The 234,500-nt window shown below is 39.8% G+C and overlaps 4 protein-coding genes across 4 annotated transcripts; 2 read left to right on the top strand and 2 right to left on the bottom strand.

Annotated features, from left to right (window-relative positions):
• Positions 1 to 19,326: 19,326 nt before the first annotated feature.
• Positions 19,327 to 126,164, bottom strand: TMEM116 (transmembrane protein 116; the record flags this gene model as incomplete). The annotated part of the gene is made up of 11 exons (XM_079718137.1): positions 19,327 to 19,762; positions 20,538 to 20,611; positions 21,548 to 21,692; positions 23,655 to 23,793; positions 24,138 to 24,221; positions 25,150 to 25,199; positions 31,292 to 31,396; positions 105,898 to 106,029; positions 113,131 to 113,194; positions 125,739 to 125,836; positions 125,901 to 126,164. 11 exons carry the CDS (start codon positions 126,162 to 126,164, stop codon positions 19,556 to 19,558), a joined length of 1,362 nt encoding a protein of 453 aa, XP_079574263.1. The 3' UTR covers positions 19,327 to 19,555.
• Positions 126,165 to 126,399: 235 nt separating this feature from the next.
• Positions 126,400 to 134,000, top strand: ERP29 (endoplasmic reticulum protein 29; the record flags this gene model as incomplete). Its single annotated transcript, XM_079717728.1, has 3 exons — positions 126,400 to 126,543; positions 131,131 to 131,269; positions 133,175 to 134,000. The coding sequence occupies 3 exons, from the start codon at positions 126,400 to 126,402 to the stop codon at positions 133,675 to 133,677; spliced, it is 786 nt and encodes a 261-aa protein (XP_079573854.1). The 3' UTR covers positions 133,678 to 134,000.
• A 6,310-nt stretch (positions 134,001 to 140,310) lies between these two features.
• On the bottom strand, positions 140,311 to 215,139 carry NAA25 (N-alpha-acetyltransferase 25, NatB auxiliary subunit). The gene is made up of 24 exons (XM_079717343.1): positions 215,061 to 215,139; positions 202,614 to 202,699; positions 201,643 to 201,781; positions 197,531 to 197,649; positions 192,810 to 192,884; positions 191,349 to 191,456; positions 190,686 to 190,764; positions 186,972 to 187,083; positions 185,858 to 185,947; positions 184,385 to 184,554; positions 182,135 to 182,247; positions 175,173 to 175,380; positions 174,260 to 174,349; positions 170,275 to 170,455; positions 169,479 to 169,578; positions 164,129 to 164,280; positions 163,469 to 163,594; positions 159,179 to 159,422; positions 158,628 to 158,751; positions 156,982 to 157,047; positions 154,426 to 154,523; positions 152,546 to 152,656; positions 146,655 to 146,801; positions 140,311 to 140,633 (listed from the first exon to the last, which is right to left on the bottom strand). The coding sequence occupies exons 1-24, from the start codon at positions 215,116 to 215,118 to the stop codon at positions 140,511 to 140,513; spliced, it is 2,919 nt and encodes a 972-aa protein (XP_079573469.1). The 5' UTR covers positions 215,119 to 215,139; the 3' UTR covers positions 140,311 to 140,510.
• Positions 189,067 to 189,826, top strand: LOC307062143 (large ribosomal subunit protein eL22-like; the record flags this gene model as incomplete). The annotated part of the gene is made up of 2 exons (XM_079717671.1): positions 189,067 to 189,421; positions 189,798 to 189,826. The coding sequence occupies 2 exons, from the start codon at positions 189,067 to 189,069 to the stop codon at positions 189,824 to 189,826; spliced, it is 384 nt and encodes a 127-aa protein (XP_079573797.1).
• Positions 215,140 to 234,500: the final 19,361 nt, after the last annotated feature.

The raw sequence follows: 234,500 nt of genomic DNA, 5'->3' as shown, positions 1-234,500 counted from the left end.
TTCTGAGGAATGCTTGCTTACACTTGCCAATAATCTGTGTTGGTAGCCACGCATGACCCAGCCAGCTGCTGCCCCAGCAGATTCTGACAGTGACTTCTTGCCATCCTTTACCTGCCTTCCCTGGGTGGCTGTTGTCCTCTCTGTGCTCCCTGTGGCCAGTGGAGACTGAGGCCCTTCCCTTAGTTTTCCAAAGCACAGCCACGTTCAAGCTCTGGATTTTTATCCAGACTTGGGGGATGGGGGCAGGGGAAGGGACCTTACAGTGTGGAAAAGAACACATTTGGATGTAGCCAATATTAATGTTCCGGGAGTCCAGAGGTCACGCCCCTCCCTGGGAGACTTGGCTAGGTCCTCTCTCTTTGGATGTCCCCAGCCTGACCTCTCTTCTTGTCCATATAAGAGTGCTTTTGGGAATGCCCTCATAACTTAAAGTCAAACTCCACTCTCTTCTCTGAGCCCAGTTGAAGGAAAAAATAAAAGATTTATGTTAAACACAGGTGACACAATTCTGCACTAAACAAAGTTTTATATTAGTTTGCAAAATTTTTTGAAAATGTATAAAATTTTCTTAAAAAACTTGTGTTTACTAACTTAACTTCAGAATACAATTTTGGTGTTTCCTTTGGGCAAATATGCTCACCAAAAAAGTTTTCACAAAACCAAGAGCAGGCTTCTTTCAAGAATGATTACAAAAGGCTGATTCTTTAAAATTAGTATTTCCCCCTGCTCTGGACATTAAGCTTTAAATTTTTTTGAACTAGAGAAGACTAGGAAAGAAAGATCCAATACCACTTTTGTTATTCAATAAAATTATGGAAGTCTTACATGAGGAGGTTATGCCAGAATGAAATGCATGAGGGGAACATATGTGTTGGATCCATTTGTGAATGACAAAGCCATGGTGACTCTTCTCACAGGTAGAAAATATTTTTTTAAATATTTAAAAAGAAAACATCAGAGGTGGAATCATGACTGACCAAGTGTTTACAACCTCATGCCTGTTTCATTGCTGTAATCTATCTCCCTGGCCAATCTAACGTCCGTCCTAAGATTCCCCAGACACTGATTTTATCGCCAGTCTGGAGTTCAGGAACTTCCATTGCCCCTCTCACACATCCAGAATGTGACCCGTTATTGCCACCCCCAACTCTCCAGTGCACTGCAAGTCACCATCAACTCCCTCCCTCCTAGACAACTGCAGTTTTTAACTGGCCTCTCTGCTTCCACCCTGGCCCCCACAATAGCCTATTTCCCACCCAGCAGGCAGAGTGATTCTTTTAAAAGTTAAGTCAGACATGCCCATTATCTTTTAAATGTTGCTGGTAGGTCCAGAGCGTGAGGGCCCAGTGTTGACCATTTGATTTGGCGATGGAGAGTTATTTATCCACTGACATCCTGGAGCAGAGTAGTTTGGATGGATGGATGAGGATGAAAGTTTACTCTAGTGGAGTCAAAACACAAAGGATGGGTCCAAGACCATTTGTGAAGGTGTTCAACCTCTTTAGTATTCAGAGAAATGCCACAGAGAGCTATCACTATACACCCACAAGACAGACTATAGAAGACTGAAGATTCCAAGCATTACTGTGCAACAGTGGAACCTCTCAAAAACTGCTTTGGAAATGGAAACTGGCATGCGACTTTGAAATAGCATATTTTAAATACCCTGGATATGTCTGCTTATTTGCATCCTCTTACTAGATAATAATGGACACAGAAGCACTCTTCACAGTATTCCAACAGAAAAGAACCCCACATTCACAGCTAATACAATGGATGCTAAATTGTGACAGACCCACACAGAGAAATACAAGCGTAGAGCAATGGAAAGAAATGAACCATAGTGGCACAAAAAAATACTAAGTAAACTTAGATACTACTGTGGAACAAAGGAGGGCTTTATGTAAACACTGCATTCATATGGCTTCATATGAAGTTAAGAGGGAAAATGGGAAGCACTTCCAAAATGTCAAAATAAGGTTCTACAGAAGCCCCCTCCTCCATAAAAGTAGTGATAACACTGGCAAGAATAGTCAAAATCAACTTTTTCAGAAGTGTGGAAAGTAGTCTAAGTCACAGAACAACAACAAAAACAAAAACACAGCTGAATCTTGGTGAGAGCAGTGAGCTACGTGGTTTTTTTGCTTGCTTGTTTGTTTTCAGGGTTCATCCATGTTGTAGCATGTATCACTACTTCATTTTTTTTAATTAAATTTTATTTTTTTATACAGCAGGTTCTTGTTAGTCATCTATTTTATACACATCAGTGTATACATGTCAATCCCAATCTCCTAATTCATCACACCACTACTCCCAACCCCCACAGCTTTCCCCCCTTGGTGTCCATATGTTTGTTCTCTACATCTGTGTCTCTATTTCTGCCCTGCAAACCGGTTCATCTGTACCATTCTTCTAGGTTCCACATATATGCGTTAATATACGATATTTGTTTTTCTCTTTCTGACTTACTTCACTCTGTGTGACAGTCTCTAGATCCATCCATGTCTCTACAAATGACCCAATTTCGTTCCTTTTTACGGCTTAGTAATATCCCATTGTATATATGTACCACATCTTCTTTATCCATTCGTCTGTCGATGGGCATTTAGGTTGCTTCCATGTCCTGGCTATTGTAAATAGTGCTGCAGTGAACACTGGGGTGCATGTGTCTTTCTGAATTATGGTTTTCTCTGGGTATATGCCCAGTAGTGGGATTGCTGGGTCATATGGTAATTCTATTTTTAGTTTTTTAAGGAACCTCCATACTGTTCTCCATAGTGGCTGTATCAACTTACATTCCCACCAACAGTGCAAGAGGGTTCCCTTTTCTCCTCCACACCCTCTCCAGCTTTTGTTGTTTGTAGATTTTCTGATGATGCCCATTCTAACTGGTGTGAGGTGATATCTCATTGTAGTTTTGATTTGCATTGCTCTAATAATTAGTGATGTTGAGCAGCTTTTCATGTGCTTCTTGGCCATCTGTATGTCTTCTTTGGAGAAATGTCTGTTTAGGTCTTCTGCCCATTTTTGGACTGGGTTGTTTGTTTTTTTGATACTAAGCTGCATGAGCTGTTTATATATTTTGGATATTAATCCTTTGTCCATTGATTCATTTGCAAATATTTTCTCCCATTCTGAGGGTTGTCTTTTTGTCTTCTTTGTAGTTTCCTTTGCTGTGCAAAAGCTTTTAAGTTTCATTAGGTCCCATTTGTTTTTTTTGTTTTTATTTCCATTACTCTAGGAGGTGGATCAAAAAAGATCTTGCTGTGATTTATGTCAAAGAGTGTTCTTCCTATGTTTTCCTCTAAGAGTTTTTTTTTTTTTTTTTTTTTTTTTTTTTGCATTACGTGGGCTTCTCACTGCTGTGGCCTCTCCCGTTGCGGAGCACAGGCTCTGGACGCGCAGGCCCAGCAGCCATGGCTCACGGGCCCAGCCGCTCCGCGGCATGTGGGATCTTCCCAGACCGGGGCACGAACCCGTGTCCCCTGCATCGGCAGGCGGACTCTCAACCACTGCGCCACCAGGGAAGCCCCCCCTCTAAGAGTTTTATAGTGTCCAGTCTTACATTTAGGTCTCTAATCCATTTTGAGTTTATTTTTGTGTATGGTGTTAGGGAGTGTTCTAATTTCATTCTTTTACATGTAGCTGTCCAGTTTTCCCAGCACCATTTATTGAAGAGACTGTCTTTTCTCCATTGTATATCCTTGCCTCCTTTGTATATCCTTGCCTCATTTGTCATAGATATGTTGACCATAGGTGCGTGGGTTTATCTCTGGGCTTTCTATCCTGTTCCATTGATTAATATTTCTGTTTTTGTGCCAGATTGTCTTGGTTACTGTAGCTTTGTAGTATAGTCTGAAGTCAGGGAGTCTGATTCCACCAATTCCGTTTTTTTCCCTCAAGACCACTTTGGCTATTCAGGGTCTTTTGTGTCTCCATACAAATTTTAAGATTTTTTGTTCTACTTCTGTAAAAAATACCATTGGTAATTTGATAGGGATTGTACTGAATCTGTAGATTGCTTTGGGTAGTATAGTCATTTTCACAATATTGATTCTTCCAATCCAAGAACATGGTATATCTCTCCATCTGTTGGTATCATCTTTAATTTCATTCATCAGTGTCTTATAGTTTTCTGCATACAGAACTTTTGTCTCCCTAGGTAGGTTTATTCCTAGATATTTTATTCTTTTTGTTGCAATGGTAAATGGAGTGTTTCCTTAATTTCTCTTTCAGATATTTCATTGTTAGTATATAGGAATGCAAGAGATTTCTGTGCATTAACTTTGTATCCTTCAACTTTACCAGATTCATTGATTAGCTCTAGTAGTTTTCTGGTGGCATCTTTAGGATTCTCTATGTATAATATCATGTCATCTGCAAACAGTGACAGTTTTACTTCTTCTTTTCCAATTTGTATTCCTTTTATTTCTTTTTCTTCTCTGATTGCCTTGGCTAGGACTTCCAAAACTATGTTGAATAATAGTGGTGACAGTGAACATCCTTGTCTTGTTCTTGATCTTAGAGGAAATGCTTTCAGTTTTTCACCATTGAGAATGATGTTTGCTGTGGTTTGCCTTATATGGCCTTTATTATGTTGAGGTAGGTTCCGTCTATGCCGACTTTCTGGAGAGCTTTTGTCATAAATGGGTGTTGAATTTTGTCAAAAGCTTTTTCTGCATCTATTGAGATGATCATATGGTTTTTCTTCTTCAATTTGTTAATATGGTGTATCACATTGATTGATTTGCGTATACTGAAGAATCCTTGCATCCCTGGGATAAACCCCACTTGATCATGGTGTATGATCCTTTCGATGTGTTGTTGGATTCTGTTTCCTAGTATTTTGTTGAGGATTTTTGCATCTATATTCATGAGTGATATTGGTCTGTAATTTTCTTTTTTTTGTAGTATCTTTGTCTGGTTTTGGTATCAGGGTGATGATGGCCTCGTAATATCAGTTTGGGAGTGTTCCTTCCTCTGCAATTTTTTGGAAGAGTTTGAGAAGGATGGGTGTTACTCTTCTCTAAATATTTGATAGAATTCACCTGTGAAGCCATCTGGTCCTGGACTTTTGTTTGTTGGAAGATTTGTAACCACAGTTTCAATTTCATTATTTGTGATTGGTCTGTTCATATTTTCTATTTCTTCCTGGTTCAGTCTTGGAAGGTTATACCTTTCTAAGAATTTGTCCATTTCTTCCAGGTTGTCCATTTTATTGGCATAGAGTTGCTTGTAGTAGTCTCTTAGGATGCTTTGTATTTCTCTGGTGTCTGTTGTAACTTCTCCTTTTTCATTTCTAATTTTATTGATTTGAGTCCTCTCCCTCTTTTTCTTGATGAGTCTGGCTAATGGTTTATCAATTTTGTTTATGTTCTTAAAGAACCAGCTTTTAGTTTTATTGATCTTTCCTATTGTTTTCTATGTTTCTATTTCATTTATTTCTGCTCTGATCTTTATGATTTCTTTCCTTCTACTAACTTTGGGTTTTGTTTGTTCTTCTTTCTCTAGCTCCTTTATGTGTAAGGTTAGATTGTTTGAGATTTTTCTTGTTTCTTGAGGTAGGATTGCATTGCTATAAACTTCCCTCTTAGAGCTGCTTTTGCTGTATCCCATAGGTTTTGGATCGTCGTGTTTTCATTGTCATTTGTCTCTAGGTATTTTTTGATTCCCTCTTTGATTTCTTCAGCGATCTCTTGGTTATTTAGTAACGTACTGTGTAGCCTCCATGTGTTTGTGTTTTCTACGTTTTTTCCCTGTAATTGATTTCTAATCTCATACCATTGTGGTCAGAAAAGATGCTTGATATGATTTCAATTTTCTTACATTTACTGAGGCTTGATTTGTGACCCAAGATGTGATCTATCCTGGAGACTGTTCTGTGAGCACTTGAGAAGAAAGTGTAATCTGCTGTTTTTGGATGGAATGTCCTATAAATATCAATTAAATCTATCTGGTCTATTGTGTCATTTAAAGCTTGTGTTTCCTTATTAATTTTGTTTGGATGATCTGTCCATTGGTGTAAGTGAGGTGTTAAGGTCCCCCACTATTATTGTGTTACTGTTGATTTCCTCTTTTATAAGTGTTAGCAGTTGCCTTATGTATTGAGGTGCTCCTATGTTGGGTGCATATATATTTATAATATATCTTCTTCTTGGATTGATCCCTTGAGCATTATTTAGGGTCCTTCCTTGTCTCTTGTAACATTCTTTATTTTAAAGTCTATTTTATCTGATATGAGTACTACTATTCCAGCTTTCTTTTGATTTCCATTTGCATGGAATATCTTTTTCCATTGCCTCACTTTCAGTCTGTATGTGTCCCTAGGTCTGAAGTGGGTCTCTTGTAGACCGCATATATATGGATCTTGTTTTTGTATCCATTCAGCAAGCCTGTGTCTTTTGGTTGGAGCATTTAATCCATTCACGTTTAAGGTAATTATTGATATGTATGTTCCTATGACCATATTCTTAATTGTTTTGCGTTTGTTTTTGTAGGTCCTTTTCTTCTCTTCAGTTTCCCACTTAGAGAAGTTCCTTTAGCATTTGTTGTAGAGCTGGTTTGGTGGTGCTGAATTCTCTTAGCTTTTGCTTATCTGTAAAGCTTTTGATTTCTCCATCGAATCCGAATGAGATCCTTGCCCGGTAGAGTAATCCTGGTTGTAGGTTCTTCCCTTTCATCACTTTAAGTATGTCATGCCACTCCTTTCTGGCTTGTAGAGTTTCTGCGGAGAAATCAGCTGTTAACGTTATGGGAGTTCCCTTGTATGTTATTTTTCGTTTTTCCCTTGCTGCTTTCAATAATTTTTGTCTTTAATTTTTGCCAGTTTGATTAGTGTGTGTCTCAGCGTTTTTCTCGTTGGGTTTGTCCTGTATGGGATTCTCTGTGCTTCCTGGACTTGGGTGGCTATTTCCTTTCCCATGTTAGGGAAGTTTTCGACTGTAATCTCTTCAAATATTTTCTCAGGTACTTTCTCTCTCTCTTCTCCTTCTGGGATCCCTATAATGTGAATGTTGTTGCATTTAATGTTGTCCCAGATGTCTCTTAGGCTGTCTTCATTTCTTTTCATCTTTTTTTTCTTTATTCTGTTCTGCAGCAGTGAATTCCACCATTGTGTCTTCCAGGTCACTTCTCTGTTCTTCTGCCTCAGTTATTCTGCTATTGATTCCTTCTAGTGTATTTTTCATTTCAGTTATTGTATTGTTCGTCTCTGTTTGTTTGTTCTTTAATTCTTCTAGGTCTTTGTTAAACATTTCTTGCATCTTCTCAATCTTTGCCTCCATTCTTTTTCCGAGGTCCTGGATCATCTTCACTATCATTATTCTGAATTATTTTTCTGGAAGGTTGCCTATCTCCACTTCATTTAGTTGTTTTTCTGGGGTTTTATGTTGTTCCTTCATCTGGTACATAGCCCTCTGTCTTTTCATCTTGTCTATCTTTCTGTGAATGTGGTTTTTGTTCCACAGGCTGCAGGATTGCATTTCTTCTTGCTTCTGCTGTCTGCCCTCTCTATGTGAAGTTTTAACTGTCCTATTCCCACAGCTGTCTCCTCAGGTGCCCACGAGTCATCTCAACTACAACTCAACTGCATCATCTCAACTACAATGGCTGAGAAAACAGGCAGCCTAGCACACAGTGGAATGGGCAGAACACTTTGGAGCTCCCTCAAAACCCCTATCCCCATAGCACTGTTACTAATTTGCATGCCTCACAGGTCCCTGGAAAATCCCCATTCACAGGACTTGTCTTGCTATAAAACTCGTAGAAGAAAGCATAAGGCAAAAGTTTCATGGCATTGGATTTGGCAAAGGTTTCTCGGATATGACACCAAAGGCACAGGCAAGAAAAGAAAAAACAGACAAAATGGACTTTATGAAAATTTTAAAAATTTGTGCATCAAAAGATACTATTAAGAGAGTGAAAAGGCAACCCACAGAATGAGAGAAAATATTTGCAACTCATATATCTTATAAGGGATTAATATCCAGAATATATAGAGAACTCCTAAAACTCAACAACAACAAAAAACAAATGGCCTGATTCAAAAAACGGGCAAAGGACTCAAACGGACATTTCTCCAAAGAAGATACATGAATGGCCTACTGCACGTGAAAAGATGCTCAATGTCACTAATCCTTAGGGAAATGAAAATCTAAACTACAATGAGATACCACTTCGTATCCATTAGGATGGCCACTATAAAAACAAAAAGAAACAGAAAAGAACAACTGTTGGAGAGGAGGTGGAGAAAACCGGAACCCCTGTGCACTGTTGGTGGGAACGTAAAATGGTACAGATGCTGTGGAATGGTATGGCAGTTCCTCAATTAAAAATAGAAGACCGTATGATCCAGCAACTCTATTTCTGGTTATAAGCCCAAAATAATTGAACACAGGATCCTGAAGAGATATTTGTATGTCCATGTTCAAAGTAGCATTAATTCATAATAGCTAAAATACAGAAGCAACCCAAGTGCCCATAGAGGGGTGAATGGATAAGCAGAATGTGGGATATACACACAATGTAATATTACTCACCCATAAAAAGAAAGGAAATTCTGCAATATGTCACAACATGGATGGACCTTGAGGACATTATGCTAAGTGAAGTAAGCCAGCCACAAAAAGGCAAATACTGTATGATTCCACTTAAATGAGGTACTTGAGTAGTAAAATCATAGAGACAGAAAATCGAATGGTGGTTGCTAGGGGTTGGGGGAAAGCAGACAGTGGGGATTTATAGTTTAATGAATATAGAGTTTCAGTTTCACACAATGAAAAGAGTTCTGGAGATGGACAGTAGTAATGGCAACACAATATATAACAGTATTTAATACCACTGAAGTGTATACGTAAAAATGGTTAAGATGGTAAGTTTTATGTTCTGAATGTTTTAACAGAATTTTAAAAATCAGAAGAAAAAGATGAAATACTTTTCCACTCTAAGAGACACCATCAAGAAAGTGAAAAGACAGCCCACAGAATGCGAGAAAATATTTGCAAATTACATACTTGATGGAGACTAGTACCCAGGAAATATTAGTAACTCTTACAACTCAACAAGAAAAAGACACCCCATTTTAAAAGGGCAAAAGATGTGAATAGATGCCTCTCCATAGAGGATATAAATGAGCAATAACAATATGAAAGCTGTGCAACACCACTAATTATTAGGGAAGTGCAAATCAGAACTGCAGTGAGATACCCCTTACATCCACTAGGATGGCTATAATCCAAAAGACAGACAATAACACATGTCAGTGAAGATGTGGAAAAATTGGAATCCCCATTCACTGCTGGCAGGAGTGTAAAACTGTGCAGCTGCTTTGGAAAACAGTTGGGCAGTTCCTCAAAGGCTAAACATAATTATCACATGACCAAGCAATTCTAAGCATCCACCCAAGGGATATGAAAACATATTTCTTTACAAAACCTTGTACTGAAATGTCCATAGCACTATTATTTGTAATAGTCAAACAGTGGAAACAACCAGGATGTTCATCAACTGATGAATCAAAAAATATGGTATATCCATATGAAAAGAATGTTATTTGGCCAAAAGGAAATGAAGTACTGATACCTGCTACAACATGGCTAATCTTTGAATGCATTATGCTATGTGAAATAAGCCAGTCAAAGAAGACTACAACATGTAGGATTCCATTGCTATGAATTGTCCAGAATAGACAAAAATCATAGAGATAGAAAGTAGAGTAGTGATAACCAGGGGCTGGAAGGAGCTAAGAATGGGGAGTGACTGCTAATGGACATGGGAGTTTTGTTTTGGAGTGAGGAAAATGTTCTAAAATAGTTTGTGGTGATGACTGTATAACTTTCTGAACATACTACAAACCACTGAATTGTACACTTTGAAGGATGAATATTCTGGCATGTGACTGTACATCTCAATAAAGCTGTTATTAAAAGACAAGTAAAATAAAATGACATATTTCTGGGATGCATAATTTAGGAAGCAAAATAATAAAGAAGGTGATTAGTAGTTACCTTTAAAGACAAGATCATGATCTCTCTGAAGCAGGAGGATGTGATTGGCAGGGGCACATAGGTGACTTCTATGAAGTTAAAACTGTTGATTACCTCATTAGGGTTGTACTTTCATAGCTGTTTCTCTCTCTCTCTCTCTCTCCCTCCCTCCCTCTCTCTTTCGCGGTAAAATATACTTAATATTAAGTTAATCATCTTAACCATTTTTTCTTTTTTTCTTTTTTTTTTTTTTTTTGCAGTACGTGGGCCTCTCACTGTTGTGGCCTCTCCCGTTGTGGAGCACAGGCTCCGGACGCACAGGCCCAGCGGCCATGGCTCACAGGCACAGCCGCTCCGCGGCATGTGGGATCTTCCCGGCCCGGGGCACAAACCCGTGTCCCCTGCATCGGCAGGCAGACTCTCAACCACTGCGCCACCAGGGAAGCCCTTAACCATTTTTTAAGTGTAGAGTTCAATGGCATTAAGTACATTCACATTATTGTGCAACCATCATCAACACCAATTTCCAGAACTTTTCATCATCCCAAACTGAAAGTCTGCACACATTAGACAAGAACTCCCCATTACTCTATTCCCCCACCCCTGGTAAACTATTCTACTCTCTGCCTCTATGAACTTGACTGTTTGTGGAACCTCGTATATGTGAGATTATATGGTATTTGCCCTTTTGTGTCTGGCTTAGCTGTTCTCATTTTACTGATTTACTGAAAAATACATTTATGTTTTATGTACATTTTGTGACTGAGCTATGAGTCAAAATAAAAAATTTCAGGGCTTCCCTGGTGGCGCAGTGGTTGAGAGTCCGCCTGCCGATGCAGGGGACACGGTTTCGTGCCCCAGTCTGGGAAGATCCCACATGCCACGGAGCGGCGGCTGGGCCCGTGAGCCATGGCCACTGAGCCTGCGCATCTGGAGCCTGTGCCCCGCAATGGGAGAGGCCACAACAGTGAGAGGCCCGCGTACCGCAAAAAAAAAATAATAATAATAAATAAATAATATCAGAAAATAAAAAAGGAGTGATGCAAATTGGAACAGAATGTCTCTCGATACTCTTTCAAAGAATTTCATTATAAAACAGAGAGGACGAGAAACTGGACAGTGACTAGAGGGTGATGTGGGCTGAGGCAGATGGCTTTCTGAAGGTGAGAAATTACATCAAATAATAAGATTGGATCCAGTGGACAAACAGATGTTTAAGATGTAAAAGAGAGAAGGGAGAAACGGAAGAGCTAAGTCCATGAGAAACTGAAGGGAAGGACACCCCCACGCGCAAGTAAAAGGATTGGTCTTGGGTTGGAGCATGGACAATTTATCCACTATAGTAGGGGGAACATTTAGATACAGTGGACTCATCCAGTGTCTACATGTGGAGGTATTCTTTTGATTGCTTCTATTTTTTCTCAGTGAAATATGAGGCAAGAAGAAATTTGGAGAGTGAACCAAACAGCAAAATGCAGTAAGAAGTACAATACGTTTTGAGATCATGACTGTGCCATTAGTCAACATGGTTATCGTGGGGTTTTCTGAAGACATTTTCAGATGTTCAGGGCAGGCATGAAGCAAGTACAAACCCATAAGATTCATCAGATGAGACACCACAGCAACCATACCTGGGAGCTATTTATTCATTCAATAAATAATTCTTCTTCATCTACTCTTGGACAAGCACTCTTCTAGACCTAGGGGAGTGTATAAGGATGAACAAACAAAGTGGGCACTGAACACATGGAGGTCATATACTAACACAGGGAAGATTTTTAAGATACGTAGTCTCCAACAGGCATAATCTTAAGATACTGCTAGCTACGTCAGGACCAGCCCAAGAATGGTAATAGGCCTGGAGATAGCAACCAATGTGCCCATGAAAATTGCACAAAGGGGAGACTGCTCTGTTGGCATCTCCCATACACACTTTTGGACAGTGTTATAAACAGAACTTGATAGAAAAAGGGGAAAAGACATTAAGCGACAATTGTTAAAAGATATAAAAATGGCCTTTAACTTCCCTGGTGGCGCAGTGGTTGAGAGTCCGCCTGCCGATGCAGGGGACACGGGTTCGTGCCCCGATCCCGGAAGGTCCCACATGCCGCGGAGCGGCTGGGCCCGCGAGCCATGGCCGCGGAGCCTGTGTGTGTCCGGAGCCTGTGCTCCGCAACGGGAGAGGCCACAGCAGTGAGAGGCCCACGTACAGAAAAAAAAAAAAAAAAAAAAAAAAAAAAAATGGCCTTTAAACATATTAAAACATTTCAAATTCACTCAAAATCAGAAAAATACAAATTAAACTATACCGACCTGCTACTTATCACCTATCCATTTGGTGAAAATTAAAACGTATGGCATGGCAATATATTCTGTTGCTTAGACTTTGGGGAAACAGGCACTCTGATACACTGCCAGTGGAAATGAAAACTGGCAAAAACCTTCTGAAGGGGAATTTGGCAATATCAAACAAAGCTACATATGCAATTAGCATGAACACTACCTTCTCATTTCTAGGAATTTTCCTCCACAAAAATATATATGTGCAATATTATTTGCTGATGATAGTGTATAATTTCAAAATAATATAAACAATGTAAAAACCCATACATAGGAGAGTGATTGAATAAATTATGGTACATCTATAAAACTGAATACTATGTAGCTATAAAAAAGAGAATGAGGAATATTTCTATAAACTGATATGGAGTGATTTACAGGATGTATCTTTAAGTTTAGAAAGGAAAGTGGAAAATATTATGCTAAATTTACATAAGAAAAAAAGGGATACAAGGAAAAATATATGTATCTGCTTATTTGTGCAGAAAGAAATACAGGAAAAATAAACCAAGTACTATTGAGATTGATGAATGAGAAGTGGGTGGAAAGAATAAGGACATGGGAACAGGTTAATGGCTTTGAATACACTTTTTTGTATAGTACTTTTAGAATCATGGAAACATTTCACATACTCCCTCCAAATCATCAGCAACATCCCAAATGTGGGGGCAAACCAGAATGAAATACAAACAGTGACATATGACCCTAACTGAATTAAAAATGAATAACATGACCATACTGAATAGGTCTGGATAGAAAAGTACCAATCTAAATAATTTTGGGAAACATTATTGCAACCTCATACTGTAAGGCTAAAGATAAAAAGAACTGAACATATTGGGTTGACCAAAAAGTTCCTTTGGTTTTTAAGTAAAAATAAAAGACACATTTTTCATTTTCACCAAGAACTTTATTGAACAACGTATTCACCATTTTGTTCCACTACCTTCTGCCATTTTTCAGGCAACTTCATAATTCCATCTTCCCCAAACGTTTTAATCTTTTTGAGCAAAGAACTGTTCCAGGTGCCTTTTACAGTCTTCCAGGGAATTGAAATTTTTTCCATTAATTTTTTCCATTAAGAGAATTTTGTAAAGACCAAGATAAATGGAAATCCGAAGGTGCAATGTCTGATGAATACAGGGGATGAATCAGAACTTCCCAGTCAAGCTGCAACAGTTTTTGTCTGGTCATCAAAGAAACATGCAGTCTTGCATTATCCTAATGGAAGTTTATGCGTTTTTCTGTTGACTAATTCTGGATCTTTTTCATCAGGTGCTGCTTTCAGGTGGTCTAAATGGGAGCAGTACTTATTGGAATTAAACGTTTGGTTTTCTGGAAGGAGCTCATAATAGAGAACTCCCTTCCAATCCCATCATATACACATCATCACCTTCTTTGGATGAAGACTGGCCTTTGGTGTGGTTGGTGGTGGTTCATTTCACTTGCCCCACGATCTCTTCCACTCCACATTATTGTACAGTATGCACTTTTCATCACCCGTCACGATTTGTTTTAAAAACAGAACGTTTTCATTATGTTTAAGTAGAGAATCGCAAGCAAAATATGGTCAAGAAGATTTTCTTCACTTAACTTCTGTGGAACCCAAACCTCAACGCGAATAACATAACCAAGCTGGTGCAGATGATTTTCAACGCTTGATTTGGATATTATGAGTATGTCGGCTCTCTCCCGTGGTATAACTTTGATTGTTCTCAATTAACGTCTCAATTTTTTAAAAACATTTTAATTAATTTGGCTGTGCTGGGTCTTAGTTGCAGCACGCAGGATCTTCATTGCAGCATGCGGGATCTTTAGTTGAGGCATGCGAACTTTTAGTTGCAGCGTGTGGGATCTAGTTCCCTTACCAGGGATCGGACCCAGGCCCCCAGCATTGGGAGCACGGAGTCTTAGCCACTGGACCAGCGGGGAAGTCTCTAATATCTCAATTTGATCACTATCAACTTCAACTAGTCTACCCGACCATGGAGCATCGTCCAGCAAAAAATCTCTAGCACGAAACTTTGCAAACCACTTCTAACACATTCAATCAGTCACAGCACTTTCTACATACACTGCACAAACCTTTTTTTCCATTTCAGTTGTGTTTTTACCTTTCTTGAAATAATGAAGCATAATATGCCGAAAATGTTGGGTTTTTTCTTACATCTTCAATATTAAAATGGCTATGCAAAAATTCACCAATTTTGATAAGATTTTTTTAAATGCATGCTGATATGACAGCTGTCACGATACAATCTACCAAAATTGTTTCAAATGAAGTTAGAGACAACTAAGCACTACTAGAGCCATCTTACAGAAAAATCTGAACAAAACTTTTGGCTAACCCAATAAACACTGTTCTCCAGTTCATGTATTTGCTTTTCACAGAGGCATGGGTTAGTTACTCTAAAAATACTTTACATGTATTCTAGGATTGAGCAAATAAACATATTGTGAATAATAAAAAAAAGGAAAAGGACTGGATGTTTTAAATGGGCTGTATGGTACAGAGTAGGGAGTGGTGCAAAAGGCATTAAACAGCAGAGGCCTGTGACCTGCCCAGAAATCCACAAACCTCTGCTCTGGAACTTAAGTTTCAATGACTCAAAAGAGTACTGGATGACAGGAGGGGAAGGCTGTTCCATGGGAACTGGGACTAAGGGAAGAGGTTATATATTTTTCTTTTCTTGGGGCCTGATCCTGGATCGTTGTACTGGCTGGACCTCTGAAAGTTTCCTCTCCTTGGTATACTCCTCTATGAAGACAGCAGGAGCTCAGCTAAGGAGCACTAAAACTGTTGTTCTTTGAGGGTGGTTGCAAAGTAAGGACACTCCAGAAGAGAGAGAGCTCAAGAGGAGTAGGAAGAGACATAGTCAAAAGGTAGGTGTCATCATGTAATACTCTGAGGGTGGGAGCAGTTATCCTTCTGGCAGGCAGCATAGCTTTGATCTTTGGCCAAACAACTGTGTCACTGACAAAGATTTGGGTCCAAGGGAAGTCAACTCACAGAGGTCTGGGATCATTTGCTGTTTCACTTGGGCCATGACAATGACAACCCCAGTTAGTTACTTTGCCTGCTCCCTGTCTTGTCTTCTATGAAATCAAGTGGTCATGGATAAGGTTTGGAGTGATGTTTCTTCAAGGAATGCCATTTAGGGCATTTGAGAAAGGGCCCTTCCCATATTAAGCTGCATGTCACTTTATTGGTAATTGTGACTATTCTTCCAGGGATTCACTGTAGTGGGAATCTATTATGAAACAGTCTTCCCTAGGAACCTGATGATGTTCAGAGAACCAGAAGAAAAAGCAGAAAAGGTGTCCAATGTCCTGCTCAAACAAGGAAAATGGCATACTATTAAGTTGAAGCAAAAGAAAGAATTGTCAAGAAGTTCCCTGTTTATACACATCAAAATGGGAAACTAGTCTTGCTTTTATTCAGGATGACTGAGTATTCAGAGGACGACCTGGATTCTTTTGTGACAATCAGCACTTGCTCAGGGCAAAAGGGAATCCTGACCTTAGATGGCACTGTCTTTGGTATCAAGCCTATATATATTGAATATATATGGTTTACAGCATATCTTTAAAATCAGGTGAGTCTTGTGTAATCCGTGGAGATAAACAAGAGGAGCTCTTAAGCACTTCACAATTTCAGAGCAAAATATAACCTTCCTCAGTTCCTATGTCCTATATGTGGCCACTTCCCAAGTATGTACAGGTTGATTGTGGTTGACAATAGGTGATTCCAAATGTGGAATAATAATGTTACCAAGACCACAAAGATGTTAATAGATGTCCATGCTCTGGTCAACAGGTACACGAAGGATATAATGTGAAAGGGGTGCTTACTGGGTTAGGGATATGGATGGAGAAAACCCTTGTGCAAATCTTCCTGAATTTGCAGGAAACACTTCAAAATTTTAAACACTGGGAAGACTGGAATCTCTTGAGAGGGATGAAACATGATGCTGCTCATGTGATTATTGGCCAAATTCTTGGGAAGTATGAGGGCCATGCATTTCTCAGTGGTATCTGCACTGCCAAGAATGAAAGCAGTGCTGAATCTTTCTTTCATGAAGATACACCACATTTCACAGCTTTCATAGCTCATGAGGTTGGCCATGACTTGGGAGTGAAGCATGACCATGTGGCCTGCAAGTTCCATGGCCAGCACCTCTGTACTACGCATGAATTTATTACTGTAGATATGGGCTTCAGCAACTGCAGCTTCCACTACTTCCACCAGCTGTTGCATAAGCACAGAGAGGGCTGCCTATTTAATAGAACTGAGCTCCAAAGCTCCTTTTGAAAGCCATATTGTAGGAATAAGATATTAGATAAAGGAGAAGAATGTGACTATGGCAGTGTTCTTGACTGTCAAAAGGATCACTGTTGTCTGCCCTCATGCCAGCTGAGGAAGGGTTTAAATTATGCATTTGGATCTTGCTGCAAAAACCGTGAATCTCTAAAAGCAACCACAACTTGCCACCTAAGTGTGGATAAGTGTGACCTCCCAGAATACTGTAATGGCACCCCCAGGTGCTGCCACACGGATACCTACAAGCAAGATGGCACTCCTTGCAAGGAACAAGCTTATTGTTGACAAGGCCGGGTTTGAAGCCTAGAGAATCTCTGTGTTAAAATCTTTGAAAAGGGCACAAAGGTTGCCCAGGAAAGTTGCTAACATTAATGAATACCAAGGGAAACAGGTTTGGAAACTGTGGCAGTGAATCTAAAGGGATATTTAAAGTCTTCAGCAAGTGCAAGGCCAAAGATGTAAAAAGTGGGAGGCTGCTATGAGAAAACATCCAAAGGCTCCCATGCATTGAAAAACATCAAACACCCAGGTCCCCATGCAGAACACGTGGTATTGGGGTACAGAGATTTTTTGAAGCTGCAGACTGGGCTGAGGAGGAGGAGGTGAAGGATGATACAACTTATGGTTCATGGAAGATGTGTATTAATCAAAGCTGCATAGATACAACTATACTCCACTATGACAGTAAACTGGACAAGTCATGGAGTCATGGGAGGGGTATTTGCAGGAATTTTAAGAACTGCCACTGTATCTATGTCTATGCCCCTCCTACATGTGAATTCAAGGGTTACATAGTTTGAATAGTGGCCCTCCTACTCTCAGTACGATGAAGAGTTGATAATCTCAATCTTGCCTAACATTTTATCATTTTTCATTCCTACTATCTTTTTGTTTGCCTACATCTATAGAATATCTAACACCAGTGTCAATGCAAAAAATTCATCAGAGAAGAAAGATGAACAAACCTGACATACATTTGATAATTATCTTCCTTCTGGTAATAAAGTCAAATATGAAGTGATACCGATAGGACATTTTAAGAATTGGACTCCTTAATTCTGGTGTCCCTCAAAGTCTACGGAAATGAGAATCTTGCTTCCATCTGTCTTTCTATATGCTGAATTCTTATTAGTTTTTAAATTAAAAGAAGTTAAAGCAGCTCTCTAGGTAAGGCAATCTTTCTTGTTCTGTGCTACCCAGTAATCTGTGCTATACATCTTGGGAGGCCTCAAGATGTGTTCTTGACATAATGAAGTCAGGTTACCATCCATAGTAAGGCTGAAGCTCATGGCCTAAAACCTAAAGAGCTATTATTGAGCTCCCTAATGTTTCTACTGAGAACTCTTTTGGAAAGATCTCTGGAACTTACTTTTCAGAGTATACTGTCTAATGCACCATTATAATCTACTCTGTCAATTTTCTCTAATCTTAAGGATTTTGCCTTGCACTGATGAAGGGAATTTATCAGGTGAAAAGTATCTGATTATTAGTTCCAGATGTTTTAGTTGATTGTCATTCCAGTTTTTGTCCATTTGGCTTTCCCCTTTGTTTTGGCATCATAGTATCTGATGCCCTGGCCTCAGTTTGGCCTTGTTAATGACTTAACTGGAGAGACCAAACATCACTTGTTATGTGACTAAAGAGGAAGAAACATTAAACATCCTTACCCATGAATGAGCCTCTTCAGTGTGGGATCTTTTCTTTCCCCAAAGGTTAAATTCTACTTGTTAGTCATTCATTCATCTGTTCATTCATTTATTCAATACACATATATTTAGCACTTACAGCCAGATTGAACCATGTAAAATTGATGATATTAGACCATTTTCACCTACAAAAATAGCAAGTTCATATGGTTCAATCTAATTCTACTTCCAAGCACTATGAAACCTACCTTGGGTTTTTGCTTATAAATAAGAGTTGAGAAGTTTTTGATTCAGAGTTTTAGTCCTGATTTCTCTTAAATCTTATTATCCACTGTAACTTCAAAAGACTGGCCTTAATTTTCTGGAGCAGGAAGGTTCCTATTGTTAAGGCCTAGAACGGCATGGAATATGTAAGAGACTAGGATGTGGTGTGTATGAGGATCCCACTATCACTTTTTTTTAAAATTATTTATTTTGGCTGCTTTGGGTCTTCATTGCTGCACGCGGGCTTTCTCTAGTTGCGGCGAGCAGGGGCTACTCTTCTTGCGGTGCACGGGCTTCTCATTGCAGTGGCTTCTCTTGTTGCGGAGCACGGGCTCTAGGTTGTGCGGGCTTCAGCAGTTGTGGTTCGCAGGCTCTAGAGCGCGGGCTCAGTAGCTGTGGCGCACAAACTTAGGTACTCCACGGCATGTGGGATCTTCCCTGACCACGGCTCGAACCCGTGTCCCCTGCATTGGCAGGCAGATTCTTAACCACTGAGCCCCTTTCACTTTTTTTGACAGCTTCTGTCCTTGCTTCTTCTGAGTTTCCAAAACTCTTCAAAGAATGTAAACCCAGGACTTTGTACAACCAAAAGGAGAGTAACAGCAATGTGAAGATCTGAGAAAGTTGTTGCATGCCACACTACTTCCCCCACAACCATGGAGTAGAGAGCCTGGAAATACTTTATATAAATAATAACTCGGAATTTATTTTTTGTAGAAGAGACTTAGACAAATCTAATATCTATTGAAATAATATGAGTCTATCTCTTAGGTGGAAAGTGGCTTCATCCCCCTGAATAGTGACTTTACTTGTGAATCTGAGAATAATGATTAGATCCCACCCACTTCACCTAGAGTAGCTACTAACCATGGCACTACATTCCCTTTCACTTCCGTAGTTTAAGGCATGGTTAGAAAAGACTTAAGATGTTCTTCCCAAACACTCTTCCCAAACCATTAGTGTAGAATCATTCCAGTTCTGGATGTTCCAGTTTTACAGTTTCAAAGAATGGTGGAGGTGCTAGTAGGAAAAGCAATGGTAGACGCCAATGGATCTAGGCCTCTGCTATAGAATCTCTTCTGTGAGCATAATAATGGTGTCTGGGTGTCTGCATCATGCCGAGCCTCTTGCTTTAGTTGGTAGAACTTGTACTGTGTCCAGCCGTATACTCCACAGTTGAGCAGACCCTGAGATGATGCTGTTAGAGCCTGGAGGAGATGAAGGGGTGATGGAGCCCATCCTTCAGGGTTTCAGAGATTTGGGGAATAGTTTTCATTCCTCTTATTTATAAATCACTGTTATATTTATTCTATCTCAAAAATCAAAATTTGGTGTCAGTTTTTAAAAAATATTTTTCTAGCTCTTCCTGAACTCACTCTTCACACCGTACCTTGTTATGGATGACTGAGAGTTAGTCATATTTCTTAGTATATACATAAGGATAATGAAGTCATTTCAATGTCCCTCCTTATTGCCCCATTTCCCAGGTTAGGCTTGAAGAAACTGCCCTATCACCATAGTCAGATAACCCAAAAAACCCTTCTTAAATCTGATAAAGGATGAAAAGAGAGAATCATTTTTTCTTTACTTCTCTCTCTCCATTCACCCAGAATAGCTAATTTATCCCATTCATTTCACTCTGGGTGAGAGAGAATTATGTCACTATCAGAGTTTCATAAGAACATTATCTGGTAGATCTTGTTTTTTGTTACCCATCCCTTAAAAAAAAACACATCAATGAAATGAAGTTGGCCTGAGATATACATGCTCTGGAATGCATGGCAGCACTTTCACAAAGGTATCTACCTCATCTGTGAGGAAATTTCCACATTCTTCATAACTGAATATACATAATATATTTCTCTCTTGCAATGCAGAAAGAAATACCCTAAGGGAAAAAACCGTACTTACTGAATAATGGCAGTGTAAGAGAACAGGATAAGAGAGTATAAGAACAGAAATGCTGGATGTTCAAGGTGTTACCTGGAGAACATAGAGGGCCATGTGAAGTCTGGTGTCCTGTGGCTTCGTCATCTTTATGATCATCAGAATGACAGCTGTGAAAACACAAAGCATAAATCTTGCTGCCAGCCCTGGCTGCCTGAGCATAATTTTTTTCAGTATACACGCCTAAGCATTGTGAGGATTATAGGCATAATGAAGACTAGCAGTGAGATTAACCAGTTATATAAACCACTGGCCTCAGATCTCCAACCGCTATTCCTCATTGATTAAACTTTGCAGATTATTAGAGTAGCAATGGTGGCAAGACATACTACAGGAGGATCATAAGTTACAATTCTTAACTTATGTTTACCAAGCCCTTTCATAAACATTATCCTATCTGATCCTCACACTTTTTTTTTTTTTTTTTTTTTTTTTTTTAAATATGAATCTAGTTTTTTTTTTCTTTTTTTTTATAGTGTTTATTTTTACTTGTTGACAGTTTGCTTTATCTATTTATTTATTTTTGGCTGTGTTGGGTCTTCGTTTCTGTGCGAGGGCTTTCTCTAGTTGTGGAGAGCGGGGGCCACTCTTCATCGCGGTGCGCGGGCCTCTCACTATCGCGGCCTGTCCTGTTGCGGAGCACAGGCTCCAGACGCGCAGGCTCAGTAATTTTGGCTCACGGGCCCAGTTGCTCCGCGGCATGCGGGACCTTCCCAGACCGGGGCACGAACCCGTGTCCCCTGCATCGGCAGGCAGACTCTCAACCGCTGCGCCACCAGGGAAGCCCTGATCCTCACACTTTAACTTTATGTAGTAGAAAGGGCAGGTGTTAATATCTCTGAGTTCTGTCAGTACATTTCCTCTCATATCATCTCACATCTAATTCTCTTAATTTCTAAAACATAGTAAGATACGGGTGGAACGAAGGTAAATTTTACATGCTGGACAGAAATGTGTAGTCTTCCTTCTTGGTGAGACTACTTTGCTTGACCACAATCTGATGGTTACCCTTCTCATTGCCCAAATCTTTCCATTAAGATACCCACCTGGGCCCCAGCAGCAAAAGAAGGCCACTGGGTAGAAGCGTACTCGCTGTTCCACAATGTGAATCACTGCCCACTGTTCACTCCCCAGAAAGCCAGTCGATTTCAGAAACTTCTTATAAAGTGTCTGGGCTTGAATGAGTAAGACCTAAACATGAGTATAGCAGTGAGTAGTGTGCCTAAGGCTTACTAAAACTTCCCAGGTCTAGCCTATCATTTTGGAGAGATCCTTCTCTTAGGATCTGACAGCAGGAAAGACCATCCTCCTGTCTTTACCATCTGAGACCAGGCTTTTTTTGAGAGAAAATTATCTCTAGAGTGATCTTTTGCTTGGCCAGGTAAATGGAAAGATATTAGTCAAACTATATATGTTCAATACATAAACCTTACATCAACCCTCAGGCTTTCATTTTTCTCAATGAATTTAATCACAATATGCATGAGAAGTTAAAACTAAGATCTAACCAGATTCTCTTTTAAAACACTTTATTAAAGGTTGTGTTACACAGAGATCAGCTCGGTGCTTTGTGACCACCTAGAGGGGTGGGATAGGGAGGGTGGGAGGGAGACACAAGAGGGAGGAGATATGCGGATATATGTATATGGTGAATTACATATACAGTACAGTTGATTCACTTTGTTGTAAAGCAGAAACTAACACACCACTGTAAAGCAATTATACTCCAAAAAAAGATGTTTAAAATAAATAAATAAATAAATAAATAAATAAATAAAGGTTGTGTTAGAAAGTGTTCTGTGCTTAATACCCCTAAAATAAATACTTTAGCACTGTGACAGCTTAAATTCTCAACTCCCAGAAAAAAAGTTTTAGGAAGTCTCTTGCACTTAGATGGAAAACAGATTGTTTTTCCCTTCCATTTGGGAGCAATTTGAATACGGTTTAGTTAATGAAATAAATATAAATCAGTTCAATGTCCTTTTTGTGGAGAGTAAATTAGGTAATAAAATCTGACCAAATCTGAAACTTTTCCTAATAATCCAGATCCACTCTGTAAGTTAATAACCCAATTACTTAAGGTTAGCCATGTGGTTTCCTTTCCCCACAGACATAGGAATCATAAAGAGGCTTGAACTTATTTGAGAATATTTACATCTAGTAGAATCAGTTCACTGTTTGCTGATTACAAAAGAATCAGAATGCCAGTCCTGAATGCCCACTGAAGTCTGGGTTATTCTGAAGGAGCAAACAGGAATCCCTAGGGTGCCAGGTTTTGGGAGACCTGTCTCTCCTGTCAATCAGTTCTAAATGAAAACCATCAAGGCCATTTTAATATAAACTAGTCATTGTGCATTCTTTACAAAGTTGCTTATTTGATCTAAGCTATCTTCATAACTTATTTTTGAATTGTCAAAGAAAATTTTCCACAATTGTATTTCATTCACAGATGTTAGCTGTGCTAGCAAAAGGAAAAAAACTGTGGGATAAAGTTGGTCTGCAACCAGATAGTTTATAATCCCTGAACTAGCATATGAAAAGAGGAGAAAATGATACTGAAAAGTAGATATGACAAATAATAAGGCATATTCACTTGCTTACTGATTTTGTACTGGGCAGTTATATATAAATAATGTATTGTCCCATGGATGATTACTTATCCATCAGTCTGATGATGTCAAATGAGTATTTAATAACTGTCTGAGTCACTCAGCACTTTAAACCCAGTTAGACATAGCATAAATGCAAATTTATAGTCAATAAAGAACTAAGAAAACTCTTTAATTATTTGGAAAATTAAAACAGAGAAGATGTCCTGTGTTCCAGAGTATTATACTTTATAAAGAATATACCTGACACATAGTAGTTTTCTGGTCTGGTCCTCCATAAGGATCCACAGGAACACATTATTTCTAGAGTGAGCATAATTCTCACATAATGAATATAGGCTCTTTTCCCCACTCATCATTTGATCTTGGGAAGTCCAAAAGACTGAGGTAGTAATTAAATTATCAATATCTACTAGACACTTTCTTAGTTCTAGGACTATAAGAAGTGCCTCTCCGCCCCATCTTTCCCAGGCCTGGGAATACTGCCCCATCCCACCCAACCGCCCCCTCTCTTTCCATAAAGGCAAGTAGGGTGGCACCATACCACAATGGTGAGGAGGCTGAGTAGAAAGCTGGCCAGGAAAATGATAAGCCCATAAAAATAAAGTGTGCTACAGACTGATGTGTTGGCAGAAGGCAGGACTTTAGCCATGGCTGTTGGTGGTGAGTATATCAGGATACACCTAGGAAGAGAATCAATGGTCAGGAATGCTGCTACAGGTACAAGACCAGAGAGATACCTATTTGGTGCAACAAAAGTTAATAATGAGTATGTAATTTAACTTATCATTTAGCTAAGCCTTGCCCATAACACCTTGTTCCTTCTCACTGACACATTATCATCTAGTCATTTTGTGTTGTATTCCCGCTTATATATTTTTGGCCTTGACTGTACAACTTGTCCAAAGCCCATTTCAAATACAAGCACCTTGGCCAGAATGTATGTACAAAATCTTCTTCCATCTCTATTTATAGAAAAGAATAGGTGTAGTCTATTATAAAAATGATAGGTTTGGTCCTTACTTACCTGTGGCTCTGGCTGAAGTTGCGGAAACATTCGCTGGCATTGCCCAAACAGAATACAGGTATCATCAATAGTAGAGGTATCAGGCTGGGAGGAAAAAAACTTATCACCCTAATATTCAGACTTTTTTATGCCATTTTCCCGTTGCAAAATATTCTCCTGTCCTTCTTCCAACTCCATCACCCCACCCGCTCTCCACAAATACATATACATTTAATTCCTTCAAGGAAAGTACCTCAAAAACTTTAAGTATACCTTCTTTTCAAGTTCCTGGGGAAGTGGAGTGGGAAATGTATTTTATACCTAGGTTAATAAACCCTAACAGAGTTTCACAGAGAGTCTCTGGGAGCTGTATGATCAGATTAAAAATCCAAGTGGGTAATCGTGAAATGAAAAAGCTACCAAGGAGCTCTGTGATCAGTCTGTTTCACTTTTCATGGTGACCAGTAATAACTTCATTCTCATCAGCTCCTTCCTGAGAGCTTTTCCAAAGCACAGCTTTAAGCAACCAGTTATTTATGCAGCGAAATATATCCAGATCCCTATAAGAGGAAAAGATCTAGGAGTAGAAGTTATAAAGTCTAAAACCAACTCAATATGACTACCACTTTAGGTGAAATCCAGATCCTTTCTGAGCTTAATAATATTAAGAGTCTCACCCAATGTTATAAAGGTGAATAAGATCTTGAAAACCACCTATTACAACTTTTCATGATATATGAAAAGGAATTAGAAGTCAAAAGACTTAAAGGGAAATATTTATTGAAGGTCACATAGAGTTAATGGCAGAATTGGGACTAAAACCCAATCTGAAACTTCAAATTGCTTGCCTATTTTACCTGGGAAATGGAATCAATGATCACACATTTGTTGTTTCTTACTTAGTAAAGCTCTGTGAGGACCCAGGAGTGACAGAATCAATGGAAATAAGGGCATTGTCCTCCTATTTGTTCCTACCTAGACCCAAGACTAACGAGAGTCTACACCTTGCTAGGAAGGAAAGCAAAAATCTTACCTTGACAAAATGATGGCTATTTGACTAACTCGACAGGTATAACCTATAACCTATGAAAAGAATAAATGTGAGTAATGTCTTAGGATATTGCCAGTCATATTACAATACCAGATCATCATTTACCATTTGACAGTACAAAAATTCCCAACAGCAGGTTTACTTCAGTTAAGCAATATTTGATATAAAATTCAATGAAATAGGGGGCTTCCCTGGTGGTGCAGTGGTTAAGAATCCGCCTGCCAATGCAGGGGAAATGGATTCGAGCCCTGGTCCAGGAAGATATCACATGCCACGGAGCAACTAAGCCCGAGTGCCACAACTGCTGAGCCCGTGCTCTAGAGCCCGCGAGCCACAACTACTGAAGCCCGTGTGCATACAGCCCGTGCTCCGCAACAAGAGAAGACACCGCAATGAGTAGCCTGCGCGCTGCAATGAAGACCCAATGCAGGCAAAAATAAATAAATAAATAAATTTATTTTTTAAAATTCAATGAAATAGATAGTTCCTTAGCACTGAAGATAACAGAATTTTATCTGTATTACTATATTCTAAAAAGTACACCAAAATCCACAAAGAGGGCCTGTAGAAAGTAGCTTAATATAAGATTTGGATACCACAACAAATCCTCTTAAGAAGAAAGGCAAATATGAAATCACACCATAATCCTTCATCTTCTAATAACAGTTCAATCCTCTTCTCTTTTAGATCAAGGGAGGTGTAGACTTTTCAGACCATATGGGTGGAGTAAAAGTCTATGTATAAGACGACCAGCAGAAACCATTATAGGCCAGGTTCAGTATAATAGGGCAGAGTCAAAAAAGCCCTTTGAATATAAGACCTATCTAGAAGAAAGAACATTTCAAAAATTCCCAGTTGTATTAGACACTGTAAAACAACTTACAGAAGAATGGCCCATATCCACTAGGAGTTTATGGAGAGAGATTTTGAACAGAACGTCTTAATATAATAGAAAACAAAATTTCTTCTATTGGGTTGGCCAAAAAGCTCCTTCAGTTTTTAAGTAAAAATAAAAGACACATTTTTCATTTTCACCAAGAACTTTATTGAACAACGTATTCACCATTTTGTTCCACTACCTTCTGCCATTTTTCAGGCAACTTCGTAATTCCATCTTTCCCAAACGTTTTAATCTTTTTGAGCAAAGAACTGTTCCAGGTGTCTTTTACAGTCTTCCAGGGAATTGAAATTTTTTCCATTAAGAGAATTTTGTAAAGACCAAAACAAATGGAAATCCAAAGGTGCAATGTCTGGTGAATACAGCAGATGAATCAGAACTTCCCAGCCAAGCTGCAATAGTTTTTGCCTTGTCATCAAAGAAACATGCAGTCTTGCGTTACCATGATGGAAAATTATGCGTTTTCTGTTGACTAATTCCGGATGCTTTTCCTCAAGCGCTGCTTTCAGTTGTTCTAATTGGGAGCAGTACTTGTTGGAATTAATCGTTTGGTTTTCTGGAAGGAGCTCATAATAGAGCATTCCCTTCCAATCCCACCATATACACAACATCACCTTCTTTGGATGAAGACTGGCTTATGGTGTGGTTGGTGGTGGTTCATTTCACTTGCCCCACAATCTCTTCCATTCCACATTATTGTACAGTATCCACTTTTCATCGCCTGTCACAATTTGTTTTAAAAACAAAAGGTTTTGGGCTTCCCTGGTGGTGCAGTGGTTGAGAGTCCGCCTGCCGATGCAGGCGACACGGGTTTGTGCCCCAGTCCGGGAAGATCCCACATGCCGCGGAGTGGCTGGGCCCGTGAGCCATGGCCACTGAGCCTGCGTGTCTGGAGCCTGTGCTCCGCAACGGGAGAGGCCACAACAGTGAAAGGCCCGCATACCGTAAAAAAAAAAAAAAAGTTTTCATTACGTTTAAGTAGGGAATCGCATGTAGAAATACAGTCAAGAAGGTTTTCTTCACTTAACTTCTGTGGAACCCAAACCTCAACGCGATTAACATAACCAAGCTGGTGCAGATGATTTTCAATGCTTGATTTGGATATTTTGAGTATGTTGGCTATCTCCCACGAGGTATAATGTTGATTGTTCTCAATTATGTCTCAGTTTGATCGTTATCAACGTCAACTGGTCTATCCAGTCATGGAGCATTGTCCACTGAGAAATCTCCAGCATGAACTTCACAAACCACTTTCTTTTTTTAAATTTTTATTTTTTTATTTTTGCTGTGTTGGGTCTTCATTTCTGCGCGAGGGCTTTCTCTAGTTGTGGCAAGCAGGGGCCACTCTTCATCGCAGTGCGCGGGCCTCTCACTATTGCGGCCTCTCTTGTTGCAGAGCACAGGCTCCAGACGCGCAGGCTCAGTAGGTGTGGCTCACAGGCCTAGTTGCTCCGGGGCATGTAGGATCCTCCCAGACCGGGGCTCGAACCCGTGTCCCCTGCATTGGCAGGCAGACTCTCAACCACTGCGCCACCAGAGAAGCCCCCGCAAACCACTTTTGACACGTTCGATCAGTCACAGCACCTCTCCATACACTGCACAAATCTTTTTTTGCACTGCGTTTTTACCTTTCTTGAAATAATAAAGCATAGTATGCCGAAAATGTTGTTTTTTTTCTTCCATCTTCAATATTAAAATGGCTATACAAAAACTCACCAATTTTGATCAATTTTTTAAAAATGCATGGCAATATGACAGCTGTCAAAATACGATCTAACAAAATTGTTTCAAATGAACTTAAAGGCAACTAAGCACTATTAGAGCCATCTTACGGAAAAAGCCAAATAACCTTTTTGGCCAATCCAATATTTTAAGGCAGAGATCATATTATACTCTGGAATGCCATTGTTAGGGATCAATAAGGATTAAGTGAGTAATTAATCAATAATCAGAGGTGGGGGCTTCCATGGTGGTGCAGTGGTTGAGGGTCTGCCAGCCGATGCAGGGTACATGGGTTCGTGCCCTGGTCTGGGAGGATCCCACATGCCGCGGAGCGGCTGGGCCCGTGAGCCATGGCCACTGAGCCTGCGCGTCCGGAGCCTGTGCTCCGCAACGGGAGAGGCTGCGGCAGTGAGAGGCCCGCGTATCGCAAAAAAAAAAAAAAAAAAATCAGAGATGGGTAACTGATTTTCCCTAAGAACTTTGGATCAGGAATAGCAAATGATTTAAAGTAGAACAGCCAGTGTCGACTTCATGGGAAATAAGTAAAATTAGTCTTTGGTGACCTCTCCTACTCACGTTTCTTCTTCTCTTTTTATTCTATCCTCTATCTAGCATCAGGTGGCTATTCTGTGTTTAACTGCTGTTCTTATCCACTATCAATGAATCTCTGGTAAAAAGCTTACTAGTAATAGTTTAGGGCCGAAGTCTTCCTGGGGTATTTAAAAGAGAACTCAAAAATGAAAAACAAGTCTTCAAGGCTCCTGATATAAAGCTATAATGCCAGAATAATAGGCAGTGGGGGCAAATTTGGGAATAGAGTTTGTCTTCTTGGAACTAGTGTCATAGCATGGGTTATAAAGAGAACTATCAATACTGCATTTGTATGCATAGAAAGCAACAGAATATTATATATGGGAGTTAATCTTACATCTCTCCTTCTATTTTCCTTCAAAAATTAAATTGCTCTGTAAGCAACAAGGATATATTATATGGCACAGGGAAATATAGCCATTATCTTGTAATAACTTTAAATGGAGTATAATCTATATAAATATTGAATCAATATGTTGTACACCTGAAACTAATATAATATTGTAAATCAACTATACTTCAATTTTTAAAAAAAAGGTTAATTTGTTCTACTACCAGGAGCCCAAGACTCAGGATAATATTCCCCCATGTTGTCCCCATCCTTGGCTTCTGGTCTCATGACTACTTCTTTAGAGAATAACTCTGTGCCTGAAGAACTTCTCTCAAATTCCAGTTAGTCACTTAGCTTATGAGTGAATGAATGAATAAAAACTTTAAATACTATATCTATACATTTCTTGAACTTTTTTGACATTAATCTGCTTGAAGGGAGGGAACTGAACTAACTGTTTCTTTGTAGTATCTTCTAGCTCCAGGATTGTAGGATTATGTAAACAAACATGTAAAATGGATATATAGCCATGGGTCATTACTAAATTGCAGGGAGCTAAGAAACTATACAAGTTGAAAATATAAAAGAATAATTGTAAGGGTTGAATCCTCAGAGGTAAACAAGAGATAAAAGGATCAGAATATAGTCCTGGGCTGTACAATACAGTAGCCACTAGCTTCATGTGGTTAAATTAAAATTAAGATTAAATAAAATAGAGATTAAAAAAAATTAAATGAAATAAAAATTCAGTTCCTCAATCACATCAGCCACATTTCAAGTGCTCAGTAGCCACATATGACTAGCGGCTATAGAACTGAACAGTACATAAAATATTTTGATCATTGCAAAGAGTTCTATTGGCAGTACTTGTACAGACTGTAATATCTAGTCTGGGATGCTGATAAGGGGGTCTCGTCATATTAATTTTTCAAGGATTTCCTTATTGCACTTTGTCCTTACAACAAAAAAGAAAAAAAAGAGAGAAAAAAAATTAAAAGCATTCTATACTCCTGCCCTTTTCCAGCAGTATGTATCTAGAGCAAGGCTACAAAAAGCAAGAAGAGTATCTTCTTAAGAAGTCAGTCAAGTGAGAATTTAAGAGTATTGTAGCATTTTAGAGCTGGAAGAAGACATTAAAGATCATATAGACCAGCACTTCATTTTTATGATGAAAAGTTGAAGCCCAAGAAAGGGAGATGACATGTCCAAGGACATACAGGAGATAAATGACAGAACTAGGTTTATAAGATCTCCTGATTCACTTTCAAATGCTCTTTTCACAGTGCTATAATACCATTTATTCATTCAACAAACATTTGCTGAGTTTCCCCATATACATGACAGTATACAACTTTCATTTGTTCCAGAACCGATCTGTAGGCTCTGGAAGAAGTATGTTGGGAGGATTTCCAGATTCATTTACTCCATGGTGCTCTTGAACAAAAATTCCCCTTCAAAAATCCACAACAGAATGGATACTACAGAAATAAAAGGGCTGGAATATTTGTAAGATATGTATAGTAAGATTAAAATACATAAAGACATTTAAAGAAATGAAAATTGCTAACATCATAAAAATGTCTTGTTAAATCACTTAGTGATTTACTGAAAGAATCAGAAATAAGAAACTAAGTGTACTATACAATAGAATACTATTGAGCAATAAAAAGGAATGAATTACTTAGACACACTACAATGAATGAACTTCAAAAGCATTATGCTAAATAAAATAAACCAGACACAGAGACTACATTTTGTATGATATATGAAATGTCTATATGAAATGTCCAGAAAAGGAAAATTTATAGAGACAGAAAGTATATTAGTGGTTGCCTAGGGCAGGGTACAGAAAATGGATTAACAGTAAATGTGCATGAAGGATCTTATTGGGGCAAGTAAAATATTCTGAAACTGATTTATGATGATAATTTTACAACCTGGTAAGTTTACTTTTAAAACCACTGAATTGTACACATGAAATAGGTGAACTATGTGACATGTAAGATATGTATACACAAAAAAGAATCCAGATGTACTGACTCACTGACTTTGCGTTCTCCTCTCTTTTTGTAATGCTAGACAGTGCCCAAAACTCTTTGTGAACCAAAGAAGGAAAGACAGTTGCTCCCTGGATCCATCTTGTTTTCTGATTACCACACATGAATTCCTCTGCCCTTCTGCATACCAATACCTGTTTACCCACACATACCAAAGAAATACATCAGAGCAGAACAAACACCTTCCCTTTCCAATACCTGTAGCCCAAATCCCATGTTAGCTGGCTGAGCACTTTCCCTAACTGCTCTCCAAGATCTTTTTCTTTACTCTAAAAATAATGACAGATTGGCATAGAGCCAAGAAGGATTTCCCTTACTGAAAGGAACTGGGCAGGAATGGCAATACTATAAATAATATTTCCTATAATCAAATCCTGCTGGTGGTGGCAGTGACGGCAAGAGAGAAGAGGAAGTCATGTTAACAGACTGGAAACTCCACCAGTGCTGAGTGCTAACTGTTTGTCAAGGATGTATAGGTTTGTCTTAGCATACTGTTCATAACTATTAGCTCTGAATAAAACTTACCAGTGGAACTGTGCTCTGTCCACTCTGGTGGGGTTTCGTCCTCAGCTCTTTGTACAGGTACCAGATGTAATTGACAGTGTAGAAAAATGAGGAAATGTAGAATATCTAGGTGAAAATCAAAACAGCCCATCATAACTGTCCCACTATGGCTTCCTTCAATTTTCTACATTACTTTCTGCTGTAAGAATCCTACCTACTGGTCTATTAGTAACTTACCATCTACTATCCATACCATGCAAAATGGGGCCAAGTCTGGGAAACCTACTCAGGCCTAAAATATGTCCCAGCTTCCTTATTTTATCCTTTTGAATGTTCAGAGGAACCACAGCATTATCCACCTCCTCTCACCCAACTGTTCTAATTTTATGAGGATATCATAGAATCTTCTTCTATTTTATTTTTTAATTGAAAAGGACATAAGAAGGGTACAAATGACCTTATTTACAAAACAGAAGTAGAGTCACAGATATAGAAAACAAACTTATGGTTACCAGGGGATAAGGGGTGGGGGGAGGGATAAACTGGGAGATTGAGATTGACATATACACACGACTATATATAAAGTAGATAACTAATAAGGACCTACTGAATAGCACAGGGAACTCTACTCAATACTCTGTAATGGCCTATAATGGGAAAATAATCTTAAAAAAGAGTGGCTATATGTATATGTATAACTGATTCACTTTGCTGTACACCTGAAACTAAAACATTGTAAATCAACTATACTCTAATAAAAATTTTCAAAAAAGAAAAGGTCATAAGAATTTCCATTTCTAATAATGATAGCCTAGGCTGTCTTAACCAAACTTTCCAATCAAAAGAACTAAATATGCTGAATAAAATGTTTTTTTAAATCTTTAAAAGCATCAAAGAGCTGACAAGATCACAATGAACCAGCAGCACAAAATCCAAGAGAAGGAATTTCTGCTTCCACCTTTGATGAAATAACATGAATAGAATTTGTCTTTCAGCCTTAAAAACTAAAAATTGGACAAAATATATGAAAACACCCTGTTTTCAAACACTGGATAACATCATTACAGAACAGTAATCCCTGAAAGAAGAAAAACGAACAAATTGAGTTCATCAAGTTCCCCAGCTACCTGGCTAGGAAAAGTGAGTGCAGTGATGGGGAATCCAAACAGAGACAAGCTGTCCTGGTGAGTTGTGGAGACATTTCAGTGTTTGGGGAGGCTAAGGCAGCTAAAATGTGTGAAGCAAATTATCAGAGAAGAGGCAGACACACAGAGACATAGTGCTCTGGAGATGTGCAGAGGTACCTTCAAGTCTTTGATTAAGTATTGATCTACACACATGGGAGAGAAAACCATGAAGAGAAGAGAAAGAAGCACCAGAAAGGAGTAGGTGGAACAATCTCCAAAGGAATCCCTGAAGGAATAGCTTGTGTTCCCATCAGCCAGTGTGGAATGACTTCCTAATCCGTAGGCTGGAATGGCAGTACTGTAGAATAATAAGATAGAATCATAAGCAGAGTATTGTCTTACTATTGGGACCAAATTAGCTGTACATGAAATACTTCCCTAACTAAAGCTTAAAAAGCAAGCCTTCAAAAAATAGGATCAAACAGACTCAGAGTTAACTATATCTAAGACAAAATGTCCAAATTTAAAGGGGATTTATATATGTATATAAAATTTATGTATGTATATAAAACCTAATACCCAACAATGTTAAGTCTAGAATGTCTGGTGTCTACTAAAATATTGTAAGTCATGTAGATAAGCAGGAAATTATAGCCCATAACTAAGAGAAAAATTAATCAATAGAAATGGACCCAGATACAACATAGATTATAAAAATGAGAAGACAAAAATGTTAAAGGAACTATTGTAAATACACTCAATATGTCCAAGAAGGTAGAGGAAAGCATGAGCACAACATTGAGAAATGGGAGATATAAAAAAGATCAAGTTGAAATTCTAGAGATGAAAAATATAATATATGGAATTTAAAATATGGAAAATTAAAAACTGCAAAAAATTAGTAAACTTGAAGACACAGAAATAGAAACTAAAATGAAACATCTAGAGAAAAAAGACTTCGAAAAAAAATGAACATAACTTCAGAGAGCTGTGGAATACAAGTGGGCTAACACACCTGGGATTGGAATTCCAGAAGGAGTAGAGAGAAAGGGAGAAGCAAAGAAAATATGTTTGAGGAAATAATAACCAAAATATTTCCAAATATGATGAAAATATTAACCACCATGTCCAAGAAGCTTAACAAAACCAAACATAAGAAACATGAAGAAACCACACCAAGGCACAAGGTAATCATGAATATAGATGCAAAAATCCTCAACAAAATATTAGCAAACCAAATTCAACAACACATAAAAAGAATCATACACCATGATCAAGCTGGATTTATTCCAGGGCCACAAAGATGGTTCAGCATATGCAAATCAATCAATGTGATACACCACATCAACAAAAGGAAAGGCTAAAACCACATGATCATCTCAATAGATGCAGAAAAAAGCATTTGACAAAATTCAACATCAATTCATAATAAAAATTCTCACCAAAGTGGGTATGGGGGGAACATATCTCAACATAATAAAAGCTATTTACAACAAACCCATAACCAACACAATACTCAACGATGAAAAGCTGAAAGCCTTCTCACTAAATTCAGGAACAAGACAAGGATACCTACTCTCACCACTTCTATTCAGCACAATACTGGAAGTCCTAGCCACAGAAATCAGACAAGAAAAAGAGATAAAACGTATCCAAATTGGAGAGGAAGAGGTAAAACTGCCACTACCTGCAGATGTGCAGATGACATGATACTCTATAGAGAGAACCCTGGAGTCCCACACAAAAACTGTTAGAACTAATAAATGAATTCAGCAAGGTAGCAGGACACAAGATTAATATACAGAAATCTATTGCATTTCTTTGCACTAACAATGAAATATCAGAAGGAGAAAGTGAAAAAACAATCCCATTCTAAATCGCATCCAAAAAAAAAATACCTAGGAGATGAAAGACCAAGGAGATGAAAGGTGTATACACTGAAAACTACAAAACATTGATAAAGGAAACAGACGATGATTCAAAGAAATGGAAAAATATCCTATGTGCTTGGACTGGAAGGCTTAATATTGTTAAAATGGCCATACTACCCAAAGCAATCTACAGATTTAATGCAATCCTTACTAAAATAACCATGACATTTTTCACAGAACTAGAACAAATAATCCTTAAATTTATATGGAACCACAAAAGACCCAGAATTGCCAAAGCAATTCTGAGGAAAAAGAACAAAGCTGGAGGCATAATGCTTCCAGATTTCAGACTATACTACAAAGCTACAATAATCAAAACAGTGTAGTACTGGCACAAAAACAGACATATAGTACAATGGAACAGAACAGAGAGCCCAGAAATAAACCCATGCACCTAGAGCAAAAAGACACATAACATACATAGGTCAACTAATCTATGACAAAAGAGGCAAGAATATACAATGGAGAAAAGACAGTCATTTAACAAGTGGTGATGGGAAAGCTGGACAGCCGCATGTAAATCAATGAAGTTAGAACACTCACTCACACCATATACAAAAACAAACTCAAAATGGTTTAAAGCCTACGTATAAGACATGACACCATAAAAGTCCTAGAAGAGAACATAGACAAAACATTCTCTGACATAAATCGTAACAATGTTTTCTTAGGTCAGTCTCCCAAGGCAATAGAAATAAAAACAAAAATAAACAAATGGGTCCTAATCAAACTTAAAAGCTTTTGTACAGCAAAGGAAACCATCAACAAAATGAAAAGACAACCTATGGAATAGGAGAAAATATTTGCAAATGATGCAATGAACAAGGGGTTAATATCCAAAATATACAAACAATTCATACAAATCAATATCAAAAAAAAAATCAAACAACCCAATCAAAAAATGGGTAGAAGACCTGAATAGACATTTCTTTAAAGAGGACATGCAGATGGCCAACAGGCACATGAAAACATGCTCAACATCACTAATTACTAGAGAAATGCAAATCAAAACCACAGTGAGGTATCACTTCACACCAATCATAATGATTATCATCAAAATGTCTACAAATGATAAATGCTGGACAGGGTGTGGAGAAAAGGGAACCATCCTACAATGTTGATGGGAATATAAATTGGTACAGTCACTATGGAGAACAGTATGGAGGTTCCTTAAAAAACTAAAATTAGAGTTACCATATGATCCAGCAATCCTACTCCTGGGCATATACCCAGAGAAAACTCTAATTTGAAAAGATACATGCACCCCAATGTTCACAGTAGCACTATTTACAATAGCCAAGACATGGAAGCAACCTAAGTGTCCATCGACAGATGAATGGATAAAGAAGATGTGGTTATACACACACAATGCAATATTACTCAGCCATAAAAAAGAATGAAATAATGCCATTTGCAGCAACATAGATGGACCTGGAAATTATCATACTAAGTGAAGTAAGTCAGGGAATTCCTTGGTGGTCCAGTGGTTAGGACTTGGTGCTTTCACTGTTGTGGCTTGGGTTCAAACCCTGGTCGGGGAACTAAGACCCTGCAAGCTGTGCTGCGCGGCCAAAAATAAATAAATAAATAAGTGAAGTAAGTTAGACGATGAAAGATGAAACATTTATATATGGAATCTAAAAAAAATGATACAAATGAACTTATTTACAAAACAGAAACAGACTCATAGACATAGAAAACAAACTTATGGTTACCAAAGGGGAAAGGAGGGGGGGGATGGATAAACTGGGAGCTTTGGGATTGACATATACACACTACTGTATTTAAAAGAGACAACCAACAGGGACCTACTGTATAGCACAGGGAACTCTGCTCAGTATTCTGTAATAACCTAAATGGAAAAACAATCTGAAAATGAATAGATACATGTATATGTATAACTGAATCACTTTGCTGTACACCTAAAACTAACATGACACTAAATCAAAATAGTCCAATATAAAATGAAAACTGTTAAATAAAAATAAATTAAAAAAATTAAAATTAAAAAAAAAATTTTTAATTTTAAAAAGTTTTTAAAAAGATGTGTATATACAATGTAGTATTACTCAGCCATAAAAAAGAATGAAATATTGCCATTTGCAGCAACATGGATGAACCTAGAGAATATTATACTTAGTGAAGTAAGTCAGAGAAAGACAAATATATATGATATCACTTATATGTGCAATCTAAAAATAATACAAATGAATCTGTACACAAAACATAAACAGACTCACAGATATATGAAACAAACTTATGGTTACCAAAGAGAAGAGGGAACGGGGAGGGACAAATTAGGAGTACGGGGTTAACAAATACAAACTACTATACATAAAATAGATGAGCAACAAGGATTTCCCATATAGTACAGGGAATTATAGTCAATACCTTGTAATAATCTATAATGGAAAATCTGAAAAAACATATATATAGAACTGAATCACATTGCTGTACACCTAAAACTAACACAATATTGTAACTCAACTACACTTCAATTTAGGAACTTCCCTGGCAGTCTACTGGTTAAGACTCTGCACTCCCAGTGCAGGAGGCACAGGTTCGCTCCCTGGTCGGGGAACTAAGATCCCACATGCCTCATGGCACAGCCAAATAAATTAATGAATTAAATAAAACTATACTTAAAATTTAAAAAGGGGACATCATAATCAAATCACTGAAAGTCAGGAGAAAACAGAAAATACCAAAAGCATCTAGAGCAAAAAGACACATTACATACATAAGAACAAAGATGAGAATGATAGCACACACAATGCAGAAACAATCAGAAACAATGCAATCCAGAAAACATTAGGAGCAACATCTTTAAAATACTGAAAGGGAAAAAAAAATCTGTCAACCCAGAATTTTATACACAGTGAAAATACCTTCCAAAAAAAGGACAAAAAAAAGGACTTTTTCAGACAAACAAAAGCTGAGAGATTACACTGAAGTACACCATTGCTATAAGAAATGTTAAAAGAAGTACTTCAGGGAAAAAATGTAAATGTAATAACAGATAGAAATTTGGATCTACACAAAGGAATTAAGAGCATCAAAAATGTGAATCATTTGGTGCTTCCTCAAATAATTAAACATAAAATTACCGTATGATTCAACAATTCCACTCTTAGGTATATACCCAAAATAATTGGAAATAAGTACTCAATCACACGTACATGCATGTATATAAAGGTGAAAAGATAGAAGCAGTGCAAATGTCCATAATCAGAAGAACAAATAAGCAAATTATGATGTATACACACAGTGGAATATTATTCAGCCATAAAAAGGAATGAAGTACTGATACATGCTACAATGTACATGATCCTTCAAGACATTATGCTAGGGCTTCCCTGGTGGTGCAGTGGTTAAGAAGCTGCCTGCCAATGCAGGGGACATGGGTTCAAGCCCTGGTCCAGGAAGACCCCATATGCTGTGAAGCGACTAAGCAACAACTACTGAGACTGCGCCACAACTACTGAGCCTGCACTCTAGAGCCCATGAGCCACAACTACTGAAGCCCATGCACCACAACTGCTGAAGCTCGTGTGCCTAGAGCCTGTGCTCCACAAGAGAAGCCACCACAATAAGAAGCCCGTGCACTGCAATGAAGATTAGCCCCCACTTGCTGCAACTAAAGAAAGCCCACACGCAGCAACGAAGACACAACGTAGCCAAAAATAAATAAATAAGTTTATTTAAAAAAAAATCTTCCTTGTGTTTAAAAAAAAAAAAAGACATTATGCTAAGTGAACAAAGCCAGACACAAAAGGTCACGTTTTGAATGATTTTATTACTACATCAAATAATACAGAATAGATATAGCCATAGATACTAAACTCAGATTGGTGGTTCCCAAGTGTTGGGGGTAGGAAAGATGGGGAGAAACTGTTTAATGAGTAAGCTGTTTTACTTTGGAAGGACAGAAATGTTTTGGAACTAGATAGAGATGGTGGTTGCACAACACTGTGAATGTACTAAATACCACTAAACTGTTATTCACTTTAAAATGGTTAATTTCATGTTATGTGAACTTCACCTCAATAAATTATTTTTTAAAACCTTTGTGCATAAAAGGACATTATTAAGAAAGTGAAAAGACAACCTAAAGAATGGGAGAAAATATTTGCAAATGATATATCTGATATGGATCTATTATTCAGAATATATTTTAAAAACTCTTACAACTCAACAACCAAAAGACAAAGCTGGGCTTCCCTGGTGGCGCAGTGGTTGAGAGTCCGCTTGCCGATGAAGGGGACACGGGTTCGTGCCCCAGTCTGGGAAGATCCCACATGCCGCGGAGCGGCTGTGCCCGTGAGCCATAGCCGCTGGGCCTGAGCATCCGGAGCCTGTGTTCCACAACGGGAGAGGCCACAACACTGAGAGGCCCGCATACCGCAAAAAAAAAAAAAAAAAAAAAAAAAGACAAAGCTGTGGTGTCACTCTACACAGCTCACCTCCCAATACACACCGAGAGTCCACACAGGCCTCCACCAGCTCTATGGAGCAAAGAGGGCCGAGAGCAATGGAGGTTGGGAAAGTGATTGGCTGTGAGGGACAAAGGACACCTGCATCAGAGGCTGCATCTGAGTGGAGTCGCAGGCATTTACACAGGCAGCACATCAGACCTCTATCTGCACATGGGCCCCCCTTGCTTTGGCACTCCCCTCCTCAGGGGCAAGAGTCCTGGTGTGGGGAGAGAGAAAAACACACACTTAAAGGGAACAGAGCCAGCCTGAGTCCAACCCTCAGGGGTTCTGCTCCAGTAACTTGGGATCAGACCCTGCCCCATGTAGGGTCATGATGGCCACTGAGCAGAGGGAAAGTCCTGCCTCACACAGTGCCAGTTCGAGCCCCTCCATCTCCAGCCCCACCCCCTACTGGGGTGATAGCTGCCAGCACACCCTGAGGAAACATGTGACTTGCATACAAGTCAAATCCAGCTCTCCCACCAAAGGCACTGGACACACGCAGTCCGTATAGGGACACTCCCTCATAAGAACACCCCTTCAAAACTGCAATAGGTAACTATTTCACCTAAATTCATAGAGGCAGAGAAAGTTACACAAATGAAAAAGCAGAAGAACTACTCTCAATTGAAAGAGAAAATCCCTGAAATAATGAAACAGAAAGAAACAATTTACCAGATAAAGAATTCAAAACATTGGTAATGAAATTACCAATGTTAACTGAATTAGGGAAAATAATTGATGCAAACAGCGAACATTTTAACAAGCAACTAGAAAATATAAAAAAAGACCCAATCAGAAATGAATAATTCAATAGCTGAAATAAAAAACAACACACTAGAAGGGATGAATAGCAGACTAAGTGATACAGAAGAATGCATAAGTGATCTGGATGACAGAATAATGGAAATCATCCAATCGTAACAGCAGAAAGAAAAACAACTTTTAAAAAAATTAAAGCAATTCAAGAGATCTCTGGGATAACATTAAGCATACCAACATTCACATTATAAGGGATCCCAGAAGGAGAAGAGAGAGTGAAGGGGATCTAAAATGTAATTAAGGAAATTATGGCTAAAAATTTCCCAAACCTGAAGAAGGAAACAGATATCCAGGTACAGGAAGCACAGAGGGTCCCAAACAAGATCAACTCAAACAGACCCAGAACAAGACATATCATAATTAAAATGGCAAAAGTTAAAGAGAATACTAAAGGCAACAAGAGAAAAACAAAAAGTCATATACAAGCGAATCCCCATAAGGCTAAGAGCTGATTTCTCTGCAGCAACTTTACAGGCCAGAAGGGAGTGGCATGATTATTCAAAGTGCTGAAAGGGAAAAGCCTGCAACTGAGGATACTCTACCCAGCAAGACTATCATTTAGAATAGAAGGAGAGACAAAGAATCTCTCAGATAAGCTAAAACTAAAACAGTTCATCAATACTAAACCTACCCTAAAAGAAATGTTGAAGGGTCTTCTCTAAGTGGAAAAGAAATAAGAATCTACAGGAAAGGGGAAATCCCACTAGGAAAGGCAAATATATGTATGGTAAGGACTGGGGATCAACCATTAAATAAGCCAGTAGGTAGAATAAAAGATAAAAAATGGTAAAAGTGACTATGACTACAATAAATAGATAAGGGATAAGCATGAAGATGTAAAATATGACATCAAAAACACAAAATGTGGGGGACGGGAGTAAAAAATGTAAATCTTTTAGAATGTGTTTGAACTTAAAAATTACCAGTTTAAAACAAGTTGATATAATTATAGGTCAACATATATGAGTCCCATGGTAACCTACAACAGATACACAAAAACTAAGAAGAAACAAACAGAAGTATACTCCTAAAGAAAATCATCAAACATAGGGGAAGAAACTAAAAGAAGAAATGAACAGAGAAGAACTATAAAAACAATGAGAAAACAAGCAATAAAATAGCAATAAGTACATATCTATTAAAAATTACTTTAAATGTCAAGAGACTAAATACTCCAATCAAAAGACATAGTGTGGGGCTTCCCTGGTGGCGCAGTGGTTGGGAGTCCACCTGTCGATGCAGGGGACACGGGTTCATGCCCCGGTCCAGGAAGATCCCACATGCCGCAGAGCAGCTGGGCCCGTGAGCCATGGCCGCTCAGCCTGCACGTCCGGAGCCTGTGCTCCACAACGGGAGAGGCCACAACAGTGAGAGGCCCGCGTACCGCCAAAAAAAAAAAAAAAAAAAAAAGACATAGTGTGGCTGACTGGATGAAAAAAACAAGACCCTTCAATATGCTGCCTACAAGAGACTTCACTTCAGGGCTAAAGACACATACAGACTGAAAGTGACAAAATGGGAAAAGATATTTCAAGCAAATGGAAATGACAAGAAAGCAGGGGTAGCAATATTCATATCAGACTAAATAGACTTTAAAACATAGGCTATAATAAAAGACAAAGAAGGGAATTATATAATAATAAAGGGATCAACACAGAGGAGGCTACTACACTCATTAACATATATGCACCCAATACAGAAGTGTCTAAATATATAAAGCAAATACTAACAGACATAAAGGGGGAAATTGACAATAATAAGTAGGGGACTTTAACACCCCATTTACATCAATGGACAGATCATCTAGATGGAAAATCAATAAGGCAACAATAGACTAGTTGGACTTAGATATCAACAGGCCGTTACACCCAAAAACAGCAGAATAGACGTTCTTTTCAAGGGCACATGGAATGTTCTACAGGATAGATCACATGCTACACCACAAAACAAGACTCAACAAATTTAAGAGGATAAAAATAATATCAAGCATTTTTTCTGACCACAAAAGTATGCTAAATACATTAAAGGGATCATACACCATGATCGAGTGGGATTTATCCCAGGATGCAAAGATGGTTCAATATCGGCAAATCAATCAGTGTGATACATCACATTAACAAATTGAAGAACAAAAATCATGTGACAGGGGCTTCCCTGGTGGCACAGTGGTTAAGAATCTGCCTGCCAATGCAGGGGACATGGGTTCGAGCCTTGGTCCTGGAAGATCCCACATACCACGGAGCAACTAAGCCTGTGCTCTGGAGCCTGTGAGCCACAACTACTGAGCCTGCATGCCACAACTACTGAAGCCTGCATGCCTACAGCCCGTGCTCTGCAACAAGAGAAGCCACTGCAATGAGAAGCCCGCACACCACAATGAAGAGTAGCCCCCGACTGCCGCAACTAGAGAAAGCCCACACACAGCAGTGAAGACCCAATGCAGCCAAAAACAAATAAAATAATAAATTTATAGAAGAAAAAAGATCATGTGACAATCTCAACAAATGCAGAAAAAGCTTCTGACAAAATTCAACATTCATTTATGATAAAAACTCTTAACAAAGTGAGTATAGAAGGAACATATCTCAACATTATAAAGACTATTTATGACAAGCCAACAGCAGCATCATACTCAACAGTGAAAAGCTGAACGCATTTCCTCTAAGATCAACAACAAGACAAGAATGCCCACTCTTGTCACTTCTATTCAACATAGTATTGGAAGTCCTAGCCACAGCAATCAGACACGAAAAAGAAATAAAAGATAAAAGGAATCCAAATTGGAAAGGAAGAAGTAAAACTGCCACTGTTTGCAGATGACATGACATTATGCATAGAAATCCTATAGACACCACCAAAAGACTACTAGAACTCATAAATCAACTCCATAAATTTTCAGGATACATAATTAACATGCAGAAATCTGTTGCACTTCTATACACTAACAATGAACTACTATAAAGAGAAATTAAGAAAACAATCCCACATACAACAGCACCAAAAAGAATAAAATACCTGGTAATAAATCTAACCATGGAGGTAAAAGACCAGTACTTGGAAAACTCTAAGACATTGATGAAAGAAACTAAAGATGACACAAACAGATGGAAAAATATCCCATGTTCATGGATTGGAAGAATTAATACTGTTAAAAAGAACATAGTACCCAAGGCACTCTACAGATTCAATGCAATCCCTATCAAAATACCAATGGTATTTTTCACAGAACTAGAATAAATAATTTAAAACTTTGTATGGAAACACAAAAGACCTTTAATAGACAGAACAATCTTGAGAAAGAAGAACAAAGCAGGAGGAATCATGATCCCTGACTTCATACTACACTACAAAGCTACAGTCACCAAAACAGTATACTACTGGCATAAAAATAGATACACAGATCAATGGAACAGGACAGAAAGCCCAGAAATAAACCCATGCACTTATTGTCAATTAATCTACAACAAAGAAGGCAAGAATATAAAATGGAGAAAAGACAGTGTCTTCAATAAGTGGTGCTGGGAAAACCAGACAGCTACATGTAAATCAAATTAGAACATTCCCTAACACCATATACAAGAATAAATTCAAAATGCATTAAAGACCTAAATGTAAGACCGGATAATATAAAACTAAAGGAAAACATAGGCAGAACACGCCTGGACATAAACACAGCAATATTTTTTTGGATCCTTTTCCTAAATAAAAGAAATAAAAGCAAAATAAACAAATGGAACCTAATTAAGCTTAAAAGCTTTTGCACAGCAAAGGAAACCATCACCAAAACAAAAAGACAACCTACAGAATGGGAGAAAACATTTGCGAATATGACTGATAAGGGACTAATATCCAACATACATAAACAGCTCACACAATTCAACATCAAAAAAACAAATAACCTGATTAAAAATGGGCAGAAGAACTGAATAGACATTTTTTCAAAGAGGAAATGCAGATGGCCAACAGAAACATGAAAAGGTGTTCAACACTGCTAATCATCAGGGAAATGCAAATCAAAACCACCATTAGAGAGGAGCTTCAAGATGGCAGAAGAGTAAGAGGCGGAGATCACCTTTCTCCCCACAAATACATCAGAAATACATCTACATGTGGAACAATTCTTACAGAACACCTACTGAACGCTGGCAGAAGACCTCAGACCTCCCAAAAGGCAAGAAACTCCCTACCAGGGTAGGGCAAAAGAAAAAAGGAAAAACAGAGACAAAAGAATAGGGACAGGACCTGCACCAGTGGGAGGCAGCTGTGAAGGAGGAAAGGTTTCCACACACTAGGAAGCCCCTTCGCAGGCGGAGACTGCAGGTGGCGGAGGGGGGAAGCTTTGGAGCCACGGAGGAGAGTGCAGCAACAGGGGTGTAGAGGGCAAAGCGGAGAGATTCCCACACAGAGGATCGGTGCTGACCAGCACTCACCAGCCTGAAAGGCTTGTCTGCTCACCCGCCGGAAGGGATGGGTGCTGGGAGCTGAGGCTCGGGCTTCAGTCAGATCCCAGGGAGAGGACTGGGGTTGGCTACGTGAACACAGCCTGAAGGGGGCTAGTGTACCACAGCTAGCCGGGAGGGAGTCAGGGAAAAAGTCTGGAGCTGCTGAAGAGGCAAGAGACTTTTTCTTCCCTCTTTGTTTCCTGGTGTGCGAGGAGAGGGGATTCAGAGCACCGCTTAAAGGAGCTCCAGAGACGGGTGCGAGTCGCGGCTATCAGCGCGGACCTCAGAGACAGGCATGGGACGCTAAGGCTGCTGCTGCAGTCACCAAGAAGCCTGTGTACAAGCACAGGTCACTCTCCACACCTCCCCTCCCGGGAGCCTGTGCAGCCCGGCACTGCCAGGGTCCCATGATCCAGGGACAACTTTCCCGGGAGAACACACGGCACGCTTCAGGCTGCTGCAACGTCACGCCGGCCTCTGCCGCCGCAGGCTCGCCCCACATCCGTACCCCTCTCTCCCCCCGGCCTGAGTGAGCCAGAGACCCTGAATCAGCTGCTCCTTTAACCCCATCCTGTCTGAGCGAAGAACAGACGCCCTCAGGCGACCTACACGCCGAGGTGGGTCCAAATCCAAAGCTGAACCCCAGGAGCTGAGCGAACAAAGAAGAGAAAGGGAAACTTCTCCCAGCAGCCTCAGGAGCAGTGGATCAAATATCCACAATCAACTTGATGTACCCTGCATCTGTGGAATACCTGAATAGACAATAAATCATCCCAAAGTGAGGAGGTGGACTTTGGGAGCAATGATAAATATATATTTTTCCCTTTTTCTCTTTTTGTGAGTGTGTATGTTTACCATTTGGCCTAGGGTTCTGTCTCTCCATTTTTTTTTTGTTTTTTTTTAAACTTTTTTCTTAATAATTATTTTTTTAATAACTTTATTTTATTTTATCTTCTTTCTCTCTCTCTTTCTTTTTTTTCTCCCTTTTATTCTGAGCTGTGTGGAGGACAGGCTCTTGGTGCTCCAGCCAGGCATCAGGGCTGTGCCACTGAAGTGGGAGAGCCAAGTTCAGGACACTGGTCCACAAGAGACCTCCCACCTCCACATAATATCAAGCAGCGAAAATCTCCCAGAGATCTCCATCTCAACACCAGCACCCAGCTTCAGTCAACGACCAGCAAACTACAGTGCTGGTCACCCTATGCCAAGCAACTAGCAAGACAGGAACACAACCCCACCCATTAACAGAGAGGCTGCCTAAAAACATAATAAGGACACAGGCACCCCAAAACACACCACCAGACGTGGACCTGTCCACCAGAAAGACAAGATCGAGCCTCAACCACCAGAACACAGGCTCTAGTCCCCCCCCACCAGGAAGCCTACACAACCTACTGAAACAACCTTAGCCACTGGGGACAGACACCAAAAACAACAGGAACTACGAATCTGCAGCCTGCAAAAAGGAGACCCCAAACACAGTAACATAAGCAAAATGAGAAGACAGAAAAACACACAGCATGTGAAGGAGCAAGATAAAAACCTACCAGACCTAACAAATGAAGAGGTAATAGGCAGTCTACCTGAAAAAGAATTCAGAATAATGATAGTAAAGATGAGCCAAGATTCTATTTCCAAGATCCAAAATCTTGGAAATAGAATAGACAAAATGCAAGAAACAGTTAACAAGGACGTAGAAGAACTAAAGATGAATCAAGCATCGATTAAAAACACAATAAATGAAAAATACTCTAGATGGGATCAATAGCAGAATAACTGAGGCAGAAGAACGGATAAGTGAGGTGGAAGATAAAATAGTGGAAATAACTGATGCAGAGCAAAATAAAGAAAAAAGAATGAAAAGAACAGAGGACAGTCTCAGAGACCTCTGGGACAACATTAAATGCACCAACATTCGAATTATAGGGGTTCCAGAAGAAGAAGAGAAAAAGAAAGGGACTGAGAAAATATTTGAAGAGATTATAGTTGAAAACTTCCCTAATATGGGAAAGGAAATAGTTAATCAAGTCCAGGAGGCACAGAGAGTCCCATACAGAATAAATCCAAGGAGAAGTACACCAAGACACATATTAATCAAACTGTCAAAAATTAAACACAAAGAAATCATATTAAAAGCAGCAAGGGAAAAAAAACACATAACACACAAGGGAATCCCCATCAGGTTAACAGCTGATCTCTCAGCAGAAACTCTACAAGCCAGAAGGGAGTGGCAGGACATAATTAAAGTGATGAAGGAGAGAAACCTGCAACCAAGATTACTCTACCCAGCAAGGATCTCATTCAGATTTGATGGAGAAATTAAAACCTTTACAGAAAAGCAAAAGCTGAGAGAGTTCAGCACCACCAAACCAGCTTTACAACAAATGCTAAAGGAACTTCTCTAGGCAAGAAACACAACAGAAGGAATATACCTACAATAACGAACCCAAAGCAATTAAGGAAATGGGAATAGGAACATACATATCAATAATTACCTTAAATGTAAATGGACTACATGCTCCCACCAAAAGACACAGATTGGCTGAATGGAAACAAGACCCATATATATGCTGTCTACAAGAGACCCACTTCAGACCTAGAGACACATACAGATTGAAAGTAAGGGGATGGAAAAAGATATTCCATGCAAATGGAAATCAAAAGAAAGCAGGAGTAGCAATTCTTATATCAGACAAAATAGACTTTAAAATAAAGACTATTACAAGAGACAAAGAAGGACACTACATAATGATAAAGGGATCGATCCAAGAAGAAGATATAACAATTGTAAATATTTATGCACCCAACATAGGAGCACCTCAATACATAAGGCAAATACTAACAGCCATAAAAGGGGAATCGACAGTAACACAATCATAGTAGGGGACTTTAACACCCCACTTTCACCAATGGACAGATCATCCAAAATGAAAATAAATAAGGAAACACAAGCTTTAAATGATACATTAAACAAGATGGACTTAATTGATATTTATAGGACATTCCATCCAAAAACAACAGAATACACATTTTTCTCAAGTGCTCATGGAACATTCTCCAGGATAGATCATATCTTGGGTCACAAATCAAGCCTTGGTAAATTTAAGAAAATTGAAATTGTATCAAGTATCTTTTCCGACCACAATGCTATGAGACTAGACATCAATTACAGGAAAAGATCTGTAAAAAATACAAACACATGGAGGCTAAACAATACACTACTCAATAACGAAGTGATCACTGAAGAAATCAAAGAGGAAATTAAAAAATACCTAGAAACAAATGACAATGGAGACACGACGACCCAAAACCTATGGGACGCAGCAAAAGCAGTTCTAAGGGGGAAGTTTATAGCAATACAATCCCACCTTAAGAAACAGGAAACATCTCGAGCAAACAACCTGACCCTGCACCTAAAGCAATTAGAGAAAGAAGAACAAAAAACCCCCAAAGCTAGCAGAAGGAAAGAAATCATAAAGATCAGATCAGAAATAAATGAAAAAGAAATGAAGGAAACGATAGCAAAGATCAATAAAACTAAAAGCTGGTTCTTTGAGAAGATAAAATAGACAAACCATTAGCCAGACTCATCAAGAAAAAAAGGGAGAAGACTCAAATCAATAGAATTAGAAATGAAAAAGGAGAAGTAACAACTGACACTGCAGAAATACAAAAGATCATGAGAGATTACTACAAGCAACTCTATGCCAATAAAATGGACAACCTGGAAGAAATGGACAAATTCTTAGAAATGCACAACCTGCCAAGACTGAATCAGGAAGAAATAGAAAATATGAATAGACCAATCACAAGCACTGAAATTGGAACTGTGATTAAAAATCTTCCAACAAACAAAAGCCCAGCACCAGATGGCTTCACAGGCGAATTCTATCAAACATTTAGAGAAGAGCTAACACCCATCCTTCTCAAACTCTTCCAAACAATTTCAGAGGAAGGAACACTCCCAAACTCATTCTATGAGGCCACCATCACCTTGATACCAAAACCAGGCAAGGATGGCACAAAGAAAGAAAACTACAGGCCAATATCACTGATGAACATAGATGCAAAAATCCTCAACAAAATACTAGCAAACAGAATCCAACAGCACATTAAAAGGATCATACACCATGATCAAGTGGGGTTTATTCCAGGAATGCAAGGATTCTTCAATATACGCAAATCAATCAATGTGATACACCATATTAACAAGTTGAAGGAGAAAAACCATATGATCATCTCAATAGATGCAGAGAAAGCTTTTGACAAAATTCAACACCCATTTATGATAAAAACCCTGCAGAAAGTAGGCATAGAGGGAACTTTCCTAAACATAATAAAGGCCATATATGACAAACCCACAGCCAACATCGTCCTCAATGGTGAAAAACTGAAACCATTTCCACTAAGATCAGGAACAAGACAAGGTTGCCCACTCTCACCACTCTTATTCAACATAGTTTTGGAAGTTTTAGCCACAGCAATCAGAGAAGAAAAGGAAATAAAAGGAATCCAAATCGGAAAAGAAGAAGTAAAGCTGTCACTGTTTGCAGATGACATGATACTATACATAGAGAATCCTAAAGATGCTACCAGAAAACTACTAGAGCTAATCAATGAATTTGGTAAATTAGCACGATACAAAATTAATGCACAGAAATCTCTGGCATTCCTATATACTAATGATGAAAAATCTGAAAGTGAAATCAAGGAAACACTCCCATTTACCATTGCAACAAAAAGAATAAAATATCTAGGAATAAACCTACCTAAGGAGACAAAACACCTGTATGCAGAAAATTATAAGACACTGATGAAAGAAATTAAAGATGATACAAATAGATGGAGAGATATACCATGCTCCTGGATTGGAAGAATCAATATTGTGAAAATGACTCTACTACCCAAAGCAATCTACAGATTCAATGCAATCCCTATCAAACTACCACTGGCATTTTTCACAGAACTAGAACAAAAAATTTCACAATTTGTTTGGAAAAACAAAAGACTCCAAATAGCCAAAGCAATCTTGAGAACGAAAAACGGAGCTGGAGGAATCAGGCTCCCTGACTTCAGACTATACTACAAAGCTACAGTAATCAAGACAGTGTGGTACTGGCACAAAAACAGAAAGATAGATCAATGGAACAGGATAGAAAGCCCAGAGATAAACCCACGCACATATGGTCAACTTATCTTTGATAAAGGAGGCAGGAATGTACAGTGGAGAAAGGACAGCCTCTTCAATAAGTGGTGCTGGGAAAACTGGACAGGGACATGTAAAAGTATGAGATTAGATCATTCCTTAACACCATACACAAAAATAAGCTCAAAATGGATTAAAGACCTAAATGTAAGGCCAGAAACTATCAAACTCTTAGAGGAAAACATAGGCAGAACACTCTATGACATAAATCACAGCAAGATCCTTTTGGACCCACCTCCTAGAGAAATGGAAATAAAAACAAAGATAAACAAATGGGACCTAATGAAACTTCAAAGCTTTTGCACAGCAAAGGAAACCATAAACAAGACCAAAAGACAACCCTCAGAATGGGAGAAAATATTTGCAAATGAAGCAACTGACAAAGGATTAATCTCCAAAATTTATAAACAGCACATGCAGCTCAATATCAAAAAAACAAACAACCCAATCCAAAAATGGGCAGAAGACTTAAATAGGCATTTCTCCAAAGAAGATATACAGACTGCCAACAAACACATGAAAGAATGCTCAACATCATTAATCATTAGAGAAATGCAAATCAAAACTACAATGAGATATCATCTCACACCAGTCAGAATGGCCATCATCAAGAAATCTAGAAACAATAAATGCTGGAGAGGGTGTGGAGAAAAGGGAACACTCTTGCACTGCTGGTGGGAATGTGAATTGGTACAGCCACTATGGAGAACGGTATGGAGGTTCCTTAAAAAACTAAAAATAGAACTACCATATGATCCAGCAATCCCACTACTAGGCATATACCCTGAGAAAACCATAATTCAAAAAGAGACATGTACCAAAATGTTCATTGCAGCTCTATTCACAATAGCCCAGAGCTGGAAACAACCTAAGTGTCCATCATCAGATGAAAGGATAAAGAAGATGTGGCACATATATATAATGGAATATTACTCGGCCATAAAAAGAAACGAAACTGAGCTATTTGTAATGAGGTGGATAGACCTAGAGTCTGTCATACAGAGTGAAGTAAGTCAGAAAGAGAAAGACAAATACCGTATGCTAACACATATATATGGAATTTAAAAAAGAATGTCATGAAGAACCTAGGGGTAAAACGGGAATAAAGACACAGACCTACTTGAGAATGGACTTGAGGATATGGGGAGGGGGAAGGGTAAGCTGTGACAAAGCGAAAGAGAGGCATGGACATATATACACTACCAAACGTAAGGTAGATAGATAGTGGGAAGCAGCCGCAGAGCACAGGGAGATCAGCTCGGTGCTTTGTGACCGCCTGGAGGGGTGGGATGGGGAGGGTGGGAGGGAGGGAGATGCATGAGGGAAGGGATGTGGGAACAGATGTATATGTATGACTGATTCACTTTGTTATAAAGCAGAAACTAATAAAAAAAAAAAAGCAGAAGGACTCCATGTATACATCTCTTCCCTTTTCCAACAAATAAAGATGAAAGGGAACTATTTGCAGAGGAAAGAAGCAAACATTAATTTTAATTATAAAAGATTAAAAGACTTCCAGTTTGCGGCTCCTCTTGTCCCTCTGAGGGACGCACAAGTGCAAATGAACATATCTAGGAGACAAAAACAGACTCACAGATACAGAGAAAGGACTTACGGTTGACAAGGGGAGGGTGAGGGAGGGAAGGATTGGGGGTTTGGGATTAGAAGGTGGAAACTATTGTACATAGGATGGATAAAAATCAAGGTCCTACTGTATAGCACAGGGAACTATATTCAATATCCTGTGATAAACCATAATGGAAAATAATATGAAAAAGACTATACATGTGTATAACTGAGTCACTTTGCTGTACAGCAGAAATTAAACACAACGTTGTAAATAAGAAAAAACATAGATATATTTGAACAGGGGAATGACATGTCCCTGACGAGTTCTTCAGCATCTATAGCAAAGTTTGCAATGAACGAATTCAAATCTTTCCCTAACCCTTTCACATTTAGCTTTTAATTTATAGAACCAAAATACTGAGGAGGATGTGATTTAATGTCTAAATAACTCCCAGCCAGTAAGACTCCCTTATGCATAAATGACACATCACTAAAATGTAAAACTGTTGTGATTCAAAGGACACCATTCAGAAAGTGAAAAGACAAAAGAAAACGACCTGTTATACATCACAGAATGTCAACTTGAAGGACTGTGATTTCCCATCAGAAAACATTGAGACCAGAAAAGAATGGAATAACATCTTTAAAGTATTAAAGGAAAAGACCAAACCAGGATATTATATCCTTAAAGCAGGGATATCCTTAAAGACTGAAAGCCAAACAAAAGCCAAAACGAAGGCTGATGGAGATGAGAGAAAACTAAGAGAATTCATCACCAGACAATTTGCTCTAAAAATATTACATGAAAGGAACTTCTTCAGGCTGAAGTGAAATGACACAAGAAAGAAGTAAGCTTGCAACTTCAGGAACAAAGGAAGGGCAACAACAATGGCACGTATCTGGAAAAATGATCCTCTTACGTTACGTTATATATGTATGACTTTTTATTTTTTATTTTTTGGCCGCGCCTGCGTGGCTTGCGGGATCTTAGTTCCCCTACCAGGGACTGAACCCGGGGCCCCAGCAGTGAAAGTGCTGAGTCCTAACCACTGGACCGCCAGGGAATTCCCTGTATATGTATGAAAGAAGGATACCACAGTCTCAGAGGGTGGCGTTCAAGTCATAGAAAGGTGACCCATATGACAGCTATAACAAAGAGTGGAAGGTAAAAGAATCTATATGGATGTAAGGCTTCTGGATTTTATTGAATTGGTAAAATATTAACTCTAGACTGTGAAACAATACGTATACATAGTGTTATTCCAAGAACAATTTAAAAATGACAAACTCAAGAAAATTGGATCACCTCAATAGTCCTATATTTAGGAATTGTGGACAAGATAGCTAAAACATTCACATACGTGTTTTGTGAAAAGATTTTCTCTTGGTTAATTGCCTAGGAGTGGGCTTTTGGGTCATATGGTAAGTATGGCCCTCTCAGCCAGCCCTGGCCACCACTTCAGGTGTCACCCCAGCAGGATCTGGGTGGTGTGGGCACTTCCGTTCTCAGCGGCTCTCCCCTCCAGTGCCGCCAGGGGAAAGGGCAGGAGGACGCAGAGGCGCTGCTGCCAAAGCTGCCGCCTCTTGTGGGAGCTGCACAGCCAGCAACCTTGCTCCACTTTGCTGGGCAGGGACCCCGTCCAGTACAGTTAGTTCCCCTGACAGCACTGGGGCCAGGCCAGGGGAGAAGGGCCAGCTGTCCTGCCAGGAAGCTCATCACCCTCAAGGCAAACACCTCCAACCCTCAGACCCCGGGAGATTCAGAAGCGCTAGACGGTCCAGGCGCGTATCCTCACCTGTGCGCCCCAGGGCGTGACGTGTACTCTGCGCATGCGCCACCCCTCGCTAACCTCTTTATTGCGTCCCGCAAACGAAAGCCCATTGTTCGCTCACAGGTTGCAGGGCTATAAATACCAGCAACAGGCCAAACAGTGCGCACTCTGCTTTTGGCCGACTTGGCAGCTGAAGGAGAGTGCTCGGCGCCCAGCCTCTATCCAAGGACCGATCTCACCCAAGTCCTCTACGGCCAGTTACTTAGGTAGGCCCTGCCCCTCACCCCCGCCCCGGGCACTGGGGGACCAGCACCTGCCAGGAGGGCTCGGCTGCCCCCAGCCCGCTCCCCGCGCCCACAGGCTTCCCGTGGCCGGCCCGGGTCACCCAGCTGTCTATGGCCAGCTATCCACTCGCAGGCCAGCCCACAGGTGTCCAGTGACTCTGCATCTGGGCTTTGCCACAGAGTCTCTGAGACCCCATTCTACCATCCCGCAGGCCCTGCGCTCCTTTCTGGGGGTCCATAAGGACCATCTGCAGCCGAGGCCGTCGGAAGAAGGCGGTGATGGGTGCTCTCGCCTCCATGATGTCCCGCAGCTCAGTGTCCGCAGTGGACACAGACACTGTCAGTGTGGCGCGGGGGCAGCCAGTGCCGCCCACGACACCCAGCTGTGTCCCAAAGTGCAGCACAGAGCAGACGGCGTTGAGGGCCCTGGGAGAGAGCGGGAAAGGGATGGCCAAGCAGGAGGACATCCCCACAGTCATAGGGGGGAACAACGACCAGAGAAGCGGCCCCGATGGCACCGGGGGCACACGATCTGCATTTAGGCCCCTGGGGGTCACTTTATTCGTGCCCAGGCCTGGACCTCTGCAGAGAAACCTCCACGCCAAGAGGGCAGAAGACAGTTCCAACAGGACACGCCACACCTCCTGTATGAGCTCCTGCCCTAAAAGAAACGCCATCACGAGCTCGTATAGCTCCACCCGAGGTTTCCCGCCCGTGAACAGTAGGAGGGGTCCCGCCATACCGCAAGGGCTGCCCCAGAAGTCCTCAAAGAAAGGGAGCGAGGAGGGCCCTCCGTCGCCCTCTGCAGCTCCGGTGGTTTCCCAGAGGAAAAGCCAGCCTGACAAGGATGCAGAGGCAACAAGAGGGCAGAAACCGGCCTGGAGGAACTGCTCCCCCACATCTGACAGTCCCAGGCCCCGAAAACGCAGGTTTCCTCTGCTGCCGCACAGGCGAGGGGAGCCTCTGAGGCTGCCCTCACCCCCTCAGCTGGGTTTCCGGGTCACCGCCGCAGACCTAGACTCGGAGAAGGAAGCAGCGCTCCGGCGCATCCTCGGAAGCCTGGCTCCTGACTGGCCCGCTCCTGCCGCTGCTGCGGCTTCCCTTCCCTGCTCCATCTCTGGGGGGCCTGATGGGCAGCAGCGAGGAACCCTGTATTTGAAACGGCAAGCTCCAGCCTTCGCCTGTGCTCCAGCACCCCCAGCTAAGCGCAGCCGCGCAGAAGCATCTTCTGGGGGTGCTTCATCCACAAATTCCACCGGGGGCACCCATTTGAAACGGCAAGCTCCAGCCTTCGCCTGTGCTCCAGCACCCCCAGCTAAGCGCAGCCGCGCAGAAGCATCTTCTGGGGGTGCTTCATCCACAAATTCCACCGGGGGCACCCATGCCAGCACCCAGCTGGGTTTTGGGAGCCCAGCGGCTGCCCAAGATCTGAGCTGCCTCTTTGCAGCTCTCAGAATTACGGCAGGAACCAGGGCCCCCCTCCCCTAGCACCACACACAGCGATGGGGGAAGCGTGGGCCTGAACTCCGGGGCCCTCTCCTCACCAGAGCTACCCCCATGGTGACCACGGGACCCAGCAATAAGAAGAAGCTTCGGTTTGAAGACACTACTGCCCCCATCTTAAGTCACATCCCTGGGGGCACACCCAGGCAGCGCCCCCCTACTTCCAGCGGAGGGCCCAGCCCATGCCCAGCCAAGGCTGCCTTTAGGGGCGTGTCGGTTCCCGCCTCTACTCCTAGCAGCCTCACCTCTGCAGTGGGCACAGCAAGGTGCCGCCTTGCTGTTAGGGCAAGGCCCTTGGCTGGACATAAAACCACTGGGCCATCGACCAAGTCATTCTCCTCCAGGCCGAGATTCATTATTACCTTGGGGTGTAAGAGGAGAAAGTTGGCCTGAGCCAATAAGTTCGGGGAGGGTCCTCCCAGGCTGGGCCTCGTGTGGACCCTGTTTCGATGTGAAACGGATGTCTTAGCCCTAACCTCTGTAATCCTGGAGCAAACTGGGAACCCAGAGATACAGCATTCCGTTCCCACCCCCGGCCTGCAGTCTTCCCCCCAAAGGTGGATGGTCCCAGCGGTCAGAGTCCTCAGGACAGTAAACAAGAGGCCCTAGCCTCGTCCCCTTCAGTCCTGGAACAAGGGGATACCCCTGTGTTGTCTTCATAACTTATAATAAAGCTTTGTTCTTGTTCTTTTGCATAATCCTCACGTGTCTGTGATCTGTAGATCAAGTGTGGAAAAGCACTGGCTTGTGTGAGTGGTGACATGGAAAGCCAGACCTGTTTACAGTTTCCGGTGGACCCACGCATAGGGTGTGGAGAATAGCACAATGTGATGGCTACAAGGACTGACCCCTGAATAGTAAAAGTGTGTTTTGAGTTTAAGTGATGCAGCCCAGGATAAAATGAGCCCAAGGTAGGGATAAATAGGGAGGATCATCCTTGTCTGTTGGAATTGCTACTTCTCACCCACCTCTGACTTGGAGGGGGCTAGGTCATCCCGAGTGTACAACAGGAGCCCGCACTCTACACACTAGTCTTTTCTAATGCAGCAAATCTCTTTTTTATTTTCTACTTTTTTACTTTTAGAGTCCTAGGCAAATCACCTACATACATATCTCCCCTAAAGAGTATGGGCTTGGCATCAAACTTTCTGGAATGGGTCAAACAAGGAAAGCTTTAATTCTAGGATGTGACGTCTCCTGGAGCAATCTGTGACATTCTGCTTTAAAAAAAGCAGAAGAGAGAACTTGGGAAGATGGCGGAAGAGTAAGACGCGGAGATCACCTTCCTCCCCACAGATACATCAGAAATTCATCTACACGTGGAACAATTCCTACAGAACAGCTACTGAACGCTGACAGAAGACCTCAGACCCCCCAAAAGGCAAGAAACTCCCCACATACCTGGATAGGGCAAAAGAAAAAAGAATAAACAGAGACAAAAGGATAGGGACGGGACCTGCACCAGTGGGAGGGAGCCGTGAAGGAGGAAAGGTTTCCACACACTACAAGCCCCTTCGCGGGCGGAGACTGCAGGTGGCGGAGGGGGAAACCTTCGGAGTAGCGGAGGAGAGCACAGCAACAGGGGTGTGGAGGGCAAAGCGGAGAGATTTCGGCACAGAGGATCGGTGCCCTCAGGCACACACCAGCCCGAGGGGCTTGTCTGCTCGGCCGCCGGGGCGGGCGGGGCTGGGAGCTGAGGCTCCGGTATCGGCTTTCAGTCGGAGCGCAGGGAGAGGACTGGGGCTGGCGGCAGGAAGAGAGCCTGAAGGGGTTAGTGCACCACGGCTAGCCCGGAGGGAGTCCGGGGAAAGGGTCTGGAGCTGCCGAAGAGGCAAGAGGCTTTTTCTTCCCTTTTGTCTCCTGGTGCGCGAGGAGAGGGCATTAAGAGGGCCGCTTTGGGAAGCGCCGGAGACGGGCGCGAGCCGCGGCTAAAGGCGCGGACCCCGGAGACGGGCGAGGGACGCTGGGGCTGCTGCTGCTGCTGCTGCCGCCGCCGCCGCGGGGCCTGTGTGCGAGCGCGGGTCACTGTCCGCCCTGCCTTCCAGGGGGCCTGTGCACCCTGCCACTGCCGGGGTCCCGGAACCCGGGGACGGCTTTCCCGGGAAAGCGCACAGAGCGCCTCGGTCTGGTGCAACGTCACGCCGGCCTCTGCCGCCGCAGGCCCGCCCCACACTGCGCACCCCTCCCTCCCCTCTGCCTGAGTGAGCCAGAGCCCCCGCATCAGCGGCTCCTTTAAACCCGTCCTGTCTGAGCGAAGAACGGACGCCCTCCGGCGACCTACGCGCAGAGGCGGGGCCAGGTCCAAGGCTGAGACCCGGGAGCTGTGAGAGCAGAGAAGAGACAGGGAAATCTCTGTGCAGCCTCAGAGGCAGCGGATTAAAGCTCCACGGTCCACTTGATGTGCCCTGCGTCTGTGGAGTGCATGAATGGACAGCGAATCATCCCAAATTGAGGAAGTGGACTTTGAGGACAAGATTTAAGACTTTCCCCCCTTTTCCTCTTTTTACAACGAATTATCCCAAATTAAGGAGGTGGACTTAGCAAGATTTCAGACTTCTCGCCCTTCTCCTCTTTTTACAATGAAGTATCCCAAATTGAGGAGGTGGACTTGGAGAGCAAGATTTTTGATTTTTCCCCCTGCTCTCTTTTTGTGAATGTGTATGTGTATTCTTCTGTGTAAGATTCTCTCTGTATAGCTTTGCTTCCACCATATGTCCCAGGGTTCTATCTGTCCGTTTCTTTTTCAATAATTACTTTTTAATTTTAATAACGCTACTATATTTCATACTTTATTCTATATTACTTTACCTGCTCTTTCTTTTTTCCTACCTTCCCTTCCTCCCTCCCTCCCTCCGCCCCTCCTTTCCTTCTTTCTCTCTTTCTTTCCTTCTTCCCTCCCTCCCTCCCTTCTTCCTTTCACTCTTTCTTTTTCTTTCCTTCCTCCCTCCCTCCCTCCATCCTGTCTTTCTTTCCTTCCTCCCTCCCTCCCACCCCTCTTCCTTTCACTTTCTTTTTCTTTCCTTCCTCCCTCCCTCCTGTCTTTCTTTCCTTCCTCCCTCCCTCCCTCCCTTCTTCCATTCACTCTTCCTTTTTCTTTCATTCCTCCCTCTCCCTCCTTTCTTTCTTTCTTTCCTTCCATCCTTCCTCCCTCCCTCCCTCCTTTCTTCCTTCCTTCCTTTCTTTCCTTCTTCCTTTCTTTCTCTCTCTCTTTCTTTCTTCTACTAATTCTTTCTGCTTTTTCTCCCTTTTATTCTGAGCCGGGTAGATGAAAGGCTCTTGGTGCTGCAGCCAGGAGTCAGTGCTGTGCCTCTGAAGTGGGAGAGCCAACTTCAGGACACGGGTCCACAAGAGACCTCCCAGCTACACGTAATATCAAACGGCGAAAATCTCCCAGAGATCTCCATCTCAACACCAAGACCCAGCTCCACTCAATGACCAGCAAGCTACAGTGCTGGACACCCTATGCCAAACAACTAGCAAGACAGGAACACAACCCCATCCGTTAGCACAGAGGCTGCCTAAATCATAATAAGGCCACAGGCACCCCAAAACACACCACCAGACGTGGACCTGCCCAACAGAAAGACAAGATCCAGCCTCATCCACCAGAACACAGGCACTAGCGCCCTCCACCAGGAAGCCTACACAACCCACTGAACCAACCTTAGCCACTGGTGACAGACACCAAAAACAACGGGAACTATGAAACTGCAGCCTGTGAAAGGGAGACCCCAAACACAGTAAGTTAAGCAAAATGAGAAGACAGAGAAACACAGAGCAGATGAAGGAGCAAGGCAAAACCCCACCAGACCTAACAAATGAAGAGGAAATAGGCAGTCTACCTGAAAAAGAATTCAGAATAATGATAGTAAATATGATCCAAAATCTTGGAAATAGAATGGAGAAAATTTTTAGAATGAAGAAACGTTTAACAAGGACCTAGAAGAACTAAAGAGCAAACAAACAGTGATGAACAACACAATAAATGAAATTAAATATTCTCTAGAAGGGATCAATAGCAGAATAACTGAGGCAGAAGAACGGATAAGTGACCTGGAAGATAAAATAGTGGAAATAACTACTGTAGAGCAGAATGAAAAAAAAGAATGAAAAGAATTGAGGACAGACTCAGAGTCCTCTGGGACAACATTAAACGCACCAACATTCAAATTATAGGGGTCCCAGAAAAAGAAGAGAAAAAGAAAGGGACTGAGAAAATATTTGAAGAGATTGTAATTGAAAACTTCCCTAATATGGGAAAGGAAATAGTTAATCAAGTCCAGGAAATACAGAGAGTCCCAACAGAATAAATCCAAGGAGAAACACGCCAAGACACATATTAATTAAACTATCAAAAATTGAATACAAAGAACAAATATTAAAAGCAGCAAGGGAAAAAAAACCAAGTAACACATAAGGGAATCCCCATAAGGTTAGCAGCTGATCTTTCAGCAGAAACTCTGCAAGCCAGAAGGGAGTGGCAGGACACATTTAAAGTGATGAAAGAGAAAAACCTACAATCAAGATTACTCTACCCAGCAAGGATCTCATTCAGATTTGACGGAGAAATTAAAACCTTTACAGAAAAGCAAAAGCTAAGAGGCTTCAGCACCACCAAACCAGCTTTACAACAAATGCTAAAGGAACTTCTCTAGGCAGGAAACACAAGAGAAGGAAAAGACCTACAATAATAAACCCAAAACAATTAAGAAAATGGGAATAGGAACATACATATCAATAATTACCTTAAACGTGAATGGATTAAATGCTCCAACCAAAAGACATAGACTGGCTGAATGGATACAAAAACAAGACCCATATATATGCTGCCTACAAGAGACCCACTTCAGACCTAGGGACACATACAGACTGAAAGTGAGGGGATGGAAAAAGATATTCCATGCAAATGGAAATCAAAAGAAAGCAGGAGTAGCAATTCTCATATCAGACAAAATAGACTTTAAAACAAAGACTATTACAAGAGACAAAGAAGGACACTACATAATGATAAAGGGATCGATCCAAGAAGAAGATATAACAATTGTAAATATTTATGCACCCAACATAGGAGCACCTCAATACATAAGGCAAATACTAACAGCCATAAAAGGGGAAATCGACAGTAACACAATCATAGTAGGGGACTTTAACACCCCACTTTCACCAATGGACAGATCATCCAAAATGAAAATAAATAAGGAAACACAAGCTTTAAATGATACATTAAACAAGATGGACTTAATTGATATTTATAGGACATTCCATCCAAAAACAACAGAATACACATTCTTCCCAAGCGCTCATGGAACATTCTCCAGGATAGATCATATCTTGGGTCACAAATTAAGCCTTGGTAAATTTAAGAAAACTGAAGTCATATCAAGTATCCTTTCCAACCACAACGCTATGAGACTAGATATCAATTACAAGAAAAAAATCTGTAAAAAATACAAACACATGGAGGCTAAACAACAGACTACTTAATAACCAAGAGATCACTGAAGAAATCAAAGAGGAAATAAAAAAATACCTAGAAACAAATGATAATGAAAACACAACAACCCAAAACCTATGGGATGCAGCAAAAGCAGTTCTAAGAGGGAAGTTTATAGCAATACAATCCTACCTTAAGAAGCAAGAAACATCTCAAATAAACAACCTAACCTTACACCTAAAGCAACTAGAGAAAGAAGAACAAAAAACCCCCAAAGTTAGCAGAAGGAAAGAAATCATAAAGATCAGATCAGAAGTAAATGAAAAAGAAATGAAGGAAACAATAGCAAAGATCAATAAAACTAAAAGCTGGTTCTTTGAGAAGATAAACAAAATTGATAAACCATTAGCCAGACTTATCAAGAAAAAAAAGGGAGAAGACTCAAATCAATAGAATTAGAAATGAAAAAGGAGAAGTAACAACTGACACTGCAGAAATACAAAAGATCATGAGAGATTACTACAAGCAACTATGTGCCAATAAAATGGACAACCTAGAAGAAATGGACAAATTCTTAGAAATGCACAACCTTCCAAGACTGAACTAGGAAGAAAGAGAAAACATAAACAGACCAATCACAAGCACTGAAATTGGAACTGTGATTAAAAATCTTCCAACAAACAAAAGCCCAGCACCAGATGGCTTCACAGGTGAATTCTATCAAACATTTAGAGAACAGCTAACACCTATCCTTCTCAAACGCTTGCAAAATACAGCAGAGGGAGGAACACTCCCAAACTCATTCTACGAGGCCACCATCACCATGACACCAAAACCAGACAAAGATGTCACAAAGAAAAACAACCACAGGCCAATATCACTGATGAATACAGATGCAAAAATCCTCAACAAAATACTAGCAAACAGAATCCAACAACACATTAAAAGGATCATACACTATGATCAAGTGGGGTTTATCCCAGGAATGCAAGGATTCTTCAATATATGCAAATCAATCAATGTGATACACCATATTAACAAACTGAAGGAGAAAAACCGTATGATCATCTCAATAGATGCAGAGAAAGCTTTTGACAAAATCCAACACCGATTTATGATAAAAAACCCTCCAGAATGTAGGCACAGAGAGAATTTACCTCAACATAATCAAGGCCATATATGACAAACCCACAGCCGACATCGTCCTCAGTGGTGAAAAACTGAAACCATTTCCACTAAGATAAGGAACAAAACAAGGTTGCCCACTCTCACCACTATTATTCAACATAGTTTTGGAAGTTTTAGCCACAGCAATCAGAGAAGAAAAAGAAATAAAAGGAATACAAATCAGAAAAGAAGAAGTAAAACTGTCACTGTTTGCAGATGACATGATACTATACGTAGAGAATCCTAAAGATACTACCTGAAGACTACTAGAGCTAATCAATGAATTTGGTAAATTAGCACGATACAAAATTAATGCACAGAAATCTCTTGCATTCCTATATACTAATGATGAAAAATCTGAAAGTGAAATTAAGAAAACACTCCCATTTACCACTGCAACAAAAAGAATAAAATATATAGGAATAAACCTACCTAAGGAGACAAAAGACCTGTATGCAGAAAATTATAAGACACTGATGAAAGAAATTAAAGGTAATATAAATAGATGGAGAGATATACCATGTTCTTGGATTGGAAGAATCAACATTGTGAAAATGACTCTACTACCCAAAGCAATCTACAGATTCAATGCAATCCCTATCAAACTACCACTGGCATTTTTCACAGAACTAGAACAAAAATTTTCACAATTTGTTTGGAAAAACAAAAGACCCCGAATAGCTAAAGCAATCTTGAGAAAGAAAAATGGAGCTGGAGGAATCAGGCTCCCTGACTTCAGACTATACTATAAAGCTACAGTAATCAAGACAGTATAGAACTGGTACAGAAACAGAAATGTGGATCAATGGAACAGGATAGAAAGCCCAGAGATAAACCCATGTACATATGGTCACCTTATCTTTGATAAAGGAGGCAAGAATATAAAATGGAGAAAAGACAGTCTCTTCAATAAGTGGTGCTGGGAAAACTGGACAGCTACATGTAAAAGAATGAAATTAGAACACTCCCTAACACCATACACAAAAATAAACTCAAAATGGATTAAAGACTTAAATGTAAGGCCAGACACTATCACAAACTCTTAGAGGAAAACATAGGCAGAACACTCTATGACATAAATCACAGCAGTATCTTTTTTGATCCACCTCCTAGAGAAATGGAAATAAAAACAAAAATAAACAAATGGGACCTAATGAAACTTCAAAGCTTTTGCACAGCAAAGGAAACTACAAAGAAGACAAAAAGACAACCCTCAGAATGGGAGAAAATATTTGCAAATGAAGCATCTGACAAAGGATTAATCTCCAAAATTTACAAGCAGCTCATGCAGCTTAATATCAAAAAAACAAAAAACCCAGTCCAAAAATGGGCAGAAGATCTAAATAGACATTTCTCCAAAGAAGATATACAGATTGCCAACAAACACATGAAAGGATGCTCAACATTCTTAATCATCAGAGAAATGCAAATCAAAACTACAATGAGGTATCATCTCACACCGGTCAGAATGGCCATCATCAAAAAATCTACAAAGAATAAATGCTGGAGACGGTGTGGAGAAAAGGGAACCCTCTTGCACTGTTGGTTGGAATGTAAATTGATACAGTCACTATGGAGAACAGTATGGAGGTTCCTTAAAAAACTAAAAATAGAACTACCATATGGCCCAGCAATCCCACTACTGGGCATATACCCTGAGAAAACCATAATTCAAAAAGAGTCATGTACCAGAATGTTCATTGCAGCTCTATTTACAGTAGCCAGGATGTGGAAGCAACCTACGTGTCCACCAACAGATGAATGGATAAAGAAGATGTGGCACATATCACATATATATAATGGAATATTACTCAGCCATAAAAATGAAAGAAACTGAGTTATTTGTAGTGAGGTGGATGGAACTAGAGACTGTCATTCAGAGTGAAGTAAGTCAGAAAGGGAAAAACAAATACCGTATGCTAACACATATATATGGAATCTAAAAGCAAAAAAAATGGTCATGAAGAACCTAGGGGCAAGATGGGAATAAAGATGCAGACCTACCAGAGAATGGATGTGAGGATACAGGGAGGGGGAAGGGTAAGCTGGGACAAAGTGAGAGAGTGGCATGGACATATATACACTACCAAACGTACAATAGATAGCTAGTGGGAAGCAGCCGAATAGCACAGGGAGATCACCTCGGTGCTTTGTGACTACATAGAGGGGTGGGAGAGGGAGGGTGGGAAGGAGGGAGATGCAAGAGGGAAGAGATATGGGGACATGTGTATATATGTATAACTGATTCACTTTGTTATAAAGCAGAAACTAACACACCATTGTAAAGCAATTATACTTCAATAAAGACGTTAAAAAAAACACCATTAGATTTCACCTCACACCTGTCAGAATGGCTATTAACAAAAAGTCAACAAATAACAAATGTTGGCAAAGATGTGGAGAAAAGGGTACCCTTGTACACTGTTGGTGGGAATGTAAATTGATGCAGCCGCTATGGAGAAGAGTAGGGAGGTTTCTCAAAAAACTAAAAATGGAACTGCCATACGACCCAACAATTCCATTCCTGGGTACATATCTGAAAAAAACAAAAACACTAATTTGAAAAGATATATGCAACACAATGTTCATATCAGCATTATTTACAATTGCCAAGACATAGAAACAACCTCAATGCCCATCAGCAGATGAATGGATAAAGAAGAAATAGTATCTATATACAATGGAGTACTGCTCAGCCATAAAAAAGAATAAAATTTTGCCATCTGCAGCAACATGGATGGACTTGGACAGCATTATGCTAAGTGAAATAAGTCAGACAGAGAAAGACAAATACTGTATGATATGTGGATTCTAAAAATACAACAAACTAGTGAATATAACAAAAAAGAAGCAGACTCACAGATATAGAGAACAAACTATTGTTTACTAGTGGGTGGGGGCAATATAGGGATGAAGGAGTCGGAGGTACAACTATTGGGTATAAGATAGGCTCACGGATGTATTGCACAACACAGGGAATATAGCCAATATTTTATAATAACTGTGAATGGTAACCTTTAAAAATTGTATAAAAAATAAGTAAATTAATTGCAAAGAAAAAAAAGAAAGATTCTGAACATCACTGAGATCACTCAACATCACTGAACATCATCTGAGAAATACAAAATCAAACCACCATGATATATCACCTCCCACCCGTCAGAATGACTGTTATCAAAATGACAACAAATAACAAGTGCTGTAGAGGATGTGGAGAAAATGAACTCTAGTGCACTGTTGGTGGGAATGTAAATTGGTGTAGCCACTATGGAAACAGTAAGAAGGTTCCTCAAAAAAACTAAAAATTGGGCTTCCCTGGTGGCGCAGTGGTTGAGAGTCCACCTGCCGAGGCAGGGGACACGGGTTTGTGCCCCGGTCCGGGAAGATCCCACATGTCGCGGAGCGGCTAGGCCCGTGAGCCATGGCCACTGAGCCTGCGCGTCCAGAGCCTGTGCTCCGCAACGGGAGAGGACACAACAGTGAGAGGCCCACGTACCGCAAAAAAAAATTGAGAAGAAAGAAAAAGAAATATGTAATCACACTGTATTTCACCATTACCTACATAATTATTTTTACTGAAAATCTTTATTATTCACATTATTGTATTGCATGACTTCCTTTCAGCCCAAGTAACTTCTTTTAATATTTCTTTTCTTTTTTTTTTTTTTTTTTTGGCCACACCATGCAGCTTGTGGAATCTTAGTTCTCTGACCAGGGATCAAACCCGGGCCCTTCAGAAACTGAGACACAGATGTAGAGAATAAACGTGTGGACACCAAGGGGGGAAAACAGCGGGGGGGGGGCAGGGTGGTGGTGGTGTGATGAATTGGGCAATTGGGATTGACATGTATACACTGATGGGTATAAAATTGATGACTAATAACGTGCTGTATAAAAAAATAAAATTAAATTAAAAAAATTTAAAAAAAGAATATATATAGGAATACAGAAATATCCAGCACCCAATTAAAAATTACCAGGCATGCAAAGAAGTAGGACATTAAGGCCCATAATGAGGAAAAATATCAATCAACTGAACCTGACCCAGAAATGACACATATGTTAGAATTAGCATACAAAAATAGTTATTAAAAAAAAACCCCAAAACCCGGGCCCTTGGCAGTGAGAGCATGGAGTCCTAACCACTGGACCACCAGGGAGTTCTCTCTTTTAATATTTCTTGTACAAAGTCTGCTAGCAACCAATTCTCTCCATTTCTATTCACTTGGGAGTGCCTTTATTTAATCTTCATTTGTAAGAAATAGTTTTGCTGGGTATAGGACTCTCTTGGTTGGCAGAATTCTTCCTTCAGCACTTTGAATAAATATTCCTCCACTTGTTATACGTCTTTAGGAAAATTCCCAGGGGGCTTTAAACAGTCGTTTTTTGTTTTGTGTTGTTTATAATTTTGACAGTTAAATAGTTGCTTCACTGGGGAGAGTGTCTGCCAGGCTCTTCATAGCACCTTTCCAGAAATCCGGCCTCTGTGATATTCAGATTTTTAAAAATATCTTTTAATCACCAGGTTCCCCTTCCACTTTTTGGTCTTTTTTAAATTGAAGGAACAAGATTTTTTTTTTCCCTATAGTTCCCCACAGTCTGGATTTTTCTGATTGCATCCCTATTGAGACAGGCTGGGACCTCGGACCCAGGTCCCTTTGCTGCAGTGCTTGCACCTGGGTCTCCTCAAGCAACAAAATACAAAGAAACTACACAGGACTAAAAATAACTGTGTACATGTGCAGTTGGGGCAAATTATGAACAAGATACAAAAAGACCAAAACCCCACATAGCACCACCAAGGGGATAGGCAGACCACCTAAGCCACCCCTCTGCCCCGACCCCTGGACCACCCTTACCCTCACTACCCTCAGGGAGCAAGGAAGGGAACCTGTTACTTGTTTTCACTCCCCCTGCTGCAGCAGGGGCCCCAATAAAGCCTTGCCTGAATTTTTTGTCTGGCTTCTTATCAATTTCTATTGATTAGGCCAAGAACCCTGGTCGATAACACTATGGTATAGTTTATCATATTTTTCTGTCTCTGTATTTCCCATATATTAGATATATCCCACCGTCCCAATAGGTCAAATTCAGATTTGATATTTTTTTGCCAGTAATACTTCATAGTTTGTGTTGTGTTCTTCCATTGGAGACACATAATATCAGATACTCTCTCTTTTTGTAATATAAGCAGTTGTCAGTGTTCAATACTTCCATCTGTTAGTTTATTGGGGGAACATTACTTTTAAAGGATGGATACTGTTCACTATTTGCATGTACCATTATTTAGTTAATCATTCCCTAATTGGGATATCTGGGTTCCAACTTTTTGCTATTATAAAATATTATGTATGAATATCCTTGCAATTCTTTGCCCAGTTGTGCACATATTTCCTAGATTCCTAGAAGTAAAACTGCTGTAAGATATGAAAAATTATTATTTTGAGATGTCACCAAATTGCCTACCAAAAGTTTTTTTACCAATTTATATTTCCATCAAATATGCCTGTTTTCTCACATTCTTACCAGCTGGCGTTACCTGTCTTTTAAATTTTTGCCATCTCATTATCATTATCATTATCTCATTATTATCTCATACCTTTTGCCATTATCTCATACCATTATTATCTCATACCTTTTGCCATCTCATTATCGTTATCATTATCTCATTATTATCTCATACCTTAATTTATACTTTAATTATTAGTGGGGTTGAACATATGTTCATTTATTTGCCTTTGTACTTCTTCTGGGAACTGCTCATTGACACATTTTGTGGGTCAAATTCCTTCACCTCTTGCAAAGTCCACCAGACTCAGCCAAACAATCAAACTCACGTGACTACCACTGGCCACATTTTATACTCAGAAAGATACAGGCCAGGAGACACAGTGTAGGAGCAGGGCAGCATCAGGCATTTCTCTTCATTGAAGACTTTGTAGCACTCCAGGAACTAGTCACTGCCCCCACCCACACCAAGTGAAAGCTTAAGTATTAGAGGACACAATCACATTGTCATTATCAGGGTGTGAAAACCACCTTGGTTTATGTCTCAAATAGGAACCAATATCTCTTTTACTGTCCATGAACTTAGCTTCCAGGTTCTCTGTAAGGTACATGCCTAATTCCAAGATTCACTGTATTCAGAGAAGCCTAAAGATATCACTTCCTAACAGATATTTATATTTTATTTACAATCTTCCTGGTCTAGGTGTAGATAGCAGAGGTCATTTTTACCATAATCAATGTTGCCTGGTAACAGAACTGATGTTCCATCTTATCAGGTATCCAGGAGGAGAGAGTAGAAAATTAATTCAAGGTCACATATGTCCACAGAGACAGAGAAAGGAGTTTTTCTTAATACTTTTCCCACACCTTTCTAAGCCTCAGTTTCAGTATAAGAATAAAAGTATCTACCTTTGTAGGGTTGCTGTAAAAATTGCATGAAATAATATATATAAAGTACTTTTGTAGTCCATGGCACATAGTTTAAGCATTCAAAAACTAGTATGTGTCATTATTACAGGGATTTTGCAAAGTTATATTGTGATATTTAAATAAAACTAACAGGGAAGCTGTTATTAAAAATAAGAGAGAAAATAATGGATGTCAGCTGAGTCACAAAAATATATGGGGTGTAGCAATCTCAGTGTCAGAAAGGAAATCAGTGGCAAGAATTTGGATGAACTACATGAGCTCGTGTACAAACAGCCTGAACGAGATCACTGGGTAAAATGCCAGGTCTCCATTTTTCAGTGGTTAACCATAAAGTTATGTACTACCTAGATCTGCACTGTCCAATACAGTAGTTACTAGACACATGTTGTTATTTAAAATTAAACTAATAAATATGAAATATAACTTAAAATACAGTTCCTCACACATTCTAGCCATATTTCAAGTACTCAATAGCCCAGTGTGATTACTGGTTACCATACTGGACAGCGCAGATAAACAACATTTCTATCACCACTTATCTTGAGGCCTGACGTTACATTTTTCCTTACATTGCCTGGCTTCAGACCATTTTACTGTTCAAGTTGCTCAGGAATATAATGAAAGAGAGGAACCTCAGATAAATACATTTTGTTCCTAAGATGTATAGTAAGGAGAGGCTGAAACTTTTGGTTAAGTGAAACTTTTGGTTTTGTTACCCTTTCTGTGATATTTTTCTCAATTTCTCCAGTTAGGATCAATCACTTCTTTCATATTCCTAGTTTATACTTTTATTAAAGAACTAAATTTGCTTTGTGCTGTAATGATTTATATAAAGTATATATGTCCATCCTCCCATTAGGTTTTAAGTTCCCTGAGGTGAGGAACCATATTTGTAACTATATTTATACCACCATACACATAGCCAATCTCACCTTCTAGAAGCTTAGCACAGAGTTTTATATACAGCAGGCACTCAACAACATGAGGTGAATTATTATTAGAATTGTAAACTCCATGAAGGTAGGAAATTTATTTATCTTTTTCATCAATGTGTGCTCCAGAGTGTAGTATAGTGACTGGCACATTGTAAACACTCAATAAATATTTATCTAATAATTTTGAATTCCTTTATCCAAGGCCACAGGCAGGTGAAAAGTTAGCTTTCTGAGACGATGTGTAGAGAAAGATCCCCCAAACGTAACCATCATTACTAAGGTAAACATGTGAGAGAAGTGATGGTCTATAATAGGAAATAATGTCCTCTAAATTACATGGCTCTCCGACACTGGCAGTAAAATTTTAAATGTGATATGATTCCCCTGTCTTCCCTTCTCTTATTGCTTCCATGCTGAGGCAGAAGTCTTATGAAGCAGTAGGCAATTTCATTTAAGCCCAGTAGAGGGAATCAGGATGTCATTATATCCGATACATTCCTCTACCCTCACACTAGACACATAAACATTCTGAATTTGACCTTTCTTGCAATTTTCAGATTTAAAAGTTTGTTAAAGCCTGAGAGATATTCTTGTCAATAACCTTGACCATTGTGATTAACGTTAACATTCTACAATGTCAAACAGAAGTGACTAATCGTAAATTTATCATCTTAACTACTTTGTATTCTTTTGAGAAACTTAAGACTGATCAAATCCATCATCTTTATTTTCCTAAAATCCCAGTGAGGCAAATAGTTACTGAATGGTTACCATGTACAAAGGAGAATCTATAATAGGGAAGACAAACAAGAACACTCCACTCAATCTTATATTTGTAGAATGCTTTATAACTGAAAAGTACTATAACATATATGCTGACATTTATTTACCCAATTTTTGTGATGAGAAAACCAAGACTATAAGTGAATTAGTTTTTTAAAGTTTCTTAAGGTCTGTTAGGTGGCAGAAAGTATTTTGCTTCTATTACTAAATTAATAAAAAACTAATGTAAAAAGTTATTTGCCCAAAATCTCTCCTACACCAGCCGGAGGCAGATCCAAGAAGGTAAATCCAGAGCCCTGGTTTTCAACCAGACTTTTTTTTTTTTTTTTTTTTTTTTTGCGTTACGCGGGCCTCTCACTGTTGTGGCCTCTCCCGTTACGGAGCACAGGCTCTGGATGCGCAGGCTCAGCAGCCATGGCTCACAGGCCCAGCCGCTCCGCAGCATGTGGGATCCTCCCGGACCGGGGCACGAACCCGCGTCCCCTGCATCGGCAGGCAGACTCTCAACCACTGCGCCACCAGGGAAGCCCCAGACTTTTTTTTTTTTTTTAATTGCCTGTGTCTAAATGAGACCTCAATAGCTTATTTAGTGCACTCTTTTACAAGATGAACATATCTAAAACTATCTCAAACATGTAGTTTTCTACTTCTTTGTAAAACTGTCTTGAAAAGATGGCAGCCCAACCTTATCACAGAAAATAGAGACAGAGTACAATTAAGTACAAAAATACTCTCACATGAGGTTTTCTGAACAATTTAATTCTGCCTCTATGCAGTCAGAAGCCATTTCCTGAGGAACAGAATAGAAGATGGGAGAGTTCCACTCTAACGTAGACACTAGACATCCCAAAACACTTAGGATGACAGGTAAAGCTATTTCTATTACGTGGACCTAGGTACAAGGGATTTTTGTTGCTGTTTTTCAGTGCTTACTCCTAACAAAGGGAATTGGTCATGATACAAATCTGTTCTGCTACAGATCAGACATGGTGCCACGGCATTAATCAGATGTTGGCTAAAAGAGGTAAAAGCTAGCTCAAGGGGGCTAGGATCAGAAATATACCCATATAGAATGGCCTAGTGCCTCTCAGCATGGCATTAATCCAGGGAGGTGAGCTATGAAATAGCAAAAATTATTTGAACTCTTTTGATATTTAATCCATTAGAAGACCCTAAAAGTCACAGTAATAATGTTATGTAAACCCCCAGCCACTCTAAAATTTAAGCCTTGAAGTTAGGCAGGTTAAGTCCAAGAGGTCAGAGGGGCAGTGAGAATACATTAACTAGCAAAGATCATGAAATCTAATCCTAGATGAAAGAATATTTTTTAGACCCAGATTTCCATTGCCAGACAGATTCAGAAAGTAACAGATAAGCAACTACGTGGAGGAAAAGAAAGGCCTGACGGTCAATTCTGTTCTTAAGGAGGTAAGCAGAGATCCTATTTTACCTCCAGAAATAATTATAATTTAAAGAACAACAATAGTTTACACTAAGGGCAAGCACTTTGCATTTGTTATCTAATTTAATCTAATAAAGAATCCTATCATTATTCCTATTTTACATGGGGAAACTAAGACTTAGAGAAATTAACCTGCTTTAAAATCACACAGATAAGCAGAGATGGGATTTGAACAAAGGTCTGTTTGACTCCAAATCCTTTGCCTTAACTCTAAGCTACAAACTTCAAGTCATTTGCAATCTAAACTGGTATCTCTAAATTACCTGACTAGCACATTCTTACAGGAAATGAAACGGTTCATTCAGAAAAGATGACTGTTGACACTTCAACTTGTGTCAAAATAAACACTAGAATAGCCAAGAGTAAATAAGAGAGGCTGGACAGTGTCTGGCACTGTCATTTCCCCCCCATCTTGTTTCTTCATAGCAGTTATCTTTGATAAACAAAAATATTAGCACAGTAATACTTCCAGACCCTTTTGGGAAAAGCATGGAATTTTTTCCTGACCCCAAGATTGATCTGGGGGACAATCATATACAACCAAATTAATCCTCTCAGTGGAGAGCTAGTCATCTAACAGAATTTTTTAAATCTCAGTATTTTAGACTATGGATCAGATGCCATCTTTCTGAGCCTGATGCTGTAGTCTAAACAAAGTATTCTGATCCAAATACTATTCCAGTACTGTAACATCTACTTAGCTGGTTGCCTGAGCTCACAAAGAAACAGCACTTGGAAAACCCCACATCTCAACTTATTAATCAAAGACTAAAATTACTTCTGATGGTTTGGCTCTCAAACTTACTTTGCTCCTCAGGTAAGTTCCAGAACAAAAGACTGAGATCGGCTGGGACCTGGGGCCCTTTACCAGAGTGCTTGTACTTGCACCTGGAGGAACATCTCCTCCAGCAACAGAATACAAAGAAACTATAAGGGACTAAAAATAACTGCATGCATATGCAGTTGGGGCAATTATGAACAATAAGATACAAAAAGGCCACGAATCAACTGCCATTTCTGAGGTGCTGGGAGCAAAGGCAGGTACTGCGCATGATCCCTGCACACAGCATCACCAAGGGGGTGGGAAGACCACCTAAGCTGGCCTCCTGCCCAACCCACGGATCCACCCCTACCCTCACCAGCTTGCCACCCATCCCACGAGCAAGGGCACCTGTTACTTGTTTTTGCTCCTCATGCTACAGCACGAGTCTCAATAAAGCCTTGACTGAATTTCTTGTCTGGCCTCTTATCAATTTCCACTGATTAAAGAGTCCAAGGATCTCAGTCAGTAACAAGAATAGCTCTTGGTAAATTGTTGATTTCTTCTGTTTCAGTTCAGCGAAGTGGCATAAGAGTGACCCAGCTATATTGAGCCAGTTCTCTCCCCAGTCAGCTCTGGGTTTCCTACAAAACTCTTTTCATTATCTGAATCAGTCAGGAACCCAATAACTGTAGGCACATAATAAAGTTATAAGAAGTGAATAAGCCTGGTTCTAATTTGCACCCCACATCCACCCCAGTAGAGGAGAAAAAGCTCAAAAAAATATTCATGCGTCCTGAAGTTTTAGCATCCTAAACCTGGAAAAAACTTTGAAAGGAGATTTAGTACAATAATTTCCAACTGCTGGTTTAGAAATTAGCGCTGACCCCTGACAAAACAGTCATTAGTCTAAGAAATACTGAGAAAAATATAGGCTATGTTATAAGTTTTCCATACGGCTAAATTTACTGATTTAAATAAATCATGCTTTATTCTGAGATTATATTTTGCCCAGTTTTTAAGTATCAATTATTATTCCCACAACTAGGGTGCCTGTAGGCTGCTGGTGGGGGACTCTGACGCCCAAGGAGATGGGAGGAACCCCAGAGTGAACCGGTAGGACGTAGGGGGACTGAGGGGGGGAAGAGGAGTGGAGGCCAGACAGGATTGGCGATCTTTAGATTCCCTGAGGTGAGGGAGATCAGGAGAGGCAGGTGTGAGGGACTCTCTGGGAGGAGCGGAGGGTGATCGCCTGGCCCACTCGGGCCAGGGAGCCTGCTGGGCTCCCAGGCTGATCCCCTGCCCTCCAAGGCACCCCCTTACCCACCTGGCCACATTGGTCCTGGGGCCATAGGAGGGAGGTCAGGAAGATCAGGAGAGTCAGGCAGGAGGGGCCCTCCCAGACCCCAGACCAGAGGAGCAGGAGAGAAGAGGGCGTTTGCCCTGCCCACTCGAGCCCAGGAAGACGGCTGGGCTCCCAGGTGAGGTCCGCTGCCCTCTGAGAACAGGGGTGGGGGGCATGCCTGGGCCCCTTCTGTTCCTTGAGCCTAAGCCCCACTGCCCACAGCCCACAGGGGTCCTAAGCATGGGCCCTGCCCACCACCCAAACCTCGCCCTTTTTTTTTTTCTTTTTTTTTCCTCCTCCTCTTTTTTACTATTGTGGTACTGATGTACCTTCCAGTTGTGATTCACCTATATTTTTATTTTTACATTCTTTCTATCATGTCTGTTAGTTTCCTAGTCTAATTTTACTTTTTACTTTGTTATTGTTTTTTGGTGTTTTTCTTGCCACCCCACGTGGCTAGTGGGATCTTGGTTCGTGAGCCTGGGGTCGGGAGGAAGCTCCTGTGCTGGGAGCTCTGAGTCCGAACCACTGGACTAACAGAGAACCTCAGACCCCAGGGAATATTCATCAGAGTGAGGTCTCACAGAGGTTCTCATCTCAGCACCAAGACCCAGCTCTACCCAACAGCCTACAAACCCCAGTGTTGGAAGCCTCAGGCCAAACAACCAATAAAACAGGAACACAATCCCACTCATAAAAAAAAAGAAAATGAGATGGCAAAAAAACATGTCACAGATGAAGGAGCAAAGTTAAAACCTACAAGACCAAATACATGAAGAGGAAATAGGCAATCTACCTGAAAAAGAATGCAGAGTAATGATAGTAAAGATGATCCAGAATCTCAGAAACAGAATGCAAGCAAGGATTGAGGAAATACAAGAAAAGTTTAACAAACATCTAGAAGAACTAAAGAACAAACAAACAGACATGAACAACACAATAACTGGAATGAAAAATACATTAGAAGGAATCAATAACAGGATAACTGAGGCAGAAGAACGAATAACTGAGCTGGAAGACACAATGGTGGAAATAACTGCTGAGGAGCAGAATAAAGAAAAAAGAATGAAAACAACTGAAGACAATCTCAGAGACCTCTGGGACAATACTAAATGCACCAACATTAGAATTATAGGGGTCCCAGAAGAAGAAGAGAAAAAGAAAGGGTCTGAGAAAATATTTGAAGAGATTATAGTCGAAAACTTCCCTAACATGAGAAAGGAAATAGTCACCCAAGTCCAGGAAGCACAGAGAGTCCCATGCAAGATAAACCCTAGGAAAAACACACCAAGACACATATTAATCAAACTAACAAGAATTAAATTCAAAGAAAAAATATTAAAAGCAGCAAGGGAAAAACAGAAAATAACATACAAAGGAATCCCCATATGGGTTATCAGACGATTTTTCAGTGGAAACTCTGCAGGCCAGAAGGGAGTGGCATGATATACTTAAAGTGATGAAAGAGAAAATCCTACAACCAAGATTACTCTACACAGCAAAGATTTCATTCAGATTCGATGGAGATGTAAAAAGCTTTTCGACAAGCAAAAGCTAAGAGAATTCAGCACCACCAAACCAGCTTTACAACAATTGCTAAAGAAACTTCTCTAGGCGGGAACCACAGGAGAAGAAAAAGACCCACAAAAACAAACCCAAAACAATTAAGAAAATGGTAATAGGAACATACATATCAATAATAACCTTGAATGTAAATGGATTAAATGCCCCAACCAAAAAACAGACTGGCTGAATGGATACAAAAACAAGACCCATATATATGCTGTCTACAAGAGACCCACTTCACACCTAGGGACACATACAGAATGAAAGTGAAGGGATGGAAAAAGATATTCCAAGCAAATGTAAATCAAAAGAAAGCTGGAGCAGGAATACTCGTATCACATAAAATACACTTTAAAAAAAAGACTGTTACAAGAGATAAGGAGGAACACTACATAATATCAAAGGATCAATCCAAGAAGACGTTATAACAATTATAAATGTTTATACACCCAACATTGGAGCACCTCAATACATAAGGCAAATGCTAACAACCATGAAAGGAGAAATTGACGGTAACACAATAATAGTAGGGGACTTTAACACCCCACTTACAGCAGTGGACAGATCATCCAAACAGAAAATAAATAAGGAAACACAAACTTTAAATGACACAATAGATCAGATAGTTCTGATATTTATAGAACATTCCACCCAAAAGTGGCAGATACACTTCCTTCTCAAGTGTACACAGAACATTCTCCAGGATAGATGACATTTTGGGTCACAAATCAAGCCTCGGAAAATTTAAGAGAATTGAAATAGTATCAAGCATCTTTTCTGACCACAACGTTATGAGACTGGAAATAAATTACAGAAAAAAACTGTAAAAAACAAAAATACATGGAGGATAAACAGTGCAATACTAAATAACCAAGAGATCACTGAAGAAATCAAAGAAGAAATTAAAAAATACATAGAAACAAATGACAACGAAAACACAACAACCCAAAACCTATGGGATGCAGCAAAAGCAGTTCAAAGAGGGAAATTTAAAACAATTCAATCTCACCTCAAGAAACAAGAAACATCTCAAATAAACAATCTAACCTTACACTTAAAACAACTAGAGAGGGCTTCCCTGGTGGTGCAGTGGTTAAGAATCCGCCTGCCAATGCGGGAGACACGGGTTTGAACCCTGGTCCGGGAAGATCCCACATGCCGCGGAGCAACTAAGCACGTGCGCCACAACTACTGAGCCTGTGCCCTAGAGCCTTCGAGCCACAGCTACTGAAGCCCGTGCGCCTAAAGGCCGTGCTCCGCAACAACAGAAGCCACTACAATGAGAAGCCCGTGCACAGCAACGAAGACCCAACGCAGCCATAAATAAATAAATTAAAAAAAAAAAAACTAGAGAAAGAAGAACAAAGAAAACCCAAAGACAGTAGAAGGACAGAAGTCATAAAGATCAGAGCAGAAATAAATGAAATAAAAATGAAGAAAACAATAGCAAAGATCAATAAAACTAAAAGCTGGTTTTTTGAGAAGGTAAAGAAAACTGATAAAGCCTTAGCCAGACTCATCAAGAAAAAAAGGGAGAGGATGCAAATCAATAAAATTAGAAATGAAAAAGGAGAACTCACAACTGACACTGCAGAAATAAAAAGGATTATAAGAGACTACTACAAACAACAATATGCCAATAAAATGGACAACAACGAAGAAATGGACAAATTTTTGGAAAGGTACAATTTTCCTAGACTGAAGGAGGAAGAATTAGAAAACATAAACAGACCTATCACAAGTAATAAAATCGAAACTGTAATTAAAAATCTTCCAAAAAACAGAAGTCCAGAACCAGATGGCTTCACAGGTGAATTCTATCACACATTTAGACAACAGCTAACACCAATCTTTCTCAAACTCTTCCAAAAAATTGCAGAGGGAGAAACACTCCCAAATTCATTTGACGAAGGAACCATCACCCTGATACCAAAACCAGAAAAAGATATCACAAAAAAGAAAATTATGGACCAATATAGATGAACTGATGAACATAGATGCAAAAATCCTGAACAAAATACTAACAAACAGAACCCAACAGCACTTTCAAAGCATCATACACCATGATCAAGTGGGATTACCCCAGGGATGCAAGGATTCTTCAATATACGCTAATCAATCAATGTGATACACCACATTAACAAATTAAGGAATAAAACCATATGATCATATCAATAGATGCAGAAAAAGATTTTGACAAAATTCAGCACCCATTTATGATAAAAAAACTCTCCAGAAAATGGGCATAAGAGGGAAACTACCTCAACATAATAAAGTCCATATATGACAAACCCACAGCAAGCATCACACTCAACGGTGAAAAACTGAAAGCATTTCCACTAAGATCAGGAACAAGACAAGGAGTCCACTCTCGCCACTCTTACTCAACATAGTTTTGGAAGTTCTATCCATGGCAATCAGAGAAGAAAAAGAAATAAAAAGTATACAAATTGGAAAAGAAGTAAAACTGTCACTGCTTGCTGATGACATGATACTATACATAGGTAATCCTAAAGATGCCACCAGAAAACTATTAGAACTAATCAATGAATTTGGTAAGGTTGCAGGATACAGAATTAATGCACAGAAATCTCTGGCATTCCTATACACCGACAAATGAAAAATCACAAAGAGAAATTAAGGAAACACTCCCATTTACCATTGCAACAAAAAGAATAAAATATCTAGGAATAAACCTGCCTAAGGAGGCGGAAGACTTGTACTCAGAAAACTATAAAACACTGATGAAAGTAATAGAAGATGACATAAACAGATGGAGGAATATACCATGTTCTTTGATTGGAAAAATCAATATTGTGCAAATGACTATACTACCCAAAGCAATTTACAGATTCAATGCAATCCCTATCAAACTACCAATGGCATTCTTCACAGAATTAGAACAAAAAATTTTACAATTCATATGGAAACACAAAAGACCCTGAGTAGCCAAAGCAATCTTGAGAAAGAAAAATGGAGTTGCAGGAATCAGGCTCCCCGACTTCAAACTCTACCACAAACCTACAGTAATCAAGACAGTATGGTACTGGCACAAAAAAAGAAATGTAGATCAATGGTACAGGATAGAATGCCCAGAGATAAACCCATGCACAGATGGTCACCTAATTTACGACAAGGGAAGCAAGAACATACAATGGAGAAAGGACAGCCTCTTCAATAAGTGGTGCTGGGAAAACTGGACAGCTACATGTAAAAGAATGAAATTAGAACACTACCTAACACCATACACAAAAATAAACTCTGAATGGATTAAAGACCTAAATGTAAGACCAGACAATATAAAACTCTTAGAGGAAAACATAGGAAAAACACTCTTTGACAAAAACCACAACAAGATCTTTTTTGACCCACTTCCCTGAGTAAGAGAAATAAAAATAAAAATAAACAAATGGGAATTAATTAAACTTAAAAGCTTTTTCACAGCAAAGGAGACCATAAACAAGACAAAAAGACAGCCCTCAGAATGGGAGAAAATATTTGCAAATGAAACAACAGACAAAGGATTAATCTCAAAACATACAAACAGCTCATGGAGCTCAATAACAAAAAAAAAAACAAACAATCCAGTTAAAAAATGGGCAGAAGACCTAAACACATATTTCACCAAGGAAGACATACAGATGGTCAACAGGCACATGCAAAGATGCTTAACATCACTAATTATTAGAGAAATGCAAATCAAAACTACAATGAGGTATCATCTCACACCAGTCAGAATGGCCATTATCAAAAAATCTAGAAACAATAAATGCTGGAGAGGGTGTGGAGAAAAGGGAACTCTCCTGCACTGTTGGTGAGAATGTAAATTGATAGAACCACAGTGGAAAACAGTATGGAGGTTCCTTGAACAACTAACGATAGAAGTACCATATGACCCAGCAATCCCACTACTGGGCATATACCCTGAGAAAACCATAATTCAAAAATGGACATGTACCACAATGTTCATCACAGCACTATTTACAATAGCCAGGACATGGAACTAACCTAAATGTCCATCGACAGATGAATGGATAAAGAAGATGTGGCACATATATAAAATGCAATATCACTCAGCCGTGAAAAGAAACGAAATTGAGTTATTTGTAGTGAGGTGGATGGACCTAGAGTCTGTCATACAGAGTGAAGTAAGTCAGAAAGAGAAAAACAAATACTGTATTCTAATGCATATATATGGAATCTAAAAAAAAATGGTACTTATGAACCTAGTTGCAGGGCAGGAATAAAGATATAGACATAGAGAATGGACTTGAGGACATGGGGTGGGAGGGGGAAACTGGGGCAAAGTGAGAGTAGCATCGACATATATACACTACTGAATGTAAAATAGTTAGCTAGTGGGAAGCAGGTGTTAGCACAGGGAGATCAGCTCAGTGCTTTGTGATGACCTAGAGGGGTAGGATAGGGAGGATGGGAGGGAGGCTCAAGAGGGAGGGGATATGGTGACATGTGTATGCCTATGGCTGATTCACTTTGTTGTACAACAGAAACTAACACAGTATTGTGAAGCAATTATAGTCCAATAAATATCTATTAAAAAGAAAAACCTAAATGATGAAAATATTCCTTTTTTAGGGAAGTAAGTATTTCTGTCTTGATATCCAGGTTTCTAAAGAGTATTAAATTAGGTACCAGGATGCTCCAGTAACATGGAAAAAGAGAAAAGAGTCAAGTTTGGGTTTGCTTTTGTGACATAATAAGAAATATAACGGTAAGCTGGGACAAAGTGAGAGAGTGGCATCGACATATATACACTACCAAATGTAAAACCGATAGCTAGTGGGAAGCAGCCACATAGCACAGGGAGATCAGCTCGGTGCTTTGTGACCGCCTGGAGGGGTGGGATAGGGAGGGTGGGAGGGAGGGAGGTGCAATAGGGAAGGGATGTGGGAACAGATGTGTTTGTATGACTGATTCACTTTGTTATAAAGTAGAAACTAATAAAAAAAAAAAAAAGAAATATAACGGTAAGCTGGGACAAAGTGAGAGAGTGGCATCGACATATATACACTACCAAATGTAAAACCGATAGCTAGTGGGAAGCAGCCACATAGCACAGGGAGATCAGCTCGGTGCTTTGTGACCACCTAGAGGGGTGGGGTAGGGAGGGTGGGAGGGAGAGAGACACAAGAGGGAAGAGATATGGGGATATATGTATATGTATAGCTGATTCACTTTGTTATAAAGCAGAAACTAACACACCATTGTAAAGCAATTATACTCCAATAAAGATGTTAAAAAAAGATTAAAAAAAAAAGAAGAAATATATATTTGGTCTCTGTCCCTGGTTGCTGATACAGAGCTCAAAAACCCTTGGAATTTCCTGGGTGACAGGAGTGTCTTTTGTTCTAATGGGGCGATTCGTGGTAGGCTCCTGGCTAGCTTCAGGATTGGGGCTGGTCACCAAACAGATCAAGCCATAATTAGAGGCTTGGAACTTTCAGCCCTATGGCCAATCCTCCGGGGAGGGGAGAGAGATTGGAAATTGAGTTAATAATTGATCATGCCCACATGATGAAGACTCAATAAAAATCTCTCTAACAGTGGAATTCGGAAAGCTTCTGGGTTGGTGAACACATCCATGTGCCAAGAGGGTGGCCCACCTCAACTCCATGGGGACAGAAGCTCCTGTGCTAAGGACCCTTTTGGACCTTGCCCTCTCTCTCTTTTTAAAAAAATTTATTTATTTATTAATTTATTAATTTATTATTTTTGGCTGCACTGGGTCTTCGTTGCTGCGCACAGGCTTTCTCTAGTTGCGGTGAGCAGGGGCTACCCTTCGTTGCAGTGGGCAGGCTTCTCATTGCAGTGGCTTCTCTTGTTGCGGAACACAGGCTCTAGGTGCATGGGTTTCAGTGGTTGTGGCAAGTGGGCTCAGTAGTTGTGGCTCATGGGCTCTAGAGCACAGGCTCAGTAGTTGTGGTATACAGGCTTAGTTGCCCTGCAGCATGTGGGATGCTCCTGGACCAGGGCTCACACTCATGTTTCCTGCACTGGCAGGTGGATTCTTAACCACTGCACCACCAGAGAAGTCCCCGTATCTCTCTCTTCATCTGGCTATTCATCTGTGTCCTTCATTATATTCTTTATAATAAACTGGTAAATGTTAAGTATTTCCCTGAGTTCCGTGAGCCATTATAATTATATTATTAATAGCAAATTACCAAACCTTAGGAGGGGGTCATGGGAACCCTGATTTGTAGCCAAGTTGGACAGAAGAGAGGGTAACCTGGGCACCCACTTCTTGCAATTGATGTCTGAAGTGGAGACCAGTCTTGTGAGACTGAGCCCTTAACCTGTGGGATCTGTGCTAACTCCAGGTAGTTAGTGTCAGACCTGAACTGTAGGATACTCATTTGGTGTCTGGAGAATTGAGCAACTGGTTGGTTGGGAACAACACATTTGGTGTCAGAAATGTTGTGAATAGAGAAAGTTTTCCTTTAGCTTTTTAATGTAATAATAGAATAATCAATTATATCATCTAATTCCCAGCTCAAAAGTGGAGAAAATAGAAAGTATTCTTAAACAATTCTTACTGAGTAGTGGTAAAGGTGAAGGTTAGGTCCTAAAGACCTACTTAGAATATTTTCATCTGAATCTGCCTAAGGAGAAATTTAGCTATGGTACCAGACTCAAGGTGATCTCCTAACTAACTAACTAGTTATGATCTCATAAGTAGTGCTAGGAAACTTTGATTCTGTAAAACTGATCCCTGGGTGTGCTCTCAAGTTAAATAGGTAAACAGTAATGGATTATCAGAAGATCCAGACTGGCTATATAAAAAAATGACTGAATGGAAATTTCCACTCTATAGACAGGTGAAAACGGAAGAAACAAGGGCCGCTCAATCCACCCTTTTCCACTGAATCCCAATCAGGAGAGGGAAGAAAAAGGCAGTTCTCCTTTCAGGGGTGGCTGTGGCTCACTGTGGGGACAAGGACACAGGTGATAATGGGGAATATTCATCGGTATGAGCTCTCCTGAAGGCTGCCATTTTGACACCAAGACCTGGCCCCACCCAACAGCCTATAGGCTCCAGTGCTGGAATGTCTCAGGCCAAACAACCAACAGGGTGGGAATGCAGCCCCACCCATCAGCAGACAGGCTGCCTAAGTCTTCCTGAACCCACAGCCACGTCTAAACACACCCCTTGAAATGGCCATGTTCACCAAAGAGAAAAGACCCAGCTCCACCCACCAGTGGGCAAGCACCAGTCCCTCCCACCAGGAAGCCTGCACAAGCCTCTTAGACCAGCTTCACCCACCAGAGGGCAGACACCAAAAGCAAGAGGAACTACAATCTTGCAACCTGCAGCACAGAGGCAGCAAACACAGAAAGTCAGACAAAATGAGACAGCAGAGGAATATGTTCCAGACGAAGGAACAAGATAAAACCCCAGAAGAAAAACTAAGTGAAGTGGAAATAGGAAATCTACCTGAAAAAGAACTCAGAGTAATGACAGTAAAGATGATCCAAGATATCAGAAAAAGAATGGAGGCACAGATGGAGAAGATACAAGAAATGTTTAACAAAGAGCTACAAGATATACTGAACAAACAGAGTTGAACAATACAATAACTGAAATGAAAAATACACTAGAAGGAATCAGTAGCAGAATAAATGAGGCAAAAGAGCAGGTAAGTGAATTGGAAGACAGAACGGTGGAAACACTGACATGGAACAGACTAAAGAAAAAAGAATGAAAAGAAATGAGGACAGTTTGAGAGACCAACATTAAACACACCAACATCTGCAGTATAGGGGCCCCAGAAGGAGAAGAGAGAGAGAAAGGGCCTGAGAAAATGTTGTAAGAGATAATAGCTGAAAACTTCCCTAACATGGGAAAAGAAACAGTCACTGAAGTCCAGGAAGCACAGAGAGTCCCATACAGGATAAACCCAAGGAGGAACATGCTGGGACACACAGTAATCAAACTAACCAAAAATTAAAGAAAAAGAGAAAATATTAAAAGCAACAAGGGAAAAGCAACAAATAACATACAAGGGAATCCCCATAAGCTTATAAGTTGATTTTTCAGCATAAACTCTGCAGGCCAGAAGGGAGTGGCATGATATATTTAAAGTGATGAAAAGGAAAAACCTACAACCAAGAATACTCTACCCAGCAAGGCTCTCATTCAGATTCAAGGGAGAAGTCAAAAGCTTTACAGACAAGCAAAAGCTAAAAGAATTCAGCACCACCAAAACAGCTTTACAACAAATGGTAAAGGAACTTCTCTAGGTGGAAAAGAAAAAGCCACAACTAGAAATAAGAAAATTACAAATGGGAAATCTCACCAGTAAATGCAAACATACAGTAAAGTTAGGAAATCATCCATAAACAAATATGATATCAAAGCTAGCAATCATGAGAAGAGGAGAGTACAAATGCAGGATATTGGAAATTTATTTGAAATCAACAGACCAGCAACTTAGAACAATCTTTTATATACATAGACTACTATATCAAAACCTCCTAGTAAGCTCAAATAAAAAATCTACAATAGATATACACACTAAAAAGAAAGAGAAATCCAAACACAACACTAAAGATAGTCATCAAGTCACAAGAGAAGAGAACAATAGAGGAAGGGAAGGAAAAAGACCTACAAAAACAAATCCAAAACAGTTAACGAAATGGCAATAAGAACATACATATTGGTAATTACCTTAAATGTAAATGGATTAAATGCTCCAACCAAAAGATATAGACTGGCTGAATGGATACAAAAAACAAGACCCGTATACACGTTGTCTACAAGAGACCTACTTCAGATCCAGGGACACATAGAGACAGAAAGTGAGGGGATAGAAAAAGGTATTCCATGCAAATGCAAAGCAAAAGAAAGCTGGAATAGCAATACTCATATCAGACAAAATAGACTTTAAAATAAAGACTGTTACAAGAGACAACGAAGGACACTACATAATGATCAAGCAATCAATCCAAGAAAGAGATATAACAATTGTAAATATATATGCACCCACCAAATGAGCCAAAAAAGGAGAAATTGACAGTAACACAATAATAGTGAGGGACTACAATACCCCACTTACATCAAAGAACAGATCATCCACACAGAAAATCAATAAGCTAACACAGGCCTTTAATGACACATTAGAGCAGATGGACTTAAGTGATATTAATAGAGCATTCCACCCGAAAGCAGCAGAATACACATTCTTTTCAACTGCACATGGAACTTTCTCCAGGATAGATCACATGCTGGGCCATAAAGCAAGCCTCAGTAAATTTAAGAAAACTGAAATCATATCAAGCATCTTTTCTGACCACAATGTTATGAGATTAGAAATCAACTAGAAGAAAAAAAAACTGTAGAAAACACAAACATGTAGAGGCTAAAAATATGCTACTAAACAATCAATGGATCACTGAAGAAATCAAAGAGGAAATAAAAAATACCAAGAGATAAATGAAAATGAAAGCATGACGATCCAAAACCTATGCGACGGAGCCAGCCCTTCTCTGGCTGGAAGCAGCATTTCTCTGGGCGCCAAGGTGAGAGTGGAAGTGGTGTTGTGCAGGGAACGGGGGGCAAGGCACCACAGGTCGGCAGGCAAGGTGCGAGGTTCACGGTGCTGGGCTGGAGGTAAAGGATGCATTCCAAGACAGTTCTAAAAATATGTCACCAGCTCCAACCTTACAGTTGACCTAGCCATGGAAAACCTCATTGGAACCTCATGAGATCAGACCATGCTGGCACTCTTAAAAACCCTTCCCATCAAAAAGTATCAGGGGGGCTTCCCCGGTGGCGCAGTGGTTGAGAGTCCGCCTGCTGATGCAGGGGACATGGGTTCGTGCCCCGGTCCGGGAGGATCCCACATGCCACGGAGCAGCTGGGCCTGTGAGCCATGGCCACATGCCACGGAGCAGCTGGGCCCGTGAGCCATGGCCGCTGTGCCTGCGCGTCCGGAGCCTGTGCTCCGCAGTGGGAGGGGCCACAACAGTGAGAGGCCCGCATACCGCAAAAAAAAAAAAAAAAGTATCAGGAATGAAAATCAGGAATGATATATACCTACGACTTCAAGAAAGTTCCTGTATCAGCTAACAGTTTAGCAGATCAGCTAGTTTCTTTGATCATCAAGCAGACGTAGTCAACCCAGTAACACAAAAGAGGAAAACGTCTCTATATCAGTGTTTTTCACATTATGCATGTGACCCATTTAGTAAGTCATGAAATCGATTTTGTGAGTCACAATGAACATTTTTAAAAACAAAATAAAATATAAAATATCAGAGTGCTTTGCATGAATCCTTTGCCAGAATTTTACACCTTGCAAGGAATACTAAAGTCCGTTTCAATATGTGGAAAGATATTTGATGGAGGGGATATGAGGAATAGAATGTACATTGATTGCCTAAGAAATGGTTTTTCAATCATTTGTCTGCTGATGTCTTATTTGGTTTTCATAATAACAAGGTTGATGTGCAGTCTAGTTGATATATTACCATGACTTGCAACTGGATATAAAGTCTGAGATGTTCCACTGAGATTCAGCTGCAAACTGCATTTTTTGGAAAGATGTTATCTAGGCTATAAAATATATATATATATTAATATATATATACATGAATGGCAATTATAGTTAGTGGCAAATATTATAATTGCCTCTTTTCAAAATTTCTTTTAAAATGGATCATTTCTTTTTTAAAAGAAAGAGGAATAATGAAGTGAAATATGCAGAAACATGTTCAAGTTCTACTGCTGGATCTCGAAGTATGAATAGTGACAATACTGAGAAAAATGTTGACTCTAACCTGCAAACATCAACTTCGTTTGAGCCACATTTCAAAAAGAAAAACGTAACTGCAAGATGTTATAATGAAGATTATTTAAAATATGGTTTTATCAAATGTAAAAAACCCTTTGAAAATGACAGTCCTCAGTGTGTTATTTGTAATAATATTCTTGCAAATGAAAGCTTAAAACCTTCAAAATTAAAAAGGTACTTAGAAATGCAGCATGCTGAACTTATTGATAAGCCTCTTGAATACTTTCAAAGAAAGGAAACAGATGTAAAGTCATCAACACAATTTCTTAGTTGCTACTGTTAGTGAGAAAACATTATTATCATCATATTTAGTTGCATATCGTGTGGCAAAAGAGAACATGGCTCACACAGCTGCTGAAAAAATTATTCTTCCAGCATGTTTGGATATGGTGCATACAATTTTTTATGATAAATCTACTGATAAATTAAAAACTATTCCTAGTGATAACACAATATCTCTTCAAATTTTTGTTTGGTTGCCGAACATTTAGAGGCAATGCTTATTACTCAGTTCCAGTCGGCAATAGACTTTGAAATCCAGCTTGATGAAATCACGGATACTGGAAGCTGCACAGCACTTTTAGTCTATGTCAGATATGCGTGGCAAGGCGATTTTATGGAGGATTTTTTGTGTTGTTTAAACTTAACCTCACACCTAAGTGGATTAGATGTTTTCACAGAATTAGAAAGGTGCATTGTTGGTCAGTATAAATTAAACTGGAAAAACTGCAAAGGAATTACAAGTGATGGAACAGCAAACACAACTGGAAAACAGAGCAGAGTAATTAAAAAATTGCTACAAGTTACTAGTGCTGCATGAATCACTGTTTTATACATCATGAAGCATTAGCATCCAGAAAGATTCCACAGAAGCTCATGGAAGTATTGAAAAATGCAGTGAAAGTTGTTAACTTTATTAAAGGAAGCTCACTAAATAGCCGAATTCTTGAAACATTTTATTCGGAGATTGGAGCTAATTATACCCACTTACTGTATCATACCAAAGTTCATTGGTTGTCACAAGGGAAAATACTAAGCAGCGTTTACAAACTCAGGAATGAGATCCACGCTTTTCGCATTGTAAAGAAATCTCATTTGGCAACTATTTTTGAGGATGATATTTGGGTAATGAAACTGCCATATTTAACATATTTTTGGAATCCTTAATGAACTACGTTTAAAGCTACAGGGGAAAAAAAGTGATATATTCCAACATGCTGAACGCATCCAAGGATTCCAGAAGGCATTATTGTTGTGGCAAGTGAGGCTTAAAAGCAACCGTCCTAGCTACTACATGTTTCCAAGGTTTTTGCAGCACATTGAAGAGAATGTTGTTAATGAAAACATTTTGGAAGAAATAAAACTAGAGATATTGTTGCATCTCACTTCTCTATGTCAAACTTTTAACCATTTATTCCCAGAAGAGAAATTTGAAACATTAAGACAGAATTGTTGCATAAAAGATCCGTTTGCTTTTCGAAACCCAGAATCAATAATTGAGTTAAACTTGGTGCCTGAAGAAGAAAATGAATTATTGAAGCTCAGTTCTTCATATACATTGAAGAATGATTATGAAACACTAAGTTTATCAGCATCTTGGATTAAGATAAAGGAAGACTTTCCTTTGATAAGTCGAAAGAGTATCCTGCTATTATTACCATTCACAACAACTAGCTTGTGTGAACTAGGATTTTCAGTCTTAACCCAGTTAAAAATAAAGGAAAAGAATGGATTAAATGGTGCAGCAGATATGCTAGTAGCATTATCCTCCTGTGTTCCAGACTGGAATGAACTTAGGAACAGGCAAGCACGCCTACCACGTTAAATAAATCTTTTTTTTAAATTGGAGTGTAGTTGCTTTACAATGTTGTGTAAATAAATCTTACCCGGGTTTTTTTTTTTGCCAAAAAAAAAAAAAAAACCTATGTGACACATCAAAAGCAGTTCTAAGATGGAAGTTTATAGCAATACTATCTTATCTCAGTAAACAAGAAAAATCTCAAATAAACAAGCTAACTTACACCTAAAGCAACTAGAGAAAGAAGAACAAAGAAAACCCAAAGTTAGTAGAAGGAGAAAATCCTAAAGAGCAGAGCAGAAATAAATGAAATAGAGATGAAGAAAACAATACAAAAGATCAATGAAACTGAAAGCTGGTTCTTTGAAAAGATAAACAAAATTGATAAACCGTTAGCCAGACTCATTAAGAAAAAAAGGGAGAGGACTCAAATCTATAAAATGAGACATAAGAAAGGAGAAGTTACAATGGACACCACAGAAATGATCCTTTGATCATAAGAGACTACTACAAGCAACTATATGCCAATAAAATAGACAACCTAGAAGAAATGGACAAATTCTTAGAAAGGTACAATCTCCCAAGACTGAACAGGAAGCTATAGAAAATATGAACAGACCAATCACAAGTACTGAAATTAAAACTGTGATTTAAATACCCCCAACAAACAAAAGTCCAGGACCAGATGGTCTCACAGGCGAATTCTATTAAACATTTAGAGAACAGTTAACACCTATCCTTCTGAAACTATTTTTTTTAATTGCAGAGGAAGGAACACCCCGAAACTCATTCTATGAGGCCACCATCACTCTGTTACCAAAACCATACAAAGATACCACAAAAAAAGAAAATCGTAGACCAATATCACTGATGAACATAGATGTAAAAATCGTCAACAAAGTACTAGCAATCTGAATCCAACAATACAATAAAAGGATCATACACCATGATCAAGTGGGATTTATCCCAGGGATGCAAGTATTTTTCAGTATTCTCAAATCAATCAATGTGATACACCACATTAACAAGTTGAAGAATAAAAAACATATGATCATCTCAATAGATGCAGGAAAAGCTTTTGACAAAATTCAACATCAATTTATGATAAAAAACTCTCCAGAGAGTGGGCATAGAGGGAGCATAACTCAACATAACAAAGGCCATATGGGACAAACCCAGAGCTAACACCATACACAACAGTGAAAAGCTGAAAGCATTTCCTCTAAGATCAGAAAAAAGACATGTATGTCCACTCTCGCCACTTTTATTCAACATAGTTTTGGAAGTCTTAGTCATGGCAATCAGAGAAGGAAAAGAAAGAAAAGGAATCCAAATTGGAAAAGAAGAAGTAAAACTGTCACTATTTGCAGATGACATGATACTATACACAGAAAATCCTAAAGATGCTACGAGAAAACTACTAGAGCTCATCAATGAATTCAATAAAGTTGCAGGATACAAAATTAATACACAGAAATCTGTTGCATTTCTATAAACTAACAGTGAAAGGTCAGAAAGATAAATTAAGGAAACAATCCCATTTACCATCAAATCAAAAAGAATAAAATACCTAGGAATAAACCTACTAAGGAGGCAAAAGACCTGGCTCTGAAAACTGTAAGATGCTGATGAAAGAAATCGAAGATGACACAAACAGATGGAAAGATATACCATGCTCTTGGACTGGAGGAATCAATATTGTGAAAATGACTATACTATCCAAAGCAATCTACAGATTCAATGCAATCCTTATCAAATTACCAATGGCATGTTTTGCAGATCTAGAACAAAAAAATCTTAAAATTTGTATGGAAACACAAAAGACCCTGAGGAGCCAAAGCAATCTTAAGAAAGAAAAACGGAGCTGGAGGAATCAGGTTCCCTGACTTCAGACTATACTATAAAGCTACAGTAACCAAAATAGTATGGTACTGGCACAAAGACAGACTTATAGATCAGTGGAACAGAATAGAAAGACCAGAAATAAACCCACACACCTATGGTCAATTAATCTATGACAAAGGAGGCAAGAATATACAATGGAGGAAAGACAGTCTCTTCAGTAAGTGGTGCTGGGAAAACTGGACAGCTACTGTAAGGGAATGAAATTAGAACATTTTCTAACACCATACACAAAAATAAACTCAAAATGGTTTAAAGACCTAAAGGTAAGACCAGATACTATAAAACTCCTAGAGGAAAACATAGGCAGAACACTCTTTGACATAAATTGCAGCAAAATCTTTTTCAATCCGTCTCCTAGAGTAATGGAAATAAAAACAAAAATAAACAAATGGGGCCTAATTAAACTTAAAACCCTTTCCACAGCAAAGGAAATCATAAAACGAAAAGGCAACACAAAGAATGGGAGAAAATATTTGCAAATGAAGTGACTGACAAGAGATTAACCTCCAAAAGATGTATGCATCCCTATGTTCACTGCAGCACTATTTACAGTAGCCAAGACATGGAAGCAACCTAAACGTCCATTGACAGAGGAATGGATAAAGAAGGTGTGGTACATATATACAATGGAATATTACTCAACCATAAAAAAGAATGAAATAATGCCATTTGCAGCAACATGGATCGACCTAGAGATTATCATACTAGGTGAAATAAGCCAGAAGGAGAAAGACAAATATCATATGATATCAGTTATATATGGAATGTAAAAAAATGATACAAATGAACTTATTTGCAAAATGGAAACAGACTCAGAGACTTAGAAAATAAACTTATGATTATCAAAGGAGAAAGATGGGGGGAGAGAAAAATTAGGAGGTTGGGATTAACATATACACACTACTATATATAAAGGGAACTCTATCTACTCAATACTCTGTAATAACCCACATGGGAAAATATTTTTTTAATTGGGGTATAGTTGTTTTACAATGTTGTCCTAGTTTCTGCTGTACAACAAAGTGAATCAGCTATATGTATACATATATCCCCTCCCACTTGGACCTCCCTCTCACCCACCCCTATCCCACCCATCTAGGTCTCCACAAGGCACCAAGCTGAGCTCCCTGTGTTATAGAGCAGGTTCCCACTAGTTAGCTATTTTACACATGGTAGTGTATAAATGTCAATCCCAATCTCCCAATTCATCCCACTGCCATTCCCCCCTGCCGTGTCCACACATCACTCTCTACATCTGTCTCTATTCCTGCCCTGCAAATAGGTTCATCTGTACCATTTTTCTAGATTCCACGTATATGAATTAACATATGATATTTGTTTTTCTCTTTCTGACTTACTTCACTCTGTATGACAGACAGGAAAAGAATCTGAAAAAGAATAGATATGTGTATATGTATAACTGAATCACTTTGCTGTATACCTGAAACTAACACAACATTGTAAATCACTTATACTCCAGTATAAAATTAAAATTAAAAAAAAAGAAAAGAAAATGGCTCTGCCTGTTTACCTAGGGCTGGTGGAAAACTATACTTAAGCCAGACTTGGAAAGTTTCAGGCTTCAGTGCTATTCAGTTTAAAAAGAGACTTCAGAGACAAGAGAGGTCTCACTGGGTGGTTAGAACCGTAACTCTTAAAAGAGGTGTTGAGGGAGTTCCCTGGTGTCCTAGTGGTTAGGATTCCTGGCTTTCACTGCTGTGGCCCGGATTCAATCCCTGGTCAGGGAACTGAGATCCCGCAAGCTGTGTGGCACGGCAAAAAAAAAAAAAAAAGAGGCATTGAACTATATACAATGCAGTTCTGGTTTGATATTGACCAAGATTTCCTAATCTCTGATTCAGTGTACTTTCTACTATTCCTTTTTTCTAATGGATTGTACAGTTGGAGCATATTTTATCTTCTCATCGGCTCTCTTGGGCCTGTGAGCTTTTGGTAAATGATTGATTTCTTCTGTTTCAGTTCAGTGAAGTGGCATAAGGGTGCTGTGGCTATATCGAGCTAATTCTCTCTGACCAGCTCTGGCTTTCCTATAACTAGCCAAACATCTAGAACAGAACATCTAGGCAATTTCTGACCAATTTTGGGAGGAGGCACTAATGCCTCGACAGATCAGCACAGTCAACCTATCTTGTCAAGAGAAGTTTCTGCCTTATCAAACATATCTCTCCATAGGAAAGTATCAAAAATGAAGTTCTGAAACCTTGCCAAATGGAGAGATAAACTGAATCCACTTTCAGGACTAGGAAGAAGCAACTCTTGGTATAGGATGCAAGACTAACATACAGAAATCTGTTGCATTTCTTTACACTAACAATGAAGTATCAGGAATTCCCTGGCAGTCCAGTGGTTAGGACTCAGCACTTTCACTGCTGAGGGCCTGGGTTCAATCCCTGGTCAGGGAACTAAGATGCCAGAAGCAACACGTGCACATACATACATACATACATACATACATACATACATAAACAAGTGTTCATCTGTTTAAAAAAAAAGCAACGAAGTATCAGAAAGAGAAAGTAAGAAAACAATCCCGTTTAAGGTCACATCAAAAAAATAAAATAAAATACCTAGGAATAAACCTGACCAAGGAGGTGAAAGACCTATATACTGAGAATTATAAAACACTGATAAAGGAAATTGAAGGTGATTCACAGAAATAGAAAGATATCCCATGTGCTTCGATTGGAAGAACTAATATTGTTCAAATGGCCATACTACCCAAAGCAATCTACAGATTTAATGCAATCCCTATCAAATTACCCATGACATTTTTTACAGAACTAAAACAAATAATCCTAAAATTTCTATAGAACCACAGGAGACCCAGAATTGCCAAAGGAATCCTGAGGAAAAAGAACAAAGCTGGAGGCATAACCCTTCCAGACTTCAGAAAATACTACAAAGCTATAGTAAACAAACAGTGTGGTACTAGCACAAAACCAGATGTATGGATCAATGGAACAGAATAGAGAGCCCAGAAATAAACCAACACACCTACAGTCAATTAATCTTCAACAAAGGAGGCAAGAATATACAATGGAGTGTATAATTCAGCCAGTGGTGCTGGGAATGCTAGACAGCCCACATGTAAATCAGTGAAGTTAGAACACTCCCTTACCCCCTACACAAAAATAAACTCAAAATGTCTTAAAGACTGAAATATCAGATATGACACCATAAAACTCCTAGAAGAGAACACAGGCAAAACATTCTCTGACATAAATCGTAACAATTTTTTCTTAGGTCAGTCTCCCAAGGCAACAAAAATAAAAACAAAAAATAAACAAATGGGACCTAATCAAACTTAAAAGCTTTTGCACAGCAAAGGAAACCATAAACGTAATGAAAACACAACCCACAGAATGGGAGAAAACATTTGCAAATGATGCGACTGACAAGGGATTAATCCAAAATATACAAACAGCTCATACAACTCAATAGCAAAACACCAAACAACTCATTCAAAAAATGGGCAGAAGACCTAAATAGACATTTCTCCAAAGAAGACACACAGATGGTCAACAGGCACATGGAAATGTGCTCAATACTGCTAACTATTAGAGAAATGCAAATCAAAACTACAATCAGGTACCACCTCACACAGATCAGAATGGCCATCATTAAAAAGTCAACAAATAGGACTTCCCTGGTGGCGCAGTGGTTGGGAGTCCACCTGCCGATGTGGGGGACACGGGTTCGTGCCCTGGTCCGGGAGGATCCCACATGCCACGGAGTGGCTGGGCCCATGAGCCATGGCCACTGAGCCTGCGCGTCCGGAGCCTGTGCTCCGTGACGGGGGAGGCCACAGCAGTGAGAGGCCCGTGTACCGTAAAAAAAAAAGGTCAACAAATAATAAATACTGGAGAGGGTACGGAGAAAAGTGAACCCTCCTACACTGTTGGTGGGAATATACACTGGTGCAGCCACTATGGAAAACAGTATGGTGGTTCCTTAAAAAACTAAAAACAGTTGCCATATCATCCAGCAATCCCACTCCTGGGCATGTATCTGGACAAAACTCTAATTCAAAAATATACATGCACCCAAATGTTCACAGCAACGCTATTTACAATAGCCAAGAAATGGAAGCAACCTAAATGTCCATCAACAGATGAATGGCTAAAGAAGATGTGGTATATATACACAATGGAATACTACTCAGTCATAAAAAAGAATAAAATAATGCCACTGGCAGGAACGTGGATAGACGTAGAAATTATCTTACTAAATGAAGTAAGTCAGAAGGAGGAAAACAAATACCATATGATATCACATTTTTGTGGAATCTAAAATGATACAAATGAACTTATTTATGAAAGAGAAATAGACTCACACACATAGAAAACAAACTTATGGCTACCAAAGGGGAAAGGGGATGGGGGAGGGATAAATTAGGAGTTTGGGATTAGCAGATACAAACTACTGTATACAAAATAGATAAACGACAAGGTCCTACTATATAGCACAGGGAAGTATATTCAATATCCTTTAATAAACCATAATGGAAATGAATACGAAAAAGAATAGGTATATACATGTATAACTGAATCACTTTGCTGTACAGCAGAAATTAACACAACACTGTCAATCAACTATACTTCAATTTTTAAAAAAGAGAGAACATTGGACAACAACAACAAAAAAGAAAAGAGCCACATTAAATAGTATTTTTTTTCCCTCCAAACTGGCAGAATTTATCAGGAGGAAATGCAACGGGGAATATTAAAAGTTTTACTTTAATCTGGAAGAACCTGGACATTTTTTTCTTTTCTAAAGGATAATTTAGACATTTACTAAGAATTATTTATATAATATATTCTCCTGAGTCTTCCAAGTTAACCCTGAATATCAAAAGGCTGAAGTTTTTTAGCATAATCTCAGTCCCTGAGCTTTATTTATGACATCTGTACCAAGCACCTGTGATTTAAAAAACACTTGATATTACAATAATAACACAATGAATCCTGGCCTAATGATCATCACATAGGTGGTTAAAAAATACACTTTATAGGGTTTCCCTGGTGGCGCAGTGGTTGACAATCCGCCTGTCGATGCAGGGGACACGGGTTCGTGCACTGGTCCGGGAAGGTCCCACATGCCACGGAGCGGCTGGGCCCGTGAGCCATGGCCGCTGAGCCTGCGCATCTGGAGCCCGTGCTCCACAACGGGAGAGGCCACAACAGTGAGAGGCCAGTGTACCGCATGAAAAAAAAAATACACTTTATGAACTTCACAAGAACAAACTGGGACTTCTACTTCTGGCCAAGATGGAGTGACAAGAACTGGATTTACCTTTCTGCCAAACAAAAAAACCCTGACAAAACATTTAAAACAATGGTTTTCAAGACACTAGATATCAGATAACAGAGGACAGTGATCTCTGAAACATGGGAAACATAACATGAACCATACAATCTCCTCAGCTTACCTCCTAGAGAGAATTTCCATGCTGCAGTACAGGAAGAGGAAACTGAGGAAGAACGTGGCAGACTCTGAGTTGAGGAGACAGACCAGAAAATCCAGGGAGACCAAGGCAGCTAGAGTTCATAGAACAGAGTGCCAGAGAGGAAAGAGATGCTCAGAGAACCCTAGAGATTTGCAGAGGGTCCTCCTGGAGTATTCAGCCAACTACTGATTGGTGCGCTTGCATAAGGAAACTACCCAAAGCTGGGAAAGAACCATCTAAAAGAAATAGAAAGAATGGTATCTAGAGATCACATAAGGCTAAGAATAGTGCCTGTTTGGCCGTGTGCTCGGCAGTCCCACACATCTGTCTCTTGCTTCAACAGTGTTTGGACAGAACAGACCCAGGGATGCCCCTTGCGCCACCTTATGACCACCCTCCAACTTTTTTCCAGTTGCAACCTTCAGGATCAGCCACTTAGCTATCCTCGGAACCAGCCAACACCATTTTTTGAGCTTAACTCCTTATTACCGATCAACGATGAGCTCCCAGATTCATCAGAATTATTCCACTGAGGCGGAGGCCACTGTCAACCGCCCGGTCAGCACGCATCTGCAGGCCTCCCATACCTTCCTCTCTCTGGGCTTCTATTTCAGCTGCGATGATGTGGCTTTGGAGGGTATGGGCCACTTTTTCTGAGAACTGGCCGAGGAGAAGCGGGAGGGCGCCAAGTGTCTCTTGAAAATGCAAAACAAGTGCGGCAGCTGCGCCCTCTTCCAGGAAGTATAGAAGCCATCTCAAGATGAGTGGGGTAAAATCCAGGATGCTATGGAAGCCACAATTCTCATAGAGAAGAACCTGAGCCAGGCCCTTTTGGATCTGCATGTCCTGGGTTCTGCCCACACAGACCCCCACCTCTGTGATTTCCTGGAGAGCCACTTCCAAGACGAGGAGTTGAAACTCATCAAGAAGATGGGTGACCACCTAGCCAATCTCCACAGGCTGGCTGGTCCCCAGCTGGGCTGGGAGAGTATCTCTTTGAAAGGTTCACCCTCAAGCACGACTAGGAGCCTCCAGAGTCCAGTGGACTTTGAGGAGTCCCTCTGGTGTCAGGGCTTCTGCCTGAAGTCCCTCTGCACCCACTAGGCAGCTTTTAACCACCCTGGAGCCCTCTCCCATGCCTTGGACCAAATGGAAACAATAAAGCTTTTTGCAGGAAAAAAAAAAAAAAAGAATAGTGCCTGTTTCCACAACCAAGATTCAAAAAATTTAACAGAGCACAGGGCAGAGTACTCAGGAAGGTCTTGCCTCAACAGTGAGAAATAATTAGCCTGAGACTGAGCATTGCTCCAGACCTATGTAAAAAAATCATAAAAGCAAGACCTGAAAGATTCAAACTATTTCAAAGTAACTCAACTGCATCAAAGAAAAAAATCAAGAATTGTTATAGAAACAGAGAAATATCTCATATCCAAAAAGATAAAATTCACAACTTCTGGCATCCAATAAAAGATTGGATGCAGGGCTTCCCCGGTGGCGCAGTGGTTGAGAGTCCGCCTGCCGATTCAGGGGACACGGGTTCGTGCCCCCGTCTGGGAAGATCCCACATGCCACGGAGCGGCTGGGCCTGTGAGCCATGGCCACTGAGCCTGCACGTCTGGAGCCTGTGCTCTGCAACGGGAGAGGCCACAACAGTGAGAGGCCCGCGTATCGCAAAAAAAAAAAAAAAAAAAAAAGATTGTATGCAGAGAGGAAGGAAAACATGACCCATACTAAGGAAAATAATCAATCAACTGAAACCTACCCAGAACTGAAACAGATGTTAGAATTAGCAGTAAAAGATAATAAAACAGTTATTATAAGTGTATTGTATATTTTTAATAAGTTGAGACATGGAAAATATCTCTAGAAGAACTAAACTGAACTGTTAGATATAAAAACTAAAATGCATGAGATTTTTTAAATACACAGATTAGACACTGCAGAAGAAAAGATTAGTGAACTTGAAGGCATAGCAATAGAAAATATCCAAAATGAAAAACAGAGAAAAAAGAATCCAAAAACTGAACAAAAAAAGCATCAATGAACTGTGGGAAAGTTTCAGGCAGACCAAAATATAGATAATAGGAGGCCTGAAAGGAGTGGAAGTGGTGCAAAAGAGTGGAACAGAAAAACTATTTGAAGAAATAATGGACAAATAATTTCCAAATTTGATGATGATTATAAACTCATAGATACAAAAGCTTAATTAATTCCAAAACAAAAAATATGAAGAAAATAACATCAAGGCACATCACAATCAAATTGTTCATTTTAAAGAGAAAAACCTTAAAAACAGCCAATTTTTTAAAAAAGATATGTACACAGGAACAAAGATATGGATAATACCAGATATGCTGGTGGAAACGATGCAAGCAAAAAGACATGGAGCAAATTTTGTGACTTAAATTTTATCAATCTAGAATTATGTACTCAGCAAATATACTCTCAAAAACAAAGGTGAAATAAAAACATTTTCAAACATCCAAAAGCAGATCCACAGTACAACAAATGTTAAATAATGTGCTTCAGGCAGAGGAAAAATGACACCAGATGGAAATCTGGATTTACACAAAAGAATGAAAAACACCAGAAGGGTTAGTATAAAAGATTTTTCTTATTATTTAATCTCTTAATAACAACAGTTTGAGCAAAAAAAATAACAATGTACTGTGGGCTTTCTGATATATATAAAAGAAAAATGCATGACAACAACAGCATAAAGTCCAGGAGGGGAGAAATGGCAGAATTCTGTTGTAAGATTCTCATCCTTCACATGTATGTGAAGAAATACGGTATCACTTGAAGTCAAACTATGATAAGTTAAAATGTATACCATGAACCATGCAACATAACCTCTAAAGTAACACAACAAAGAGTTTTAGCTAATAAACCAAGAGGAGATAAAAGGTAATAATAAAATATAGTATATAAATCCAAATGGGGGCAGAAAAAAGAAGGAAACAGGAACAAAGGACAGAACAAATAGAAAACAAATAGCAAAATGATAGATTCAAATGCCACAATAAAATCAAATTAAATGTAACTGGTCTAAACACCACACTTAAAAGACAGCATTGAGAATTCCCTGGCAGTCCAGTGGATAGGACTTCACACTTTTAATGCCAGGGCCAAGTTCAATTTCTGGTCAGAGAACTAAGATGCTGCAAGCTTCGTGGTGCAGCCAAAAAAAAAAAAGACAGCATTGTCAGACTGGATAAGATAGTAAGACCTAAATATATGCTACCTACAAGAAATGCACTTCATTTTTTAAAAAAGAAACTATTAAGCTCTTGTTTTATTTTTATTATTATTATTATTATTATTATTATTATTTCTTTTTTTTGGCCATGCAGTATGTGGGATCTTAGTTCCCTGACCAGGGATTGAGCCATGCCCCCTGCAGTGGAAGCATGGAGTCTTAACCACTGGACCGCTAAGAAGTACCAAGAAATGCACTTTAAATATAAATACACAATTAAGTTAAAATAAAAGATAAAGCATGCCAACAATAATCAAAAGAAAGTTGAAATGGCTATATAAATATCAGGAAAAATAGATTTTAGAGCAAAGAATACTACCAAGGATAAACAAGGTCATTTCATAATAGTAACTGGTTCACTTAATGAAGAGGACATAAAAATCCTAAATTTTTATGCCCCTTATAATAGAATTTCAAAATTCATGAAGTAAAAACTAATAGAACTACAAGGAGAAACAGAAAAATCCACAATTATTGTCACAGATATCAATATCTCTCACTTACTAATGAATACTAAGTAGACAGAAAATTGGCAAGAATTTAGTAGACTTGAACAACACTATCAACCAATTTGACATGATCAACATTTAGAACACATCTTTTTCAATTGCATACAGAACACTTGTCAAGATGGATCATATTCTGGGTCAAAAAATAAGTCTTAATAATTTCAAAAGCATACAAAGTATGTTTTCTGGAAATAAATCACATTATTGTTGTGTAAGTATCTGACATTAAGCTTTCTGATTGCCAAGGAAGGCATTCATTACAAAAGACTTGTAATAAATATGTTACAAACAAAGCTACTTGTAAGCTGCATTCAGTACAGAGTTATTTTAGTAAATGGAAGTGATATCCATTCAATGGCACTTGTAATAAAGAAGCTACTAACAGAGCTACTTGAAAGCTGCGTTCAGCACAGTGTTCATGCAGTGCATGTAAAGGATATACATTCCATTAATGCATTTAGTGAAGTGGTTAAGAAGACTTGTAATAAAGATGTTTCTAACAGAGCTTACTTACTCAGTTCAGCACAATGTTATTACAGTGATTAGAAGCAATACCCATTCTGTAATGCATGTAGTAAAATGTTTAAGAAAACTATAATAAACAGGTTTCTAACAGGAAAAAAAAAGACATCTATCTCAAACATATTGCCAGTTGTAAGACACAGCTACTAGAAAAACAACCAGATAAGGATTTAGGCTATCCCCACTCACAAAGGTCTCTCTTTCAGAAAGTCCTGAGTAACCTAGATTAACTGACCACTGAGTGATCCACTTCTCCCTTCCCTTACCTTAATTCCTACTCTTAGGCTGTAAATTAGCCAATAAAGAGTAAACCTTCAAAACCCTAGACACTCTAACCTCAAACACTAGCAAAAGTAGAGCCCAAAGTCCATGCTTTCTCTCTACCCATAACCTCACTGTGTGGCTCTCAGGCATCTCAGTGCACACAGAACGTTCTCCAAGATAGATCACATGCTGGGCCACAAAACAAGTCTCAACAAATTTAAGAGTACAGAAATTAGGACTTCCCTGGTGGTCCAGTGGTTAAGAATCTGGCTTCCTATGCAGGGGATGTAGGTTCGATCCCTGGTCGGGGAACTAAGATTGAACATGCCGTGGGGCAACTAAGCCCACATGCCACAACTACTGAGCCTTTGTGCTCTGGAGCCCATGCGCCACAACTAGAGAGAGAAGCCCACATGCCACAACTAGAGAAGCTCGGGCACCTCAACGAAGAGCCTGTGTGCTGCAACGAAAGATCCCACATGCTGCAACAAAGATCCCACGTGCCACAACTAAGACCCGACACAGCAAAAATAAATAAATAAATACTAAAAAGAAAAAAGAAATTATATCAAGCAGTTTTTCTGAACAGAATGATACAGAACTAGAAATCAATTATAGGAATAAAAATGGGAAAAACACAAACACATGGAGACTGAATAACATGCTACTAAAAAACAATTGCATCAATAAAGAAATCAAGGAAGAAAGAAAATAACTCAAGACAAATGAAAATAAGAACACAAATTCCAAAATCTACAAAAGGCAAAAAAGTAGTTCTAAGAGGGAAATTTATATTGATACAGGCTTACCTTAAGAAAGAAGAAAAATCTCAAATAAATAACCTAAACTACCATCTAATGGCATTAGAAAAATAAGAACAAACAAAACCCAAAGTCAGCAGAAGGAAGGAAATAATAAAGATCAAAGAGGATATAATAAATGAGAGAGCAAAAAGAAAAAATAGAAAACATCAATGCAACCAAGAGCTGTTTTTTTGAAAGGATAAACAAAACTGATAGGCCTATAACCAGGCTCATTAATGAAGAGAGAGAGAGGACCCAAATAAGCAAAATAAGAAATGAAAGAGGAGAAATTACAACTCATATCACAGAAACCTAAAAAGAATAATAAAAGAATACTACATATAGTTATATGCCAACACATTGGACAATTGAGAAGAAACGGATAAATTCCTAGAAACATACAATCTTCCAAGACTGAATCAAGAAGAAACGGATTACCTAAATAGATTGATCAATAGTAGTGAAATTGAATCAGTAATCCAAAAACTCCCAGCAAAAGAAAGTCCAGGAACAAACGGATTCACAAGGGAATTCTACCAAATATATAAAGACATAATGCCTATCATTTTCAAACCACTGCAAAAAATTGAAGGGAACACTCCCAAATTCATTCTATGAGGCCACCATTACCCTGATACCAAAACTAGACAAACTACAAAAAAGGAAAGTTATGGGCTAATATCTCTGATGAATATAGTTTCAAAAATCCTAAACAAAATATTAGCAAACCAAATTCAACAATACAAAAAAAGGATCATATACCATGATCAAGTGGAATTTATTCCTGAATGCAAGAATGGTTTAAAATCCACATATCAGTCAATGTGGTACACCACATTAACAAATAGAAGAATAAAAATCATATGATGATCTCAATAGATGCAGAAAAAGCTTCTGACAAAATTCAACATCTATTTATGATAAAAACTCTCCACAGCGCTTCCCTGGTGGTGCAGTGGTTGAGGGTCCGCCTGCTGGTGCAGGGGACACGGGTTCGTGCCCCGGTCCGGGAGGATTCCGCATGCCACGGAGCAGCTGGGCCCGTGGGCCACGGCCACTGGGCCTGCGCGTCCAGAGCCTGTGCTCCGCAACGGGAGGGGCCACAAGGGTGAGAGGCCCGCGTACCGCAAAAAAAAAAAAAAAAAAAAAAAAACAACTCTCCACAAATTGGCTATAGAGAGAACGTACCTCAATATACGAAGTCCATATATGACAAGCCCATAGCTAACATTATACTCAACAGTGAAAAGCTGAAAGCATGTCCTTGAAGATCAAGAACAAGACTAGGATGCCCACTCTCACCACTTTTATTCAACATAGTATTAGAAGTCCTAGCCACAACAATCAGACAAGAAAAAGAAATAAAAGGATTCCAAATTAGAAGGGAAGAAGTAAAACTGTCACTATTCGCAGATGACATGATACTACATATACAAAACCCTAAAGTCTCCACCAAAAAACTGTTAGACCTCATCAATGAATTCAGTAAAGCTGCAGGACACAAGATTGATATACAGAAATCTGTTGTTTTCTATACACTAATAAAGAACTATCAGAAAGAGAAAGCAAAAAAAAAAAAACCCAATTCCATTTAAAATAGCATCAAAAAGAATAAAATACCTAGAAATAAACTTAAATAAGAAGGTGAAAAACCTATATTCTTAAAGCTACAAAACGCTGAAGGAAATTTTAGATGATACAAAGAAATGGAAAGACACACCATGTTCATGGATTGGAAGAATTAATATTGTTAAAATGTCCATGGTATCCAAAGCAATCTACAGATTCAATGCAATCCCTATCAAAATATTCATGACATTTTTCACAGACTGAGAACGAATAATCCTAAAATTTATATGGAACCACACAAGACCCCAAATAGCCGAAGCAAACTTGAGAAAAAATAACAAAGCTGGAGGTATCACATTCCCTGACTTCAGACTATACTACAAAGCTACAGTCATCAAAACAGTATGGTACTGGCACAAAAACAGGCACATAGATCAACGGAACAGAATAGTGAGCCCAGAAATTAACCCACACATTTATGGTCAATTAATCTGTCAAAAGAGGCAAAAATATACAATGGGAAATGACACTCTTCAATAAGTGGTGCTGGGAAAACTGGAGAGCTACGTGTAAAAGAATGATTTTAGAACATCTCATCACACCGTATACAAAAATAAACTCAAAATGGATCAAAGACCTAAGTGTAAGACAGGAAACCATAAAACTCTTAGAAGAAAACAGAACAGAACACTCAAACAGAGCGTTCTGTCAAACAGAACACTCTTTGACATAGCAACGTTTTTGGGGATCAGTCTCCTCATGCAAAGGAAACAAAGGCAAAATAAACAAATGAGACCTAATTAAACTTGAAAGCTTTTGCATAACAAAGAAAACCACTGACAAAATGAAAAGACAACGTATGGAATAGGAGAAAATATTTGCATATGATATGTCTGATAAGGAGTTAATATCCAAAATATATAAACAGCTCAAACAACTCAATATCAAAAAACCAAACAACCCAATTTAAAAATGGGCAGAAGACCTGAATAGACGTTTTTCCAAAGAAGACATACAGATGGCCAACAGGCACACAAAAAATTGTTCAACACTGCTAATTATCAGGATAATGCAAATAAAAACCACAATGAGATACTGTCTCACACCTGTCAGAATGGCTGTCACCAAAATGACCACAAATAACAAATGTTGTTATGGATGTGGAGAAAAGTGAACCCTAGTACACTGTTCTTGGGAATGTAAGCTGACTCAGTCATTCTGGAAACCAGTATGGAGGTTCCTCAAAAAACTAAAAATACAACTACCATATGATCCAGCAATTTCACTCCTGAGTATATATCCAAGAAAAAGAAAACACTAATTTGAAAAGATAGGCACCCCAATCTTCATAGCAGCATTATTTAAAATAGCCAAGATATGGAAGAAACCTAATTGTCCATCAACAGATGAATGGATACAAAATATGTGGTACATATATACAATGGAATTACTCAGCCATAAAAAAGAATGAAATTTTACCATTTGCAACAACATGGATGGAACAGGAGAGTATTATGCTTAGTGAAATAAGTCAGAGAAAGACAAATACTGTATGTTATTTACCTATATGTGGAATCTAAAAAATAAAACAAATAAATATAACAAAACAGAAACAGATTCACAGATATACCTAATAAACAAGTGGCTGCCAGTGGGAAAAAGGATGGGGGAGGGGCAAGAAACAGGTAGAGGATTAGGAGGTACAAGCTACTATGTATAGAATAAATAAGACACAAGGATATATTATAAAGCACAGAGAATATTATAAAATATAGAATATTTTATAATAATTTTAAACAGTATAATCTATTAAAAAATTGAATCACTATGTTGTACACCTGAAACTAATATAATATTATAAATCAACACCTTAATAAATAAAAAAAAAGAAATTCTGACACATGCTACAACATGGATGAACCTTGAAGACATTAAGCTCAGTGAAACAAGCTAGACACAAAAGGTCAAATACTGTATTATTTTACTGATATGAGGTACCTAGAGTAGTCAAATTCATAGAGACAGAAAGTTGAATGGTGGTTACCAGAGGCTGGAAGGTAGGAGAAATGGAGGGGTATTGTTTAAAGGATACAGAGTTCTTCAGTTTGGGATAATAAAAATTTCTGAAGGTGAATAGTGGTAATAGTTGCACAACAATGTGAATGTATGCTGCTGAACTGTACACTTAAACATGGCTAAGACATTAAATTTTATGTTATGTATTTTTACCACAACTTTCAAATTTTTAATGATTAAAATGGTAAATTTTATGTTACATGTATTTTACCACAATTAAAAAAAATAAAATTAACTGACTAAATAAATAAGCTACTGTGTTTAAGCACTCTACAGCCCATCCCTCCCACTGCTTACAAACAAAAACTCTGGAAAAAATATAAAAATCAACTACTTGAGGACTCTGAAAAAAAAAAAAAAAAAGCAAGTGGATTACAGAAGGGAGTCAAATGTGGAGAAGTGAACTGCAAGAAATGTTTCCCAAACTTTTTCTCTTTTTCTCTCTCACAGTTTTGCCTCAAGTGTGTACCCCAATCGTGAGGCTGCTCAATGTAGGCACCTAAAACTCTAATAAAATCCCATCTTTTAGCCTACAGAAACTAGAGAAGGGCTTTCTTCAGGCAGGAAAGTGTGGGGGGAATCCCAGAAATGATAGAGCCAGAAAAGAAGATGCCCTAATTCTGTGTGTGATTCCATACAAGTCCCAGTCTCACCCCTGCACCATGCATGCACATGACAGTCCCAAACCAGCACAGCCAAGGCTTAGAGAATTAGACTAAGATCTGAACCACTGCCTAAAGATGATGAGACAAAAATTACATTCTGTATACAAAGGACAGAAAGATGTCACTCATTCTCATGGGAGAAGACCAATTTAGAAGTGAGCCAGATATTGGAAACATCCAACCAATATTTTTAAAAACAACTATTACAATGCATCCAGTCTATGAAGTTAAGGAAAAAATACTTGAAATAATTTGGCGGGGGGGGGGGTGATAGAAATAGGAATGTTTATTATCTTGATTGTGGTGATGATTTCATACATATGTAAAAAATGTACACTTTAAATACATGTAGTTTATTAAATATATAGCTCAATAAAGTTCAAAAAAATAAAGTAACTTTAATCACATCTGTGCCAAGCACAAGGTAAATATTATTAATGACTATTTTACAGATTTAGGAGACTTAAGTTCAGAAAGATTAAGTACTTGCATAAGATTACCAAGTTAATCAGGTCCAAGATTCCAATGCAGATTTTTTTTTTTACTTCCAAGACTATAATATTATTTTTCAGATACAATATGGGTTTTTATTATTATCTGAGAAAACAATACAGCCTTAACTCTATTTAATTTATGAGGTTATTATCAGGATTGAGTAAAGTACGTCTCTAAGATATTTAAATTTATATGAGGGACTTCCCTGGTGGCACAGTGGTTAAGAATCTGCCTGCCAGGGCTTCCCTGGTGGCGCAGTGGTTGGGAGTCTGCCTGCCGATGCAGGGGACACAGGTTCGTGCCCCGGTCCGGGAAGATCCCACATGCCGCGGAGCGGCTGGGCCCGTGAGCCATGGCCACTGAGCCTGCGCGTCCGGAGCCTGTGCTCCGCAACGGGAGAGGCCACAACAGTGAGAGGCCCGCGTACCAAAAAAGAAAAAGAAAGAATCTGCCTGCCAATGCAGGGGACACGGGTTCAAGCCCTGGTCCGGGAAGATCCCACACGCCGCGGAGCAACTAAGCCCATGTGCCACAACTACTGAGCCTGCATACCACAACTACTGAAGCCCGTGCGCCTAGAGCCTGTCTCCGCAACAAGAGAAGCCATAGCAATGAGAAGCCTGCACACCACAACGAAGAGTAGCCCCCACTCGACACAGCTAGAGAAATCTTGCACACAGCAACGAAGACCCAATGCCTAAATAAATAAATAAATAAAAATTAAAAAACCCACACACGTGTTTAAAAAAATAAATAAATCTATATAAGATAGGTAATATATTATTAGTACATGGATTTCATACCACTAATTACATATTAGTATTTTCCTACTAAATTAAAACAAATTTCCCCTCTAGTAACAAATCCCAGAGGAAGCATCCAGCAGTGAGTAGACTGCATATTAACCTCTACTTTTTTCACATCCCAAGTCTCAGAAACATTATATACTGATGGTACTATGTGGGTTAATCCATTGATAAAATCTATGAAAGATATATAACTCATATATAATCATATGTAGTATTTCCAAAAGTTAATGTTTATTAATATAATAAAAAACATGCAATAATCTCAAAAGATGTAGAAATATATTCCATTACATGGAAATATGGTCACACTATGTTGAATAATAGAAGCAGATTACAAAAAGTATTAATGTGTTATTTGCTCTAAAATGCATATACCTACAGAGAAGAAGACTGGAAATATATAATATACATAAAATATTAAAGAATGATTATATCTGGGTGATTTTAATTATCTTTCTGCTTCTCTGAATTTCCCAAATTTTCTGTAATAAATAAGTAGTTTTTTAATGGGGAAAAACAATAAAAGCTATTGTTTCAAAGTGTAACAATAAACAAAAGGGTCCTGCTTCCCAGGATGGATTATCTTCACTTCTTATTTAAATCAGCGTGTGCCTTTCGTACAAGGTACTATCACAATCTAGTAGCACTCACCTGTCCAACTGCTTGCAAGTTATAGCAGACAATGTCCTTATTGGCTGCTGAAGTTCCATAGAGAAGTGCCTCAATGAGCCAGTATATCCCCAGGAGGAGGTCAGAGAAGCTCAGATAAACGAGTGGCCTTATCTGTAAAGGAATAAAATTCATAATTTCAAAAATGATATAGACAGGAGAATGTAACAATTAATTACTTTTATGTTTTACCCTTCTAGTAGAAAACTGGGCATAATTTTTCTGGGGCCTCTGCTATTGGTTGACTGCAGAATATAAAAGAATACTCCAGGTAGGAAGTAATCTGTAATCACAACTATCCCAACTGTTCTGGAACCAGAGTACTCATGGAAGTATTAGCATTGGAACTTCTTCCTCAAGGAAACAGTGAAAAGATGAGAAATTTTGTGATGGAGACATACCACAAATGGGAAATTTTAAGTGCTCTAGCTGCACAGCCAACATCTTCTAACAATAAGAAATGAGATTATCACCTGAGTGTTTTAGGATATGGTTGAGAACTCAAAGAAAATGAAAACAGGTATTTTTTAAATCTTCATAGAGTTTAATTTGCATTTTTCTTTTTTTCTTTATTGAAGTATAATTGGCAAATAAAACTGCAAGATAAAGTATACGTGATGATTTGATGTATATATACATTGTGAAAGGATTTCCCTCAAGTTAATGAACACATCCATCACCTCACATATTTTACCTTTTTGCATATGTGTGTGAGAACATGTACGTTCTATTCTCTGAGCAAATTTCAATTGTACAATAGTGTTATCAACTATTATCACCATGTTATGTACTAGATCCTAAGACCTTATTCATTTCACAGGTTTTCATATCAATGAAAGTCAAAGTGGAGGAAAATATCAGCATGAGTTGTATATGTTGTCTTTCAATTTCTATCTACATTGCTGAAGTCTGTCTTTCTCATTTTCTAGTATCCTTCTCCTTTTGGCCTCCCCAATCCCACTTTCCTGATAATAGTTTTGGCCCCTCTGTAGAGAAAATTATAATATGTTTATTGAAAGACACCAAAGATCTAAGGTGAAGAAATATACCATGCTCATGGACTGTAAGATCCAATGTTATGAAAATGTCAGTTCTCCTTAAATTGATACACAGATTAAATGCAATCTCAATTATGTATCAACATATCTTCTTGTGGAATTTGACAAAGTTGGCTCTAAATCTGATACTGAAGTACAAAATATCAAGTTAACTATGACACTAGAAGAAAAAGGAGGAGGACGACTTGTCCTACACATATCAAAACAATATAAAGCTGGACACAATATAAAGCAGATGCAGTGGTACTAGCCCAGAGATGGACAAATAGACCAATGGAACAGAATAGAGAGCCCAAAACAAGCCTAAGCATATATATATATAAATGGGTTTTTAAAAAATGTTTATTTATTTTTTATTTTTGGCTGCACGTGGGCTTTCTCTAGTTGCAGCAAGTAGGGGTTACTCTTCATCGCAGTGCGTGTGCTTCTCATTGTGGTGGCTTTTCTTGTTGCGGAGCATGGGCTCTAGGCGGGTGGGCTTCAGTGGTTGTGGCACGTGGGCTCAGTACTTGTGGCTCACGGGCTCTAGAGCGCAGGCTCAGTAGTTGTGGTGAACAGGCTTAGTTGCTCCGTGGCATGTGGGATCTTCCCAGACCAGGGCTCGAACCCATGTCCCCTGCATTGGCAGGTGGATTCTTAACCACTGTGCCACCAGGGAAGCCCCTATAAACTACTGATATATGATAGAGGTGGCTTTTTAGATGAATGGAGAAAGAACAGTCTTTTCAAAATGTGGTACTAGAACAACTGGGTATCCATATGGATAAAAATTAAATTGGGCCCCTACTTTCTACCTCACACGCTCAAAAATCGGTCCCAACTAGTTTAAAGACCTAAACGTGAAAGACAACATTTATAAAGGTTTTTTTAAAGATAATATAGGACAATGTCTTTAATTACTGGTTAGGGAATGTTTTTCCTAAGCAAAACACAAAAAGATCTAAAAGAAATAGTTGAAAAATTTGCCCACATTCAAATGAAAAATGTCTGTGTCAAAAGACACCATAAAGAAAGTGAAGGGCTTCCCTGGTGGTGCAGTGGTTGAGAGTCCACCTGCCGATGCAGGGGACGCGGGTTCATGCCCCGGTCCGGGAGGAGCCCACGTGCCGCGGAGCGGCTGGGCCCGTGAGCCATGGCCGCTGAGCCTGCGCGTCCGGGGCCTGTGCTCCGCAACGGGAGAGGCCACAACAGTGAGAGGCCCACGTACCGCAAAAAAAAAAAAAAAAAAAAGAAAGTGAAAAGACATGCCACAAAGTGGGAGAAAATATTTGTTAACACATATGACTAACAAAGGACCAGTATCCAAACAATATTAAAAACAAAGCACAGACTTCCCTGGTGGTCCAGTGATTAAGAATCCACCTGTCAACGCAGGGGACATGGGTTCGAGCCCTGTTCCCGGAAGATCCCACATGCCACAGAGCAACTAAGCCCGTGTGCCACAACTACTGAGCCTGTGCTCTAGAGTCCATGAGCCACAACTACTGAGCCCACGTGCCACAACTACTGAAGCCCGCACACCTAGAGCCTATGCTCCGCAACAAGAGAAGCCACTGCAATGAGAAGCACGTGCACCACAGTGAAGAGTAGCCCCCACTCGCCGCAACTACAGAAGCCCACGGGCAGCAACAAAGACCCAACGCAGCCAAAAATAAATAAATAAAATTTATTTTAAAAAAACAAAGCAAACAAAAACTCTTACAAAGCAATAAGAAAAACCAACAGAAAAAAATGGACAAAAGATTTGAACAGGTACTTAAGAAATCCAAATGGCTGTAAAAATGTGAAAGTATGCCTGACCCCATTAGTAATCAAGGAAATTAAAAAATTAACTATAAGGAGACCAAAAGTCAATCAATCAATCTACAATGAGATGAAAATTACACACCCATGGCAAAAATTTTTAAAGTCTGACAATATCAAATATTAATGGGAACATGAAGCAATACGACATTTCATACACTGCTGGCACAACTATTTGGTAAAAGTCTGGCACTATCTAGGGGATATGAATATCCTATATTGTTATTAGGTAAAATCACTAGAGAAATTTTTGCATGTGTGCATCAGAAGACATGTGCAAGATTGTTTATAGCAGCACAGATAGATATATTGTGGTATGTTCATAATATAGAATGCTAAGCATCAGTGAAAAAGAAATGAACCAGAGCTGTACACAACGCCATGGACAAATCTCAGAAGTGATACTGAGGGAAAAAAGCAAATCACAAAGCAATACATACCAAAAAATAGTGTTACCCCATTTATGTCAAGTTCAAAAATGCAAAACTAAATTGTTTAGGGATATATACATTACTGGTAAAACTGTACATAAAAGCCAAGAAATGATTAAGCAAAAATCTGGATAGTGGTTACTGCTAGAGGTGAGGTTGTGATTGGGGAGGAGCACAGTAGGAATGTTTGGGGATACGAGCGATTCCTATTTCTTGTCCCAGGTTTTGTTTATAGCCATCCATTATATAGCACACATGAGTTTTATGCCTTCTAAACCATGGCTGGTATATCTCACAGTAAAAAAGTAAATTTAAAAATTTTTGGTGCCCCCACCACTGGGTCCGCAGGCCAGCCCGGTCCCTGGGATGTGCCCCCCGTGCAAAAAAATTACTAAGTTATCAACAGATACTACCTAATATAAGAACTAATCTCCTCACCTGTACAAAAGGGAATTTTTCTCATACTTTTCTTCCAAATGAGAGGAGAGTTAAGATGCTAATACCTTGCTAATAGGGGTAAATGGTCAAGCTGCTTTGGCTAACACAAACAAAAACAAGTGAAATAATATTTTAAACTGTATTTACTAAATACCAGATATTATTATTTTAATAATATATATCCTTTGCTACAAGGAAGCCTGTTAAGGTTCCAGCCAGGTGGCATATTCATAGATTTTACTGGTCTATGACCTATCACAAGTTTATAACTGTTAATGGGTAAAAAATTAAAACTGAATACAAAATAAACTCTGGAGAAGAAAGGCGGCCAAGCAGCTTTTGTGAGCAAGAACATAATTATGGTCATTGAGTCAATAGCCTTATATATAGGGAACTGTTGGCCATTAAAACACACCTAAGGTCTTTGGCACAGAAATAAAGGATAAAAAGAGGTTTATATGGGCTTCCCTGGTGGCGCAGAGGTTGAGAGTCCGCCTGCCGATGCAGGGGACGCGGGTTCGTACCCCGGTCTGGGAGGATCCCACGTGCCGCGGAGCGGCTGGGCCCGTGAGCTATGGCCGCTGAGCCTGCGCATCCGGAGCCTGTGCTCCGCAACGGGAAAGGCCACAACAGTGAGAGGCCCACATACCACAAAAAAAAAAAAAAAAAAAAAAAAAAAAAAAAAAAAAAAAGAGGTTTATATACTTTCACTCATGGTTGGAAAATCATGAGTTCTAGTAACAGGAGATAAAATCAATCAATTAAACAACAAAACTTAACTGAGCACCTATTATTGAAATTAAAAAAGATTCCACCCCTTCTATGTTTAACAAGATACTGTGTCAAAGGTAATACAGAGAAATGTATGATACAGGTCATGCTTTAAGAAAAACACAAAATATAAAAAATTTTAAAAATGGGACTTCCCTGGCAGTCTAGTGGTTAAGACTCCGTGCTTCCACTGCAGGGGGCACAGGTTTGATCCCTGGCTGGGGAACTAAGATCCCACATGCTGTGCAGTGCAGCCAAAATTTTTCTAAAAAATAAAAAAATTAGGGCTTCCCTGGTGGCACAGTGGTTGAGAGTCAGCCTGCTGATGCAGGGGACACAGGTTTGTGCCCTGGTCCGGGAAGATCCCACATGCCGCGGAGCGGCTAGGCTCGTGAGCCATGGCCACTGAGCCTGCGCGTCCGGAGCCTGTGCTCCGCAAAGGGAGAGGCCACAACAGTGAGAGGCCCGCATAACGCAAAAAATAATAATAATAAAAAAATTTTTTATTTTTTTAAATTAAAATAAATAAAAATACAATCAGCATAGTGCACGGTAATAAGACGAAAACGCTTAAGACATGATCCTAAATATGAAAGCAAAAACTTTAAATACATTTGTACTTGTCTCATTTAAATCAAGAGCAAAGTAAGGTGCAGGGACGGAATGCATTGTGTGAAAGGCTTTCTCTAAGGAGGTTCTGGGTCCAGGTCTAACCTGGTAAGGTAAAACACCTAAAGTAACTCATATTTATACTCTTCCAAAACCCTGCTTCCTAATATTTCTAGTGAAATCAAGTTACAAAGAATATCAAAAGCGACCTTCACAAGGAAATGAAGTGCACTTCACACAAGTGCAGCAAAGTATATCTGCCTCGAGTTTTTTTTTTTTTTTAAACACTGGCTGGCCTGGGTTACTTCCTTCTCTCTTAAGGTTGCCTCTCTGAGTTACTGTCCAATCAGCTAGTCCCCTCAAAGATTTCCCATGGATTTCTCCAATTTACTATAATCATTAATTTAATAATTTTTGTCTTTTTCAGATTATGCCTTCCATGTGTTTATCCTGTTAAAAATGTTATTTGATGAAGAAATAAAGGAAAATGGCAGAGCATGGCTGACATTTTTAAGCTGGAAAAATTGGAATCTTCCCTACGCCAAAAAAGCAGAATGTGTAGGAACCACTGAATTAATGATTACTAAGGTCCTTCAGGCTCTGGTTATGTGAAAGGTATGAGAACCGAAGCCAGAGAAATAAAAGGTCACATTCCAGGCCAAACCAGACCCCACATCTTTATAAAGGTCTAACCCACTGTTATGGCAGAGGTCACCCTAGAGCAGTGGTTTTCAACCAGGAGTGACTGCCTCTCTCAGAAGACATTTGGCAATATTTGAAGATATTTTTGGTTCTCACAACTGGGTGAGCAAGGTTGCTGCTACCTCTATTGGGTAAAGTCTGCTAAATATCCTAAGATGCAGGACAGCCACCCACAACAAATAACCATCTAGCCCAAAAGGTCAGTAAGTACTGAGAATCTCTGCTTACCTCTCTCCACAAGGTAGCTTATACTTTATTAACTTAACCACATCTGAACTCAAATTTCAACAAACATTCAGGAAAGAAACATTAGGGAAATCCACATCACAGGAAGATGTGTGGCCTAAGATTACTTTGGCAGGCAATTGACAATACAGTATCAAGACTTCTACTTTCTAGTTTTACTTACATAGTCACATGCTACCTCTGAAATTCAAAATTCTCTTTTCATTAGACATTATATTTCAGTGGTTTAAAAGTGTATGTGAGAAGAAGCTTTGGAACAAGATAAGTCTGCCTCAACTTCTAGGTCTAACACTTACTAGCTATGAGACCTTAGCCATAGCTAAGCTAAATGTGTCATTTTCCACTTTACAAAAGCTCTATCATACATGTCCTAAACTACATTTTGCTTAATTTTGTGCCACATGACCTGATTAGAGAAAGAGTTTTGTTACATTTTTCTTAAAATCTTTTTTTTTTTTGGTAGCACACCATGCAGCTTGTGGGACCAGGGACTGAACCTGGGCCACAGCAGTGAAAGCCCAGAATCCTAACCACTAGGTCACCAGGGAACTCCCTGATTGTTTTTTTTTTTTAATACCTTAAGTATATACTATTTTTATTTGTCAATTATACCTCAATAAAAGGAAGGTTTCTGACTTGACTTTTTTGGTATGAATAGTTTTACATAGGATGTATTTTTGTTCTATTTTCACCATTAAATTGTAACTGCCTAGAAAGCCAGAACAGCAAAATAAATACCTTTTGTATAGCAGTCTTTGAACTATTTCCAGCCCCACTAGCAATTTTACCAAGATATCAACATCGGAAAACTCACCTCTAGGCAGGACCCTACCATGCTTAGAATGAATATAGGCTTCAAACAATACTTTGTTTCTTTGACTTTAATAATTAATACATACCCCCAAAAATCTACATTTATCCACTAATCCACATTTAGTCAATTCCTCAGTATTCAAAATTATAGTTAAAATAACTACTTAAAAGAAAAGGGAGATATTTGGGGCAATGTCTAAAATATCTCAATGTATTAGATCAAAACGACAAATTTACAAGCAATTCATAGCATTATTCCATCATTTATAGGGGACACCTCTCTTTTTTATTTCAAAAGCTAAGTCACTAAAAGTTCAAATCCAACACAGAAAGAGACTGCTCACCTCTGGAGATTTCTTTATGTTCTGGAATACAGCATAAGCAATAAGTGAACTTGAACCTATAACACTGGCAGAGATAAAAGACTATCATTAAACAGGACAGTTGGGGCTCCTTTGTTTTTGCTACTTTTTTTTTACAGCTTTATTGACATATAATTGATGTAAAATAAACTGCACAAATGTTTTAAAAATATGGAATGCTTCACGAATTTGTGTGTCATCCTTAAGCAGAGGCTATGCTAATCTTCTCTGTATCATTACAATTTTTAGTATATGTGCTACCAAAGTGAGCACTTCACAACTTATTTTGCAGATCAATCCTGTTGACCAAATTGTCCTTTGATTTTCAGATGTTACCCTTCAATCTGTTTTTTTTGTTATTATTGTTGTTGATGTTATTACATTTTATTAATCAGATAATGTCAACATGGTAAAGAACAGCATTTCTAACTAATGAGTAAAAGCAAATCCCCAGGGAAAAAATATAGAAACTTCAGAATTCTCCAGTTTTGCTTGTCTCCAGTTTTGCTAGTTGTACTAGTTCAAAACAGTCACATTACATGAGGTTAAATAAACCTACCTCAGAGTAGCCATAACAAACTGTATCCACTGTATTGCAGAAAATAACTAAATAAAAAGAGAAAGTAAGAAAAAATTAAGCCTTTTAAATTTAATATTCAACCTTTCTCTAATTTCACTGTTTGTTAAGTATCTGTGCAGAGCACAAACTCTTCAGTGCCTAATCAAAACACACTACAAGTCTGAGAATGAGTAAGAAGGGTGAACAGGCCCCTGGAAAGCCAGGGTGGCTCCTTTCTTCCTCCCTTATTGCTACATGGCTGGGAAACAGTGAGATAAAAAGAATAGACAGGTGGATAGAAAATGACTGAAGGAAAAAAAGAGAGTTGGATGAGAAAATTAATAAAGGGAAGAATAAAATGGAAAAGAGGTAGAAAAAGTTAAATTTTAAGAGAGAACAGACAGATATGTGGAAATAATGGGTAACAGAAAAGGCAAACAAATACTAAATAAAGTTGACTGACAGACAGCTAGACAGACAGAAAAAACAGAATAGTAAGCAACAGGGGAAAAGGAAGAAGAAACGTTAGTATGGAAAGAGATGCTGTGAGTGAAAAATACAGAACAGGGAGGAAGGAAGGGGGATCGAAAAACAAAGAGAGGGGCTGCTTCTAGTCTCACCAAGTTCCAATTGTCCTCCAAAATGCTAGCCTCTGGTAGGAAGGCCATACGGACTTCAGCCTCAGCTAAATTCAAGCAGCCTGATCCTTCCTGGTCAGGTTCTGAATCCCAAGCAGTAAACAGGTAGCTCCACCCTTAACCCAGCTGGGCTCCTCCCTACCCAATCCTGCCCTGTATCTTGAGGGCAAGGAGAGAAGTAGCGACAAGTGGAGGAGAAAGCCAAGCAGAAAGAACAAAAATAGAAAGAGCAGGTGACAAGGAAACAAAGTTCTAAAAAGCATTAGGAATTGTAAAAAGGGGCAAGATGTAGGACTAATAAAAAGTACAGAGAATCAGTTACCATGAAAAGGTAAATAGAGCTGCAAGAGAGAAATAGAATAGAAAAAAGGGAGAGAAAAATAGGGAAGAAGGGAGGTCTGTTTGAAACCTGTCCCTCTTTAGGGACAGAAGCCTGTGTTGGGGAAGACAGACTAAGTTTTTAGTAATATCTGGAAAAGGTGTGAAGAGAAAGGGTTATTAATGTCTCATAATACTAATGTTTTCTTAAATATTCTGTACCAAAATTCCCACCATAAATACAATAAATGTAATATTATATAATATTTGTAATATTTGTAGTAATATTACGTTTATAAATGTAAATATAATATTACTAAATTACACAATTCATTGAATATGCTTATGTTTATATATCAACTTTGTGTAAAATGCTGTGTTATGGAAAATATAAAGACAAAAAAGATCAGACCCAGATTTCCAGGAGCTTAAAATATGTAGGAAAAATAGCTTGAATACCAAATCTCAAATAATCTGTACACAAAAATAATATACACTGATTGGCATTTGAACATTATTTGAAAGAACTGATAAAATTTGGACAAAAACTGGGGGAAGGAGAAAGCAGAAGGAAGAACGTTTCATTTACATAACCATTTATCTTTCATCTAACCACACACTCATATATTTTACAAATATTTATTGATAACATAAATTAGATCATTTGCATGGGTTGAGTAATTTAAATATATTATTCATTTATTCATATGAAATTAAGAATATTATGTGCAGTGGAATACAGGACATTGTTAAGTAGAGGTAGGCTCTAATCACTTTGCTTACATTATTAGATAAACAAATTAAAATAGCAGTATGTTTCTGGATCAGAAATCCCTACCATAAAATCTTAGGGAGTCTTTTGAGGCCTCTAATCATACGTCTATCTAATAAGGGTGAGGGGACTAATGACAGTCTCACCAAGTGATAAGAGAACGCTTTTGGACAAAGGACTCTTGTCTCAGTCAAGAACAAATCTCAGATTGTTCAGAGAACAACCATGGCAAATCAGTCTGCTGTTCCTGACAAGAGAACTTTTTCTCTTTTGGCATCTATTCTAAAATGTCTTATGCCACCAACCAACATTTGGGGATTTACTTTTCTATTTTTCTCTCTAAATTAAGCCCCTCCCTTCTGTATATTTAGCACTGTTTCCCTTTGAAATGTCTTTGGAATCATAATTCTCCCATTTCCCTTTCTACAAGGGCTAACCCAAGCCCAAATGATGAACTGGGTGATATTTATTTTCAGTTTTGTCTTTTCTTTTTACTTAGCTCCTTAGCAAGCTGAAACACATCTCATTTCTCAATGTAACAGGCTACTACTATATGTTACATATCAATTTCAGTTAACAGGTATTCATTAAACTTCTACCATGAGTGAGTTACTGCAGTGGATACAAAGTCAAGAAAAACACCTATGTAGTAAAGTATTTTAATTTAAGCAAAAATAGTACTTAAAGAAAATTTCTAGTAATAATAGCTACCAATTATCAAGTGCTTTCTCTGTAAGCATTTTAATCCTCAACACAACCTTTGAGGTAAGAAGTATTATTCTTATTTAACAGATGAAAAAACTGAGGCTTAAAGAAGTTGTGTCATTTTCCCTCTTGTTACAGAATTATCAAGTGGTAACACCAACATTCAAACTCAGTCAGTCTGATCATAGTTCTCACTCTTAACACATACAGTACTCTTAACAGGAAACTGGTTAATGGGAAAACAGGGAAAGTTAATTTAAAAAATTAATGGGACATCAAAAGAATTCTTTTATTAGGCAATTGCTTCTAAGATATGACAACAAAAGCACAAGTAACAAAAGAAAAAAATAGATAAATTGGTCTTCTTCAAAATTAGAAACTTTACTGCTTCAAAGGATACCATCAAGAAAGTAAAAAAGGGCTTCCCTGGTGGCGCAGTGGTTGAGAGTCCGCCTGCCGATGCAGGGGAAACGGGTTCGTGCCCCGGTCTGGGAAGATCCCACATGCCGCGGAGCGGCTGGGCCCGTGAGCCATGGCTGCTGGGCCTGTGCGTCCGGAGCCTGTGCTCCACAACGGGAGAGGCCACAACAGTGAGAGGCCCACATACCACAAAAAAAAAAAAAAAAAAAAAAAAGAAAGTAAAAAAGACAACCCGCAGAATAGGAGAAAGTATTTGTAAACCATGTATCTAATAAGGGACTTATATGTAGAATATATAGAGAATTCCTACAACTCAATTAACACAACCCAATTTAAAAATGGGCAAAGGTTTGTTTTTTCATTTTTTGTTATTTTGGCTGCACCTCACAGCTTGGGGGATCTTAGCTCCCTGACCAGGGATGGAACCTGGGCCCTGGCAGTGAAAGCACCAAGCCCTAACCACTGGACCGCAAGGGAATTCCCGGGCAAAGGTTTTAAATTAGAGATTTCTCCCCAAAATAATACGAATAACTAATACACATGAAAAGATGATCAACATCAAAAGCCACCAGGGAAATACAAATTAAAATCACGAGATGACATTTCACACCTATTAGGATGGCTATAATAAAAAGACAATAGCAAAAAAAAAAAAAAAGACAATAGCAAGTGAATGTTGAGAAATAGGAAACCTCATACACAGCTGTGGAAATATAACATACTGCAGCCACTTTGCCAGTTCCACAAAAGGTTAAACATATCCTATATGACAGCGCCTAGGTATAAACCCAGTTCTATTTCTAGGTATATACCCAAGAGATTAAAACATATGTCCACACAAAAACTTCGACACAAACGTTCATAACAGTGTTACGCATAATAGACAAAGAGTAGAAACAACACAAATGTCCATCAACTGGTGAACAGATAAATAAAATATGCTATATCAGTACAGTGGAATATTATTTAGCAATTGAAAGAAGTACTGATACATGCTACAACATGGATGAACCTTGAAAACATTAGGCTAGGTGAAAAAGCTAGTCACAAAAGACAATGTACTATATGACTTCATTCATACAAAATGTCCAAAACAGGGTATTTCCCTGGTGGCCCAGTGGTTAAGAATCTGCCTTCCAATGCAGGGGACGTGGGTTCGATCCCTAGTCAGGGAACAAAGATCCCACATGCCACGGGGCAACTAAGCCCATGCGCCACAACTACTGATCTTGTGCGCCTCAACTACAGAGCCCACGTGCTCTGGAGCCTGCGCCACAACTAGAGAAAACCCACACACCACAACTCGAAAGAAGCCGGCGTGCCGCAACAAACAGCTCACACGTCGCAATGAGCGCCACGACAAAAGATCCCACATGCTGCAAGGAAGATCCCATGTACCGCAACAAAGATCCAACGCAGCCAAATAAATTAATTAATTTAAAAAAATGTCCAAAACAGGCAAATTTACAGTGACAGAAAGTAGATTAGTGTTGCCTAGAGCTAGAAAGGTAGTTTGGGAGGGAATGGGGAGTGACTGCTAATGGGCACAGGCTTTCTTTTTAGGATGATAAAAATATCCTAAAATTAGATAATGGTGCTGGTTGTACAACTCTATAGATATACCGGAAACCACTGAATTGTACACTTTAAAAGGATGAATTGTACAGTACGTAAATTATATCTTAATAAAACTGTTATCCAAAAAAATGAAGTTTGGGACATAAGCAAGGAAGGATATATCCCATTGTTGAAACTCATGGTATAATGATTAATGGACAACATGTTTCTGTCTCTCCTACTGAAAAGAATAATATTTAGAATAAAAAGTGTAAAACATTGTAAGAGGGAACTGAAGATAAAGATTGTAAGAGAGCACCTGACTGCTCTAAATGAATACAGCACTCCTGGCCTGAACAAATTACACTCCAGGGCTTTGGTAAAACTTGCAGGTTAACCCAATAAACCACTGAATGAAATCTGAGAGTTCATGTAAAACTGGAAAAATTGCTAGAAATTGTAGAAATTGCTAGAAGTTGTAGAAATTGTAGAAAGCTGTTGATAACTAAAAATTTTTTGTAAGGAGAAAGGATAGTAGAATCTGCAAAGATCTTAGTATTTATCTCAGGCAAGATTCTAGAATGAACTATCCAAAAGATGTGTTTTTATCAATTTATTTATTTATCTTTGGCTGCATTGGGTCTTTGTTGTTGGGTCTTACTTGCTGCACATGGGCTTTCTCTAGTTGTGGCAAGTGGGGGCTACTCTTCGATGCAGTGCACAGGTTTCTCATTGCGGTGGCTTCTCATGTTGCAGAGCTTGGGCTCTAGGCACGCGGGCTTCAGAAGTTGTGGCAAGTGGGCTCGGTAGTTGTGGCTCGCAGGCTCTAGAGCACAGGCTCAACAGTTGTGGCGCATGGGCTTAGTTGCTCCACAGCATTTCGGATCTTCCTGGACCAGGGCTCAAACCCGTGTCCCCTGCATTGGCAGGCAGATTCTCAACCACTGTGCCACGAGGGAAGTCCCAAGATGTGTTTTTAAAGAATTAGAAAAAAGAAGATGTGGTATATATACACAATGGAGTATTACTCAGCCATAAAAAAAGAATGAAGTAATGCCATTTGCAGCAACACAGATGGACCTAGAGACTATCACACTAAGTGAAGTAAGTCAGACAGAGGAAGACAAATATGTGATACCACTTATACATGAAATCTCAAAAAATGATACAGGGACTTCCCTGGTGGTCCAGTGGTTAAGACTCCATGCATCCACTGCAGGGGGCATGGGTTTAATCCCTGGTCGGGGACTAAGATCCCACATGACGTGATGTGCAGCCGAAAAAAAAAAAAAGACACAAATGAACTTACTTACAAAACAGAATTACACAGACATATAAAACAAATTTATGGTTACCAAAGTAGAGAGAGGGGAGAGGGATAAATTAGGAGTTTGGGATTAACATATACACACTACTATATATAAAATAGGTAAACAACAAGGTCCTACTGTATAGCACAGGGAACTATATTTAATATCCTGTGATAAGCTATAATGGGAAAGAATCTGAAAAAGAATCACTTTGCTGTACACCTGAAACTAACACAACATTGTAAATCAACTATACTTCAATAAGAAAAGAGAGCAAAATTTTTTTGGCAAAGAAAAAGTTAGCAACATTTTACTTTAAAAATCTAGAGTCTGGGGCTTCCCTGGTGGTGCAGTGGTTGAGAATCTGCCTGCCAATGCAGGGGACACGGGTTCGAGCCCTGGTCTGGGAAGATCCCACATGCCGCGGAGCAACTAAGCCCGCGAGCCACAACTACTGAGCCTGCGCGTCTGGAGCCTGTGCTCCGCAACGGGAGAGGCCGTGACAGTGAGAGGCCCGCGCACCGCAATGAAGAGTGGTCCCCACTCTCCGCAACTGGAGAAAGCCCTCGCACAGAAATGAAGACCCAACACAGCCAAAAATAAATAAATAAATTTATATTAAAAAAAAACTACAGTCATTCTATCCAATAAATATGTAATGTGAGCCATATATGTAACTTAAAAGTTTCTAAAAAACTTTTAGAACAGGTAAAATTAATTTTAATAATATATTTTATTAACCCAAATATTTAAAATTTTGTCATTTCAACATATAATCAATATAAAAATCACTGTAATATTTCACTTTCTTAATTACTTTGTAATTCAGGGTGTATTTTACACTTATGTCTCAATTCCGGTTAGCCACATTTCAAGAGCTCAGTAGCTACATGTAATTTTATTTATTTATTTATCTATCTATCTATCTATCTATCAATGGCTGCATTGGGTCTTCGTTTCTGTGCACAGGCTTCCTCTAGTTGTGGTGAGTGGGGGCTACTCTTCATTGAGGTGCGCAGGCTTCTCATTGTGGTGACTTCTTTTGCGGCAGAGCACCGGCTCTAGGCCCGTGGGCTTCAGTAGTTGTGGCATGTGGGCTCAGTAGTTGTGGCTCACAGGCTCTAGAGCACAGGCTCAGTAGTTGTGGCACATGGGCTTAGCTGCTCTGCGGCAGCTAAGATCCTGGGAAGATCCTGGGATCTTCCTGGACCACGGCTTGACCCATGTCCACTGTATTGGCAGGCAGGTTCTTAACCACTGCGCCACCAGGGAAGTCCTACATGTAATATTATAAGTGGCATTTTTATTTACAACTAGATTGTAGAGGCTCTTGCATTTGAATTTTACCCTGCAGAGGTGCCATTATAAACTTCTGAGCAAATAAATGACATGACATAATTACCATATAACTAGTCCTTAGTGAGTATGTAGTATATGCCAGGCCCTATTCTAAATGCTTCCTATACATTAATTTAATCCATTCACAATCCTATGAAGCAAATATTATTATTATCCTTTTACATGATACTATCATGAGTAACATGTTGGCAGTGTGCAGGATAGATTAAAAAGGGAAGAGTCTGGCAAGAATTAGGTTATTTTTATTTACTTACTTACATCCCACTTTGACCTAGATAATATTTCAGGTGGCTTATGACAGTGCATAAGATAAGACAAAACAACATGAATTGAACATGGGACAAAAGAAGAAAGAAAAACATCTCTGCTGAAATGATCTGATCCCTGGATGTTAAAATCTCTATGCATTTTTTAATGTCACTTTATTGAAAAAACAATATTAAAATAAGAGAAATCTAAAGTAAAAAGTTTGCTGCAATCTCATCTAGTCAAAATGAGTTTTACTTTTGTTATTTTAAGTCTTTGTCCTTATGCATATTCAATTTTTACATGTTTGTAGTAATTCTATAGCTAGTATTTTATATTCTACATTTTTGCTCAACATTATTCCATAATAACCTTTTTTCCTTTTGTTAGAGTCTTATTTTCTTTCTCTCCACTCCCCTAAACTGTAACCAATGCAAAACGCCTGGCATATTTCTCTACATCATTCTCTATTCTCATTAAAACATATCGATATATATATATATATTCTTCTATACATACACACACACACACATATGTATACAGAGGTTGTTACAGTGGTATGGTAGGTTTTTAAAAATGGGATCATATATTTCTGTATACATTGCTGTTCTCACCTGTTATTTCATGGATATCTCTCCACTTTAATATAAATAGTTCTAATCAATTTTGATAGCTGTATAGTATTCCACATAAGATAATTTACCCAACATTTCCTCTCGTGGTGGACATGTAGGCTGTTTTCAGGTTTTGTTTTCCTTAATTTCCTTTATTTTTCGTTCTGCAAACAATTCTGTGGTAAACATCCCTACATCCCCGCATATATAATCTCCTTCTTTGCTGATGTTTTTATTACTAAAAGATTCCAGAATGGAATTCTTTTTGTTCCTCAAACATTTCAAGCTCTTTTTCATTCTGTATTATTTTATTGGTCACGCCATGCAGCTTGGGGGATCTTAGTTCCCCCACTACAGATCGAATCCAGGCCCCCAGCAGTGGAACCACAGAGTCCTAACCACTGGACCGCCAGGGAATTCCCTATTTCTCATTCTAGAACCTTTGCACATACTAGTTATTTTTCCTAAAATGCTTCCTAACACATAGTAATCTGCAATTTAAATTTATTTATATAATTATTTAATGTTTGTTTCATCAATCAAGGGTAAGTTCCTTGAGAGCTGAATCCCATTCATGCTTTAGGTCTTATATCAGCTCAAATATAATTGTTTTTAGAGGTTTTCCATGCACCTCAATGCAAATTAATCACCCCCATCATATTCTTTCATAAGCCCTCAACTTTTCTTTCTTAGAAATCATCACAATTTGTAATTATATATTTATTTGTATACTTATTTAATGTTGGTCTCTCCTCTAGGACTGCAGGGAGCACATCTATTGTGTTCACCAGTGTAACCCTTGCCTCTAGAAGAGTGTGCGGTGCGTAAAATATGTTCAGTAAATAGTTATTAAATATTGAAAGCTTCTTGGGACTTCCCTGGTGGTCCAATGGTTAAGAATCTGCCTTCCAATGCAGGAGACACAAGTTCGATCCGTGCTTGGGGAACTAAGATCCCACATGCCATGGGGCAACTAAGCCTGCTCACTGCAACTACTGAGCCCGTGTGCTCTAGAGCCCGCACGCCACAACCAGAGAGCCTGAGCGCTCTGAAGCCCACACGCCAGAACTAGAGAGAAGCCCACAGGCAGCGATGAAGAGCCCGCGTGCTGCAACGAAAGACCCCACGTGCCGCAACTGAGACCCAACGCAGCCAAATAAATAAAATACTTTTTAAAAACTGGTATGATGTGAATAATCCTGCTATTAAAAAAAATATTGAAAGCTTCTTAAAGGAGGATGGGGCTTGGAGAAAATCATACTGTGGAGTAAATTTTCCTTCTATAACAATGTTTTAATGTGAAATCTGCTTTAAGTGTTCATTAAGACATCTATGTCAAAAAAACTAGCGTTAATATCACCAAAGCCTTGCAGGGGAAAAGCAATTAGCTCTAAGGGATGGGATAGCTCCAAAGTACAATACGTGATCTAAGAAGGGAATGCAGAGAGGAACAATGGAATTTTGAGAGACAGCTATGGAATAGTTCCTCTTTCATTGACTTGATTCATTTATTCACTGCACAAGAATGTACTGAGCATCTACCATGTGCCAGACACTGTTCTAGGTGCTGGGGATATAACAGTGAACCAAAAAGACAAAACAAAAATAAAAACAAAAACAAACCCATCCCTCACGGGAAACAGATACTTAGAAAAATAAGCAGGGACTTCCTTAAGTGGTCCAGTGGTTAAGGATCCGCCTTCCAATGCAGGGGACGCAGGTTCAATCCCTGGTCGGGGAACTAAGATCCCACATGCCGTGGGGCAACTAAGCCCATGTGCTCTGGAGCCCGTGCACCACAACTAGAGAGACCGTGCGCCAAAACTACTGAGCCCGCATGCCCTGGAGCCTACAGGCCACAACTAGACAGAAGCCCGCACGCCGCAATGAAGAGCCCACGTACCGCCACGAAAGATCCCGTGAGCCACAACTAAGACCCAATGCAGCCAAATTAATTAATTAATTAATCAATTTTTAAAAAGAAAACAAGCAAATTATACAGTATGTTAAGTTGAAGAGTGCTATGGAAAAAAAAATAACAGAGAGAAGGGAGATGGAAAGCAGGAAGGTGTCAGGGAGAAGCAGTTTTTTTTTAAGTATGGTCAGGGTAGATCTTAAGAAGCTGACATTGGATCAAAGACTTAAAGGAAATGAAGGAGCCGGCCATATGAATATCTTGAAGAAAAGTGTTCTAGAGGGAGGAAGCCAGCACAAAGGCTCTGAGGCAGGAACATGCCTTGTGTATATGAGAAATAAAAGATGTCAATGCGACTGGGGGCTCACCAGCTTGATGATGTTAGAAAAAAAGATGGGAGAATTTATGTATTAGTTGTCTTAGCAGACCATGCCATTTTCCTTCTTCCTTACTCCAGCTGATACATTGAGTCATATGCACACTCAAGTAACATGCCTTGCCACCTCCTCCTTCCTACCTCACCCAGGGTGAGCCTTCTGATTTTCCACAACAGAGTCAACTGTGGGATTTTATGACTTCCTAAATATGGAGAGTTATCCTTGGCTTATTTGTGTAGATTGTTGTTGTCAAGGTCCTGAAGCCAACAATCTAATTATACCATGAGGTAACTGACTGGGACCAGGGCACTATTAAAAGGCAGCATTAAGACAATTACTGCACTTTTGCAATTCATAACAAAAGTACGAATACTTCCCTTCCCTCTCCAACCAATCCACTTCTTGCACTTTTCTCAAAACCTACTTCTAAACTAATCATGACTAAAAAGTCACTCCTGATCAATCATAGTAACTACCGTAGATGTGCTCAATGCATTTATTCACTCAGAGGTGGATAATAGCTCCTTATTGACTACAGGACAAAATAGCAATTTCCTAATTTGATTTTCAACATTCTCCCCTACCTGGGCTTAAAACTGTCTTACTATCTACTGTTCTGAGAACTCCCTCAAGCAAGCCGGTCATTCCCCAAAACATCATGCTCATTTCCACTTCTGCTCTTTTTTCACTTGTTCTCCACCTAAAATGTTCTCCGTTTCCACCTCCTACATGAAGCTTTCTTTAACCACCTTAGCTCACAGTAATTATCCCTTCTAACTTCTATTCATTTGTCTATGTGGTGCATTTTCTTTAATAATTTATTAGGGCAAACTCAAAAAATAAATTTTTCTGAACCTTCCCAACACACACACACACACACACACACACTGGACTCTCAAAATTTCTATCTAAACTGGCTGCCCAAGATTGGCTATTATCTTTGATGACTACTTTATACATACATACATACCTACACACACATTTATTGGACACATGCAATGGTTAACTTGGTGCTAAGCCCCTTATAATGCATTATACAATTTATTCTCTTACCAGCATATCCATTTGATCATCAAGTCTTGTGAATTCTACCCTATAAAAGTTTCTCAATTCCAACCTCACCTTTTCATCTTTCTAGTAGGTCCTATTACAGGACCTTAATCTCTCCCACCTAGACTACTGCAGTGAACCTCCCTGACCTCAGCTTTCTCCATTCCAATGCATCCCCTTTATTCCTGAGTGACAGCAAATCTAACGTCACTCTCTTAGCTACAGCCTCTGGTGGCTCCAAACCCTTTAGCTTGATAAGACCCTTTACAACGTGCCCATTTACCTTTACAGATTCATCATGCTTTCCCCCTTGCCAGAAATATCCTTTGGTGTTTGCCCTGCAAACACCTCCTCTTCTTTCAAGATCCAGTTCAAAAGTCATCTCCCGTCTATAACTTGACCTGACATTCCTGAGCAGGGCTGACTGAATCTCCATTTGTGCTTTCACGAGACTGTAATATAGTCTTATTTTCTACCGATTACACCGTAATGGTTATATTACTATTCCCACGTCTCCTTCCACCACTGAGTTTGTTCAGTACACTGCTATCTCTTTCCTCTCGATTCTGTATTCCCGCAGGCAAAAACCAGGATCTGGTGTAAACTATCCTGAACAAACACCTGTTGAGAATTACTAGGATTTAAAAAAAAAATACCTTCAGAGAGCCCAGGACACAGCTCGACGGGTACTCACCTTTCAGGGAAGCCTGTTTTTATAGGAGCCTGGAGCCTCCCTGGTGAGGCACTCACCACAGAGTAGGTCTCATATCGGACTGGGAAGCGGCAGGAGTAGCCCTGACTGCCATACTGACGAATAGCTGAGTCTCACTGACCAACTCGGGTCGTGGCTAAGGGAGGGAGAGGAGTATGACTGACTGAGGGGTAGTAGCACAGTCAGACGGACAGACTAACCGAAGGTAGCAACAGGTTCCCACCGACTGCCTGAGGGACCAAAGGCAGGAAGAAATGACGGCTGGCCTCGTCATCTTCGAAAAAGAGGATAGCCACCCAAGACCTGCAAGGACGCCGAGCACGCGCTTCGCGCCGCGACTCACGCGGAGGAGGACGGGAAAAGAGCAGGTTGGTAGCAAGCCTCGCTGAGTGCGCGTGCGCGGCAGTCTCTCCTTCCTCCTCTTCCTCCTCCCCTCCCCCAGCCTCTCCGGCACTGCCGTCCATCCCCCACACTGCCACGCGGCCAGGCCCGCTCACCCTAGGCCTGCTGGGGCTTCGCCGAGTGCGCACGCGCGGCAAGCTCCATTTCCCCGCCTCTCACGTGGCTCCTCCCTCTCACCCTAGGCGGCCTGGCTGTACACGTGAGCGCACCCGTGCCCGCCTTCCTAGCCATGTGACTCCCGGCTCCGCGCTTGCTCCACTACAGCCTTCCTAGCTCTTACTGCCAGAATCCGGCGTTATGGCTGCCGCCGTTATCCGCGCCGCTTCTCTCTCCCAGTTGTTTCCCCTTCTCCTGTTCCTCCTGCTCCTCTCTGCTCCGCAAGGCGGCAGCGGCCTGCACACCAAGGGCGCCCTTCCCCTGGATACAATCACTTTCTACAAGGTAACGGGGCGGGAGACATCACGCGCAGGTGCAGCCAGACTGCTCAGGGGAGCGCGCACCCGTGGGGGACACAGGGGACAGAGAGCTGGCAGGAGGTGGTCTGTAGCGATAATCCCGTGACTTCCCACCGTCCTGTAGGACTGGTGGAATCTGGGCCGAGGCCGTATCATGACCATGGAGCATACGTGTTCCAGGGTCCTCGTGCACCTTTGCAGTATTTGCACTTGCTTCCTCTTTTGCAAGAGAACTGCAGAGGTGCAGCCGAGGGAGCCGGGTGCCTCTTCCCGTTGCATATGGGAACAGGGCGGTGCCGGGCGAGATCCAATCCTCAAATCCCAAGTAGGAGACTCGGAGGGCGGTACTAGGTGGACGCCACCCGTCTGTGATGGGGCAAGGTTGGAAACGCGCGGCTCGTTAGTCTGCGTTTCAGCGCCCCTCTCTCTTTGGCTTGGATTGCAGCCACTGTCCAGATATTCTGCGTCTCCCTAAAAAGTGCTAGGGTTAAGAATAAGCTTCGGTTCAACCACCCTACAGTGAGTGTCTTGGGCCTGGTGACAAATAAAATCGGGTCGAGACATGGAAGGAAGGATTCGCCTCTACACCCGCCTTCATATTTACAGAATTGGGGTCTTGGCCTCGGTAAATGGACGTTGGAAATATTGAAGGCTGAAATGCAGTCCCAATCCCTTAATTTTACACCCGCTGGCACCTTTTTAACTTCGCCTATGAGATGGGCAAGCTAAGTGTTGAGATTTATTAATTTATTTTCTTAATTTGTACCCACTGCTGGGAAGTGACCCAAGAAGTGAAACCAAGAAGTGGAGCTCTAAATCTCTAAATCTATCTCAAGTGGTTTAACTCTTCGTATTTTCAAAAGGGTTCCTTGTGGAGTTGGCACCTGTGGGTCATTGAATGCAAAGTTTCAAGAATTTAAAAGTGTAGGTATGACTGGCTGGTTGTCAGGCACACACCCCACAGCACCCTTTGCTTTAGGGGGCTTTCCTGACAAAGTGACACCCCTACCACCCAAACATGGATAGGAGGTAACATCACAGACCAAATGTGACTTAGAGGGAAACTGCACTGCAACAGTAGTAGTATTTCCTAATCAATTGGTGTGCCTCCATCTTTACAGCTACCACCCTAGTCTAGGCTATGGTTATGTAGCCTCCTCACTAGCCTCCCTGTTTTCTCTCTGGAGCCTCTCAGTCCAGTAGCCTAAGTCCTACATGATCTGACCCTTGCTTCCCTCTCCTCTCATCTCCTAACCATTCTCGTCTTTGTGCCCTCTGCTCCAACCACATGCCGTGCCCTCTGTCCTTTGGCTGTTCCTAGCTCATTACTGCCTTAGGCCCTTTGTATTGGCAGTTCTTTGTGACTAGAACGTTCTTTGCCCAATCTTTGAAAGGCTGGTTGCACCTCGTCGTTCAGACTTGGGTTAAATGTTACCTTCTCAGATTTCCCCCTCCCCCAGTCTAAAGTGCCAGTCACATTACCTTGTTTGGTTTCTCTGTAGAGCACTGATCACTGATTTTTTTTTTCTTGTCTAGTGTATTGTGTCCCACACTAGGATATTATATGCTTGTGAAGAACTACCTTGTGTATCTTGTTCACTGATCATCTGCACAACCTAGCAGTTTACCTGTTACCTAGAAGATGCTCAATAATAATTTGTCAAATGAATGAACAAATGTTTTCTCCAGTCCCTTTCTAAATCTCACTCTCTTCCATCACTATTGAACAAAAGGGGAGCTCCCTGGGGTTACCATATCCAGGAGACTTGTTCCGTGCTTTGCCTTTCAGTGATTTCCAGTGTCTTTTTTTGTTTCTTGCCCTTTACCATCACTAAAAATGAGAAACCCTGTCTGTTTTCTTTACTGCTGTGTTCACTTAGAACAGTGCCTGGCACATGTTAGGTCCTCACTACCTTTTTATTGAATGAATGAATGAATAATGAATTCATCTATACATTGAAGAAGCAAGTTAACTAAATGTAGGTTATGGTGGAGCTGATTCCTCAAGGATGAAGAAAGGAGAGACTTCTATTTCTTTCTCTTTTTTTGGCCGCGCTGTGCCACATGTGGGATCTTAGTTCCCTGACCAGGGATCGAACCCGTGCCCGCTACATTGGAAGCATGGAGTCTTAACCACTGGATCACCAGGAAAGTCCCGAGAGAGATTTCTAAAGCAGTTAAGAGGTACAGGTTGAGTAAAAGAACAAGAAAAAATTAGCTGTGCAAATGTTTGCCGTTCAAAACCATTTTGCTGATGGCTAAGAATGGTGAAAATAAAAGATGAAGGCCTCTCAATTCTATTTCAATGTTACACCACTGTATGATTATTAATATTATTCCATAATATAAATGTAGGCCCCTTGAAGTTAGGTTTTCATGTGTTCTTTTATAAAATTTTCTTCCTGGACATGTAGCATCTGCTCTCAAAGCCTGCCCTGGTTTTGTTCATTTATCAGATATTTTCGGAGCATCTGCCACATGCCAGGGCACTGTTGGGCACTAGGGATAATACAGCAGAAAACAGGTCAGAGACGGTCCTTATTCTCATAAATTATATTGTAGTGGAGAGGACAGACAACAAGCAGATAAGGATTTCGGAGAGTGATTAATGCAGTGAAGAAAGTAGAGGGCAGTAGCCTGCTAGAGTATGACGGAAATGAAGCAGAATTAGATGGTATGAGTGGGGGAGGCCTCTCCGTTAGGAGAGGACATTTGAACTGAGCTTTGACAACCATGGAAGGAACCAGGGAAAGGGCACTCTAGCCAGCAGAGACAGCAAATGAAAAGGCCCTGAGTGGGAATGTTTGGTGTGTTGAACTGAAATAAGGCCAAATGGGCCAGAGGGATGTGATCTGATTTATATTTTTAAGTCTTCCCTGCTCTTAGACTCCAGAACTCAGACTTTTTGGGGTCAGTGACCACTTAAAGATTACCTGTTCTGGTCCCTTCTCCCTCTTCCCTTGTGTCCTCTGGCGCTGTTAAATTTTTTTTTTTTTTTTTTTTTTGCGGTACAGGGGCCTCTCACTGTTGTGGCCTCTCCCGTTGTGGAGCACAGGCTCCGGACGCACAGGCTCAGCGGCCATGGCTCACGGGCCCAGCCGCTCCGCGGCATGTGGAATCCTCCCGGACCGGGGCACGAACTCGTGTCCCCTACATCGGCAGGCGGACTCTCAACCACTGCACCACCAGGGAAGCCCTAAATATTTTTTAAAACCTAAAACGAAATGGACAGCAACCCACAGTAAGAAATAAGGACTAACAAAAACTGGACTGATGTCAGCTTGACTTAATTATGGCAGGGATTGCCTGTGATGAAAAATTAACCCATAGTGATGACTTTGATTAGAAAAATTAAAAGTTGTAGGAGGAGGGGAGGCAGTACTACCAACCAGAGGCAGCTTATTAGATAAAATCTATGCATTGGGTGAAACCATCAAAATGAAGTTTTGGAATTCCTCAATAAGTTAAATATAGAATTGCTATATGACCCTGCAGTTCCACTCCTAGATATATTCCCCAAAGAGATGAAAACAGGTGTTCAAACAAAAACTTGTACACAAATGTTTATAACAGCACTATTCACAAATAACCAAAAGGTGGAAACAACCCAAATGTCCATCTACTGATGAATGGGTAAACAAAGTATGATATATCCATACAATGGAATATTTATTTGGCCATAAAAAGGAGTGAAATACTGATGCATGCTACAACATGAATGAATCTTGAAAACATTATGCTAAGTGAAAGAAGCTAGACACAAAAGGTCACTTATTGTATGAGTCCATCAGAGTAGACAAATCCATACAGAGAGAAAGCAGATTAGTGGTTGCCAGGGGCTGGGGGAAGGAGGATTGGGGAATGACTGCTTAATGGATACGTGGTTCCTTTTCGGGTGATGAAAATGTTCTGGAACTAGATATTAGTGATGGTTGTGCAACACAGTTAATGTAATAAATCCCTGTGATGTAAATTTTACCATAATTGAAATAGAAGTCTGGACCCTGACAGTTTAGGTCTTAGAGATCTAACTTCAAGGAAACTGTAGTTTAGGGAGGGGACATTGTCCCAAGCCTGGCCTCTCAGCAACTTCCTATGAGCCCGAAATTGCAGAGTGCAAACTCTGGACTCCCTAGCCAGAGCATCCTCCGTGGTGCCAACTCCTTTATAGACGGTTGTTTGGTTTGGGTCAGATTTCTGGTTCATTGCCAGAGAAAGGCCCCTGGGATGATGGGCACGACAGGGGCCAATGTTACGTGTGCTAAGGATGCGTTTCCTTAGCCTTACCAAAAGGGCCACTGGAGGAGAAGGCCTTAGTACATCTATAGCATTGTTTGTTCCAGACAGTTTGATTAGTGTGAGCAACTACTTAATGGGCTGCTCAATAGTAGACACCGTCAAATTGTTAAGTGAATCAATGGGTGAATGAATGAATGAAGGTTAGTATATGAGAGCTTGTCTCCCTTGTGGGCTTGTTTTCCACTCTGTTTCTTAAACAGGGGTCCCTTGGGAAAGGGAATTAGCCCCAAAGGTCCTTGGGAACCCCCACTTGCTCAGCTCTGTATGCCCTCAGGTCATTCCCAAAAGCAAGTTCGTCTTGGTGAAGTTTGACACCCAGTACCCGTATGGTGAGAAGCAGGATGAGTTCAAGCGTCTGGCTGAAAACTCAGCTTCCAGCGATGATCTCTTGGTGGCAGAGGTGGGGATCTCAGGTATGGACAAGTCTGGGATGACTGAGGAGGGCAGAGGGGGAGGAAACTAGGAATTATTTCCCTACTTGTAGGGGGAATACCCAGTGCCTTTCTGTCTGAGCCACACACGAGGAGTATAAATGGGGTCATGTCCTCTCAAGGAGTCTGGTACCCACGGCAAGCTTAGCTTGAGCAGATTCTTTGACCACAGAACCTCAGCTCAGCCTTGCAGGTGCCTGAGGGGAGGGAATTCACCATCCTTCACCCTTCACCCACACTGACATCAAACATACTGTGAGAGCTTGGAGCTCTCCTTGCAGGGGACTGTAGTCAGAGGGGGTGCCTTGCCTCCCGGGGGACAGCGTAGTCAGTTTTTCATCTTCATTTCAACTCTTTTTTACCAAAACTATTGGGTTTGGGCTTTAGCTCAAATCCACCAGAGCTGCCACTAAACCAAGGGTAGCTCTCAATGATAGGGACAACTTTAATACATAGTTGCCAACATTTAGTGGTTTTTCAGTCTGTAAAGATGTACACAGACATTGCATTTCTAATCTTCACTTGAACCTCGCCTGAGAACGAGATGGATTATCTCCTTTTTATACTTGTGGAAAACTGAAGCTCAAGGAGCTTAAATGATTTGTCTCGGCTGCGGGGTAGCAAGGGGCTCATTCAGAACTCCTCCTAAGTGTGTATTCTTAGGAGGAATGGAGTAGGTTCTTCCCTCTCTGCTTCCTCCCAGCTGAGATGCCACAGTTCCCTAGTGAGCTCTTGAGTCTGGCCTTGGATAGAGGTAGCTGTCACACTTCTTCAGGGCAGTCGATCAAGTCTAACTCAACTGTGAGTCCACTCCTTTGGGGCTTTAATAATATTAACAATAGCTGACATTTCTGAAATGTTTATTACGTGCCAGGCCACTGTGCTAAGTGTTTTACATGCATGTCATCCTGTGGCAACTCTGTGAAGAAAGTTTTATGACTCCCCAAATGAAGAAACAGATGCTTAGAGTAACTTGCTCAAGATTATAAAGTGCCAGAACTAGGATTGGAACCCCACACTTCCTATACTACTACCCAGTAATAGGTGGTCTTGGCCATTTCTTCTTGGCCAGGTGTAAGAAACCAGTTGTAGCCCTTGGGGTTGCTCCTGCCTTTGGGGAAAGACATAGCAAATACTAACAGCTACCACATATTAAACACTTAACTCTGCCAGGTTAAGTGCACATATCCCCTCATTGGGTCCTCCCAACAGACCTCAAGTGGTAGGGACTGAGTTCGTTACCTACCAAACATTCACTAAGCTCCAGCCAGACTACACTTTGTAATCCTTAAATATACCCAGCTCATTCCTGCCTCAGAGCTTTTGCACTTGCAGTTCTTTCTGCTTGAGACACTCTTCCCACAAATTGATGTGTCTGCTATTGATGTGTCTGATATGTCTCCTACATATTCAGGTCTCTCAGCTCATGGCATCTTCACAAGGAGGCCTTCCATGACCGCCCAAAGTGGGCCTTCTCACCCAGTCACTGTGTCATATCACCATTTTATTTTCGTCATAGCACTAATCACTTTGGTTCATTTGTTTATTATCTCTCTTCTCACTTTTTGAAGAGTATGATGAGCTCCTTGAGGTCAGAGAGCTTGATACTCTTAATCACCCTAAATCACAACTAAGTCCCCAGCACTTAGAACAGTCCCTGGCACATAGTGGGCATATAATAAATATGCAGAATTCCCCTTTTTCAGGTGAGGAAAATGAAGTGCAGAGAGATTAAAGGATTTGACTAATGCCACATGGCTAGGAAGTAGCAAAGGAGGAATTCAAACAGCTGAGATTCTTCTTCCCCTCGGCTCAGATAGGCTTCACAGCAACCTACTGCCATACCTTCCTCATGTCTTATTCCTTGTTTCTGGTTTCTATTCACAGATTATGGTGACAAGCTGAATATGGAGCTGAGTGAGAAATACAAGCTGGACAAGGAGAACTACCCAGTCTTCTACCTCTTCCGGGATGGGGACTTTGAGAACCCAGTCCTATATAGTGGGGCAGTTAAGGTTGGAGCCATCCAGCGCTGGCTAAAAGGACATGGGGTTTACCTAGGTATGCCTGGTTGCCTGCCTGCGTACGACACCCTTGCTGGAGAGTTCATCAGGGCCTCTGGTATGGAGGCCCGCCAGGCCCTCTTGAAGCAGGGGCAAGACAGCCTTGCAAGTGTGAAGGAGGCTGAGAAGAAGTGGGCCGAGCAATACCTTAAGATCATGGGAAAGATCGTAGACCAAGGTGAGGACTTCCCAGCCTCAGAGATGACCCGGATCACCAAGCTGATTGAGAAGAACAAGATGAGCGATGGGAAGAAGGAAGAGCTCCAGAAGAGCCTAAACATTTTGACTGCCTTCCAGAAGAAGGGGGCTGAGAAGCAGGAGCTATGAAAAGGCACTCCAGGGTTTTCAAGGGTTTGGTGGGGTGGGGAGGGGTAAGCTACCTGCTGGCTATGAGACCCTCCTGGGATATAAGGGAGTGGTAGGAAAAGTGGCACTAAACCAGAAATCTGAGCATGCCCAGATATTGATGCTGGTGTGACTATGCTTGGAACGTCTCTGTAACCAGTCCGGTATAGCTGGAACATTTACTCAGATGGCTTGTGAAATTCCCCCTCAGAAGGAATTGGTGCTATAAAGAAGAGTGTACTGCCCAGGTTTTTGACAGATATAATTCTGATTCAATTAAAGTTTCTGTGTTTTGGTTAAAAGGACCTGAAGCCATTCAGTTTTCTTTTACAAATTATACTTTGGCCTATGGCCTGCTTTCTCCTTTGAATTTATTTTTTAATCTAAGGTGGTGTGGACTCTGCTCTACCAGGGTAACAGACTACCCTGGTAACACTGTGGAAACTAGTCCCAGCTCAAGGCCTACCTTTATTACTTTCCACAGGTGTTCAGATTCAAGTGGACTGATTGCGAGTGGTAAAAGGCATTGTCCATTTTCTGGTCCTTAAAATTGAATGGCAGTATAGTTCTTTTTCATACTCCATGAGATACGTTCAGCAAATTCTTAGTTTTACCAATATAACCTGGTAGGTTTTTTAAAGAGTTGGATTTAGACAGCTAAATGATACAATTCAGTCCAATTTGAAAGTTTTTTTAGAAAGGGATAGTTTTCCATCTAAGTCACTTTGTCACTGTTAGTTACTCAATAAGTACCAACTTTTAAAAAGCAGAGTGGGAGAGCATCGTACTGACTTTCAGGTCTCTTAGGAGTGATAAGCAATAATCTGCAATAGTAAATAAGCTTCATGTTAACATCCAAACTTTCATATTAAACTTTGAAAATATCAAACTGCAGCTCCTGAAATACATCTAACTGCACGCACATAAAGAAATTTAAGTTGAGCAGAGTTGGCAAATATAACCTCAGATTGTCTATGTCCCTCCATTTCAGCCAGATTGGGTATTTAAGATCACTGGAAACAAAAAATGTAGGAAAACAGGAAAACCCATGTGTTTAATTGGATAGAACCAAAAAAAAAAATTGTGCAGCTTAAGCTAACAGTTCAAATCAACTAGATAAAAGATGTTCAAACCTAAACACCTGACATAGCCAGTGAAGATACTCTTAACATTTGACAAAAGAATATATATTAGGCCCAACAATTTCAATATGTCCCCTACTCATTAATTCTAATTGAAAAATTTGTAAGATCTTTTTGCATGCTTCTCACTGGTAAACTTGCTTGAGCTGTTCTAATTTTTTCTCATCTACCTAAAACAGGGTCACTTCCAAAGAATTAAGTATTCGTTGTCTTATGGAAATCAGAATAAGACAAATGACAGGTAGGGAGAGAACTCTAAAACTAAGTGCATTCAGTCCCTGAACGTGGCCTCCTCTCAATTGTAAGAGAAAGAAAAGGGGCAACACGTCTACAGGTACTTCACTGGATGGGTCCATGCTGGGTATCATTATTTATAAGCCTAGGGTCTTGAGTTTAAGAAACACAGGCTATTGGACAGGACTAGATTATCATACATCAGAGGCTCTTTGTGTGAAGTATTTTTCATTAAAGATAGGCCCTCCCTGTTTCTAGTTTAGAATCTGTAGTGATTTGCATATGCCACATAAAAATCTTCCCTAACACATCAAATGGATTCCTTCCCTCTACTTCTTAGCATATAATCACTAATATTGTGGCTCAGATGCTACTAATCAGACTGTTTAAGGGAATTTCCAGATAAACTGAAGCACATGAGCCCCTGGATCCAATATGAAGAATCCTATGCTAAGGACCCTGCAAGTTTTCTCAAATAGTGCCAAGGATAATTTTAATTTACTAATAATTCTTGGTAATTGGTGCCACACACACACACACGTAGGCATTTGAATCGCTTCAGGAGAGACGGATTATTCAGTAGAGAGCCAAGACAATCTGAGGATTTGAACATGGCCATCAAGATGAAGAATGTGAGATGCTGTGTATGAGGCCGGGGGAGGGGGGACATGAGACACTCTGGATTTTAGCTCATTTCATCATTGCTTAAGAGTTTGAATCTATCCCTTAACCCCACTGGGTGATCTTAGTAGCCTTATCTGCAATAACTGCTTTTCTCATATGAAAAATAGTACATTACCTGGGACCCACTTTTACTAAAATATATGGAAGCTGAGGTTGCAAACAAGCTCTGTTCCCCAAGCATAAACTATAGGTACCCCACAAATAACTTTTAAAAGCATTTGGGGGCTTCCCTGGTGGCACAGTGGTTGAGAGTCTGCCTGCCAATGCAGGGGACACGGGTTCGTGCCCCGGTCCGGGAAGATCCCACGTGCCGTGGAGTGGCTGGGCCCGTGAGCCATGGCCGCTGAGCCTGTGCGTCCGGAGCCTGTGCGAAAAAAAAAAAAAAAAAGCATTTGGTTCATGGTTGCTTAACCTCCACTTGTTACTATGAAACACATGTCTGCATCGAGGTAGTCACAGCATCTCAAAAATAGGGAACATGAAGAAGTATAAACCTGAGCCCGCCTTTTGGGGAAAGTCAAAAATGGCAGTGAGGTATATCCAAGTGCCCAGTTTTTGTTAAAGGAAAAAGAGAATGTTGGGGTGGAGTTAATTCATAACTGAAGAAGCAGGCAAGAACTTTTTCAGGGCTCAAATAAGGGCATTTAGTATCATAGGACAGAAAGGAAACTAGGAGGAAAAACAAACAGCTCCTCTTTCTACTGTGTTGTGTGTCTGAATAAATGATCTCAGCCTATGGGTTCACATACCCTTGGATAAATCATGTCATCAGCCTGGCTGAAATCCTCCAGTAACTTCCCACTAAATTTAGAAATCTTATTTCCTCCCCTGGGTACAAAATCCTGATTGCTCTAATCCCCACTCCACCTTCTATCTCAATCTGTACCCCCTTTCCGCTCCTTTCATTAAGTCCCAGGCACTTGAGCCTTTTTTTTTTTTTTTTTTTTTTTTGCGGTATGTGGGCCTCTCACTGTTGTGGCCTCTCCCATTGCGGAGCACAGGCTCCGGACGCGCAGGCTCAACAGCCATGGCCCACGGGCCCAGCCGCTCCACAGCACGTGGGATCTTCCCAGACCGGGGCACGAACCCGTGTCCCCTGCATCGGCAGGCGGACTCTCAACCACTGCGCCACCAGGGAAGCTCGTGAGCCTTTTTTTTACAGTCACTGGAACATGCTCAGCAGTTTCCTGCCTTGGGGCCTTTGACTTGTATTCGCTTTTCCATGGCTGACTCTTCATCATTCAGGTCAGATGGCACCACTCAAGAGGTCCTCTTGTGACCCCACTTATCACATACCCTGACATATCATTAATCAGGACTTAATTACAAACTAATATTTATTTTTATTGTCTCTTCCCCCACTTCAGCCACTAACTAGGATATAGAGTTCATTTACCATTATATCAGCAGAGTCTAACACAGAATCTGGCATGTAGTAAATAAGTGCTCAACACATAAATGTTGAATTAATGAATGCGAGCACGCAAGGTACTTTAAACAAAATAACTAGTGGCCTTGGAATAATTTTAAATTTACAAATATTACCATCTTTCTGAGGAATATAATACAAAATTGAGATGACTTATACCATTTAAAAGGTTGTGGCTTCTAGGAATCTGAACAAAAATGAACCAGGCAGGAATGCCAACTTAAGATGAAAGTGTTTAAATAAATTAACCCATCCATTTTAAATAGATTTGCTATGCTTCACTTAATTCTGAACAAGGAAGAATATATACTTCCCATATTAATAAATCACAGCAAAAAAGTAGGAAGAGTTTCAATAACAAGGCTGTAGATACATTGAAACCCCTTTTTATATTAAAAGTTAGAATGAAAGACAAATCCAGATTGAACAGTGATTGCAAAATATAATGCAATTTTGAACAATTAAAATTATGAAAATATACAAAATTGATGGGCAACACAGCTAGGCATTTGTACATTTTCCGTTATGTGGAGAACACTAAAAAGTTCTCTACCTTTTATCCACATCAGATAAATGATTTAAACCAAATGTTTGCTTTGGAGAGTCTTAGGATCTCAGTAGTATAAAAAGCAGTAATTTTTCAGTCTGTAAACAGTAGTCGTGTTTTTTCTCCTTTCCTTTTTTTTTTTTTTAAATATCAATTTTCCACACAAAAACAAAACAAAAAACCCACACAAACTAAAAACAGCAGCAGCAGCAGCAATGAGTTATTTGGGAATTCTCTTCAAATACCAATTACATACAATTGCTGGAGAGGGTGCTTTTTACTCATGTAAGAATATATGTGTATATATATATATTTTTTTAACTGTACACAATTTATAGTGCATGACAATTTCCAAAAGAACAGATCAATAAAAGATATTGGCCATTTCTGCATAATTTCATTCTTTTTACAATTATCTCAAAATGTAAGAGGTTGGATCTAATTGAAATGCTACATTTAGTAGGGAAATCAACATGTAACAAAGGAAGTATAACCCCAACGTAACATTATCTGTCACTAAAACCAGTAGAGGACCCAGATGCCCCTAGGCAAGAGACTAGGTAGGTAGACCACTGGAGTCACACACTGTCCCTGAGGACCAAGGCCAGCCCACTGAGCACACATATGCTAGAATGATCACGGTCAGTTAATAGACTTGTTTCAAAGAACATTTCTATGTATAGTATTTTTGGATATTCAAAGAAATATCATTTCAAGAACACATGCCATACACACATACCCCCAAACCCATACACAAAGTTCCATCTAAATAGACCATAGTTTTATGAAATTATGATGTTATTAAGTTAGATTCAGAATCAATCAGAATTTTTTTTTTTTTTTTGCGGTACGCGGGCCTCTCACTGTTGCGGCCTCTCCCGTTGCGGAGCACAGGCTCTGGACGCGCAGGCTCAGCGGCCATGGCTCACGGGCCCAGCCGCTCTGCGGCATGTGGGATCCTCCCAGACCGGGGCACAATCCCATGTCCCCTGCATTGGCAGGCGGACTCTCAACCACTGCGCCACCAGGGAAGCCCTCAATCAGAATTTTTAATTCATCTTGTTCAAGGCAGTTCTTTTCTTTTGGGATGGGGTATGACAGTTGTGGCTACCAATTAACATCAAAACTGTTTTTTAAAAATTACTGGATAGACTAGGATTTCCAACAAGTCTTATTTTGACCAGGTAATTCAGTAATTTTCAAAAAAGTTTCCCTACAAGTTAAGACAGTTATTAATCACCCTACCAAATTGTGAATCTAAGAAAGTCAAAATGATAGGGACAAAATGCAATTGCTTTGCATACAGAGATTTTCCAAGCTCTTTTTTGGTTGCTTTTAAAAGAAAAAAGTATCACATTTCACTGGAGAAGTGAGTTGGAAAGAACCCTGAAGGTCTTCAAGACCAATCCTCCATCAGATACTTGAATTTCCTCATCAAATTCATTTCTTTGCTTTTCAGAATTACTAACTTTAACGGTATTTGGGTAACAAAGACCAAAAACAGAGGCACAGATTCAAACACAAAAAAGTTACCAAAGCAGTTGTATAAAATGTGTAACATTTTCAAGAGCAATGTTTATCTTTTCTGTCAAACCAACCTCTGAAGCCATAGTCTTGGGGAGCTCCAGATGAACAACGTAAACACCATCCTGGTAATAATTCTCAAGTTTGAAAAAAGTAAACTGAACCTCAAGCCCAACTGATAACATTTCTTTTGCCAGCCTAAATCTTAAAACCTAGGTTAAATCCATATTAATATACATTCCTTCCTTTCTTCCTTCCCAAACCTCCCACTTAAAAAACGCTAAAGTATTAAATCTTTACTTTCAAGCATATATACATGTATATACATTTACATATACATGTATATATGGTTGAAAATATACGTATATATGTAAACGCATATACATATATATATAGCTCACAAAACCAATGACACTGGTATTAGACTTGCCTGCATAAATTATGTACACCTCTCTTCTTTAGAACAGTGTTTCCCCTTTCCCAAATAGACGAAAGACAGCAAGCTAGTCCTCAGCAGGCTTGTAAGTGGTCTGCACTACTTTCCCCTCCAAACAGCTGTAAGGTAACAGAAGGCTACTTCTGATTTAACTCTCACAGGAGCTAGGATGGGGATGTCTCGGCCATTGGGATTATTAAGCTGAAAAACAACAGCCTGTGGGCATCTAAGTGATGTCCTTCAGTGGCAGGTGCTTATGCCAAATTTCATCTGAGGTCCTTTGGGTACCTGCCTTGGGTTCTGTGGGAGCCAAGCATTGGAGGAAGCCTCAAAACTAAACTGCTAATGTGGAAAGAGGGCCTGCTCCCAATCATGGTCCCCCTCTTCTTCTGCTTTCTGCTTCCTAAGGCTAAAGGACCAGATCAAAACACACACTGCTATAATGGTAGGGCCATTCAGCTGCTCTGAGGTCGATGCTTTATGCTTAATTTCTATTGCTGCTTTCCCCCCACCCCACCAGATGTTTCTGGTGATAGAAGGGAAGAAGAAGAGTGGGGTTCTCTTGTGGCTGCCATATGCATATGAACATGTATAAAAAGTGGTCAAACCCAGACGAGGGTCCTGCTTCTGGTTTATATACAATAATTTAATCCGTTGTATACATTTAATACCTAAAAAATTAATTCACGATCAAAGTCCTTCATGCATTTTATGAGGAAGTTCTGGATTAAAATGATGGTCAATCAGATGTAGCTTTTGCCTGGGAAGATGATGTCGTATTCTGTCGCAGAGTCCTCAGTGCTTGTGGTTCACACTAACTTAAATTTTTAGCTTCTTTGTGGTCTCAAGTCTTTTTTTCAGCAGCTCCCCAATTTCCAGAAGTGAGTGCAGGTAACTGCTCTGCACCTTCCCTTGTACAGTCTTTGAAAATTTTCTCTCTTCCTACAAAGGAAACAAGAATTAGTGGTCTTGCTCAGAAAGCATTCCCCCAGATTAGAGATCCTCAGGTATAAGTTAAAATTACCACTACCTCTGGTCTCACTGCAAGCTCCATCAGAATAGAGTGGGTCATTTTCAATTTCATTAAATGCAAAGATGGCTAAACTCATCACAGATGTATATTTTTCTATGTGACTTTTCACTGAGACCCCTGTTGCTTTAGCATTACCAATCTTTCAAGTAACCTTTGTTACAGATCATATCAAGTCGGAAAAACGAGATTTCTGATTTCTAGTTTTCATCAAGAAAAAAAGTTAGGGGTTTCCCTGGTGGCGCAGTGGTTGAGAATCTGCCTGCCAATGCAGGGGACACGGGTTCGAGCCCTGGTCTGGGAAGATCCCACATGCCGTGGAGCAACTGGGCCCGTGAGCCACAACTACTGAGCCTGCGCGTCTGGAGCCTGTGCTCCGCAACAAGAGAGGCCGCGATAGTGAGAGGCCCGCGCACCGCGATGAAGAGTGGCTCCTGCTTGCCGCAACTAGAGAAAGCCCTCGCACAGAAACGAAGACCCAACACAGCCATAAATTAATTAATTAATTAATTAATTAATTAATTTAAAAAAAAAACTTAAAGAAAAAAAGTTAGAAAATTATTACTAAGTACTTTAGCCATAAAATCACTACTATTTTGTTATGAGCTGTACAAAGTGGGAAAATTGAGATTTCTTATTATTAGTTTCATCGGAAAAAAAGTAGAAATTTATTATTAATTTACACTTATCACAGCCACTTTTTAAAGGCATCAAATTTACCAGTATCATCTTTTCTAGTTACAATATTGACAGGCCTCCCTCCATATTGACAGAGTCCACGATCGTGTTCCAGAGGCCAAACAACTAAAAAAGACCAGTTTTCCTAAGGCTGCTCAAATATGTGAGTTAAATATTTGCTGCACGTTTGACCTGTGGTAGAAAGCACAAAAAATAAAGGGGATGGAGTGTTCAAACACAGAAAGAAGGTTGGCTGAAAACTGGTTAGCTTTACATGAAGCTGGCAGTACTTTAAAGCCCAAAAGAAACCAGATAAGCACATTTTATGACCCAACAAGTGCATAAAAAGGTATGTACACAAATACATTTCATTCAGTACTATACATAAAAGCAAATGTACAGAAACAACCTAAAATATGTCCAATGGCTGTGGTACATTCATATTTTGAACAGAATTTTGTTTAAAATATTTTGTTTAAAAGAACCAGATTGATCTAGATGCAGTAGCCTGAACAGAACTCTTGAATATTGGTTGAGTGAAAAAAAACCATGCTTCTGAGTAAAATAAAGTGTATACAATTTACTTTAAAAAAAACCTAACAGATGTTAGAGTACATTATAAAGTTACATTAAGACCAGATGGTTTTTTTTTAAAAATGGTGGGGAGGGGGACACTTCCCTGGTGGTCCAGTGGATAAGACGCCATGCTCCCAATGCAGGTGGCCCAGGTTCGATCCCTAGTTGGGAACTAGATCCCACATGCATGCCACAACTAAGAGTTCGAATGCCACAACTATGAACCCACATGCTGCAACTAAAAGATCCCACATGCTGCAGCAAAGACCTGGTGCAACCAAAATAAATAAATATTTTTAAAATGAGGGGAGGGGTGTTTTGGCATACAACCAGTTTCAATGGATACTGCTAGGGAAGAGGAAAAGGGACCAGGACTAGAGGTAGTACTCCAGAGGCCTTGTTCATAGTGTTTCAAGTTTAGAAAGAAAGGAAGGAAGGAAAGAAAAAAGTGAACCTAATGTAAATGGAACTGAAGTTGTTTTTTCTTTTTTTTTTTTAAACCCAAAAGAAAGTACTGAGCACTACATGGATCCAATATTTGGTGGCCGGTGCTGCTCAGTATGTTATATGTATCATAACTTTAACAAAACAAGGCAATATACAGCCATTATTGTTTTGTTTAATCTTCACTATAACCCTATGAAGTAGGTATTATTGTATCTGAGCAGGACACTATGGGGCCTTCCTGGGACAGGCCTTCCCCCCATATCCTCTGCTTTAGCTCTTCTCTGAAGTACCTAGATAATAGTATTTGATGCAAATTTCCTGAGTTGTTTTGCAGATGTGAAATCAATCCCCCCACCAAATGGAAGATGTTAACTACGTGATGGCCATGAGCACATAGCCCCAGGCCTCCTGGAGCCTAAGGACTGATAAAGTTAACCCCTGTGACACCACCCTGTTCCCCCATCATCAGCCAATCAGAGAACTGAGCACGATCTGATCACACACCCTGCGACCCTCCTCCCTCACCTGGCTTTTAAAAATGCTTTGCTGAAACCCTTCAGGGAGTTCTGGGCTTTTAGGGCATGAGCCACCCGTCTCCTTGCATGGTCTTGCAATAAACCTTTCTCTGCTCCAAACTCCAACGTTTCAGTTTGTTTGGGCTCACTGTGTGCTGGACACGCGAGCTTGCATTAACATTATTATGATTTCCATTTTACAAATAAAGAAATTGAGGCCCAAAGAAGTTAAGCTGCTTTCCCAAGGTCAAAAGATGAAGACAGAACCAGGGCTTGGAAAATCTAGAAAGGAGCCCAGAGTTAAGGATAACCTCTAGAATAATCAAAATGAGAAATCTTATTCCTCATTTCAGGAGGCAGATAGATCTTTCAACAAGAACCACCCAATCCTCTTGACAACAGCAGGGCTACTATGCCTGTCACCTTTGTATCCAACAGTCCTTCCCACATACCACTGAGGCAGGAGATAGATGGGCTCCAGGCTAGGCATTTACAACTGGCCTCCTGTTCACACCTCATGGGATGAGGAGAAGATGAGCTCCAGGCCGGACATTCACTACCAGTCCCTGCTTACATTTCCTGAAGCAAGAACAAATGGGCTCCAGGACTACATGTTTATGATTGGACTCCTGTCTGTATTTCGAGATGTGCACCTCAATATAAAAACCAGCAACAGGAACAGGGTAAATAACCGGACATTGGGCATTTTTATGGCAGGGACAGAGTGGGACTAAACCCTATTAAATGATCCAGAGGTCACACACCTCCCAACCTTGGGGCAAGGGAAACACTACGCATGTGCAAAGGCCTACACAGAGTCAAAAAGGCAGGAGATGCCAGACCACAGTAAGTCCTGCCATCTCCTCCCAGAGGCCTTTGCAGTGGGATCCATCTTAACTTAGGGGTGCGTGCACACCCAGGGGAGGGTCCAGAAACAAATTAGCCCTGGGGTCAAAACAATACAACTGGCCAAAAAGAAGACAAAGACCCGGAAGACTGACACCTTATAAAGGATTTAAACTTCCCAAAGGCGCGACTCTGTGAGTTCGCCCATGCATCTTTCCGCATGTACTTTGCTTTTCCAATAAACTTTTAACTTTTCTTTACCTGCTGCCTCCTTGCCTGAATTCTTTCTTGCCAAGGCACATAAGGACTAGGGACCCAGGCCCTAGCTGTTGGCCCCTGTGGTCCAGTGGTTAGGACTCCTGGTCTGGGAACTAAGATCTTGCTTCCTGCTACTGCTCACTGCTGCTTGCTGCAAGCTGCCGCTTACTGCTGCCTGCGTCCGAAATCACCATGGGCTCTGGCTCTACCAAATGACTCATGGTGCACCACACAATTCACTTTACTGCCTCTGTGCTGTTGTCTGTGCCTCCCCCTGCGTGGGATTCCTTTCCTCCATTCCTGTCTGCCTGGTGAAAATTTATTAATCCTCAAATGTCCCCTTTCCAGTGAGACTCTTTTTCACTCACTCAGATTTTTGTGCCTATATCGTATCTCCAATTTAGTAATTTGTATGCATCGCTCTACAGCCAGGTCTTTGATCATTATATTTCTACAAACTTTAAGCCCAACAATAGTGAGCTCAATAAATGTATATCTATTTACTGAAAATCTCAAAGATGTCCAGCAAAGCCCAACCACATGAAGCAATGTGACATCTGTCCAAGTGTGCAATCCTTAAGATTTTAAAAAATAGGTACTATAATTTCTAGTTCTTACTTTTCTATACTATTCACAAAAGGGGATGGGAGTTTAGAGCACAGAATGAGTTTGCATTTAATCTAAAAAGTCAAAAGTTAAACAGCTCCAAATATACTACTATGAATTACCAGATCTCTTTATAGGTAAAAGGGGTCCAAAAGGACTAGCAAGGACCTTTTGGCATGCACGTGGGGGCAGAAGGCAGATTCCTGCCTGGGATGTACCTGTTTCACAAGGATTTAATTACTAGGCCTTTACTGGGTAACCAAGTACCTGGAAGTCATAAAGGCTAATGGCAGACACAAATGTGTTAAGGGGATAGAGAAGAGGGAGAGGTGGAGGTGGTTCTGGATGGTGGGACTGGGACTCATTTGGGGCTGGGAACTGGGAGGTGCTACTCTCTATTTTCTAATTCTCTTGTAACAAGCATACATTTTTGTCTGTAAAGAAACAGTGAAACACTACAGAGCAGTTAAAAGGAACAAGGTAGATAAGTTACTTATATGTAATGATCTCCTAGAGACTAAACACAAAAACAAGAGACTAAACAATATGTATAATATGCTATCATTTGTGTTTAAAGGCAAGATGTGGCGGGGAGGGGCACCGTCATAACGTACTTGTAAATGGGTTCTCTAACTCAGGAAGATCACACAAGAAATCATTGATAACAGCAGTTCCTTCTAAAAAGGGAACTAGGGAATGGGTTAGAATGGAAAGGAGACATTTCACTGGATATTCTTTCTTTACTCTTTAAATTTTTTTTTTTACCATGTACATATTTTACTTTCCAAAACAATGTAAGGCTTAAAAAAAGGAAAACAAAAACACTAAAGAATTAATAATCCATCAATCAGTACCTCTAATTACCACTGAAGTCTATATTCATTCTAATGTACATAAGAAAACAGTTGAATATCTAGCTTAACTGGCTAAAACCAAACTTCTAGCCAACACCTGTCTGCTTTCTTTAATCAGTCTTTGGAAATGTTAAATGCTCTGAGCCCTTTCCCACAGTAAGCCCTTTTTTCAAAGCTCTAACATGTTGACATTTTACAAAAGAGGGGCTTACAACCTTTTAAAGCTGGTGTGCCAAGCAAGATTCCATTCACTTCCTTCCCTAGAAGGGCCTGGGTGGAGGTCTTAGGCTAGGATGATGCCTGCCCTCAGACTGCTGGATGAGCTTCCTCATCAGCAGAGGCTTAGGTCAGACAAACTACTCAAGGAAAGCATTTCCTCACGATCGGAGTTTCATCACTAGAACAACTAGCCAGAATCAGGTGACTCCACCATTGCTCTTCTGGCTCCTATCAAAATCCTAAACCTACTCCAAGCTGGTGCATGTTAACTCACCTGACACCATTTGTTTGTTTTATTTAATTAACTTTTTAAAAAGAATCCACATTTTTTAAAGTGAGACTACCAGGGATTTTGCTAGCAGAATTTTAAGAAACCAGCCTAAAATAATGATCAGGAGAAAACTAACTGACTAGTACCTTTGATTCCATACTTGTTTCCATTCCTTTTTGGCTGGCTTGCTCTGGCCTCACTATTACTGACATAATTAGTTCTGATGTCCAGCATCTTTCCTTTTCCACGTGATAATTGCTGGGCTGGCAAAGAAACCAGCCAATCCAACAGCAGGTAAGTTCTCAGTCAAGGAGATTGTCCCTGAATCTCAAAAGTATGGCTGGTTTCCTATGGTGCTCAAAACAGGGACAACACTAATTCTCCTCTTCAACAATTCATCAGTTGTTTTCACAGTAAAAGAACACCCCCAAAAATGTATTCAAAGGTGGAAAGCGGGAGCGGGGGATGAAGGGGGAGGAGACACCACCGCCACCAAGACCACAGCAAAAAACCAGTGCCAGGCACCTTCTAATCACAAGTCCCATAAGGAGAGAATAATGAATTAAAAATTAACTTGTCCCTGTGACAACAATAAGAACAGCTGAATATCTATATATAACTTATTGCTGATCAACTATAGTCTCTTACCATACAGTGTCTTACCAGTGAGAGGGAAGTGTCTTCTAAAATAAGTTCTTCAAGTTTAAGTGCAATTAGATGTGTTTCAAGTCCTTTAATATGATCCACAACATTCGAAATTAAAGTCTGAAGCCCAGTAACATAGTCTTGGAAACTGGTAAAGACAGGTGGCTGGAAAAAAAGATTTTTAAAAAGTTGAAAGATTATCAAATATATTTCTCCCATGCTATATCACATAAGATATACTAATTTCATGCTATAGCATTACTTAATTCTATTAATAGTAACAGGATGGGACTTCCCTGGAGATCCAGTGGTTAAGACTCCGCACTTCCACAGCAGGGGGCGCAGGTTCAATCCCTGGTTGGGGAAATAAGATCCCACATGGTATGTGGGTGTGGTTCCCGCAAAAAAAAATAGTAACAAGGATAGATACAGTTTTGGATATTAAGAGAGTCTCTCAAACCAAGGTAAATTTAATAGCCACCAATGCTAACTCAGTAATGATGACTTTTTTTCAGTGTGGTTTTATTTCACTCTGGGGAAGTGGAGGTGAAAAAACAAATAAAAAATCTTTGTTGGTCATTATTCAACTTCAGGTTGGGAATCTCCTAGAACACTAAAGGAGATGAGAAGAACCAAGTCTTCATTTCTTCTCTTTATGTCTTTCAGATTTCCTCTAATGTTAATAACAGAAACAGAAATTCTAATGGAAAAAATGATGGGTGACAACAATCAAGAAAATTCTGAAAAAGAGCCGTTAAGGGGAACTTGCCCTAATAGATATTAGAGTATATTATAAAGTTACATCAAATCCAGATGGGACTGGTATATAAGTAAATTGACAAAGACTGAAAGGTCATAAATCCCAAGACAGAGCAAAGGATATAAAGGAATTTAAATGGTGACCTTTCAAAACAGTGGTTTTCAAGTGGATGAATGGTAATGAATAGCTAGCTAGACATATTGTGAAATATAAAATAAATAATAAATAACAAAATAAATTCCAGACAGATTTAAATACTTAAATTTTTTTTAAAAATCCATCGAAGCACCAGAAGAGGATTTAGGTAGTGGCTTTTGCGATCATAAATTGAAAAGGTCTTTCTAAACATAACACTAACCTAAGAACAGTTTAAAAAAAAAACCTTGGGGGAGGGGCAATAGGTGGGTGGGGGAGTGGGAGGTACAAACTACTGGGTTAAGATAGGCTCAAGGACGTATTGTACAACATGGGGCATATAGCCAATATTTTGTAATATCTGTAAATGGAAAGTAACCTTTAAAAATTGTACAAGAACTAAAAAAATTTTTTTAATCACCATACATTTGGAAATTATTGAATAGCACCTAAACAAAACAATGGTCAAAGAATAAATCACAACAAGTATTAGAAAAAAATGTTTGCTGGGCTTCCCTGGGGGCGCAGTGGTTGAGAGTCCGCCTGCCGATGCAGGGGACACGGGTTCGCGCCCCGGTCCGGGAAGATCCCACATGCTGCGGAGCGGCCGGGCCCGTGAGCCATGGCCACTGAGCCTGCGCGTCTGGAGCCTGTGCTCCGCAACGGGAGAGGCCACAACAGTGAGAGGCCCGCATACGGCAAAAAAAAAAAAAAAATTTGCTATGTCAGATGAAGATATGAAGTACCAAATTTGTGGAACAAACATAAAGTGGTGATTAGGAGCAAATTTGGAGTCCAAACCCCATTAGAAAAAGGATAAAACCATGAAACCAATGATCTAAGAATTAATTCAAAGGAGTTAGGCATGAAAAAAATTCTTATTTTTTAAAAATTACTATATTGACAAAAAAATCACTCAAGTTAAAAGACATGTCAAACTGAAAAATACTGCATCATATATGAAAGAGGATTATGTTAACACTACTATGTTAAGAGTCTAATAGCTCAAAACATATCAACAGAAAAAATACTACTACCACAATAGGAAACTTGGGCAAAGACAGAAACAGAAAATATATCAAAGAAATCCCAGCAGTGATACAATTTAAAAAACAGATGAACACAAGAAACCTAGCCAATCAACTAGTTAAGGCCAGCTTTTCACTCAAGAAGTCTTCTTTGAAGGTGCAACATCAATAGAATTTTTTTAATGCTAATTGGAAAAAGGAGAGTACCAATGTTTGCCTATCAAATGGGTAAGGATACAGACACACCACACCACTGGGGAATGTAAAAACAGGTATCTCCAGCTTTTTGAAAGTTCGCTTTACACCACTTAGCTTTCAGGAGAGACCTACATTAGTACCTGTTTTGGCTAACCAAAAGAAATCCAAAGAGGATTTCTGCTTTCATAGGAAAAAGAAGGTGAAAAGCGTGTGCAGCAAGCTGTTACAGAAGCAGCGCACACCCTTAGCAGCAAGAGTGGCACCGGAAGTGCCACTCAACATCAAGCCGCCACAGCGGTAAACTATGTCTGTAAGCATCTGTGCTTTATCTCAATTTACTTTGTGCATCCAATAGCAAGATGTGTCCTAAGGTAATTGCTTCTTCCCTTTATGCCACCTGGGCTTATGAAAGGTTTCAAAGGAATGCTATACTTCTGGATAGCAGGGGAAACCTATATACATAGTAATGTCAGATCTAAGAGATAGCCTAAGGAAATCATATTATAAATTCATCTTGTGTTTTCCATATTTTTGTTTTCTTTGCGGTACGTAGGCCTCTCACTGCTGTGGCCTCTCCCGCTGCAGAGCACAGGCTCCGGACGCGCAGGCTCAGCGGCCATGGCTCACGGGCCCAGCTGCTCCGAGGCACGTGGGATCCCCCCGGACTGGGGCACGAACCCGTGCCCCCTGCATGGGCAGGCGGACTCTCAACCACTGCGCCACCAGGGAAGCCCTGTCCATATTTTAATAGCAGCATTATTTATAATATTAAAAGAAAATCAGAACCAACTAAACATTCAACAATGGGAATAAGTTATGGTATATTAATATAACAGGATAGTACATAACCATTAAAAGTAATGAGATACATCTATATTTGCTGAAATGAAGAGATGTCTAAGATACCCTATTAAGTGAAAACAAATAGCAAAGTTGTAGAACTTTCTATAGAGCATGATTCTGGTTTGTATGCAGTGGCTATCTCCGTTTGCTGGGAAAACAGGTGATCTTCACTTTATTCATATATTTAGGTTACACTGACAATCAGAAAAATAGGCGGCTATTCTCATTTTTGGAAATTAGAAAAGCAATAACTACAAAAACTCTCACAAAATCCAAATACCAAAAGCTATTTGACAAGTACTAGAAGTGTAGGTTTTCATTAGAAGAGAAAGTAATCATGCAACTCTGATCAATTCTTTCAAACTTTGCACTCATGGTCTGTTAAATTATCCTGAACAAAGTGAAGGAGAGAAACGAATAAATGGCAACACCCAGGACAAGTGTCAAATCTAAAACATTCCTGAATTGTTACTGAATTGTGCAGGAAGTTAGTATTACTAATAAAACCATCAACATTTTCAAACGACAATGGTTACTATATTCCTACAGTGAACAAAAGTCTTCCATTAATAATAATAAGATAAATTCAAACATTAACAAAACAGCATGCCATTAGAGAATAAATCCTAAACATCTTTCCTTATGAAAAGGATATAAATTATGTTAATGTTTTACACATGCAAAAATTAAATCAATTAAGATGGGAGGAAACTCCAAAATTGAATACAAACAGAAATAGATGAATCTTATTTACATCACACTAATAATATAATCTTGAGTTTTTAATTCCAGTGCTTTTACAGAGTACCTCAACTGTCTACATTCACTGGAACATATTCTAAGCACAAAAAAGAAATGCAAAAATTTGAACTTCATTTAGTGGGTTTGTTATTGGAACTGGTACTGGAACCAATGTACTAATTCCAAAACTATTTAGTATGTATTGTAAAACAGCAAATGAATAAATATATTGCTGCTGTTGGGAACCATGGTTCTTAATCTGAAAAGAAAACTACAAATATGGAATGAGGGAAGGAATGGAAGGAAAAACACTTGATATTGGACTAAAACTGGAGGTACCAGTATGAATTAATTATTTAAAATTGTGTGTGTGTGTGTGTGTGTGTGTGTGTGTGTGTGTGTGTAAATAAATTTCCTGTCTCTCTTCATGGCCATCAACTAGAAAACAGTAAAACCCTAATAGCAATTCGTATACCTAACAACTAGATCTTGGTATTTTGAATACCTTTCCCCATAAAGGAACCAGGGCTCATTGAAAAAAATGACTGGTTTCAGTTCAGTGGGTGAGTACAAAGTGCTTGGAGCATTTTTGTTGTTTCAGACAGTAAGGGCTCAAAGACCAATGATGTTCAAGGACGGGAACCAGCTTCAAGTGGCTCCCATTAGCCCAATCTGTGCATCCAAAAGAAAACGATGATAATAGTTTACAAGGTAAATTTAAAAAAGAATGAGTCCACAGTGATACTAAAATAGTGATATTAAAAATATACAGCTCTGGGCTTCCCTGGTGGCGCAGTGGTTGAGAGTCCGCCTGCCGATGCAGGGGACACGGGTTCGTGCCCCGGTCTGGGAAGATCCCAAATGCCACGGAGCGGCTGGGCCCGTGAGGCATGGCCACTGAGCCTGCGCATCCGGAGCCTGTACTCCGCGACGGGAGAGGCCACAACAGTGAGAGGCCCGCATACCGGAAAAAAAAAAATATATATATACAGCTCTATTTTACAGAATGCCAGTTAATAAATGATAAATGATTGGTAGAATTTTTAAAAATCACCATTGTAGGGCCTCCCTGGTGGCGCAGTGGTTGAGGGTCCGCCTGCCGATGCAGGGGATACGGGTTCGTGCCCCGGTCTGGGAGGATCCCATATGCCGCGGAGCGGCTGGGCCCGTGAGCCGTGGCTGCTGGGCCTGCGCGTCCGGAGCCTGTGCTCCGCGGCGGGAGAGGCCACAGCAGTGAGAGGCCCGCGTACCACAAAAAAAAAAAAAAAAAAAAAAAAATCACCATTGTGGAACCACCAAAGAAATAAATGATTCATGCAAGTTAGACTAACAATGGATGTTAAAACCAGTGGGTGAAAGGCTGGTGGGGAACAGGATATTCAGAGTCTCAAAGCATCATCTCACAGATTAATTACACAGGGAGGAAAGACACTCTTACAATAAAGAAATCCGGCAGATACTTCCTTTATCAAATAATTAAATCTGAAATTATCAATAATGGGACATAACAACATTAGTGCCTCCTAATTTAATTGCTAAAAAGGACACAGCATCTATGTTTAACCTAAATCTACGGAAACAATTAGCCAAATCCAGACTGTGGGATAGTCTACCAAAATCCTAGCTAGACTTTTCCACAATAAAGACAAACAAAAGCTAAGGAAGTACACTTGATGAAAGAAAGGTACAGAGAAATGACAACTAAAAGCTGTGTCAGACCCTTAGTAGGATTCTAGTATTTTGAAAAAGACTATACGGGATGTAACGGGGATAACAGGGAAAAGGTTAATATGGACATTATAATATTATTGTATCAATATTAAATATCTTGAGTATTATGGTTTTATAGGAGACTGCCCCTGTTCTACCCTGGTGTGTTAAGTATCACAGTCTGTACTTTTCTTTCAAATGGTTCAACAAATGGGGGTGGGGGAGGTAGAGAATGAGAGACAGAGAGAGAGAGAGAGAGAGAGATAAAACAAATGTGGCAAATTGTTAACAAGTGGTGAATCTAGGTAAGGATGTCTGGGTGTCATTATACTAGTCTTTCAGCTTTTCTGCAGGTGTATAATTTTTTTTTTAAAAGCTGGGGAGGGTAAATGAATGCATATTGGGTCCTATGATCTCTTACAAAATGCAAGAAAACAGTGAAAAGAAAAGGCAGCGTGCAGCCAGATTGTTACTTGTGTTTTCTCTGTTATTACCATGATGATGCTCGTTTCTTTTTTCTTCTTCTTCTTTTTCTGTAAATTTAATTTGTATGGTCGCAGGACACTCTCACAGTAACTGGACACCCAAAGGATAATAGAAATAGTCTGAAAGAGGAAAAATTGCAAATTCATCAATAAGGATTACACTCAACCTATCTATCAAGAACAAAGATTATGAACTAAACAAATTCTATGCAAACAGCTCTTCTATGCAAATCTCTTCAAGTTCTCCTGTAACTCTCCACTCTCTAATTTCTACAATCACCACACTGATCCAGGTCTTCTTCATCTCCCACTCAGAATCCTGTCTTTATTCTTTCTTCTGGCTCTCCCGGCTCTCAACTCATCCTCTACTCCAGCGGTCCCCAACCTTTTTGGCACCAGGGACCGGTTTCGTGGAAGACAATTTTTCCATGGACGGGGGGATGGTTTGGGGATGATTCAGGCTCATTACGTTTATTGTGCACTTTATTTCTATTATAATTACACTGTAATATATAATGAAATAACTATACAACTCACCATAATGTAGAATCAGTGGGAGCCCTGAGCTTGTTTTCACTTGCCACTCACTGATAGGGTTTTGATATGAGTCTGCAAGCAACTGATTTATTAGGGTCTCTGTGCAGTCAAACCTCTCTGCTCATGATAATCCGTATTTGCAGCCACTCCCCAGTGCTAGTATCACTGCCTCAGCTCCACCTCAGATCATCAGGCATTAGATTCTCATGAGGAGGACGCAACCTAGATCCCTTGCACGCACAGTTCACAGTAGGGTTCGCGCTCCTATGAGAATCTAATGCCGCTGCTGATCTGACAGGAGGCAGAGCTCAGGCGGTAATGCAAGTGATGGGGAGCGGTTGTAAACACAGATGAAGCTTCGCTCACCTGCTGCTCACCTCCTGCTGTACGGCCCAGTTCCTAACAGTCTGTTAACAGACTGGTTAAGAGTCCGTGGCCCGGGGGTTCAGGACACCTGCTCTACTCAGTCCAATTTTCTTTCACTTCCTTGCAGAAGATGGGGATCCATTAACATCCTTTTCACTGAAGTGAAAAGTCCAAATTCCTAGGTATGGAATCCAAAGGTTCTGTAAAATATGCCTCTCCCCACCCACCTCTCCATCCAGATAAGATACTGCCTCACCTGCAAACCTTAAATTGTGTATGAAGAAATCTCCCCAGTTGGTCAGCACATATTCTCCTTTGAATTAAGTTAGGTGTTTATACGTCTTCACCTATGCTACAGTGTATTCATGTACATATATACATGCAATTATTTCTCATTCACTCATTAAGTATCTCTTAGGCACTTAAAATGTCACCAAAACAGAGAATATTGCCTTCAGGAAGCTTACAGACTAGTAGAAAAAGAAAGTAAATAACATGTGACAAAATAAATGGAAAAAAGATAATGGACTATGAGTGTTTGTGATCCTCTTCTCTCTCTCTGGTTAAAAGAAAAAAGTGTTTTGCTACATCAGCTCCTGGATTCTCCTTCATAATGCAGAATCTCAGCAATTAGTGAACAGCAGCAACAAATTCAGAAAACTGGCAGAACTAACTTAAACTACATAATAGTTGAGTCAAAAAGGAAAATGAACAGGAGCGCTAGATTTGCAGTGAATCTGAGGAATCTTTAGAGATTTGTAAAGCAAATTTCAAGAAGTTTTACCCTAACATTATGAATGAAATTCTCCTGATACCCTTGGAAGGAATTAGTTCAGAAAATTGAAATTGCTTTTCAATTAACAAAAGGTGGGAGTGAGGGGTTAAATTACAGGCATAAGGTACCTATTATCTGTTTATTTTTGAAAAATTAATCCTGCATACAATTAAGGAAAATTGAGTTTTTCACAAAGAGAACAAAAACATACCTCAACCAAGAAGACTAGATTTTCTAAAAGAGTAGGATGTGTTTTCAAGTTACCATCTCTAACTTCTAAGAGATCACCTTTACATTTACTGAAGACATCTGAAAACAGAAAAATATTTTATGGTTTTATTCAGCTTTTGTCTCAATGTTATTTTTAGGAACACAGTGCACAATCTAATAAAGAATAAGCAAATATAAAGATTTAATCCAGAAAGCTCCCCCACCCCAATGAAACAAACACCAAAGAATATCTATTTTAAGCTCTTTATTTTTTTAAGTTTATTTTATTATTTTATTTTATTTATTTATTGTTTTTGGCTGCATTGGGTCTTTGCTGCTGCCCTCAGGCTTTCTCTAGTTGTGGCGAGCAGGGACTACTCTTCGTTGTGATGCACAGGCTTCTCATTGCAGTGGTTTCTCTTGCAGCGGAGCACAGGCTCTAGGCACGTGGGTTTCAGTAGTTGTGGCACGTGGGCTCAGTAGTTGTGGCTCGTGGGCCCTAGAGCGCAGGCTCAGCAGTTGTGGCTCGTGGGCTTAGCTGCTCCGCAGCATGTGGGATCTTCCTGGACCAGGGCTTGAACCCGTGTCCTCTGCATTGGCAGGCAGACTCCCAACCACTGTGCCACCAGGGAAGCCCTATTTTAAGCTCTTTAAAAAGCCACACGACTACTGCTCTATTGTCTTCAAAACATAAAAAGCAGACTTATAAATTATATATTCTAGGGTCTAAACACCAGCTATGGGGACTTCCCTGGTGGTCCAGTGGTTAAGACTCCACACTTCCAGTGCAGGTGGCCTGGGTTAATCCTTGGTCAGGGAACTAGATCCCACATGCATGCCACAATTAAGAGTTCACATGCCACAACTAAGGAAGCCCACATGCTGCAACTAAGGAGCCTGCAAGCCGCAACTAAGGAGGCTGCCTGCCGCAACTAAGACCCAGCGCAACCAAATAAATAATTTAAAAAAATAAAATAAAATATGGTATAACTGTTTAAAAAATAAATAAACACCAGCTACACCTTTCCACAGATAGGCCATTGGCACAATAAAAATAAGACTTCAGGGCTTCCCTGGTGGCGCAGTGGTTGAGAATCTGCCTGCCAATGCAGGGGACACAGGTTCGAGCCCTGGTCTGGGAAGATCCCACATGCCGCGGAGCGACTGGGCCCGTGAGCCACAACTACTGAGCCTGCACGTCTGGAGCCTGTGCTCCGCAACGGGAGAGGCCGTGACAGTGAGAGACCCACGCAGCGCAATGAAGAGTGGCCCCCGCTCGCCGCAACTAGAGAAAGCCCTTGCACAGAAACGAAGACCCAACGCAGCCAAATAAATAAATAAAATAGGGCTTCCCTGGTGGTGCAGTGGTTGAGAGTCCGCCTGCCGATGCAGGGGACACGGGTTTGTGCCCTGGTCCGGGAAGATCCCACATGCCGCAGAGCGGCTGGGCCCGTGAGCCATGGCCGCTGGGCCTGAGCGTCCGGAGCCTGTGCTCCACAACGGGAGAGGCCACAACAGTGAGAGGCCCGCGTACCGCAAAAAATAAATAAATAAATAAATAAATTAATTAATTAATTAATTAAATTTATTAAAAAAAAAAAAAAGACTTCAAGTGGATGGTTTAAAAGAACTTGTGCCATTATAGACTAAAAGACCAATGTGTATGGTAGAAATGCACCTTCATAACAAATACCAGGTTTTATTCTCATAATCTTGATCATCTTTTAATTCTCAGTCTTCATTTGAGCAACAAATAAAAGACTTTTTAGGCTCCTAAAAAGAAAGACCCTTATAGATTTAAAATGCACAATAATCTATAATGGAAAAGAATCTGAAGCTGTACACCTGAAACTAACACAGTATTGTAAATCAACTATAGTTAAATAAAATAATAATTTTTTAAGTATTTGAGAGAGTTAAAAGAAAATGCATATGTATATTCTTTACCAAATAATTTCATTGCTAGGAATTTAACCCCAAGGAAATACTCAAATAAGTACCCAAACAATTGTGTCCCAAGATATTTATGTCAGCATTGTTATGCATAATATATTATGTACTCAGAGCATATAAATAAATCTGATACACTGATACAATACTGTGGAATATTATGCAGCCCTTAAAACAAATGGGGTGTGTATATAACTGACATGGTAAAATGTCCAAGATAACAAATAATTAAAGCCAGAAAAGCATGTATTATACCTTTTCATATATTTCTTTTTTAAATCACTACTATGTATTTCCATACACACGTGTATGACTGTTTAGGTGGTATGCAGAAATACAGACGGCAAAGTGCTAACAGCACGTACCTACTTACCTCTGCAGGAATGGGGCTGGGAAAGGGGAAAAGACCATACCCACTTGTGTACTGTTTTACAATAGGTGTCTACTACTTTTGTAATCAAAACTTTTTAAAGTTAGAAACAAAGTCTTTAAAAATACCAAAAGTGTGCATTATTATTTTTCAAAACCTCTTGCAAGTTTCTATGAAAAAATGAGCTACTGTCAGACAATCAGATACAATATGGGAATCCACAGTAAGACCACTTACCTTTTAACTGTTCTAGTAAAGACTTAAGACTATTCTCTACTCGCTCCTGGATCTCCATTGTATCCTCTAAAATTGAAGCACAATGAAAAACTTTCAATTCAATTTTTAGTAAGATAAAGAAGCAAGACCAATACCTGGAAGCATAGGCAAGAACATTTTCTTTTCTCTTAAGACCCACAGGCCTCTAAATTCCATTACTGAGAGAAAGATTAATTACTGTTCTGCCAAAAGCACTACCTAAGATTCTCTAGGAGGACCAGAAATCTACATGTTTCAAATACTCTAAATGACAGGATCCACAAGCCTTATGACTTGGGAAAAACAAAACACAAACAAAAAAACATGACCTATATGGTATTTGTGACTCTCGCTGGGTTGACAGCTTAGAAAAAAATATTTTCTCTACAAAGTTTAGGCCTTCTTCTTTCTTTTTTAAAATATTTATTTATTTATTTTGGCCGCACCAGGTCTTTGTTGTGGCATGCGGGATCTTTAGTTGCAGCATGCAGACTTCTTAGTTGTGGCATGCAAACTCTTAGTTGCGGCATGCATGCGAGATCTAGTTCCCCAACCAGGGATCGAACCCCGGCCCCCTGCATTGGGAGCGCAGAGCCTTCCCTGGACCACCAGGGAAGTCCCTAGGCCTTCATTTTTAAGTAAAGAATTTAATCTGATACAAATGAAGTTATTTATAAAACAGAAACAGACTCATAGACATAGAAAACAAACTTAGAGTTATCAAAGGGGAAAGGGGATGGGGGAGGGATAAATTAGGAGTTTGGGATTAGCAGATACAAACTACTATACATAAAACAGATATACAACAAGGTCCTACTGTATAGCACAGGGAACTATATTCAATATCCTATCATAAACCAGAATGGAAAAGAATATGAAAATACATGTATATATATACAGGTATAACTGAATCACTTTGCTGTACACCAGAAACTAACATAACATTGTAAATCAACTATACTTCAATTTAAAAAAATTTTTTAAATGAATGAATGAAAAGAATTCAACTTGAAATCCAACAATATTTCAACAAATCAAGGATTTCTTCAACTTTTGGCCCTAAAAAATGATTTTAAAATAGACTTAAAACAGAAGAGGGAAAATGAGGGAAAGGGAGTGAACAGCATTTAGAGGTGCGGGGGCGGGGTGTGGGGGGGCGCAGCAGGGTGGATTAAAAATAAAATATGGGGCCTCCCTGGTGGCGCGGTGGTTGAGAGTCCGCCTGCCGATGCAGGGGATGCGGGTTCGTGCCCCGGTCTGGGAGGATCCCATATGCCGCGGAGCGGCTGGGCCCGTGGGCCATGGCTGCTGGGCCTGCGCATCCGGAGCCTGTGCTCCGCAACGGGAGAGGCCACAACAGTGAGAGGCCCGCGTACCACAAAAAAAAAAATAATAATAAAATAAAATAAAATAAAATAAAATATGGAACGGACTTAAGCTTCTACACATTATTTTGTTAACTGTTTAATGGACTTTATTGTATAGCAAACCAGACATTCCAGAACAGCTTACAGCTTCCATCTCCTACAAATTTTTCCAAATATGTGAGGTTATAGATATTTTGTTGCATTTACTAAGTTTTCAGTGACAAAGACCCTGTAAACATACTCATGCAAGTATACACTTACCTAAACCATTGATGTCCAGCTCATAAATATCACTAACAAGATAAAAAGAGCTGGTCTGACACTGAGAACAGCCAGAATTAAAGAATCCAGCCATCCTGGTAGGTACAGGACCAAGGAAAGGATACTGGAAAGGAAAAAAAGTTCTTTAAATGTTCTTTAAATCCACTGAAATTTAAATTCATAAAATACAAAATGAGAAAACAAGGAACTGGATAAAAATCTATCTCCATGATTAAGTTACAAAGCACTGATCAGCAAGCTAATAATAACCAAATCATTATGGTGAAAACAGAAACGCTGTATTAATTTGTCGACAGGTATTAAAAAGTTTACCATCACAAAAAAGCTATTTTGCTTTTCCTCACTATCCAATTTGGATACTGAGGAAGCCTCTGCAATTCCCCAAGTTTAAAAAGTTTGTCTTTTTCCTGTAGATGCCATAAAGTAGGACAAAATACTGTTCTTTACTACTCACCCATCCCCAATTCCTATTTTCAAAAAGACAGTCACATATTATTGCAGCTTTGATTGTAAATACGCACTGATGATACCTGAATGTCCTTCTCAATAAATCGCTTTCCCATATCCAGGGCCACCTCCAGCTGTTGAAGGAGCAAACGGAAAATATCAATCCGGGAGGATACTCCATTCTCAGTGGTCTTCTCTGAGTTCTCTGGCCCAACAGAATGGTTAAGACTTGGAAGTCCACTGATCAGCCTCAAGGTTAAGGAACGGATTCTTAACCACATTGTCTCCTCCTCCAAGGAAAGTTTCTTATGTTCTTCAGAAACATCCCTTAAAAAGAAACATCCGCAAACCATCCATTTTATTCCTGTTAACTTTAAAGCTTTCAAAGTTTACTTTCATCAGTCAAGACACCTTTGAATGGTCTCAGCTTTCATTTAATAGCTGAATGATCTTGGACAAACCAAAACAGTCCAAGTCCCCATTTCGGTATCCATAAAATGGGAAAGATAACCTACCTAACAGGTCGTTTTCCCCTTACGTGAGATTCATTTTTCTGATGATAAAATACATGATATAAAAAATTCAAATGACAGAAAAGTAAAAAAAGTAAAGGGACAACAGGACCTGATAACCAAGAACCTACAATATATATATATTTTTTAACCACCAAAATGGTTTTATTTTTGACACTGCCAACATGCACAACAATGCATTACTTTGGTTTCCTTAAACATTACTTAAGTACGCATTAGAAATATATGTTTACATTTAAGAAATGTAACACATTAAAAAACTCCATAAACATAATTCTTTCTCAATATATTTTCCTGCTTTGTTTCACACATAAACAACATAATCTACAAAGTCATAAATAAAACTATTAACTCTTATGACCTAAAAGTATATACAAATTTTGGAACTTGACAAGAATGTCCTTTTTCTGATTTTATATAAATAACAACATGCAGTATTTGCAATGTTTTTTAATTAAGTGAATGACTTACAATCAAAACTTTTACTGTCTCCCAACCAGTTCTCCCTATAATAGACCTTCAGTGCACTTGGTAAAGATGTCATATATTTAAAAAGTCAAAGTGGTCAAAAGACTAGATTTTTAAAATAGAACAGAAGGTTGCCATTAAATATTATTAAGCCTTATTAAAATCACTTCTGTTTGTCTGAAGAACAAAAAATGCTCCCAAAGAGTATATGCTCGTACTATCTTTTTTTTTTTTTTTTTTTTTTAATTTTTGGCTGCACCCCGCCACATGTGGGATCTTAGTTCCCTGACCAGGGATCAAACCCGCACCCCCTGCATTGGAAGGTGGAGTCTCAACCATTGGACCTGATTTCCAGGGAAGTCCCTATACTATCATTTAAATGGAAGCTAACAAAGTCTTAAAAAATCAGATTAAATTTGTATTAGTCTTGGGAAAAATATTCCACTGAGATTCTTTTATAGGAACAGAATCCATGCTATCCTAAGTTTTCTAAAATTTATTTTGAACCATCACTTCGATTAGTTAAAACTTTCAGGGTAAAAATGACACATAAAAATGATCTTAGAAAGGCATATTTAGAATTCCTGATACAGAACACTTGATTATTTAGTTTTTGTTTAATGACTGGAAATCTTTATTCCTTCAGAAAATAATAACATTATTTGTTGAGTGACACCATATATTTAGTGATTTACTAGATAACCACTCAAGGTATATTAAGTAAGCACTCAAATTATTTTTATGTAACAAAAGTAAAAAACACTTTTCATGTTGGAATTGTTTCATTATGCATTATTATTTTTAAGGCCGTGATTTACAGAGTATAAAAATTAGAAAGAAAAACATTCTCAATTAATATTCTCGCTAAATTTAAATGATTCAAATGATAAATAATCGTAAGCTAAGCACTGTCAATACTTTTAAAATCTAAGTTTCTAAGTTTCATTTTTCAATCAATACAGATATGATCTGCTTCACACTATTAACTGCCACTCAAACTTTATGTTTAAAGAAACTAAATATTCTTTGTTAAAGAGCAGTTTACAACAAATGTTTTTCTATGCTCTTATAAAAAAAGATTCTGATATGCATAATGAATCTAAGTCAAAATCCACAAATGGTAGCCAAAATTGTCAACTTTCAGCCTAATACAACATAAATCCAGTTATTTTGCATAAACAATTCAAAATTAAAGTTTATAACGGAAATGTCAACAAGTCATAACTACAACATTACTACTGACAGAGAACCCACAATATTAACATGCTTGGTATAGATCCTATCAGATTTTGCAATACGATGTACAAAAATGAACTACAAATATTTATGTAATATACTTTAAACAGATAAAATGGGTTCACAGTGTTTATACTATTTTGCAAACTGCATCTTTTTAGGACAGTGTGTACAGAAAACAGTTAACATAGGGCTTGCCTGGTGGTGCAGTGGTTAAGAATCTGCCTGCCAATGCAGGGGACATGGGTTCAATCCCTGGCCCGGGAAGATCCCACATGCCACGGAGCAACTAAGCCTGTGCACCACAACTACTGAACCTGTGCTCTAGAGTCCACGAGCCACAACTACTGAGCCTACGTGCCACAACTACTGAAGCCTGCGTGCCTAAAGCCTGTGCTCCACAACAAGAGAAGCCACGACAGTGAGAAGCCTACTCACTGCAACAAAGAGTAGCCCCCACTCACCACAACTAGAGAAAGCCCACACACAGCAACGAAGACCCAACATAGTCAAAAATAAAACAAGTAAATAAATAAAAAATCCCCCACCAAATATTCTTTAAAAAAAAAAGTTAACATAGCAACCCTCAGGCTATTATCTTCAGAAGGGCCTACTTGCAAGGCTGGCCCTTGCCTGATGTCTGGGAACCTAGCAGGCCAACCATTCCCTAAATGACAAGAGTGGCTCACCTGCCTAGATTGTTCGTACAAATTATGTGGTTAAGGGTGAACAGTGCTTTCCTTCTGGGAGCCTGAAATGTTGGTACATGCTAGACTGAGGGTGCCTACATCACCAGCCGATGAAAACCTTGGGCATCAAATCTTTAACGGGCTTCTCTGGGCAGAAATATTGCACAGAAATACCGCATTTTTTGCTGCTGGAGAAAGGAGCACACGCTCAGTATATTCCTTCGTAGGAGGGAGAGAACACCAGAAGTCTGTGCATGGAGTTTTCCAAACTCCACCTGTATGTCTTTCCCTTTGCTGATCCTGTCATGTATCCTTTTGTTATAAAAAAACTTAGTTGTGAGTCCAACTACATGTAGAATCCCATGAGTCCTGGCAAATCACTGAATGTAGTCTTGGAAGCCCCCAAATTACAGCATATTCAGAACTACCTTGTATACATGTGCATACTTGTGCACTTATTCCTTAGTTTCCACTTTCCTAGAAGTGGTTCTGCTGAATTAAATGGTACACAGCCTTTTCTATCATGATACCTATAACTAAAACTCCCTATAGAAAGGTTATATAAAGTTTTACTGCCATGTAAACTCACAACCACCACTTTCCCATAACCTAGCTGAGAACAAGGATTAATCTTTTTTTTTTTTTTTTTTTTTTTTGCTGTACGCGGGCCTCTCACTGTTGTGGCCTCTCCCACTGTGGAGCACAGGCTCCGGACACGCAGGCTCAGCGGCCATGGCTCACGGGCCCAGCTGCTCCGCGGCATGTGGGATCCTCCCAGACTGGGGCACGAACCTGTGTCCCCTGCATCGGCAGGCGGACTCCCAACCACTGCGCCACCAGGGAAGCCCGGATTAATCTTTTTTTATGTGATAGGTTAAATCTTCATCTGACAGATTAAAATACAAATCTTTATTGCTGTAAAGTACATTTCTTTAATTTCCTATTAAACCCTTTGCCCCATTTGTTTTTCATTTATCTTCTTATTGATTTATTGAGTTCTCTGTATATGTGAAGGATATTAATATATATGAAGAAATTTACCAATTTACCAGATACCTCTAGAACTTGTTAACAAATTTACTTCTATATAGAAGACTAATATTTAGAGGTCAAATTCTTTGTTTCCAGATCTGATGTAATGCTGAGAAAGACTTTCCCAACCATTTAAAAATATTTTTTATATTTTCTTCTAAGTTTTAACATATAATCTTTAATCCATCTGGAATCCATTTTCATGTATGCTGTGAAGGAGGAATTAACTTTTAGATTAACCAGTAATCTCAACATAGGGGTGAGGTTTTCTTTTCTTCCTTTGGCTTACCTGTATTTTCTGACCCCTACAATAAAAATGTTATTATATATACGTAATATGTAATATAATATATACAACTCTTAAATTCATCTTGATTCTTTAAAAATAAATTGCTTGGGGTTAAATTCAAGTTACCTGTCTTTTGGATCCCAGCTAAAGAAAACATTTAAGTCTCTGTTGTCTCGCAAGGCTTCCCATGGAATGTCATCTTCTTCTGGCCGAAGATTCATTGACTTTATACTTTCTGCTAAGCTGGTTGATCTGTGATAATGAAAATTTATTTAAGTATTATTCAATAATAAAATAGTCATGAAAACATGTTAGCCAGGACTTTGTTTTACTAGAAAGAGAGAAAAGGAAAGAGTGAAGGAAGAAAGGAAGGCTTTAATATTAGGAAGTAAAAGCTCATATAACGTGAAATAGAACCAAGCACTGGTTCTGGCCTGCTACACAGCAAAAGAAAGGCATCTGGAGGCCCAACCAAAATAAAGTCCATCAGCATTAATTTCTGAAATCCCATGTTTGCAGGGTATGGGGAAGCTTGTAAACATAATATGGGCCAGGGATGATGACCATGGCCTAGCTGTTTTCTGTATGGAACCTGGGATGGTGCTGGCAGTACCCTATCATTCCCCATGACAGGTACCTTCCCCTTTCTTCCCTGTCCCCTCCTACATTTTTTTTTCCCATTTTTCTTTAGCTTAAGCCCGCTAATGACACCCATGAGGCCCATTAATGGCTCTCAGCATCTGATCTAATCTCTTAGTTCCTTATTAGCTCTTGTGCAATACTTACACATTTGCTTCAAGTAGAAGGTCTAACAACATCCGTTCAGTACGGACTTGTGCAAAATGAAGAGAATTATTCAGCCTGTTCCTAAAAGCGATAAACTCTGGGATCTTCTCAAATGCACCATATTTGTAAGCTTGAATAATATATTCTGAGGTCTGGGAAGGAAAGATATCACCTTGGTATAAACATTTCACATGTCAGGCGACGAAGACATACCTTGCCAGACAAAACAAAACAACACTCAAACTAAAATTAAGATGTTGAATCTAATCTTTAAAGTTCTTGGTCACCAAATAGAATATCAGCTTTTAAAAATGATGTTTTTCTTCTATACTATACTGGAGTCAGATGTCTTCTTCACTAATATTACTACTAATAATATTTAGCTGCTGCTACCACCATGTAGACTTTCTCTTAGCAGTTATGTTCATTTCAACAGGACTGAAGGTTTTGTTATACCACATCAGTCAAGGTTTTGGTTAGTGCCACTGTGGAAGGGATATTACTCCATGTTTTTCTGCATCTAAGATAAACTTTGTTTCATACAAAGGTTCCCAAAACACCAGAATAATATAATCATCCCACCACCACCACAAATAAAAATTACTGTCCTTCATAAAAAAGACAGGCTGCTCCTTGGTTTGGTTTACTTCTGAATAATATATCACAAACATAGGAATATGTGCACTGCATCAAGATAGAAGACACCAAACAAAAGACCTATAAAAATTCATGTCATCATCCATTCTGAGGACAGAAAATGCAAAAACCAGGTTACCTGTCCATCCAAACTACTATGCTAGAAAATCCCGTAACATACACCACATGTGCTTTAATTAGATTAATACATATATACAGATGAAACATGAACAGAGGCAAGATAAAGAATCCTAAGCAGAAATTCTGGCACAAGAGAAGAAAATCTCAGGGAAGAACATTTCATGGGTGTGGGCCTACACCATCAGGATCGGAAGTCAGAAGGGCACTCTTTTGGGCTAAGTAAAGTACTAAACTCAAAGTTGATGTCTGCCCCCAAAGATCCTTTCTAGAAAAGACAGTCTTTTTGCACAGCCTCAGTCAGCTCTGCCCCCATCTCCATTATGACCGAATAATTTGCCCAATAGGAAAATAGGCCAATAGTCAACAACATACCCTCTGATACACAGCCTCGCAGGGTTCATTTCAGGCCGCGGGATTGCGCCACGGGCGCTAATTCAACTGCATTCGATGCGGCTTTTAAACCCCCATGGGACACCTCGGCGAGCTGTTTGCCTGCAGTATCTGGAGAAATTAAAGACGGACGGACACAAGAAAATTAAAAAGATTACTTGTGATCCTGCAGGTTTAAAGAAGGACTATCTGAAAAAGCTCAAGTGTACCTTCTAGCTTGATTAAAGGACAGTGATACGCTCAGTCAAGAAGAGGCCAGGATACCCTAAACACATATGCCTATCCAATGGCCTCTTGGTTTGGAAAACATAGCAAGGTTTACCATCAGCCCTTGCAATAGGACCTTACAGTTTGAAAAAAACGGCTGGTTAGCAACATATGATCCAGCAACTAATCAGGATAAAAATTTGACTTTGGTGATTCCAATCAAATTTATTAATTACAGTTCCAAAATATGCTATGATTAAAGGAAAGAACTCAGCCTTACCAAGTGTAGAGGAAGTTTTAACTTCTGAGTGGTCCATGGAATACCACTTTAGCTTCTGAGTGGTCCATGGAATACCACTTGAGAAAAAAGGCAAGAGAAAAATAAGGGGCCACAAAAAAGGAATGCAGTCCTTTAACAAACTAAGAAGGCAACTATAGTTCTCTGGCTTCTTTTTTTAAGATAGTCCTCCTTTAATACTGCAGTAAAGTATCACTACAGAGCTAGAAAAGGGCCTGGGCAGCTATCAATAGGACAGACTGAGGAAGCACCATGATTTGAAGAAACAATGACCTATTGGAACTGCAGGCAAAACTGGAAGCCATGGGTACTTTAAAGACTTCTGAATATCAGAGAATGTTGTCTGTACCCATTTCTACTCATTTATGCACCAATGAGGCTATTGAGATCCCATATGGATTCCTGAAATGAACCCTGGTCACTGTAAAAATTAGCGAAATACATGGACATCAAACTCTTGAATAACGATCTTCATGAATACCTAAAATGGAGACTTGTAAAGGCAATTTTTTTAAAAAGTATGAACATGTAAGTTACTTTTGGAGATATGTAAATCTAAACTCTAGTTTTTATATTATAAAACTCTATTCCAAATAAGATGACAGCAGACAACGACCTTTCCAAAAAGAAAACCCTTACATCGACCTTCCAAATACAATTTTCAATCCCATAGCACAAAGCCTTACAAAGCAGATTTTCCATTTAAGGAGTAGATGTTCTTTCAAAGAGCTAGTTGGTAATTGAAATACATCAGTCACTCAAGGAAAAACCATCTGCGGGTGCCAAAAACTACCAAGAATAAAAGATGTAGAGCACAGAGCTTTAGCTTTCCAGAGACATACTTCTAATACTATCAGAAGGTTTAACACATACAGTATAACACTACAATCGTGATCTTTCTTAGCTTCAAACTCCTGTAGGAAACAGTCCACACCACAGTCTCCATTTTCCTATTCTGGGACTTGGGCTGGGCATTATGATTTAAGGTATGTTTTCCTTGCTGTATTGTGTTTTGCTTTTACCTCCAGGACCTAGCCCCCTCCATGCTCTCTCCCCAGTTATCTACTTTAATGTGATCAAATAGCTGTTTTCTTAGTTAGTAGTAATAAAAATAAATTTCAAGCAGAGAGTCCTAGTCCCAGATTAATAAAATGCTTTACTTTTATCAGCTTCAGCATCATGTACATTCAGATGAATTAGTCACTCCTGTCACACACAACCATCAGCAAAATATCAAACAAAGATACAGGGCTTCCCTGGTGGCGCAGTGGTTGAGAGTCCGCCTGCCGATGCAGGGGACGCGGGTTCGTGCCCCAGTCCGGGAAGATCCCACGTGCTGTGGAGCGGCTGGGCCCATGAGCCATGAGCCTGCGTGTCCGGAGCCTGTGCTCCGCAACGGGAGAGGCACAACAGTGAGAGGCCCGTGTACCGCAAAAAAAAAAAAAAAAAAAAGATACAAAAAGACACTGAGGACAACATGCCCTCTCATATCACTCCTGGGGATCTCCTTTCCCTATTACAACACTTTCGTGTATGTGTGTGCATGCGTGCATGTGCACGCGCGCGCTGTTTTCAAAACACTTCTTCACACACAGTATTTGTGGGAAGAAAAATTAAAGCTTGATTTTTATTAGTATAAAATAATGTGCCTTTATGGACCAACTCATGAACAATATAGCTCTTCTAGAATGCTGGATGACTGAAAACTGGAGTAAAACGAAACACCAGGCTTGGATTAATCCCTTATTTACCCGCCACATCCACATCAAGCTATTTGAGAAACTTTGCAAAGGATTCTTCTGTATATCAAACGTTTACTTAACCTCTTCCTTAGAAACACAGTAATCAGAGCCAGAATAATGAGATTTGAAATACACTTTTCTTTTGATTTTTTCCTCAGTTAGTGAAACTTCTTGAAAACAGAGAAGGGCAAGCATGGATACTTTTTTTTTTTTTGGAGTATAGTTGCTTTACAATGCTGTGTTAGTTTCTACTGTACAGCTAAATGAATCAGCTATACGTATACATATATCCCCTCTCTTTTGGATTTCCTTCCCATTTAGGTCACCACAGAGCACTGAGTAGAGTTCCCTGTGCTATACAGTAGGTTCTCATTAGTTATCTATTTTATACATAGTATCAATAGTGTAGATATGTCAATCCCAATCTCCCAATTCATCCCACCCTCCCCCCTTCCACCTTGGTATCCATGTCTATGTCTCTATTTCTGCTTTGGAAACAAGATCGTCTATACCAATTTTTTCAGATTCAACATACATGCATTAATATACGATATTTGTTTTTCTCAAGCACAGATACTTGAATATACAGTGAAAACTCACAGATTTTTAACTCAACTGCCCACTTATGCTAAGAGATTTTAGAACCAAGGTCCTAGAGATGCCCTTCTGACAGTGAAGCCGGGCTAGCACCTTCTGAGCAATATGTTTAAATGCTGATGCCCACTTCTGTCTCTCCCTGATCAGAAGCTAGGGCACAAAATGAGGTTTGAACAGAGATACAATCACTGTTGGGAAGTGGAGCCATGGGTGGAAAGGGATAGAGCTCAAAAGCCAACTGATGATGCAAAGATCACCACCCCGTGCTACACCAGCCCTCTAGGCCATGACCTGAGGTGTGTCAGAATATAATTATTGCAAGCTGAGAACAACAAACCTATATTCTATTGGTCAGAAATGCTTTTGCCCTGTCCCAGCTTTCTATTTAACACAAGCTTAAAGAATTAGATGGAAGATAAATTAGGTATAGCAGTCATATTTACAAAAGGGTTTTTAAAAAAATCCTCATGAGTGCTTTGCCAAGAAGAACCTCAGAAACCAGCTTCCTTGCCAAGTTTCTTAGCTGCTGTTAGACCATGAAAAATGGAACACTATGGGCAGATACCTGGCATGGTGAAATTCCAGGTGATGAGTCTTAGAAGCACATGAGAAGCAAGCAGGTAGTGTGACCACTGTAGAGACGCACCTTATCTCCACATATGTTCCTGGGTGGTTTTACATACCTCAACTGAGTAGAGACCATATAGTTTTTCCACAATAACTTCTGCTTAACTGACAAGTGGAGATCACATCTGCTTGCAGTGAAAAATATGGTGCAAATCCCATCCTTTCATTATGGCACATAAAAGCTCTATCTTATTTATTGTTACTTTAAAACACATACTACTGATCTAAGTTTTTAAAAGTGTCCTGAAATTGGTCAATTTTATAATTGTAAGAAAAGATAAGTATACTCTGTTGATAAAGAACACGGTGGTTATAAACTTCAGGAATCAATAAAAGTAAGCGAGAACAACTGCTATCACAAAATCATATATGGCATCCCAGGCTATACACTCTTATGGGCTATTTCTTATACCCTTAGAAAGTCTCTTAGAGATTAAAACACAGACCTAAGAGGCACTTCGTATTCTGCTAATACCCACTTTTAAATGCACCTTCTCATGGATTCTATGAAACATACCCTTTCGAACCACCACAAAAACTCCTTACCTCTACCTAACAGCCTTGGCCAGTAAGCTATAGACTAAGGGCACATGTGAGTACAGCGTGGTGCACCTTAATATGTGTACTTGTGGCCCGAGGGAAGACGCTCTCTGAATCATGTTCTTTCAGCAGGCCAAGACCATGTTAAAAAATAAAATTTTTTTTCACTTACATCTTTCTGGTTGGAGTGGAAAAACCTGAGCGCGAAGTTACAGGACTGGGATGCAGCAGCATACTGACCTAGGGATTCGGCGTATCGGGTCAAAAGATAACTAGGTCGGAAGGAAAGAAAAAAAAAGGTTATACCTACCCACCTCTATTATCAAATACTACACTTCAAATTACTATGGTAGAAAAACAGCTAGGCATACGAAAAGTTAAAACATGAGGCCATAGAAATGATCTAATTCACAGAATCAAATTTTAAAAAACAGCAAAGTTAATTCAGTTTTGTGGGAGACCTAAAGCTCTATGCCATGCTTTCTTACACTCAGATGATTAATGGAACACAAGTTGTTAGAGAACAGAATATTGTCTTCCTAAAACAGCTCTACAGGACACAGAGAAAATACCCTTGATTGATCACAAAGAATAGTCAAAATACAAATTCAAAGGATCTCTGGGGTCAACATGTAACATACAAATGTCAACCTCAACTTCAAGGCAGAAGTAAAGACTTGAAAACAATGTGTGCTAAGAAAAAGAGTTCAAAGTATATAACTGTTACCTGTATCTGGGGAAAACTTTTTTTTTAACCATTTCTAAATTGTACAAATTTGAAATTACCACAAAATGCTGAGAAAGATAAAACTCTTTCTGCTTTGCAATGGGTCATAAAAGGTGATTAATCTACAAAGCTTAATACCAGGAACAACTTTTCTGCTAAAATCAAAATGTTAGAGTTCCATATATGAGGACCCCACACTGCTGTAGCTGGTTGCTCATTATTCAGAGTATATACTACCAACCCAATGGTGTCATGCTGGATATGCTTAGCATCAAGGCTGGAATACAGATCCACCACCGGTTCAAATGCCCCCAGCATACAGTAGATTCGAACAAGCAGCAATTTGAATTGAGCATTGGAAGGGCTGTGAGTTAGTCCCTCTTCCAGCAAAGTCAGGGCCTGCCACACAGCGGTCTCATCACCTAGAACCAAAATATAATAGCATTATCCACAGACCTTGACAGCAAATGGGGGTTTCTCAATACTATAAAATAAAAACTAACTGACACCATCACCTCCCCTAACTATTCTAAGGATGTGGTTGGGTGGCAGAGAACAAATTTTAATACACACCCGTAACCAAAATAGGGAATTTCCCTGAAAAGACAGTCCCTCAATAGTTACCTCAGGTTCTTAAACCTACATCTGCAAAAATGATGCAAACTTTGAGCTGCCAGGTCTTAAAGAGAAGTCTGGAACCTCAAAGGATCCTAGATACTGAGAAGAGATGGACTTTGAAGGAGAACTAGAATCCACCAACCTTCCCAGTACAGGATTTTCTCTACAAGGCCCCAGACAGATGCTTTCTCTTGACATCATTTTTCTTCCACATGTAACTCTACTAACAGATGTCAACTAATATTTGAAAAAAGAACTGCTCATTAATAACCAAACTAAAATGATACACTTTTTTGGCCTATTAAAATTCAAAACGTTACATGCATCAATATTCTTAAAGAAAAAGTAATTTCTCTTTTAGGAAATTATCTGAAGAAAATAATATGAAACGCAGATAAAGCTTTATATACAAAAACATTCACTGTACTAATAATGGGGGGATGATTAAGCAAACTGTAGTTACACCCACACAGGGAAACACCATACAGCCATTTAACATTAACAAGGAGTTTTTAACAGCAAGGGAAAATAATTATGCAATAATGATCAGTAAAACATACAGAATTCAAACTAGTATGAAGAGTTCATCTCAAGTATATAAAACATTCACAGAGCAAGAGAGAAGGAAATATGCAAAAATGTTAGTCTTTTGGAAGTTGGAAAAGTGAGATTAAAATAAACCATTTGCCAAATTTTTACAAGCTACTTTTACAGTTAGAAAAAACAGCTAAAATAAAAAGCTCCATGCACTGAGCTTTTAAAATTATATTCTATATGCTTTTTTCCAAGAGAAAAGAAGACATAACCAAAAATTGGGGATTTAGATAAATATCATCCATAATCCTACCCAAACTATGCAAACCATCCATGATCTACTCAAACTACCATTGTGATTAATGTACTGCTTTTGAACTATCAATTATGTATACATATCAATTATGTATACATAATCAATTATGTATTGATTACTATCAATTATGTATACATAACATTATTATGTAATGTATCAATTATAGCTCAGTAGAACTAGAGGAGAAAAAATGACATCCTTCACTCCCTATTTTATTTTTGCAGCACAATTTTACACAGTAGTAATCATGGCATACACCCGATTTTGTGTTTTCCCATGTTGCTACCTGGTCTTCACAATCATAATTTTATTTAATTCAACACTCAGTGACCTAAATTCTGCAGTAACACTAGATATAACAGCCAAAGATAAGAGCCATAGGTGGTTCCAGGCCTCAAGAGGTTCAGAATTGAGTAGAAGAGATAGTTGGACAATTATAGATAATAGATAATTTTTTTAAGTCCTACTTATTCAAGGATAACCAATATCAGAATTTTTTTTAAAAACTTCTTGAAGATCTCTTTTAAATGGAAACAAAATTTCAAAGTAAATAGTTAAAAAAAAGGTTTAATTTACACTTCTGAACTATTAAATCCACCATTATGATGAAATTTATCATCTTATTTTATTTTGCAAAATTTAGAATATAACTACAACTCTATGCCAAATCAAAGAGCATCAAGGGTTGATGAGGATTTGGGGGACAAAATTTTTTAAATCAAATTTTATAATATAACAAAATGATATAATAAAAAGATATAAGATAAATAAATTCTGGGGATATAATGTACAGTATGGTGACTATAGTTAACCACACTGTACTGTGTATTTGAAAGTTGCTAAGAGAATAGATGTTAATAGTTCTCATCACAATGAAAAAAAAAGTAGCTATGTGAGGTGATGGACTTTAACTAAACTTATTGTGATCATTTTGCAATATATCACTATATTGTATACCTTAAACTAATACAATGTATCAATTATAGCTCAATAAAACTAGAGGAGAAAAAATGACATCCTTCACTCCCCATTTTATTTTTGTAGCACAATCATAAAGAAATGCTTTTTTGCAAAAAATATTTGAGAGCATCATCAATTTAATCTTAAAATGCTCTTCTTAATCCTGTCACATTCAAATCAGTCTCTTTCAACATCCTCACCAATTTTCTATACATTTCTAATTTTTGTCAGATCTACCTTGAACAATGACTATTGTTCCAGCCTACAACTGGAACATTCAACATCACTTTCACTGACTTCAAGAAACCTTGCATCTATATATATATATATAATATCTAGAACTTCCTATGTATTTGCACTGCATGATTTTGGACAACCCACCTAACTTCTTTCTCTCTGCCCTGTATTTCCCACCTCTGTAAAACTGTAACAATCTTAACTGTATTGTTACAAGGTTTAAAATTAGCTAATTCATATAAAGCACTTTCAAGTGTCTGATGATCCACGACTCTTAACTGTTATTACTATTATATGGTCAGATATCTTGCTCCAAAAACAAGAGATTAGCAAAGCCACAGTCACTATGAGCAAGAATAGATGCCAGGAATAAGTGGGGAAGGGTATCTGAGTAGGGGCCAAATTACTAAGTAGTCAGTTCATTAATGGTTTTACATTAAGATGACTTTTACAGGCCTATGCAACCTCCTGAATGTGGGGTTCCAGATACCAAGTACTCTGATGAAAGGATTTCATCCCCATCCCCGGTACAATACAGTATAACAAGTACTATCATATGGATATACACAACGTCCTACAAAAGTTCAGAAGGGGCATAAAATCTGCAATGAGGAAGGGGGTGAAATCAAGAGAGGCTTGTCAGAGGCACTGTTTGAGTAAAAGTGAGATGAAGGAGGTAAGAAAGTTATTTCAAAGAGAGGTAACATGATGTTCAGTGATAGTAGCAAAAAAAAAAAAAACAACCAAAAAGTAGATTCAGGGCTTTAAGTACTAAGAATCTGGAGATGTAGACAGACACTAGATTATAGAGAGCATTGTAAACCATCCTAATAAGGCTGACCTTTATCCTCAGGAAAATAGGGCATATCTGAAGGATTTTAAGCATGAGGAAGATAGTATCAAAATTGAGTGCTTGGTTAAATGACCCATGAGGGCAGGGTTGTGTCTGTCTTGCACAGCACTGTCTCCCAGCCCTGTTTCTTCTGCAGTTTATTCTCATGAATAATATGCAATAAGTAGCTAAAGTTATTCTTTCTCAAAAACCGCTAATAAGAGAAAACGTCAGAAGGTGAGACCTAAAGAAAAGGCAATCTCAGTACCATCTGCTGAATCATCCTTCTCTTGCTTAATGACTCATGATGCTTCCTTTACCATGCAGTATATATTTGTCTTAAATGGGCTAATCTGAACTATATTCCAAAAAAAGTGTATTTTCCTATATAAATTGAAGTGAACAAAAATGGCTATTTCATTCCATGGACCCATATATCTATCTCTGAATCAGTTTCTCTGTATTTTAATTATTGTAACTTTGTAATAGGTTGTTTACTCACTATTCAGAAATATTTTAAAACAGAACAGATATCCACTGATTTAAGATTATCCTGATTACAGAGAGGAGGATACTTGGAGACTTTGGTTCTTCTAGAAGCACCCTGGAGAAGGGCAAGGAAGAAAAACCTAAAAGCATAAATCAAATTCTTGGATTATATACTTAGTCTAAGGATTTATAGTCAATAAAAACAAAGAGTAAAGTTAAACTGAAATCACTGCTCTTTACCTGTTTCTCTCCATATATCAATAAGCACATGGACAGCAAGGAGACAGTAATAGTCTGAAAATTGCAATTCGGTTTTCAAACAGGATTTCCCTATAGGGAAAAAAAAAATCATATCTGTATTTTAAGATTTGTTCAATTATTACTGCCCCAAAGGAGTTTTTTTAAAGCAAGAAAGTGACAGGAGGAAGAAGAGAAAAAGAGGAAAAGAAACTAGTAAGAATGGAGTAAATACCAGAAGAAAAATATAAGCCATGAATCAAAAGAGTCAAAAGAAGGTGAGACCACACTCAGCTGGAGCAGAAGGAAGGGTTCCAGAATAGAGGTGGTATTCCAAATGGTCCCAAAAGGAGAGCAGCAAGATTTGGAAGGAGGTTTTAGGTGAAGAAAAGAACAGAATCCAAGAGCCATGTACAACTAATGTAATATTATGCTCATTACTTCACCTAATTTTTTAGAATACAGTTAGAGAAATACTAATATCATCTAGTCAGATAATTTATATTTTATCACACATATCTAAGCAATCTGAAGATCATCTACTTCTAAACTAAATATTTATCTCACAATTTACAATTCTTTTTGTTCATTTACACAGTCTATATATTTAGAATATTAAGGCCTATAAGCAGAAAATATGACAATTATCATAAACTCTGCCATTCATCTGAGCCCCACTGTGATTAAGAGTTGGCTGGCCAGATCAGGAAGAATATGGATATCTGGGAGCCAATTATAATTTTTAAAACTCCAAGCTTAAGAAAGGCTTTGCATTTTATTACCTGGATAGTGTTCCCACTTGACAAAATATTTTCCTTGCCAAAAGCATTACAACAGCATGCTATGAGAGATAAAAAACTGACTTCTAAATCTTAGCAGATCAAGGAACTACTGCACATTTTGAAAGGCTGCTCACCAAATTCTAGTCCATGCTGGTACCTTAACATCAATTCTCTGACCACACTCAATTTCTGATTTTTATCCATCATGTGGTACAAGCCAAGTAACCTCGTCAGCTGCACCACACACAAATGTTGCTGCAGAGCTCTGATGTCAGCAGGCAGTGCCAGCTTATCCTCTGTTGGTGTTGACAAAGGAACAACTCCAAGTAACTGATTAATAAACTGCAAAGTTGAAAGAAAAAAAAAGAAGTACAGGTCTCAAAACAGAACTAGTCTTTAGTAGGCCACAATTAACAAATACTGAAATGGTCTAGAAAAAGGTATCAAGAAAAAATACAAATTAAAACCCCTTTAGTATACCATTTTCTATCTACCAAAATTGCCAAAACAAAAACACTTCTAACAGCACACAGTGCTGGTAAAACTCCAGTGAAACTGGCACACGCATTCATTGCTGGCCAAAAGTATTATGTTAATACCATGTAGTATATGCACTAAAAGATTAAAAGAACTGTGAAAATGTTTCCTAAATTACAACACATTGACATAATATGTAATGTAGCAATGAAAAAGTTTAATTAGGAAGACTGTAAGAAAGAACAATTACCCCAAAACAAACCTATTATATTGATATACTACAAATAAATTCTTAAAGGAAACATTATACATTGAAAGGAACGGTTGTCCTGCCAATAGCCTTAAATTGTTTTTTTGATTAAAGCTTTAATTTTGAGATAATTATAGATTTGCACGCAATTGTAAGAAATAACACAGACAGATCCTGTGTACCCTTCACCCAGTTTTTCCTAATGGTAACATTTTTTTTTCCTGTGGCCGTACTGCGTGGCATGCGGGATCTTAGTTCCCTGACCAGGTATTGAACCCATGCCCCCTGCAGTGGAAGCGTGAAGCCCTAACCACTGGACTGCCAGGAAATTCCACACCAATGGTAACATCTTGCAATAAAATGTTTTTAATTCTCTAAATTCGGTATAAATTTTTAAAAACACCAGTTCCACAACCAGTACATTTGCAATATTGGCAAAAGTGAGAAGGGACCCCTGCATCACGTACAGGGTGTCTGTTTAAACTTCCCATATGGTCGTATACTATACTCTGCAGCTGTTAGGATGTGAGAGAATGCTTGGGCAGCACGAGTCTGGGGTTCTAAAAGGTGTTTATGGACGGGAAGTGCAGCCAAGGGGTCACAGGCATCACCCTTGTGTCTTCCCTATATTTTGTGATCCAAAACTAATAAACTATTTTTAAAGCAAAAAAAAAAAAACAGCTATTTTCACTCCCTTCCAAGATCCTATTAGGATGACAGTAAAGAACAAAAAAGGAATCAACCCAAAAGGATCAAGAACATGTGAAGAGATGACAGCAAATAATAAACATTAACAAGATTTCAAAAGATAAAAAGCAGAAGGGCAGGTGGTAAGTAATAACCAATGTATAGGGCCAAGAAAGCTGAAATCCAACAGTATGAATGGGGAGACCACCAATAAGCAGCAGCCTCTTCCAGCCACAGAACCTTGGAAGACTCAGAAATTAAGGGCGAGAGGTACGTCTGAAAGCTAAAGTGCTGGTGGGACTGAAACAGAAGAATTTGCTAAATTCTAAGAAATTAGACCCCTCCCCAAGCTCACTGACTGACTTCCTAAACCCGGCAGAAGCCACGGGTTTTCTTTACCCCCGGGAGATACTGAACCAGAGACACTGTAGACTCAAGGGGAGAATGGAACAGATCTATTACCTCATGTTTCAGAATACACTAAGAGGAGTTTTAAACTTTTATGGTTCTGTCAGATTGACTGGGGTGAACTGAACAAAAAAATATTAACTCCAAGAAAGAAAGTTAAGAAAGGTAATCTCCATATACAAAGTGGCTCAGCTGTGAATATTTAGTCATTAAAATATAAATACTGCAGAATTACTAAACTATACTGGGGGAAAAGTAGGTAAGGGGAGAAGTGGGATGTTATGAATGAAGTTATTGCCTTCCACAGTAAGATACCAATAGGTGAAGACTATAACTGTAAAAATAAACAAATAGCTAAATAAGCCTATAATTTAGAAATATGGAGTTAAATAACAGAAGAAGCAGTTAAGGGTTGAAAGTGATTTGCCTGTACAGAGCCAGAATCAGGGCTGGAAAAGGCAAAGAGCTGCAATTGTTTTTCAATATAAGCCTTCTAGCACTATTTGACTTTTTCAATTTTATACATGTAATTTTTGGAAACAAAAATTAAATTAAAATAAAAACCCTACTCAACATGCAGTTTCACATCTGTAATGACTTCAATTTTCTACAATTGTATGAATTTTAATGTTAATTATTATGATCAGGTAATCACATTTGTAACAAAGAAACTGTGGCACTAGTATTCATGTTTTTGATTAAATGCCTATATAATTTCTATTGCCAGCTCTTCCATTCTTGTAAGCCATTTTATATACTAGTTATGTTTATTATTAAGGCCTTCTTTATTGAATGCTAAAGAATCTTCCGAACAGGTTTTGTCATGAAACAATACGTTCATTTGCTATTCTAGTCTGTACAGTTTCACTGCTACACAAAAAGCTTCTTTAAAAACTGGGATTATTTTATTGTTAGCTTAAAACCCCAAGGCAAAGTAAACAAAATATAAAAACGTCTCGATGGGTGAGCTTCTTCAGGATAACTGGACTCAATGGCCCCTTCTTAGGGACCAGTCCCATTTTAGAATGCATCTCCTAATTCATTGGGACAACAGTTCTCAGTCTGAACCTTACTTGGACAGTTTGCAATCCTCTGACAAACATACTGCTGAGTGGCAAGATTTTTAGCTATTGAAGTCATCCTACATTTAAAAAGTTGTGGCAGCAAAATTACCCCTCTCAATTAAAGATTTACACAGGACTACAAAACTCACTGCAACAGCTTTAAATCCTTTGTCTCACTGAACAATGACCACCTCATCACTGCTAGTATTTCACTATTTCTAGAGGGTTCCTCCCAGTAGATTATTAGTATATGGGGTCACAGAGGTGATCTAAGATTTTCAAACATGCCAATAAGTAGAGCTTCTGGTACTAAAATTTATGCTAGCAAACCTATATGAATCTCAGCTAAATGCGATATAAACATTCCTCTAATGCTTTCCCATCATTTGATGCTTTAACTTACAAGACAGTAAGCACTATAAAACATGATCAATCATTCCTTACCTTAGCACTTAGCACATAATATGTGCGACAAACACTTAGTGAATGAATCTCTCCCACGTGGTTCTATTTTCTGCTTAAATCCCTCCAGTAACATGAAACTCACACACTGTGTTTTTTAGAGAATTGTGACTATAAAAAAGATCTTTCTCTCACTGAGCCAAATTCTTAATTCCCTGCAACAACTTCTTGCTGGCCCTGTTCTCTTCCCTCTTCTACAGGAGAGCTTTTCAAATAATGAGAAATAAAGTACTCTGTCATCACCATACCAAACCTCTCTCTTCCACTCAACCATTTCTCTCTCATAGGCTTTCAAGTCTTTCTATAACCCAGAACCCTCTTTTCTGGATATGTTACAATTTATCTAGAAAACTTCTAAAGCTTAGCCTGTGCCCTATAAGCACAGCAACCCAAGAACAACTTTTTCTAAACCAAAGTGAACAGTGGTAGTCATTTCAGAACCCAGTAGAGACCACTGGCTCCTTAACAGTTTGGGAATGCACTGCTCCATCTGCCCTAGATGTGTAACCTCAAGACTGCCAAAGTATCAAGTGCTGGTGAGCTAAGGATATGGTCACGAAACAAATACTCTAGTCATTGCCACTGTGCTCCCACTGAGTTTCACTCATTCCATATGGGGATGATAGAGGCTTTCTGGAAAAACAAGTTGTGGTAGCCCCGTGATAGCAAGACTTCCAACCTTCACTAATTAGAGTTTTTTATGAGTAAAGCTGACCAAAGTCACAGACTCTCTTGATACATATCAGTATTTCTTTACATGATGCTGATATACATATAATTGATTTACATTGATTCTATCACATCAAAAACTCCCAATAAATGACAAATTAACTACAATATGGTACCCAGGCTTAGATCCCAGAAAAGAAAAAGGACATTAATGGAAGAGCTACAGAAATATAAATAAAGTCTAGAGGCCAGTTAACAGTAATGTACCAAAGTTAGTTTCTTAGTTTTGACAAATGTACCACTGTAATTTAAGATGTTAATGTTGGGGAAAGCTGGGCGAAGGGTAGAGTATAACCTTCTTTACTATCTTTACAACTTTCCTGTAAAGTTATTCCAAAATTAAAGGATGTTTTTCTTTAATTTTATTGAAGTATAGTTGAGCTACAATACTGTATTAGTTGCAGGTATACAGAAAAGTGATTTGGCTATGTATTTTTTGCAGATTCTTTTCCATTATAGATTATTACAAGATACTGAATATAGTTCCCTGTGCTATACAGTAAATTCTTTTTATCTATTTTACTATAGTAGTCTGTATCTGTTAATCCCATACTCCTAATTTATCCCTTCCCCCACCTTTCCCACTTGGTAACCATAAGTTTGTTTTCTACATCTGTGAGTCTGTTTCTGTTTTGTAAATAAGTTCATTTGTATTATTTTTTAGATTCCACATATAAGTGATATCATATATTTTTCTTTGTCTGACTTACTTCATTTAGTGTGATAATCTCTAGGTCCAACCATGGTGCTGCAAATGGCAATATTTCATTCTTTTTTATGGCTTAGTAATATTTCACTGTATATATATATATATATATATATATATACAACATCTTCTTTATACACTCATATGTTGATAAACACTTAGGTTGCTTCCATGTCTTCACTATTGTAAACAGTGTTGCTATGAACACTGGGGTGTGTATATCTTTTCAAAATAGAGTTTTCATCTTTTCTGGATATATGCCCAGGAGTTAGATTGCTGGATCATATGGTAGTTCTATTTTCAATTATTTAAGGAACTTCCTACTGTTTTCCATAGTGGCTGTACCAATTTACATTCCTACCAGCAGTGTAGGAGGGTTCCCTTTTCTCCACACCCTCTCCAGCATTTATTATTTGCAGACTTTTTGATGAAGGCCATTCTGACTGGTATGAGGTGATACCTCATTGTAGTTTTGATTTGCATTTCTCTAATAATTAGCGATGTTGTGCATCTTTTCATGTGCCTGCTGGTCATCTGTATGTCTTCTTTGGAGAAATGTCTATTTAGGTCTTCAAGTTTATTTTTTAAAAATCCCTTAGATTTAGAGTCTCAGACTGCTTCAGCAAGAATGAATCATGATTAGACATAATGAGCAATTAACTGCTACAGTTTTGAGCAAATCAGAGACAAGATATTAAAAGGAAAGTCCACCGGACTTCATCAAACTTTAAAACTTTGCTGTGAGAATTCCCTGGTGGTGCAGTGGTTAGGACTCAGTGCTTTCACTGCCGGGGCCTGGGTTAGATCCCTGGATGGGGAACTAAGATCCCGCAAGTTGCATGGCATGGCAAAAAACAAAACAAAACAAAACAAAAAACTTTGCTCTGCAAAGGATCTTGTAAAGAGGATGATAAGACAAGGTACAGACTGGGAGAAAATATTTGAAACCACATATCTGACAAAGGACTTGTATCTAGAATATCTAAAGAACTCTCAAAACTCAACAGTAAAAAAACAAATCAACTAGAAAATGAGCAAAAGACAATAACAGACACTTCACTGAGGAGAAAATACAGATGGCAAGTTAGCACATGAAAAAATATTCAACAGCATTAACCATTAGGGAAATGTACATTAAAACCATAATGAAACATCACTACACACTTACTAGAATGGCTAAAATAAAAAATAGTGACAACACCTAATGTTGATGAGGATGCAGAGAAACCAGATGACTCATACATTGCTAACGGGAATTTAAAAGATATAGCCACTGTGGAAAAGTCTGGCCATTTTCTTTAAAAAACTAAATGTGCAGCTACCATAAGACCCCACAACTGAACTACTGGGCATTTTTCTCAGAGAAATGAAGACTTAGGTTCCCATAAAAAAACCTGCATACAAATGTTCACAGCAGCTGTATTTGTAATAGCCAAAAACTGGACACACCCACATGTTCTTCAACAAGTTAAAGGAATCGTGGTACATCCATACCATGGAATACTATTCAGCAATAAAAAGCAATGGACATGGTACACGTAACAACATGATGAATCTCCAGGGAATTACGCTGAGTAAAGAAAGTCAATCTCAAAAGGTTACAAATAATATGATTCCATTATATAACATTCTTAAAATGACAAAATTATAGAAGCAGATAGTATCAGTAGTTGCTGAGGGAGAGGGATGGGGAAAGGAGGAGATACAGGGAGGTGGCTGTGGGTAAAAAAATGTAGGGAGCACATGGAGGGACCCTGGTGGTGAAACTACTATGCATCTTGTCTAGGTGGTGGTCACATGAATCCATACGCACTATATACAGCACTAAATATACACACACAAACACACCACACATACACACAAATGAATGCATGTAAAATTGATGAAATCTGAATAAGGCCAGTGGATTTTATCAATGTCAGTTTCCTGATTATGACACTATACTATAGTTATGCTAGATCTTACCATTGGGACAAAGTGGGTGAAGGGTATACAGATCTCTCTGTACTATTTCTCTTACAACTGCATGTATATCTACAATTTTCTCAAAAAAAAAATATATATATATACACATACATACATACATACACACACACACAACAGAAGAATCCAATTATCTACCAGGGGTTTATTCTCATTGCGGCTCAACTTTACAAGAAATCATGCCTTTAATCTGATAGCACCTAGACTACTTGGCTTGGTAGAGCAATATCTTGATATCTCATGTTCACCACTTTCACCCATTTTAGAAAGGAAACCCAAACACTTAACCTAGTTGCAATAAATACAGGTACCCAACAGAACTCTGCTTACTTTTGTACACTGTGTAGCAGGCAAGAGGTCAACAAACACCTTGAGGTCTGTGAAACAACAAGGTTTATCCCCAAACTTTTTAAAATACTGGAACATTAATTCTTCTGGATCACCTAAGAGAGAGGGGGGGGAAATATCACTAAATTATTCATGGACTGAAGCAATCTCTAATTTAAGTGAGAAGCCTGACTTGAAAAACATTTATTTCAATTAAATGAAAATTTTGCTTGAATGAGAATGAGGATGACAATGAGGGCCGGAAGATAGCTTGCCAGTTTAAAAATAAATACTAAAAAGGAGTTGAATCTTGCAAACTCAGTTTACCTGTTATTACACTGAGGAAATGTGAAGTTTTTCATTCAATTGAAGTTTAAATAGTTTAAAAGTTTTCATTAAAGTTTAAATAAAGACAAGTTCATATGCAAACATTAAACAAACATGCTTTTCTCCACAGTTCCTGAACTACTTAACAAATATTAAATGTATGTTAACTAAATGAAAGGTAGTGTATGTTAACAGGCACACCAACAGAAGAGAAAATAAATGGGAAGAGCCACGGGCCAATAACTCCAAAGTCACTCACTATGGAAAATTTAAACATGGATATGCAGAAAGCTACCATTTCATTTTATTTTTCCTCAAATTAAAAATAAAAATAATAAAAGTAAAATACTCTCAAATTGGACTAGATTTAGGAAGCAGAGATTTTTAACAAGGTCTCTGTAAGATTTTAGGTCTTGGCTCCTGCTCACACATTTCTGGGAACAGAGATTCCATGGCTTTAATCAGATTCTCACAGGCCTCTGTGATCCAAAAGAGCCTAAGAATCACTCACTGGTCTGGTAAAAAAAAAAAAAGAAAAAAATATTTTGTGTGTGTGGAGACAAATTTGTAAGATTCACCAATTTGTAAGATTCAGGCTGGTGAGAGAGAAGAGAAAGACAAGGGATGAATATAGGAAGTATGAAAGCAGATCCAAACAGTTTTATATCCAGCTTTGGAAAGAAAGCAACTCTTTTTTTGGGGCCACATCAGGCGGCTTGTGGGATCCTAGTTCCCCAACCAAGGATCGAACCCAGGTCCCCTGCAGTGGAAGCATGGTGTCCTAACTACTGGACCATCAGGGAAATCTGAAGAAAGCAGTTCTTTGCAATATACTTTAACAATATTTTGCTGAAGGTCATATAAAACTTTTCATTTGCAATTCTGAAACAAACACCAACTAAAGTGATTGAGGTAGACCCAAAGAAAGAAGTCAACATGAAATTCAAAATTGGTTATAAATAATCTACATAGGGAATGACAAAGAGATAGCCACAGTTAATTTTAGAATGAGCTGCAAAGAACATTAATTACATGATTAAAATGGACAAAGATGTTCTAGGATAGGTTTTAGGTATTGAGAAGTGCTCATCATCTCAGGACAACTGGTCCCTAAAAAACCCTTCTTAATCAGAACTAAATTTCTATAATGATGAGTGGGAAAAAAAGTTTTCTTTGGAGCTTTATCTTAAAAAAATGAAACTAAAAAAATTTTAAAGTTTATTCTCCTAAACTTAAAAAATTTAGGGTATAATTAAAACTAAAGCTAATTCTTAGTATGAGCAAAGAATTACTGATTTTGGGGGGAGTGGTGCTTTTTTCCCCACAAAACTGTGAATTAGTACAATATGACAACATTTACTTCTTATGCAGTACACTCAAAAAGAACCATTTTACAAAAACCTCTAAGGGCTTCATCAAATTTCCTGAAGGCCTCTCTTAATGCTTTACTATCCAAATCATACTTTTCTCCCATCTTGCCATTGTCCTAATAAATTTTCTCAACTGTTAACTGCTCTTTAACTGCTCTAACTCTGCCAGATGTTATTTCGTCAATGGTTTTGTGAGTGCTTAGAGTAGATTTTCAAGAAACCTTTCATTCACTTCTTGAAATCCTGAAACTTTTATAAAACTGGCTATTTACTTTGAAATTGATTTTGACATTATTGCTGGGTCAGCAAAAGAACGCCTGACAAAGACTCTGGTGGAATAGGGAGAGATGCTAAAGTTAAGCCGAGTTGCATGTGTGACTGAGGGCTAATTTTATAAGTGATTCATTCATTAGTTAATATGTTCAGGTTATGAAGACATTTGCTTCTCAAACACAAGTTTATCACTGTAGGCTTCAGAGAATAGATACTGCACTTGGGTACTGAGGGCATCCCTGTATCTTCTCCAGGGTTCCCAAATATCATTACAGCTTCTTACCCAGTTTGTACTCATCATTAAAACCTTGACGTCGTAAACGTCTAATCAGCTCCAGTTTAGCTAGATATGGTCCTCGGAGATGGCGAGAACTTTTAGATTCTTCTGTTATCCGATCTTCTATAAATCTCACAGCCTCTTCTGCAGAATAATGTACTTCTCCTTCTAAAGAGCTAGGTGTAAACACATGAAAAAGGTATTTTGTGCCTCTATTGTCCATCCTAAAACTTAAAGTCAAGCCAAATTGATTTTAAGAAACAAATTAAAAATAACAGAAAGTATTTTGATAATTATAAAACAACACAAATTAGAATAAAAGAGAAATATGAGCATATTCTGACAGTTAACATGGCATATGATTCCTCCCAATTTTGGCATTTGATTATTGCAGAGTGACTAACCACCTCTCTTTCTTAAAAAAAGAATGAAAAATTTTGCATATATAAAATATTACCTAATTAAAAACAAGTAAATTTTATTGCTAGAAAAATGAGGCTGAGAAAAATTAGATGACTTACTTAATATTATAAAGTAAGCCTCAGTTCATAATTGGTATCATAAATCTTATTTTGTTATTCACTTTTTTAAAAGAGCCCATTTATATTTATTGTTGTATTGTCTGTAATAGCCCCCAAAACAGGAAGTAGCAACAAGTATCTATTAACAGCAGACAGATTAAATGAATTTGGTACATTTCTAAAATGGAGTTCTCTTAAGTCATTAAAAAGAATTAATCAGATCTGTATGCACCATATATGGAAAGATGCCCAAGATACACTTTAGGGGGTGAAATACAAAGTTGTAAACCATTACATCTAACATAATTGCATTCTTATGTTAAATAAGAATAATTATATTAGTATATGCATAATATAAATAAATTTGGAAGAAAAGACACCAAACTGTCTTCTCCAAATAAATCTGGAAGACACCAAACTGTTATGAAGAGTTATTTCTGTGTCAATTACATCTCAATAAAACTGGAAAAAGAAAAAAATCATCCTGGGATGATAGGAAAACTAGGAACTAACACTTTCTACACCACACATTTCTGTACTAATTTAAGATTTTTACAATGAACACGTATTTATTTTAAAATTTAAAAATGGAAAAAATGGGGCTCCCCTGGTGGCACAGTGGTTGAGAGTCCGCCTGCTGAGGCAGGGGACACGGGTTCATGCCCCGGTCCGGGAAGATCCCACATGCCGCGGAGCGGCTAGGCCCGTGAGCCATGGCCGCTGAGCCTGCGCGTCCGGAGTCTGTGCTCCGCAACGGGAGAAGCCACAACAGTGAGAGGCCCACGTACCGCAAAAAACAAAACAAAACAAAACAAAACAAAAAAAATGGAAAAAATGTCTTGCTTTGAAAGGGATACATTATTGAGACAGAAAAAGAGAATTCAATTAGAATTACAATGAAATCATTTTGCTACACCATACTAAAAAGTGTTGTAATTCAGGAAAGAAGACAACTTACTGTTCACCTTCAGCAGGAGGAGTCCAGGCTTCTTCAATCAGTCGAAAGACAGAATCGAAATAAGTCAGATAGAACTGCCAGTCATCTGAGCTAAAATCAGATTGAATGGTGCACACAGGATTAAACCCAAGTTGTGACAAATCTGCCTGAGGAACCATGTTATTCAACTTATTTTCTAAGTTATATTTTAGTCTTTACTAGGAGAAGCCCAACCTTCCCTCTGGGTTTCTTCTACAGCCCTAAAAGGGCAACAACTCCAGAGGCATTTTCAAAGTCAAACACTTTCAAGAAACTACTCTTTCCTTCAATAAAATGACCAGGTCTAAAAAAATAATATTCTCAGGACTTCCCTGGTGGCCCAGTGGATGAGACTCCGCACTCCCAATGCAGGGGGCTCGGTTCAATCCCTAGTCGGGAAACTAGATCCTGCATGCATGCCACAACTAAGAAGTCTGCCTGCCGCAACAAAGATCCCGCGAGCCGCAAATAAGACCCGGCGCAGCCAAAATAAATTAAAAAAAAATTTTAAAAAGCTCATGCAGTCCTTAATAAAAAACTAATATTCTTAACAGAAAACTACCCACATTAGTGCTTTCTAGGGGGGCTAAGGGAAGGCTCTCTCTTTTAGACCAATATTGAGTTTGACAAATTAATGACTTTTCAGCATTCATTCTGAATACTTAGCACTCTGGTGGCATAAGTTCCATTACGCCTCTTTATTGAAAGATGAAGGCTTGGGCTTCCCTGGTGGCGCAGTGGTTGAGAGTCCGCCTGCCGATGCAGGGGACACGGGTTCGCGCCTCGGTCCGGGAAGATCCCACATGCCGCGGAGCGGCTAGGCCCATGAGCCATGGCCGCTGAGCCTGCACGTCCGGAGCCTGTGCTCCGCAATGGGAGAAGCCACAACAGTGAGAGGCCCGCGTACCGCAAAAAAAAAAAAAAAAAAAAAAAAAGATGAAGGCTCATTAAAAACTTTAAAAATATATCCAGAACACACAACTAAAAGATTTCACTTTATGCCCAGAAATCTCAAAAGATACAGACCAAAAAAATCAATGGTGAGACCTGAAAGCCCCACTCCAGTCTCATAGTCCAAAAAGAAGCATCTACTTACTTTTTCAGTAAGAGGCGCCGAGAAAGGGCATTGCACTCTGGCCACCTGCTCAGCTTCTTGTACATAGCCATGCATTTATTTTCCCGACTCTGAATCTCACTTGTTAACTTCTCTACAATTAAAAGTTATAAAAGTTGGTAAGCTGGTTTCATTTCTGCTCAGAAACCAGAACAAAATCCATATACAAGAAGGAAACTGTCACATTTTCTAATTCACTCTCTTAGAAAATGGGACCACTATTAGATACAAACTACTATCTCACTAAAGATTACATTCCTGAAAGGAAAAATCGTATATTTCTGATACTAAACTTTTTAATCCTTTTTTTCTGTAAAATACAAGGATCCAGAATGTCTTGAGTTGAGGATCTAGTATGTGGGATACACATAAAATCCCAACAGCATCTAAGGACTGGTATATTTAGACCTGATATATTTAGACCATAAACAGACCATCCATATATTTCCAAAACATTGAATAAGCTTGGACTGGAATGAGATGAGAAAGGGGAGATGTTATGAGGAAGATAAAAAAAGAACAGAGATGAATCAAACTCTTCCAACAGCTGGGAACAAAAAAACTAGGACTATATTTCTGACCAAATTAGATATGCCCTGTCCTTTTAGAATGGTTTAGCAGATTAAGGATGCCAACAATTACATTATGAATTTTCTATAGAGAATCTAAATTGTAACTATGCATACAACTACAACCTAACTGAATAAAAACAGAAAGTTGACTTGTACCCACCTGCAAGGAGGCTGACGTTAGAGAGTAACATTAAAAATAAAAATAAAAACAAAAACAAAACTCTTCCTACATTTTATATAATTAAAGTAGTTAACTCAGTTACTATTACAGTTTTGTGATAGCACAAAGTCTAGTAAAGGATATACATACTTGTAAAAAGCAAAGTCTTTATAATGGCTGGACCTAATGAGAGTTCTGAGGCTACTCATCTACAGTTAGTTACTCCCAATAACCATAAAGGCACAATTAAAAAACCAGGGTTGTCAAAACGATAACTGCATTCCCACGAATTTCTCCTAAGGAAATCAAAGATGTGTAAATATTTAGGAACCAAAATCTCATAAGTGTCCAAAAATAAGGGAATAGTTAACGTTATCTATGAAGTTCATACAAATCAGTTTTCCAACAAAGGAGGAAGTATTTTCACAACAATGGAAAAGAGCTAACTTCTTTAACATGTAAAGTACTCTTGCAAATCAATAAGCAGATTAACCAAATTTTTAGAAATAGGGAAAGGATACGAAAAAGCAGCTCAGAGAAAAAGAAAATATTAATGGCTTTTAAGCAAATGAAGAAATAATTACCCTCCCTCATAACTAAATAAAAACTGTAAGGAATGTTTTACCTATCTCATTGAAAAACATAAAAGGTTTGATATGGGACTTCCCTGGTGGGCCAGTGGCTGACTCCACGCTCTCAATGCAAGGGGCCTGGGTTTGATCCCTGGTCATGAAACTAGATCCCATGTGACGCAACTAAGAGTTCACATGCCACAACTAAAGATCCCACATGCGGCAAGGAAGATCCAGCATATGGCAACGAAGATACGGCCCAGCCAAATAAATAAATATTTTTTTAGAAGTTTGATCTAACATTTTGAGAATATAGGTGGGTAAATATGCAAAGAAACAGGCCCTCTTACAATCTAATAGCAAATACAGCTGGTGGAAATGCACACTGTACCCTCTTAGAGGGCAATTTGGTTTATAGCAAAGATGTTCCTTGCAAATAGCCTAAATACCCTTCAAGGATGAGCTATGTAGTAAACTGTCTACATGTATACTATGGAACACTGGGCAGCCATTAAAGAGAGTGAGGTAGTGAGGTATATCTCTAAGACACACTGTTTAGGTAAAAAAACAATGGGTCTAAGAGTATGCAGAGAAAAGGTCACAAACTCAAATGCCTTCATAGGACAGACAGAATAAACATTTAAAAATTTTAAAGAAAAAAATATTTAATAAGAACATTGTGCAGAGTAAGATTACTCTTAGAGTCAAGGTACAGTATGTTCTCAATTGTGGTTTAAAAAAGTGGGGAGCCCCTTTCTGCCTCCGCTGCCACCATGGCGCCTGGGAGAAAGTTTGTGGCGAAGGGGGGCAAAAAAAAGAAGCAGGTCCTGAAGTTTACTCTTGACGGTACCCATCCTGTAGAAGATAGAATCATGGATGCGGCCAATTTTGAGCAGTTTCTTCAGGAGAGAATCAAAGTGAATGGAAAAGCTGGGAATCTTGGTGGAGGTGTTGTAACAAACAAAAGAAGCAAAAGCAAGATTACTGTAACTTCTGAGGTGGCTTTTTCCAAAAGGTATTTGAAATATCTCACCAAAAAATATGTGAAGAATAACCTATGTGATTGGTTACACGTAGTTGCTAACAGCAAAGAAAGTTACAAACTGCATTACTTTCAGACTACTCAAGGTGCAGAAGAAGGGCTTCCCTGGTGGCGCAGTGGTTAAGAATCTGCCTGCCAACGCAGGGGACACGGGTTTGAGCCCTGGTCCGGGAAGATCCCACACGCTGCGGAGCAACTAAGCCCATGCGCCACAACTACTGAGCCTGCACTCTAGAGCCCTCGAGCAACAACTACTGAAGCCCACGTGCCACAACTACTGAAGCCTGAACGCCTAGAGTCCATGCTCCACAACAAAAGAAGCCACTGCAATGAGAAGCCCACACACTGCAACGAAGAGTAGCCCCCAATCTCTGCAACTAGAGAAAGCCCGCGTGCAGCAATGAGGACCCAAAGCAGCCGAAAATAAATAAATAAATAAATTTATTTTTTTAAAAAAAAAAGATGAGGAAGAGGAGGAAGATGAGGATTAAAACTCAATTATCTGGGGACCTCCCTGGCGGTCCAGTAGTTAAGACTTCACCTTCCAATGCAGGGGGTGCAGGTTTGATCCCAGGTCAGGGAACTAAGATCCCACATGCCTCATGGCCAAAAAACCAAAACATAAAGCAGAAGCAGTGTTGTAACAAATTCAATAAAGACTTTAAAAAAAATGGTCCACATAAAAAAAAAAAAAAAAAACCCAAAATAAAACAAAACAAAACTCAATTATCTGGAATATTTTGTATGAGTTCTTGAATAAAACTTAGGACCCCAAAAACAAAAAAAAGGGAAGGGGGAGGGGAAAGATACTACTTTAGAAGGATACACAGAACAGGTAACTGGAGAAGGATGTAGAGGGCAGAGGGTTGGAGATCTGGGGTAAAATCATACTCCCTGAATTTTCTGAATCCATGAATTATTTTCATTCATTCATTCATTCATTCATTCAGCTATGCCAGGTCTTAGATGCGGCACATGGGATCTTCGTTGCCGTGTGTGGGATCTTCCTTGTAGCATGCGGGATCTTTAGCTGCGGCATGCGGGATATTAACTGTGGCATGCAGGATCTAGTTCTCTGACCGGGGATCGAACCCAGGCCCCCTGCATCGTAAACACGAAGTCTTAACCACTGGACCACTAGGGAAGTCCCCATGAATTATTTTCAACTAAAAATTATTTTTAAAAAATAAATACAGAAAAACCTGAAAGAATCTAAAATGATCGCAAGTGATTTTTTAAAGTCTTTATATCTTTGTTTCTGTATGTAGAAGAAATTTTCCACAATAAAATTTGTCATGTTTAAATAGGAAAACAAAACAAAAAAATCTTTAAGAAAACTCTAAAAATTACCTCCTAATTTTCCTCTGATGACATCCAAGGCTTCCTGGTACTTTCCCAAACGTTCTAGGATCATATAATAAAGTTCAACCTTACAAAAAAAACAAACAAGAAGTGAAACCATTGAAACTTTTCAATAATAAAAAGACAAGCCATTTGTGTGTTTTTAAAAAGCTATCTAACAGAAAAGAACACTGATCTTCTAATAAGATGAAATTAACAGTGAGAGAATCAGACCATAGTATCTCTCCTATCTATATCTCGGCAGAGAGTACGTTCTGGAAACATGCTAGAAACAGTTCCTCACTCACTATACCTAGGCTGGGGAGTTCCAAAGCTTCACATTTACACAAAAGGCAAGAGTGAGGACCCAGTTCTCTAAATGGAATAAAGCAACAGTTCATAATATTGTAATAACATCAAAAACATGCAAATACAGGGACTTCCCTGGTGGCACAGTGGTTGAGAGTCCGCCTGCCGATGCAGGGGACGCGGGTTCGTGCCCCGGTCCAGGAAGATCCCACATGCCGCGGAGCGGCTGGGCCTGTGAGCTATGGCCGCTGAGCCTGCGCGTCCGGAGCCTGTGCTCCGCAACGGGAGAGGCCACAACAGTGAGAGGCTCGCATACTGCAAAAAAAAAACATGCAAATACAAAGTGGGGCTTAAATTACTCACTTCAGCCTCTGCTTCTATCTTGTCCTCTTTTACCATTTTTTCTACCATTCTCTCAGCAAGGGGCAGAAACATCGTTTTTGAGAGGTTTTCATCCTGCGCTGATATAGACTAAAGGAGAAAAGATAAATGTTTGCACTATTTATATTATTACCATGCAGACCATTATTGTGACTCTGGCACATAATTATCAACCCACTATGTCAAATATCAGACCTAATTTGAACTTGAGAGTGGTTTGCTTTATAGGAGATTTCTTTACTAAAGATTCTTATCTTATGCATTCTTGAAATACATAGTTTCCACAATATGACCTAACTTTTAAATATTAGGCCATTCATACATTTTTTTCTAGAAATATGTTAAGAGGGGATATGTTTATACTATTTAGTATATATAAAGCGTACCAGGTATTTGAAAAGTCAAAAACCTTTGAGATGTCTTCTTGAGACCTTCACATATTAGAAGGAAAATGCCAATTCCTTCTATTTATAGTATGGCTTACTATTAGCTACAGTTACCTTAGCATGATATTAATCATTTTAACATTGCCAAAGATTCTGCTCAGAGCTCATTTACCCCCTGAAAACAACCTTTCAGGGTAGCTATTATGCTTATTTTATAGCTAAACTAAGGTTAAAAGATTCCCCAACAGCTCAAGAGACACGGTGAAGCCAATGTTTGAAAGCAGACCTGTCTGAACCCAGAGACTCTCTGTTCTTAACTGCTACATTTTAACTCCAGAGCCTCTCTATTCTTAACTGCTACATTTTAACTCCTTCCTCCCCATCCTCTCATACACAGTATCTTATTTTTACTTATAGCTGCTCTGGGAGATGAGCATCTCCATTCTGCAAAAGAGCAGACTGAGGCTCAGAAAGCAGAAGTGATGAAACAAGGTCACCCAGTTCAACGATCTGTTCAACAACCAACCATAGTGCCTTAAAGACAAACCTCAAGTTAAAATATCAAACATTTCGAGGCTCATACTTGATCAAGTAACCCAGTAATGGATCTAAGATTCAGGGGAAATACACTCTGTGCTACACACAAATAAACCAATATATCAACTCAAAAAGAATACTAAAACTCCTCAACTCAAAAAAATCAACTGACAATATGTCACATCCCTATTTGACACATGCTGCAACACATTACCCAAGATGTTCAGAGGACACATTAAGGACAATTACTATATACAAAAATAAAAACAAATCTCGGGCTTCCCTGGTGGCACAGTGGTTGAGAGTCCGCCTGCCGATGCAGGGGACACGGGTTCGTGCCCCGGTCCAGGAAGATCCCACATGCTGTGGAGCAGCTGGGCCCATGAGCCATGGCCGTTGAGCCTGGGCGTCCGGAGCCTGTGCTCCGCAACGGGAGAGGCCACAACAGTGAGAGGCCCGCGTACCGCAAAAAAAACAAAAAAAACACAAATCTCAATCCCATTCTGAATGCCATACTCACTTGCATTATTAAGCTCATCACAGACCAAAAGTAGTAAGGGTTTTTGGGGACAATCTTATATAGAGCCATGCCAGCCTGAAAGACAGAGAGCCATAAATACTTAATTTAGAAAACATCATACAGAGGGTAATTAATGACCTAGACATGTGGCAAGAAGTTTCCTAGGAAAATAGCAATTTACATATGCTGGTTACTGTAAGTGCCTAGTAACTTGATGGATGTTCTCTATAGGATAACAATAGAGGTGAATTTTTACAACATCAAGAATGCTATTTCACCTTTTGAATCAGATTTTCTCAAACTGAAGCCCAGTGTTCCTAGAGAATACTGCAATCCAATATAGTTCTGGTAGACTACCAAGCAAAAACAAAAGTTAGGTTATGAATGTATATCAATAAACTTTACTGAAGCCATTGCACTAATCAGTTATAGTAAAACAAAGAAATCCAGACAGTATACTTAAACTTCAAAATCAGACAAAATTACTCTAACATAATTCAAAAAATAATTCTTAGGTTACGAAAATATTCAGGTTCTTTCAATACACCATTAATTAGAACTGAACCCTCTCATTGTGAAATGTATAATATGCAAATACTTAGAAGTAGGAACATGGCACAAAGGAGCAAAGTAGATCTATTCATGTAAAACTGAGAATTTGTCCATAATTGCCAACTAGTAATCAATGCTAAGAACTCTGTCAGCTAATTATCACAGTTACTATTTTATTTTTTAATCTTTTGCCTATCTTCAATCCACCTGAAAAAAATACATGGAGCCCCTATTAAGTGGAAGGAAATGTCTATTCCTGCCAAGGATACAAAAATTGAGTCCCGATCCCCAAGGCACTTAAAAGTGAGGGAAAGAGATAAGACAAATATTCAAACGACTAAAATATTCTTGGCAATAAAAATAAACATCCTATACAGGGAATTCCCTGGTGGTCCAGTGGTTAGGACTCAGCACTTCCACCACCGGGGCCGGGTTCGATCCCTGGTCAGGGAACTAATAATATCCCACAAGCACAGCGGCACGGCCAAAGAAAAAAAAACAAAAACAAAAACAAAAACACCCTATACAAAAACACCACACTAGGGTGTTTCCAAGGAAGGCAAGGTTAGTAAGTTTGTTTATTCCTTTCTTTTTCTGTTTTTAAGGAAAAGTAGGGAAGAGAATTCTCCAAAGTAGCAGTCTTTCAGATGGACCTTGAAGGTCAAACAGAATGTCTATAGGCAAAGATGGGGGGTAAGAATACATATACAAGGGCTTCCCTGGTGGCGCAGTAGTTGAGAGTCCGCCTGCCGATGCAGGGGAAACGGGTTCGTGCCCCGGTCTGGGAAGATCCCACATGCCGTGGAGCGGCTAGGCCCGTGAGCCATGGCCGCTGGGCCTGTGTGTCCGGAGCCTGTGCTCCGCAACGGGAGAGGCCACAACAGTGAGAGGCCCACATACCGCAAAAAAAAAAAAAAAAAAAAGAATACATATACAAATAATACAATTATTTGGGGTGAATGGATAAGTGAGTGAATCAATTCGAAGTAGGAGCAAAATGAGTAATTAAACAAAAACATTAAAGAAAGAAAAGATATATGTTGACAAGAACAAGTAGGACATCTAGCTGAAACAAAAAATTAAGAGCAGGAGAAGGGAAAAGGGCTAAAACGTAGACAGAGGTACCTTTGTTATAAGGCATTCCAAAAGGAGTCTATACAGAGTAAGCGAGTGATATGTATAAATCTATACTCTTCTAGGAAGAGTATTTTAGCACTACTGTGAAGAAAGAAAATAGGGAGAAATAAGAGGTGAGGCAATGAAGAACTAAACCAGGATGAGGTAGATCAAATAGAAAAAGAAACCTCAGGGAATTCCCTGGCAGTCCAGTGATTAGGATTCTGAGCTCCCACTGCTGAGGGCATGGGTTTGATCCCTGATCCAGGAACTAAGATCCAGAAAGCCCCGTGGCCACAAAAAAAAAAAAAAAAAGAGAGAGAGAGAGAGAGAGACCTCAAAGACACTGTGGAGGTAAAATCAAGATGATCTGGAGACAAAATGGACACATAGAGGATGAGAAGGAGAGTCTAGAATGGCTTGAGGTCCCTGCTCTTAACACCAAACTGGAGAAATGAAATGGAAAGTGTTAGAAAACCAATTTTATTTGATAACTTGGGGAAAGAAAACATTTTTATAATGACACACAGAAATAAAAAGGAATAGAATATTAAATTAACATGAACTTTTAACATAAAAGAGAAATTTCATGCTCACACCCTACTATCTTATAGGTGATAGCATTCTGCTGCTACAGAAAACTTTTGACCAGAGAGAAATCTGAAAAACATGGCTGCAAACTGGTGACTCAGAGAATAGGAATGTCACTTACAGAAAAAGGAAAGTCTAGTTACCACATGAATGACTAGCAACTCTTTATTCAAGGTGGTTTTAAATTTACCTGCCAGACATGATCTGTGGGGCAGAAGTCCTTAAATCTTCTGATTCCCTGGCTTCCCTCCCTCCTACCTCCACCAGTTTATGCAAATCACTCATTTATTTAACAAACGTTTATCATGCAGATGCTATTATAAGTGATAAGTGAGGATTCATCAGTGAACAAAACAAAAGCCCTTATGAAACATAACATGTAATTTATAAAATACCTATTACCCCAGACTGACATTCCCCTTTCAAAATAAGCATACATATAAGCTAAGAACTGTAACTACCTTAAGCAGCAACAAAGGCAGAATAAAAATCAGACGTTCCATTCTAAGACATTTAACACTAGAGGACTCCATTCTTCCAACATATTAGACTAAAATAATGCAAAAGCAAGCTATGGTTAAAACATATTAAGAAACCATAACTACTAAGCCACATCAAAGCAATGTCTCCAAAAAGCAAGATGCAAAATTGTATATACCTCTGGCAACATGTAAAGTTAAACCATACAAAAATATAATCTGTTCAAGTGGCAGATTATTTTTCTCCCTTTTTCAAAATTTACCTTAATATTGCTATTGCATGAACTTGTACTTTTTGTTATTTTATAAGTGTGTGTATAATATATATTTCAAAAATATATTTCGTGGGATCATAAAATGAACACATGCTTAAAAAAAAAAAAAGAAAGAACAGAAATTAAGATGGAAAGCATCCACAGCCCTATATCCTGGCAACATTTCGATACATACACTTAATAAGGAAGGGTGGATGGGAGGGGAGTGAGAGAAGGCCATTTTAAAACCTGCTCTTCTCACTTAACATATATTGGGAATATCTTTCTATGTCAACAAATAAAGACACACAGTACCATTTGGGGGGGGCAGGGTGTTGTATTTTTTTCTACCATATAGGTGAACTATAATTTCTTTCACTATGTCTGTATTAATGTACATTTAATATACTTTACTTAAAACATATTCCTGGGGGCTTCCCTGGTGGCTCAGTGGTTAAGAATCCGCCTGCCAATACAGGGGACATGGGTTCGAGCCCTGGTCCGGGAAGATCCCACATGCCACGGAGCTACTAAGCCTGTGCACCACAACTACTGAAGCCTGCGTGCCTAGAGACCATGCTCCACAACAAGAGAAGGCACCTCAGTGAGAAGCCTGTGCACAGCAACGGAGACCCAACGCAGCTAAAAATAAATACATAAAATAAATTTTTTAAAAAAAACATATTCCTAGAAGTAAAAATGATACTAAGTATTTATATGTATGTATGTTAGTGTTGCCAATTTAAAAAATATATACCCATTTACAATAAAAGAAAAATTATAATCTGTGAATATTTTTCCTGAGAACATATCAATACTCCAACAATAAATAAAATAATGATAAAATTTCTTCAAAGAATTATATTTGGGCCAAAAAAACTCTTCCAATTTAAAAACTTACATAAGCAAATACAAACATTCATTTGAAAGAGAAAGGGTATATCTTAATATAGTATCTTCCACCCTCCCTGGTCTACCTATCTATTGTTATAGTTTGATATTTCAAGTAAACAAGACAAAATAAAAATTCAAGTAGGAAAGCTCTGCCTTCCGAACACATTATACCCACAAACAAAGCATTTCTTTAAAAATTCTAGCTTGACCTCATAACCCTTTATGAGCTTAAGAGTGCAAATTTCATTTCTCTGGGATGCCAGCTTTATGCACCTATTAGTCCAAATGTATCCAAATGAGGCTCCTTCACATGTGTACAAGGAACACCTAAAATGTGCTAACTGGCAGATAAGCTGCATCCAGGAAAAAAAAAAAAAAAAACCAAGCATCCCAAGCAATAGGGATTTTCCCCCCATGGATTTAAAAATCTTAGCAGGCTATATAAACAGTTAAATTTACAAAATAGATGTAAACTTTTACAGTTAATCTTTCTATAGTCTGTTCATTTGTTCTAGGATTTCTGCCCATTTTCTGAAAATATAACAGCAATACGATGCAGTGAGACAATCTGAAGCCAACTTACCAGAACCAAACAAAACATACCATCAGGCCACAAAGGAACAATCACATTTCCCAAAGAAAACATTTAAAGAACTTGAATAATTGTTCATCTTTAAAACACACACAAAAAATAACTGGCTGATCTCCACACACAAATACATAGATTCACTTCTACACATATATGCAAACACACACATGTAGACACACATACCACTGCGGTTAAACCACGTTAACAGAAAATCCTGCAGCCCAGGAGGTTTGGGCATCAAGTTACCTGTTGCATTTTCTTGTATTCGCCCACTCTGGCATAGGCCATGAAGAGGTGAGAGTGATATTCCTCACTATTGGGAACTTTCTTCACAGCTGCCTCATAAAGTTTTGTGACTAACTCCGCTAAAACAAAGAGAAATAGAATTTTCTTTAATTACTGAAGTATAACAAATCTTAACAGCATTTAATTTTTTTCCTATTTGGAGAAAATAGATGTCTCCTATCATTAAGGAAGAAGAAAGAGGGCCTCCCTGGTGGCGCAGTGGTTGAGAGTCCGCCTGCCGATGCAGGGGATACGGGTTCGTGCCCCGGTCCGGGAGGATCCCATATGCCGCGGAGCGGCTGGGCCCGTGAGCCATGGCCGCTGAGCCTGCGCATCCGGAGCCTGTGCTCCGCAACGGGAGAGGCCACAACAGTGAGAGGCCTGCATACCGCGAAAAAAAAGAAAAAAAAAAAAAAAAAAAAGGACGAAGAAAGTATTTGCTTTGCCTCACCTGCTCATTACTCTTACCTTGCTTAGGTGTTTTCCGATGAAGCATGGAATAGGTCAGGCCTCCCCATGACGTTTACAATGTATAAGACCCTCCAGGATCTATCTAGCCTTTCTGTCTTCTTCCAAACTCTTCCCTCCTGCCCTTTTTGCTCTAGCTACATCAAACTACTTGTAGTTCCACTAGATTCCCTGTGCTGTATCAGACCTGCATGACTTTAACACTGTTCCCTCTGCCTGGATTCCCCTTTCCTCTCTTTTCTACTGAGTGAACATCATCCAAGACCCAGTTCAAATGTAATCGTTCCCTAAACACGATCTCTGCTCCTCCATCCCAGTTTGATCACTGCTTCCTTCTGCCATCTTTAAATCCTTTAAATACCACTCTTATACAATTTATTAATATATAATGCAACATACTGTATTGATCTATGTTTCCTCATAGACTATGAGTAACATGAAAGCAAAGAACACCTTTCATCTTTGACTCTGATACAATATTTGTCATAGAAAAACATTCAACCAATACTTATAGGATAGATAATTTTTTTTTGAAATACTGGGAGAGAATCCATATCCCTAAATCAACATAATCCTTAAATAATCAGATATAATACCTCAACTCTTAAGTTTTATCTTTTATAAGAATGAAACACAAAATTCAACTATAAAATAACATTTTCTGCCTGCTAGGTTGGCAAAAATTTTATTTTATTTTTTCCAGTTTTACTGAGAAACAATTGACAAAAGCTGTATATTTTCAGGGGTACAACATGATGGCTTGATGGCAAAATTTTTTAAGACTAAGAATACCAATGACGGGACTTCCCTGGTGGCGCAGTTGTTAAGACTCCGAGCTCCTGGGCTTCCCTGGTGGCGCAGTGGTTGAGAGTCCGCCTGCTGATGCAGGGGACACAGGTTGATGCCCCGGTCCAGGAAGATCCCACATGCCGCGGAGCGGCTAGGCCCATGAGCCATGGCCACTGAGCCTGCAAGTCCGGAGCCTGTGCTCCGCAACGGGAGAGGCCACACCAGTGAGAGGCCCGCGTACCGAAAAAAAAAAAAACGTCTCCGAGCTCCCAATGCAGGGGGCCTGGGTTCGATCCCTGGTCAGGGAACTAGATCGCACATGCATGCTGCAACTAAGAGTTCACATGCCACAACTAAGGATCCCACGTGCCGCAACTAAGGAGCCAGTGAGCTGCAACTATGGAGCCCATCTGCTGCAACTAAGACCCAGAGCAAATAAATAAATAAATAAATAAATATCACATTAATTTTTTAAAAAAAGAATACCAATGACAAGGATGTGGAACTCTGGAACTCTGATACACTGCTAGTGGGAAGGTAAATTTAGAAGACAAGTTGACACCACGTTTATCTTTAAGCTGAACCTACCCTATGACCTAGCACCTCCACTCTAGATTCTAGCGTAGTCAACCAGTGAAGTATTCTGTGGCAGTAAACATGAATTAACTACAACCACTTGGATATTAGATGAAAAGTGCAAGTCACAGAAAACGTACAGCATGAATCCATTTATATTAAGTCCAAAATAAGTGAAACTAATAATGTATTACTTAGAAAAACAAATGTGATAAAGATTTAAAGACAAGCAAGAGAATAAAAATTATTCAAGATAGCAAATCCCTCTTAGGAAGTTAAAGGGGAAATGAGATTGATGAAGGACACACAGGAAGTCTTCTTAGCACAGACATACCTCATGTTATTGCACTTCCCTTTACTGTGCTTTGCAGATACTGTGTGTTTTACAGATTGAAGGTTTGTGGCTACCCTGCATCTAAGCAAGTCACTGGCACCATTTTTCCAACAGCATTTGCTCACTTTGTGTCTCTGTGTTACATTTTGGTAATTCTCATGATATTTCAAACTTTTTCATTATTACTGTATTTGTTATGGTGATCTATGACCAGTGATCTTTGAAGTTACTACTGTAATTGTTTGGGGGCACCACAAATCACAACCATATAAGACCTTGAACTTAATCAACAAATATGTGTGTGTTCTGACTGCTGCACTATCTGGCCGTTCCCATCTATCTCCCTCTCCTCAGGCCTCCCTATTTTTTGAGACACAACACTGAAATTAGGCCAATTAATAACCCTACAATGGCCTCGAGTGAAAGGAAGAGTGCCACATGTCTGGCACTTTAAATCAAAAGCTAGAAATGATTAAGCATAGTGAGGAAGGCATGTCGAAAGCCAAGACAGGCTGAAAGCTAGGCCTCTTGTGCCAGTTAGCCAAGTTGTAAATTCAAAGGAAAAGTTCTTTTTTTTTTTTTTAAAGCTGTGAATATTTTTTTAAATTTTTATTTATTTATTTATGGCTGTGTTGGGTCTCCGTTCCTGTGCGAGGGCTTTCTCTAGTTGCGGCAAGCGGGGTCCACTCCTCGTCGCGGTGCGTGGGCCTCTCACTATCGCGGCCTCTCCTGTTGCGGAGCACAGGCTCCAGACGCGCAGGCTCAGTAATTGTGACTCACGGGGCCAGTTGCTCCGCGGCATGTGGGATCCTCCCAGACCAGGGCTCGAACCCGTGTCCCCTGCATTGGCAGGCAGACTCTCAACCACTGCACCACCAGGGAAGCCCCCCAAAGGAAAAGTTCTTGAAGGAAATTAAAAGTACTCCTCCAGGGAATTCCCTAGAGGTCCAGTGGTTAGGACTCCGACCTTCCACTGCAGGGAACACAGGTTCAACATCTGTTCAGGGAACTAGATCTCGCAAGCTGTGAGGCACGGCCAAAAAAAAAAAAAAGTGCTACTCCAGTGAACACATAAATGATAAAAAAGTGAAATGGAGAAAGTTTTAGTGGTCTGGATAGAAGATCAAACTAGCCACAATATTCCCTTAAGCCAAAGCCTGACCCAGAGCAAGACCCTGACTCTCTTTAGTTCTATGAAGGCTGAGAGGACTGGGAAACCAAAAAATTCATATGACTCACTTTACTGCAATATTCGCTTTAACGTGAAACCAAACCCACGATACCTCCAAGGTATGCCTGTACTGATAATGCTCTATTTCTTAAATTGGGTGGTAGGTTTATGAATGTTCATTTATTCCACATCAAATGTTCTAGTGCTACATAAAACATATTCTTCTATAATATGTATTATTAAAGATATGTATTTTATAATAAAATATTTAAGAAATCAACAATGAAAAACTTTATTTATAGATGAAACTAGGCAGACTACCTAGAATATGCTTAGAAATAATCTGGCAGGCAGAGGGGTATACATAAAATTGATCATATCTCAATAACTGCTGAAGGTGAGAAATGGACACAAAGGGATTTATTATGCTATTCTCTGTTTCTATGTTTGAAGTTTTCCATATTAAAAAGTAGGAAAAAAAGCAACTCTTTCACTTAGCAAATCAAAATGTCATAAATGAAATTCAAGTCCTCATTCCAATTCAAGGATCCTAATACATGTAAAATATCCACTCTGCCTACAGCCTTTGCAAGCCATGGTTAATGCATTTTTTACCTGTTGCCATCCATCAAATCATGAGTGATAAGTAAATCAGACAAACAGAGAACTCAGAAATACCCAAAAAATTAAGCACAGTTTTAAAAACAATGAAACAATGAAAAGAAAGAAACATACGTCGATGCATCTCCCGGTAAAGAATGGTCAGTGCCTGCAGCGAGTTGTCGTCTGTGGGTTCAAGGGCTGCCACCTCCTGTGCCAAGGTGAAGGCTTCCTCTTGCTTTCCAGTTCTCTGTAAACCAATTGCCTTTAAAACCTGATAGAAAGAAAAGACAAATCAGTTTTAAAAGGACAGAAAAGGAAATATGAACCGAAGAAAGCCAATTTGAAATCATAAAATAAGTTATAAGGTATGCCTAGGTTGTGAATCAACTATTTTACTAAAAACATCAGCAAATAAAGATTATTGCCAGGGCTTCCCTGGTGGCTCAGTGGTTAAGAGTCCGCCTGCCAATGCAGGGGACACAGGTTTGAGCCCTGGCCCGGGAGGATGCCACATGCCACAGAACAACTAAGCCCATGCACCACAACTACTAAGCCTGCGCTCTAGAGCCCGTGAGCCCAACTACTGAAGCCAGCACCTAGAGCCCGTGCTCCGCAACAAGAGACACCACCACAATGAGAAACTTGAGCACCACAACAAAGAGTGGCCCCCACTCGCCGCAACTAGAGAAAGCCCATGCAGCAACGAGGACCCAACACAACCAAACATAAATAAATAAATAAAAATAAAGTTCCCTTAAAAAAAAAAAAGATTATTTCCTATTTCAGTCATATTAAGAATGCACAAAACAAAAAGAATGCACAACATTGCTTAAAAGGACTTTGTCACGGGGGGGGGGGGTGGGGAAGGACTTTGTGAAAATAAAATAATTAAATTAGATAAGTCATGTCCAAAAAAACAAGCAGCTGGCTTTTAATTAAATACTCTTTATGGCATTTCATTTAAGTTATCAGGCAAATAAATGGCCTAAAAAATGCTCTGAAAAACACAGATAAGTCACTAAAGAGATTAAACACCTCCTCTCTTTAAAGATTACAGTATATAACCCATCAAATATAAGTAACTCAAGGGCAAATGAACTTACCTTAGCACAATGAAGATCCTTATGCTTTTTCAACAATTTATCTGCTTGCTGAATTGCCATTTTATTATTACCATTATCAAGATAATCTATGAAAACAGAAATTATGAGTTATTATAGTCCTTCAAAAACAAACATGAAAAATGCATAGACTAGTATCAGCTGTTTCAGAAAGTATCCTAATTCGGTATTAAAAACATCATGGAGCTGATTTTAACTCTAAACAGCTAGGATGGTCCAGAATACAATCTTAAATTTCTACAGTCATCTCTCATCCAAAAGCAATATAATCCAGTTATACTAATCCTTAATGAAGATTCAAGACCAAATGTATTTAGATGATAGATGACACTAATATTTTTACCTATGGGAAACAAATGGGTTTACTCACACAAAAATTAAAATATCTAAAAAAAAAAAAAACTTTATTATTTTCAAGCTTCAAATCTATCAAATGGACCATGTTCCCTCAATAGAATGTTCAGTGAGTCTTACTATGCCACAGAGTTAAGAATAATTCTTTGAAGAAAAAAATTAGAAGAGAACAGTGAGTGGGGGAGTAAATCCAGCAATATCAGGAGTAGACAAGGATGTAGGGAAAGCAGCACTTTCATACACTGGTTGAAATAGAAACTAGCGCTGACTTGGAAGAAAAATTGACTTCTAGGTTCCCTAAGCTATGCATCCATTCCAAAATTCAAGGCATATGGAGACCTGCTATAAAATTGTGTTAAGGAAGAAAAGCAATCAATTATTATCAAAAGTCTAACAAAAGCAAAGATTAATTTTCAGATGAGAGGATCTGAAAGAAAATGATTAGTGTTTTAGATGGGAAACGGTGGTAGCTGTCAATTCTATATATAGAAAGATGACTAAACACAGGCCAGTCCACAACCTACTACTCCTACCAAGTCCCTCTTTGCTCATCAAGGTCCCAAATCAGCATAGGGACAGACAAAACAAACAACTCAAATTAATCTGTGGACCAAATGCTGGTGAGGACATGGAGCAAAAGCAGCTCTCATTCACTGCTAGTGGGAATGCAAAATGGCACAGCCACCTTGGAAGACTGTTTGGCAGTTTCTTAAAAAATTAAACATACTGGGCTCCCCTGGTGGCGCAGTGGTTGAGAATCCGCCTGCCAATGCAGGGGACACAGGCTCGTGCCCCGGTCCGGGAGGATCCCACATGCCGCGGAGCGGCTGGGCCCGTGAAACATGGCCGCTGAGCCTGCGCGTCCGGAGCCTGTGCTCCGCAACGGGAGAGGCCACAACAGTGAGAGGCCTGCGTACCACAAAAAAAAAATAAATAAATAAAATAAACATACTCTAACCATATAATCCAGCTCATTGTTATCTACCCAAATGAGCTGAAAACTTACTTTCACACAAAAATCTGCACGCAAATGTTTATAGCAGCTTTATACATAATTGCCAAAACCTGGAAGGAACCAAGATGTTCTTCAACAGGCAAATGGATAAACAAACTGTGGTATATCCATCCATACAATGATATATTATTCAGTGATAAAAAGAAATGAGCCCATGCGCCACAACTACTGAGCCTGTGCTCTAGAGCCCGTGAGCCACAACTACTGAGCCCACGTGCCACAACTACTGAATCCCACGCACCTAGAGCCTGCGTTCCGCAACAAGAGAAGCCGACACAATGAGAAGCCTGCACACCACAACGAAGAGTAGCCCCCGCTCACCACAACTAGAGAAAGCCCTCACGCAGCAACAAAGACCCAACGCAGCCAAAAATAAATTAATTAATTTATTTTTAAAAGAAGAAAGAAATGAGCTAGCAAGCCACAAAAAAATATGGGGGACTCTTAAATACATGTTGCTAAGTGAAAGAAGCCAACAGGACAAAGCTACATACTATATGATTCCAAGTGTATGACATTCTAGAAAAAGCAAAATTATAGGCAGAGTAGAACAATCAGTGGTTGCCAGGAGCTGGGGGAGGGATGAATAGGTGGAGAACAGGGGATTTTTCAGTGCAGTGAAACTATTCTGTATGATACTGTAATGAAGGATACATGTCATCATACCTTTCTAAAATGCATAGGATGTGCAACACACAGAATGAACCCTGATGTAAACTAGTAAACTATGGACTTTAGTTAGCAATAACATATCGTATTGGCTCAGCAACTGTAGCAAATGCACCACACTAATGCAAGTGTTAATAACATGGGAAACTGGGGGAGAAGAGAGGTGTGTGGGGGTGAATAGGAACTCTGTACTCTCCACTCCTTTTCTGTAAACTTAACCTAAAACTGCTCTAAAAAATAAAGTCAATTAATTTAAAAAATATATCTAATAAAAGCAAAGATTCATTTCTAGAAAAGGAACGTGAGACTGTTATAAATGGGAAATAGGGTGGTAGATGTAGATTTGAAATACAGAAAGATGACTGAACTCAGGCTAGTTCACAATCTACTACTACTATTGGTCCCTCTTTGCTCATCAAGGTCCCAAGTCAGCAACAGGGACAGAGGAGGCACAGACAACTCAAGATCATCTATGGCCCTAGTGGCCCAGAGCCAAATAACAGAAATACACTATCATTTTACCTAACAGTTTCAATTTTTCTCCTATGAATACTTTACCACAACCTTTAACAGATAGCCACATGAACACATGAGTTTCATCTCTTTAGTTTTTCTTCAATGCACCTAATGTTGATGAGCACCAATAATGCTAGGTAAAAAGATTAAGAAGCCTTACTCTGGAGGGAATCACAACCTAGAAAAGATCAAAGACTTAACACTCAGGTAGAGAGATTAGAGAATCACAGAAATCACAATCTTGGCCTGAATACCCAAATATCTAACACCAGTTTTCTTAAATCCTCATCTCAGCCGATAGGCCACCATTTGTCCTTACAGGATATCTTACAGACATTTCAACTCAATAAATGACATCTTCTCTTCCTAATAACTTGGTGCTGATCTCATGCTGAGTGAGTTCTAAGTTACGTCTGACTCAGTCTTCTTGCAAGACTCCAGGTTCACAGAACATATCTTGAAGTCTTCTCAAAGAGCAGGTATCTTTGATGAAACCCCAGCTCTGAGGGTCTGCCCATAGATGGATCAGACCAGAGGTTAGGACTACAAGGATATTGAACTTTTCCCTCTGTTGTTGACAAGGCTCTGATATATAAATACACTGCACCCACGCCCTCTTCTGTGGGCATGGTTTCCACAGACTCTGCTGAAGGGGTAGAATTGGATGAGCATGTCTAGATCATGCAACTGAAGCCCACTGGAGTGGACATTTGACCCAAACTGGGTAAATGAAGCTTCTTCCTGGTAATCTGTAATTACAACACTGAAATCTGGAGTCAGAAAGCTATGGATGGACTTCCCTGGTGGCACAGTGGATAAGGCTCCACGCTCCCAATGCAGGGGGCCCGAGTTCGATTCCTGGTCAGGGAACTAGACCCCACATGCATGCTGCAACTAAGAGTTCACATGCCACAACTAAGAAGCCCACATGCCACAACTAAGGAGCTGGCAAGCTGCAACTAAGGAGCCCACGTGCTAAAACTAAGGAGCCCACCTGCCACAACTAAGACCCAATGCAACCAAATAAATAAATAAATACTTAAAAAAGAAAAGAAAAGAAAGCTATGGAGAACCCCATTTGGAAGGCAATAAATATTTACAGTTTGAGATTACTAGTGGCAGCTCCAGAATCTCCATTTGGAAGGAGCCTTGGGAGATGCAAGTTGGTTAATGGGGAGTGAAAAAAAGGAGTTATCTCTTGACTCTTCATTCATATAACATTTATAAAAAAAAAAGAATGTCAATTATCTTTATCAAAAAATTGGGGGAGGGGCAGTGCTGATTAAGCTTGTGGAGGAGGCTAATGACCTCTCCCTACTCTATTCTCAGCTTGGTGTGGCCACAAAGCCAACATGTTGGGCCCCAGGTAAAGTGATGAGTAAGCAGAAAAAAACAGTTTGAAGAACCTAGCAGAGAAAAGAATAGACATAAACAGATAAGAGCAGAGATGAGCATCTGAGAAAGAAGCTTCAGATCCTGACAGCTTTCCAGTTTCCATCAGGCTCTAGAACACTGCATTCCTGTCCTAAGCCCCCACAAGGGTTTATAAACAACCTCCCTCTACTTGAGCTTGTGTCAAAGGGTTTCTGTTCCTTGCACCCAGAAGAGTTTTAATTTTAACTAAGACACCCCACCACATTTAGACTGCTGTCAAGGTCCCCCTTCCTGGACACCTAGGTGATTGCTGATTAATTGGTTGCTGAGGCTTTTGGGAAAAGTTTATTTCCATTTTACATCGCTGACTTTGTAATATAAATTATGTAGCCAGGGCTTCCCTGGTGGCGCAGTGGTTAAGAATCTGCCTGCCAATGCAGGGGACACGGGTTCGAGCCCGGTCCAGGAAGATCCCACATGCCGTGGAGCAACTAAGTCCATGCGCCACAACTACTGAGCCTGCGTTCTAGAGCCCACGAGCTACAACTTTTAAAGCCCGCGCACCTAGAGCCCGTGCTCCGCAACAAGAGAAGCCACTGCAATGAGAAGCCCGCACACTGCAATGAAGAGTAGCTCCCACTTTCAGCAACTGGAGAAAACCCGAGTGCAGCAGCAAAGACCCAATGCAGCCAAAAATTAAATAAATGAATAAGTAAATTTATTTTTAAAATAAATAAAATAAATTATGTAGCCCTTGGAGAAAACAGGCCAATAAAAATGATACCCTAAGTCTGTTTTTTTAGCCTTTTTAAAACTTACTCAAGGGTAACTGTGGCTTGACCATGAGGACTGGTATTGTTCCCTTAATATGAGGAGTAAGCCAAGTCAGCCGTCCACAAATCAGGCATAGGAAATAATAAGATGATGATGTACCAGTTAAAGCAGTGTTTTTCAAAGCACGGTTATCACTCCAACTAAAATGTTTTTTTTTGTTTTTTTGCGGTACACGGGGCCTCTCACTGTTGTGGCCCCTCCCGTTGCGGAGCACAGACTCCGGACGCGCAGGCTCAGCAGCCATGGCTCACGGGCCCAGCCGCTCCGCGGCATGTGGGATCTTCCCGGACCGGGGCACGAACCCACGTCCCCTGCATCGGCAGGCGGACTCTCAACCACTGCGCCACCAGGGAAGCCCCCCAACTAAAATGTTTTTAAGTGGTCCTTGCAGGCAGCACTAGATAACACAGATAGTGAGAAAACTGACCTTTTGTAATATTTCCCTTATATTAAGGAGATAGTCTCAGTTTGGTATCAGCCTGTCATTTCTTTAACACTTGCTGATGGCTTTTTTTTTTTTAATGGAGAAGGAACAGGTCTCAGATTTAGAGTTTCACAACTATCAGAAACTAGTTAAGACCTTAATAACATTGTTTGTTTTCACTGTGTGTACTTAATTTTATGGTTTTGTTTTCTCAGGGCAAGTGACAGGTATTCCACTGATGGTAATGATACATATTATTTCTATTTTATTTTATTTTTAATTTTTAAAATTTATTTATTTATTTTTGGCCACGCAGCATGTGGAATCTTAGTTCCCCGACCACGGACTGAACCCACGCCCCCTGCAATGGAAGTGAGAGTCCTAACCGCCGGACAGCCAGGGAATCCCTCCCACAGTCTCTAAAACAAACTTCAAAATCCTTAAAATGGCTTACAAAGTTGAGCCCCTCTACCTCTGTAGCCTCATCTCACCCTTCTCTACGTTCCAACCACACAAGTCTTTGCTCAGGTCATCAAGTACATACTCTCTCTGTCCATCTTTCCTACACACTCTGTCCATCCCTCCTTTTCATCTGATCACCTGACTAACCTTTGCTCTTTTTTCATTTCCAAAGTAAAATGTCACTTCCACAGAGAACCTTCTCTTGAAATGTGCCCAACAGTCGAGATGCCATAGTGTGTGCTCTCATGGTAACCAGTACTTTTCCTTCAAAGTCCTTAACACAAATGTAATGATTATGTATACTATTGTTTAAAAAACCTCGAGACTATAAGCTCCCTGAAAGCAGAAATCATGTCTGTGCTGTCTGGTACTCTCTCATTCCCTGAATCTACATTGTGCCTAGCACATATTAGGCTCTCAATAAATAAGCTGAATGAAGAAAGGAATATATAAATGAACAAACTGTATAGGAAAAAAAATCTTCTAGAAATTGAGTAGTCTATCAGGGGAGTGAGAGATATATATATACAAAGTGACCACAACAGGATGTTCAAAGAACCAATTATTAGTGATGGCTTCCTGCTATTAAGTTAGATTTTTTAAACTCTTTTCTATTAATTTCTTAGGGGACTCCCCTGGTGGTGCAGTGGTTAAAAATCCGCCTGCCAATTCAGGGGACATGGGTTCAATACCTGGTCCGGGAAGATCCCACGTGCTGCGGAGCAACTAAGTCCGTGTGCCACAACTACTGAGCCTGCACTCTAGAGCCCGTGAGCCACAACTACTGAGCCCGAGTGGTGCAACTACTGAAGCCTGCATGCCTAGAGCCCGTGCTCCACAACAAGAGAAGCCACCGCAGTACGAAGCCCGTGCACTGCAACAAAGAGTAGCCCCCACTTGCCGCAACTAGAGGAAGCCGGCGTGCAGCAACGAAGACCCAACACAGCCAAAAATAAATTAATTAATTAAGAAAAAAAAAAACCCAGACATTTAAGAGTGAAGACAGAGGGAACACAAATTTATTGGGTGTCTACTCAAAACCCAGCAAGGTACCGTTAGCATCTCCATATTACGGAAGAGGCTCAGGGAGGTAGGTTAATTGACAAAATCATAGCAGAGAGTGAAACCCAGCTCAGTCTGGCTCTGAAGGTCTGCACCCTTCATTGCCTCAATTTCTCTAGACAGAACTCTTAGAGCAAGAAACTATATAAGTACAGATAGCTCATTGAGCCTAAGGAGACAAAGAACAAATTTGAAATTTATTTTTCTTTTCTTTACTACCTTGCCACAATCCAATTACTTCAGTGAACACACAAAAAACATACCCCAAATGGTCAACTGGTTTCTCCTAATTCTCAAGAAGATACTAAGTGCAGTATTTTTTTTTTTTTTTTTTTTTTTTTTTTTTTTTTTTTTTTGCGGTACGCGGGCCTCTCACTGTTGCGGCCTCTCCCGTTGCGGAGCACAGGCTCCGGATGAGCAGGCTCAGCGGCCATGGCTCACGGGCCCAGCCGCTCCGCGGCATGTGGGATCTTCCCAGACCGGGGCACGAACCCACGTCCCCTGCATCGGCAGGCGGACTCGCAACCACTGCGCCACCAGGGAAGCCCCTAAGTGCAGTATTTTTAATTAAAGTATTAATCAAATGCTCTGAAAGATGCAAGAGCATGAACAAAAGAATGAAAAGGAAAGAAGTATGCACCTTTAAAACTCGATTTACACCCACCATCAGGCGTGCACTGGGGTAGTTCCAGCACTGACTGCCTCAACACCACCAGGCTAAGCCTGCTGCATTTGGTCTTGGTAAATCATCCCAAACCAAATGTGTTCCCTGGCCATCTGCCCTGCTGAGAAGGCTGTGCGCCAGTCATCACTGTTTATTAGGGGGAAAGAACGTGGACAAGAATATTCTGCCCTCAGGAAAATGTTTCAAACACTCGGTTTACATCTGAACAATTTTTTAGTAAGAGCTGGACTTGGGTGCCAGAAAGGCAATGAGAAGCCCGCGCACCGCAACGAAGAGTAGCGCCCCCCGCTCAGCGCAGCTAGAGAAAAGCCCGCACGCAGCAACGAAGACCCAACGCAGCCAAAAATAAATAAATAGATAAATAATTTTAAAAAATAATAAATCAATTTATATAAAAAAGAAAATTATCTGAATGAAACCATACAGTATCTGATCTTTAAAAAAATTAATGTCTTAAATAATAAAAATAATACATGTCATAGTAAAAAAAAAATCCAATAGTTCATACAGGTATAACATGAAAAGAATTATTAGTCTCTTAATCTTGCCCTATGCTCACACTACCCTCTACTCTATGCATTCTTCCAGGAATGTTCTGTGCATTAACATCTGTCTTTTTAAGTTTAAAATATTTTTAGAATTTAAAAGTCTAAGAGCTTTTTAAACGGTCATAATTTCAGAACAGGAGAAAACAGGTTGTGCCAAGTGACTTTTCTACAGAAAAGCAAGATAATCTTCACTCACCAAGATGCCCTGCCCCACCCGGGCAAAGGACGAGACTCGCTGAGCTAATACGGCCCAACAGAAGGCTCAGAATACATACAACATCCGATCGAAGACCTGGGAAGTTTTAATAACGAACTATAACAGAATAATTACCTGGAGTTTGGCCACGCATGGGAAGGGAAATGTCCTAACGCACCAAAGAAGTGACTATCATTCAGGAAGCACAGCTGGGAAATATGTCACACCTGATTCAGGCTAGAGCAAGACTGCAAGTCAGGAACCATCAAGGACCTACTGTATAGCACAGAGAACTCTACTCAATATTCTGTGATAATTTATATGAAAAAAGAATCTAAAAAAGAGTGAATATATGTATAACTGAATCTCTTTGCTGTACACCTGAAACACAACGTTGTAAATCAACGATACTCCAATAAAATTTAAAAAATAAAATAAGTATTTAAAAAAAAAAAAAAAAAGACTGGGGGCTGGGCTTCCCTGGTGGCGCAGTGGTTGAGAGTCCGCCTGCCGACGCAGGGGACACGGGTTCGTGCCCCGGTCAGGGAAGATCCCATATGCCGCGGAGCGGCTGGGCCCGTGAGCCATGGCCGCTGGGCCTGCGCGTCCGGAGCCTGTGCTCCGCGACGGGAGAGGCCACAGCGGTGAGAAGCCCGTGTACCGCAAAAAAAAAAAAAAAAAAAAAAAAAGACTGGGGGCTTCCCTGGTGGCGCAGTGGCTGAGAGTCCGCCTGCCAATGCAGGGGACACGGGTTCGTGCCCCGGTCCGGGAAGATCCCATATGCCGCGGAGCAGCTGGGCCCGTGAGCCATGGCCGCTGAGCCTGCGCGTCCGGAGCCTGTGCTCCGTAACGGGAGAGGCCACAGCAGTGAGAGGCCTGCGTACCGCAAAAAAAAAATAAAAAAATAAAAAAAAGACTGCAAGTTAGTAACACAGATTAGAACAAAGGATCTTGTGCCATAAAAGTAAATGTGTGTGTGTATTCTAAAGACTATGGAACTTTGAAACCTCTATTTTTATTTTGCAATTCCTGCATCCTATAAAAAAAATTTTTAATAAATGAATTTTTGATACTTTTTTTATACAGAAATTCTTGTTTACTTATCTATCTATCTATCTATTTATTTATTTATGGCTGTGTTGGGGCTGTGCGTGGGCTTTCTCTAATTGCGGCGAGTGGGGGCTACTCTTTGTTGCGGTGCGTGGGCTTCTCATTGCGGTGGCTTCTCTTGTTGCGGAGCACGGGCACTAGGTGCGCGGGCTTCAGTATTTGGGGCTCACAGTCTCTAGAGTGCAGGTTCAGTGGTTGTGGCTCGCGGGCTCTAGAGCGCAGGCTCAATAGTTGTGGCGCACAGGCTTAGCTGCTCTGCAGCATGTGGGATCTTCCCAGACCAGGGATTGAACCCGTGTCCCCTGCATTGGCAGGCGGATTCTTAACCACTGCACTACCAGGGAAGTCTCCTATAAAATTTATTAAGTGCCATACCTGACCATCTTCCAACTCTACCCATCCCCTAACCACTAAAAACATTTTAAAACAATAATGGTAGAAGAAAGCACTAGGGCTCACCAAGTCACATGAGGATACAACATCTGTTCAGAACCACATAGCACAAGAGAATAATTTTAGCAAAAGGAGAAAGAATAATAAAGTAGGTGTTCTGGAAGGTCAAGGTGGTTTTCAATAAGCAAAAATGCAATACCCAAACTTACCAATTTATGAGTAAAGAGAAGCACTCTGAAGATGTTCAATTAATCAACTAGCTATTCCATACCTAGACACCAAAAATAGAATTTCAACCCACCATAATTTCACAATTAATGACCCTGTCCACTTCTATCCTCAACAGTATCAGCAAGAGCTGAGGTCATAGGCAAAGTTTCTAACAGCTGTAAAATCCTAAACCTTGGCAATATATATAATGCTGCATAAAGATCGTGATGCTGCGGGATCTGAACTCAGTGAAAGGCTGAGCTCTCCAGTGAGAATGCCTGTGTTCAAATCCCAGCTCTACAGTTTACTAGCTGCAATTCTGAGCAAGTTAATCTCTGGCCTTCAGTTTACTACTATGCTCACAATAATCTTATCTAACTAATAGGACAGTTAGCACTCAAATAAGCACTCAGTCAACGCTGAGTGTTGTTGAACTTTTGGCTGGTGGGCAAGCACCACCATGCATAAGCATGTTCATCTGTCAGCTAATGAAGGTCTAAATTCAAGAACGATAGTGGTTTAGGGATACTAATATATTTAAACACAAAAGCAGAGGCTGTCCCAAAGTCTAGAGGTCAAAAGTGCTGAAGTCAAGGACAGTCTTTCTTTTCCTATATCTGTCAGTTTATGTTAATTGCCTTGGAATTCCTAAAGAAAGTATTTTCTAATCTTCTTCCCATGTAACTATAACAAAAGCTACATAATTCTGGCTTCAGTTTTGAGAATATGACCTATCACATCTGTTTAACATATCCTGATGTTTACCAGTGTGAAACGGACTAGAGGTTTTTCTTATTGGATAGTTTCAAAACCTTATTATTTCTAAGTGACTTATGGGACACCAAAGGCATTTTCTTTGGTCCTCAAGAACAATTTTAGAAATCCAATTATTCCTAAAAGTTTAAAAAGAAAAAATCTGCAGGCAGCTGCTGCAGAGAGCTGTAACCAGCCACCAATTGTGAACCCTGGATTCAGTTCTTACCCTCAAGCACCCTTACATATTTCACCTCTGCCCTTTAAAATGTATACTGGAGGGCATGAGAATATGTAGCCCTGGGAAAATGGAAATCCACCACTCTCCACCTATGTGACCTTTGGCAAGTCAGTGTCTCCAGCTCAAAGTGAGGTGATTTCTAGCACAGTGGTTAAAAGAGTAAGCCTGGGACATTCCACAGGGGTTAAGATCCTAGCTTCATGTTAGCTGAGTGACCTTAGACAAATTACACATCAGTAAAGCCCCAGTTTTCTCATCTGTGGAAAGAAAAGGGGGGAGAGAGAGGGAAGTGGGACTGGGGAAAAGTAGCCACCTCCGAAGGATGTGTGTAGATTAAATACTTAAGACCAAGGAAAGTGACTGACATAATTAGCAGTCTATACACATCAGCTATTATTATTATTTCCCACCTCACAAGATTGTTGTTGAAATGAGATGCAAGAGCAAAGCATCATACAAATTACAAAAAGCACTACCAATTGTACCAGAAACATAGTTACCCCCTTCCAAAAAAGTTAAATGATCTCAGCTATTAAGAAGAAGCCTCCATTTAGTAACATCCACACTACAAACAAGGGGTCTAATTCTGCAAAAATCACTGAACTTGAAGCCTTCCTCACCATGAACTAAGCTAGACCAAGACCACACAACCATCTAAGAGGAAAGGAAATACAAAAGGGACCACTATCCAATTATAGAACAACTCGGTTACTGAAAAGGTGTTTCTCCCTGACTCAAATATGTGATTTTTCACAACCGGGATAGCAGAATGCCATCAAGGTCTTAAAGCCTGAGGGTTGAGGTCAACGTTATGGAAAGGGATCCACTTAGCATGCGGAAGGCAAGCTGCAGAGAAAAACCAGAGAAGCTGCAAAACGGAAAAGCCCTGCATGCCCCTGGACACGAGCTATTACAGTCGCTTCACCGCTATTTTGAGGCCAAGCCAACCCCCCCGCCACCCGCGCCTCGCCGCACCCCGCCCCCGCCTCCCACGTGTGCCCAGAGCAGCTGTTCCTCCACCAAAGAGCTCTGGATTGGGATCCTCAAATCCGGGCCTGCTCCCGACTCGATCTGGGTGACCTTGCGTCAGCCCCTTCCCCTCCCGGGACCTCTGTTTCTCCATGTGCACCGAGTACAGTTAGTCAGACAACACTTTAGGCCCCGTTCCCATAGGTAAAAAGTCTTGAGCGGAGAATTTTCCCTCAAGTGGGGTGTCCCACCCTCACGCCGGAGCCAGCTTCCACCTGAGGGCAGACCTCGGGTCTCCCTTGGCGTGGCCTCGACAACGTAGCCTGCGGGTAGCGCAGGTCTCTACAAGAGGAAGTGTCTCACAGGGCTCGTCTGTCAGGCCAGCTCTGCCGACCTGCCGCTGCCCTGACCGCGCCGCTGCCACCTCAGGGCTTAAGAAGGCCAGGCCGGCGCTTACGCGAGGCCCGTGGCTGCGGCCTAGAGGCCCGCGCGGCCCGCCCCCTGTGCCCGCCAGCCCTGCTCCCGGCCCCTCAGCGCCCCTCCCGGGCCTTTGCCCCGGGCTCCGCAGCCCTCGGCGCCTCTGGCTGGCAACCAGACTGGCCCCAGGTACTCACCGTAAATGGGCCGGAGGCGCCTGTCGTTAGGGTCCTGCACATGGCCCCGCGTCGCCATGATGACAAGCGCAGAACCGCAGTGCGCATGCGCGGGGCAGGCCCCCGAGAAGGGGCTGTTAAAGGGCCAGCACCGATCTCTCTCTTCTGTCGCAATGGTCGCGGGGTTGTGACAGAACGCGCCGGCGCGGAAAGGGACGACACCCACATAGCACTCCCCCCGACCCCCAGTTGTCACTTCAATGGATCCTTTTCCTCCCCTTTGCTGGTGGAATCAACCTAGCTGGTAGAAGCGGCCGTTACTATTAAAATCCCTTCCGAGTCACATACTGGAGAGTGAGGAAAGGAGGGAAGAAAGTCTTGGTCAAAGTTAGGGCTCTACTGCTCCTGCTTATCCTGTTTCTCCTCTGTGCTGAAGGACCAGTTAGACTTGTCTTTGATTAATTGTTGAGGACCCGGGAACTCCTCTGGGAAGGTGACCCAGGGGACAGCAGGGGAAAGAGGTGCTGACCAACAGTAGAAATCTGCCAGAAAAGTTCAAGATCCCTTCACCCCTATCCCGGTGCTCAGCCGACTAAGAAGCACCTTAGATCTATAGTAATCCAGTCAATTTATTTATCAATTATATCTCAATAAAACTGGAGGGGAAAAGTAGTTCAGTCAGTATATGCCTAGACACTGTGCTGCAAGCTCCAAATGTATTATCTCATTAATACTCGTAACAGCCCTAGTATCTCCCTAGGAGGTAGATTTTTTTTAATTTAATTTAATTTATTTATTTTTGGCTGAGTTGGGTCTTCCTTTCTGCGCGCGGGCTTTCTCTAGTTGCGGCGAGTGGGGGCTGCTCTTCCTTGCGGTGCGCGGGCTTCTCGTTGCGGTGGCTTCTCTTGTTGTGGAGCACAGGCTCTAGGCGCACGCGCTTCAGCAGAAACTGTACTAAGCTCTTTTACATACATCATCTTATTTCATTCTCACAAACTGGTGGAATAGGTACCATTGTGATCCTCATTTTAAAATGAGAATTTTGAAGCATAGACATATTAGGTCATTTGCCGAAGATCACACAGTAGTCTCTGGTGAAATTTGTGGTGGTCTCACTCCAAAATCCACACTCTTAGCAGTTAACACCAAAAGTATTACAGTGGTTACCTCTTAGGAGAGCAGATGTTTTCTCCTCTTACTTCATACATAGCTGCACTGTTTGACTTGTTTATAATGAGCATCATTACATTTTTAATTTCTAAAAGGCCTTTAAATTTCTGTTTACAAAAATCACACCCACAAAAAAAGGTAAACAATGTCAAGCCTTTTGAGCCAAAATAAAATCCTTTTACTCCAAGGAGATAATCAGCAGACCACAGAAAAATATAAAATAGAGACTCTTTCCTAACAATCCTAAGGTCCTAACTATCCATCAAGAGGGACTGATGAAATAAATTATGATACACCATGAAATGGAAAAAGGCAACCATTAAAATTAATGAAGTAGGGCTTCATTTATAGATATGGAAAGATGCCCATGACATGTTGAGTTTATAAAGCAGGTTGTAGAAGAGTATGGATGGCATGAAAAAAAATTATGTGGACAGATAGCTATCTAGCTAACATAGACTAGATTTCCATGGTGGTCCAGTGGTTAAGAATCTGCCTGCCAATACAGGGGACACGGGTTTGAGCCCTGGTCCGGGAAGATCCCGCATGCCACGGAGCAACTAAGCCCGTGCGCCACAACTACTGAGCCTGTGCTCTAGAGCCCACAAGCCACAACTACTGAGCCCGCATGCTGCAATTACTGAAGCCCGCGTGCCTAGAGCCCATGCTCTGCAACAAAAGAAGCCACCGCAAGGAGAAGCCTGCACACCTCAATGAAGAGCAGCCCCCGCTCGCCACAACTAGAGAAAGCCCCCGCACAGCGATGAAAACCCAGCACAGCCAAAAGTAAATAAATAAATAAATAAATAAATAAATTTTTTAAATAAAATATTTATTTAAAAAAGACAGATGTCATATATATCTAGAGAGAGATCTAAAAGGACATTTACAAATGTCAAGCTTCCTCCTCTCTTAATGATGGAATTTAGGGGCCTATTAACTTAATTTTTTAAAACTTTTCCTTACTGTTTGAATTGTTTATAATTTTTTTTTTAATTTTAGTAGCAATGAGCACGCCTAACACCAAGATTTTGGTTTCTAATACCACTCTCCAATGAAATAAAACAGGGCTCCTTGGGGAAATGACTGACTCAAGGGCTGGGGCAGGAATATACCAGATAAGCTTGAAGCATCTTGTATTGACAGAAAGAAGGGAAGTGCTCAAAATATAAAAGGATGGAGGGGGGACATGTCAAAGTGATATAGGAGCCAACCTGAAAGTACTCCCAAGAGCCAAAACTAGAACTATTTGAACAAGAAAATAAATAACACAGTATTGGATTACAACCTAAAGTATAAAATATGTAAACATACTAAGCCCATGCTGATATAAATGTTATCAAATAAATAAATGGAGGAGAAGAGATTCATTGTCCTTATAGAATTCCAAGCAATGTGTGTAGATACTCCCTGCTCCAGAAAGTGAAGCTTAACTTTTCCCTTCCCTCCTGAGTGTGGGCTCTAATTATTGACCAGTTTCCAAAGAGTTGAGTATAGAAAAGGAAAAATAATAACTTCACAGCTAAGAAACCTGATAAACACTACCTTAACTAAGGGATCAAAGTTAACATTACCAGTGAAAATTCATGTTGATATCATGTACCCCAGTTTGAGGTGATGATAAGGGAACTTCACTTTTGTAGTATTTTTTCTGGAAAACCCATAAACCCAGACTAGTCATAAGGAAAACATCAAAAAAATCAAATTGAGTGACATTTTGACCAGTACCCTTCAAGACTGTCAAGGTCATGAAAAATAAACAATGAGAAACTGTTACAGACCAGGGATGTCTAAGGAGACATGACAACTAAATGTAATGTGATATCTTGGTTGGTATCCTGGGACAGAAAAAAGGGCATCAGTGGAAAAACAGTTGAAATTCAAATAAAGTCTAGAGTTTAGTTGATAATATTGTGCTAATGTTGGTTTCTTACTTTGATGACTGGTACCATGGTAATATAAGATGTTAACGTTAAGGGAAACTGGTTGAGGAGTATATGAAAACTTTCTCTACCCTCTTTACAACTTTTCTTTAAGCCTAAAATTATTCAAAATAAAAGATTTTTAAATGCTTTTTTTTTTTTTTTTTTTTTGCGGTACACAGGCTTCTCACTGTTGTGGCCTCTCCCATTGCAGAGCACAGGCTCCGGACGCGCAGGCCCAGCGGCCATGACTCACGGGCCCAGCCGCTCTGCGGCATGTGGGATCCTCCCAGACCGAGGCACGAACCCGTGTCCCCTACATCGGCAGGCAGACCCTCAACCACTGCGCCACCAGGGAAGCCCTAAATGCATTTTTTAATTACCTAGGGGGAGGGCTTTTTTTTTTTTTTTAAACCAGATGCACTGGAAATTCTCATCCCAATTCTGTCCTGAGGCTAGCTGAAACAGAAAATCCTGGAAGCAAAGTGCACAGAGAAATTCTCATCGAGAATGGGGATGGTTGGGGGATGGGGGGGTCCCTCCAATGAAGCTATAATCTGTGATCATCATGGAAATTCCTTCCTAAGGCTGAGGAGGTTTTAAAATACCCCAGATAGAGAGCTTGGCATTGGGGGAAGTTCCTTCCCAGATCAGTGGTTCTCAAAGCACGGTCCCTGATCAGCAACAGCAGCATCACCTGGGAACTTGTTAGAACCACAGATTATTAGGCACTACCCCAGACCTACTGAATCAAACACTCTGGGAGTGGGGCCCAGCAATCTGTGTCTTTACAAATCCTCTTGTGATCTGAATTCAGACAAAAGTTTCATTCTTCTGCTTTAGGTCAGAAGTGGGCAAATTATGACCCACAGGCCAAATCTAGCTTACTACTGTTTTTGTACAGCCCGTGAGCCAAGAATGATTTTTACATTATTAAACAGTTGGGGAAAAATAATCAAAAGAAGAATAATATTTCACAGCACGTGAAAGTTACATAAAGTTCAGAGGTCAGTGTCCATAAGTAAAACTTTATAGAACACAACTATGCCCATTCATTTATGCATTGTGTGTGTTTGCTTTGGTGCTGCAACAGCAGAACTGAGTAGTTGCCACAGAGACCATATTGCCCAGAAGGTTAAAATATTTCCTACTCTACCCTTTACAGAAAAAAATTTGCCAACCCCTGCTCTAGAATAATGGAAGCCATCTAAATACTCCCAGGGTAATTAGGATTGACACATATACACTATTGATACTATGCATAAAATAGATAACTAATGAGAACCTACTGTATAGCACAGGAAACTCTATTCAATGCTCTGTGGTGACCTAGATGGGACGGAAATCCATAAAAGAGGGGATATATGTATACGTACAGCTGATTCACTTTGCTGTACAGTAGAAACTAACACAACATTGTAAAGCAACAATACTCCAATAAAAATTAAACAAATAAATAAATACTCCCAGGGTGATAAATAAATAAATACCCACAGGGTAGAGTCGTCAGATAAAATATGATGCAATATTTGGGGCATACTTACACTAAAACGATATTCACTGTTTATCTGAAATTCACGTTTAACCAGGTGTCCTATATTTTTTTAATTGAGGCATGGTTGATTTACAATATTATACTAGATTCAGGTGCACAGGTGTTCTGTATATTTATTTGTTAAATCTGGCAGCCCTATCCCAGGGAGAACTCCATGCTCCCAAAATCACGCTAACCAAAAAGAATGAAGGTCAGCAACGTAGCCAAAAATAAATTAAAAAGAAAAAAAAGTCAACCTCCTCCCAAGGCTGTGTATACTGATCAAGTCTAAAGTGCCACCCCCAGTCCACCCCACCTCCCCACCCCCGTCACTATATCCCATTATCTGTAGTATGTTCTTCATTACACTTATTATATAAATGTATCTTACATATCTTAAAAAAAAAAAAAGAATGAAGGTCAGGAGCCTCCAGTAAGCTGACCCCAGGCTTGCTCTGAGGTGATGCGGCCAGGTAGGACCCGGCTGAGGTTGGGCTTCGAAAAGGGAGAGGTGGGAGGAGACATGGGGTTCATCTACAGCACAAGCAAAAGAGCTGGTGAGTTACCTGAGTTTCAAGAATTTCCCAGAATGGAAAAATACAGCACCTTAAAGGGGGCACATACGAGGCTCCTGGCCAGGACTGTGGTTACTCAGCTATGTTCTTAGGTTACTTTTGTTGGCCTGGCCCCGGAGGAATGCTGACACTTCTCACCCTGTTCCCTGAACTTGGCAGGGCCAGAGCCTTATGGACCTACCTAACAGAGACCTCTAGATCCTTGAGTCACCGTTCTGGGTGGAATATGTTTCCCTCCAACGTGAAAGCCTGTTTGGCATTCAAGCAAAATGAATGGGCCTTTCTCTTTTCTTATTCTTACCCCTTGTCCTCAGAAACTAAGGCTGAAGCAGTCACTTGGCTCTGGGCCTGTCCTTACCTGCTCCCTGGGAGGCAGCTTCCACACCCTTTGGCCTGAATCATTTCAGGTAACAAATGAGAGGACCCCCCAAAGAAGCCAAGAACCTATCTTTCTTACTGTACATTAGAGCTAACATTATGGAAAAATGCTTGGTATACAACAGATGTTCATTATATGGTGGTTTCCATTTCATTGACTTAGAACAGGGGACCAAGCCCTTCATTCTTGTCCTATGTGGTGGCAGATTTGCTCTGGTGAGAAACTCTCTTGCTCAAGAGCAGCTTAGGCACACAGGTGCATTGTCCCAGTAGCTGGGGGACACAGGGCAGGAGATTGCATTACTTGGATATGGTGGTTGTGGGTATCTCCACTAGGTGACTTTTCCAGTTTTTCTTTGTTATTCTTTTTTTTTTCCACCTTGATCCAATACCTAATCCTCCACAGAATAAACAGAACAGTGACATATTTCATAGTTTTCATGGTTGATTTCCTGCACTTTTGTGTATGTGTGTGTGTGTGTGTGTGTAACTTACCTGACCAGGGATGGAACCGTGCCCCCTGCAGCAGAAGTGCCGAGTCTTAACCACTAGACCACCGGGGAAGTCCCGATTTCCTGCACTTTTGACAATAGAATAAACAGCAACTCTGGCTTTGAAATCAAACAGACTTCGGTCCAAATCTGGGTTCTGACATTTATCAGCTGTGTGATCCTAAGCAAGTGACTGAACATTTCTGAGCCTCAGTTTCTGCATTTGTAAAATTATGATAATAAAAGGACCTACTTCATAGGGTTGAGGGGAAGAATAAATGTCCATGTAAAGAAACAGGCAGAAAGAAAGCATTCAACAACAGTCATGTACTATTATTATCTTTAATATTAGTATTATTACTCCCTTCTGTTAAAACTGCAGAAATCACCTCCTGATACTTCAGAACACCAAGGAAGGCATTTTACCCAAGTCTGTCCACCAGGTGGCATATGAGTGCTAAATTGCCTAGGCCACTTTTGCACCAGAAGGATCTCATTTTAATTGTTTTTTTAAAAATAAAACGTAGCAAATATTATATATGTGGACCTGGTGGTCCAGTGGTTAAGAATCTGCCTTCCAGGCCTTCCCTGGTGGCGCAGTGGTTGAGAGCCCGCCTGCCGATGCAGGGGACGAGGGTTCGATCCCTGATTGGGAAACTAAGATCCCACGTGCCGCAGGGCAACTAAACCTGCATGCTGCAACTAGAGAAAAGCCCGTGTGCCTCAACTACTGAGCCCGTGCACTCTGGAGCCCAAGAGCCACAACTAGAGAAGCCCACGCACCACAACTAGAGAGAAGCCCACAACAAACAGCCTGCACGCCGCAATGAAGACCCAGCACAGCCAAAAAAAAAAAAAAAGTACAATAAAAAATTATGCAAGGTTTCAAACTCTGTAAAAGTAAATAGAATAATAACCATGTATGCATACCACACAGGTCTAACAAATGTTACATTTTATAAGCATAGACTTGATACTGCAGGTACATTTCTGCATCTCCTCACCTCCCTGCCTCTCCAGAAATAACTAGTATTCTGCTATTAGCCAGTGTCCTTCCTTCTATGTTTTAATATTTTTATTGCATGTGTATGTATCCATAAACAGTATATGATAGTTTTGTTTCCTTTAAAATTTCCATAAATGTTATACTATTTATAGAAAAGTTGCTTTTTTTAACCTAATATTGGGTAAATATTCTCTAATTTCACCTCACAAAGGTTGTATCAATTTGCATTCTCACAACCAGTGTGTGAAAACTCCAGTTTCCCTTGCCAACACAGTGTGCTCTCAAAGTTTTATCTTTTATCTTTGACAATCTCATAGTGAAAAATGACATCTCAGTATAATTCTAATTCATGTTTCTCAGGTTATGAATGATACCTCGCATATTTGAATCTATTAAAGATCAATTTGTAATTCATTTACTTTTATCAATCTGGTCATGTCCTTTGGCCTTTTTTTTTTCAGTTTGTCAGACTTTTCTTATTAATTTATAGTCACCCTTTATATACTAAGGTAATTAGCCTTATGCCGTAAATAAGTGTTTCAAATATTTTTTTCCAGTGTATTGTTTGCCTTTTGACTTTTGGGATATGGAGGCAGGGTTTGCAATGAGGAAATGTTTTATTTTTTGCAGGCTTTTCCTACCCCAATATTGTTTTTAAATTACTTTACGAATTCTATTATTTTTTTAAATTACTTTTTAATTTATTTATTGGCTGCGTTGGGTCTTCATTGCTGCGTGCAGGCTTTCTCTAGTTGTGTCAAGCAGGGGCTACTCTACATTGCGGTGTACAGGCTTCTCATTGCCGTGGCTTCTCTTGTTGCAGAGCACAGGCTCTAGTCATGTGGGCTTCAGTAGTTGTGGCTCGTGGGCTCAGTAGTTGTGGCTCGTGGGCTCTAGAGCACAGGCTCAGTAGCTGTGGAGCACAGGCCTAGTTGCTCCACTGCATGTAGGATCTTCCCGGACCAGGGATCGAACCCGTGCCCCTGAATTGGCAGGCGGATTCTTAACCACTGCACCACCAGGGAAGTCCCTGAATTCTAGTATTTTTGTGGTTTCATTTTTAACATTTATATCTTTCATCTGTTTGGAATTTTATTCAGTGTGAATAATGAGGTAGGGTTCCAATTTTTTCTTTTCCCGTTGCTTCAAACCATATTTATTGAATAATCCATCTTTTTCACAAAGCACACAATGCCATCTTTATCATATAATAAATTCCATATGCATTTCTGTCTAGTCATGGAACAATTTGCAGGCTCCTTTCAAGGGCAGGTCAAAGCTGGGGGCCACAAATAAAGAATCTGCAGAGCTAGCTGGAGTCTGTGTTCTGAGTCAACTTTCTCTATAAAGCCTCTGAGTTGCTGAACTCTGGGGAGAGCCTTGTTGGCTGTATTTGGCTGCTGGATGCCAAGAAGGTGGTCTTTGATTTAGAAAGATGGAGCTTCTAGGAAGTAGTGTTGCTTTGTGGTCAGCCCTCTGGTTAAGATAAAGCATAAAAGATAAGAGATTAAAACCCACAAACTGATTAAGAAGTTCACAAACTGATTCTAAAATTTATATGCAAATGACCTGTAATAGTCAAGATAAATCTCCAAAAAAGAGGAACAGAGTAGGAGGACTTACATTACCAGATTTCAAGACGTACCATAAAGCCGCAGTCATTAAGACAGTGTGGTATTGGCCTAAGATAGATAAATAGATTAGTAGGACAGAGAGTCCAGATACAGCCTCCTACACATCCTTGGATTTATGACAAAGGCCCAAGTGCAATTCAATGGAAGAAAGAAATCCCCCCTCCCCCGCTCCCCAGTAAATGGAGCAACAGGATACCTCTTAAAAAACAAAAAACCCGAGGGCCTCCCTGGTGGCGCAGTGGTTGAGAGTCCGCCTGCCGATGCAGGGGACACGTACCCCGGTCTGGGAGGATCCCACATGCCGCGGAGCGGCTGGGCCTGTGAGCCATGGCCACTGAGCCTGTGCGTCCGGAGCCTGTGCTCCGCAGCGGGAGAGGCCACAACAGTGAGAGGCCCGCGTACCGCAAAAAAAAAAAAAAAAAAAAAAAAAAAACCCCGGGACTTCCCTGGTGGTCCAGTGGTTGGGACTCCACATTTCCACTGCAGGGGGCATGGGTTTGATTCCTGGTTGGGGACTAAGATCTCACATGCCCAGGTGTGGCAAAAAACAGAAAAACAAAAACAAAAAACCCTTTACCCCTTCCTCAGACCATACACAAACTCAAGATGGGTCATAGAATTAAATGTAAAAAAGTAAAACAATAAGGCTTCTAGAATAAGACATAGAATATCTTTGTGACCATGGGGTAGGCAAGGATTTCTTAAATGGGCACAAAAAGCACAAATTATAATAGATAATTCTTCTCTTTATTTAACATTTGTTGAGTGCCTACTGGGTGCAGTGCTATGCTAGGTACCAGACATGCCCATAAAAAAATGTCAGGGCTTCCCTGGTGGCGCAGTGGTTGAGAGTCCGCCTGCCGATGCAGGGGACACGGGTTCGCGCCCCGGTCCGGGAAGATCCCACATGCCGCGGAGCGGCTGGGCCCATGAGCCATGGCCGCTGAGCCTGCGCGTCCAGAGCCTGTGCTCCGCAACGGGAAAGGTCACAACATGAGAGGCCTGCGTACCGTAAAAAAAAAAAAAAAAATGTCAGCCCAGCCTTAGAGGAGCTGGTTCAGTTTAATGGGACAGACAGGCACCTCCTCAGGCAACAATACTGTAGCTTTCTAGGGGCTCTGATTAGGTAATCACAGGAGGCAGTGGTGGCAAGAGGAGGGGAACCTTACCCAGAGTTCTTAGAAGGCTTCTTGGAATATGTGAAATCAAAGCCAAGCCTTAAAGGATGAGGGAAGTCTGACAGGTTGTAGCAGAAAGAAACAGTGTTTTTGAAGTGCTGGCAGGGACGGAGTAGGTGGGTAGAACTGCAAGATATTCAGTTTGTGGGGAGAAGGTGGTTGGGACTGGATATAGTTTCAAGAATGTGTGTATGTTGTTAATTTTCCTTTAATTGATCACTTAAGCCAGAGGGTTCTCCAAGTTCATTGAGCACAAAAATCACCCCCAAACTTCTAAAGTGAACATTCTGGGACCCTGCCACAAAAATATTTACCCATTTATCCAGTAGGTGTGAAGTGGACCTGAAAATCTGCATTTTAACAAGCATTTCACCCTCTCCCCCAATGACGCTAATTCTGCCAGCCATCAAACCACCCTTTGAAAAACAGTGATTATGCATTAAGGTTCTTCCCCCCGGGAAATGGAAAGTAGTTTCTTAGGCAGCATGGGGTAAGAGAGCTGAGAGCTTTTCTGGATAATCAGACTGTGATGCAAGTAAGCCTAATAATTCTCTTCTGGAACCAGAAGGGCTCTGTGCAAGCATCTGAGGGATGAGGAAGCAAGGAGGCAGAGAGCAGCAGCTCCTGGGAATTCTGCCTAGTAACCAGGAGGTCTGGAAAATTTCCCAGCATGCTCTGGGGACTCAGGTCCAATCTCCATTCTCCTTATGAATATGTATGAGCTCCCAGAAGTCAGCTGGTTTCCTAGCCTCCTGCTTCAGAATTGACAAAATAATGTAAACATTACAGAGCCTGAGGACATACACATAGCATGTTTCAGGGCCTGGCACCTCGACTAGGAAACTGTTTTCTAGCAGTGGTTTCACAAGTATTTCTCCAGTAATAGATGAATATACTTGTGACTATGTGCAAAATATCAAACAAAATGGATTTTTTAAGGACTGCCCTGAAAGTTCTACCTCCATCAACAGGGTTAGTGTGTATGATGAGTGCCTTTCCTATAGCAGACACTGGGTTGACAACCTAATAGCAACCTCCCAGGAATTCCCTGGTGGTCCAGTGGTTAGGACTCTGGGCTTTTGCTGCCAAGGGCTGGGGTTCAAGCCCTGGACGGGGAACTAAGATCCCACAAGCTGCGCAGCACAGCCAAAAGAAAAAAAAACCAAAGTCGTTGCTAGTAGCAACCTCTCCTTTACTCCCTGGCAGAGGCCTTATTTCCCCTTCCTAGCTTGTCAAAACCCCTCTGGGTCATCATAAGGGGACCAGCTAATGGATCAACCCCTGGGGTCATTGAGAAATAGAAGATAGAACCCAAAACTCATAGGTGGAAATTAATAGGTTAGTGGAAGAGAAAAGCAAGGGCTAACTATTAAATACTTGAGAATCACCAACTCATGAGAGCTGGAGATATTTATGAATACATGGATGGCTGGAACTTTTAATAACCAAAAACTAAATAAATGCATACCCTACAGCCCTGCCCAGCAATTCCACTCTTGGGGGTATATCTAACAGAAATGAATGTCATATCTAACCAAGAACTAGAATATTCATTCTTGGGTGAAACAGAAACAGGCCAAATGTTCATCACTGCAGAAAGGGTTAATAAATTGTGATATGCTCACAATTTATTTGGAATACTATACAGAAATGAAAATGAACAAACTAAGGCTATATGCAAGAACATGAGTGAATATAAGAATCAACTATTGCATGAAATAAGTCAGATACAAATGACTATATAATGTATTATTCTGGTTTTTTTTTTTTTTTTTTGGCTGTGCCATGTGGCATGTGGGATCTTAGTTCCCTGACCAAGGATGACCAGGGATTGAACCCATGGCCCCTGCATTGGGAGCACAGTCTTAACCACTGGACCGCCAGGGGAAGTCCCCATAATGTATTATTCTATTTACAGGATGTTCAGGAACAGGCAAAACTTATTCTTATTTATTTATTTGTTTATTTGAGATATAACTGACATAAATTATTGAGTAAATTTAAGGTGTACAACATGTTGATTTGATCTGATACATTCATATATTGCAATATGATTACTACCTCAGCATTTGCTAACACCTCTATCACCTCACACAATTATTTCCTTTTTGCGGTGAGAACACAAAACTTATTCTTAAATGATAGAAGTCAGAAGACTGGTTATCTTGTAGGAATAGAGAATAGGGTCATACAGGGAAGGAGCCTAAAGGAACTTACCGGTGCTGGAAATATTCTATTTCTTGAGCTGGGTGGTGGTCACATGCATGTATACATATGTAAAAATTCATTGTGCAAACTCCCATCCTAGGTGGAATTTCTCCTAGCAAAATGAGAACATATGTCTACACAAAAACCTGCATACAAATGTTCGTAGCAACATTAATCATAGTAGCCAAAAGGTAGAAACAACACTTTATTAGTTTGCCAGGGCTGCTATAAAGAAATATCACAGACTAGGTGCCTTAAAAAATATAAACTTATTTTCTCACAATTCTGGAGGCTAGAAGTCAGAGATACAAAGTGTCAACAGAGTTGATTTCTTCTGAGGCCTCTCTCATTGGCCTTTCTCACTGGCCTGTATCTTAACATAGTCTTCTCTCTGTGTGTCTGTGTCCTAATTTCCTCTTGTTCTAAGGAAAACAGTCATATCGGATTAGAGCCCAATATGACTCATTTTACTTAATTACCTCATTTTACTTAATTACCTCTTTAAAGACCCTGTCTCCAAATACATCACATTCTTAGGTACTTGGAATCAGGACTTCAACGTATAAATTTTTAAAAAGATTTTATTGAAACATAGATGACTTACAATGTTGTGTTAGTTTCAGGTGTACAGCAAAGTGATTCAGTTATATATATATATGTATTCTTTTTTAGATTCTTTTCAATTATACGTTATTACAAGATATTGAGTTTAGTTTCCTGTGCTTTCAACATATGAATTTTTGAAGGATGCATTTCGGCTCATAACAAACCCAAATGTGCATCAACTGATGACTGGAAAAACAGAATGTGGTATATCCATTATAAAAGAATATCATTCGGCAGTAAAAAAGAAATGAAGTATTGATCCATGCTACAACGTGAATAAACCTTAAAAACATCATGCTAAGTGAAAGAAGCCAGTCACAAAAATGTACGTACGTATTGGACTTCCCTGATGGTCCAGTGACTTAAGACTCTGCGCTCCCAATGCAGGGGTCCAGGATTTGAAGCCTGGTCATGGAACTAGATCCCACATGCCACAACTAAGACCCAATACAGCCAAATAAGTAAATAAATAAATATATATATATATATTTTTAAAGTACATATTGTCTGACTCCATTCATATGAATGTCCATCATGGGCAAATCCATGGAGACAGAGAGTAGAATAGTGGTTGCCAGGCCTAGAGTGGAGATGAGGGAGAAATAGGGAGTGACTACTCATGAGCTCAAAGGTTCTTTTGGGGGTGGCAAAAATATCCTAAAATTAGACAGTTGCACAACTCTGAATATACTAAGCACCACTAAAGAGTTTAACTGGGTGAACTGTATGATACGTGAATTATATCTCAACAAAGCTGTTATGAAAAATTCATTGCCCTATACCCTTAAGATTTCTGCACTTTATTTTGTGTCATATACCCCAATACAAACCAAAACAAATCAAAACTATATGAGTCCTGGGGCTTCCCTGGTGGCGCAGTGGTTAAGAATCCCCAGCCCTGGTCTGGGAAGATCCCACATGCCGCGGAGCAACTAAGCCCATGTGCCACAACTACTGAGCCTGTGTTTTAGAGCTCACAAGCCACAACTACTGAGCCGGCATGCCACAACTACTGAGCCTGTGTGCCACAACTACTGAAGCCCACACTCCTAGAGCCCGTGCTCCACAAGAAGAGACGCCACCGCTCGTCGCAACTAGAGAAAGCCTGTGCACAGCAACGAAGACCCAATGCAGCTAAAAAAAAAAAACTGTATTAGTCCCGTAAACAACAAGGTCCTACTGTATAGCACAGGGAATGATATCCAATCTCATGGAATAAACCATAATGGAAAAGAATATTAAAAAAAGAATGTATAGGGACTTCCCTGGCAGGCCAGTGGTTGAGAATGCACACTCCCACTGCAGAGGGCATGAGTTCGATCCAGTCAGGGAACTGAGATCCTGCATGCCATGCGGTGCGGCCAAAAAAAAAAAAAAAAGTATATATATGTGTATAACTGAGTCACTTTACTGTACAGCAGAGATTGGCACAACGTTATAAATCAACTAGACTCCAATTTAAAAAAAAAACTATATTAGTCCCTTCCTCCAGAGGTATTCAAGAAGATGGGTGGAGCGGAAGAAGGTATATGCTCACTGCCAGAGTTTCCCTTCACTGTATCTGAAAAAGTGCCAGAAAGATTAAGCATGCAGGCAAGTGGGACCAGGGACCTGAAAATGGATGGAGCTGGGGAAGAACTGAGGGAAGTAAAATAGGATGCCTGAGAATAAAACGGAATTCAATTCAATGAAAACAAATTTGATTGTGGCCAAACGAAAACAAACTTACCTTTTAATATTTTCATATGAAGCAGCCCATAAAGAAAACCATCAACCACTACAAAACAGAGATGACCATCAGGAACACCTTGATGTAATTCTGCAAGTATGAATTGAGTGCCTTCTATGTGTCAGAGTCTGTGCGAGGCACCAGGCCAGGAATATGTGACTCCAGAGAGCTGCTGGGAAGTACAGGGGGGAAAAAGGGAAGAGAGACGGTGTTGGCTAGAGACACAAGGAAAAGCCTCATTCAGTTAGGAAAACCCCTAACCTTGAGCAGGGGCTGAGGCTGAGAGGAGCAGAGGATGGGGGTCATGTTTGTGTGTGAACTGGGGCTTCAGGGAAGTGTTGGGGAGGAGGAAGTGCATTCTGGCTTCTCAGACTGGGTAGTGACGGCTTTAGCTAGAAGAGAGGGATCGCCCTCCCCATCCGGGCTGGGACTTGACTTTGGCAGAGCAAGGAAGAGTAAGGCAACACCTATCCTGAGGGCTTTATCAAAATTCCACTCCAGTCAATGCTGAATCTGCCTGAGCCAAGAAGGGAAAAGTTCAGGCCATGCTCCCCCAAGTTCAGATTCTGTAAATCCAGGTTGTGTTTGCAGGTATGAGAGACGAGGGGTAGTCTGGGATCAGACATTTAAATTTTTTAACAAGCCCTCAAATGATTCTGGTGCAAGTGGGTGGGAGGTAGGGGGATGTTTCTTAAACTATAGTTGGAGAAACACTGTCTAAGGGGAACTGCATCTAATCCTCTTCTACAGATTTGTCTCCTAGTAAAAAGTCTCACCTAAATCCTTTCTGCTGCTGCTGTAATCACCACACACTGCCTGCCTCTTTTGGTCAGAAATAAAATGTTTGACAAACTTTTTAAAATTTCTGCTGCTGGGTACAGGCCAGTAAAAGCAAGGCAACCCAGGGAGTTAAGTGAACTTTTGAGCTTGTCATTATTTCTTTTTTTTTTTTTTTTTTTTTTGGTGGTATGTGGGCCTCGCGCTGTTGTGGCCTCTCCCGTTGCGGAGCACAGGCTCTGGACGCGCAGGCTCAACGGCCATGGCTCACGGGCCCAGCCACTCCGGGCATGTGGGATCTTCCCAGACCGGGGCACGAACCCGTGTCCCCTGCATCGGCAGGCGGGCTCTCAACCACTGCGCCACCAGGGAAGCCCTCTTGTCATTATTTCTAATTTATTCTTTGTTACCCTGGATGATGCCTCCCACTGTAAATTCTGAATTCAGAGGAACTTTTGGGTCACCCATGCAGGGGAAGAAAGCTAGTTGTTCCCAGGAGATAGGAGCGTTATTCTTTCGTTTATTTATTCAAAATATATTTATACCAAGTTGGCACGTATGTGGAACAAGTGGAACTCTCATACACTGCTGGTGGGAATCTTAAATGGTACAATCACCTTGGGAAAACAGTTTGGCAGTTTCTTATAAAATTAAAACATAGGCTTACCATGTGGTCCAGCAATTCCACTCCTAAGTGTTAATCCAAGAGAAATAAAAACATATGTCCTCCCCAAAGGCTTGTACAGAATGTTCACAGCAGTTTTATCTGTATTAGCTAAAAACAGGAATCAATTCTATCAACACAAATTGTGGTATATTCATATGCTGGAAAGCTACTAGACAATAAAATGGAATATGTTATTGATATGATCAGTAGCATAGGTGAACTTCAAAAACATTATGCTGGGACTTCCCTGGTGGCCCAGTGGTTAATAATCCACCTGCCAACACAGGGGACACAGGTTCGAGCCCTGGTCCGGGAAGATCCCACATGCCTCAGAGCAACTAAGCCTGTGTACCACAACTACTGAGCCTGCGCTCTAGAGTCCATGAGCCACAGCTACTGAGCCTGTGTGCTGCAACTACTGAAGCCCGGGCTCCTAGAGCCTGTGCTCCGCAAAAAGAGAAGCTGCCGCAGTGAGAATCCCCTGCATCGCAACGAAGAGTAGCCCCCGCTCACCACAACTAGAGAAAGCCCGTGCGCAGCAACGAAGCCAAAAATAAATTAAAAACAAACAAACAAACAAACAAAAAAAACAGTTCAAAACATTATGCTGAGTGAAAGAAGCCGTCCACAGAAGTGGACATACTGTATGATTCCACTTATATGAAATTTCACTCTGCAGTATATAAAGCATAATATGGGCTGCCAGTAGTTGGGTGAGGGTGTGGATTGAGAAAAGAATGATTGAAACTCTCTGTATCTTGATTGTAGTCATAATTACAAATGTCAAAATTGTAGTGTGCACTTAAAAGAGCTGCTTTGTTTGTAAATTATGCTTCAATAAAATAAAAAAATAGGATAAAAAATAAAAAATGTATTATGCTATAGATCACTCAACTAATAAGGCATACAAAGCATTCAGCAAGTATAAAAATCTGACTATGAGTCATCAGTACATTGTGTGCAGGTCAGGAGCAGAGGGAGAAATATGGATTCTTATTTTTTTTTCTTTCTGATTACAAAAATAACCCACTTGTAAGAAGTAATTCTAAGTCCTTATAAACCCAACATTTCAGAGGCCACCAATGGAAATGGATTATTCCTCCAGTTTATTTCTAAGCCTATTCTAACGTATATTATTAGAGAATACTATTAAACATATTTCGCTTCTCAACTTTCTTCTTCATAAAACAATGTATTTCCCGTATCTTTTCATATTTACTTCTTTTTACTTTTTTTTTTTTTTTTTTTTTTGGTGGTACGTGGGCCTCTCATTGTTGTGGCCTCTCCCGTTGCGGAGCACAGACTCCGGACGCGCAGGCCCAGCAGCCATGGCTCACGGGCCCAGCCGCTCCGCGGCATGTGGGATCTTCCCGGACCGGGGCACGAACCCGTGTCCCCTGCATCGGCAGGCGGACTCTCAACCACTGCGCCACCAGGGAAGCCCTACTTTTTGTATAGTTCCATTGAAGTATAATTTAACTGGTCTCCTTTTGAGGGACCATTTGTTGCTATTTTCATTCTTTTTTTTTTTTTTTTTTTTTTTTGCTCAGCGCAGCATGTGGGATCTTATTTCCCCAACCAAGGATCGAACCCATGCCCCCTGACGTGAAAGCACAAAGCCTTAACCACTGGACAGCCAGGGAAGCCCATCCTTTTTCTATTCCTGAAAACAGTTATAGCCATCTTTGTAATTACACAGCATGAGGATTCATATACGTAAGTTGGTTTCCTAGAAGTTTGTTGGTCAAGTTTCTTGGTTAAAAAGAATAACAGTTTTGGGCTTCCCTGGTGGCGCAGTGGTTGAGAGTCCGCCTGCCGATGCAGGGGACACAGGTTCATGTCCCAGTCCGGGAAGATCCCACATGCTGCGGAGCAGCTGGGCCCATGAGCCATGGCCGCTGAGCCTGCACGTCTGGAGCCTGTGCTCCGCAACGGGAGAGGCCACAACAGTGAGAGGCCCGCGTACTGCAAAAAAAAAAAAAAAAAAAAAAGAATAACAGTTTCAAGGAGGGGAAAAATGATTCCTTTTCTGTTGCTGTGGGGCGGGGCTGGGGAGGAAAGGAGATACATGTTCTCAGAATGCTTTCTTTATCAGACAAGATTATTAATTACAAGGCAAAACCCCAATTCTGGCTGATTAGTGAAAATGGATTTTTGTTGAAAGGATTCTATTTAGTTCACAGAATTGGGGGAAACTTTTGTCATAAACTGAATAACATTTTGTGGATCAGTTTGAGACTGAAACCACCACTGTAACACTGCTGCTATGGGAAAATCTGTTTCAAAGTTCAGAAACCTGTTTACAAATAACCTGAATTCACTGCAGTTGGAGACCACACGTAATTAATTGCTGTGACCCAAAAAGACTCTGTGGACTGTCACTGTGGCAGTTGGGTGGTCTTACACCTTAACTGTTCTGTTTCACCCCCAGCTGGGTGTGCTTATTCAATTCTGATGCTAGCCATCTGGAGTTAGCACCTGACTCCAAAGGTGTATGGGCTCAGTCCCTGTGATATGGCGATATAACAAGAAATAAATGTTTGGACTTGTCCTAGTTCCTGGCCTAAGAGCTTCTAAAACCGTTGGAAAATTCCCTGAGCGTTAGTGGTGAGAAGAATTTTTTGTTACTCATTATAAGCTCCTTTCAACCATGCTTGAGTTTATACTAATGAGGTGACTCTTGGTGGGTTCCTAGATAGCTTGAGGGTGAGGGCTGGTTACCAGATGAATCAACCAGGTGATTAGAGCGTTGGAATTTTTAGTCTCACCTTACGCCCACCTCCCAAAGGGAGAGAGGCTGGAGACTGAGTTAACCACAAATGGCCCCAATGATTTAATCAACCATGCCTGTGTAATGGAACCTCCATAAAACCCCCTGAACTATGGCCTTCAGAGAGCTTCCAAGTGTTGGGAGGGTGCAGCACTTCAAGTCCACTGGGACAGACACTCCTGTGCTTGGGTCCCATCCAGACCTTGCCCTATGTACCTCTTAGTCTTGCTGATCAATTGAACCCTTTATGATAAACTGGTAAACGTAAGTAAAGTGTTTCCCTGAGTGCTGTGAGCCAATATAGCAAATTATCAAATACGAGGAGGGAGTTGTGGAAACCTTCAATTTATAGCCGGTTGGTCAGAAGCATGGTGACAAACTGGGCTTGTGACTGGCATCTGAAGTGGAGGAAGGGGGAGCAGTGTTGTGGGACTGAGCCTTTAACTTGCGGGATCTGTTGCTAACTCCTCAGGTAGTTAGTGTGAGAACTGAATTAAATTGTAGGATACCCAGCTGAAGACATTTGTTGTCAGATGTTAATTGCTGTGAGTGAAAAACATCTTACTAGTCCTCAACAAGATGGCCCTCATGTCAACTGTTAGCCACATTTGGGGGTCCCCAGACCAACCATACTTCTGACCAACTGGCTACAAATTCAGGGTTTCCCATGACTCCCTTAGGTTTGGTAATTCACTAGAAGGACCCACAGAACTTGGGAAAGCACTAAACTTACAATTACAGCTTTATTATAAAGCACTAAACTTACAATTACAGCTTTATCAGAAAACATAGAGATCAGGAATGGCCAAATGAAGA

The sequence above is a fragment of the Hyperoodon ampullatus genome (genome assembly GCF_949752795.1).
Source record: "Hyperoodon ampullatus genome assembly, chromosome: 13".
Classification (NCBI taxonomy): domain Eukaryota; kingdom Metazoa; phylum Chordata; class Mammalia; order Artiodactyla; family Ziphiidae; genus Hyperoodon; species Hyperoodon ampullatus.
The sequence above is the reverse complement of the archived record's forward strand: the minus strand, read 5'-3'. Positions and strand labels throughout refer to the sequence as shown.

Coding starts and splice junctions, on each gene's coding strand:
- NAA25 (XM_079717343.1), bottom strand. CDS start 215,118: ATGGCGACGCGGGGCCATGTGCAGGACCCTAACGACAGGCGCCTCCGG. Junction 191,457..192,809: donor TGATGAGCTTAATAATGCAA/GTGAGTATGGCA, acceptor TTTCTCCTTTAG/TCTATATCAGCGCAGGATGA. Junction 163,595..164,128: donor CTTCTACTTGAAGCAAATGT/GTAAGTATTGCA, acceptor TCATTATCACAG/ATCAACCAGCTTAGCAGAAA.